Source organism: Schistocerca nitens, chromosome 4 (genome assembly GCF_023898315.1).
Source record: "Schistocerca nitens isolate TAMUIC-IGC-003100 chromosome 4, iqSchNite1.1, whole genome shotgun sequence".
Classification (NCBI taxonomy): Eukaryota; Metazoa; Arthropoda; class Insecta; order Orthoptera; family Acrididae; genus Schistocerca; species Schistocerca nitens.
The window spans coordinates 727599131-727849512 of NC_064617.1; the positions used below are offsets into that span (position 1 = coordinate 727599131).

General features: G+C 41.6%; 2 protein-coding genes across 5 annotated transcripts; one reads left to right on the forward strand and one right to left on the reverse strand.

Moving 5' to 3' along the window:
- The first annotated feature begins 42131 nt into the window (after positions 1–42131).
- On the forward strand, positions 42132–106372 carry LOC126251511 (protein deadpan-like). The gene is made up of 3 exons (XM_049951987.1): positions 42132–42314; positions 54430–54525; positions 103951–106372. Exons 1-3 carry the CDS (start codon positions 42240–42242, stop codon positions 105427–105429), a joined length of 1650 nt encoding a protein of 549 aa, XP_049807944.1. The 5' UTR covers positions 42132–42239; the 3' UTR covers positions 105430–106372.
- An 18406-nt stretch (positions 106373–124778) lies between these two features.
- LOC126252996 (tRNA wybutosine-synthesizing protein 4-like) lies at positions 124779–188618 on the reverse strand. Of its 4 annotated transcripts, none has more exons than XM_049954027.1 (9): positions 188476–188618; positions 186111–186320; positions 178847–179018; positions 176095–176281; positions 175813–176002; positions 167056–167766; positions 135591–135800; positions 128192–128362; positions 124779–125120 (listed from the first exon to the last, which is right to left on the reverse strand). In XM_049954027.1, exons 2-9 carry the CDS (start codon positions 186276–186278, stop codon positions 124959–124961), a joined length of 1971 nt encoding a protein of 656 aa, XP_049809984.1. In that variant the 5' UTR covers positions 186279–186320; positions 188476–188618; the 3' UTR covers positions 124779–124958. The 4 variants fall into 4 exon arrangements, with proteins under 4 accessions (XP_049809984.1, XP_049809985.1, XP_049809982.1 ...); XM_049954028.1 differs by having other exon boundaries at positions 188518–188555; XM_049954025.1 differs by having other exon boundaries at positions 188399–188528.
- Between the last annotated feature and the right edge of the window lie 61764 nt (positions 188619–250382).

The window sequence follows — 250382 nt, forward strand, 5'->3', positions numbered from 1 at the left end:
TCCGTCAAAGTCAGAGGTTATATTCAATGACGTCAATGAGACGGAGAGTGGAAATCTAACGTTAAATATTTTTAGCGAGCGGGCTACCGATGACAAGCTAATGCATCTCTTTTCGGTTTCTCCGCTGAAATAACGTGCAGGTACGCTGTATTTAAAGTTCTGTTTTTTTTTTTTTTCGTGACTACAGAAAGGCGTGGTCCAACACATTGTGTAGTGGCAGGCAGGATCAGCAATTCCGCCGAGAACCTGCTGGCAACAAAAAGCAAAAACCTTGGTACAAGAGTCGGAGACGAGGATCATAAGTGTTGCACACTGTGGCTGCGGTAACAGTTATCCAAGACGACCAGTTGAAAGCTTTAGGCGGCAGCTCCCAGGAATAGCTCTCCGAAATGCCAATATGAGTCCTTCAACAACCTTGGAGTGCCAGCTGACTACTATCGCTGGATTGCGCAGTATCAGCGCGTCATCCAGTATAAGTTTATTTCTATCAAAACTAGACATGATTATCTCCATGGGAGTTCCGCGATCGTTCATTAAATAAAATATGGCGTTTCAGTCTTCGATCGCTATTCTCTATTTTCAATTACCGGTTTCGGGCTAGCTGCCCATCTTCAGATCGTATGTTGTAGTTACAGAGTAACTTGTCCGAACAGAACACACGGTTCATTTATGACAGTGAACCGTGTGTTCTGTACGGACAAGTTACTCTGTAACTACAACATACGATCTGAATATGGGCAGCTAGCCCGAAACCGATAATTGAAAATAAAGAATAGCGATCGAAGACTGAAACGCCATATTTTAAGTTTATTTCTTTGTGACCTTGGCCGTGAATAGGTGTCTCTCCGACAGCTGCTGCGTTGCCAACTCAGAGTTGCGACATTCCCACAAAGAAGCTTATACTAATCATGTACGACTATGAGGAGTAAGACGCTTTCGGTCTAGCTCAGAGACGGAGTTTTTGTCTCTTACATTGGTACTTCTTATTTGTCCAACAGTATAAATCAATTGCCAATGTGATATATGGAACAGTTCTCTTTACTCGGCTTTCGAAAGTAGTATTGTTATTGTTGGTGGTGGTGGTGGTGGTGGTGATGGTGGTGGTAGTAGTAGCAGTAGTAGGAAGGGTGTCCTTACGATAGTTTGCAGGGGTGGAGGCAGACCTGGGAGTATGGTGTATTTTTAATATTTTGGAAGACGAATGGCGACTTTTAAGTAAGTAGCCACAAAAAAATTTCAGTTCCGACCATGTTAAAAACGTGTGTAATACTGACTTCTAAATCGTTTTCTTGAAAGAAAAGACATCTGAATACACAGTATCTTTTCTCCCCTTTTCCTGAAAACGAGGGGGGGGAGGGGGGGACGGAACCTCGTCTCCTCTTGCCTATACGGTATGGGTGCCCTTGAATAGTAGTAGTATTGTTATTCATCTGTGGATCACTTTTACAAGGATATCGGACATGCCATGCTATTACTGTTTCGAAACAAAGAAACATTATTCGTACACATAGGCGTAGTTTGCCAATGATGAGTGGCCATAATGTAGGGACCATCCTGCCATTCGTCTGAAATCAGAATAATTGGATGGAGGTTAGAGCCTCCATCCTTTTGGATACGAGGCCTCGTTTGTTTGATTCCTAATTTACAACACTGTTTTGTTTATACATTCTTACAAGGAAGTTATTTAGTAATGTAAAGAAGTGGCTGTACACAATTCATTCACTTCACAATATCAGTCACTACACACACACACACACACACACACACACACACACACACACACACTGACGACTAGCAACAAAAACATGACGATGTTCTGACTTCTATTTTGTGTATTGTGACTATCCATTTGTTTGGAAAATTGGGTCGTTATATCTTTATAACGAGTGAAACGTTGAGCTCAGAAAGAGGTAGAAATGTTGGTATTATCCATTGTAGAACTTTGGTGTAAAGTTTTCCAAAACAGAAAAAATAGTGCAATAATTCCAAAAAACAGAAAAAATGTAGTGACAAAATATGTTGGAAATGATAAACGCTTTTTACTGTTAACTGCTTGCATTACATTTTTTGCCGAACAACTACTCTTTGTTATGTAAGTAATCCTTCACTGTATGGGATGTATTGAACAGCGATTACTTTTTAACTATCTTTTTGATTAAGATTGTTTCAGTAATCTATGTAATATCCTTAGGTAACTTATTGGAAAATTTTATTACTTAGCAAACACTGTTATTTTGAGTTTCATACTAAATCTTTTTTGGAAAACATATGTTATATCCTGATTTGTTCCACTGTCATGGACAGAGTCATCTGTACAGTAGTAGTAGTAGTAGTAGTAGTAGTAGTAGTAGTAGTTGCTGTTGTTGTTGTTGTGGAGGTGGTGGTCTTCAGTCCAAAGACTGGTTTGATACAGCTCTCCGTGCTACTCCGTCCTGTATAAGCCTCTTCATCTAAATGGTTCAAATGGCTCGGAGCACTATGCGACTTAACTTCTAAGGTCATCAGTCGCCTAGAACTTAGAACTAATTAAACCTAACTAACCTAAGGACATCACACACATCCATGCCCGAGGCAGGATTCGAACCTGCGACCGTAGCGGTCGCTCGGTTCCAGACTGTAGCGCCCAGAACCGAAGCCTCTTCATCTCCGAGTAACTATTGCAACCTACATCCCTCTGAATCTGCTTACCGTAGTCATCTCTTCGTCTTCCTCTACGATTTTTGCCCCCACGCTTCCCTCCACTACTAAATTGGTGATCCCTTGATGCCTCAGAATGTGTCCTACCAAACGATCCCTTCTTCTAGTCAGGTTGTGCCACAGATTTCTCTTCTCCCCAATTCTATTCAATACCTCCTTATTAGTTACGTGATCTATCCGCCTAATCTTCAGCATTCTTCTGTAGTACCACATTTCAAAAAATTCTACTTTCTTGTCTAAACTGTTTCTCGTCCATGTTTCACTACCATACATGGCTACAATTCATACAAATATCTTCAGAAAAGACTTCATGACACTAAAATCTATACTCGATGTTAACAAATTTCTCTTCTTCAGAAACTATTTTTTTATTGCCAGTCTACATTTTATATCCTATCTACATCGACTATCATTAGTTATGTTGCTGCCTAAATAGCAAAACTCACTTACTACTTTAAGTATCTCACTTCCTAATCTAATTCCCTCAGCATCAACTCATTTAAAATGAATACATTCCATTATCCTCGTTTTGTATTTGTTGATCATCTTACATCGTCCTTTCAAGACACTGTCTATCCCGTTGAAGTGCTCTTTCAAGTCCTTTGCTGTCTCTGAAAAAAATAACAAAGTCATCGGCAAACATCAACGTTTTTATTTCGTATTTTACCCCAACCACCTCTAGAATCTGAAAGAGAGTATTCCTATAAATATTGTCAAAAGCTTTCTCTAAGTCTACAATTGCTATAAAGTAGGTTTGCCTTTCCTTAACCTCTCTTCTGTGAGAAGTCGTAAGGTCAGTATTGCCTCGCGTGTTCCTTCATTTCTACGGAATCCAAACCGATCTTCCCCGAGGTCGGCTTCTATCAGTTTTTCCATTCTCCTGTAAAGAACTCGTGATAGTATTTTGTAACCATGACTTATTAAACTGATATTTTGGTAATTTTCGCACCTGTCAGCACCCGATTTCTTTGGAATTGCAATTATTATATTGTACTTGAACTCTGAGGGTATCTCGACTGTCTCATGCATCTTGCTTACCAGATGGAAGAGTTTTGTCATGGCTGGCTCTGCTAAGGCTGTCAGTAGTTTTAAGGAAATGTTGTCTACTCCTGGGGCCTTGTCTCGAGTTGGGTCTTTCAGTACTCTGTCACATTCTTCACGCAGTATCCTATCTCCCATCTCATCTTCAACTACGTTCTCTTCCATTTACATAATATTGCCGTGAAGTACATCTCCCCTGTACAGACTCTCTATATTCTCCTTCCATCTTTCTGCTATCCTTTCTTTGCTTAGGACTGATTTTCCATTTGACCTCTTCGTATTCATACAGGTGATTCTCTTTCCTCCAAAGGTATCTTTAATTCTCCTGTAGGCGTCATCTATCTTATCCATAGTGATTGATGGTTCCACATCCTTACATTTGTCTTCTAGCCATTCCTGCTTAGCCATACTGCACGTTTTGTCGATCTCATTTTTCAGACGTTTGTATTCTCCTTCGCCTGCTTCATTTACTGCGCTTTTATATTTTCTCCATTCGTCAGTTAAATTCAGTATCTCTTGTGTTACCCAAGGATTTCTACTACCCCTCGTATTTTTACCTACTTGATCCTCTGCTGCATTCACTACTTCATCTCTCTAAGCTATCCATTCTTCTTCTGCTGAATTCCTTTCTCCACTTATTGTCAGTTGTTCCCTAATGATCGCTCTAACTCCCTAAAACCTCTGGGTCTTTTAGTTTATCCAGGTCCCATCCCCTTAAATTGCTAGCTTTTACCAGTTTCTTCAGTTCTAATCTACAGTTCATAACCAATAAATTGTGGTCAGAGTCCACATCTGCTCCTGGAAATATCTTACAGTTTAAACCCTGGTTCCGAAATCTCTGTCTTACCGTTATATAATCTTCCGGTGTCTCCCGATCTCTTCCATATATTACAACCTTCTTTCATGCTTCTTAAACCGAGTATTAACAATGATTAAATTATGCTCTGTGCAAAATTCTACCATGCAAAATTCTTCCATTCCTTTCCCCCAGTCCAAATGCACCTTCTACTTTTCCTCCTCTTCCTTTTCCTACTGTCGAATTCCAGTCCCCCATGACTATCAAATTTTTGTCTCCCTTAACTATCTGAATAATTTCTTCTATCTCATCAGACATTACTTCAATCTCTTCATCTGTGGAGCTAGTTGGCATATAAACTTGTACTACTTTGGTGAGTATGGGCTTCGTGTGTGCTTCGTGTCTATCTTCGCTGCAATACTGTGTTCACTACGCTGTTCATAGTAGCTTATCAGCGTTCCTATTTTTTTATTCATTATTAACCCTACTCCTGCACTACTCCTACTTGATTTTGTACTCATAGTCTTGTATTCACCTGACCAGAAGTCTTGTTGCTCCTGCCACCGAACTTCACTTATTCCCATTATATCTAACTTTAACGTGTCCATTGCCCTTCTTAAATTTTCTAACCCACCTGTTCGATTAAGGAACCTGACATTCCGTGCTCCGATCCGTAGAACGCCAGTTTTGTTCCTCCTGAAAACGACGTCGTCCTGAGTAATCCCCGCCCGGAGATCCGAACGGGGGACTATTTTATCTCCGGAATATTTTACCCAAGAGGATGCCATCGTCATTTAATCAAACAGTAGAGCTGCATACCCTCAGGAGAAATGACGGCTGCAGTTTCTGCTCGCTTTCAGCCGTACGCAGAACCAGCACAGCGAGGCCATTGTGGTTGATGTTACAAGGCGAGATCGGTCAATCATCCAGACTGCAACTACTGAGAAGGCTGCTGGTCCTCTTCAAGAGCCTCTCAACAGATACCCCTCCGTTGTGGTTGCACCTAAGGTGTGGCTATCTGTAGCGTCGAGGCACGCAAGCCTCCCCACCAACGGTAAGATCCATGGTTCATGGGGAGGGGAGGCGGACGGGTAAAGTAGTATCAATGTTATTTTTGATGAGCATAACTGATTGGTAGATATGCTCACAATGTGTTGTTATAACACCCATTGTTTTGAACAGATATTTATAATCGGTTTTTATTCTAATGACTCTTTTAAGCAGTTTCAAAACAGTATTCATATTTTGTGCATTTGATCCCCTGAAAAGAGTTCCATAGCTGAGAACTGCGTGTACCTGTGAACAGTATGTAACAGATGGCACTGACTGTTAAACATTGATGGCTGGATTTTGAGGCCATAGCATGCAGATGGCGTTTTGTTTGCTAGTATCTTAGTGTGTTCACACCATTTCAGCCGTGCATCAGTCATCATTCCTAGAATTTTTGTGTTTGTTATGCAGTCGGTTGAGGTAACATCTATATTCAATTTAACAGTGTTATTTTACCTCTGAAATTAATTACATTTGCTTTTTTTTATATTCAATGTAACATCGTTGCGTATTGATCAACTGTAAACATCCATGATGGTTTGCTTTTACTTTATCTGCAAGAAATTCTTTTGGCTTTTCTGTGGCTATAATGTTGATGCTACCAGCAAAGAGAAGTTTTTTCTTGGCCGACACTATTGCGAAAGCTACTGATGTAAATCAGGAACAGTATTAGCCCGTGTGTGTGACCATGAGGGACTCGTATAGGAATGTATTTCGGTTCTGATAAGTGATTCACTAAATGTTTAGACTTATTTGAGGTTTGTCCCATTCTGTGTAGAATACCCGCTGGGAATTATCGGAACTAGTCATTTCCCAAAACTCTTATTATTATTGAGTCTACTTTACTTAATAGAATCTTGTAGGTAACAACATGAAAAGCCTTAGACAGATCAGAGCTTATTCCTATGATACACTCATTCTTGTCAAGCGCGTCAAGTATCACTTTTGAAAATTCTAGTATGGTTAGTTAAGTACTTCGGTCACTTCGAAATACGATCTGAGTTCACTTAGAAAGTTCTGTTTATTCCAGTAGTTCATTTGTCTATCTTTTATAACATGTTGTATTATATTTTAAAATGATCGCAGCAGGAAAACGTACCTTTAGTTTTATATGTCTTCTGAATTATGTTAGTATAAATGACTCAGTTATTACTCTTGTTGAAGGAGATTGTGTGCTCTGCATCTGTTGTTTCAGTAAAAAGAATGGTACTTCATCTACACCTGTAGGCCTGCTGACTGTTTATTATTTAGTTTTTGTAGTTTTACTGACATCACGCTCGGTTGGTAATGACATCATTGGACTTAGATCATAGTTGTTTACCGACATTTTATCTCTTTTCGCGATTTTTTTCCGTTTCTCTGTATCTCTTGAAACGAGTGCAAATAATATACACACACACACACACATACGCAGACCTGCGAAATTCATGTACACTTCTGTTTGCCTGTTCCTGTAAAATTCTGGCTCATTATGACTTTCTTTTTTAAAAGAAAGGTTGAGGAGCTTTGGGATATGAGGACGCTTTCTAATAGCTGCTATTATGGGAACCTCTGCAAATGGGTTTTCAAAGTTGAGATTAAATAATTTTGAAAGCTTATAGAACTTCGCAGTTTTATTCGTTCCACCATACATTTCGTCCCACCATTGGTTTACTACATTTGTTGAAAAACTTGAGTTTTGGCAGCTGATAAAGTTTTTTGTATGCCTGCAGCGTAGAGATTATTTCCATGCCTGATTTCATTGTTATACAGCTGCATCACATTTTTCCCTATCCCTATTTATGGCACATGGTCAGTTATCGCTTCTGCTTTTGCAGCTACCACTGTTGCGCTATTGACCAACAAGGGAATGCCGAAACTGTAAACAATGTTAATGAAGGTGCTACTGTTTTCATCTGTGATATCTGCGCATTGTAGTTGAGATTTTATCTAGAACCTCTGTTAATTTACTTAGAAAAACTGTCCACACTACCAGACGTTCAGTCCATGAAGATGGTTTGGCACTAGGATCCAAAAAACGAATTGTTGGTACTTCTAGCTCATTCACTAGGCTTCACACTGACTGCCGATAGCTCACGCATCAAGAGAAATTTCTGACTGGAAATCGTTTACGATTCAGTAAGGAGAATATAGAGCATTCTTAGATGAGAATTTTTGAAGACCCTCCAGCGTCATAATTCGGATATGGAGTCCAATCGTCGGAAGAACCTTCGACACAATGCAATAACCTAGAACGATACTACCTCGAAAAGTAAATTAACTTTGACAAAAAATAAAGTTTGACAATCAGGCAGAGAAACGTTTCCTGTGCCCTCGTAATTTATAACGAGAACTCTAGAAACCGATTTCTGTACAAACTGTTTAGTGCCCTACAATTTGTAAAATACAGGGCTGCTAGAGGTGTTCGACATAGTACCACATCGTCGACTAACGAGTACTTAGTAAAGATGTGACTGTCTTGGTGAATATTTAACAGAACCCAGTATGTTACAATGGATGGCAATTTCTTTACAGAAACGGAATTATCTTCAGATGTGCCCCCAAGGGAGCACAGAAGGACCGCTAATGTTCTCAGTACACATAAACGAGTTGTCAGGTACAGTCAGCAGCACTAGGGGATTATTTGCTGATGGTGGTGTTGTGTACAGGAGGGTGTTGTCGTTGGACGATTGCAAGGAATTGCAGAATGACTTGAACAAAATTTCCATTCAGTGACAGTGTGAAAAATCGTAAGATAATGCCTGTAACGAAGAGAAAGAACTCTATAGCATTTGATTATAACAATAGTAATGAACATCTTCAGCGCATCAGTAGAAAAGTTTTGACAGTTTCAGTGCAATCAGCATTGTTGCCAGGTCTACGTCGCATTTTCATCTCCCCCTTCCCCCACACCTTCTTCCTCCTCCCATGCCTCTAGGCAACTTGTCCTGTTGGTAGGGAAATCGAGATCAGTTATCCTATTGCGTCGGGGGCTTTCAGCACAGCCTGCCTGGCTGCCAAATCACCCCAGATAAGATATTTGCTTTCTGACCTCTTGTCACCATTATCCCTCGAGCGGTCTAGGGCGCTGCAGTCATGGACTGTGCGGCTGGTCCCGCCGGATGTTCGAGTCCTCCTTCGGGCATGGGTGTGTGTGTTTGTCCTTAGGATAATTTAGGTTAAGTAGTGTGTAAGCTTAGGGACTGATGACGTAGCAGTTAAGTCCCATAAGATTTCACACACATTTTTTGAACATATCCTTATTGTTGACTTAACTAGGCTAATTTGAATCCCAATTAGGATACAATAATTTATTATACTGCTATAACAGGAATCTTATTGCTGACTTAATTAGAATAACTTTTTAGTCGAGAGGGCACTCTAACATGGCATCCTCTGTGACTTCACAGGCCAAGATAGCTACCTCTGTGAACTGTCAAATAAGTACACCCAGCCAAGACAGCGGGTCATGATGACAGAACTAGCTCTCGTGCTCTAATAGATTCTCTCCCTGCATTCAGTGTCAAGAGGACACATGCCCTGCCACACATGTGCACCATAATGCTATAGCTACAGGATGTTAAAACACCTGTGGGATGAAACGGGACGATTTTTCATTATTACAGACCAGTTTCTTGAACAAGGACAGACAAGAGGGTGGATGCACTCCACTTTTAAGTGTCAGAGACATTCTTTAAACAAAGTACACATTTCCTATATAAACATTCAATGTAGAGATGTTGGGTCCATTTTTGAAACAAATTTCATTATTTCTAAGTAACCATTACACTATGTAATTGCTGGGTTCATTTTTAAAACAAAGTACACTGTAGCTGCGTAACAATTATACTGTGGAGGTGTTGGGGTCATTTTTTTAAACTAAGTACACTCTTGTAAGCGTAGACTTCCTCGGCCGTTGTCACTGTCAGAAAAATTCTTCTGGGCTATTGACCACTTTGTCAGTACATAAAATTGTCCGAAGTTTCGGCCGCTATTGCGAACAGCCCTCTTCAGGGCTTTGTGCTGAGCTTGATTGCTGAATGAGAGACACTTTAGATCTTATATAGTAGCAGAGGAAGCTGTTTATGTAATTTGATAGGGTACTTGGGGATATGACAACAGGTGTTAAGGCGTTCTTTGTTGGTCTTTATATCATTCATTGCCACTGGTTGATAAAGAGGAGCTTGATTAGTGTTTACATTACTTCTTGCCATTGGTGGAAACGGGCGAATTAGAGACGAGCGGTAGCTGTGACGCAGCGCTGTTTACTTGTTGCCAGGTGCGGGCTGCGGCGTACCAGCGCTCTGTGTAAGTACGAACCGCGGTCCTGTGTGAGTTGCTTTGCGCGCTGTCCTCCCGTACCGATGTCACTGCTGGCAGCCAGGACTCTGGAAGCCTGTACCCGTCCTCTCTGTTCACGGTGACGGGTCGACTGGCTATTTCTATCACCTCTCTAATCTCCCTCCTCAATGTAAACGGCTGTTTCTCCAGTACGTGGGCTTCACAGAATCTCTTTATCGCACTCACCCTCATGTTCCGCCACCGCTGACCTGGTGTGTTGTCCCAGACGGATATATCTTTCACGCTCTGCAAATTATGTGCTGATCGCCTGCATACACCAGTCCACATTCGCAACCGATTTCGTAGACTCCTGCGGTGTTAGCTCGTCAACAACACATTTCGTTGAACCTAGGTCATCTTATATTTTGTTATTACTATGAAAGATTGGCTTGATGCCGGCTCGGCGCAGAATTTTGCCCAACACGTTCAGTGACCCCCTGTACATATAGTAATAGGGCTATGTTCTGTGCTTCCTTCTGCTCTTCCCTATTGACTTCATCCTTCATCGACATAGTTTCATCTATCATATTATTACCATAACCATTGGTTCCAAAAATGGATCTGAGGTTTCGTAGTTCCACCTTCAGGTGTTCGTACCCTCCCGTGCTGGTGACTCACCTGTATAATGTGTGGCTTTCGGTAATCTTCTACATCGAGAAGAAGCAGCACCCCATCCTTTTGATTTCAGGTGGAAAGAGGAATTTCATGAATAGACGGACGATGTATCTATGGACTCCCTTCTCTCGCCTATTGTAGCAGACAATTTCATGGGAGCGTTTGAAGAAACAGCTCTCCAGTCCGCACCAATACGCCTTCATTGCTGGCTCCGTTTTAACATTTTAATCAATAGCATAGTAAAATACAATTTACTATGCTATAGAAAGGAATGGGATGGTGCCTTACCTCGACGTGGAAGTTTACCGGAAGCCTGATGGTAAACTTGGTCGCAGAGTGTACAGAAAAGCCACCAACCACGAGCAGGTACCTCCACGCCTCTTCCCACCATCATCCTACGCAGAAGTCCGACCTTCACACTTTAACCAGGAGGGCTCACAGGATCAGAGATGACAAACAACTGAAGGTGGAACTACGATACCTCACATACATTTTCGGAGCCAATGGTAATGTCAAGAATATGATAGACCAAACTATGATGATAAAGGATGAAGTCAATAGAGAAGAGCAGAAGGAAGCACAGAACATAGCCCTATTACTATATTTACAAGGGGTCACTGAACGTGTGGGCGAAATTCTCCGCCGAGCCGGCATCAAGCCAATCTTTCGGAGTAATAACAAAATATAAGATGACCTAGGCTCAACGAAATGTGTTGTTGACAAGCTAACACCGCAGGAGTCTACGAAATCGGTTGCGAATGTGGACTGGTCTATGCAGGCGAGACGGGACGGCCGATCAGCACACAAAATTTGCAGAGCATGAATGATATATCCGTCTGGGACAACGCACCAGGTCAGCAGTGGCGGAACACCAGGGTGAGTGCGATAAAGAGATTCCGTGAAGCCCACATACTGGTGAAACAGCCGTTTACATTGAGGAGGAAGGTGAGAGAGGTGATAGAAATAGCCAAACGCTCAACAGTGTGAACGGAGAGGGCAGTGACAATGGTACGGGAGGACAGCGCGCAATGCAGCTCACACAGTGGCGCGGGAGACCGCGGTGGTCGTAAGTACACTGAGCGCTGGGACGTCGCAGCCCGCACCTGGCAACAAGTAAACAGCGCTACGTCACAGCCACCGCCCGTCTCTAATTCTCCCGTTTCCACCAACGGCAAGAAATAATGTAAACACTAATCAAGCTCCTCTTTATCCACCAATGGCAATGAATGATATAAAGACTTATGGAGAACGCCTAACGCCTCCTATCCTCAAGTACCCTACCAAATTACGTAAACAGCTTCCTCTGCTGCTATATAACATCTAAAGTCTCTCCATTCAGTCCCCGACCCCTGCCACGCCTTCACAGTTGTGTCCCCCCTACCCTCCATCTCTACACCCTTCCTTTCCCAAGGTGGCTTCCATCAACTCCCCCTCCTGAATGATGCCCTCTCTCCCTCCATTTATCCCTCCTATCAACTCTGATCCTCACCTCCCTCCTTTCCTCTATCCTTTCCCTGGGCTCCCTCTCCCCCCCCCTCCTTCCATCCTGTGTTTTCTCCCCACCTAACCTCTCCCTACCTCCCTTCTCCCCCCCCCCGAGTCCTTTTGTATTCCCCTCCTCTGCCTTCCCCACTCCCTGTCGCGTCTGCTCAGCACCCCCCACCCCTCTTATGGGTCCTCATCGTCCATTGGCTCCTTTCCCCCTTCCGTTTTTCCTCTCCTTCCCCCCTTTTTTCTTTTCCCCTCATTGTCCAGTTTCCCCTCACCTGCTCTCGGCTGTGGTATGTCATGTTTGCCAACCTTTTAGTGCAGTGTTCCAGTGAATCTTCAGTGTTGTTTCGTCTTTCCAAGTGTTGCGAACAGAAACCATGCTGTCGCTAGGTGTGAATTTTATGTCTTTTGCGAACAGAAACCAGACTGTCGCTGTGTTTTTTAATTGTCTGTCTATTATTTTACCTGTCTGCTTCATATGTATTTTATTAGCATCATCATCCCTTTGTTCTATGTTTTAAGTTCCACGATTTTTTTTCGCCACGTTCCCATTTAAGTCTGCGATTTTATCGCCTGTTTTTATTATATATTATCTTCACCTTTTTCAAACAAAGTCTGCAGGCTGAAGAGCGGCATACTACACTGCTGCCAGCCCGCCCCATTTGGGGGGAATCGAAATTCAATAAAGAAAAAAAAATCTTATTCAGCTCCTTCTCCCCCCCCCCTTCATCCACTTTTCCCTGTCTACCCTCTGTTAGACTCTATTCTCTCCCCTGATTCCTTTTGCTTTCCCCTCCTCTGCCTCCCCCACTCCTTCTCGTGTCTGCCCAGCCCCCTCCCCCCTTTTTATGTGTCCTGTCCCTCCATTGGCTCTCCCCTTTTTTGCTTTTCCCTCTCCTCCCCCCTTCTTTTCCCTTCATCTGTCCTGGTCCTCCCCCTCCCCCCTTCTGCCTTAGGCTGTGGTGTGTCATCTTCATGTCTACTCTATATTCAGTGTTTACATGAGTCTTCAGGGTTGTGCATCCCCTTTTTTAAGTGTTGCAAACAGAAACCAGACTGTCGCATGTTTTTTTAATTGTGCGTGTCTACTTACTGTGTGCCTTCATTAGCATCGTCAACCCCGTGTTTTTATATTTTAACTTCCACAGCTTTCCGTCATTTTACCGTTTTTGAAAAGCCACCGTTTTATCGCTTATTTTTATTGTTTGTTATCTTCTCATTATGTTTTTTAACTCTTCTGTATGCTGTAAAGCGACACATTAAGCTGCTGCTGAATCGAAATCAATTTTAAAACATCTCATTCGGCAGTCTAGCTCAGTACAAAGCCCTGAGGAAGGCCGTTTGCAACAGTGGCCGAAACATCGGAGAATCTTATATGTTGACAATGTATGCTCTTGTTACATGACAATTACACTGTTGAGATACAAGGCTGGTTCTTAAACAAAATTCATTGATAGCCACCCTGGCTGTATGTTTAACTATTACACAGTGCACCCCCTCCCACTCCACCCCACCCCTTGGACATGTATGTAACAGTATATCAGAGCCATATTTATTTATCGCCAAAGGAAAGATGCTTTATTTACACAGACACAGTGCAGATGAGGACCTGGGTCGCGCAATACGTTGCTGGCCACACTAGGCAATGCACACTGCGAAGGTAGGCTGTCCTGCACAGTGTGCCGCTCGCTACGATTGCTGCTATGCGTTTGAGGCGCCCAGGCTGCGTCAGTGCCGGGCCCATCTTCAGTCCCCTTCTCTCCCTCAAGCAATGCCAGCTCTGAGCTCAGGACCTGCATTTCTTGCTTCCGTATGCAAAGAACCCAGTAATAAGTGTTGTTAAGTGTTCTGATGGCTTCAGTCGGTGACAAACATTCTTTGACCAATAAATACATATTTTATATCACATTTCTATCACTGACATGTTACAACTCGTAACAAGGATATATCAACTTTGTATTCAGATACATTTTTTTAATAAGCACGGTTCAGTATTGCACTCTATCACTTCGATAGAATAACCAACAACATATTGAAAATATGGCTCATTAGCGAGCATGTTTCGACATACATTATCAGACGATGGCATGCTAACCTACAGCATACATCGACACAGATTTTCTAGCTTGACTGATCTGAAGCTGACTGTTTGGCAACCAAAATAAGTAATCAATCACAAAGCAATGTATTACTGTGATCAAAACAGAAGATTTAATATTTTTTTGAAAAAAGATTAGGAATACATCAGACTGCTTATCTTCTTCATCTGATGGTCACGCCTTACTATTATTACGTATGTCTGTCACCAAAAAAATGTGTCTAAAAAGGGTTGTTTTCTGATTCGTCGTTAACGATGAGTTCGAGTTCGACTCCTTCTTTAGGTCATACACTGGCGTGTGTGAAATGTGAGAAACATATAGGAACAATTAGTCTTTGCAAGCCAACATGCAGTCCGCCTGCTGGAGCTACGAGACGGAGGACTGATCACAGACAGTCGCCTGACCTGCTGCATACACAGCCGCGCCATTCGCGAGTTGCCTTGCCTTGTTATAAAGAGGGTGGGAGTTATGTCTACACTTTATTTCAACACTGTACGGTCAATAGCAGTTGCCACAAAAGACGAAATACTACAACCAGCAGTCATACGGCATCAAACTCACCTCTTTGTTATTCACAGATGCAGACTGATTTTCCTGCTGTAATAATATTATAATATTTTTACATTCATTGGCGATGAGGTACCAGTTGGGATCAGATGCTTAACACAGATTCCTTCCATTCCGTTAAGAGACTTTCCTGTCGTCACAATTGTATGACAACTTCTGTCCTTTAAGTTCCGTAATGCTACCGCCACTGTAGCCATCAGAAATTTGTAATCACACAAGAATATTGCCACAAGCAATCTGTGTGTGTTTTTTAGGAACTTAAGAGGGATTTCATCGAAGAAATTCAACGTAATTCCCGCAAAACCATGTTAGGAAACTTTCCAGAAACTGTGTTTGCAGAAGACTCTGCGACCACAGTAGCGACCTTTGTAGCAAACAGAGATTTGTAATCACACTTGCATGTTACAACGAGCAATCTGTGTGTCTTTCGCAGGAACTTATATGGTACTCCATGGAAGGAAGATAACATTCTCGATAAACCGTGTTCGTTACAATTCGTCATGGTCTCATTAAAGCTCATGCGCAAACTTACTGGGAGGAGGTACTGTAGGAAATAGTGTCGTGGCTCAATGATTACCTCTACAATCAAGGCAACTGCCTGGAGAAGAAGTTAAAAAGATGCAAACATTTGGAAAATGGTATGTGCTCAATTATTTTTTAGTCCCATTTTACCTCTTTGTATAGCTTAACATCTAGCTCGTCATATTTTCAAGTAATAAGATGGGATTCAATAATGCTGAGATATGCTGATGGGAATTGTGACTATTTGTCCAATATACATCTCATCCAGGGAGTTGCTTTGGATGGTTTCCGACTCCCACACGTGCAAATCCTGAGATAGTTTCTCATCTCTGCATTATAAATGGTATTCTTTACATGTTTAATGTTTTGTTTCATGTAAGTTTAAAGTAATATTTTTGGTGATTCTCTTGAAATCCTATCACGATGCTCCAGTACCATTATATTGGACACAAAGCTGTCTACCTGAACCTGTCACTCACTATGTAAGCCGCTACACAACAAGAAAATGTACCGCTAAAACTACATACAAAATTCACAGCCACACGAGATTTCCTATCGCAGCTCCATAAACCATAAACACGATGCACATATGCATACTGATAGGCAACTGATACAAAAACAGAGGCTAAATAATATCATACATTATAACATTATCCATGCAAGTCTATCTGCTTACAGATTAACTGTAACTGTATGGGACTGTTTGTGGACACATCTTTACATCTAACATGTGTCTCTATTTTAGAGTTAGTCTGATTTCAACTTATCTCATCTGTATGAATAATGAGTTACCTGATAATCGTTTCACTTAATCATGGCAAGACATATATCTCATAAGAAGGCATATAATACTATCTCTCAGCTTGGTTGATAAATCTGTCCAGTAATCTGGACACGAACATAACAGCACACACTAACTTGTATTAGTAGAATGACTATTCAAAACAGAACTGCCGCCTGGTTTTAACTTCAGTGTTAACGAAATATTTCACAGTAACAGACTAGTTACCAAGGTGTTATTTTAACTAACATGAACGCTTTTTGTTTTCATAGGAAGCATATGACCCTTTGTGTTATACAGAATATGAATGATCTTTGGGGACCCTTCATCTGTTATAGTTTTATTGATACCAGCTATATCTTCGAGAGCACAAATTTTTCTAAAATAATTAATTACTGAGCTTTATATACACTTTCGCTGTAGGCTTACTAAACCACAGACCCAATGCAGATATGTTTCTCCACATGTTTCAAGAAAATTATAAGTATTACAGTTTTCGTAGTGAACATAATCGATAACAGACGTGTTACAGGCAAAGTTGCTTCTTATGTATGATCATATGAGCAGTAATGGATACGAGGCTACATGATTATACTAAAACACACCTCTAGAGAAATATCAGTGCATGTCAAGGCGCCATAGCATGCAAAACATTTCGTAGTACCTCATATTAGCTACTGTGTGAGCAGTTTATACATCTGTCTCGTCTTAAGCCTCTGTAAGGTAAAATGTGTGCCAATCATTTATTACAGAACAACTTCCGCCGATAACTTGTTGGTTATGGGACTGTTTTTTCAAAAATGCTTCGTAACGTGATTAGTAACCCACTATCCAAATTAGGCTACAAAATTAATTCAAATTAAAAGCGAATAGTGGAAGTATGCTTATAACAGAAACAAATACCATTGATATTAAATATAATTAGTACTTCTCCATTTCATTTCTATATCGTGGTTAAAGAAATCTGTAATGTTTTTGTGAGCTGAGTCTGCTGGCTAACTGTGAGAATGTGAGGGTCACGTGGGTAGTATCGCAAATGGATGCTATGACTACTCTTTCGCTAAAAGCCAGGGTCGCTGGCAGGTACGCACTGGGCGACGGCCCCTGTTTGGAGCGACCACATCACCTCCTCCCCCCCCCCCCCCTCCCCCGCCCCGTGTTGGCTACAGTAGGAGGTAGTACGCCCAACGCAGCAACCTATAAACGGACATTGTGAGCCACAGTAAGAAGAATGCTGCAACACGCCCGGTGTGGCAGCCGTGGATCACCTACCCACTGGCTGAATATCGTGGAGCTCTACAGTACCACCTTCTGATGCTCCCACCCTCCATGCCTAGCGACCAACTGAGTCCTGCCGGCTGCAGCTGCTCCATAGACTTCACACAAACATTTGTGAATATTCCCCACAACATCTTTCTCCGCTGTGAGATTTTCAATGAACACACGCTGCTTTAACGTATATCACTCACAGACGCCATTGTCAAAACTTGCTGCAGCTACGTCATCTGTCAGAGGAAATGGAAATTTTGCACACTCTCTCAGAAAGCTTCAAAGAATTAATGCCTAGTATTTAACATTCGGATCACTATTATCCGCTGAATGAAAAATGTGGGGCTCTACTTTTTGGGCGATACTCGTACATAAGAAGAAACAAATAATAATATCTCGAATGTGAGCTAAATACCCAAAAGTCAGCGCAAGTATGAAGTTCAGCCTATACAGACAAGAGGTTAAAACGTAAAAGTCTAACATCAGCAGCAACCGACTAGAAGTCTCTAACTCCAGTTTTCGTTTGTTGCTACGCTAGCTTGCATAGACTGGAAGGGGCCACTCCCCTTTGCCTTAAGTCTGTATCTACATAGTTTGCTTGTACCGTCGAGACTGTCTGCTGTGTATATACATCATCTCCTTGTGTATCATAGTCGTCACCTTCGTGTTCGACTGTCTTCCCATTGCAGCAGTCGTCTCTCCTCCTCTGACGCCGTCATCGCCACTGCCGCAGTCTACTCGACACCGCCGCCTCCGTCTTCACCGCCGCTGCCGCCGCCGCCACCGTCCTCATCTTCTGTTATCACCCCACAATGGACACCGCTGCCGTCATACCCCACGATAGCGACAACGCTCCGCCGCCAGTAATTATCATCGACCTCCCTGCTTCCTTTGGCCAACAATAGACACTCCGACCATCTCCGTCATTTACAACCCTTTGCCCTCTGCTCCCATCATCAGTACATGGAGCGCCTCCTCCTGTCCAGCATCATATGTCCACCCCCTATCCGCACGGTTTCTTCCCTGTCCACAGTCATATCCCCGCAACGCCTTCCCCACCCTCTTCTCTTTCATTTACGTATCCTCCACGCACAGCCTTTCCCACACTCACCAGTGCCCCTGTGACACCTGGACGAGTTACATCTCGCTGCACCACTGTCGCTACACCAGATGCGACAGCATTATCTACTAGCAGCTGAATTGACTCCAGTCCATTGGAAGGACCTGCCCAGTGGCAGATCCCACCCTCCCCAATTCCTCAGTCCCCTCTCCATAACATAGCCATTAAAAAAACCTGAAACAACCCTATGCAGACACCACAGCCAGCAATACCACCAGAAAGTTTCAAACTAACCCAGACACTACTGAATACATGGAGATTGCTCCTTCTCCTGCATCTTCCCCCCAGCTGTCCACACCTTCCTCCTATTCCACCTTGATCCTCAATTCCTAAACGGCAAATTCTTCACCCTCAAAATCAGGAAGCATCCCCTACAAAGACTTGGTCCTCATCAAATCAGCCAGTCCCAACTTAGATCAACTTCCTCAAACTCCCCTGTGTTACCTTTGGTCCTCATGCCACTCTCACTCCCTTCACCACCACCCCCTTGTCCAAACAACCCCAGCCTCCTCACTGTCCACCCTGCCTCACTGCCTTGATCATAGAGCTTGGCCCCAAGATCATAGCAGATGGGGTGGTCACAGAACTCAGTTCCAATCCTTCCATAGACGTCCACACTGCCCACAATATCTACAATGACTCTGGTCCCACGTTCGTCAAACGAATATTCACGTGTATGCTCCCACCATTGATCACCTCCTCATCTTCAGCTTCCATCACTAGTTCAAACCCTCCAAATACCCCCACATCCCCACACCCGATCCTAGAGACGCCAATGCTATCCAACAACGACCTTATTGCTGATCGTAAGAATCCTCCAACCTGCCTCCACTATAAGCAACTGTACTTCTTTAAGCAATATCCCAACCTAGGTTCCCCCTCCCACATGCGACAATTGCAATGATGCTCACAATACTTACTCTGCCAACTGCTAGGTCAAACTCCCATCCATCAAATTTGGATTGACTGTGCCCCTCTGTCCTATTGACCAACCCACCCATCCTGAAAACACCCTCCACCTACCCCCCCCCCCCACCGTATTGCTGGGGACATGATCCATTTCCTTACCATCATCCTCCAAAATATCCACCCCTTTTAGCGAAGGCCTCTCCTCATAAGGTGACAGCACTACAACGTCCTATATAGCATCAACCTCTCCCTACCTACCAAGAGGCAACAACCTCTCCCTACCTACCAAGAGGCTCCTTTTTATGCATACCCTGTTTCAACACATCAGTTACTTCAACCTCAATGAAACATTCCTCCAACCACACCACACCACACCATCTGTACCTTTCCCTATATCCTCCATCACACGAATAACCCTCTCCCCCTGGCTAAAGGTGGAGAAGCAATTGACCATCACAGGAACATCCCCTCAGCCACTACCCTTCTTCAACAATCTCACAAAACATCTTATCCTTAGCGTCTTCTTCAAAACCATCACTGTTACCTCTGCTGCCATCTACATCTGACCTAACAGTTCCATTCTCTATGTTTTCCTCATCCACATTGACCACCTATATTGTTGCTGCTGACCTTAACATCCATAGCAGATTCGCTGCAGAACTCTGGCGGTGGAGTTAGTTTACCAAATCCCTCCAAGATGGCATTGTTCCCATTCCATAAACACCTGTCCTGAAAGCAACACCACCCTTGATGTTGTCCTACCATTTTCCAACCTCCTTGGGTGCCTCACTGCAGAAGTCCTTGATCCACAGATCACAGCATAGGACGCAAAACAAGTACTTCACAGAAAACGCAACACATCCCCTGATCACGACTGTATTACCTATCGCCATCTCAAAGAATGCCCTAGCACCTTTCTCATCACCTTTGCAACCCTGTATATCACTGTCCTCTCCACAGGCTACTATAAACTTGTGGAAAACCTCCAAAATCCTACTTTTCCTGAACCCAAACAACCCCCCTCCCCCCCCCCCCCCACTGACACCTCCTCATACCACTTGATCTGCTTCACCTCAGTGTTTCGCGAGGTCTTTGAACTGATCATCTCCCAATGTTTCCAGTGCCATCTGCACCAACACCGTCTGTTTCCTGCTACCCAGTACCGTTTTCGTCCCCTTCTCTGCTGATGATCAACTCCTGTGCTTTACCCATCTCAGCAACCATAAATCCACCCTCTTTGTCTCCCTTAACCTATAGAAAGCATACAACTGCTTTTGCATTCTATTCTCGTTTTCAGACTCCAGACTTAAGCACTCCCAGTCAATTATGTCCGCCTTATTGCATCCTTCCTCTCCAATTGCCCAACCACCAACCATTCCTGTACCTCCCATCCAATTGCAGAAATTTCCCAAGGTTCCATACTATTTTATGGCCATCCCATCCAGTTAGCAAACACACAAAAATGAACTACCTATGGCCAGTAACTAATGAGGAAACCTCACCTATTAACCATCTAATAGAAAGCCTACAATAGGCCAACACCACTAAAATTACTAATTTGCCAATCATAGGACTACACCCCTCCACTGTCCTTCACACATTGCATGGATATCTGTGCCTCCTAAGTTCTATAAATCCTTCCCAGTCCTCGAACGCAATGCTCTCTGCCTTGCTTTCTGCATCCGCTTACCTTCCACCTTCCACCTTTACCAAGTAACCAAATTTCCACCTCTTCTGAATCACAATGAACACCTCTGAATTGAACACCTCTGAAAAACGTACATCATCTGTAAACTCGACTCCAGCAATCCTATTGTGTCCTCTCTCCTTTGCAATCCTTGAGTGCTGCCGCACCTCTACCTACACATCCCACCAACGCTTCACCTGCACACCCTCCACATCCTCTCCCAAATAAATTTCAACTGTCTCCCTCTCCCAGACCACAAACTCCGCCCTGACATAAACTCGTCTTTGAATACACCCTACCCTATCCACACCATCCCTCCAAGTGCAACCTCCTCTCCCCCTGCCGGCCGTGGTGGCCGAGCGGTTCTAGGCGCTACAGTCTGGAGCTGCGGGACCGCTACGGTCGCAGGTTCGAATCCTGCCTCGGGCATGGATGTGTGTGGTGTCCTTAGGTTAGTTAGGTTTAAGTAGTTCTAAGTTCTAGGGGACTGATGACCTCAGATGTTAAGTCCCATAGAGCACAGAGCCATTTGAACCATTTCCTCTCCCCCTACCAACACCTCCTCCTTTTTCCCTTCCCCATTGCCCTCCAGATCCCCTGTTCCTCTCCAATTTATAGATCCCAGTACTAGTTACCCCTCTCTCAAATAGTTCAAATGGCTCTAAGCACTATGGGACTTAACATCTGAGGTCATCAGTCCCCTAGACTTAGAACTAATTAAACCTAACTAACCTAAGGACATCACACACATCCATGCCCGAGGCAGGATTCGGACCTACGACCGTAGCAGCAGCGCGGTTCCGGACTGAAGCGCCTACAGCCGCACGGCCACAGCGGCCGGCACTAACCTTCTCTCCTTGTCCACCATAGCCACCCCTGTCTTGTCGCCACCTCTTACCAATTCTCAGTCCTCATCACCACCACTCTATTATCTCCTACCATACCCATCCTTATTTTCATCTACGGTATGCCGTACCACGGCAGGTCCTTTCCGAGTTTTAACGCAAATGCATAGTGTTCTATTTTTAATGGTCAGTGTATCTTCTGTCGTATAGAGTGTTTAGTGTTCTTCAAGTGTTTTTAATTATGCTGTCGTCCACATTTTTATCACAGTTTTTAAATAATTCATGAAGACAGAATTATATTATTTATATTTCTCCCATTCATGTTACCTTTTAAAATAATTTTAAATTCGTAGTACATATGTCTCCTTGTCTTGTCTCCTAACGCCCTCAGGTGAGGAGGGATCCGGTGAACTTGCTGGTCAAGATATGGTTTGGCAAGCATAAAATGTCAACAAAGTCAACAAAGCACAAATTCGTAGTATATATGTCTCCTTGTCTTGTCTCCTAAGGCACTCAGGTGAGGAGGGATCCGGTGAACTTGCTGGCCAAGATGGTTTGGCAAGCATGAAATGTCAACAAAGTGGGCCATAGAACATCGTCGGGTCGATGTACGGCTGTGCTGTAAGGGTGCCCCGGATGTTAACGAAACAGGACCTGCTTTGGAAAGAAATGGCACCCCAGACCATCACTCATGGTTGTCGGTTTGTATGGCAGACGACGTCAGGTTGGTATCCCACCGCTGTCTGGGGCATCTCCAGACACTTCTTCGATGTCATCAGGGCACATCTCTAAGTGGTGATCATCACTGAAGACAATTCTGCTCCCGTCAATGTGGTGCCAGGGCGAATCTGCCCGACACCACTGCAGATGAGCTTGTCAATGGTAGTCAGTGCAATGGGCGCCCTGAGCTCAGCCACCTTTCTGTAAGACTATTAATGGCCCTTGTGGTCACTGAAGCCTTAGTTGCACGTGAGGCCGATGATAATGATGAATCCGGAGCTATGAGTGCCTCTCTGACGACTGCGATGTCGTCAGATTGCGTCATCTGTCTAGGTCTACTGCTTCCTTCTTGACTCTGTGTTCGGCCATGCTCCTCAAGTTCCTGCTAACATCATCGATTGGTGGCGTCGATCCTATTCAAATATCGAGCGATTCGTCGATTTCTGCCGGATTTTTTGAGACCAAGTACACATCCTCTTTCAAATGGTGATACCTGCTATATTGTTCACATACCTGTCTGCGAGGCATAGTTACGGTCCAGCTGAGTACACGGAATGAAATTCGCAAAGACTTTATGCTCTGCTATCGACATGTCTGCTGTTTACTGTCCTTGCCATCTGCGCTGTCACATTGCGCTGCAGCGTCACACAGTCATGCATCGGCCGCCCATACCTCTCAGAGGTTTGTGGGTGTGAGTTTGTGGCCAGTTCGCATAACTCCTTCTTCGTGGTGCGTCGTTTTCTTTTTTTTTTTTTTTTGTCTTAGGGTGTATTTGTTGCAAATAATTGGTAGTATTTTCTCCTGTCATAATAAATAATAATTATGAGTTGTATGACTTACTGAACTGGTAAATTAACCTTAAACTAAAGCTGAACCAAGAAAATGGGCTTATGTACCAATCAATGTAAGCTACATTTTTTCTCCCAAAATGCAATCTTATCAGAAACTGTGTGTGTGAATCCAAAGTGATGACACTCAACGAACCTCTACTTCTGCCATTCACTGTTGAGGGTACATTTCATTGTACCACATAAAGAGAATCTCTATGATTCCATCCAGGGCTGGAGCCTGATAAGAAAGACTACTTCTATGCAACTGTGTGAGCTATTATTTTCCTAATCTTATTTGAGCTAGAGGGTCGTAGAACATTCCTAGCCGTGCGGGGTAGCCGCGCAGTCTGGGCCGCCTTGTCACGGTCCGCGCTGCTCTCCCCCGTCGGAGGTTCAAGTCCTCCCTCCGGCATGCGTCTGGGTTAGTTTAAGTTAGTTTAAGTAGTGCGTAAGCTTATGGACCGATGACCTCAGCAGTTTCGTACCATAAGACCTTACCACAAAATTAAATTAAATTAACATTCCTATTTTTGCCATGAAAGATGGTTTTTGAAATTTTATAAATCAATTGTCGTTAGATGTGAGACGTTTTCTTCATGTGACTGTCACAATCTGAGACTGCCGGCCGCTGTGACCGAGCCGTTCTAGGCACTTCCGTCCGGAACCACGCGGCTGCTACGGACGCAGGTTCGAATCCTGCCTCGGGCATAGATGTGTGTGATGTCCTTAGGTTAGTTAGGTTTAAGTAGTTCTAAGTCTAGGAGACTGATGACATCAGATGTTAAGTCCCATAGTGCTTAGAGCCGTTTGAACCATCTCCTGAGACTGTTTACAGCATCTTTCTTTACATACGCGCGACATCCCATGTCAGTCCGACCACAAGAGATCGGACGTACGGATGTTCATTTATGATCGTGTAGCACGAGCACCTACGTACATGATACGTCAACAGTAATAGGAGAGAGTATTGAGTGTTATAGCTTGGAAGACTTTCCATACTCCGGCCTCCAGCTAGCCCTGTAATCCATGCTTAAATGATGACATTCACTTTTTGTATGCTGTAGACATTTTCTAATATTACAAAAATTACTCCACAAAAGTAAGGTTTTGAAAAAGTGAAAAAGTGTTTGAAGGTACAACATGATAATGTCGCTAGAAACAAGTATTCTTAAGTATTCTTTTAAGTTTAAAAGCGTTGCGATCGAGAAAATGTTGTCAGTACTGTATCTAGTAGTCTAACATTCGCGTTATCACTCTAATACACACTAATAATCAGTAAGTGACAAAAAATTACGTAGAAGTATCCTTACAAACCAGTTACAAATCTATTTTGAAGTAGTAGCCACTGAAAAATAACACAGATTTTCTTTTTCAAGACAGGTGAAGTTCTTAAGTGATTAAAGAAACTCAGTTTATTTGCAAGTGTCGCATGTTCCACGGTAAAAGACGTACTTCTGTTTCAAGGTAAAAGATGGCGTTCAAATGTCCACACGTTATATAAATAGTTTTAAAAATGTATAGCATTTTACTTGCTATCAGATTTCTAACATAAATTGTGTAACTTAGCAATATTTTCTAAATACCTTTAATTTATTGTATAGCACTTAGATATGTTGAACCCAAGATATTTAGAAATCCTTCCTAAACCAACCCATGTCTCACAACAACAAAAACAGTAGAAAATGCTGGAAAGCCCTTATGGCGGTCTCTAAATGCCTATTCTTTTGTGTGATTCTAAAATCGGACACTAGATTGAAAACCGACCAGATAACGTCATGTGTTCCTTGGTAGACTAACCTCAAGGTAGAACTCATTCCCGGTGTACAACAGTCTCTACTTCCTCCCTACCACCCACACAGGGCGAAAAGATTGCATTGTGGCTCAAATGGTTCAAATGACTCTGAGCATTATGGGACTTAACATCTGAGGTCATCAGGCCCACAGAACTTAGAACTACTTAAACCTAACTAACCTAAGGACATCACACACATCCATGCCCGAGGCAGGATTCGAACCTGCGACCGTAGCAGTCGCGCGGTTCCGGACTGAAGCGCCTAGAACCGCTCGGCCACCGTGACCGGCGGTTCCATTGTGGATGCCAGGAAGAGACAGTTCGTTTATTAAGTGCGAGAGCGTAACTAGGATGCTCATCAACGTCCAGTTGCAGACACCAAAACAGAACCATCGCAAAGGTGTCTAGTGTTAACATTCCGACACAATACATTCCTAGAAGAATCAGGAAGAAGAGTCAGGTAACACATTCCTTCGTGTCATGTACGAACCACAAAATGACCATAAGCGGAAAATGTTGAGTCTCGCCGACAGTCAACGCAGGATTCGAAATGGAATAGGCAAGGGTGAAATGATAGTGATGTTAGAAGTATGTTCCGCCCCCACAACGCAAAGTGGTTTGCGAAGTGAAGATATAGACCCGGTACTAACATTAGCAAACGTGGAATTTCTAATCTCCTCCAGACATACATCACTGTGCACCCCAATATCGTGTAATAAGCTTTAGTTTAAGAATAACTCTGTGTGACATACGCCTGGTGGCGAATACAATTTAATCAGAAGGCGTTATATTTTAACATCAACATAATCAAAGTTGATTGGCAGTAGAACTGAAAACAGTTAATTATTTCTCTTGATTGCACGTGCTTTATCGGCCAAGAAGGTAAGAGAAAGCACAAAATTTTTGAAGGCGACTTTGTTGTACAAACAACTGAATATCTCTTTATTCCTCGTTGCCGTACAGTTTCTGTCATGAAGCTATTTTAAACATCCTAAAATACATATCACAATAGTTGACGTATTACGCAGTTAGCAATGCAGTTATACGAGAACAAACAACCACATACATGATTTGGGTCAATAAGTTTCATCACAATATACACTGTCGAAAAAAAGAAAATCGCAGCACCAAGAGGGAACCATGCAACATAAACGAAAGTTGATAGGCTTTTTTCTACATCTGAAACATAATTATTCAAATTTCGGGCCAGTCGCATAACAGCAGCGCTAGTAGGGCCACTAAGAGGGTGCAAATCAGGTTTGCTTCAAATATACACTGTAATGGTCGTGAACTTTAATTACCTTTGACGCGACAAAGACGCCGTTACCAACACCTCACTCAGTTCGAAGGAGGTCGTGTCATACAGCTACGAGAAGCTAGATATTCATTCTACGATACTGTAGGAACACTGCTGGCAGCGGCAGTCACGAGAATTTTCGTCCAAAAAAAAAAAAAAATAACGGGCTCCGGACGGCCAGGTGGCACTATCTAGAGGGAATACCATAGTGTTCGGCGTACGGCTCTGGCGCATTCACCGCGTCTGCATCAGCAATCTGAGCAGCTGTTGGCACCACAGTGACACAACGAACAGTTACAGATCGGTTACTTCAAGGGCAGCTCCGAGCCAGACGCTGTGCAGCGTGCATTCTACTGACCCCAAACCACCACCATTTGCCACTTCAGTGCAGTCATACTAGAGCTCATTGGAGGGTAGGGTGGAGGTCTGTAGTTTTTTTCTGGTGAAAGATGGGTCTGCCTCGGTGCCAGCGATGGCCATGTGCTGTTTAGAAGCAGGCCAGTTGAGGGCCCGCAGCCGACCTGCCTGCATGCTACACACATTGGACTTAGTCACGGAGTTATTGTCTGGGGTGCGTTTTCGTACGTTTGAGTGTCTGCATTCAACATTCTGGCAGTTATACTGATTATTAATGTACCAGCATTTGACATTTGCAATGGCTTATCTTCTGGCTGCAATGATGTTTACTTATATAAATTTTTGTTGTTGTTGTGGTCTTCAGTCCTGAGACTGGTTTGATGCAGCTCACCATGCTGCTCTATCCTGTGCAAGCTTCTTCATCTCCCAGTACTTACATCCTTCTGAATCTGCTTAGTGTATTCATCTCTTGGTCTCCCTCTACGATTTTTACCCTCCACGCTGCCCTCCAGTGCTAAATTTGTGATCCCTTGATCCCTCAGAACATGTCCTGCCAACCGGTCCCTTCTTCTTGTCAAGTTGTGCCACAAACTCCTCTTCTCCCCAATTCTATTCAATACCTCCTCATTAGATATGTGATCTACCCATCTAATCTTCAGCATTCTTCTGTAGCACCACATTTCGAAAGCTTCTCTTCTCTTCTTGTCCAAACTATTTATTGTCCATATTTCACTTCCATACATGGCTACACTCCACACAAATACTTTCAGAAACGATTTCCTGACACTTAAATCTATACTCGATCTTAACAAATTTCTCTTCTTCAGAAACGCTTTCCTTGCCATTGCCAGTCTACATTTTATATCCTCTCTACTTGGACCATTATCAGTTATTTTGCTCCCCAAATAGCAAAGCTCCTTTACTACTTTAAGTGTCTCATTTCCTAATCTAATTCCCTCAGCATCACCCGACTTAATTCGACTACATTCCATTATCCTCGTTTTGCTTTTGTTGATGTTCATCTAATATCCTCCTTTCAAGACACTGTCCATTCCGTTCAACTGCTCTTCCAAGTCCTTTGCTGTCTCTGACAGAATTACAATGTCATCGGCGAACCTCAAAGTTTTTATTTCTTCTCCATGGACTTTAATACCTACTCCGAATTTTTCTTTTGTTTCCTTTACTGCTTGCTCAATATACAGATTGAATAACATCGGGGAGAGGCTACAACCCTGTCTTACTCCCTTCCCAACCACTGCTTCCCTTTCATGCCCCTCGACTCTTATAACTGCCGTCTGGTTTCTGTACAAATTGTAAATAGACTTTCGCTCCCTGTATTTTACCCCTGCCACCTTCAGAATTTGAAAGAGAGTATTACAGTCAACATTGTCTAAAGCTTTCTCGAAGTCTACAAATGCTAGAAATGTGGGTTTGCCTTTCCTTAATCTATTTTCTAAGATAAGTCGTAGGGTCAGCATTGCCTCACGTGTTCCAACGTTTCTGCGGAATCCAAACTGATCTTCGCCGAGGTCGGCTTCTACCAGTTTTTCCATTCGTCTGTAAAGAATTCGCGTTAGTATTTTGCAGCTGTGACTTATTAAACTGATAGTTAGGTAATTTTCACCTCTGTCAACACCTGCTTTCTTTGGGATAGGAATTATTATATTCTTCTTGAAGTCTGAGGGTATTTCGCCTGTCTCATACATCTTGCTCACCAGATGGTAGAGTTTTCTCAGGACTGGCTCTCCCAAGACCGTCAGTAGTTCTAATGGAATGTTGTCTACTCCCGAGGCATTGTTTCGGCTCAGGTCTTTCAGTAGTCTGTCAAACTCTTCACGCAGTATCGTATCTCCCATTTCATCTTCATCTACATCCTCTTCCATTTCCATAATATTGTCTTCAAGTACATCGCCCTTGTATAGACCCTCTATATACTCCTTCCACCTTTCTGCTTTCCCTTCTTTGCTTAGAACTGGGTTTCCATCTAAGCTCTTGATATTCATACAAGTGGCTCTCTTTTCTCCAAAGGTCTCTTTAATTTTCCTGTAGGCAGTATCTGTCTTACCCCTAGTGAGATAAGCCTCTACATCCTTGCATTTGTCCTCTAGCCATCCCTGCTTAGCCATTTTGCACTTCCTGTCGAGCTCATTTTTGAGACATTTGTATTCCTTTTTGCCTGCTTCATTTACTGTGTTTTTATATTTTCTCCTTTCATTAATTAAATTCAATATTTCTTCTGTTACCCAAGGATTTCTACCAGCCCTCGTCTTTTTACATACTTGATCCTCTGCTGCCTTCACTACTTCATCCCCCAGAGCTACCCATTCTTCTTCTACTGTATTTCTTTACCCCATTCCTGTCAATTGTTCCCTTATGATGTCCCTGAAAGTCTTTCATTTCTCTCCCCCAATCCATATTCACCCACTATGTTTCCTTCTCTCCCTTTTCCTACTCTCGAATTCCAGTCACCCATGACTATTAAATTTTCGTCTCCCTTCGCTACCTGAATAATTTCTTTTATCCTATCATACATTTCATCAATTTCTTCATCATCTGCAGAGCTAGTTGGCATATAAACTTGTGTTACTGTAGTAGGCATGGGCTTCGTGTCTATCTTGGCCACAATAGTGCGTTCACTATGCTGTTTGTAGTAGCTTACCCGCACTCCTATTTTTTTTTATTCATTATTAAACCTACTCCTGCATTACCCCTATTTGATTTTGTATTTATAACCCTGTATTCGCCTGACCAAAAGTCTTGTTCCTCCTGCCACCGAACTTCACTAATTCCCACTATATCTAACTTCAACCTATCCATTTCCCTTTTTAAATTTTCTAACCTACCTGCCCGATTAAGGGATCTGACATTCCACGCTCCGATCCGTAGAACGACAGTTTTCTTTCTCCCGATAACGACGTCCTCTTGAGTATCCCCGCCCGGAGATCCGAATGGGGGACTATTTTACTTCCGGAATATTTTACCCAAGAGGACGCCATCATCATTTATCCATACAGTAAAGCTGCATGCCCTCGGGAAAAATTACGGCTGTAGTTTCTCCTTGCTTTCAGCCGTTCGCAGTACCAGCACAGCAAGGCCGTTTTGGTTAGTGTTACAGGGCCAGATCAGTCAATCATCCAGACTGTTGCCCCTGCAACTACTGAAAAGGCTGCTGCCCCTCTTCAGAAACCACACGTTTGTCTGGCCTCTCAACAGATACCCCTCCGTTGTGGTTGCACCTACGGTACGGCCATCTGTATCGCTGAGGCACGCAAGCCTCCCCACCAACGGTAAGGTCCATGGTTATATAAGTAATCTACACAAATGTATTCCCGAAGTTTCATTACATTGCATTAATTATTTTTTGGTGTTGTGATTTTTTTCCGTCAATGTATAATACTGAAAAATTTACTAAGTGCCATTGCAAGAACATTAACTGGACGATTAACTTTACTCAATTCTCTTTTAATACGTTTTAAAATGGCTTAGAGGCCAAAACACATGGATAATGGGATATTACATATTCCATCTGTTGTGGAACAATGTTGTAACACAAAAACTAGTTGTTGTTATTGTGATCTTGAGTCCAAAGAGTAGTTCATGCACCTCTGCAAGCTGCTCTGTTCTATGCACGCGTCTTCACCTGTGCATAACTATTACAACCTACGTCCGTTTGCATCTGCCAACTGCAGTTAAGACCTGGTCTCGCACTGTAATTTTTAACCTCACACTTCCCGTCATCACATTTCGACGATGTCTTTTAGTCAAGTTCTGCTGTAAATTTCTTTCCTCCACAATTCTTTCCAGCGCTTCTCATTAGTCATTCGATTTACCCACGTAAGGATCAGCATTTTTTTGCATCACTACCGGTTCGAAAGCTTCTACAGGTATTCCCTTCTTGTCTGTACAATTTATTTATCGTCCACGTTTTCCTTTCGTATAAGGCTACACTCCAGGCGAATATCTTCAGAAAATACTTCCTAATACTTAAATTTACATTCGATGTTAAATTTCTCTTTTTCAGAGATGTTTTACTTGCTATTGTGTTTCGGTATTTTATATCCTGTCGACTTTGCTCATCATGTTACTTTGCTACTGAAAGAAAAAAACTCATCTACTACTTTAGTATCTCATTTCCTAAACTAATTCATTTCAATGGGCTACATCCCCTTGCCCTTGTTTAACTTTTGCCATTCTTCAAATGCAGGTGATGAACGCTAAGAATATTACAGAAGCATCAGTTTATTGAGTCATGGCTGCAAAACACCCACACACACAATATATTATATTATTGTGAAAAATGCGCTGTGTCCTACGCAAGAATCTGACATACTGGGTGTCTCTCCTAAGACAAAATTTTTTATCCGGTGAACATCCACAACTGAGGAACATATTTATAGAATCAAAATCCACCTCAGTTAGCAGTAATTTACTTAATTTTTCCCAAGACCGGTTTCGGAGCTTTCAGCTTCATCTTCAAGTGTTACTACATAATTATTGGAATATATATGTGTGGGGATCGGGCCAGTTAGTCGTGATGATTTACTGCGCGGGTGTCCGGTGCATCCGAGCGCTTGAATGCAAACGATGTAATACTGTAACAGTTACCGACGGAACAGGGTTCCTGTGGAGTTCGGACAGTATCAAAGAGGGCACTAGTATCAGCTAAAATACTGTTCTCAATAAGCTTTCTCTTTGTAACATGATTCGTTTATAAAAAACAGTTTGGAAGTACGTGCTTGTCTCGCATCTCGTTAACTTGCCATTTCGTTTGTTTTTTATACGAAGTAAAATGTGAGTGCTTTAAAATGACAAACAAACGTATTTATACGGATAGAAACGCTCGGAAGAATAATCCCAGTCGTGTAAAAATGCTTTGATTGGCCTCACCCACGTCAAACAAATGCACGGGAGCGTAGGTTCAGCTCGCACAGCATCTACCTGGACAGCACGACGCGGAAATGATGTGCTGTCAGGCGAGCACTTTGGTTGCTGGCCCTACATTCCCGTGCGTTTGTTTCACGTGGATGGGACCCACCATGACTGACTGTCCCGACCGCCACACGTTTATTTCCAAAATTGCGTGGTGGCACCCGAAGATGAAGCTTTAAGTTTCGAAACCGGTCGTGGAATAAATGAAGAAAATTACTTGCAACTAAAGCGAATTTTTCTTCTATAGATCCTGAGTCGCCAGATAGAATTTCTGTAATGTTTCGGCCGTGTCGTTTTTGCATTGTATATCTGGAGTCAGCTGGTCACGGCTTTCATGGGACGTCCAGCGTCAACAGAAAGCATCGGTTTGTTTCTCTTTAGAGACAAAATTATTTTTAAAACACAATTTTACACGCCAATTCGATAGAGCGGTAAGCTACGGTCGCAGGTTCGAATGCTGTCTCGGGCATGGATGTGTGTGATGTCCTTAGATTAGTTAGGTTTAAGTAGTTCTAAGTTCTAGGGGACTGATGACCACAGATGTTAAGTCCCATAGTGCTCAGAGCCAGTTGAACCATTTGATAGAGCGGTAAGAGATTACTCTAACACTATATTTGTTCTATCGGTATGTATTAGCACGCACAGCAAAACTCAAAGAGTAAACAGTATTCCAGGAGCGACTGCATTGCCCTGGCCCGCATTGACTGCTACCTCCATCCATGTAGCGCTACTAAGTCACTGTGGGTGTCCTGTTGAAAGGTCTCTGTTGGATTCCTTTCATGTTGATTTCTTAAATCTGTTGTCATTTACGGCATAAATTCCTCTTCTAAATTTACTGTGGCGTTTCTGACTATCTGGGAGGAGACTGAGTAGTGGAACGTGTTACTTTTACACATAAACAAGAACGATCTGTCACACTACTACACTTTAAAACGCAGTTTATATGTAATTCATGTCACACAGTCTCATACGGAACGTACATCCGCTTTATTTTATATACTGCATATGATAAGATACTGTCATCCCCCTTCTGTGTGAGAGGATGAATGAGCAAATGTATTTCTAGTTGCATGCTCGATGGTAGCAGACAAGCCTGTCTGCTAGAGAACAGTAGGACCAACGTCGGAACAGGTAGCTACGCTTTCAAAAAGCAAAGAGGTTTCTATCTTTAGTATGGTCCTGTCTGTCCCTTGTCATGTTGGTATAGGAAACTGCCTCTCTGGCCACTTCCGTTTGTATTTGTGAGCCACCCTCAGGAAGGGACCACGGCAGTCTGTCCGCAGCAAGCGTCTGAAGTGGTAAGATCTCCGGCTAAGCGCGTGTCTGCTAAGTCCGTAGGACAATGGATTTCTTAAGTTTAGCCTAACTGAAAATTTAATCACCTTTATTTCAGGTTTAGTTGTAAAATATCTAATGTTATCTTAAATTGCATTGCAGTGTAATTCGAGTGTGAAGTTCAGAATATATTCCGGTAGTTGCTTTGTCACTACTTTGTGAGTGAAGTGGAACCACGTGTTGATCAGTAACTCATCATCAATCTTAAATACGAATGTGCGTGAGGTTATAACGTCTCGTCTTGACAATATTTTTCAATATAGCAACTTTTCTTTATGTTCAACCCACGTGGGGTGTGCTTTGTGAGACCAGTACCACGTGCTTATACAACTGTTTGACCCATCAGGTTAATTGTAAGACGATAGTAACCAGTTCGAGGTTTTTCTTTTGTAAATTGCTTTTCGATCTAATTTATTTTAATTATCAAAATTATTGTGGAGTTACACTCTTTGTGTAAACCAAGTTGACCACGTGAAGCATGTGGTGTAATCATCAAAGTAGCCCTCAACTATTCTTTTCGGGAAGATTTCACAGAGAGTTAGTATGAATTTAGTATACCAGTGTGTGGTAATTACATGACGGACAGGATTGTGCTACGAACGTAACTTCTTTGGTTGATAATTGAATCGGTTGGTTGTGGTTAATTTCCTCTTGCATATGTTTCAACGTTCTTAGTGTGTTATTTTATGAGTGCAGTGTTGTATGCAGTCCCCGAATCTTGGCTCCATATTTGATGTGTTCCATAAGATTACAATCTCACATTTTCACAATCCTAAATAAGGCACCAGTTTAGTTATGAACCAAGTTTAATATGCTGAAATTTCAATGATCAATGTTAAAATAAATTTCCAAATATAAACTGATTTATTTCTTTTTATTTAAATTCTCATATATATATATATATATATATATATATATATATATATATATATATCACCGGTTGTCATATGACTATTAAAAGATTATAATTAATGTTAGTCTGGTTGGGAATTTGGTAAGCTAGACTGGATACCTGGTGAAACAGTTGCTCAGTAATGCAAGGTTAACTTCCCCAGACAGCTCACAGCTTTTAACCCGCATTTATTGAATAGCAGCACCGCTTGCAGAATAAATTAGTGCAACAACATTACACATGGCGACCCTGTTCTGTGATTCCGCTAGACTCTGGAATCTCTGAAACGTTAGATTGCGAGCATTGTATAATCTTAATTTTTTTTCCCTGCAGCGCTCAAACAACTTCTGCGTTGTTTCTGAGCAGACTTTCAAATGATTCACGGCGTTGTTGAGCGGCGGTGTGTTGTTTGTCTTGTTGTTTTGTTTTCTATATTTGTGTGTTTTATATGTGTGTGTGTGTTTTTTTTCTCGCTTGTAAATTGCACTGCTTCGACCAAAGATAAAAATTTGTTTTGCGTGTGAAAAAGTGCGTACTAGGTTGGGTACCTTTCGTGTAACTGTCGTAATTTTTGGGGGATACATTTATTGTGATTAGTGTGTTGCGTACCGGGTATAAATTGAACTAATGCAGACATGTAACCAAGCTAAAAGTAGGCGGTTCAACAACTTAAGCAACATGGACCAAGGGGATAATTTGATTTCGAATATTAACGCGTCGGACGGTTCCGAAAATGCATTGGGGAATACTTCAGAGGAAATGCAAAACAGGACGAACGGGCTCACATCAGAGCCAGAAATTAATTTGCCTCCAACTAACCAAATTGATTTGGCAGAACTCATGAAAGCCTTATTGCAACAAAATAAAGAAATGCAGAGAAATCTGAAAAATCGATCCGAGAGCTAGGCGATCAAATGACGCAAAAATCTGAAAAATCGATCCGAGAGCTAGGCGAACAAATGACGCAAAATCTGAAAAATCGATCCGCGAGCTGGGGCGGACAAATGACGCAGAAATCTGAAAAATCGATCCGCGAGCTACGCGAACAAATAGACGAAAAACTAATCCAGCAGACAAATAAAGTCGACAAGTCGATGCAGAGAGTGTCTGATGATATCTCACAAAGAATAAACAATCTGGCAAGTGAAATAAAAAGTGATATTATGAAAGAATTAGGCCGTACATTTGAACAAATCGATGACCGTCTGCAAGCCTTAGAACAGGGCAAGCGGAGTCGCGATGCGGAATCTAAAGAGAGCGAGGAACAGCTAATTAGGAATTTCCAAGCCCTGAGAGAAGAATGCCAAAGAGAACACCAGCAGGTACTCTCGAGGGTCCAGGAGGTGGAAACGCATTGTCCCGCGTCCGTTACCAACACAGTAGCGGACAACAGTCAAACGATTCACGCACTCGAACAGCAAGTAGAACAATTGAAGCAGACTGGGGCAGAGGACAACAGACAAATACATGATAAGATTGCAGCATTAGCAGACATCGTAGGCACGATGAAGGTGACGGAGAGCAATAACAATACTACACAGGTGGCGGTCGCAGAGACCGAAGAAGTGCGTTCGCTTCTTAGATTTCAGAAGGGACAGTTCGAAGTGAACAGGCGGACAAAGCTGTAACAGGCGAATTACAAGAACGCGTGGCGCATCTGGAAAGCCGCATGGGGTGTGATTCCAAACTCGCCAATAGCACTAAAAATAGCTGTACAAACAGTGCAGAGAGGGACTTCGGCCACGAGGGAGATTTTGACGACAGCGAAGAATGTGTTTTGAGGGGCAGACATAAGAAAAATAGAAACATTCAAGGGCCTCGCTGGGAGGAAATGATTTCAAACATTTCCTTAAGGTGAGAAAGTTTGAGATATACATCCACGAGCATGGCTTAAGCAATTTGAGTTCTGTCTTCCCCCCGACTGGGCAAGTTCACATAAGATAGAATATATGTGTGGCTATTTGGAAGGCGAACCAGCGATTCGCATGAGATCGGCAGCACGACACTGCAACTCCACTCGGGAGTTTAGACAAGTCTTTCTGTCCGCCTATTGGTCGGAAGCGGCACAAGATAGGGTCAAGCGTGGCATAATTATGCTGCCAAATTTGAACCAGTCTGGTTTTGGCAGCCCAGCACGCCTATTCGACCACATGCTGCAGGCGAATCAATTTCTATACGACCCATACGGGCCTGCGGAACTAATTAGGATATGCATCACCAAATTGCTGATGCACTTGCGCCACGTCATTCTTGTGGGACGATGCAAAGATGACGTGGAAACGTTTAAGACACTTCTCCAAGAGTTGGAATATAATACAGCAGAATGCCCGCCTAATCAGGCAAAAAGTTATTACGGGGCACAGCAGCGGGATCGCAGTCGTGGCCGTAGTACTAATCAACGGCGTGACTGGTCGTCGCGACGCGAACGGGACAATAATCGGGACCGGCCGTATAGAAACTGGGGTAACAGTCGCGAACACAGGTGGAAATGATCGAGGACGTGGACAAGATCGTGGACGCAACAGGTACGGCAACCAGAATCGATACTACGGTGAACACGATGGGAATAGGATTGTAGGCGGAGCACCACATGATGTTGAAATTCGGCCGGCTAACTCAAGACATAACCCAGCAAATGGAAATGAACAAAACCAGCAACAACAAATGATCAGCGCAGAAGGCGCCCAATCGGAACAAATGAACGACATGGCAAATGAGTACAAAGGACAGTGAGAAGTAGAGAGGACGGTGAGGAGAAAGAATTGATTAGTTTAAATTTGTGACGTATGCATTTTGAATATGTTGGTAAAAATAATGATAAAGATGTTTCTATGTGATTGATTAAAGTGATGTTTTTAGTTTTTTTTATCCTTTCCTTGTGCAATTAGGATTTAGGTTGGTTCAAATGTGAAGATAAAAGGTTTCTTTGTGAACGAGTGAAATGCTGTTTATGGTTTTTTTGTGTAAATTGAAAAGAGTCGCTCCTGAGAGAAGCAAGAACTGTGTTGAATTAATGCAAATCTCAGGGGAATATCCGATCTGTGGGTATTATGGGTCTGGCAAACCTAGGTCCCCAGCTGTTAGTAGCCTTGTTTCCGATTTTCTGCTTTCAGTGCTACTATCTATCTATTACTATTCTATATCTGTCAGTATAAATGAGGATCTCTTACTATAGTATGCATGCTGTATGAATATTTTAAGATGGGAGAACTCTGAGAAAGGTATGAGTAAGTTTGGAATCTTGAAAACAGGATGCGATAATACGATTGTTTAACCAATGGCTTCCCAATATGCGCTAATATGTTAATATTGATGATATATGTTTTTTTTTGTTCTTTATAGCTGAGTATGTAAAGTGCTGTCTTTGGATTTCGTCAGTATATTGACTCCCTTCAAGGTGAAAGAAGAATTGTGGTTTGTGTAATTTATGTGGCCCTGAAATATTATTGTGGTAGTCAAATACGAGCAGTTTTTTTCAGCAAATGGAGAATGGAACAGAAATATGGATCCTTTCTGTAGTCTTGATTGATGTGGAGCCAGAGCCTGAAAAATTATTCTGCGTTAATACTTGTCCTAGAAAAGCGATGTTTATGTGTTTTACTGATGCTGTGAGCATTACAGCTTACTGTTTTCGCTGGTGCGGGATGCACTGCAGCCTATATGATTTGTACTGAGGAAATGTCCCTCTTGAAGGTAGAGGAAGATTAAATAATTTTGATTATGGGACCGAAGGAAAGCTTGGTTTAAGGTAATAAGGATGAAGAAAAACTACAGGGGGATTCGGATCTTTTGTGTCTGTTGTAAGTTCAATATGTTAAGATGAAACTGTTTTACACAATAGAGGTGACCACAATTTTGCCATTCATGAGAAATGAATCCAGAATGACCACCACAGGCGAAATAACTGATTTGGAAGCGAAAGGTAAAGAAGGAACGAAGTGGGTAAGATAATGTAAAATAACCTGTATAATGAAAATATTTTTACCCTTCTCAGAGTCATCTGTGTGATTAATTCTTGTGATAACGTAATTTTAGATGAAATTTCCTTACTGTTTTGTGTGTGAATATATGAGTGTGATAAATGTATAATTGCGAGTCTCTTATCAGGTGTGTCAACTGGTATAAATGTTTTGGCGTGTAAATAACCATTGTTCTTTTTACTGTGTATGTTTAAGGAAAGTTTCTCCATATTTATCATGTGACAAGATACATGCGGCGAGCGTCAGGAAGAGGACAAATTAGAACAATGTTGTAGTGGTGTAAACACTGTGTTGAAGTAGCATTGAAGTAGCTTGTTGGATTAACTAGTAGTGGATATATGTAGAATTTTTGAGTAATACATGTTTATGGGTAGTTAGTTTGTAGTATAGACAACAGGTGTGCATGTGTGTGTGTGAAAATAACACGTGAACCCTATGCTGTCCTGACCTATACTTCCACAAGGCATAATCCTATTCATTTTAGTGAATTAATAAGTAGCATTTGAATTTTTAAAACGCAAGTGAACCACATTAGTGATGTGGATTTAGATATTATATTGTCAGTTCATTTAATTTTTATTTTTATACTGTCAAGTCATTTCACTTTTATTTTTTATATTGTCAAGTCATTTAACTTTTATTTTTATATTGTCGATTCATCTAACTTTTTTATTAAAAAAATTAAGTCTCACTTTTGTTCTTAAAAATTGTGAAAGACAATACTAAGTGGTATTATGTATGACATTTTGTAATCACATAACTATGATGAACAATTTCTGTGAATGCAGTTGAGAACGTGAAAGCGAACCGGCTAAACTCTTACGAGACAGCGGGAGCAGCGAGGAGAAGGGCTAGTTGTAAACTGGCGGGTTTCCCAGCAGGACACACTGTCAACCGGGCCACTTCTGGAGCGCGGTCGACCACAAAAGAAGGGTACGTGGTAAACACTTTCCCTTGCACCCGGAGCTAATGGGCGGCCGCCCCAGTGCGACCCTTCGTGGAGGCGATGACCTGAGATGGGCGAGCGGTCCACCGCGCGGAAATCCATCTGCTGGTAACGCACCACACGCACGCGACCGTGGCGAGACGGGCGTGGTGAGACGACAGAAGACAGGGGATAAAGGGGCGTGGAGCCTTTTGACAGGTACTGTCCAGAGAAAATGGCAGACTTCAACGACGCCTATCAATATTTCCTGACGGATGCCCACTGTCAAGCGACAGTAAATCATGGTTCGATGTTCTCTGGTTGCAAAGGGTGGCACAAAGAAGAGCCAATAAGTGTCAACCTTGCCCAGGAATATCAAATCGGCGAGCCAATTGAGGATAACTCAAGAATTTAACAACACAAGGGGTGTGGAGCCTTGTGACACATACTGTCCAGAGAAACTGGCAGACTTCAACGACGCCTATCAACATTTCCTGGCGGATGCCCACTGTCAAGCGACAGTAAATCATAGTTCGATGTTGTCTGGTAGCTAAGGGTGGCACAAAGAAGAGCCATTAAGTGTCATCCTTGCCCAGGAATATCAACCTGGCGTGTTGGGAATTTGGTAAGCTAGACTGGATACCTGGTGAAACAGTTGCTCAGTAATGCAAGGTTAACTTCCCCAGACAGCTCACAGCTTTTAACCCGCTTTTATTGAATAGCAGCACCGCTTGCAGAATAAATTAGTGCAACAACATTACACTGTATATTTCTGGAGTTTTACTGTCGCTCTTAATACGTGTCGATAAAACAAATATCGGACTAGGCTAATTTGGGAGCGCTCTAACGAATGGGCACATAAAATTCCTCTTTAAAAAGTCATTTTGGTTGTAATGGGAAACAAACCGACGCTTTCCGTCGATACTGGTCGCAGCATCAAAGTTGTGATGAGCAGAATTCGTTTGGGCTGACTGCAGCTACACAATGAAAAAGAGAAAATGCGGCTGACGGCTCTTAGGAGGGACACCCTGTTTGTTTCGGGATATTTGAAAACGGTTTGGAGGCCGAAGCTGTAGAGGAGTAAACAGATGTTAGATGTTCTCAGAAATGTTTGCTATTGCGAATTTGCATTTTATATCCCGTCGGCTTCGCCGATCTTGTTTATTGTTTTCGAAAGAAAATACTTTTATACAGTTTGTCGTGTCTCATTTCCTAATCTGATTGCCTCAGCGTCGCTTGATTTAAGTCGACTACATTCCGTTACTCTTCTGTTACTTGTGTCGATGTTGAAAGGCACGTTATGAAAGGTGAGAATACAACAAATCATCTTGCTCGATGAGCAAGGCATTGCAGTAGGTTTATATCTACACTGACACACCTGTAACGCTGCAAGCATTTAAGATTACTTACAAGTAGGTAGCAGTGTGTATATCTGTCTTCTATCTATCTTCTCAGCGATCACAGCCACTGTAGACCACGCGCTGCATCAACGATCTGCTTCCACCGCCTTGCATCTCTCGCAGCCTCTCTCCACCCTGCGGAAATTCCTAATGCTGCGATGTCCTTATCTATGTCATCTTTCCACCTTGTACGATGTCGGCCCAATGGTCTTGTTGCCTGGAGAGTTCCTTCAAATGCTTTCTTGGTGATCTGTTGTTTTCCATTCTGGCCACATGTCCAGCCCATTGCAGTCTCCTACTTTTTAATTTCTGGATGACAGTGGGTTGCTTCATTAACTGATAAATTTCATTGTTCTTTCGAATTCTCCATGCGCCATTCTCCAACACAGGTCCCCAGATTTTTCTCATTACTTTTCTTTCGAAAACATTCAGTTTTTCTCTTTCAAATTGTTCAAATGGCTCTGAGTACTATGCGACTTAACTTCTGAGGTCATCAGTCGCCTAGAACTTGAACTAATTAAACCTAACTAACCTAAGGACATCACACACATCCATGCCCGCGGCAGGATTCGAACCTGCGACCGTAGCGGTCGCTCGGTTCCAGACTGCAGCGCCTAGAACCGCACGGCCACAACGGCCGGCACTTCTCTTTCATTCTTTGTAAGCGTCCAGCTTTCTGAACCGTATAGTACTATGGGGCAGATAATAGTGATGTATATCTTCATCCTTATGGTGATTGACAAAGCTTTACTTTTGAGTGGGTTGCTTAGTGAGTACAAACATCTTGACCCTGAGGCTGTTCTTTCATTTATATCCACTGTTATGATATTTTTACTGTTGCAACGTGATCCAAGATATTTAAACTGGACAACTTTTCTGAATTTAGAATGTTGTTCAATCTCAAAGCAACGATTTGGGTTTATGACTCGACCTATCTCCATATAGCTCAACATAAATCGTTAAGTTTGCCAATTAACCTGTACTATCTATACTATCTGTAGTTTACAAGTTAAATGTAATTAGCTGCAAATGGCAACATTTTATCACTTAAGACCCACTAATCGTTAAGGTGGTGGGTTATATTTGTATAATTATAATGTATTGTAAATAAAGATTTTTTTATATAAAAAAGAATCATCTGTTTATTGAGTGACTCCTTGAAATCAGAAATCAAGTTATTTTATTGTAAGAATCCAATCTATATTTTGGGATGTTTGTAAATGGCCGTGAGGCCGAAACCCGACGGGATTAAACATACATTACGTATTCTCTGTGTTGGAACAACGTTGTAAAAAAATTAAAAAAAAAATAAAATAAAAAAACGGCACTCCTATTCAAATATGGCCAACCATCAGAAGTGAAAAAAGTCAGCTGTGGTCAATGTTGAATGTTGGTCTGTGCGCGCAGTGAGTGAACTCGAGCACTCCCGGATGCGAAATTCTCCGCAACGCTGGCGTTTCTCGCCCAGCGTGTGAGTAAACACGGGAGAGGTCGCGGCCTCGGCCGCAGCTGGTGCAGTCCTGCCTCCTGCGCTGCTCCTTCGTTCGTCCTGGGCGGGCAGCTGCCCGGCTGCACTTCCCACGCCGCTCTTTCCGCCGCCGTGTGGCCCAGCTCCGGCACTTGGACGCCCCTGGCGCGCCGTTCCCACGGCGGCGGGCGCGCACCGCGGACAGCCCTGCGCGCCGACACTGTGCTGAGTTCCCACGGTCAGCCCAGCTGATAGCCAGCAGCCCGCGGGTAATTCAGCCCCCGCCCCGCCCCTCCCGGCGGCCACAGAAACACGGGGGGGCGGGAGGGGGGCGGCTGCCACCGCCCGGCAGAAAGACATCACCGGCACGAGCGGCGGCCAGTCGCTGGCCCGCGGGCACTCCTACAGCAGCAGCGACAGCGGCAGCAGCAAGGTCGCGCGCCCGGCAACAACTCCGCCGATTGTTGTACCGTGCGGCGTGCTCTGGAGGCGCACAGTAGCCACGATGCCCATCAGTGAGGACGAGTACGAGGCTCACCGCCAGCAGCAGCATGGCTTGTCCAGGGCTGAGCAGCGCAGGGTAAGCCGCAGCACATTGTTTACAAACGTGTGTCATCTGCATACCACAGCTCGTACTGATCGTTGACTTTCGTATCGGATTCGTCTCTAGTCGGATTCGCCTCTAGTCAGCTTCCTCAGCGTCATTCATTCATAAATACTACAGCATCTCATATTTTATCAGCGTGGCTGTACTTCGTTTCCAAGTGATGTAATTCTTAACTGACAGCCCGATAGAGCCATATATCGCGTTCGCAATACATTGTTAGCATCAGATCACTTTTTGCACGTTCGTATCCTTTTCCCATTCAATTACAAAATAATTTTCTACTCGTTGCTTATATATCACAATATGCCTTCTATTCTAAGTGAACTGCTTCTTTTTTTACGTGATGATGATCTGTGTAATCGAATCTAAGAGCCAAGTAAGAATTTTTATTCATGCAACAGCTTATCCTGGTAATCATAATTTATATAACCTCCTCCACAGACTATTGGTGGAAGCAGCTAAACATATGTGTCCATGACAAATGGATGGAATGTTACTTCATCCTTTATACAGCACATATCGTTAATTATTTTTGGTTTATTTATTTGTTTATAACAGTAGAATATCCTACAGCATAAAACACGACTTTTATTGTACTCAGTAGGAAAGGTGATCGTCTTACTGTAAACAATCGACTTTTCTTTCATTGTCCATATAGTAATGTCCTGAGTGTCTATTCCTTTACAGTCTCTGTTGCTCTAGTTATCAAGAAATGTAATTCTTGACCAACATGTTTCAAAACATGGTAAAACTAGTGCGGAGTAGCTTAGCTGTGGGTTACACATCTTAGCGATCTTTGAATATTATTGCACATCTTCGACTGTGTGTTACGTTTCGACATATTTAATTACAAATTGACTACTAGCACATTCAAGTGATGGTCAGACTGTAACCAGTCAATACCTTTTTTATATTTGTACACTCAGTCATGACATTTTATCGTAGTCAACGTTCCATTCATGTTGAGCAGTAGGTGTATTATGTCGGCAAAAAAAGCTATCGAATGATCTGATGGCGAAGATTAAATTTGGAAATACACCACGATAAACTCAGAAGACAATGATCGATTTGAGATACCTTTTTCAATATTAGATATTGATAGCTGGATTTCATTTGGGTTTGACAGTGTTACAAGTGACGAGAAAATTTCGACGTTTCCATTTTCTGGCATAGCTGTTTATTTTCTATTCCACTTTGTTATTGTTCAGTGCAACAATATTGATGTTAAGAGCCCAGTAGACATCGTTTTAATGAAATACTGTATCTGGCCAACAATAACTATCAAATATGAACAAATATTAGTTATGAATATTTGAGTGATTCGTCTGCAAGGAGACAGCCCATTCCTCTGTTGTCTGCAAAAGCGAAATGCCAGTCACACTGACATGAAACACACTGAAGTTGTCGGCAGAGGACATAACAGCGCCCATTCAATATCATGTCGCCCTCGTGCTTTTGACGACCGCTATGAAACAAGTACCATATAACATAGGTACAGTGAAGTTAAAGGGCTTTGCGTTGAGACTAAATTTTTCGTCAAAACCGTTTTTATGGTGGTAAGATTTCGGTTTTCATTTGTCCACCATAAATCGTGAGTTTATATTCCCGATCATAAATAGTTTATGATATCTCTGTTGGATGCTCATTTTCCCTCATACACAAAGATGCAATTACAGTTAACAAATGTACTAAAAAAAAATTTGGCTACTAAAAGGAGAGAAACTGTTTTAGTAAGGATGAAATGCTTCTGTGTGGATCGCCATTGAGTCTGGAAACCATAGCCTTAAGAGTACTTTTGTATCGTATTGTTAACTCGCTTCCTAACCGTTTCTGCTGTTTACATATCACAGGCCGCGGTGGTCTAGCGGTTCTAGGCACTCAGGAACCGCGCGACTGCTACGGTCGCAGGTTCGAATCCTGCCTTGGGCATGGATGTGTGTGATGTCCTTAGGTTAGTTAGGTTTAAGTAGTTCTAAGTTCTAGGGGACTTATGACCACAGATGTTGAGTCCCATAGTGCTCAGAGCCATTTTGTTTACATATCTTTGGAATTTGGAATGTTAAGGAGCGCGTGAATGTCGGCAGCTCTAGAAAGCAATTTCCATTTCATACAGTTAATAAAAAGTAAAGCTGGGCATTGACCGTTAATAGCTGAAGAAAGAGGTCCTACACGCCTACAGCCTGGTATCGTAAATGATTTAGACTGGGGCTGATAAGTTGGGATGCAACGTAATGACCACAGTATGACGACATCGCTTCAGAGACTGTTTTGTGGCTGACGTCCTATTACTTCGTCAGACCCCTTGCCGTCACTTAAGCAGCCTAGTCGTCTGAGAATCATTTCTCTGTAACTGACGTATGCATGGGTGCAACATTCACACATCCTTCCATTCGCTCTTTTTCAGTAAGCTTAATAACCAGTGGGTACCTGTCGCCATTGTCTGCTGACGATAATGCTATTTTCTGGTGTTACTACTCCATATGCAGTGTTATACTCCTAACGTTGTAACTTTATTTCAGAATGTCATTAAATTATTACAGTGGTAAACGCACACCGGTCTTTCAGTTGAAGGTTTGTGTGAGTACAAATGTACATTTTCCTTTTGTTACCATTTTTATATTGGCAGCTGCAGCAGATGGGTAAGTTAACGTGCCCCAGTTACCTGGAACATGTGCTAATACAGGAATCAAAGTCAGTTTTGTATAACGTTTTTATTAACGTCAAATTTACGTGAGTGACACACCGTGATACGTTTTCGAACAGATATTGAGGACAGGAAATGTGTTACCTAATAAAAAATGTAAGGTACTATTTAAAAAAGACGGAGTGCTGTTCATATTTTCGTAACGAACGAAGATACAAGAAAGGCAATCATGCTCTTTAATGTTATCCTGGTAGGTAAAAAATACTTGCTTGATACATTATTTGGGTGGTCAAGATAAATTAGTACAACCTGCATATTGGTACGTGACACAATGAAACACTAACAAGAATTATGCTCTGCAACAAAGGAGGGGCTTATTCGAAACACTGATGGAAACATTAGGTTAGAGAGGAACTCCAGCCACAGCATACTCGCTTTTCTGTTTATAATATTCAAGCATTTCTGCTGTTAGACCCCATCAACTGTAGGTAGTTAGATGATGACATTGGTCTATTTATTTTTATTTCTCACATTTAAACAATTAATTGTTCTATTTCTCCCTGTAGACAGTGTAACTCGGCACTTCATGAAGGTGCGTGGCTAAAGTAGCATCTACAGTCCTCTCTGAGCTGGCAGCGCCTCTGCAGCCGACATCGCAAGCACACACGTGTTTGGTGGCGCTCCACTCCAACATAGCTAGTCGAATCCTGGCAGTGGAAGAAATTTTAGTAACCAGTATCTGGTTGACAAGGGGTGGTGCCGTAACGAGGTCCTGGGCTAAACTGCATCATCCCCCCCCCCCCCAATCCCTCCACAGTGTCTCATGAATGAAGGTATGTGACAATATTGGTGGTGATCCGTCTGCCAGTAGGTATTTTAAGCTCGGCGGCTCACAAAGTGTTACATGAGTAACTGGGCGTCTTACGTTCCTACAGAACCAATGAAAGAGAAAAAAGTTTGGTAAGATTCGTATGATTGTACAGTATCAGATCACATGTATATGGGGCGTACACACCCTTCACCTTTATGATAACTTGAAACGTGCTGGTGACACTTTCAGTGAAGTAGTAGAATGTCTGTGGAGAAATGGCAGCCCGTTTTTCCTCAAGAGCGGAAACCAGAGAAGGTAATGAGATGGGCACTGAGGTCTGGAACGAAGTCGCTATACTGGCTCATTCCAAAGGTGTTTCATTGGGGGTCAGGACCCGACTCAGGGAGGGCCAGTCCATTTCAGGAATGTTATTGCCCCCAAATCATTATCCCATAGATGTTGTTTCGTGACAGGGTGCATTGTTATGCTAATACAGTCATCGACTGTGAAATGTTCAGCTACTGTAGGCTATACACGATGCTGTAAAATGTATTCGTATCATTTCACGTTTAGGTCTTTCTTAAGCGTAATAAGGAGACCACACCCTACCTACGAAACACACTCCTACACTGTAACACCACCTCGTTACTGTCGGCACTACAAATGAGTGCAAGCAATGTTCCTCAAGCCCTTGACAAACCCAAACCCTTCCATCGGATTTCCACAGGGTGGAGTCTGAAGTCAAGGAGCACTCCTGCGACCTATTCTGCTGTTGTTGCGTCTCTATTGGAAACACAGGACTCCCCCTTTTATACTGGCGGGTCCGCCTCTCGTGAAAACTAGTGATACACTTTGCATTGCATTGGGGTGTCCGTATACTGTCTATCTCAAAATATTCTCCTTCATAATTTATACAATTTTGCTTGCTTTAGAAGGAATTCCGGAAACATTCTTTCCACTTTGTTGCGACCTTATAAATACGGTTTTGTGGGTAGGTATTATATAGCTCCTTGACTGGTTGTCTCAATCATTTTTTCTTTAAATTCAAAGGCGATATATCAAGTGAATACGTGGTGTGAGACTTTAATTCGACGTTTTTCTCTGCCAAATAATAAATTGTTTGACATTATCAGTGACAGCTGGAATTATCATGAACTGTGATGCGGATTTATCGGTTGTTTTTCCTAATATAATGGACGACTTGTTACAAACAATTTGCAGTGTACCATTCATTCGTTAACTGTTCCTCTATCCTCCAGAGCGCAGTAGCTAACCCTGGTCCCTACCGCCCATTAGTAGGTGTTCCAATTTTTCGTGGTGAGCAGTGAGTGGTAGAGGTTTTAGAAACATTTTTATTAGGTATTCGTAAGCTTTTGACATAAATTGTCACAAGCTTATTGCAACTCTGCACTATACATTTTGTAAAGCTACTTCCCTGCTGCATGGAGAGCTGCATCAAACCAGTCTCAGGACTGAAGACCACAACAATAACAACTTCCCTGCTTCACAAATGACCGTTATTGTGGAGCCGGTGGGCGGTTACAAAATTTTACTGCGAACAGAGACACAAAAATGGCCAGTCGTTAAGAAAGGGACTGTTCCTGCCCTAGGGCAATAGTCGCGGTAGTTTCGCATACGAACCCCTTTTTTCAGTTTCGATTCCTCTTGGTACACCCAGACAGTTGACAGCTATTTCGTTCCGGCTGGATCGAATATATCCAAGTTTCTTCTGTTACGATGCTGTATACGGATAGGGTTGCCAGTAATCCTGCTTTAGCGGTACCTGGTTTGGCGTTTCACGGTCGTGTCCTGCCAAATATAAAAACGTCCTTGCCGGCCGAAGTGGCCGTGCGATTAAAGGCGCTGCAGTCTGGAACCGCAAGACCGCTACGGTCGCAGGTTCGAATCCTGCCTCGGGCATGGATGTTTGTGATGTCCTTAGGTTAGTTAGGTTTAACTAGTTCTAAGTTCTAGGGGACTAATGACCTCAGCAGTTGAGTCCCATAGTGCTCAGAACCATTTGAACCATTTATAAACGTCCAGCGTGTTCGGCGCTTGTTAGGTTTTTTTAGCGTTGACACATAATTAAGGCCTTTTCTAAGCTCATGACGTAATTTCGAGGAATAAGTATATGGAGGAATAAAAGATACCACAAGGATATACAGCTGTGGCAACCAATGCTATTCTTATGTCTGTACCCCACGTTTTTCTTCGTAGACTGGACGAGTCCAACACACAATGCAGAAACGACGCTATTCGCAGTGCGAGCGAGGCGAAGCAGACTGTGCGTCTCTGCCGATGCCAACCCGCCCAACATATTACTGTTATTTCTTTATAAGTCGAACTGAAATGACCAAAGTTTTTTGTCCGAGAAGATTAGATAGTTGTTTTGTTTACTGAAGAACTTAAGTTATTTCACATACGATTATCTTACGAAGAACACTGAGCAATTTGAGAAGACCGAGCACTTAGTTGCCATCATAATTGCCAAATTATATGACATTTTACCGATTTTTTTCAGTTTGAGCACATTTAAGGTTAATCCCTCAAAAAAACTAACGGTTGCTGATTTTTGATAAACGATTGGAAATATTCGGTTAACTTTATTTCTATTTAAAGTAGATAATCCTGCTTTAAGGCAAAATATCTTGCTAAATATAGCGTCGAGTTCAGCTTTTCTGTTTTTGGACGTGGTAACCCTATATGCGGGTTCCACATTCTCGGTCGAATTTTTTTTACGTGAGACTGTCAAATTGTGTGCGGAATCTATGAAGAAAACATCGTATTGATAGTTAAATGTCCGTGCAGAATGGAATGTACCGCAGTCTTCGATATGCCTAATAAGGATGCCTCCGTCGGCCGGCCGCGGTGGCCGTGCGGTTCTGGCGCTGCAGTCCGGAACCGCGGGACTGCTACGGTCGCAGGTTCGAATCCTGCCTCGGGCATGGGTGTGTGTGATATCCTTAGGTTAGTTAGGTTTAAGTAGTTCTAAGTTCTAGGGGACTTATGACCTCAGATGTTGAGTCCCATAGTGCTCAGAGCCATTTGAACCATTTGATGCCTCCGTCTCACTGTGACAAAGAGACAGTCTTATAGTGTAGATCATATTTTTGGGAAAACAACCGATTGTGGCAGATACTCACGAATTTCATCAATGACGGAAGCACGAATCACAACATAGTTCAGAAAACCAGCTGTAAACAATGTCTTTACAAGGTGATTGATTAGCAAGAGTTTGAACGAAGCGATTCGTTTTTTGACGGTTTTTTGAGACAGGTCGTTATGAAAATCACAAAGAAATCATCAACGAAACTCTTTAGGTGAAATTTGTTTACCGCGCATTGCAAAAAAAATTACTTGGCTATTTTCTTAGCTGCCCTTGTTTTAACAGCTATCACAAATTCTATAACCATAGTAATGACATCTCTACTGCGCCATCTACAGGTGGCCCTCCCAACAAGCTATATGACAACACCTCCAATCATTATCAACAAAAATACTAACACTATACTACACACTCACTCACGACAGCTGTTTACACTAGACAGTTACACTTGAAAGGTACTTGACACGCAAGGCGCTAAGTCGTGTCCGATAGAACGCACTGCAACAGGTCGTGAGCTGCACTAGTAAATAAAAAACTTCCCGTGTGAAATAAGAAATTTGGCATGAGGTTACCGAAAGTACAATAGATTCATAAACGCGGAGTAACGTCGAAAAAAGGGAAATGATGATAAAAAAAACGCTTAGATCGTATCAAAGTCGGTTTTTCCCTACTGAAGGTCTTGGGTTTTTCAACTGCCTCATTTGCTGACACGAAAGAAGTAACACAGTGGAATTAAACCAGTGCACACTGAGAGTTCCACCTTACTTTTATCTCTGATCTGTGCTGATGTCACCAGCAGTGAAAGCACTGTGTGTAAGGACCATGATGAACATGGTGGATACGACGTCTGCAGAGATTCTGATAAGTCAATGTACTTATCATAGGTAATACTATGACCTCAGTAATAAAATGTAATTTGAGTGGTCTTTTGTAATCGTATCCGCTAATATTAAATCATAAAGCATCTGTCGGTAGGTATGATTGTTACGAACAGCACAGACGATATTATTGAAGTCATATTATTACCTATGTTAAATACATTTGTATGACCTTTTTATGAACCAGAAGATAATTTATTTATGTGATCGAAGCTGCTAGCCAATAAGAAGTTTCGTTCAAGTACCCTAATGTTCATTACGTTCACAAAAAAATTATTCAGTTGTCTCTGCACCTACTCCTGTCAAACGAATACAATCAAAGAAAAACGAGGTGATTGTAACCGAATACGCTCGTCGAAGACCGCAAGAATACACCGTAAAAATAATGCGTAGTCAGTTAAAGTAACCACAGAGTGGTTCTTTGAAAATATACCAGCTTACATAGCATGTCAGTTCCGAAAGCAACTCATACACGGCGTCACATAATTCATCATTGTAACTGTTTGTGTGTGTTTGAACGGACAGGGGAGAGGGGTAGCAAAGGGGTTGAGGTTAAAGGATAAGATCGGTATCAAAAATCGAGAATTAAATCAGATATTAAAAGGAGTAAAATTATATTGCCAGCAAGTTTCATTTTGGATATACAATCTCTCAACAAGAGCTTCCAAACGATTCGACCTTAACATTCACCCATGCGTCATAAAACATTACTGCAGTAGTTTCGATATTTTGAATCAGCAGTGTGTAGTACCTATAGGATAGTACCTCGTCCAACCTTCCCACATAAATGTCACAACGTTTGTGTAATACATTCAGTAGGTTACGAATTAGTCCGCAGGGGATTTCACTGAAGCCTCTTCGATCCCTCTCCACTCAACCCGGCATGGTTTTATTTGCTGCTGGCATTTGAGAAACTATGCTTCAAGACAGCTGGTGAAAAAGAAAAAGAAGCATGCATCCGCTTATGTGCAGGCATGTAGTGAATAGCAGTCTGGTAAACTTATTGCAGAAATGAAAATGTGAACATTGGAACTGTTCGTGTGAAATATGAGAACTGAATTGCAATACTTTTCTGCTTAATATGCGAACAAAGTCCATGTGCAGCTTACAAATGAATCTCATAGCTGAATTGCATAGTTACATAGTATATAAACAATAATTGTGGATTTGTAATTGTATTTTAGCCGCTGATTGCTGTTAGATGCACCTCTCCACATTACATAATAGCATGCATGTTACAACGTTACAGCATCAATTGTGTACTGTAACTCACAAGCTGTCTACTTGTACCAGTCATGAGATCAGGTTCAAATTAGTATGCTGAAGTGGAATTATACGCGAAATTTCAGTTACTCATGGACAAAAATTGTAATTTTATGTATAATCAAGCGCAACCTCAATAAAAGAACACTAAACTAATGTGAATAGATTGTAGAATCGACGTCGACTTTGCGTAGCAAATGTCTAAATCCAGTGCAATAATCACAAAAGGGCAGTATAAAAGAGTAGAATCCTCACGTAACCATCTGTTATTGCTTCGCCTGTAAATAGATAATAATGTAACGAGCGTTCCACACGTGCAGTTGAAAAGCAAAAATCGAACTAGGTTGACAACAATAGTGAAATAAGCAATACTACTCACTGCTATACGGAACGATAACCAGGCGAGCAGATTAAGCAACTAATACAGAAAATACACATCTGGGCTTTCAGTTCATAACATTCAGACGTTTTCACGACATGCCGTTTAGATTGTCAAGTCCTAAGCGCTTCTGGTGTAGTGCACTCTAAATGATCGTAATCATTCCATTTCGATGCAGCCCTATAAACTAAACGGCATTCCGAATCGATTTGCGGCTCATTAACAAACACATTGTTAAGAATACAATACCAGATCAAAATTTTGGGACACCTCTACGTAATGCGGAATTGAGCACTAGATGTCACGAGAGGTGGATCCCAGTATAAAAGGAGGCGGGTAACGGTGCGCTGTCAGTAGGGAAGCAGTTACCAGCACAATGGGTCGGCCAGGAGGACTTCGAACGCGGACCAGTCCATTGGATGTCACCGAACATGGACTAGTCGTTGGATGTCGCCTGAGTAACAAATCCCATCAGGGGCAATCCAACCATTCTAAAACTGCCCACGTCGACCATTGGTGATGTGACTGTCAAGAGGATGCGAATGAAGACGCGCAGCTAAACCAAGACCAGGGAGACCTCTTGTATTGATGGACAGGGATCGTCGAGCATTGTGGAGGGTGGTTGTAAAAAATTGCAAGAAATCCGCGGGAAGAAATCATTTTTGAGTTCCAAAGTGCTTCCACCAGTCCAGCCAACACGATGCCTGTGCGCTGGGCGTTATAAAGATTGGGGTACGATGGTCGAGCAGCTTCTCAAAAGACACACATTTCTGTAGTGAATGCCGAGCGCTACTTGCGGTAGCTTAAGAGCGACGCCACTGGGCGGTGGATGAGTGATGAATCGCGCTATACTCGGTGGCAATCCGATGGAATGGTTTGACGAACGCCTGGAGAACCTTAACTGCCGTGACATGCCATCCCAGCAGTGAAGTATGGAGGAGGTGGTATTACAGTATGGGGTTGTTTCTAATGGTTACAGTGCGGTCCTCATATTGCGCATAAGAAAATGCTTGATGCTACGGGACATGAACAATTTTTACAGCATTGTGCACTGCGTACAGTAGCGGAACAGTTCAGAGTCGGCAACTGTTTGTGTCAGCTTGGCAGTATCTGTGAGACAATGGTTTGTGGACAATAACATTCCTGAGATGGAGTGGCCTGTCCATAGTATGGATCTGAACTCAATGGAACATCTTTCGCATCACATTTGGGATGAGTCAGAACCTCGACTTCGCTCCAAATCCCAACATCCAACATCACTGCCTTCTGTGGTTTCAGCTTTTGAGGAAGCACTGGCTCTCATTCTTCTACAGACATTCAAACACCTCATTGAAAGTCCCCTCAGGAGAATTCAGGCTGTAAAGACGAAGGGTGAACACACCCCACATTAATGTCCACTAATAGGTATCCAGATATTTCCGATCAGATAATGTATTTGTGTAAATATGCATTGTTTCTCCTCAGACGATATCCAGTTCCCGCTTTTGTAAATGCACGCTTACTCCAGTTTGAAGATTCACATATGGTAAGCAGTGATGGCTGTAGCTCGCTGGAAATCTTCAGGTCTGCAGTTTCGTTTAATTTATTCTATTACAAAAATTAAGTTTCTTTAAGTTTACAGCAAAAAGATTGCACACTATCACAAGCAATAAGCGCAGAACAGAAGTAGACATTAACCTGAGGCATTAAGACATTAAGAAGTAGACATTAAGCTGAGAAATATTATAGTCGTCTTTTGTAATCGTCCCTGCATACTTCGAAGAGCCAAAATATTTTGTAACTTTGATCACGGAGGACATTTTGCCGCAAGTGGTATCGTAACAGTATATATTCTGAAGAGAAGTGTATTTTTAAAGCCCGATCTGCGGGACAAATGATTATTATTGTATCACATGTAATGATGAGGTGTAGTGTAAAGAAGACTCAATGCCAATCCATAAAATAGGATAGCTGGCAGCCGACAATCCAACTGACAGCAGAGTACAGTCCGCAGAATACGCAAGTGGTTCAGTACACATCGTTCATTGTAAATTACTGCAAATCGGGCCTCGCTCCAGATTACCAGAACACATGCCGTTGTCGAGCTAACGACTCCACCAGTTACGTGTTAGGATTTTCAGTGGGCGCAGGAAAATGATACACTGGAAAGTAATTACCTAGTGTGATGTATCGATTTCCCGATAACATCGCACAATACGCCGTCTTCCAAGAGACAGTCTATACAATACATATTTCCTACAGAATGCACCAATAATGCTTACTTTACGTAGATAATATTGTTAAACACTTGTTTTTCTTCATGGCAGATGTCTTCCGTAGCAATCATGGTATTTTCCAATTTGACACTTTGTTGCAAGGTGGGCGATCTCGCTACTAGGTGTAATAGCCATGTTGTTAGTGCTGATGCCATTTCACATGGGGTCTAATTATTTTGCAGCTTTATTTCTTCTGTCTTTCTTGCCTGTAGATTGTATCAATTGAAAACGATGGAACACGTGCAAAAATTCCTAGTCCGTTCAGTAAATTGGTTCTTCGAAAATTTTAATATTTACCTTCTAGGGGACCGCATCATTTTAAAATAATCCTTCTTATGTTGATAGGGTGTTATTTTGCTGGCGTCAGGGATGTTGTCCATTTCACTCCTTTCAAACAGTTCACATATCAATAGCACTAGAAACAATGGATTGATATTTTGAGAATTCATACACAAATGTGCCCAATTGCTGAAGTAGATTGCCGTATTAGATCCCATGTTACAATCTGTCAAGATAACGTTAAAATCATCTAGCCTTTAAATTTATTTTTTGGATTACTACAAGTATCTGATGCTCAAAAATTCTAAAAGATTATCCGTAACATGGGAGACGGCGTAAATGTTCGCAAATATCTGATTCCGGAAACGTTTCCTTTTTGTATCCCTTACACAGGGGGGGGGGGGGGGGGTGTGTGCGGCACTTCAGTCTCGAATACTTTAATGATAAACGAAGGTATCTTTTTTTTGTTTCAGAGCAATAAGCCAATCATGGAGAAACGTCGGAGAGCGCGGATCAACCACTGCCTCAACGAACTGAAGACTCTCATCCTTGACGCCATGAAGAAAGACGTGAGTACTCATAAATTATATATCAGTTATGTCACACGTCGCTACTGTGCCGACCAAAATTAGGCTGGAGGTGATTATTGAAAACATTATCTACAGTTTTTAGAGCTAATTTGTTATTGCGTAAGAATTCGACATCAATAATGCTGTGAATATAAATGCAGACTAGTTGGAATTACCACTGTCTTATCATATGTCTGAAAATTCGGCGTAGAAAATTAAATCATTAGAGTTTCCAAGGACATTTCGAGAAGAATCGAAATCCATTGATGATGGTACAGCCTGAATCATTTGCCACACTACGTTCACGATTTGAGAGTTTGCCTTCAAAGAAAATTACCAAATAGAACCCACTGCTCCATAAGCATCGCGGGATCACTAACAATAGGTCTCGGTCGTCTGTCGACGTATTTTTTGTTTTTTGTTTTTTGGTGTGACTTTGGGTACCCAAAAGTACCAACTATTACCTTGGCTATAAGTACACTTCAAACTATTGATGCCCCATAAATGACTTGATGACGAAATTCATAGGTCCGAGGAAGGACAGGTTCAAATTAAACACGTGTAGTTTTAACTGCAGGCAGTTAAAAGCCTCATATAATTATACTATTCATTTCAAGAACTATAGAATACTGTTCAAAAAGTAAGTCGTTTGATTTACAAACGGTGCTGCAAAATACTTGTATCTCCTATTAGGCTATCAATGCTGCGAACATTATCGATTTGTCAAACAGTTTGTAAGATACTCGCGATGTACACTTTACGTGGGTCGCAGTGTATTTATGTTGAGGCGATCGTCACGACAGGAGCCCCAGAAGGCAGTTGGTAACGGTGCAGAGAGTGATTTCTCGGAAGGTACTACACACATGTTCAGAAAAAAGAGAGAGAAAAAAACAGAACACATTGAACGACTAGAGGTAACACTTCCATATTCACAGAAAATATACACCTCGGTTCAGCATAGGTCCTGTTGCCTAGTAGGCAGAGAATACGCCATGGGCCATGATAACTTGTTCCATGCGTGATGGCATGGACGCGCATAAGGCGTGAATGGTGTCTTGTGGTATATCCATCCCTGCTGCTTTCACCTGGTTCCAAAATTCATCTGTGGTGGTTGGCATTAGATCACAATGCTACACACTTCGTTTCACCATATCCCACATATTTTCGATTGGCAGCAAATATGGTGATCTGGCGGGCCAGACACCGCGAAGGCATGTGTTCATGCAGCAACAGGAAGGGTATGGCTACAGGTCGCAGGATCATTACGTAGGTCACACTGGTTGAAGTGTCCTGGACACACACTAATTGTGATTTGTGGCTGTACCCAACAGCACCCCACACCGTAAAGCCTTGAGTTGGCGCTGTACGTCGTGTGCGAATGCAGTCACTGTGACGTCGCTCCCCCTGTCTGCGGCGAACCAAAATGTGACCATCATTTTCAAACAGAACCTGGTGTCGTTCGAAAACACTATCTGATGCCATTCCTGTCCCAGTGTCGTCGTTATGCACCGTTGCCGCCTAGCATGTTTCTGCAGTTCGTCAAAGGTAGACAGACAAGTGGACGACACACACATAACCTATACGGTGACGAACTGTCACCCTTGATAGTTTATGATGTGTTCCACCGTTGCGCCAGAGTCGAGGAGGACGCAAATTGTCGTGCAGTGTTATTCGGATGAGGTGTCGAACTTTTCGGGGGGGGGGGGGGGGGGTCCTGGGTTGTATGACCTGACCCATCTCATCATCTTCTACGGCCTTCTATGAACCTTTCTGCACACACCCATTGCACTGCCGAAACACTTCGTCCCATACGAGCTGCAATTTCCCGGATGGATGCATCACATTTTCTCATAAGAATGAAAAACTCAGTGATTTGATGCTATGGTTCGCATATACGTTTGCGAGGTATCCTGCACGTCTACCCAAGTCACACGGATCTATTACCTTCGGTTTACAGCGACAACATTACTGCAGAACATACTGATGTACATATCTCGTGGACATAAAGCCCTAGAGTCATTCAACGTATTCCGTTTTTTTTTCTGAACGTCAGTGGAGAAACAGGTCCACATTGTGACTTAGTGAAATACGAGGTTCTCTAATATCCGATCAGATTGGTGACTAGATTCAGGACTTCCTAGCAGACAGAAGTCAAGATCCCTTTTTTAACGGAACAAAGTCATCAGATGTTAAAATAACTTCATCTTGTGGAATACATCCAGAAAATAATAGAGGATGTAGGTTGCAAGTACTACTCTGAGATGAAGAGCTTGATGCAGGGGAGGAATTCGTGGTGGGTCGCATCAAACCAGCCAGAAGACTGATGACTCAAAAAAATTCCAATAAATTTGTACTCATTTATTTGAGATACTAGCATTAAACCATGACACAGTGTGGTGGGGGTTACAGCTTGTGAAACGAACGGCAATGGCAGCTTCGTCACATAGTCCACTCACCCTACACATACTTTGAACCTAGCGTCTATGACAGTAGAATTGAGACATATACATCATATATGCGCAAATATCCCATGAAAATGCCTTCTCCGAGTTGTAGGTAGTTCCCGAAATATATTATAAATTACACTCATCAAAAATAGTTTAGCATCACCTCGATTCCGAGAGTTCCGGAACCTTTACAGAAAACTGGAATAAAGATCAACATAAACATCACTTCCGCCCTTTTTCTTGCTCGTGAAAACCACACATTGCATGTTGTACCATCATACAGCGAGACTTTCAGAAGTTGTGGTCCAGGTTGCTGTACACACCGGTACCTCTAATACCCAGTAGCACGTCCTCTTGCATTGATGCATGCCTGTATTCGTCGTGGCATACTATCCACAAGTTCATTGAGGCACTGTTGGTCCAGTTAACGGCGATTCGGCGTAGATTCCTCAGAGTGGTTGCTGGGTCACGTCGTCCATAAACAGCTCTTTTCAATCTATCCCAGGCATGTTCGATAGGGCTCATGTCTGAAGAACATGCTGGCCACTCTAGTCGAGCGATGTCGTGATCCTGAAGGAAGACATTCACAAGATGTGCACGAGGGGTGGGGGGAGGGGTGGAGGGGGGCGCGAATTGTCCTCCATGAAGACGAATGCCTCGCCAATATGCTGCCGATATGGTTGCACAATCGGCCGGAGGACGGCATTCACATATCGTACAGCCAATACGGCGCCTTCCATGACAACCAGCGGCGTACCTCAGCCACACATAATGTCACCCCAAAACATCAGGAAACCTCCACCTTGTTGCACTCGCTGGACAGTGTGTCTAAGGCGTTCAGCCTGACCAGCTTGCCTCTAACCACGTCTCCGACGATTGTCTGATTCACGCCGTATGCAACACTCATCGGTGAAGAGAACGTAGTGCCAACCCTGAGCGTTCCATTCGTCATGTTGATGGGCCCATGTGCACCGCGCTGCATGGTGTTGTGGTTGCAAAGTTGGACCTCGCCATCGACTTCGGAATCGAAGTTGCGCATCATGCAGCCTATTGCGCACAATTTGAGTCGTAACACGACGTCCTGTGGCCGCACGAAGAACATTTTTCAACATGGTGGCATTGCTGTCAGGGTTCCTCCGAGCCATAATCCGTAGGTAGCGGTCATCCACTGTTGTAGTAGCCCTTGGGCGGCCTGAATGAGGCATATCAACGACGGTTCCTGTCTCTCTGTATCACCTCCATGTCCGAACAACATCGCTTTGGTTCACTCCGAGATGACTGGACACTTCCCTTGTTGAGAGCCTTCATAGCACAAAGTAACAATACGGATCCTATGGAACCGCAGTATTAACCGTCTAGGCATGGTTGAACTACAGACAACACGAGCCGTGTACATCCTTCCTGATGGAATGACTGCAACTGATCAGCTGTCGGATCCTCTCTGTCTAATAGGCGCTGCTCATGCATGGTTTTTTACGTCTTTGGGCGGGTTTAGTGACATCTCTGAACAGTCAAAGGGACTGTGCCTGTGATACTATATCCACAGTCAACGCCTATCTTCAGAAGTTCTAGGAACCGGGATGATGCAAAACTTTTTTTGATGTGTGTAGTTCATTATCATTAGTACGTGTATCCACAGGACATGTGGCCTGTAATTGAAGAAGTGTCATGATGATCTCTCCATTGGCAAAAGATTCCGGAATAGTCCCCCATTCGGATCTCCGGGAGGGGACTGCCAAGGGGGAGGTTACCACGAGAAAAAGATTGAATAACCAACGAAAGGATAACGTTCTACGAGTCGGGGCGTGGAATGTCAGAAGCTTGAACGTGGTAGGGAAACTAGAAAATCTGAAAAGGGAAATGCAAAGGCTCAATCTAGATATAGTAGGGGTCAGTGAAGTGAAGTGGAAAGAAGACAAGGATTTCTGGTCAGATGAGTATCGGCTAATATCAACAGCAGCAGAAATGGTATAACAGGTGTAGGATTCGTTATGAATAGGAAGGTAGGGCAGAGGGTGTTTTACTGTGAACGTTCAGGTATACATGCCGACGTCGCAAGCTGAGGATGAACAGATAGAGAAAGTGTATGAGGATATTGGAAGGGTAATGCAGTATGTGAAGGGGGACGAAAATCTAATAGTCATGGGCGACTGGAATGCAGTTGTAGGGGAAGGAGTAGAAGAAAAGGTTACAGGAGAATATGGGCTTGGGACAAGGAATGAAAGAGGAGAAAGACTAATTGAGTTCTGTAACAAGTTTCAGCTAGTAATAGCGAATACCCTGTTCAAGAATCACAAGAAGAGGAGGTATACTTGGAAAAGGCCGGGAGATACGGGAAGATTTCAATTAGATTACATCATGGTCAGAGATTCCGAAATCAGATACTGGATTGTAAGGCGTACCCAGGAGCAGATATAGACTCAGATCACAATATAGTCGTGATGAAGAGTAGGCTGAAGTTCAAGACATTAGTCAGGAAGAATCAATACGCAAAGAAGTGGGATACGGAAGTACTAAGGAATGACGAGATACGTTTGAAGTTCTCTAACGCTATAGATACAGCAATAAGGAATAGCGCAGTAGGCAGTACAGTTGAAGAGGAATGGGCATCTCTAAAAAGGGCCATCACAGAAGTTGGGAAGGAAAACATAGGTACAAAGAAGGTAGCTGCGAAGAAACCATGGGTAACAGAAGAAACACTTCAGTTGATTGATGAAAGGAGGAAGTACAAACATGTTCCGGGAAAATCAGGAATACAGAAATACAAGTCGCTGAGGAATGAAATAAATAGGAAGTGCAGGGAAGCTAAGACGAAATGACTGCAGGAAAAGTGTGAAAATATCGAAAAAGATATGATTGTCGGAAGGACAGACTCAGCATACAGGAAAATCAAAACAACATTTGGTGACATTAAAAGCAACGGTGGTAACATTAAGAGTGCAACGGGAATTCCACTGGTAAATGCAGAGGAGAGAGCAGATAGGTGGAAAGAATACATTGAAAGCCTCTATGAGGGTGAAGATTTGTCTGATGTGATAGAAGAAGAAACAGGAGTCGATTTAGAAGAGATAGGGGATCTAGTATTAGAATCGGAATTTAAAAGAGCTTTAGAGGACTTAGGTCAAATAAGGCAGAAGGGATAGATAACATTCCATCAGAATTTCTAAAATCATTGGGGGAAGTGGCAACAAAACGATTATTCACGTTGGTGTGTAGAATATATGAGTCTGGCGACATACCATCTGACTTTTGGAAAAGCATCATCGACACAATTCCGAAGACGGCAAGAGCTGACAAGTGCGAGAATTATCGCACAATCAGCTTAACAGCTCATGCATCGAAGCTGCTTACAAGAATAATATACAGAAGAATGGAAAAGAAAATTGAGAATGCGCTAGGTGACGATCAGTTTGGCTTTAGGAAAAGTAAAGGGACGAGAGAGGCAATTCTGACGTTACGGCTAATAATGGAAGCAAGGCTAAAGAAAAATCAAGACACTTTCATAGTATTTGTCGACCTGGAAAAAGCGTTCGACAATATAAAATGGTGCAAGCTGTTCGAGATTCTGAAAAAATAGGGGTAAGCTATAGGGAGAGACGGGTCGTATACAATATGTACAACAGCCAAGAGGGAATAATAAGAGTGGACGATCAAGAACGAAGTGCTCGTATTAAGAAGGGTGTAAGACAAGGCTGTAGCCTTTCGCCCCTACTCTTCAATCTGTACATCGAGAAAGCAATGATGGAAATAAAAGAAAGGTTCAGGAGTGGAATTAAAATACAAGGTGAAAGGATATCAATGATACGATTCGCTGATGACATTGCTATCCTGAGTGAAAGTGAAGAAGAATTAAATGATCTGCTGAACGGAATGAACAGTCTAATGAGTACACAGTATGGTTTGAGAGTAAATCGGAGAAAGACGAAGGTAATGAGAAGTAGTAGAAATGAGAACAGCGAGAAACTTAACATCAGGGTGATGGTCACGAAGTCAATGAAGTTAAGGAATTCTGCTACCTAAGCAGTAAAATAACCAATGACGGACGGAGCAAGGAGGGCATCAAAAGCAGACTCGCTATGGCAAAAAAGGCATTTCTGGCCAAGAGAAGTCTACTAATATCAAATACCGGCCTTAATTTGAGGAAGAAATTTCTGAGGATGTACGTCTGGAGTACAGCATTGTATGGTAGTGAAACATGGACTGTGGGAAAACCGGAACAGAAGAGAATCGAAGCATTTGAGACGTGGTGCTATAGACGAATGTTGAAAATTAGGTGGAATGATAAGGTAAGGAATGAGGAGGTTCTACGCAGAATCGGAGAGGAAAGGAATATGTGGAAAACACTGGTAAGGAGAAGGGGCAGGATAATAGGACATCTGCTAAGACATGAGGGAATGACTTCCATGGTACTAGAGGGAGCTGTAGAGGGCAAAAACTGTAGAGGAAGACAGAGATTGGAATACGTCAAGTAAATAATTGAGGACGTAGGTTGCAAGTGCTACTCTGAGATGACGAGGTTAGCACAGGAAAGGAATTCGTGGCGGGCCGCATCAAACCAGTCAGTAGACTGATGACAAAAAAGAAAAATGTTCATTATTCACTTCGCAACAACCGCAAGGAAATCAACTAATTCGTCTACAAAATCAGTACCTTCCAGAATCCTCGTTCGACCATTTATCGAGAATTTCTTATCAAGTTGGGACCTTTACAGGTGGTATTAATGGAGGGAGCATAAATTCAAAGACAAGCGGCGAGTTTTGTCAGGAGTTCGTTTAAATTGACTTCGTTTAAAAAGAAACTCCATTGGGAGACTCTATAAGAGTGGCACTATTGTGGCATTATTGTAAAATTCCAGCAGCGTACATTCCAGGAAGAGGCAGGCAACACATCACTCCCCATATCCCTGCCTCACACATACGATATCTCGGAAATTGTTCATGACAGGAAGAAGCAGAGAAGCTCGTGTTCATACGGAAGCCAAGGAATAGGTGAGGGAGGAGGGAGGGGGGGGGTGATAGTGGTAGCCAAAGTATACCCTCCACCTCACGTAGGAGGGTTGCTTATCGCATATATAAGTAGATACTGTATTTCCATCCTTCTGATTGAATGTTTGAAGTACTTCGGCCGTTAACTTAATGTAATAAAATGGAACACCTGCAGCCGTCCTATCGATGTTTTGGTGATTCAATACACCATCTTTAGCGTCAGTTAAGGAGTGAAGATGGTGTACTGAATCACCGAAACCCGTAGCTGTATAATAAATAACATCGAAATAACGGCTGCAGGTGTTCTATTTTATTACATATAGATGCTGATATAGTTCTCTGGAGGTGAATCACACAAGGTTTATGCGATATTAATTTTATTTTATACTTTCAATATGCTTATAAAAAGTCTCCGAATGTTGTATCGTTTAACTAGAAGTACTAAATCGAAGTGAGTAGAAGTGACTGAAATACGGGATGAATTAATAGGACACCTTCAGAGGCTTCAAATAATAATAAATTTGGTAATTCAGGTAACAGTGAAAAGTAAAAATTATACAGGGAGGAATCAAGACTTAAATACGGTAATCACGTTCTAACAGGAGTTGGTACCCCAGTGGTGAAGTCCTGTAGCTCAATTCCTCGTCACTCTTCCCATTTGTATCTGTCACATTTTGTACCTCTGGCAATGCTTGTTTATATGAAAAATACTGAGTTGCACGGTGGTTAATAGTCCCCTTATAACTTGCTGGGTAGGTCAGTCTGAGGGTAGGAGGATCACAACGACATACCTCCGTCAATAGGACATCGCCTAGTAAAGCAAGCACTAGTGTTGAAACCAACCTTCCAACTGATGGCAACTATACCCATAGGTTGTAGGACTTGGGCAGAGGTGGAGCAACTTGCACAAGTGTGGATAATTGCGACAAATCAGTCTTCAGGCAGAGGACTGCAACAACATTACTGGTTTGTACTAGCCCAAGTCGTCCTCAGATAATCACAATTTTCTTATCTTATTTCTCGCTTGATCAGCTCGGCGCTCCAACTGTCGGACAAGTCGTCACTCTCGCTTTGAAAGCGTTAGAGCTAGGCTTCGTGATAGCTCATTCCTTCAGCTTTTAATGCCTATATACAGAGAATGATACTGTCTGTGATCCATGATGGACAAGGGTGATAAAGTTAGAGAGAGGAGACGTGACAATTGCAGCTATTTGAAGAGTGCTTGAATTTGTCAAAACTGATGAACTTAGAGTACAACTGTATAGAAAGTGAATTTATTATGAATAGTGACACTTCCTTGTGTTCTACGTTAAAAAGTCTACACCTGGAGTCATGGTCTGGGGTGCGATTTCGTATGACAGCACGAGGACTCTGGTGGTCACCCCATGCATGCTGACTGCAAATTTGTACGTCAGTCTAGCGATTTTAACTGTTGTGCTGGCACTCATGAACAGCATTCCAGAGGATGTAATCCCCCCCCCGTACCGCTTTTGACGCCCAACATGCTCTACACAGTGTCGACATGGTGCTTTGACTTACTCGATCACCAGATCTGTTTCCAGTCGAGCGCATATGGGACATCATCGGACAACTCCAGCATCATCCACAAGCAGCATTAACCATACTTGTGTTGACTGACCATGTGCAACAAGCGTGGAACTCCATCACACAAACTGACATCCAGAACCTGTACAACACAGTGCATGCACGTTTACATGCTTGCACTCAACATTCTGGCGGTTACACCGTTTTTAACGTACCAACATTTCACATTTACAGTTGCTTACCTCGCGCTTACCAGTGATCTTGCAATGTTAATCACCTGAACGTGTTACCTAGACAATTGTATTCCCGAAATTTCAGTACTCAAATTATTTTTCCCATCCTGTAAATAACATCGAATATTGCAGAACATACTTCTGTGACGTGAATAAGAAACTCCCAGAATGTGTTACAAGCGCTAAGATGAAAAGTAGAATATTATTATGTACTTGGCCGAGAAGCTACTACTTTCGACTTTCCATCGTCACGTTTCTAACCACAGCGATAGCATAGAAATTAATATTTTTATTCACAGTCAAGTTTCTTAGGACATTTACAAACTAAGTGACATTCAGTGGCATTTAATTATAACAAATAGCACCTATAGTGACAAATCTCCATTGCGCCTTCACCTTGAAACGGCGTACAGTCATAACACGCAAGTTATGATACGGGAGCAATCGAAATATGATGAACCCATTATGGCGTCTCTAGAGTAGCGGGCGAGGGACGTCACGTGAGCGGTTCCTGATTTCAGTCGAGTGCCAGATACACTTCGATTTTTAGTCACTCTTACGGAGTAGGGGTCAGGTTGGGTGTCGCTCTTTGTCCGGCGAGCACAATGTGAACCCGTTGGTGGGTTCCCGGCGCAGCATCTGCAGCGCGGAAGCTACTTCCACTTCCGTAGCGACGGTGCCTCCTCGCCCCCCCCCCCCCTCCTCCCATCTTCCAGTAAGGTGCCCCGGCCTGGAGGAAGTTCCCATGCACACACACGCCGCCTGTGCTGCCCCACGACATCTGTTGCGCCGTTCCCACGCTGCCCTGGACCTCCCCACCACTGGCAGCTACTCTGTTCGCTCCAGACCCACACCCATTCCCTGATACCGGCTCTCGGCCCTCTCTTATTACTTGCTCCTCCAATGCGTGCACGCGTATTAAAATTAATCCATGTCTGCGGCGAGGACGCCAACCAAAGAAGTCTGAACTGGTAGCTTTTCGTCTACGAGCCACGTACTGAAACCCGGCTGTATTTACGCGCATCCTATCTAAGCCGCAACACAGAGACCCGCATAACAAACATCTGTATCTAGATAAATAAAAATGTAAATTTCGTTTGCTCAAAATCCTCACCCAACTGCGTATCTCATCCTTAATTCGATTCAGTGAATAATTTTCGCGAGCCTGTCGTTTCTGTGTACGGAAGAAGTATCGAATTTGATTACGGTTTAACACTCAGTCCCCGGCGAGGTCCTTAGAGAGAGAAGACAAGCTTGGATTTGACAAGAATGGAGAAGGAAATCGATCGAGTCCTGTCCAACAGTATCAACCCCCACATTTGTCTTTAACTGCGAAGACTAAGTCTCGCTGGGCGGACGGTGATTTGAATCCCAGACCGCCTGAATGAGACACCAATTTCTTCGTCACCAAGTCACATCGCGCCCGCTGTATCTGTGGACACAAGGTCGCGCGTTTGGGTACCGGCCGACGGAAATACCATTCCGGCACGTAATTACGTACCGTGGAGAGGGCCCAGAGTGAGTCAGGCTTCGGATACCGTAGTGCATTCACCGTACGTGACAACACGCTATAAATCGCGAGGCCCACGAGAAAGACCGATACCTGCCGTTATTAGAAGGTGTTGGAAAGACAGGCCGCGGCACGTACGCCACGGCACTTCATATCTTAACGAGTGCCAACAACCGTCTCAGGCAGCGGGCGAGTAACTTTCAGACGAGTAATTCTTGACTGCGCATTTAAACGCATGCAAATTGTCAATAGCACACGAGAAGTTAAGACTTTTAGAGGGTACCTTCTCATTAACATACTGATTTCCCGTGGGCCCTGCACGGAGTCGAGCGGTCGCGAAGTATGGTGGACTAGTGTGACGTCACAAGTTCTGCGCCGGGCCCGTATTTCACGTGGGCCCAGCTACATCGGGAGACAGATAAGCGCATGCACCATACAACAGTGTACACGTGTATTCTGGCAGAATAAGTCAACACACACAACCAAGTTACCTCGAACAGAAAATGATTGTTGTAGTGCACAAAGTCGAACAATCCGTCAGGGAAATTAGTTAGGCATACATGGGTGCGCCAGGAAAGTACTATTCCCAACAACACTCTGATACGCTTATGTAATATACTAGACAGATACTGCTGAAACCCAAAGCATTCTTTGCTGAACACATGAAAGGAATCACATAAAGCGATGTAAACAATGTCAACATTGGTCTGTGGAACGATAGAACGTTTGATGCAGTGCTGAGTCACCGTACTTGAACGTGGACTGGGCGAATGGTATTCACATACGTGTGCTGTTACGATTTCTGAAAAGTTCTGTTGAGGTGGTGTGATGGTCTGTGTTGGTTTCCCTGGTTAGGGGTAGTGCCTCCAGTTCAGGTAGACGATAAAAATGAACGTAACTCCTTACGACAGTAATTGCAGGCAATAACATGCTCGTCAAGTTTAGGCAGGAATTAGGAATCGAACATTTTGTTTTTGCACCCGCATGAAAATCTTCTAGCATCTTAAAGATGACACCATCCAACGTCTTTCAGCTGGACCATAGTGCTGGTTAAATGTCAGAGCCATTCTCCCAAAAACACCGTAGTAGGTGTTCACCGCGATTCAGAATGAATGGAAACTAATTTTGCCTTCAAAACTCTGACAGTGTTCGCTGAATATTATGTATCGTAAAAGTTACAAATGGAAGTGCAAGTTTAACACTACATGTTATTCTAGTGACCAGCAGTGGGCGTCGGAAGACTTGGTAATATGATGTAGTATCAAATGTTTGATCACCCTTTGTTAATAATCTCGATCAGAAAAGGAATAGTGTTATTAATAGGCAGCATGTGCATATTTGCAGACGCTCTGAATGCTAGCTTGTTTATAGCCGATGTCCCGTTGTCGTCAAAAAGGATGCTGATGTAATACGATCTCTTCCTCTTTGTAATAATTTGCGATAAACCTGTTTGTTTAATGTCATAAGCATAGTCTTGTTTGGTAAAGCTGCGACGAAATATAAGTTTTCCACGTAGGGTCCCTGTTGAATGTGTATAACACATGATGGGCGCAAGCAGCATTCGTTACTTAACTACACAAAGAGGGAAACACACTTTCAGTGAAATCCGACCGAAGTATTGATTGAATTTTCCGCAGAAGAGGGACAAAGAAAGACATCCTTAATATCTTCACAGAACACTGAATCTGTCACGGATACGTACTAATCTACTTAAATATGTGTCAATTACATACATAAATATATTTCAATTTCATACAGAATCCATAAGGCGAGGAAGACCTCTGGCCATTTCATGTATCATTCATTCATTCATTAGGAACTTCAGGTGTTAGGACATTGCAGTCCCAGTTTCTGTGAGATTCTCCAAACATTTTGTTTCCTCTGTTCTACTACTAAAAGAACATGAGTTTTGCTGTTTAGATAGCAAAGTAAAAGTTAAAAACAGGTGACAGAGAGACTGAGATTGTAAATCACAAATCGAAGTGCTTTAAGGTTAAACGTAACTAAATTAAAGCCAAATATTGAAAAGCTGCTAATAAAACATCTGGCTCATCCCTCTCGCTGAAAGTAATTATATATAAACTTTACAATGTTTACATTTTGTGCCGTTTAAATTAATAATTTACGTTCAATTTAATCTGTTTTATATACACTGCTAAAAAGAATGAGAAGAACACGTGTATCAACGTCCGCTATGTTAAATCTGTTTCGATACAGGCGGCACCTGTGGTCTTATTGAATAGCTCACTGGCTTTCAGTGTTGTAACAACTAAACTCATTCGCCATCTGTCAGCGTGTTACGCACTATAAGGTGACCCCTCAGAAAGAAGTGAGTACCGGAGTCCTGTGTTCTCTAATGGAGTTCACAGACGGTAATTGTCATTTGTAGACGTTGTATTCAATCAAGCACGTGCAATGTGACATCTTAATGCAGTGCAAGCTGCAATGGCAGTGTGTTTGACCCAAGAAAGATGGACTTTACGTCGTATTACCGCAGATACCAAAACTTCTCCGTCATCCGTAAGTTCTGGGCACGCTACCGGGAGACATGTCAGTACACAAGGCGAGTTGGACAGGGTCGCCGTCGCATTACAACCGTACGTGAAGACCGATATCTGGCCGGCCATTTCTGCGCTGCGGCTTCGTACGGTTAGCGCCAGAGCACTGCAAGGCGATCTCAGAAGGGCCACTGGAGCCGCCGTGTCCGATCAGACTGTAACGAACAGTTTACGAGAAAGGACCTTACGACTGTTCGAGTACCCCACTTGACACGGCAAGATCTCGCAGCTCTCCTTCAAGTCTGCCTTTCCGACGTAAAACTGGCAACTTCGTCACTGGAGAAACGTGGTTCAAATGGTTCAAATAGCTCTGAGCACTATGGGGCTTGACATCTGAGGTCATCAGTCCCCTAGAACTTAGAACTACTTAAACCTAACCAACCTAAGGACATCACACACATCCATGCCCGAAGCAGGATTCGAACCTGCGACCGTAGCGGTCGCGCGGTACCAGACTGAAGCGCCTAGAACAGCTCGTCCACTGCGGCCGGCTGGAGAAACGTGTTATCGATAGACAAGGCCATATTTCCTCTGACATAAGGCGATAACGGTGTTAGTGTGTGGAGACGCCGTTGTGAGTGGTACCTGCCAAATGTTATCCAGGAAATGGGCAGATCCGGCCAACGTTCGATGATGGTCGGGGAGGCATCAGTGTTGACAGCCATACTGATCTTCTCGTTGTCCATGGCCGCCTTGCAGCCAGGTAGTACAGGGAACAGATTCTGCGGTGAATTCCTTTTCATGCACAATATTGCCAGGGCCCATGTGGCGGGCGTCACTAGGGAGGCCTGGACATTGAAGTATAGTAAAGGCCAGCGGTGAGTCCCGACCTGAACCCCTTCCAGTATGTGTGGGACACGCGTGACAGACGTGTTCTTGGTCATTCTGTTCCACCACAGATTCTGCAAGAACTCTGAAGGGAATGGGAAAGGATACCACTGGGTGACCTCCACAGACTTGTACAGGGAATGCAATGAAGGTGTCAGGCGTTGATAAACGCTCACAAAATGCAGGCATGTTATTGAAGCTCTCGAAGTCCAATGAAAAGCATCCAGGAAGTCGGTAAGAGTGACTGTTTTCACTTTATTTTCGAACTCTATTGGACATTTTAGCTCTTTTTATGCAAATAAACTAGAATGTAAAGATGAATTGTTGTGTACTTAATTTGTGAAACTTAAAGGTAGAATGTGGTGATGTGCTGAGTCCTCAGTTACTGATCAATGAAGTATGGCACTATTGGACATTTCAGCTCTTTTTATGCAAATAAACTAGAATGTAAAGATGAATTGTTGTGTACTTAATTTGTGAAACTTAAAGGTAGAATGTGGTGATGTGCTGAGTCCTCAGTTACTGATCAATGAAGTATGGCAGACGCTCAAAGTCATATTCCTCTAAATCTATTGGCATTAGATGGGAAAAATATCTCTAATTCACAAGGAAATCGTTATCTAATTATTAATTCGACGGTTACTGACTTTGCATCGTGTTCTACCACTTAGAAGTGGGCCAGTATATCGTGCTATCGGTCATCGCGCATCTCTCGTACCTTGTTACCTGATAGCAGGGACAGAGCATAGCACGCTGAATCGGCGATCGTCTAGAGGGGAAGCAACAGGTGCATGATGCGTCTTCCGTCGGAAATGCGGGCACTGGGGGTGACGTTACATTTGCCGCCCATGCCGCAGTTACAGGTGCACGCAGTAAGCGCGCGAACCTCTTCCCAGTACGCACCTGCGTGTATGCAGTTTGGGCTGATTCATAATACGGTAGACCCTGTTAGACCGGCTCAGAGGTCCCGACCTGGCTTCCTGGATTAAGAAAACGTGCCCACGACCAGTAAATCCAAATCCTGGCACTAGGCCCTCCACACGTGGAACGATTCAAAAACAACTCTTTGTCCGCGTTAGATGGGAAGAGTTGGCGGCGAATAACTTCGTTTGTAGTTAAATAGGACTCCACAAACAGCTAGACTACAAAGTGACTCACCAGTCGTGTCCTCAAACGGAGCTGTGCGTTGGTTTCATTTGTAGATGAACGAGCAGGTTGCGAACATTGTCTTTGCACAGGAAGTTGAAAAATATCCCTTTTTATACAACTACAAGGACTTCGGACACAGCTCCGTATTGGTTTAGTTTGAAGATGAACGAGCAGGTTGTGAAATTAGCTTTGCACGGGAAGTCGAAAAATATCCCATTTTATACAACTATATACAAGTTACTACTGGACAAATTTGACAAAAAAATGGTTCAAATGGCTCTGAGCACTATGGGACTCAACATCTTAGGTCATAAGTCCCCTAGAACTTAGAACTACTTAAACCTAACTAACCTAAGGACATCACACACACCCATGCCCGAGGCAGGATTCGAACCTGCGACCGTAGCAGTCCCGCGGTTCCGGACTGCAGCGCCAGAACCGCTAGACCACCGCGGCCGGCACAAATTTGACAGAAATAACGGAGTGTGAAGAGCAAATAGAATTTCATATGCATATGTTGTGTACATCTATAGTTTAAAAAATTACTGGTACGTCAATGCAAGCAAATTTACAAAAAAAAAAATGTAAAGAATTTTTGTGACTAGCAACCATTGTCGTTATTTAAAGTAACGATGTGTTGTGGGAGAAGAAATCAACTATGCCATATCACTTAGCGCTGTTTAGTCATCATCACCATCATCATTTAAGACTGATTATGCCTTTCAGCGTTCAGTCTGGAGCATAGCCCCCTTATAAAATTCCTCCATGATCCCCTATTCAGTGCTAACATTGGTGCCTCTTCTGATGTTAAACCTATTACTTCAAAATCATTCTTAACCGAATCCAGGTACCTTCTCCTTGGTCTGCCCCGACTCCTCCTACCCTCTACTACTGAACCCATGAGTCTCTTGGGTAACCTTGCTTCTCCCATGCGTGTAACATGACCCCACCATCTAAGCCTGTTCGCACTGACTGCTACATCTGTAGAGTTCATTCCCAGTTTTTCTTTGATTTCCTCATTGTGGACACCCTCCTGCCATTGTTCCCATCTACTAGTACCTGCAATCAAAAAATGGTTCAAATGGCTCTGAGCACTATGGGACTTAACATCTTAGGTCATCAGCCCCCTAGAACTTAGAACTACTTAAACCTAACTAAACTAAGGACATCACACACATCCATGCCCGAGGCAGGATTCGAACCTGCGACCGTAGCAGTCCCGCGGTTCCGGACTGCAGCGCCTAGAACCGCATGACCACCGCGGCCGGCTACCTGCAATCATCCTAGCTACTTTCATATCCGTAACCTCAACCTTGTTGATAAGGTAACCTGAATCCACACAGCTTTCGCTCCCATACAACAAAGTTGGTCGAAAGATTGAACGGTGCACAGATAACTTAGTCTTTGTACTGACTTCCTTCTTGCAGAAGAAAGTAGATCGTAGCTGAGCGCTCACTGCATTAGCTTTGCTACACCTCGCTTCCAGTTCTTTCACTATGAGAATCCTGTGAGAATATGCATCCTAAGTACTTGAAACCGTCCACCTGTTCTAACTTTGTTCCTCCTATTTGGCACTCAATCCGTTTATATTTCTTTTCCACTGACATTACTTTCGTTTTGGAGATGCTAATCTTCATACGATAGTCCTTACATTTCTGATCTAGCTCTGAAATATTACTTTGCAAACTTTCAATCGAATCTGACATCACAACTAAGTCATCCGCATATGCAAGACTGTTTATTTTGTGTTCACATATCTCAATCTCACCCAGCCAGTCTATTGTTTTCAACATATGATCCATAAATAGTATGAACAACAGTGGAGACAGGTTGCAGCCTTGTCTTACCCCTGAAACTACTCTGAACCATGAACTCAATTTACCGTCAACTCTAACTGCTGCCTGACTATCCATGTAAAGACCTTTAATTGCTTGCAAAAGTTTGCCTCCTATTCCATAATCTCGTAGAACAGACAATAACTTCCTCCTAGGAACCCGGTCATGTGCCTTTTCTAGATCTATAATGCATAGATACAATTCCCTGTTCCACTCATAACACTTCTCCATTATTTGCCGTAAGCTAAAGATCTGGTCCTGACAACCTCTAAGAGGCCTAAACCCACACTGATTTTCATCCAATTGGTCCTCAACTAATACTCGCACTTTCCTTTCAACAATACCTGAGAAGATTTTACCCACAACGCTGTCGTCCTATATAAAAGGCTATGAATTTCTAATCTGTCTGCCACAGCTCATTGCCTGTACGTACGGGCTGCAATTTCTATTTCTTTGGATGTACGCACAAATCCAGAATTTTCTTCGTTTTTTTTGTTCGTGTGTAATAACAATAATAATTATGATAATACTAGACTTGCTCTGAGCTCAAAACTGTGCTCGTCATGCCGAGTGTAGCCAAAAGGTGCTCGGGCGCGACAGTCGATAATCCCTCTCCTCAACGGTCGCAAACGGCAACTGCTGATTCTCGTTTAAGAGTTGCACTATGTGCGGAACTGCGTAGCCAACTAGTCGGCAACAAGTTGCCGATTTAGATCGCGTGCCCGCTGCGTTCCTTTTCAGTCGCACCGTGTGCCTTGCAGTTCTACATGTTTACCGATGAAGCGGGTTTCACAAACCACGGGGCAGTGAATCTACGGAACATGCATTACTGGTCCGTGGACAATCCTCGCTGGCTCAGACAGGTAGAATGTGTACCGTGATGTGCCTACAACCCCAGAGGATATGAAACAACGTATTGTGGCAGCCTGCGGCGACATTACACCAGATGTACTGCGGCGTGTACGACATTCATTACGCCAGAGATTGCAATTGTGTGCAGCAAATGATGGCCACCACATTGAACATCTATTGGCCTGACATGTCGGGACACACTGTATTCCACTCCGTAATTGAAAACGGAAACCACGTGTGTACGTGTACCTCACCCGTCATGGTAATGTACATGTGCGTCAGTGAAAAAGACCAATAAAAAGGTGTTGGCATGTGGACGTAATGTGCTGTTCCAGTCTCTTCTGTACCTAAGGTCCATCACCGTTCCCTTTGGATCCCTACGTAGTTCGGTGCTCGATACACACGATCGAACAGCGGAGGAGTGGTACTCGAGCGTCAACTTTAGGTTACAATATCTCCGGATGTAATTAACATTTTACAATGCAACAAACGGCACTGATTACGTATTTGTTTATATGTTCAGGTGTGCTAACAAAACTGATGGGGTTCCATTTAAAAAAACGTAGGTTTGTGTTAAAAAACATACTTCCGGGCTTTTTTTATGGTTTGTATTAACCAGTTACACTAGCCCCTCTCCTCACTATCGGTCTGTGGAATCGATTCGTCAGTACTTGATGTGGTTTACGAAATATATCCAGCGGTAATGTTAGGGGACTCACCCTGTATATTACATAGAGATAGTGAGGATAACATAGACATGGGTGTACTGAGACATAGAGGCAGTCACCTTCTCCCTCGCTCTGTATGGAATGGAACAGGGCGGAAAACCGATAATATTAATACGAAGTACCCTCTACCCCTCACAGTACAGTGGCTTGTGCTGTCTACACGTAAATGTAGATTTGGCATTCGATTTTTTTTTCACGCACGAAGTATTGCCCGAAGAAAAGAGAACATCAAGTGCCAGAAAAAAATACTAGCCTCTACCGGTGACCGAATCTGAAACATTTGGAATTTATCGTCTGCAGTTATCAGCTGAGTAACAAAATAACACTTCGATAAACGTTTCAGATCGAGCGCAGAGGTAATGAAACCCAGTTAGTTAAAGAAGAGTTCCGTCTGTTCTACAGAGCTGTGAAGCTTCGGTAAGAATTATTAGTCTTTCGTGGTCTCAGCTTCCTAATGAGTGTAACATAATGGATAAAAGAAAGAAGGTTGGAAGTTAACGGCTGTCAGCATTGTAGTCGTGAGACATTAATGGATAAAGGATAATAGAGGAATTGCCGTTGCCTTGTTTAAAGCAGGATTATTCTGCCACTGGCCTGAATTTGTTTTGGGATAATGCGGCGGGGGGGGGGGGGGGGGGAGGCCGGAAAAGGCGGACGGGGATTTCGAACTGCTCTCCAATGCTAGTGCAACGCCTATTGCGCCATCTCGCCCGGTCCCATTATGACTAATCGATAGACGGTCATCCGATGCAGCAGTGTTTGTTAGGTTTGGAAAGGACAATTTACAGCCTCGTTCACATTAAAGTGATCGGTGTTACTATTCCATAACTTAAGTATAGGAGATGAGAAGCATAAGAGAATAGTAGGCTAGCGGTTTACTTAGACGGGACATGGCTTTTCATATCGAACGCTGAATGAGAACTGACAAAACGGCGATGTGTGATGCTATTGTCAAACTGCAGTGCCAGAAATAGTTTACCTCTTGTTTCTAAATATTTAGAATAGTTAATCCGCTAATGTCAGTACAAATGCGAGTTCTGAGTATTCTGTACAAACTTAATTACGTGCGTTGGTAGTTCATTTATACGTTTTGCGAATATCGACATAAGTGCATATCTTTTGACTGCATTGGCTTAGAAACTTAAATATTTTGCACCGTAGACCTTAGTACTTGACATAAATTTCGACGTGGTACCTCTACTGTTCTTGAGGTAAAGGGACGTTAACGGACGGACAAACAGGCAGAGACGGACAACAAATGACACAAAAATATTTTTTTGTGATACAATTATAAATTTACAATTTTCGGATTATTTCTTGGCAAATTTCATGATCAAGGTCAACGAGAACTACACAGTATGTTTTGATGAGTGAGTTTCCGAGTATCAAAATATGTAACATAAATGGCCGTGTCTTTTGATTGCATTGACTTGGGAGATAAAATTTTCTGCACTGCGGAGAGACCGTAGATCTTAGTATTTGACTTAAATTTCAACGTGAAAACTCTGCTCGTTTCTGAGGGAAAAAAGGGGTCTTAACAGACGGACACCGAGCGAGGTGGCGCAGTGGTTAGCACACTGGACTCGCATTCGGGAGGACGACGGTTCAATCCCGTCTCCGGCCATCCTGATTTAGGTTTTCCGTGATTTCCCTAAATCGTTTCAGGCAAATGCCGGGATGGTTCCTTTGAAAGGGCACGGCCGATTTCCTTCCCAATCTTTCCCTAACACGAGCTTGCGCTCCGTCTCTAATGACCTCGTTGTCGACGGGACGTTAAACACTAACCACCACCACCACCACCACCACAGACGGACAGACAAAACGGACAACAAAATGATCGTATAAGTGTTCCGTTTTCATCTTTGCAGTACGGAACCGTATGAAATGTGGTATGACTACCGATACTTCTGAAGAGTGCAACACGTTAACCGTTGCTGACTACACTCGCTGTATTCGTCCTGATCATGTTGAATTTCGCAGTAAGATTAAAAATTTCAGTTTCAATGAAAGTTAGATCAGGTGTAACGAAGAAGGCAACGCATCCGTCAATAAACAGTTGCTATATTTACCACCATTGTCTTTGAATTACAGCACTGATTGTCGCCTAAGAGGTAGAAGAACCCGCAGAATTTACAGACGCGGTAAAAAGAGCCGCAGGACTCCAATTTCTTTTCTTTTTGCCTAGAAAGCTGTCCCAGGTTTTTATTTTTTTATAATGCTGTCACCTTTTCTCAGTTCATGGGCAAATTTCCTAGTACACTGTTCGGTAGCGGTATTGGCGGCCAGTGTACATATCCGGTTTGTAACTCGGCAGACAAGGCTCATTAATCCAGCGTGCGTGCTGCCTTTATGCAAATGCTACCTTGCTCTTAAAGTTAATTTGCCTGCAAGGACGAGAATGTCCGAGGAATAAGCGATACAGAGCTATTAAGTTTACCTACAATCTTAGCACAAAAACTCCAGACATGGGACCGCCTGTCACAGGTCAGCCTTTGCGAGGGCGTGGTTCTTCCTGCCTACCGCTACATTTTCCAGCTAGGGAACTGTTGACTGCAAGCACAAAAGCGATGGTCCGTTTTGTGAGTTGTCACGAACAAAACCTGTTCCCAGTGAGCCCACGAAAGGTCTCAAAAGCGGAGGGAACGAATCCCCCTTTATAAGGAATCCGCTTCGCGCAGCACGGTCCCGTTGAGATGATGTAGCTTCAGTACAAACTAGTGGATCTGTACGATCAGCGTGCCACATGGGAACTTTGTCGAGCACCGTGGGCAGTGTGATTCCCACGAGCTTAAGGGTAAACATTGTCACTTATACAGTGTATAAATGAAAAATACGGTACCTTTTCAAGTCTTTGCACTAATATGCTTCTCCATTCCTACCTTAACTGGTTGTTCAGCAATATTTATCCTTCTTGGGCAAGAGAGTTTTTGTAATACAATACTAGTTCCGAGGAGTCGACAAAACGGTACTATTCATCGTGCCTGCTAAAATCTTGAAAAATTTGTCGCTAAATTTCAAATTCCTTGCTTCACAGTTTTTTTCCCCTAGACGGTATCACTACACATTATTTTATGCGTAACCACCATAAACTTGCTAAAATATTTATTGTTCTGCAACTAGCTTCGACAGGATGTCATCATCTGATATACATTATAAGTTTTAAATGGTGCATACCAACTGTTCATAGTTTTAAATATATTACCTTTATCTATTTGTGTTCTGGGCTGGATGCTTTGCCATACTTGAAGCATACTTACCTTCATAACACTAAATAGATAAGCAACATTTTTTAAAAAATTATGAACCTGTCATAAACAGCACTTGAAAACTTATAAAGAAAGGTCATTTACACTGTGTGATCAAAAGTATCCGGACACCCCCAAAAACATACGGTTTTCATATTAGGTGCATTGTGCTGCCACTTACTGCCAGGTACTCTATATTAGCTATCTCAGTAGTCATTAGACTTCGTTAGAGAGCAGAATGGAGAGCTCCGCGGAATTCACGGACTTCGAACGTGGTCAGGTGATTGGGTGTCACTTGTGTCATACGTCTGTACGCGAGATTTCCATACTCGTAAACGACCCTACGTCTGTACGCGAGATTTCCACACTCGTAAACGACCCTAGGTCCACTGTTTCCGATGTAATAGTGAAATGGAAACGCGAAGGGACACGTACAGCACAAAAGCGTACATGCCGATATCGTCTGTCGACTGACAGAGACCGCCGACATTGAAGAGGGTCGCGTCGCTTGGTGTAAGGAGCGTAAACATTGGACGACCGACGAACAGTGGAAAAAAGTTGTGTGGAGTAACGAATCACGGTACACAATGTGGCGATCCGATGGCAGGGTGTGGGTATGGCGAATGCCCGGTGAACGTCGTCTGCCAGCATGTGTAGTGTCAACAGTAAAATTCGGAGGCGGTGGTGTTATGGTGTGGTCGTGTTTTTCATGGAGGGGGCTTGCACCCCTTGTTGTTTTGCGTGGCACTATCACAGCACAGGCGTACATTGATGTTTTAAGCACCTTCTTGCTTCCAACTGTTGAAGAGAAATTCGGGGATGGCGACGGCATCTTTCGACACGATCGAGCACTTGTTCATAAAGCACGGCCTGTGGCGGAGTGATTACACGACAGTAACATCCCTGTTATGGACTGGCCTGCGCAGAGTCCTGATCATGCCAAGCCTCACCGGCCTATGTCGATACCTTTCCTCAGTGGAGCAGTCTGTGAAAAATGGACTTCCATTCCCCAAGAAACATTCCAGCACCTGATTGAACGTATGCCTGCGAGAGTGGAAGCTGTAATCAAGGCTAAGTGTGGTCCAACACCATATTGAGCTCCAGCATTACCAATGGAGGGCGCCACGAACTTTTAAGTCATTTTCAGCCAGGTGTCCGGACACTTTTGATCACATAATGTATTAAAACTGTGGAGCACAGCGTAAAAGATTCTGTGAATATACTTAGTCCGAAAAAAAATGCAACACCTTCAAGGACTTGGCATCGGTGGCACCAATGTATAATTATGTGCGTACCGAGGTGAGGAGGTCTAGTGTTAATGTTTCTCATGGTCATCGGCGGTCAGACGGACTTCAGGAAGCATGTGTGTTTTGCCTCTGTTTTGCCTCAGCAGGCAGTAAGTGTGCGGAGTTTAGAGGAGAACAGTGTTTGCCACATTCATTCCTGGGTACAACCACGCCCTGCCGAAGAATACGTACTCCTGTAAAACGACTTTAGCCATTCGAACGGTGTTGTACTGTGGGTCTGCGGGAAGCACGGTGAACGTATCGACGGATGCGGCACATTTGCATACAGTGTTTCGGTGGTATGTCGCAGCTTTCAGCAGCGGTCTGTGAATCATTCCCACAGTTGTAGACCAGGTTCTGGACGTCTGCGTAATTCAGACGCACGTCAAGGTCGACGCAGTGTGAGAACAGCGGTGGCCGAACGAACTTCGCCCAGGGAAGAAATCCGGGCGTATGTTCCACCTTCTGTGTCACCGCGGACATCGGGAACCGCCTGCTTGGAGCGGGATTAAGACCCCGTGTGTCACTGTCACCACGAAGGCGCCAGAGTCGACTGGAGAGTGGAATGGCGCTATATTGCCATCAGTGATATGAGAGCAGGTTCCGTGTGAGCGCGAGTGATGGCCATACACTTGTAAAGTGTAGATCTGGTGAGCTGCCCATTCCGGAATGCGTTCGCTCACGACACACATAGGGAGGCATCAACTACAAATCGCGGTCAGATCTGATGTTTCTGCAGAGTAAAGTAACCAGTTCTCGCTACATTGCACATGTTGTTATCTTCCATGCAACTGCCATTACTTCGACAAGAAATATGCTTTCACAGCACGACAATGCACGTTCGCACACAGCCGCTGCGACGCAATGTGCACTCCTTGGTCGACAACTAACTGCCCTGGCCAGCAAGACCACTACATTTCTCGCCATTGTAACACTTGCGGGACATGGTGAAGCGGGAATTTTCTCGTTCTCCAAACCTGCAAGGACTACTGCTGAAACGCAACAGAAGGCGCAAGACGCTTGGAACAATCTGCGCAGGATGCCATTCTTCTTCTTTATGGTCGTTCGCGTGCGAGAATACACGCGTGTGTTGCAGCCAGAGGGAGAGGTTACACTCTATATTGATGCGATTGTTTGGCATCCTGCGCAGGATGCCATTCTTCTTCTTTATGGTCGTTCGCGTGCGAGAATACACGCGTGTGTTGCAGCCAGAGGGAGAGGTTACACTCTATACTGATGCGATTGTTTGGCATCCTTTACTGTGACATATGCGTTTCATTTTGTCTGAATTTTTCATATAGTCCTAAAACGATGAACTACCTGTCACATCACGTATAACCAAAATGACCTCCTCCTTGAGAATTCTGCATTTTTCATCCGGTAGTGTATTTGGTTCATTCAGCAGTGATAATACTCCATGTCTGTAACCACATTTAAACAGTGCACTATCCGCATCCACGTCGACCGCTAAGTGTTTTGTGAAGTGAAAAGCTCAGAGACACATTGCAGAATTACAAAGCGAGTCGATCGTCAGACGCAATGTTCCGACCTCTTCATCTACATACATAATCTGGAAACCATAGGGAAACGCATGGCAGAAGGTACCAGACGTTAAGAACGGTAGCGTAAACGCCTCTGTGCGTGCTGTAATTAATGTTGCCAGCGATACGTAAGGAGTTGTAGTGTAATGATAGATTAATAACTTCAAGTTCTTTCTTGAAACTTATTAAGTAGGCTTCCACGGAATAGTTTGCGTCTCTCTTCAAGCGTTTGCCCGATCTTTCACAATGTCCGCGTCACTCTCCAATCGCCGGCCGGTGTGGCCGAGCGGTTCTAGGCGCTTCAGTCTGGAACCGCGCGACCGCTACGGTCGCAGGTTCGAATCCCGCCTCGGGCATGGATGTGTGTGATGTCCTTAGGTTAGTTAGGTTTAAGTAGTTCTAAGTTCTAGGGGACTGATGACCTCAGATGTTAAATCCCATAGTGCTCAGAGCCATTTGAACCACTCTCCCATCGATCAAACAAACTTGTGACCATTCGTGCTGACCTTCTTGTATAGTTCAGTATCCACTGTTAAGTCGGTACAGGTTCACACATTCGAGCAATATTCTAGAAGGGATCGCAAAAGGCGCTTTTTTTTTAATGGAGTGTTAGTTTTCCTAGTATCCTACCAATAAAACGACTATTGCAAATGATGTTTGAGAGGAGATACAACCTGATTTTCGTGTCCATGTGGCTTCACAGAAACCAACGTAACATGGATGACACACTGATAATGGGAGACTCGGACGGCTGTATGGACAAGGCGGATGGGTGGCGCACGATGCACAGGCTGATTCAGCTGCCCCTACCGTCGTTGTTTTATGCAACCCACAATGTTACAGCTAGCCTTCAAAAAACACGCTAGATTTTCATATTGTCTCATTCACCACGCGATATATTTTAGCGCTACTGAAAAAAATGAACAGAACTTTTTTGTAGGAAATTTAATGTAGTTAAACTTTATACTGGGATACTTTTTCGCTGGAGGCCACAGTTTTCGAGTAACCAAGAAAAACGTATGTAAGTGACCGTTAAATGCATCTCCACCTCCACACTCGTCCCTCAGCAGTCAGAGTTTCTAGTATGTTGTTCGTGGCACTTCCTCCTACCATTCTACAAAAATTTCCAACTAAACTAATTATTCCCGATATTCGATCTTTTTTGGTCTATTGATTGGCATACCACGCCACCAGTGTAGTGGACTGTTTCGTTAACATTATCAATATAACGAACCCAATACAGTAATGAAAGAAAAATGAGTTTTCTAAACGTTACGCTAAAACTAATTACATTGACAATTCGATCCAAACTTAACCCTTTCAAGCATAGTAGTTTCGTAGTCAGAGGGGCTGACGAATACAACAACGTAATTGTTTATTTTATACTGTCAAAACTCGCAAAAATATTAGATAAAACTTCGACAAATGTCAGTTTTACAGTTTGTATGTGCTCGACCAAGCCGGTAATGTAGTAAGGCCAGTCAGGTCGAAAGTGGAAAACAATTCTTGCAGTCGCTAATTTTGAATAGTGGTAGGAGAGTGTACCATGGACAACATACGTATTAGAAATTCTAGTCGGTGAGGGATGAGTGTGGGAGTGGGGGCGTGTTTGAAGGTCACTTTTGTACTTTTTTTTATTGAATAACTCGATAATTGCATCCTGTAATGAAAACGTATCCCTGTACAAAATTCAACTACATTAAGTTTCCTACAAAGAGGTCCTGTTCATTTTTTTCTGTAATACTAAAAGTCTGCACGAAGCGAGCGAGAGAAAATGAAGAAGTCGCGTGTGTGTTTTGAAGGCCAAATATAACAATGCGGGTTGCACAAAAAAACATTGGTAGGGGCAGCTGAATCATCCCGTATAGGACAGATTTGGTGGAGGTTGTGTGAAAGGAAGGAAGTTAAGGTTTAGCGTCCCACCGATGACGAGATAATGTGGCTGACGACGAGGGAATGAACAGAAACGTATCTTCTAAAATTTTTGGCACATTATATCTCGCTGACATTAATCTTCGTTCGGAAGGGCTGCAAAGTGCACATTTATAGTAGTTATAGCCTGTGGATCGTGAATTTAACATAAATTGCGAGTTTCATTTATGTTACAACCATCGTTATTGTTTTAACTTATTCATGTTGCATAATTTTTGTATTTGCCAGTGAAACAAAACAATAACATCTCGTAGACAAGCACCAAACCACCACAAAAATTATCTGTTATACAGTGGAATCGAATGAAGGTTTAGGGTTTAACGCATCGCCGACGTCAGTGGCAGAAGGGCAGAGCCAGAATTGTAATTTTTAGATCAGCCGAAAATGTACTCGCCTCAAATGGTTTCGATTAATCGCTGAAAACCTAAATCTAGAATGCTGAATTGGTATTAGAACCCTCGCTTCTGAATGGGAGTTGGATGTCTTTACCACTGCGCCACACGAGCTCGTTTGGGAGTGTTTCATATTCTGAAAGACATCATACGAGATATTTCGTAACATTATGACCGCTTAGCACATACAACAGCTGTTTTCATATTAGTGTCTTACGTAGTCACGATAGTCAAACACCCAAAATAGCCGATGTTTTCCCACAGTATTCTAAATTTCCAATTCTGACATAAGGTAAATGATCACTTAATTTATCGAAGTGTACAAAGTCATGAATAATCACTTCCGGAAAACGACGGGCATTTTGGAATACACATCTAAAGGGAGGTAAGGGTCGCAACCGTTGAAGAAAGAACACATGAGGTCAGTGCAGAGAAAAGCAATGGAGTGGAAACGAACGCTGTTCTGGTTCGACTTTCGTTCCTTGTGAATGAGCTTTCTTCTGCCTTTGCCCGGACATGCGGGTCACCTAGAATTAGCTGAGATGATACTGTAGATTCGAACCTCTTTTCTACTCGAGTACTATTTGCATAATTAATTTCTCTCAAGATTACAAGTGAAGCCAACACCCAACAACATTGCTGGTCTAGACTTAAGATACAGTGGTGCCTTTAGGAAATCAGAGAGCCTTGTTAAACTGTATCAGTGTTCATGAACGAGGTAGTCGTCCAACCCTTCGTCGGGTAATAATAGTTTCACCGTCATCCATCCCATTGTTGGGTAAACTGCGTGGACGTCGTAATAACTATTTTAGTTTCTGTGATGCTCTCATCTCAGGCGGCTGTCAAAAAATCCTCATAAAGTCGCATGTGTGCCCACCCACTGTACATGCTGCTCTGTCAGAAAGTCCTTATAAAGCAGTAGATTTGCCCAACCACTGTACATGGGACTGACTGAATGATTTCCTAATGGACCTGTTGTTATGAGGCGTGTAAACGGTAGCTGAAGAAGGCAGCGCTTCTATACCTATGGAGAAGTTCTCTTTTTTTTACGTTATTTACACTAAGATGCCATAACGATTAATTAAAACATTGATATTTTCAAGTTTTTGGCAGATTCACTTTTCTCATCTCCATGTCACGTCAACTTCAAATTGGGGAGACGGTGGAAGGCACCATCTACCTGTCAATCGCGAAATATTTGATTTGTTGTATTTTCATCTTTTGAAGGTTTAGTTTCGATATCAGGCGGAAATATGTAGCCACAGCGTTAGAGGTCCAACCGCATGAGGGATGCTATACAAATTCCAGTTCCAAGTGGGTGGTGTGCGAGAGGCGAAAGCCGTTGTAAGTTGGTCAATTCCCGTGTCATTCAATCTTTGCTGGCTGTAAATCATTGACATCAAGGATCGAACCATGACTCTTTTGTACTACTTTGTAATCTTAGCATCAAATGTCCTTTCTTGAGTCGTACAGTCTTTATTTTCCCGCGTTTTCTTAGTTCAGCAATGTCTTTGGAATTCAGACTCCACAGTGTTCCTTCCATCTGTTCCTCAGGCTTGTTATTTTCTCATTCAGGTTAAGTAACTACCTTATAATTATTCTTGACTGATATCTTCGCGCCTCTTTCTCGCAGGCGTGTTCTGATGGCATGTAACACACCGTCTAATACGTTTGAATTTTGAGATGTACAAAGAAGCACGGAGTTGTTCCACTGGAGATTGAACAACGACTGAAATTGCAATCGTAGAGGTTGTAATCTAAGTAATTTTAACTGTCAAAGGTGGCAATAACGTCTTTTAACAGTTATTTGCGCTTCCAGTTGTTTGGGCCTGTTGGTTTCCAGTTTCCAACATTTAGACACATAACGCAATTTTGGCATTATTGAATATAACCATTACCTCCCACCTGCTATTTCCGAAGCTTCGTTGGATTGTACGAACAAGGTGCTTGATACTTTCGGATGTTTCTTCTGATGTCATAGTTGTATTATAGGTAATATCGACATACAATATAAGAAGTTGTTGCAGTGTTTGATTGTTTGTTTATTATTAACCATAATACTCTTTTGATTCCCGTAATCACTTTCTTTGTTGTAGAAGGAAGTCTTAAGAGGTCGTCAGCGACAGTTGGATGAGGATAAATTAGGCAATGTGACCACCCAATCAGTTTTTCTATTCTCTCTTCGCCCGCCTCGACCAGTCGACCAGTATCATATTCGCTCTTCTTCTTTACCTGCAGCAACGCAAATCTGATCTCATGACGTGCCCACGCCTCTAGAGTATTTTTCTCCCTCGTTCTTTCTTGGACTACTGAGTAACTTTTAAACGTACTACGATTTTTTATTCTAAATCCAGTCAATTCTGGTGATTCAGAATATATACATTTGCTACGTGTAGCTTCTTGCTACAGCGCGTGGAGGCTCCTGCACGCCCTTTCTTTGGATTTGACGTTTATGTTTCTAAGTTATCTCAGGTAATTTCAGAAATTATTTTCCAACCCCACATCCAGGTTGGGCTCTGTAATGCATCTCAGAACTGCAATTTTCGTTACTTGTCTTCTGGTTTTGTTAAAATTTTTGTTCAAAATGCCACTTTCTAGAGCAGGAGTTTACAGATTTTTCCTTTGACGGAACACCAAGAGAACCCTTGGCACGTTGATGGAATACCTTGTTTATTTTTAAGGTTAATAAAAAATGAGAAAAACTTATTTTATTCATTGATTACTCCAGTTTTAAAACATAACTAATAACACGGAAATAATAATAAAATAAAATAGTTAGTACCGTCAAAACGTCGGAAAAAACGCCATATTACAGTCTTTTGCGGAGCGCTTACTCACCTCCCGCGGAACACAGGCAAAACTGTGGCCTAGGATGATTTTGTTTATTTGCGTGAAATAAATGACTATGGGAAGAGCTGGTGAGTTATTTTTATTTCCATAGCAGTGTGCAACCCCTGTATGAGTTTACAGCAGCCGATAGTTTCTGTATTGTTACGTTTTAGGAAAGGTAAAGACAGCAAAGAGAGAGAGTTCTGACGCTGCGGTTGATAATGGAAGCAAGACTGGAGGAAAATCAAGACTTTCATAGGATTTGTCGACCTGGAAAAAGCGTTCCATAGTGTAAAATAGAGCACGATGTCCGAAATTCTGAGAAAAATACGGGTAAGATCTGGAGGGAGACGGGTAATATACAGGGTGATTCAAAAAGAATACCACAACTTTAAAAATGTGTATTTAATGAAAGAAACATAATATAACCTTCTGTTATACATCATTACAAAGAGTATTTAAAAAGGTTTTTTTCACTCAAAAACAAGTTCAGAGATGTTCAATATGGCCCCCTCCAGACACACGAGCAATATCAAACCGATACTCCAACTCGTTCCACACTCTCTGTAGCATATCAGGCGTAACAGTTTGGATAGCTGCTGTTATTTCTCGTTTCAAATCATCAATGGTGGCTGGGAGAGGTGGCCGAAACACCATATCCTTAATATACCGCCATAAGAAAAAATCTGGCGGCCGATCCATCGCCTCGGGTAGTTGACGTTCAGGTTTCATAACTAACCTTTTTCGTAGGACTCTCCATACAGTTGATTGTGGAATTTGCAGCTCTCTGATAGCTCTGCGAGTCGATTTTCCTGGGCTGCGAACAAATGCTTGCTGGATGCGTGCTACATTTTCATCACTCGTTCTCAGCCGTCCAGAACTTTTCCCTTTGCACAAACACCCATTCTCTGTAAACTGTTTATACCAACGTTTAATACACCACCTATCAGGAGGTTTAACACCATACTTCGTTCGAAATGCACGCTGAACAACTGTCGTCGATTCACTTCTGCCGTACTCAATAACACAAAAAGCTTTCTGTTGAGCGGTCGCCATCTTAGCATCAACTGACGCTGACGCCTAGTCAACAGCGACTCAAGCGAACAAATGTACAACTAAATGAAACTTTATAGCTCCCTTAATTCGCCGACAGATAGTGCTTAGCTCTGCCTTTTGTCGTTGCAGAGTTTTAAATTCCTAAAGTTGTGGTATTCTTTTTGAATCACCCTGTACTATATGTACAAGAACCAAGAGGGAACAGTAAGGTTGGAAGCAATGAAGTGCTCGGATTAAAAAGGGTGTAAGGCAAGGACATAATCTTTCTCGCCTACTGTTCAATCTATACTTCGAAGAAGCAATGATGGAAATTTAAAAAAAAAAAAATGTTCAAGATTGGGATTAAAATTGAAGATGAAAGTACTTCAGTCCTAAGATTCGGTGATAACATCGCTATCCTCAATGAATACGAAGACCTACAAGATCTGTTGGGTGGAATGAACAGTCTAATGAGTACAAAATATGGATTGAGAGTAAACCGCAAGAAGTAAAAGTTAATGAAAAGCAGAAGAAATGAGAACAGCGAGAAAGTTCACATTAGGATTCGTGCTCACGAAGTAGATGAAGCAATTCTGGTAACGTGGAATCAAAATTACCCATGATGGAGGGCGTAAAAAGCAGTCTACCACGGGCAAAGAGCGCATTCCTAGCCAAGAGAAGTCTACTGGTATCACACATTGTCCTTAATTTGAGAAAGATATTTCTCAGTATGTTTGTTTGCAGCACAGCATTGTATGGTAATGAAACATGGACTGTGGGAAAACCGGAACAGAAGAGAATCGAAGCGTTTGAGATGTGGTCCTACAGTAGAACGTTGTAAATTAGATGGACTGATAAGGTAAGAAATGAGGAGGTTCTCCTCAGAATCGACGAGGAAAGGAGTACAAGGAAAACAATGACAAGAAGAATGGACACTGTGGTAGGACATCTGTTAAGACATCGCGGAATAACTTCCATAGTATTACAGGGAGCTGTAGAAGGTAAAAACTGTAGAGGAAGACAGAATGGAATACACCCAGCAAACGACTGAGGGCATAGGAGATGAAAAGAGTAGCACAGGAGAGGAATTAGTGGCAGGCCGCATCAAACCATTCAGAAGACTGTTGAAGAAAAAGACCGTTTTATGAACTCGGCATATGGAAGCTCGTATACGAATTGAACCGTTTGAATGTCCGTTTACTGGCTAGTAGTTTGTTGCAGAGGTGTCTCGAGCCCAGCCGACCGTGACGAGGTTTGCAGCAGAGCAGAACCTTCGCCGTCGCTTCATATGGCACTTCGGGTGCAACAACTGTTCCCTCATGATTGCACTGGAGCGCGACAGTACACCCTGGGCTCTCGCAACAGCTGACTGCCGGAGGGTCGGTTTGTTCCCACGGGCCGGACGAGACGCCTGTGCTCCATGGGAATTCAGCGAAAGCTGCCGCTGTCAGCTGCTGCCTGTACACCGCGCAAGGTGCATCGCGTATAACGGAGGGGCAGCATGCCTATATGCCTAGGAGCGGCTGCGCCCCTGTGGTTTAGGGACTCCCCCCCCCCCCCCTGGCCTCTGTGATGACCAGCCAGTTCCTGCGGCAGATGCGGAACCACCCCGCGTAGCCCCCTCGCTTCCGCTCACGGCTCGAGGGTCCTAATCACGAACGGTGCACGTACAATAGGCGCCGCCGAGGGAATTCCTCACCGTTTGAATTACGCTCGCCCGCCCTGCTGCAGACAGTCGAGCGACGAAGCGCTGGGAGGCGGTCAGGTAGTAGGGGGGAAACAGTGCACCATCCCCGACACCCGTCTGCATTGACGAGAGACAGAGTGCGTAGCAATACCGCTACAGTTACGCGATTCCTCAGCACCGTCTGGTCCGTGTTGGAACGACAATAAGGGGGACTAAGGCGACACATAAAAATTCAAATAAAACTCCAGTTACTCACTGCCGTGTCACACTATTGTGCGAAAGGTGCTATTCAACCTTTTCCAGCCTATAGTTTCTATAATGATTACGAAATATACATGAATATCTGAACTGTTACTGTAAGTGTTATGTTTTGGTGTTCGTCGCATCTGTAGCTATGCACAGACCGGATGCCACAGTGGCTCACTAGTCTTAGCAAGTACAAACAGTTGAATGTGTACTGTAGCGGCATGGCCTGAGTCATACCTGACAAATATAATAATTAGAAAGTTGGGTATAGTTTACTAGGAATAATCCATATGGGCCGGAAATCAGTAGATGTGATGTACATGCACAAGCGAACACACACACACACACACACACACACACACACACACACACACACAAGCTGGTCATTCCGGACTCGAGAGTCCATTACCGCAGCAACGTATTTTCGCCATCCGTCGCCGGCCGCGGTGGTCTCGCGGTTCTAGGCGCGCAGTCCGGAACCGTGCGACTGCTACGGTCGCAGGTTCGAATCCTGCCTCGGGCATGGATGTGTGTGATGTCCTTAGGTTAGTTAGGTTTAATTAGTTCTAAGTTCTAGGGGACTGATGACCACAGCTGTTAAGTCCCATAGTGCTCAGAGCCATTTGCCAGCCATCCGTCCCTGTCTTGGGCTATTTCCTTCCATTCACCTTCAATACCTAGGCTCCTCAAATCAGCCTTCACATTGTCCTCCCATCTACGCCTCGGTCTCGCCACAGTACGTTTTCCCTCTAAGTGCCCTGCCCTCATCCATTCGAGCTACGTGACCCGCCCACCGCAGCCTACGTGATTTAATAATACTGATTATGTCAGAGCTTGAATAGAGTTCGTGAACCTCCTCGTTACGCAGTTTTCGCCACTCTCCGCAAATGTCATCCCTTTTTGCTCCGAAAATTTTCCTCAAAAATTTGTTTTCAAATACTCGAAACGGCTTTTCATTTTGCACAGTGAGAGACCAAGTCTCACACCCATACAGCATAACTGGTAGAATAATAGTTTTGTATATTCTAATCTTTAAATTCCTCGACAATATCCGCGATGAAAGTAATCTATTCAGTGAGAGGTAGCACGCATTTCCCGCCATAATCTCCTCTTCAGTTCGGATTCAATCTCATTTCTCGAAGTGATGTCCACGCCCAGATACTTAAATGTGTTCACTTTTTCAAACTGCATGTCTCCAACTCTTAACATTTCCTGATCTACCGCTGTTGGCATTCTAGTACTAACCAGGTATTTAGTTTTGTCTTCACTTATCCTTAGACCTACATCTTCACTAGCCTTGATTAACGCATTAGCATTTGCTGTTACAGTTTCTTTCCTATCGCTAATGATGTTTAGATCATCTGCATACCCCAATATCTTAATATTTCCATTTAACTCCACACCCTCTGAATTATCTGCTGCCATTGTTACAATATATTCTAGGACTAAATTAAAGAAAATAGCGGAGACACGGCATCTCTCTGCTGAAGTCCGTTCTTTATTACAAATTCTTCTGACTCCAATTTCCCCACGCGTACTCTACTTTTTGTGTATTTCAAACTCGCTTCTGTAAGTCTAACATACTTCTTTGGTATTCCAAGTTCCAAAAGAATTCTGTACAATTCTGATTGCAATACTGAATCATTTGCTTTTGTAAAATCTATGAAAAGATTGACCTGGATAAACTGACTAAACCAGAGGTTGTACAGAGTTTCAGGGAGAGCATAAGGGAACAATTGACAGGAATGGGGGGGAAGAAATACAGTAGAAGAAGAATGGGTAGCTCTGAGGGATGAAGTAGTGAAGACAGCAGAGGATCAAGTAGGTAAAAAGACGAGGGCTAGTAGAAATCCTTGGGTAACAGAAGAAATATTGAATCTAATTGACAAAAGGAGAAAATATAAAAACGCAGTAAATGAAGCAGGCAAAAGGGAATACAAACGTCTCAAAAATGAGATCGACAGGAAGTGCAAAATGGCTAAGCAGGGATGGCTAGAGGACAAATGTGAGGATGTAAAGGCTTATCTCACTAGGGGTAAGATAGATACTGCCTACAGGAAAATTAAGGAGACCTTTGGAGAAAAGAGAGCCACTTGTATGAATATCAAGAGCTTAGATGGAAACCCAGTTCTAACCAAAGAAGGGAAAGCAGAAAGGTGGAAGGAGTATGTAGAGGGTCTATACAAGGGCGATGTACTTGAGGACAATATTGTGGAAATGGAAGAGGATGTAGATGAAGCTGAAATGGAAGATACAATACTGCGTGAAGAGTTTGACAGAGCACTGAAAGACCTGAGTCGAAACAAGGCCCCGGGAGTAGACAACATTCCATTGGAACTACTGACGGCCTTGGGTGAGCCAGTCCTGACAAAACTCTACCATCTGGTGAGCAAGATGTATGAGACAGGCGAAATACCCTCAGACTTCAAGAAGAATATAATAATTCCAATCCCAAAGAAAGCAGGTGTTGACAGATGTGAAAATTACCGAACTATCAGTTTAAAAAGTCACAGCTGCAAAATACTAACGCGAATTCTTTACAGACGAATGGAAAAACTGGTGGAAGCCGACCTCGGCGAAGATCAGTTTGGATTCCGCAGAAATGTTGGAACACGTGAGGCAATACTGACCCTACGACTTATCTTAGAAAATAGATTAAGGAAGGCAAACCTACATTTCTAGCATTTGTGGGCTTAGAGAAAGCTTTAGACAATGTTGACTGGAATACTCTCTTTCAAATTCTAAAGGTGGCAGGGGTAAAATACAGGGAGCGAAAGGCTATTTACAATTTGTACAGAAACCAGATGGCAGTTATAAGAGTCGACGGGTATGAAAGGGAAGCAGCGGTTGGGAAGGGAGTGAGACAGGGTTGTAGCCTGTCCCCGATGTTATTCAATCTATATATTGAGCAAGCAGTAAAGGAAACAAAAGAAAAATTCGGAGTAGGTATTAAAGTCCATGGAGAAGAAATAAAAACGTTGAGGTTCGCCGATGACATTGTAATTCTGTCAGAGACAGCAAAGGAGTTGGAAGAGCAGTTGAACGGAATGGACAGTGTCTTGAGAGGAGTATATAAGATGAACATCAACAAAAGCAAAAGAGGATTATGGAATGTAGTCAAATTAAGTCGGGTGATGCTGAGGGAATTAGATTGGGAAATGAGACACTTAAAGTAGTAAAGGAGTTTTGCTATTTGGGGAGCAAAATAACTGATGATGGTCGAAGTAGAGAGGATATAAAATGTAGACTGGCAATGGCAAGGAAAGCGTTTCTGAAGAAGAGAAATTTGTTAACATCGAGTATAGATTTAAATGTCAGGAAGTCATTTCTGAAAGTATTTGTATGGAGTGTAGCCATGTATGGAAGTGAAACATGGATGATAAATAGTTTGGACAAGAAGAGACTAGAAGCTTTCGAAATGTGGTGCTACAGAAGAATGCTGAAGATTAGATGGGTAGATCACATAACTAATGAGGAGGTATTGAATAGAATTGGGGAGAAGAGGAGTTTGTGGCACAACTTGACAAGAAGAAGGGACTGGTTGGTAGGACATGTTCTGAGGCATCAAGGGATCACAAATTCAGCATTGGATTTCAGCGTGGAGGGTAAAAATCGTAGAGGGAGACCAAGAGATGAACACACTAAACAGATTCAGAAGGATGTAGGTTGCAGTAAGTACTGGGAGATGAAGAAGCTTGCACAGGATAGAGTAGCATGGAGAGCTGCATCAAACCAGTCTCCGGACTGAAGACAACAACAACAACAACAATGAAAAGATTATGAACTAAATTTGACGCAGGGTGAATATGAACAAATGATGGTAATATCAGAAAAATTGGATGATTTATTCAGCAGAAAGAGCTTCACAAACTGAGCAAGTCAGTAACGCGTTGGTCCACCTTGGCCCTTATGCAAACAGTTATAGAGCTTGGCGTTGACATTCTGGGGTCCTGTCCACTCGTCTCGTATAGGGTTCCTAAAGGATGTTGCGTTCTCAGATAGCTATTCAACACTTCAAGCAAATCGGATTAACAGTTTTTGTTACAATGAAGAAGACAGACAAAGCGTAACTTTGAATTTACAATGGTATCGCAAGCGATGGGCGACATGCAAACAATCAAAGTCCTTTGCTGTATATAAGGTCCATGTAAGCAATTTGTATGGATCACACGTCACTTCTGTCGTAGGGCTCTCCTAGTACTGTGCTAATACTGTCGGCCGAGGCTGGTAGGAGCGGTGCTTATACGAGGGCTATCCACAAAGTACATTACGTTTTGGAATTAAAAATAAAGAAAGTATTGGAAATTTTTTTTATTATATACAGATGAAAGCCACACTTAAATACTACTTTTCTATAGTTGCTATTTAAATTAAGGCACTTATCGTAGCGACGGACGAGCTTGGAAATTCCTTCGTCGTAAAATTCGGCCCCCTGCGCCTTCAACCACGTGGTTACCTCTTCTTGAAGCTGTGCGTCGTCATCAGAACGCTGCATAGCCAACCACTTCTTCATTGCTGGGAATAAGTGGAAGTCGCTCGGTGCCAGGTCGGGACTGTACGGCGGATGAGGAAACAACTCCCACTCAAAAGATTCGAGAACTTCACGAGTGGCATTTGCCGTGTGGGCCCGGGCGTTGTCGTGAATCAGCAAGATCTTTGAGCCCAACTTTCCCCTGCGCTTGTTTTGTATTGCTCTTCTGAGGTTGTGCAGAGTTTGGCAATACCTTTGAGAGTTTATTGTAGTGCCTCTTTCCAGGAAATCCACAAAATCACACCTTTTCTGTCCCAAAAGACAGTCGCCATCACCTTCCTTGCCGACATTGTCTGCATGCATTTCTTGGGTTTTTGGGGGGGGGGGGGGAAATTTGTGTGCCCCCACTGCATTGACTGCAATTTTGTCTCGCAGTTCACATGCTTAACCCATGTTTCATCACCAGTAACGCTGCGATCGAGTAATGAGTCGCCATCTTTCTCGTAAGCGTCCAAAAACGTTAACGCTGCAGCCATTCGCTGATTTTTGTGAATCTCTGTCAAGATTTTTGGTATCCATCTTGCACAAAACTTGTGGTAACCAAGCTTTTCGGTAGTGATTTCGTGCAACAAACTTCGTGAAATTTGTGGAAAAGTCATAGAGAGTTCCGTCATTGTGAAATTACGGTTTTCACGGACTGCGGCATCGACTTTTTCGACAAGTTCGGCAGTCACTATGCTGGGTCTTCCACTTCGCTCTTCGTCGTGAACGTTAGTTCGGCCATTTTTAAATTTTTTGACCCATTGGCGCACTCCACCTTCAGTGATTATGTTGTCCCCATACACTTCACAAAGCTGCCGATAGATTTCTATCAGTGTACAGTTTTTTGCAGTCAGAAACCTTATTACAGCACGCACTTCACACTTCGCGGCATTTTCAATTAACACTGACATTTCAAACTGTCACAGTAACTCAACGGAGTACAGCACGAACCTCTCACTAGCACGGTAGGATGCCGACTGAGTGGCGGATTGCCATGACACCAAGATGACCGCGCTAGCCCCGCCCCTAACGGACACAAGCGAAAACGTAATGTACTTTGTGGATAGCCCTCGTATTCTCTTCTGCTAGAGGGTGCTCCTGTCGTTGTGCAGCCCTTGTCAGCGGGCTGTTGGCTTAACGTCTCAGACCCTTCTTTGCTCTTGTGTTCTTCATTTCGTGCCGTCGCTATCGTTACGCCGGAACAGACTGAGTTGCTGGATGCCCTCCTGAAGGATATTGTGCCAAATTCTGCCCAATTCGAGCGTTAGATCGTCAAAATCCCGACCTGCTTCGTGTGGACGGGCACTATCTTGCTCAAATGTAAGCCCTGGTTGGCTTGCCGTAAAGGGTAACAAAGTGGGCCGTACATCGTCGCGTCGATGTGCCGCTGTGCTGTACGGGTGCCACGGATGATAATGAAGAGGTCCTGCTATTAAATGATCTGGCACCCCAGACTATCACTCCTAGTTGTTGGGCCATATAGGGAGCGAAGTCAGGTTGGTATCCCATCGCTGTCCAGGGCGTCTCCAAGACACTTCTTCCCTGGTCATTGGGGATCAATTCGAAGTGGGACTCAAATTACTGAAGATAATGCTACTCCATTCAATGAGATTCCAAGCCGAAGACGTGTCTGGAGAAGCCGCAGACAGCGGTGGGATACCGGTGGGATACACCTTACTGTCATCCGCCATAACGGTGCGACAACCAGGAGTGATGATCTGCGAATGGGGGAGGGGGGCCATTTCTTTTCATAGCTAGACCGATACGGTTATCATCCGCAGCACCCTTACAGCACAACGGCACGTCGCGATATTTTACGCCCCGTTTTGTTGCCCTTCATGCCAGGCATCCTGGGCTTACATTTCAGCATAATAATGCCCGCCCGCACACGGCGAGGGTTTCTAGTGCTTGTCTTCGTGGTTGCCAAACCCTCCCTTGACCAGCAAGATTGCCGGATCTCTCGCCACTGAGAACGTCTGGCAGGGCCCTCAGCCAGCTCGTGATTTTGACGATCCAATGCGCCAGTTGGATTGAATTTGGCACGATATCCCTCAGGAGGACATCCAGCAACTGTATCAATCACTGCCAAACTGGATAAATGTTTGCATAAGGGCCAGAGGTGCACTAACGCGTCATTGACTTGCTCAGTCTGTGAAACTCTTTCTCTTGAACAAATCATCCAATTTGTCATCATTTGTTTGTCTGTACATCTACATAATATCTACCGATTTCCGTCCCATTAGGATAATTCCTTCGCGGTGCCTTTTTTTCTTCTTTTAAGCGTATGATAATGGTGTGGATATACACTCCTGGAAATTGAAATAAGAACACCGTGAATTCATTGTCCCAGGAAGGGGAAACTTTATTGACACATTCCTGGGGTCAGATACATCACATGATCACACTGACAGAACCACAGGCACATAGACACAGGCAACAGAGCATGCACAATGTCGGCACTAGTACAGTGTATATCCACCTTTCGCAGCAATGCAGGCTGCTATTCTCCCATGGAGACGATCGTAGTGATGCTGGATGTAGTCCTGCGGAACGGCTTGCCATGCCATTTCCACCTGGCGCCTCAGTTGGACCAGCGTTCGTGCTGGACGTGCAGACCGCGTGAGACGACGCTTCATCCAGTCCCAAACATGCTCAATGGGGGACAGATCCGGAGATCTTGCTGGCCAGGGTAGTTGACTTACACCTTCTAGAGCACGTTGGGTGGCACGGGATACATGCGGACGTGCATTGTCCTGTTGGAACAGCAAGTTCCCTTGCCGGTCTAGGAATGGTAGAACGATGGGTTCGATGACGGTTTGGATGTACCGTGCACTATTCAGTGTCCCCTCGACGATCACCAGTGGTGTACGGCCAGTGTAGGAGATCGCTCCCCACACCATGATGCCGGGTGTTGGCCCTGTGTGCCTCGGTCGTATGCAGTCCTGATTGTGGCGCTCACCTGCACGGCGCCAAACACGCATACGACCATCATTGGCACCAAGGCAGAAGCGACTCTCATCGCTGAAGACGACACGTCTCCATTCGTCCCTCCATTCACGCCTGTCGCGACACCACTGGAGGCGGGCTGCACGATGTTGGGGCGTGAGCGGAAGACGGCCTAACGGTGTGCGGGTCCGTAGCCCAGCTTCATGGAGACGGTTGCGAATGGTCCTCGCCGATACCCCAGGAGCAACAGTGTCCCTAATTTGCTGGGAAGTGGCGGTGCGGTCCCCTACGGCACTGCGTAGGATCCTACGGTCTTGGCGTGCATCCGTGCGTCGCTGCGGTCCGGTCCCAGGTCGACGGGCACGTGCACCTTCCGCCGACCACTGGCGACAACATCGATGTACTGTGGAGACCTCACGCCCCACGTGTTGAGCAATTCGGCGGTACGTCCACCCGGTCTCCCGCAAGCCCACTATACGCCCGCGCTCAAAGTCCGTCAACTGCACATACGGTTCACGTCCACGCTGTCGCGGCATGCTACCAGTGTTAAAGACTGCGATGGAGCTCCGTATGCCACGGCAAACTGGCTGACACTGACGGCGGCGGTGCACAAATGCTGCGCAGCTAGCGCCATTCGACGGCCAACACCGCGGTTCCTGGTGTGTCCGCTGTGCCGTGCGTGTGATCATTGCTTGTACAGCCCTCTCGCAGTGTCCGGAGCAAGTATGGTGGGTCTGACACACCGGTGTCAATGTGTTCTTTTTTCCATTTCCAGGAGTGTATTTAGAGACAAACATATATATGAAGTAACGTGTGTATGTTTGCCTTTGTGCTCTGTGATTGCTTTTACTGTGCTCCAAACGGATCCACAGGAAGAAAGTGTATGTAGAATGTTACACTAGTAGTCACTTGTAAACTTGACGCAGAGTACAATGTCACTTTGTCAGAACCTAATGAAGAAATGATATACATTCATTATTGTTAAATAGTGTGTCAAATAAGGATTTATTATCGATTTAATATGATGTTTGCACGCTTGCATGTATTCCAATCAATCTTTTTTCCCAAATTAATTAAATTAATATTTTCTGTTATTGAGGCCATTGGATGGATCACGAAGGGTGGTCACCTACTAAGGAGTTAGCTCACAGAATCCGCGTTCAGCCGATACTTTGAGTATTTGTCTTAAACACGCTTAGGTTCAGTGAGCCCGTAAGCGTCGCGGGGGTGCTCACCAAACTCTTGTGGCAGAAGCTACAGGACAGACGTTGTGCATAGCGGTGTAGTTTACTTTTAAAACTTCGTGAGCGACCCTTCATGATACATCTAGGTTGAAGACCGTGAAGGTAAAATTACAGATACGAGATCATACCATTCGTAAGTGGCACCGGAAAGTGAGGAAGTGACTGTTTCACATTGCTTGCGGTATATTACAATGTCAGATAGTGTTGGGGATATTATAATGTCAGCTAGTATTCGGAGTAATCACCGTTTACAACACACACTCCTCCTACAGTGAAATATTCAGCCAGGTGCCGTTATAGAGGGTGCGGCAAATAAAAGTGGCCGGGAGAACAGAGTTCCAGGGTACAAAGAAACAGCAGAGGAAACGAAATACGGTACTAACCTAACTTTAACAGATGTTGAAAGTAACCACCATTCATCTCTTGACACTTTAGGGCAATGGTCAGCAAGTTGCTGTAGGCAAGTCGAAGCTAGACTGTTGGAATTGGTGCAATCTCATCCGAAATATTCTGCTGCAGTTCTTGAAGACTATGAGGGTAGTTGCGATACATCGTAGACTTGAGGGCTCACCTACGCACACTGACAGATCTGGTGATCAGGGTGGCCAGCTAGGACTGTGACGAGACTGACCTCTGCTAACAATTCTATGAGGTGGGAAGATAGTGTAAATGTGCTCCAAGGTTCGGCCGGCTGTATGGGCAGTTGCTCCATCCTGTTGGAGATAACTATAGGTCTTCTCCTCCTCCGTTAATGTGTGGTTATATGCCTACATTTACATCCACTCGTCCGGGCCACTTTTATTTGCTCCACCCTGTACCTGCGCTCTAGATTGTGATGCGTATCTGCATAAAACGCTCTGCAAGTCAGTGCAGTGCATGGTGGAGGACACATCCTACCAATATTGTCAGTATTCTTTCCTATTCCATATGTCTATTGAGCGTGGTAAAAAATGTCTGTATGCTGACTACGCCCAATCTCTCTCATCTTTTTCTTAACGATTCCTATGCGAGATACTCGTTGGTGGCAGTACAATGCTCGCACAGTTTTCTTCGAATAAACGTTCTATAAATTTAACTCCAAGGTTTCAAGAAAATTAAGTCGTCTTTCTCCCAAGGATTCCCATTTAAGATGTCGATGCATTTCTGTTACACATGGGACGTTTTGAACTCTTAGCAACAGCACGTCTCTAAATTCGTTCGGCGTCCACTGTCAAGCCTACTTGACAAGAACTCCCAATCACTGCAACAGCATTCCATGATTGGTCGCACTGGCTTCTCGTATGTTACTTCCTTTACATATGCACCGCACTTTCCCAGAACGCTTCCAACAAAATATCCAAGTCTTCGATTCACCTTATCTAAGGCTACAGTCACAGTGGAACCCCACCCACAACTTGGTGGATTCTGCTGCCGACCGACATCGGACGGTCTTTTCAAATCAGTACTCCTCTACGTGCTCGCTCACAATGCAACCGATCTCATAGCACAAACGTATAGTCTTCGAACGCCAATTGAAACATAAGTTTAGCTCAAGAGATAATGATTTTACACAAGATTAGGGCTCTCACCCTTGGCAAGCCAGAAGTGGGGACACATCAAACGAATGGTAGCACTTTAGTGCAACTCTCAGTAATTCCCGTTAGCTCCAATACTAGCCCTGACTGACAAGAATAATATGATAAACGATCAGATAAAAAAACTGAAACTGTAGAAATAAACCAAAAAGGTTGAGGCTGTCCCGTCTTAATTATATAGAGATATTGGACAACTATAGAAAAGAAGACACACATATTACAAAATCGGGCCAGGTGGCAATGTTAATCGGGATATAGCTCGGAATCTATGGACTGAAATCACAGCTTTATTGGAAACAATAGGTATGTTAAAGCTTATCAGAAATTTTAGGCGAATATTATAACCTAAAAAATTAATTTATTCAAGTCAGGAGCATGGCATATCTTACAGTATGTTTATGAGGCATCCATCCCGCCCAAGGATATTAAAATAGATTCTAACCTCCTTGCTGGAATAGGTTTTAAGCTAAGCTAACCTCCTCAGTCCCAACAAACACTGACGAAGGAGTTCGGACGTTCCGTGACCGAGCTGTCAGCGTTATCGGGTGGCCTCTCGTGATTGCATCTGTCGACTGTTGGTACCATTCTGAACACAGGCTGATTTTAGGTGAATCGCTAGAGAAGCCAAAGCAAAGTCGCGCTCCCCATCTCCACCTCCGTTTTATTTTGACTCGAGGCCACCCCCCCCCCCCCAAAAAAAAAAAAAAAAAAAAGACACGCCGTGGCGCCTATGTCACAGTACATAACACTGCTGGTTTTACGAGTGCCAGCAGCCGTCTCCGGCGGGGAGTGAGCAACTGCTGGACAAGTGTGTAATATTCTTGACTGCGTGTTCAAATGCGTGCAAGTTCTCCATAGCAAACGACAAAATTAAGACCATTAATGGGTACCTTTTCAATTAAACATTGATTTCCCGTGGGCCTTGCACGGAGCCAAACGTTAACAAAGTGTGGCGGACAAGCCGACAAGTGTGACGTCATAAGTTCGTTGTAGTGTATCTCTTTGTCCCCGGTTTTGACCCCTTTAGCGGTGCGCTACGATACTGCGGCGCAGCCATTTCAATTTACACTTTACCTGGACAGGTATCTGCAAACAAACAAAAAAAGTAACTATGGAATTTTATTTTTGCGAGATGATAATTAGAATGTTATTACCACTGAGATTACGGGATTGAAAGAACACCAACTTGATTTTAAACTTCATCACAGTATCAACGATAAATTTGTGTCACTATGAAGCACAATCCGGCAGTGCATGAGTGAGAACTCGGGAGATTGGGAAGGCCAACTCGACCTCGGCCTGTCCAACTGAGTGGCCAGCAGACCTGGCCGACCGACCGCGCCCTCAGCTGCACAATCGCTCCCTTCATTTCCCCGCCGCTTATTAAAAACCGGAACCCTTCATGCGCGGTGATCGTTAGCACCGAGAACTGAGCCCTCCAAAGGGCGGCTGGGACAGCTGCCACGACGAGGAGTGCGTGCTTGCTTGCTTGCTGGGGCCACAAAGAGAAAAGCATTTTTATTTGAGGCGTGAATGCGTACAAGCACGGGGGGATGTTGTTTTATTGGAACTGACGTAACGAGCATTTGAAAGGGAAGTCTCTATTTATTTACTCTCGTCGCAGCATTTCCATAAAACTAACAACAGGCTTGCCGTACGTGTTTATAAGGAGTCAAAGGCGGCAGCAGCGGGCATTGGGAAGTATATTTAAATATTTCCAACTATGTGAAACAACAACGTTTTTCTATATATTCCTTTCATTTGTCTTTCAGAAGGTCTGATGCGCTCCTCCAACCTCGAGTAATCTTCCCTTTTTCCGGCACAGAACGTTTCAGTAATCGGACGTAATACTCTTAAGACAAAAAGAAAAAAAAGACGCACTACGATAGAATTATCCAAAAAGGATGGAAATTGCTGGATGTGATGTCCATATACAGACAAACAAATGATCACAATTTTAGAAAAAATTTATGATTTATTCAAGGGAAAGAGCTTCACAAGTTGAATAAGTCAGTAACGTGCTGGTCCACCTCTGACACTCACCCAAGCATTTGTTCAGCTTGCCATGGACTGAAGAGTTTTACCCTCCTGAGGGATATCGGGCCAAATTTTGTCCTATTGCCGCATTAAATATTGCTCCAAACGTTCCCAAGGCCAAGGTAGGATTTGGCAAGCACAAAGAAAGCAATAGAATCTAATGGCTTTGCATGAAGGGCAACAAAACGGGTCAATAGAATATCGTCGACGGACTGCTGTGTCGTAAGGATGCCATGGATGACAACCAAAGGGATCCTGCTATGAAATGAAATGGCACCCCAGACATGGTTGTTGGGCTGTATGGCAGGCTGGGGGATCTGCAGACATGTGTTCACTTGTCATATGGGCTCAGTTCGAAGCGGGGCTCATCACTGAAGACAATCTACTCTAGTCAATGAGATTACAGGCCGGAGACCTGACAGCAGTGGGATACCAGTCTAATTGTTGCTCACCATGTGGCCAGACAAACACGAGTCACAGTACGGGGTGCCTGCCATGCCATTTTGTAGCACGACATCTTTTGTTGTAATTCATGGCACCCTTACAGCACAGCAGTATGTTGACGATATTTGTTGCCCTTCATGGCAAGCCATCTTAGGCTTACATTCCAACAGGATAATGACCGTCCACACATGGCGAGAGTTTCTACAACTTGCCTTTGTGCTTGCCAAACCCTACCTTCACTAGCAAGATAACGATATCTCTCCACAACTGAAAATCTTTGAAGCATTATGAACTAGACCCTCAAACCGTTTAGGATTTTGATCTTACATGCCAACTGGACAGAAATTAGCACAATATCCATTAGGAGGAGATCCAACAACTCCACCAATCAATGGCAAGATGAATAACTGCTTACATAAGGTGGACCAACATATTACAAATGTGCTCAACCTGTGAGCCTTTTTCTCTTCAATGAATCATCCAGTTTTCTGGAAATTGTTATCAATTGTTTCTTTGCACATGTTCATCACATCTAATGATTTCTGCCCCATTCGTATAATTCATTTGTGGTGCATCTTTTTTTTTTTCCTTCTTAGAGTGTACTTGCATTCATGGCTAGTGCCCAATACATGGACCAAAAGGAACAGACTCTGTGGGAAATCTCTTTATTCATCTTCAATGTAAAAACTACTAATGGTGATGGAACTGAGCAGAGAAATTTTTGTAGTGTCACAGTCGTGTAAAAATTGTTTAAATGGCAATACTTTCACCACCTGACTTTTTCATATTTCATTCTGGGTACACCATCGCCATTTTCACTTTGTACCCATCGTCAAGTAATTCCTTATTGTCAGTTTGAAATTGGTTGCATTTCATGTTGTGTTACATGACAAAAAAACACAATATTCATTATTGATCTTAATGTTACTGTAATGTATATGGTTTATTAGCGCCTGTGAGATGAAAGTATCATGTAGGTTGTGAAAAAAGTGTTACACAAGGACCATGAATAATTTTAACACATCATCCAGTTGACATTAATGTGGTGATCCCTGTATGGTCAAATAACAAATATAACTAATAACAAAAGGATGATAATGCATCATTGAGAATGACTACAAAGTCGAAAGTGTATCCAGAAGGAAATAGAAACCAGTCAGGTGGAGAAAAACCTTATCATTTAGACAGCACAGAAAAAATGTTCTTGCTTTGGAATGTTTTCCTGACCAGGTATACCTCATGCTTGGATAAGAATCTGTGTTATTTATGTAATTAATTACAAGTTCAACAGTGTCTTCTCTTCATCCCATCTTTTGCACATTGCCTTCTTGCTGTTCTTTGGCCAAAATAATTTTAAATTCTATGAAAAGAGAACTAGTTTTTTTTCCCTCCAGTGTTCTGTTATTTTAATGCTTCTTCCAACTAACTCAGTTGAAACACATCGATACTAAGTTGATAGCAGATCAACAAAAATTTGGTATAATGGTATGAGATTGTGAAGAATTCTTGGAATGGTCTTCACACCACTCTGTACAAGAAAAAATGAAACTACAATAACAATATACACTCCTGGAAATTGAAATAAGAACACCGTGAATTCATTGTCCCAGGAAGGGGAAACTTTATTGACACATTCCTGGGGTCAGATACATCACATGATCACACTGACAGAACCACAGGCACATAGACACAGGCAACAGAGCATGCACAATGTCGGCACTAGTACAGTGTATATCCACCTTTCGCAGCAATGCAGGCTGCTATTCTCCCATGGAGACGATCGTAGTGATGCTGGATGTAGTCCTGCGGAACGGCTTGCCATGCCATTTCCACCTGGCGCCTCAGTTGGACCAGCGTTCGTGCTGGACGTGCAGACCGCGTGAGACGACGCTTCATCCAGTCCCAAACATGCTCAATGGGGGACAGATCCGGAGATCTTGCTGGCCAGGGTAGTTGACTTACACCTTCTAGAGCACGTTGGGTGGCACGGGATACATGCGGACGTGCATTGTCCTGTTGGAACAGCAAGTTCCCTTGCCGGTCTAGGAATGGTAGAACGATGGGTTCGATGACGGTTTGGATGTACCGTGCACTATTCAGTGTCCCCTCGACGATCACCAGTGGTGTACGGCCAGTGTAGGAGATCGCTCCCCACACCATGATGCCGGGTGTTGGCCCTGTGTGCCTCGGTCGTATGCAGTCCTGATTGTGGCGCTCACCTGCACGGCGCCAAACACGCATACGACCATCATTGGCACCAAGGCAGAAGCGACTCTCATCGCTGAAGACGACACGTCTCCATTCGTCCCTCCATTCACGCCTGTCGCGACACCACTGGAGGCGGGCTGCACGATGTTGGGGCGTGAGCGGAAGACGGCCTAACGGTGTGCGGGTCCGTAGCCCAGCTTCATGGAGACGGTTGCGAATGGTCCTCGCCGATACCCCAGGAGCAACAGTGTCCCTAATTTGCTGGGAAGTGGCGGTGCGGTCCCCTACGGCACTGCGTAGGATCCTACGGTCTTGGCGTGCATCCGTGCGTCGCTGCGGTCCGGTCCCAGGTCGACGGGCACGTGCACCTTCCGCCGACCACTGGCGACAACATCGATGTACTGTGGAGACCTCACGCCCCACGTGTTGAGCAATTCGGCGGTACGTCCACCCGGCCTCCCGCATGCCCACTATACGCCCTCGCTCAAAGTCCGTCAACTGCACATACGGTTCACGTCCACGCTGTCGCGGCATGCTACCAGTGTTAAAGACTGCGATGGAGCTCCGTATGCCACGGCAAACTGGCTGACACTGACGGCGGCGGTGCACAAATGCTGCGCAGCTAGCGCCATTCGACGGCCAACACCGCGGGTCCTGGTGTGTCCGCTGTGCCGTGCGTGTGATCATTGCTTGTACAGCCCTCTCGCAGTGTCCGGAGCAAGTATGGTGGGTCTGACACACCGGTGTCAATGTGTTCTTTTTTCCATTTCCAGGAGTGTATTTTGGAGGTTGTTTTTGGTACCAGGGACCCGCAGTCTCTAGTAGCTTGTTTCATAGTAATAATTTAATTATGATTTATTGTATATGTTACTCCAATACCTCTTTGTGTATGAAAATACCTTCACAACAATGAAAAAAAATCAGTAATATGCAATCACCAAAATTTACAGCACAAACAGCAGCAAACCACAAACAGATACACAGGTACTGTGATGTGATAGCCACATTGCAGGGATAGCTCAGTGTAGTATTGTTGTGCTGATCTTCCATTGCATTCAATAAATCCATTCAAGAGTGCATGTTGGCCACACCAACTGTTCATTAGTAAACCTGTCTGTAACCCTGTGTATCACTGTTAATGTACCAATAACAATGTTGTAAAAACATGCCCAATACAGAACTCAGCTGCAGAATGCAAGCTTGAGGGTTGTTGTCAGTAGCAAGTGCTGTGAGTGCACGGAACAAGTTTGTTTACAAACAAGACATATGGCACAAACTTTCAATATTTACACTGTTGTGCATATTTTCAGTGGAATACAGATACAAAGCTACCTGGAGGTAGGAAATCAAATGAAATGCAATTACTCTGTCATGAGCCACTGGAGACCATAGAGACCTTACAGCAAAATACTCATAAAATATCCCTGAACAGGTTCCAAAATTTTGTTCATGCAATTTTAATTCACCATGTTCAAGACACCTTGTGATGAATTAAGGAACTATAAACAGTATGTTTTTATAGACAAAAATAAGCAGTACCAGTGAAGTATGTTTTTTGGCTCCCTGGCTAATTTTGTTTTTATTTTTTGTTTATAGCCTGCGCGACACTCAAAACTGGAAAAGGCAGACATCTTGGAAATGACTGTACGTCATTTACAGAGTGTACAGAGGCAGCAGCTGGCAGTAGCAGTGGCTACGGATCCAGGAGTGCTTAGCAAATTCCGTACTGGATTCAGTGAATGTGCAGGTGAAGTGGGCAGGTATCTGGGAAGACTTTCCACTGTCGAACCTGCAGTTCGCCAGCGCCTTTCTGGCCACCTGTCACAGTGTATAGCAAGCTTGCAGCAGCTTGACCCTAACAATAACCCCGGCCTGGTGGGCGTGGGGGTCACACCGGCCACAACTACTGCTGCGGGGCTAGCCCTTGTGCCACATCGACTCCCAACGGGCGAGCTGGCACTCGTGTTGCCCCACGGTCTGCTGCCCATCACTGCAGCTGCAGGAGCAGTGGGGGTACCACAACAAGTACAGCACTCTGCAGCCTCTTCTACTTCTGCCTCTACAGCTGCCACCACTACCACAACCAGCACCACTACAGATGTCACTAACTCCACAACTGTTACCACTGCTGTGTCATCTACTCCTTCTTCTGCAATGGACAGGTCACATCCTAGTGCATTCACTGCTGTCAACCCACGGCAGGCAGTTCGAGCACCCCCCTCACCTCTACCGTCGCCTACATCCACCATCTCAGATGACGATTCACTCATTACTGAACCATATCCACCACCACCATCACCTCCTCCATTGGTCTCCATGGTCAGAGGTGCTGACCATAGGGCACAGGAGACCTGGCTCAAAGTTCCTGCATTTAGATTATTTCCTCTCGGTGGAACAGAGGGTGCTCCACCGTCTGTGGCTGGTGAAGATAAACCACACCAACAGCCGCATGTGACCTCATCCACATGTGATAATGGGTCAGGCTCACTCTCTGTTTCCACTTCATCTTCCCTACATCACCAAAGCACTCCAGTTGGTGTCTCGGCTGTTGCAGAACTCAAAGTTGAATTCAAGACAGTACCTGTCATCTCCACAGTAACATTTCCTTCTTCAAAACCTGATATTGCTCCTTCAGTACCAACAGATCAACCTCTCTCTGTGATTACTAATTTAGAAGACAAGGGCACTTCTGTGTCTGCCACATCTCCAGCAGTCAAAGCAGCTCCTCTTCATTACGGTGCAAAGGATCCCCTGGATTTTTCCTTGAGAAGAGATGAGTATTTGCAGTTCCCTCCAAGCTCACTGTCACAGCCGCCACTTGTAGGCCGCAAGAGACCATTTCCAACAACAGAGCCAAGTGAAAACACTGTATCCTCTTTACTCACATTGCCACCACCAAGTAAAATGCCACACCTCTCATTCCGAATTGAGCTTCCCAATGATACAGACCAAATAAGTTCAAGTTCTCAGCAGGCACCAACATCACAAGAAAGCCATTTAGATGGAACATCTGCCTCTAAGACAGAAAATGCTTCTAGCAGTAGCAGTAGTAAGGACATGTGGAGACCATGGTAAAGACTGTTGTGCAAAAAAACAAAACAACACTTAAGTCCTATTTTGAAGCAGGGGCCTGCTGAACAGAAAAAAAGTGAAGAAAATTAGATGTCATATTTTTTTTAAAATTACCCATAAAAAAGGCAGTAATACCTTGTATTTTAAGCAAGATTTCATATGTGCACATTCTTTGTGGCTCAAGATATTGAACTTTATACACCAAGCCATCTAAGTCGAGGATTATTTAAAAAATTTTATGGAAAAACTGTGATGTAAACTTCACAAAAGACTGAAGAACAAGTGAGAAGCTCTGCAAAGAAAAACTACCTCACATACGACATAGTAAGGAAGTTAGGCAATTGTTCTTTGTGAGGACTCCAGTTTTGCTGGTAAAACTGTATGTTGATGAGAAAAAAATTCTGAACATAAGTTGCAAGTTCTGCAGCAACTATTATGTTATTAATAGTTAAATGTTACTGATGTCTGTTTGTTTATTATTATTATAACTAGCTCTGCACTCATTCTTTTGAGAAATTTTGCACAACATACCCCAGATTAGCCTCTTTACTATGTTTTTCTGTATGTAATAACAGTCAGAGTCGTAAGGTTTACTTAAAATATTGTAAGCTAATTTTTCTTTCCTGTATAGTTTGGGTATTTTATGGCTGAAAAGGACCTCTAACATGAGATTTGACACTCACACTCAACTTTCTGTGTCTGTTTTGTATGTTACAGTTTGTGTATCTTAAAAACTGTATAAATGCTTTACAACACTGTGTTAAATCTATGATGTAACTTGTTTAGTTTACACAAAAACATTGCTGTGATTTGAATGGCACACAACATACAAAGGTCTAGACATTAGAAAATCCAAAAAGAAATGCATTCAAGATGGTTGTGTTTTGTCATTCACTTTAATAATGGCTTAATAAAAATTGTAGTTCTCCATTTAAAATGTAAATAAAATATTGTAATTTTCTGTTACTGTTAATGAAGACATATATGAAAAATAGCTTATGAATGTGTCCATCCTGCATCTGTGAAAATTTGAAAAAAATATGCCCAAAAGACTGATGGGCTTCATAGATAAAATAGTTTTACTGAGTTTATCCCAACTTAGGTTTAGAAACAATAAATCTACAGAAACAGCACTATATGACTGCATTAATATGACACAGGATGTGGTTTAGAAACAAAAAATCTACAGAAACAGCAGTATATGACAGCATTAATACGACACAGGATCTGTTAAATGCAAAACGACCCACTACAGGCATATTTCTAGATCTGTCAAAGGCCTTTGATGCAGTGGATCACAAAATATTGCTGAACACAAGAGAAAATTATGGTATCAGAGGACTTGCAAAGGATTGCATCATTTCTAAGCAATCACATACAGAAAGTCAGCATGATGTACACTAACAAATGACTCAGTTCAGTAATTGAAACTCTACCAAGTAGTAAAACTTAAAACAAGGCATACCGTAGGGCTCAGTTTTGAGACCTCTACTCCTGTATATTAATGACCTGAGTCTGAATGTAGATGCACACAAAACCATAACATGACACAACAGCACTATTCAAAGGGGAGAACACAGAGGCAGTTCAGAAAGCTGCGAACTTGGCTACAGGACAACTCAGCAACTGGGTTACCAGCAACAGATTAACCATCAACACTAAAAAAATTTCAATGAGCTTTTACACCACATAAAGTGCAAACTCTCTCAACCACCTGTAACAGTACACAACCAACCAATAGTTCCTAAGCTGTACTCAAATTCTGAATCTGTCGGTACAAGATAACCTGAAACAAAATAAACATATTGAAACAGTAAATGCCAGGATAAGTACTGACTGCTATGCACTGAGTGCGCTGAAGTCCTATGATAGAAAATAATAAAACTGCACACTAATCGCACACATAGGCCCACATGAAATATGTTGTGATATTCTGGGGAAATTCTACAACTGCCCTGAGCACGTTTAGAAACCAGAACAAAGCCATGAGGATCGTTAATGGAAGCAAACCTAGAGACTCTTGCAGACCCATCTTCAGGAAGCTGGACATCCTAACACTGTCCTGTCTAAAAAACCACATTGTGCCAACTGAATCCAGACTCAAGAAAGATAGTGAAATACACAAACACAACACTAGAATAAACTCAAATCTGTATGTGTTACATGCAAATGCTCAACTATGTCAAAAGGGAGCATTTCACATAGGCCTCCAGCTGTACAACAAGGTTCCCACATGTACATAGTCTACTGAAGACAACACTCAATTTAATAAAGTTGTGAAATTCTGTTTGCTGTGTCACTGTTTTTACTCTGTAAAAGAATACCTAGAAAACTAATCTTGCTGGTTGTGTTTAAGTGCAAAACATGGACTGTTCAGTGAAGCTAACTTAGTCAATCTGTTGCAATGTATTATAATACCATAATCTACCTTTAACATATCCGTAACATGCAGTGCGGTGGCAGACCACAGGAATTAAATAAATAAGTAGATGCATGTTGCAGCAGTTTCACAGAGATGGATATGATTGTGTGGAATAGATTAGCATGTAGAGCAGCTTCAAACCAATCTTTGGTAGCTGTACATCCTTCCAAAATATTGTACTGCCATAAGTTAAGTTTTTAATTTTGCATTAATATTTAATTTCAGTTACACTGCACGCTAAACAAGCATACAGGTGCCTGTTCCATTTCATATAACTGACCTTTTCCAGTTGAATTATTCATGTGAGTTCAGAATAAGATAAATCACAAGCTCAGGTTTTGATTTGCTTGTATTTCTATTGAAAAGTAATGGAGAGTCTGGTGTTTGTCTACTGGAATTAATTTATATTTTCATTCAAGTTTGCAAAATGTTATGAGTAAAAACATAACTTTAAAGGTCATTACTATGAAGGAAGGCATATATCTGTGTAGTTATCTGTAATAATAAGACTATGGATAATAATCTGCATGTTGTAGATTAGTTAATAATATAGGACTGGTATGTAGGGATTATATACTATTGTGGTTTCGAGGTAGCGCCTTTGATTAGTAATCAAAAAAAGTCTTCGATCCCGGGTTCAAAACCCACCACTGCTTAAATTTTGATTAATAATCAGCATTGATGGCCGAAGACTTCAGGCATAAGAAGTCACCCTCATTCTGCCAATGGCCTTTTCAAAGAGTGCGGAGGAGCAGACAGAGGATCAGGGCACTCTCTTGTCCTAGGGGTAGGAAATGGCCCCTAAAGGCGGAAGAATCAACAATGATCAACGGCATGAGGACGCAGAAGGCAATGGAAACTATTGCATTAAAGATACATAATGTGTATCCACATGGCCCGTAACTGAAATAAGTGTCATGGTGGTTCTGCATTGGCAAAAGATTCGGGGAAAGTCCCCCATTTGGATCTCCGGTAGGGGACTGCCAAGGGGGAGGTGACCGAGAGAAAAAGATTGAATAATCAACAAAAGGATAATGTTCTACAAGTCAGGGCATGGAGTGTCAGAAGCCTGAACAAGGTAGGGAAACTAGAAAATCTGAAAAGGGAAATGCAAAGCTTCAATCTAGATATTAGTAGTCATCAGTGAAGTGAAATGGGATGGAATGAAGGTGAGGATTTCTGGTCAGATGAGTGTAGGGTAATATCAACAGCAGCAGAAAATGATATAACAGGAGTAGAATTCATTATGATAAAAAAAGTAGGGCAGAGAGTGTGTTACTGTGAACAGTTCAGTGATAGGGTTGTTCTTATCAGAATCAAAGCAAACCAACACCGACAACGAGAGTTCAGGTATACATGCCAAAGTCACAAGCTAAAGATGAAGAGAGAGAGAAAGTATATGAGGATATTCAAAGGGTAATACAATATACAAAGGTAGATGAAAATCCAATAGTCATGGGGGACTGGAATGCAGTTGTAGGGGAAGGATTAGAGGAAAAGGTTACAGAAGAATATGGGCTTGGGACAAGGAATGAGAGAGGAGAAAGACTAATTGAGTTCTGTAATAAATTTCAGTTAGTAATAGTGAATACTCTGTTCAAGAATCACAAAAGGAGGAGGTACACTTGGAAAAGGCCAAGTGATTTGGGAAGATTTCAGTTAGATTACATCATGGTCAGACAGAGATTTCAAAATTAGATACTGAATTCATATGCAGGAGCAGATGTAGACTCAGATGACAATATAGTAGTGATGAAGAGTATGCTGAAGTTTAAGAGATTAGTCAGGAAGAACCAATACACAAAGAAGTGGGATACAGAAGTACTGAGGAATGACGAGATATACTTGAAGTTTTCTAGGGCTACAGATACAGCAATAAGGAAAGGCTCAGTAGGCAGCACAGTTGAAGAGGAATGGATGACTCTAAAAAGAGCCATCACACAAGTTGGAAAGGAAAACATAGATACAAGGAAGGTAACTATGAAGAAACCAATGGGTAACAGAAGAAATACTTCAGTTGATCGATGAAAGGAGAAAGCACAAAAATGTTCCAGGAAACTCAGGAATACAGAAATACAAGTTGCTGAGGAATGCAACAAATAGGAAGTGCAGAGAATCTAAGAAGAAATGGCTGCATGAAAAATGTGAAGAAGTAGAAAAAGTAATACCCGTCAGAAGGACCGACTCAGCATATAGGAAAGTCAAAACAACCTTCGGTGAAATGAAAAGAAAGGGTTGTAACATTAAGAGGGCAAGGGGAACTCCACTATTAAATGCAGAGAAGAGAGCAGATGGGTAGAAAGAGTACATTAAAGGCCTATATGAGGGGGAAGATTTGTCTAATGTGATAGAAAAAGAAACAGGAATCGGTTTAGAAGAGATAGGGGATCCAGCCTTAGAACTAGAATTTAAGAGGGCTTTGGAGGACTCATCAAAAAAGCAAAAGCAATAGATAACACTCCATCAAAATTTCTTGAATCATTGGGGGAAATGACAACAAAACGACTATTCACATGTAGAATGTATGAGTCTGGCGACAGACCATCTGACTTTCAGAAAAATATCATCCATGCAATTCCGAAGACTGGAAGATCTGACAAGTGTGAGATTTATTTCACAATCAGCTTAACAGCCCATGCATCAAAGTTGCTGACAAGAATAATATACAGAAGAATGGAAAAGAAAACTGAGGATGTGCTAGATGACAATCAGTTTGGCTTTAGAAAAGGTGAAGGCACAAGGTAGGCAATTATGACATTGCAGTTGTTAATGGAAGCAAGACTAAGGAAAAATCAAGACTTTTATAGGGTTTGTTGACCTGGAAAAAGCATTTGACAATGTAAAATTGTGCAAGATGTTTGAAATTCTGAGAAAAATAGGAGCAAGCTATAGGGAGAGACAGGCAATATACAATATGTACAAGAGCCAAAAGGGAATAATAAGAGTGGATCACCAAGGACGAAGTGCTCGGATTAAAGAGGGTGTAAGGCAGAGATGTAGTCTTTTGCCCCTAACATTCAATCTGTACATCGAAGAAGCAATGATGGAAATAAAAGAAAGTTTCAAGAATCGAATTAAAATTCAAGGTGAAAGGATATCAATAATACAGTTCGCTGATGACATTGCTATCGTGAGTGAAAGTGAAGAAGAATTACATGACCTAGTGAATGGAATGAAGAATTTAATGAATACAAAATATGAACTGAGAGTAAATCGAAGAAAGACTAAAGTAATGAGAAGTAGCAGAGATGAGAACAGTCAGAAACAACATCAGGATTGGTGGTCATGAAGTGGATGAAATTAAGGAATTCTGCTACCTAAGCAATAAAATAACCAATGACAGATGCAGCAAGGAGGACATCAAATGCAGACCAGCAATGGCAAAAAGGGCATTTCCAGCCAAGAGAAGTCTACTAGTATCAAACATAGGGCTAAATTTGTGGATGAAATTTCTGAGAAAGTATATCTGGAGTACAGCATTATATGGTAGTGAAACATGGACTGTGGGAAAAGCGGAACAGAAGAGAACTGAAGGATTTGAGATATGGCGCTACAGACTAATGTTGAAAATAAGTTGGACTTATAAGATAACTAATGAGAAGGTTCTCCGCAGAATTAGAGAGGAAAGGAATATGTGGTAAACATGGATAAGGAGAAAAGACAGGATGGCAGGACATGTATTAAGACATGAGGGAATCACTTTCATGGTACTAGAGGGAGCTGTGGACGGCAAAAACTGTAGAGAAAGACAGAGATTGGAAAACATTCAGGAAATAATTGAGGACGTAGGTTGCATGTGCCACTCTGAGATGAAGAGGTTGGCACAGGAGAGGAATTTGTGGCAGGCCACATCAAATCAGTCAGAATACTGAAAAAAAAAAAAGTGGGGATTGTACACTATTGTTACACTGGGGCACCTGCTGTGAAGACAGAAGAAAGAATTCCCAGTTAGGCCCTCTCACCGATATGTGTAGTATGTTTAAAAGACGAAAATTGCAGTCTATGAGAATTTGATTCCTTCAGGCAGAGATTGGCTGCGAAACAGTTGTGGGGGTAAGACAAAAGTGGGATGCGGAAAGGTAATAATAAAGGGGCAAAAAGAGAGCAACTTGGATAGTTCTGTCGCCACTGAGTTCTTTACCTATTGCAGCAGAAGTTGAAATCAGAGCATAGCAAACCATCAATAAGAATTTAAGAGATATAGGTAGGCAAGTGAATTGCACAGAAAAAGAAAGAGCTTGTTGTTAGCACTCAAGGAATGGTGTGAGCCATCAGCTGCTACGGTAGATACAGCAAACCTCATGCAGGAGAGTAGGCTTTGTTGAGTTTCTCCAACAGCCTGATCAACACTGGATGAAACCCATCAGGTACTGTCCGGGTTGCTGTTGAGCTCAGGTGAGGCTCACATTGTTTCTGTGCCAGGTGCTGGTATTGAGAGATGGGGATAAGTAAGACATGGCCTACATCTCCACAGGCGGGAGAAAGATACCTGAAATTTTAATGGGAGGCAGTACTGGCACTAACAGTAGAATTTCTGTGAGAAGAGATGTGAAACATAAGCTAATTTTTGACTGAATACCTCATTCAGATAGATTGCTTTAAAAAGGGTTCCCGATGAAGTTTCACAGACAGAATAAACTTAGTCAATGAGCACCATGCACACACAGAAGACCATATCAGCCTATTTCTGTAGGGAAAACATGGAGAAAGGAGGAGCTATTATGTAATGTTAAAAATAATGTCACATACAGATCTGCTGAAACCAACAGTTTCTGCTTAGAACTACAACTGCAAGCCTGTTCTTGTGAATTACTTCTGCTGGAAAACTCATTACTGTTACAGTATATAGATCACCACTAGATTTATTATGCCATCTTACAGACAAAAGGAAACTAATGCTAATCTGTGGAGACTTTAATATTAACTACATGAAAGATTATGATAAAAGTAACAACATGGAAATTTACTGAGTTCTGTTGATAATTTTCCCACCAGAATTACACAGGAAAGCAGTCTACCAATAACAACTTAACAGTAGGCGAACATGTAATCAATGGTATAAATGTAAATCTAGCACTGAACAGGCTGTGTGATCGTCTACATCTACGTCTATACTCTGCAAACCATTATGAGGTGCATGGCAGAGGATGCGTCCCACTGTACCAGTTATTAGGGCTTCTTCCTGTTCCTTTCATATATGGAGCATGGGAAAAATGATTGATTGAATGCCTCTGTGCATGTAGCAATTATTCTAATCTTAGTCCTATGATTCCTTTGTGAGCAATACATAGGTGACTGTAGCATATTCCTAGAGTCACCATTTAAAGCTGGTTCTTGAAGCTTTGTTAATAGACTTTCTTGGGATATTTTACATTCCTCTTCAAGAGCCTTCCAGTTCAGTTCCTTCAGTATCTCTGTGACACTCTTCTCCTATGGATTAAACAAAGCTGTGACCATTCGTGCTATTCTTCTCTGTATATGTTCAATATCCCGAGTTACTCCTATCTGGTACAGGTCCCACACACTTGAGCGATGTCATAGGATGGGTCGCACAAGTGATTTGTAAGTAATCTCCTTTGTAGACTGACTGCACTTCCCCCGTATTCTACCAATAAACTGAAGTCTACCACCTGCTTTACCCACAACTGAGCCTATGTGATCATTCCACTTAATATCAGTACATAGTGTTAACACAGGTACTTGTCCATAGCTTGTGGTGTAGGGTTCCGGGTTCGATTCCCAGCTGGGTTGGGGATTTTCTCCGCTTGGGGACTGGGTGTTTGTGTTGTCGTCATCATTCATGAAAGTGGCGAGGTTGGACTCGGTAAATATTGGGAATTCGTACGGACACTGATAACCGCGCAGTTGAGCGCCCCACAAACCAAACGTCATTATCATTGTCAACCCAGGTATTTGTATGAGTTTGCCGATTCCAGCAGTAACTCATTGATATTATAATCATAGGATGTTACATTTTTTCATTTTGTGAAGTAAAAAATTTTATGTTTCTGAACATTTAGACCAAGCTGCCAATCTCTGCGCCACGTTGAAATCTTATCAAGATATTTATGCAGATTTTTCAGATAGTACTTCATTATCAATAAGAGCAGCATCTGCAAAAGGCCTGATGTTACTATGAATAATGTCGGCAAGGCCATTAATATACAACATGAACAGCAACGGTCCCAACACACTTCCCTGGCGTACACCCGAAGTTACTTCTACATCTGATGATGACTCTCCATTCAAAATAAGGAACACATGATGCATAAAGTGTCATACTTGGTAACTTACCTCATCATGCATAGCTGGTCCAATCAAAAACATAGTAACTAATGAACAGAAAACAAAGGGTTTAAGACAACAGCCTAACAGAAAATTGATTAGAGATATGTGTATAATGCAAAAGGCATCAGTTCCAAATTAATGAGTATTGTCTGTTGGAGAAAATAGTTGTCAGATAAATACATTGAAGTATGGCACTAATATGACATCAAAAAATTGTTTGATTGCAAAAGGAATCAGTGTATGGGCAGGGGAAGGAAATAGTAAAAAATAAGGGCCAATGCAAAAGTAACTAATTCAATACTACAAGAAATACTGTGCTTTCTTAAGGAAAGTGATTAAAAATCATACAGCCTCCAACTAATGTCTGAAATTCAAAATTCAGATAATAAAATAGAATCTATATGGGCAAATTCACCTTTCAGCTATCTCTTCTTTGCTTAGTACTGGCTTGCCATCCGAGTTATTTATACACAGCTGCTTCTCTTTTCTCCAGAGGTCTCTCTATTTTTCCTCTAGGTGGCATCAATCTTTCCCCTAGTTATGCATACATCTGTCAGTTTCGTTATGTAGGCATCTGTATTTCCTTTGGTCTTTTTCATTTTTATATTTTTGTCAATTAGATTCAACATCTCATGTGTTATCCATGAATTTCTACCAGGATTTGTCTTTTTGCCTATTCAGTCCTCTGCTGCCTCCACTATTTCACCTCTCCAGGCGACATTAGTTTCGTATCAAGTTCTTTTTCACTGTTTCAATAGATCATTGCCTAATCCTCTCACTGAAAACCTCAAAAACTTCTGGTACTTTCAGTCTTTCAAGGTTTCATGTCCAACATTTTCCCTATTTCCAACATTTTAATCTGCAATTCACAACCAGTAACATATGATCAGAGACCACGACTGCCTCTGGAAATATTTTGCAGTTTAAAATCTGGTTTCAAAATCTGTCTTATCATTAAGTTATCTATTTGAAACCTTCCTGTGTTTCCAGATCTCGTCCACTTATATGACCTTCTTTCATTATTTTTAAACTAAGAATCAGCAATGAATAAATTACGCTTTGTGCAAAATTCTATTAGACAACTACTTCTTTCATTCATTTTTCATCAAGCCATGGTCTCCAACTATTTTTCTCTCTCTTTCTTTTCCTTCTATCAAATTCCAGTCCCTGACACAAATTTTCATCTCCGTTAACTATTTGAATAATATCTTTTATATAATCATACATTCTTTCAGTCTCTTCATGTGCTGACCTAGTTGGCATATAAACTTGCACTATACAGTGGCTGTTGACTTTGTGTCTGCCTTAACTACAATGATGTGTTCACTACGCTGTTCATAGTGGCTTACCTGCATTCCTACTTTCTGATTGATTATTAGCCCCTATCCTGCATTAAAACCCATTTTGATTTTTGATTTTCAACTCTGTACTAACCAGACAAGGAGTCCTGTTCTTCCTGCCACCTCACTTAATAATTCCCTCTATATCATACTTCAACCTATCCATTTCCCTTTTTAAATTCTCTAATCTATGTTCCCGATTAAGGCATCTAATGCCCCATGCTCCAACCTGTAGAAAGCCAGATTTGTTTTTCCTGATCACGACATCCTCCTAAGTAGCCCCAGTCCACAGATCTGAATGTGGGACTATTTTACCTCTGGAATATTTTACCCAAGAGGATACCATCATTATTTTACCATACAGCAAAGCTGCATGCCTTCAGGAAAAATAACAGCTGTATTTTCCCATACTTTCAGCAGTTCGCAATACCAGCATTGCAAGCTCTCATACCATTCGTTGGAGTATGGAGCTTGGTTTTCAGCCAACAGCAACATACTGTCTTCCCTGAAACAGCTCCAGAAATTAAAAAGCACTAAACAGACAAACAATTTGCTGCTCGCTGCCAAACTTAAGCATGTAAGAAAAAATAAGTTAAGAATAATGCACAAAGCTCAACTTCCTGCTGCTGCATGTGTTGCAGCCAACTAGTGCTAAAGCTTTGAGATTTAAAACACATCATAGATGAAACCAGTGCTCAGTCCATACATGCAAATGTTACTATAGTGGAATATAAATCTTAAGGTATTTTAATGGATTTGATAGTTTACATACTGAAGATGGAAATCATGTCAAAGGTAAAGTAGTCACTGGTAAGTATAGAGTCAATTAAGGTAAGCAGGAAGTATATCTTACGAGGTAAAGTACAATGGTGTCTAAAATTAAAGCAACAAACAGAAATTTTGCAAGGTTGCATTTATTTTGCCACAAAACAGCATAAATAGGTGACAGTAAAGTAGAAACAAATAAAGAATACAGAACGTAAACAACTGCAATGTGCATAATGATAGATAAAAGTGTTCTTCATATTTTCCATCTTATTGGATTTGCACACAAATTCCAATACCTGGTTAAAGTGCTCAGTATGGGGTGCCACCACTACTGGCAGCAATACAGGCATGGCAACAATGGAGCATGCTGTGAATGAGGTCACCAATTTCATGTTGAGGCAATAATGCCCATTCTTCCTGCAGAGCTGCTTGCAAGTCTAGAAGAGTGGTTGGTGGATGCTAACATGATGGAACCTGTCTCCCTAGTGCATCCCAGACATGCTCTATGAAATTCAAATTGGGAGAGTGAGCAGGCCATGCCATGTGTGCAATATTTTCTGTTTCCAAGGAAACATCAACAACCTGTTCTCTATGAGGTCAAGCATTATCGTCCATCAATAGGAAGACTGGTCCCACAGCACCTTACATCAACTATACACGAGTTCTCAAGATCTTGTCATGATACCTGACAGCAGTTAAACCTTGCCAAATCATCTGCAAAATTTCATGAATCGGTGTTTGAGTGGTCAACAAAATTCCTGCCCACACCTTTAGGAATCCTCCTTGGTGTTGGTCCCTTTCCACAGTGTCCGAGTCCCGAAATAGTGTTCCACATTCCCTCAAGATACAAATCCATCAAGAATCACACTCCAGATCAAATCAGGACTTATCTGGGCAAAGAACATTCACCCATTGTTCAACCGTCCAGGTGGCATGTTGACGACTCCTTTCTAGATGTTCCATGATCCTACTTCAACAAGGCTATGACTTCTTAAAACCATGCCCTAAAATGAGGTCCACTCTGTCCGATATTTTGCCCACCACAACTAGAATAGTCTTTCATCACCCTCCCAATCTCCACAATATCCTCACCAAACCTTACGTTCCTTCTGCACCCATTTCCCTACCCTAAGGCTCCTATACTTGTGATGTCCCTGCAAAGCATATACTATCAAAGCAACAGCCACCGTGAATTGGCACATCATGTACCAGCTGTTACGTAAACACCATTTGGCTTTTCAAATTGGCATGACCATCGCCATGTTATCAGTTAGAGCGATGGTCATAGGCAGAGTGTGTATACTGGCAACACACATTATACTATTGCAATGGATACTCTATAACATGACAGTCGTGACCTTCGTGCCACCTGGATTCTTCCCCCAGACAGACGTTTCTTAGAATTCCACAGGTGGGAACTGAAACTGCAACATGTCCTTAGTTCTTGCCATCACCTGGCTTTAATTTACATTTAATTTCTTCAGTCTCAGCATTTCCTCTAACTATTCCTTCCTTCACCCCCTTTTAGTTTTCTATATCTTTTATTTTCTGACCTACCTATACTCCCGTCCTACTTCAAGCCATACAATGCACTTACTTTTTGTCAGTAAGCTCTCTCTTGGGTACTGTCCTATCTGCCACCTTTAAACTCTCAGGTTTTCAAATCTCATCTAGTACAGCCCAAAACAATCTGTATTTCAGGTTTCTTAGACTTTCCCAGTGATTCATTGTCATCTCGTAGAAACGGATGTACTGTTGGTGGTCCACGTCTTCCCAGCACCATATTTCGACGTCGTAGCTTGGCGTCTTCAAAAGGCGGTTTCCGAGACTGGTCACTTTGTTGATCGGGGCCCATATTTATGCCTGAACCCACTGTCGCTATTTCTTATGATGGTATCCATCTCTAGACATTCTCTCTTCCATCCATCTGTTCTGTGACTTTATTCCGTGGTAGTGGCCACCCATCGAGTTCTGTGTTAGGTCAGCTCCCGCCAGGCATGTATCTAGCACTATTGGGACACTATAGACAGTCCTTCTGCTGTTCACAACTGCTGCAACTTTCTCTCATGGCCATGTCATCCTCCTTGAGTTCTGAATTTGGCATGCACCTGTGAGTCGCATATTATGTCCACTCATACTGCAGCAATTTCTTGTGTCGGTAGCTGTCATCTTGTGTTCCGTATTATGTCTGTTCTAAGGTTGTGTGGTGCCTGATGTTTCGTGTGGTTGATGATGTTCCCTAGCCTGTCCTTGACCACTGTGACTGTCTTCTGAGGAGGTAGTTGCCACCTGATGCTCCATATGAGATCTGATTCTATTTACACTTGCAGTCATCAGAGGATCATTACCAGACAGGGAACTTTTTTCCAGTGTTCCTGTAGTAATTCCACAAATGGATTCCACGCCATACTGAGCTGGTAGTCTGTTTGCAGGTTGATCATGTCCCCCCCCTCCTCCCCCTCTTGATTTCAATGGGTTTATTGATGACACTATCTCAGAATCTGGGGGTTTGAGCCAGGATCCTGGTTTTGTCAAAATTCATGGTGCATTCAAATTTCAAGCATTTTTTCTGCTATTGGCCTGGTATGTTTTTGGTGTTCCTTACATCTCGTATCCACTGTTCCAGTGGTTTGACCAATGTAAGACGTAAAACTTTCACAAGGTACATGATAACTATCAGGTTGTTCTTAACCCCAGATCATCCTTGGTCATTCCAAGGAGAATTCTGACCTTACTGGGCAGGCAGAACACACTTTTCATTTTGTGTTTCTTCAGAATTCTTGTGATATTAGCAGAGATAGCCCCTGCATATGGTAGGAAGGCTACCTTCCTGGTCTCTTCCTCTTGTTCCTCTTCCATTGTATTAGGTTGTCTGGTGGGATGCAACACTTTGCAGATTTCCCTGATTGAACATCTGTTGTTTGTGAACACTGATTGTAGATGTTCTAACTCTGCTGTCAAGCTGTTGGCTCGGAGAGTGTCTTGGCTTGGTGTTCTGAGCATCCTGTTCTTCTGTACCGGGTGGTGGCAGCTGTCGACCTCTAGATCTAAGTCAGTGTGTGTTGATTTCCTACACATGTAGTGGCCAACTGTGCCATCGGCCTTCCTCTACACAAGGACATCCAGGAATAGGAGTTGACAATCATACTCTAGTTTCATGGTGAACTTAACATAGTGATGTCTCTCATTCAGATGGTCCAGGAGATCATCAACATATCTGAAGAAAACTTCAGTTGGCACACAGCAGTTGCAAGGGCCTCATCCTCAAATTTCTCCATAAACAGATATGCCACTGCCAGAGATAAGGAGCTACACATTGCCACTCCTCATAGAACTGGCCTCCACATAAGAAGTAAGACGATGTTAAAATACGCTAGAGAAGGTCCAGCAGGGCTCCATCAAATCGAGTGTGTTCTGAAGTGGTATTACAGTGAATAGACACACAATGTAAAAACTGATCATGATGTCTGTGTTCGAGATTCATAGGTTTTTGAAACATTCCACAAAGTCTGAGAAGTTGTGAATGTTGTGGATGCACTTTCCCACATATGGCGTTAACATCTTCTTAAGGTACGTAGCTATATGGTGGGTAGTTGCACCAATATTGCTCACGATCAGATGAAGCGATACACACTGTTTCTGGATCTTCAGTAATCAATATAGTCTAAGTGGTAGTGATGCTGTAGTTTTCAGCTCCTGGACAACTTTCTCAGACTATCCCATTTCCTTAAAAAGAACTTGGTTTGCCTGTCCATTGTATTAGTGGGATCATTTTCTAGTCGATTGTAAGCAGTTTCCTCTAAAAGTTGACAGATATGGTCATTGTCGGCCTTCTGCAGTATGACAGTAGAATTCCCCATGTCTGCCAGTCACAGCACTAAGTCTTAATCTTCCCGCAAACTCTCAAGGGCCATCCTCTCATCTTATGAGATGTCTGTTAAGGGTGGTCTGGCTATATTTGCACCCCGCATGTCTCTCTCCAAATCTCATCTGCAAGCCTTGATGATATAGTGTTGAACACTAGCTAAATAGAACTGATGAAGCCAGAAACCAGTAGGTCTCTAGAAGTAAATGCAAAGTTGAGGCCCCTTTCAAGTACCTTTCATCTACCATTTTCTAATGGGTGACCACTCAGATTTACCACCTTGTGGGTATTGTGTTTATTGCACTGTGTTGTTCATGCAGTCAAACTTCACCAGTTGTCGAACTGTAGCATTGTGTTCAATACATGCCGCCAGTAACGATGACGTACCATCTACCTTGTTCCAGACCTCTGGCGCTGGGTTGTTTGGCAAGTCCAGATGTAGACATAGTACCTATGATATGATGTTTAATTTTGGCAAATACAGACACCACACCACCAGATTCTACAAGATGACAACGAATTGCCAGGGAAGTCTTCAACAAACCATTAATTAAGACAAAACTAGGATACTGGCTCAAACCTACAGATTCTGGGATGGCGTCATTATTAAATGTATTGGTGGTGGTTGGTGGATTCAAGGGAGGCGATCAAACAATGAGGTCATCGGTCCCATTGGAATAAGGAAGGATTACATTCCTTTCAAAGGGACTGTCCCAGCATTAGCCTCAAGCAATTAGGGAAATCACGGAAAACCTAAATCAGTATGTCCGGACCCGGGTTTGAACCGTCACCCTCCCAGCGAGTCCAGTGTGCTAAACACTGCACCACCTCAATCGATGTAATAAATGTATTGAAATCAAGATGGTGGAAAACCTGATCGACCAGGAAGCAGAATACTAGCTCAGTATGGCATGGAACCCAGCTTTACATTTACTACAGAAACACCACAGAAAGTTCCCTTCTCCAGTAATGCATCTCTGACAATCGGGGGCATAATTAACAGGATCAGACTTCATTACAGAGAACCAGGCAGCAACTACCTCCTCAGAAGGCAGCCACAGTGGTCTTGGACAAGACAGGGAACATCAGTCATCTGAACTTCAGGCACCAAACAACTGGGGAGCAGACATAATATGGAAACCAGACTGCAGCTACTGCCACAAGACATTGCTGCAGTGTGAGCAGACATAATATACAACTCCAACAGCAGCTTGATGTCACAGGAAGTGCACGTCACTGTCACATACCAAATTCAGAATGCCAAGAGGGTGACATCACCACAAGAGAAAGCCAGCATCCACGAACAGCATAAGGGAAATTTACAGCATCACGATAGTGCTAGGAATGCACCTTGTGGGTGTGGATTTAATACAGAATGCCATAGGACAGCTGTCACAATTGGAAGACAGTCGCAATGGGTGCATACAGAAGAGAGAATGCCTAGAAACGGATACCACCACAAGAAACAGCCATAGTGGGCATGGATGGCATAGTGAACAGCAGCCATCACCCAGGCATAAATATGGGACCCGGTTAGCAAAGTGACCAAACTCAGGAAACACCTGTTAAAGACTCCAAGTGAAGACATTAAAATATTGTGCTGGGAGGACACGGACAACTGGTGGTACACATGATTCTATGAGATAACAATCAGTCCTTTCTGACCATCCCAACTGTTAAGTCTCCCACAATGCAGGATTCTGGGCAATTTTTCCAAATTCTCCCCATTTCCTAAACCTCAGCAATCCTTTTCTCCCTCCCCCCTTTCTTCCTTCCCATTAACCCGTCTACCAGAAGAAAGTGCCACTGGCTCTGAAAGCTTGCAAATTTCCATAGCTTTATGTGTGTTCTCCTGCCACTGCTTGTATATTTTGATGATAATTCCCATGCATTGTACAAACAGCAACATATAAGTGCCACATTTGAAAATGATAGTTTATATAACATGCATTCACAAACCCACGTTGTCCGCCCCCGGTAGCTGAATGGTCGGCATGACGGATTGTCAATCCTCTGGACCCGGGTTCGATTCCCGGCTGGGTCGGGGAATTTTCTCCCCCACGGATGGGGTGTTGTGCTGTCATCATCATCATCATCCTATCATCCTCATCGAATGCAGGTCGCCGAAGTGGCATCAAATTGAAAGACCGGCACCCGGTGAACGGTCTGCCCAATGGGAGGGAGGGGGGGGGGGGGCCCTAGCCATACGATTGAATAAATAAGGAAACCCATGTTACGCATGTGTAATTTTCACCATTGCAACTGATCGGTATGAGGCACATAAGCGTGTGAGTTGTCAGCACAGGAAGACATCTATATCTACATAGATACTCCATAAGCCACCATATGGTACATGGCAGAGGGTATTCTGTACCACCACTAGTCACTTCCTTTCCTGTTCCTCTCATAAATAGAGGGAAGGAGAAACAAGTCCTTAAGTGTCTTTTATGTTAGTGGCAGAAGAATCATTTGGCAGTCAGCTTGCAATGCCAGCTCTTTAAGTTTTCTCAATAGTGTTTCTCAAAAAGAATGTCACCTTTCCTCCAGGGATTCCCATTTGAGTTCCTGAAGAATCACTGTAACACTTACATGCTGTCTGAACCTACCAGTAACAAATCTAGCAGCCTGCTTCTTAAATGCTTCAACGTCTCCCTTTAATCCGACCTGGTACAGATCCCAAACATCTGAGCAGTACTAAAGAATATGCTGCACCAGTGTCCTATATGCAGTCTCCTTTATAAGTGAACCACTGTTCCCTAAAATTCTCCCAATAGACTGAAGTCGACCATTCACCTTCCCTACCACAATTCTCACATGCTTGTTCCATCTCGTATCACTTTTTAATGTTCTGCCGAAATATTTAAAGGAATTGACTGTGTCAAGCAGGACACTAGTAATATTGTAACCAAACATTACAGGTTTGTTCTTCCTATTCCTCAACATTAACTTAAATTTTTCCACATTTAGAGCTAGCTGAAATTCATCACATCAGCATGAAATTAAGTTGTCTTGTACTTTCCTACAGTCACACAACTTCGATGTCTTACTGTACCCCACAGCATCATCAGCAAACAATTGCAGATTGCTGCTCACCCTGTCCCTCAAATTATTTATGTATACAATGAACAACAGTGGTCCTATCACACTTTTCTGAGGCACTCCTGACAATACCCTTTTATATGATGAACATTCGCCGTTGAGGACAAGAAACTGGGTTCTATTATTTAAGAAGTCTTTGAGCCTCTCACATACCTGTCCACTTATTCTGTATGCTCATACCTTCTTTAACAGCCTGCATTGGTGCATCATTTCAAATGCTTTCCAGAAATCTAGTAATACGGAATCGCGTGAGAAAAGGGCAAGATGAGTTTTGCACGAGTGATACTTTCTAAAACCATGCTGCTTTGTGGACAATAGCTTCTCAGTCTCAAGAAAGTTTATTATTTTTGAACGGAGAATATGTTCGAGGATTCTGCAGCAAACAGAAGTTATGATATTGGACTGTAATTTTGCGGGTCTGTTCTTTTATGCTTCTTATATACAGGAGTCACTTAGGACTTCATGTTGGGCATGAGATTCATCATAAATGCAAGCTAGGTAAGAGGCCAATGTCAAGCAGTACTCTCTGTAAAATCGAATTGGGATTCCAGCCAGACCTGGTGATTTATTTGCTTTCAAATCTTTCAGTTGTTTCTCTATGCCAGGGATACTTATTACTATGCCATCCATATGGGAGTCTGTCCAATGGTCAAATGACACTGGATTTGTATATTCTCCTATGTAAAGTATTTCTTGAACATGAAATTTAAAACTTCGGCTTTCATTTTGCTATCTTCAACAGCCACACCAGACTGGTCCGCAAGGGACTGAATGAAAGCCTTAGATCCACTTGGCAATGTTACATATGACCAGAATTTTCTAGGGTTCTCAGACAGATCTTTTGGTAAGGTGTGGCACTGACAGCTGTTGTATGTTTAGCACTCAGATCTTTTCAAAGACACATGAATCACTAATAACTTTCGCTTGTCGTCATTTGTGTATTCTCTTTTGAACAAACCAGAAAACATTCTCCCCTCTCATGTCCTCACATCCTGCACTCCTTGAGGTAATCCATCTACCTATTGTGTGCTACCTGTAAGACAAAGACCAATAGAGGGCTTTTGATACTGATTTTGCCATTTAGTGGATCGGTGTTGCAAAAGGCAATAAATTTACTTATTCTTAGTAATTTGTATGGTTTACAACGTTGTAGCTTTAGCATGCGCGCGCACACACACACAAGCACGCACGCACGCACGCACGCACACACACACACACACACACACACACACACACACACACACACACACTTATGTGTGTATTTTTCCATCATTCCTTAGTTGCTTCAAAATTCATGGAGTTAAGTTCTGTCTTTGCAACGAAAGGCAGTTTGTTTTTCGCCATGTACATTTCACTTCTTTTATTTATGAAGCATCATCAGTGTTGATTTCCAATAATGCTTGTCCATGTGTGTGGCCATGGGGACATGCTTACTCGGTACAATTACTCGAGATGGCCAATTTTTGGTGTTTTTCACCCACATTTATTACAACATTCCACTTGCACTGTGCGTTGAATGTGTGTGTGTGTGTGGGGGGGGGGGGGGGGGGTGCAGTGCCCCATTACATATTCATTATTTCTAAATAACATTACTTCTGGAGGGCATTGCATAGGCAAGCATACATAATTGTGAAGGTATACTTCTCATTCAAAATAATATAAAAATATAAAGTATGTAAAAATATAAATCACACTGTTGTTAGTTCATTTGGCCATTTTAATTCCAGTCTGTATTTTATGTAAAATTATGTCAATGGAGCAAATGAGATATCTCCATGTTAATGATACCAGGGTTAAAGCTTGTGCCAAATGAGAAACAATTATTGCCACCACCAAACACTAGAAATCTTGAATCCTCTATCAATTCTGATGTATGGTTGTGTAACATTATTGGCCTGTCTGGATCCTGGTTCTGTGGAGAAAATAAACAAAAATGAAATAAAATAATCACAGTGAACTTTCAGCTTTACTTATTAATCTACAATAGACATCATAACATTCCAAAAGAATGCAAAAATAGAAAAAGAGTGATGAATGCACCATCTCTCCTGTACCAAAAGTGTAACTTATTCTGTTCAGGAGTATCAGAATTAAACACACAATCAGTGAGACTATAGCAAAGATATTTCTTCATTATTTATGCCTAATAGAACAATTATTGTAGAGAGAATTGTAGAAAGGAAGGTCAGAGTTAATGCCCTATCAATATGAGGTCATTACACAGCACAAGGTTGGATAAGACCAAGAATGGGGAGGAAACAAAGCAGTTCACTATAGGACTAGATTTCATAAGCTCTGTCCACAAAGATGTTTGTTACTTTGCAAAAACAGTTTCCCATAAACGTCTAGTGGAACTGAAAACTGTTTTGAGATTGAGAACTACTTCATGTGAAACCTCATTAACTGCAGGGATTACAGATATTTATAGCCATATTTCACAAGCCATTAAGCAAATAAGCTACATGCCACGAATGTAGAGACCCACGACTTCAAGAATTCCACTTGAGAGCTTCCAGAGAACTTAAATATTCCCAAGTACACTGTTGGTGATGTTATCATGTCTTGAAATTTGAAAATAGACTGCTATCTGGTGAGTACCAATCTTTTTTATAATACTGCCATTATTTCCTCCTGGCTTTTTCATTTAAAAATTAACTACTGATCCCTCTGAACTCTTAAGCTTGTTAAGCAATCCAGACATCAGACACAGCTGTTATCTATTACAGAGGACTTTCATCTGCAATCAAGTCATTGACAAAACAATCTATCAAGATCAACAGGCCTCAGTTTTCAAAGCCATGGTCCCTCAGGAGCCTCTAATCATAAATGACTTTCTGATAATATTTAGATTGCTACAGATAATACTGTCGTGTGTCTGAGCAGTGTTGTATCAAGGTTTTATGGGTGACCAGCCATGATACACAATGCAGGCAGAACTCAGCTGGACATGTGTGGACCTGACAGATGTGTGAAAAACAAGGAAGGAAGAAAGGATGATTAGGGTTTAAGATCATATTGTTGATAATGTCATCCTGACAAATAGGATTTACTTGTATGGCAGTCGAAAGTCATTGGTGGAATATAAATAACTGAACAAGCAAAGATAACAGCTCACCATATAGTTGAGGCACCAAGACGTCAATAGGTACATAAGTAAGACTGAGAACATCACTACCTTCTGGACAAATCCTTATTGATGCCAAAAAAGTACGTGCGTCCATCCCCCCTCCCCACACACACACACATCTGTATGGCTACATTGCCCTATTATCTTGAAAATGTAGCCATACAGACGTACGCCTGTGGTTGTAAGTATGAGTGAGGACTTACTTGTGTGTATTTTGGTAATGCTGAAAGTCAGTCAGAATGAACAGACAGTACGTGCAGGTCTCACACAGAGTGGCAATGATTTGTATTGGCACAATAATGCTCCTGGACATTAAGCAAGGACCACTACAATGTGGTCTAATGAAAATTAGGTGGATTTGCTACTATCGCCAGCTCAAACACCTGAATGAATCCCATAAAACATCCTTGAGATGATTTGAGTCTGTCTGTGTGCCACATCAATTCACTTCAAAAATTAGACACCACCACACTGAAAAAAATCCATCTTCTTTGTATCAGTACTGAAGAGTAAAGCCCAACAGCAGCTGAAGGAGGCATACATGCTACTAGTTCCATGACTGGTACACACAGAATCTATGTCAGTTGGTGACCATAAGCTTTCGGCCTCACAGTGCACGTACATACTGTATTAACATGTCCTCCACAATATATTGCTCAAAACAAAAATACTTTGGCAAATACTGTATCTAATTTAGTAGTCTTTTCTCTATAATATAGTCCCCAAAACAAAAATACTAAAGATTAACCGTAAAATACACTGACACATATATACTAGCAAAATTCTATGATTTCCTGTAAAAAAATTCCAAAAAAATATGTGGTAAATCCCTTATCTTCATCACATGAACTAGCCTTCTGTCACTTCATATGGTAGGGGCAAGTCTGTAGCAGAATATAAATAATTGAAGGAGTGAAGCTAACAATGCACTGTATAATTGAGACACTGAGTGGTCAATTGGCAAATAAATATAAGGAAAATTTTGCTAAGCTGTTGGACCAGTCCTTCCTCAGAGCTAACAAAATACTTATACACATATTGATACACATACACAGCTACACTGTGCAAACTGGCTACAATGTGCCAGCATTGGAGCCAGTGCCAGTACAAGTACCTGGATGGGAAAAACTCAGCAACATTCTCAAATTTCAATGAAATCACAGAAACATCACAGTTGCACAGAAGTTTGTTTTTATTTAAATGGGGATTAGTTTTGGAATTTTGTCCATCATCAAGCCATCCACGGAAGTCCTATCATAACACCATAATGTGCATATGCTGGCCATATCATTTGTATGAGTGGCTAATTTCATGATACTATATGCATATGACAGCCCAGTGCTGCATGCAGCAAAATAAAACATTCTCAAACCTGTTTATGTGCCTATTTCCAACTCAATACCTCAATTATATAGTGAGTTGGTATCTTTATTTACTCTTTCCCTTATTTATATCCCAACAAAATTTTTCCACTACCGTACTGGTGAAATACTGTAAAATTTTGTCCTTTAATTATGTTTGTAGCAATACAGACCATAGCATATTTTCCAGTAATGTTAAGGCAATGAGCTAAACATCTGAAACCTAGGTTACAAAAATAAATAATTAGCAAAGAAAATGGTGAAAAGATGTTTTCTATTTATTTTTTCATTCTGTAATTTTACAAATAGTCAATTTAAGATGACTTGCAAACATCAGATATTTGACTACAACAATGGTACACCAAGGAGGTGTACAGAGTAAAATTCGCACCAAACATTAATCTTTCTTTTTCTCTTCCTCTTTCTCTCCTTATGAACTTATATCAATAAATGCATCAATAATGAGCATAAAAACTCAGTAATAAATTTACTCACTGGTAAGGCATATTCGTAGCATTTTCTTTCCAGTAAATTGATAACACACACTCCAGGTTGATGGGTCGTATGTGTATTAACCCCTCCAAGCAATATAAGAAACTTGTTATCACTAGTTACTGCTGATGTGTGACTGTATCGTGGTAACATTTGTGGTCCTTTTACATGTACCTATGAAAAGAAGAGTTTCCACTACATTAATGAGCACAATTTTCTATATAATAACAATCCTGAACAACTGTCTGCTAAATTCCATGTAATGTAAAATTATTTTGAACACCATTTTTCTAAAGTAAAAAAAGTAAATATATCTACTGATGCTTACATTTTATTCATTTCTATGTAGCAGAATTTTTTACACTTGTGATCACTGTCAACAAGTTACTAAAATATTATTTGGCAGTGGAATTAATTGTGATGAATATGGAGATGCACTCATGTTCTTCATGTGTACAGAGGATAACAAATGAAAAATGATGCACAATGTTAACATGTAGAAATAAGGTTCATCAGAAGATTGGTATCTGCCACTTTATGTCTCTGTTTTATACTTCCAAATATTTACACAATTCTGAAATACCTTAGCATTGCCCAGTAGCCTTTTGAATGATTAAGTATATAGGAGTGTTAGCAACAGACTTAAACACTATGTTGGTTTCTATAAAAATGAAAGAGCTTCTGTTGGACCTCAATGCCCATGAAAACAAGATATTCAGTTTGACTTTCTGGTCCAGATCTCAGAAGAGCTCACGGTGTCAATCTGTTGTAAAGACCATTCCAGCAAAGTAGTTCTTTCCTACATTTAGGAAGTAATGTCAAGCTGAATGTAAACCATTTGCTGTCTTATTCTCTCCATAATTTCAAGCTATGGAAAAAGATACTGTCACTAGCAGTTTGACACCAGGCATCTTAGTTGTCTCATTTGCAACAGCACAGCGTATGAATATAAGAGATCAGAGTTCAAGCCCTAGTTCAATGTACAGTTTTTACTAGTCATTATCATTTATTTCATTGAACTTTCTGTTTCATTGGGAACACTATAAAAGCTTCAGGTGATATTTCTTTTCCGTGGAGTTAAGGGGACAGCAAAATAAAAAGAAATACCTCAAAATCAGAAAAAAACAGATGGTCAAGTCACTGTAAATTCTTGGGTCATTCAACTGCAAATATAATTAGTTAATTAGTTAAGGAAGAGCGACTACAGTGAAAGAGCAAAATAGCTAAATTTACAATCCTCTAAATTTAACAAAATGTCAAAGAACGAAATAACAACTACATATAATGTGACGAATAACAGAGACATCAGTTGAAAGTAACAGGCAAATGCAACAGTTAGAATGATATCAAAATTGTGCATAAAATTTACAAGGAAGCATGAAAACAGATAGTAATCAAAGCAACAGTAAGGAAGATAGAAGAGGAGGAGGAAGAGGAGGAGGAGGAGGAGGAGGAGATGAGTGTTTAATGTCCCATCAACAAGTTCATTAGAGACAATGAGACCATTAGAGAAGGAGCAAAAATTCAGATTAGGAAAGGGTGGAGAAGGAAAGAGGCCATGTCCTTTCAAAGTTACCATCTCGGCATTTGCCTTTTGAGATTCATGAAAATCAAGGAAAAGCTAAATCAGGATAGCCCGACGCGGATTTGAACCATGGTGCTCCCGAATGAGAGTCCAGTGTGCTAACTAACCACTGCACTACCTGGCTCAGTAAAGAGAGAACAAGAACAAGTAGAGGGAAAGCAAAACACAGACACTGAATACAGTACTAACAGAACAATTGGAAACATAAGGAAGGATAGTGCAACAGTGGAAGTTGATGTACGATAAGAGGAAGAATGAAAACCAAATTTCATGACAGACCATATGTTACCTTTTGTTATCATCATGTCACTTTTCTCTTCTTCAGTCATGTTTTACTCAAATAATTTCCTGTGATAATAAACCTTTCTGCTGTTTGAAATATAAATAAACAAGCATTTATTCTTTTCTGATACATTTCCTACACTTAAGGCACATACCATGATTACATCAAATCTAAATTCTTATTCATGTTACATTTTTCTTAACTTCATTAATCAATGCATACTTTCCAGACCACTGGTGATAACAGAATAATTAGTTTCTGAGACAACATTTTACTTAAGAAATATTTACAGTTTACGAGTTGTGTAAATCATGTGTACAACAAAATTCAACCCCATTAATAACTGTCTGTTTTTTGGATTTACACACTTCATTTGAAAGCTTTCATTCCCTTCTTTCATACAAATATTTTCCTTTATCCAAAAATTTAGTATTTCAAAATTTATTTTCATTCAAATTATCATATTCCAGAATGTTTCAGTCTGAAAATGTAACCCTTTCAAAATATCAGTGTTATTCTCTTATAGTCCTGATTTTTCTGATTAAAAAAAATGCGTTCCCAGAATCACATGTTAGTTTGTGAAATATTCCAACTAGAATTCTTGGCTGGCTTTGGAAACCCTAGTGTATATAAAAACGTCCACCTTGTAAGATAGCACCTACATTTTTTCCCATTTTTAAATTTTACAGCTTACAGTTAAGCGATATTATTTCACTGTATAATGTGTGACGTATGACCTATCTTTCCTGTCTATTTTATTAGTGAAATAATTAGTGACTTTGCTACAATTTTGCAAAAACACTCCTATGTGTATCCTTAAATATATGTCATGTATCAAGCCACAATAAGTTAGCAGTTAAAAATCATAGAGCAATGTTACTATGTTAGTATCTGTTACTCATTAAGCCACTAGTAATTTACATAGCTTACCAATCCATGTTGCTAAATCTATATAACACATTACAAACCAATCACTATGTGTTTAAGAACAATAAATGCGTGTGAAATGAAATGTAAACTTGACAATGTTATTTAAAGCACCTGATAATTATCAGGAGGATAGCTATTACAGAAGGTCTACAAGCATTATGGGGCATCTACACAATCTAAACAAAGGTTGGTATGCCATCATGATATACTGTTTAAATTCTATTTAAGAACATGCAAGAGTTTCCTCTCATTTCTCTTCACACAATATTCTATTTCAATAATAACAGATTTTGGCCTATAATCAACCAAAATGAGGATAAATTTGTATAGCAAAAAACAAGATCAGAACAGAACAGCAATAATTTAGAACCAAGAAAATCACAGGGGCCCTATGTAACATTTTTCAACCATAGGGAATGTTGGTGTATGATAATAATGAATCAAACATGGGAGTGGTAACATTGCATCACAGGAAATAAGAACTCAAATCAGAAAAGGAAACATCAGTTATAATGACAGTTAATGAAAAAATCAGAACAGATATGTAGAATCTGTAAAAAAAAAAAAAAAAAAAAAAAAAAAAAAAAAAAAAAAAAAAAGACACTGTCTTGGAGATTATGTGATTGATTTATGTTCTTTCATTTTTTACATTTTTTCTTGATAAAAGCACATGAGTGTTTCACAATGCTGTAACCGGTTTCAACTAGCCATCAGTGATCTTCAGACTACAAGCACATACTAAACAACTGTACTGTCAACAATGTAATGGAAACTACTTGTAGCTAGTGCCTTTGGTCTGAATATGACCAATGGCTGGTTGAAAATGGTTATGTCATTGTGAAATGGTCACATCAAAAAATATATAAACAATAAAAGATGTGTAGAATCACACCGAATAAGTTGTGCTCCACAGCCTTTTTAAATGACAGAACTATCTATAACTACCATAAAGAAGCTAGAATTGTTATTATGCTGCAGCTAGTTTCAGCAGTCTCTCATCATCTGGCAGACGTAAGAATTTTAAAATGGTGTGCACCACATGGCCACAATTTTAAAATATGCCACATATCTCAGTGCTAAACACTGTAATAGAAAGAACTAGTAGAATGTAAATAAATTAGAAGTAAGGTAACAACTCACTAAACAGCAGAGGTATTGTCTGAATTCAGCATGTAATCCAACTCGAAAAATATGAAGCAAAGTTTCTAGTCTTTTTTATGTTGTTACCCTTATCTTAAATTATCAATACTAAATACACCAAAGTGCCACAGAAACTGGTATAGGCATGCATATTCAAATACAGAGAAATGTAAACAGGTAGAATATGGCGTTGCTGTCGGCAACACCCATATAAGACAACAAGTGTCTGGTGCAATTGTTATATTGGTTACTGCTGCTACAATTGCAGTTTATCAGGATTTAATGAGTCTGAACATGGTGTTATACTCAGCGCACAAGCAATGGGTCTCAGCATCTCAGAGGTAGCAATGAAGTGGGGATTTTCCTGTACGACCATTCCACGGGAGTATTGTGAATATCAAGAATTTGGTAAAACATCAAATTCTGACAACACTGCGGCTGGAAAAAGATCCTGCAAGAATTGGACTGACAATGACTGAAGAGATTGTTCAACTTAACAGAAGTGTAACCCTTCTGCAAATTGCTGCAGATTTCAATGCTGGCCCAACAACATGTGTCAGCATGTGAACCATTCAACGAAACATCATTGATATGGGTGGCTCCATAAGTGTGTGGGGTGTGTGCATTTGGAGTGATATGGGACCCCTGACATGTCTAGATATGACTCTGACAGGTGACACTCACCTAAGCGTCCTGTTTGATCACCTTTATCCATTCATGTCCCCTGTGCATTCCAACAGACTTGGGCAATTCCAGCAGGACAGTGCGACACCCCACACATCCAGAATTGCTACAAAGTGGCTCCAGGAACACTCTTCTGAGTTAAACATTTCTGCTGACCACAAACTCCCCAGATATGAATATTGTTGAGCATATCTGGGATGCCTTGCAACATGCTGTTCAGAAAAGAACTCCACCCCCTCTTACTCTTACGGGTTTATAGACAGCCCTGCATGATTCATGGTATTAATTTCCTCCAGCACTACTCCAGACATTAGTCGAATCCATGCCACATCATGTTGCAGCACTTCTGTGTGCTCGTGGGAGCCCTACACGATATTAGGCATGTGTGCCAGTTTCCTTGGCTCTTCAGTGTATATACATACAAGGTGTACAACTTTGCTTCTGCTGATTTTTCCCCAACATTTGAGGCTTTAAAGAAACAAATTGGTTACACATGTACCATTCAAAGCACTTTCCATCACTGGCCACTACTTTCTCGTATCTTTTGGGCAGTGTACGAATCCCGCATCGAAAAAATTGTTCATCTTTTGAAGCAATTCATGAATCGTTCCAAATTTGTGACTTCTTCATGAGATCGGAAGTGTTGGTCAGCCAGGCCATGCGATATTGATCTAAACAGGTGATAGTCAGAGGGAGCAATGTCTGGAGAATACGGCGGGTGGGGTAGGACTTTCCATTTTAACATTTCCAAGTATGTTTTGACCTCTTTTGCAACATGGGGTTGAGTGCTGTCGTGCTTCAAAATCACTTTATCGTGCCTCTCGCTGTGTTGTGGCCATTTGTCTTTTAATGCTCTGCTCAAACACATTAATTGCATTCGATAATGAGCACCTGTGATTGTTTCACTTGGTTTTAACACCTCATAGTACACAACGCCGAGCTGGTTCCACTTAATGCAGAGCATGATCTTGGAGCCGTGAATATTCGGTTTGGCCATTGACGTGGAAGCATGGCCGGGATATCCCAATGATTTTTTGCGTTTAGGGTTATCGTAATGAACCCATTTTTCGTCCCTGGTCACAATGTGATGCAGAAATCCCTTCCATTTTTGCCTCTAAACCAGCTGTTCACAAACACACAAACGCCGTTCAATGTCTCTTGGTTTCAGCTCACATGGGACCCAAGTTCCCTCTTTCTGCATCATGCCCATGGCCTTGAGATGTTTTGAAATGGCTTGCTGTGTCACACCCACTAATCGTGCCAATTCTTCTTGAGTTTGATGCGAGTCTTCACTCAGCAATGTCTCCAATTCTGCATCTTCGAAAACATTCTCTCTTCCACCACTATGCCGGCCGTTCTACGACATTAAAATCACTGTTCTTAAAGTGTTGAAACCACTCACGACATGTTCTTTCACTAATAGCATCCTTACCATACCTACTTGAGAGCATTTGATGAGACTCAACCGCTGTTTTCTTCATACTGAAACAAAACAGTAACACCTTCCGCAAATGACAAGAATTAGGCTCGTAAACTGACATTTTCAGTCAAGAACAGCTTTGTGATGCAGATGCAAATCGACTAATGTTTGAATGAGGATATGTTGACCGAGGTCCAACCTAACTGCCTGATGCCTGCAATCTGTTTTTTTCGACCGCTACTTACCGTTGTCGCCACCTAACGGCAAACAGTGGAAGGAAAGTTGTACACCTTATAATATAATTCAAAATTATGGATCTGTGATATACACCATTCTTGAGTCTGCCAGATGATGACACTGACATACTGCTGAATCTAGTTGCAGAACAACAAAGTTTTTAGCTACTTTATCGTGGTAATACACAACACTCTCATGAGTAAGAATCACTGATTGACCGGTTCCACTTAACATCTCACTACAGAAAGATTGTGACAGCAAAGTTGCAAATGTGGAGATGCAAGTGTTTCCTGTTACCATTTCCCACGGAATAGTTTTCCCTCACACAAACTCACGGAGTTAGTACAATAAATAGCTGCCACTAAGACTGAAACGAAAGAAATGAAATTTTAGTCCAAGAGAGGCAGCTTGTAAGTGATTAGAGAGACAGAAGACTAAAAAATGATAAATGTAAACTTATTAAGATGCTAGTGCACTGGCGCACAGACATGGTGGCACTTATTATTATGCAAACTTAAAGACAAATTTTCAGAAGGTGAAAAAGAAGGGTGTGCTGAAATTGTTAACTGACAAAACATTAAGGTGAAGAGTGACTTTATCAAAGCATCTGACCAAACATTAAGATTGCTGAGTTCTGTTACTTATATTGGTTGTCATGCCATATCACAAGATGATGATAAGACTTCTCAAAGTGTGCTAGGGAATGATATCTAACACAGAATTCCCTCTTCATATGTAGGCATATCACAATGAATTACATATTTATATTTATTGTACACATGAAAAGAAAACTGCACATAAAAATTGAAACATAAAACATTAGTTTCTGCTAAGTATTAATACAATCACTGGCCTATAAGATTAAAATTAAGAACCAGTACTGGTGGTTAATTTTGTAGTCAAATAGCAACCAGATGCTAGAGGGAAGCAATTGAGGAAGTTCCACAGACTTCTTACATAGATATTAATACATGAATAAATAAAAATAAAAAAAATAACATTAATAAATAAAAATAAAAAGACTGGGTGCAGTGGTGGAATGACAGCTGTGTAGTGCTGGTAATACTGTTACATTCCATCCTGGATTTTCCACTATTTGAAATAATAATAAAAATAAACAAACCTCTTTCCAGGAGCCCTCTTCAGTATCATATATCCAGATGTCCCTTAGTGGCTGCAAGGTCTCATTCAGACCCCCAGTGATTATCAATGAACATCTCATTAGAGCTACTGCACTATGAGAAAACCGGGCACATGGCCAGTTTTTACTAATGTTGCTAATCTGGCTGAATATCCTTTGCTGAATACTTAGTTGCCACAAATCATTCAGGACCTACAAGAAATTGATAAATCAGCCTATTTTAATAGTGAACACCCTGAAAATAGTTCTAAAACAATGTATCCATTCATTGTCATAGTCTGATATCAATATAATAGAGGGAAACATTCCACCATTGTCATAGTCTCTTACACACAAAAATAGCTTGAGGATTTGAATTAAACATTCAGATCTCTAAATACAAAATTCAGCTACTAAGCTAAAGCCTTAGTAATCTTGTAATGAAAAAGAGAATGGTTGTTGTACAAGAATACTAATCACTATTTTTAAATATGAAGAATTGTAAAGTTATTTTTATAAGCTGGAATACATAATATTGCTAATGCAAAGGATCAGACAGGTAATTTGTTCTTAATGAATAAATAAAATACACTCAAGACCAAACAACATGGAGTAAAATACTGAAGACTGAAATATAAATCACTTAAATTCTGGATGAACAAAAAAATAGTTTCAGAAAAGAAAACTACCCACTGCATTGAAGAAGTCTTGAGCAGGACATTAGCATGAAAATAAGATGATGATAAAGAGGAAGAGGAGGAGGAGGAGGAGGAGGAGGAGGAGGAGGAGTGAATAGTGTTTTATTCATCTCATGATGTACATTTGCAATTCATTTGGTTTGCATACAGGAGACATGTCAAAAATTTATAATAATGATTTTTACACTGATAAATAATAGCACTACAATAAATAATAACACTGTAATGATATTTCTTGGAATATGTAACACATTGTATAAAGCTCAAATTTCCATTTTGTCCCCCACGAATTCATCCACTGAGTAATAACATTTCAGTGTCAGTACTTCATATAGCTTTCTTTTAAGTGGACCTTAAGTCATCTGCATCAACTTGTTCCATTTTAATTTATTACAAATTTTCTTTCCATGTATTGAGGTCCTGGGGCATAAAGTCTGAGGCAGTGGGTGGGGAGCATAAAATTTTCTTTCTTTCAGTATCATGCTAGTGGACAAAATGGTTTCCCTCAAATAATTCATGTCTGGTGTACAAAAAGATAATAATCTCCTATATGTATAGGGATGGCAGAGTTAATATTTTAAGTTTTCTAAATAATGGAGTTCATGAATAGTAGTTCACATACTGAACTTGCATTCGTCAGAACAGAAAACATGCCCATGATCACTCATTCATTCTCTCCCCCTTTCTTCCTATACTGTCATGTAACTAAGGTCAAATAGTCTCAGATACAGTGTGTGAGTAAATGTAAAAATGGTAAATGGTAATGAGAAGTAAGAGCTAGGAATGGAAGGGGATAGGGAGTGAAAAGGTGAGAAGAGGGAAGGGGCAGAGACAGGTTAGGGTTCAGAGGCCAAAGGATATGTTGGAAGAACAGTTCTCAAGTAAACAGTCCAGAAAAAAATAGTGTTTCTAGAAAAAGCTCTAGATGGCAAGGGTTTTGAAGCAGAGGAAAAGGAAGACCAAAGTAATGTCTCATCAACGATGAGATCATGAAAGATAGAGCACAAGATCAGTTTCAGGAAGGAAATTGGCTCTATCCTTTTCAAAGGAACCATTCTGCCATTTGTGGTAAGCAGTTTAGGAAAACTATGGAAAACCTAAAACTATCAATAACTGGTTGGTCCACCTCTGACATTTACGCAACCTGTTATTCAGCTTGGCATTGATTGACAGAGATGGATGTCCTCCTGAGGGATATTGTGCCAAATTCTGTCCAATTGGTGCATCAGACCATCAGAAATGTGAGCTGGTTGGAGGGCCTTGCCCATAATGCTCCAAAATTTTCAGTTGGGGAGAGATCTGGCAACCTTGATGGCAAAGGTAGGGTTTGGAAAGCATGAAGACAAGCAGTAGAAACTCTCACCATGTGTGGGCAGGCATTATCTTGCTGAATTGTAAGCTCAGGATGACTTGCCATGAAGGGCAACAAAACAGGGTATTCAAATGGCTCTGAGCACTATGGGACTTAACATCTGAGGTCATCAGTCCCCGAGAACTTAGAACTACTTAAACCTAACTGACCTAAGGACATCACACACATCCATGCCCAAGGCAGGATTCAAACCTACGACCGTAGCAGTCGCGCAGTTCTGGACTGAAGCACCTAGAACTGCTCGGCCACCGTGGCCAGCTAAAACAGGGTGTAGAATATCTTCAACATACCATTTCATTATAAGAATGCTGCAGATGACAACTGATTGAGTCTTGCTATGAAACAAAATAACACCCCAGACCATCACTCCTGGTTGTCAGGCTGTACGGCAAGCGACCGTCACGTTTGTATCCCGTCACTGTCCGGGGCGCCTCCAGACATGTCTTCGCTAGTCCTCGGGTCTCAGTTCAAGGCAGGACTCATCACTGAAGACAATTCCAGTCAATGAGATTCTTGGCCTAATGTGCCCAACACCACTGTAAACTGGCTTGGTGTTGTTCAGAGGTCAATATAGTCAGAGTAAGAGGTTCCATGAGCCCAGCCCCCTATCTGTTAGCTATTACTAATACACTCCTGGAAATTGAAATAAGAACACCGTGAATTCATTGTCCCAGGAAGGGGAAACTTTATTGACACATTCCTGGGGTCAGATACATCACATGATCACACTGACAGAACCACAGGCACATAGACACAGGCAACAGAGCATGCACAATGTCGGCACTAGTACAGTGTATATCCACCTTTCGCAGCAATGCAGGCTGCTATTCTCCCATGGAGACGATCATAGAGATGCTGGATGTAGTCCTGTGGAACGGCTTGCCATGCCATTTCCACCTGGCGCCTCAGTTGGACCAGCGTTCATGCTGGACGTGCAGACCGCGTGAGACGACGCTTCATCCAGTCCCAAACATGCTCAATGGGGAACAGATCCGGAGATCTTGCTGGCCAGGGTAGTTGACTTACACCTTCTAGAGCACGTTGGGTGGCACGGGATACATGCGGACGTGCATTGTCCTGTTGGAACAGCAAGTTCCCTTGCCGGTCTAGGAATGGTAGAACGATGGGTTCGATGACGGTTTGGATGTACCGTGCACTATTCAGTGTCCCCTCGACGATCACCAGTGGTGTACGGCCAGTGTAGGAGATCGCTCCCCACACCACGATGCCGGGTGTTGGCCCTGTGTGCCTCGGTCGTATGCAGTCCTGATTGTGGCGCTCACCTGCACGGCGCCAAACACGCATACGACCATCATTGGCACCAAGGCAGAAGCGACTCTCATCGCTGAAGACGACACGTCTCCATTCGTCCCTCCATTCACGCCTGTCGCGACACCACTGGAGGCGGGCTGCACGATGTTGGGGCGTGAGCGGAAGACGGCCTAACGGTGTGCGGGACCGTAGCCCAGCTTCATGGAGACGGTTGCGAATGGTCCTCGCCGATACCCCAGGAGCAACAGTGTCCCTAATTTGCTGGGAAGTGGCGGTGCGGTCCCCTACGGCACTGCGTAGGATCCTACGGTCTTGGCGTGCATCCGTGCGTCGCTGCGGTCCGGTCCCAGGTCGACGGGCACGTGCACCTTCCGCCGAGCACTGGCGACAACATCGATGTACTGTGGAGACCTCACGCCCCACGTGTTGAGCAATTCGGCGGTACGTCCACCCGGCCTCCCGCATGCCCACTATACGCCCTCGCTCAAAGTCCGTCAACTGCACATACGGTTCACGTCCACGCTGTCGCGGCATGCTACCAGTGTTAAAGACTGCGATGGAGCTCCGTATGCCACGGCAAACTGGCTGACACTGACGGCGGCGGTGCACAAATGCTGCGCAGCTAGCGCCATTCGACGGCCAACACCGCGGTTCCTGGTGTGTCCGCTGTGCCGTGCATGTGATCATTGCTTGTACAGCCCCTTCGCAGTGTCCGGAGCAAGTATGGTGGGTCTGACACACCGGTGTCAATGTGTTCTTTTTTCCATTTCCAGGAGTGTAGTTTTTGGGTCATTGAAACACTAGTTGCACATTGGAGTGATGGTAAGGCTGTATCTGGGGCACTGAGTGTCTCTCTTGATGACTGCTCAGTCCTCATGTTCTGTTGTCTCTCTAGGTCGACCACTTCCTTCTCGGTGCATGTTCAGCCATGGTTCAACCATTCCTGCCAACATAATTAAATATTGTCAGTGCTCCTATTCAAATGTCAAGTTATTCACTGATTACTCCAACCGGCTTTTTTTATTTCAACTACATGTCCTTTCTCAAATGCTGACATCAGCATATATTTTTCACATGCCTGTCTGTGAGGCATAATTACTGTCCAACTCAGTACACACAATGAAATCCACAAAGACTTTGTGCTCTGGCATTGACAAGTCCTCTGTTTACTATCCTTGCCAGCTGCACAGTGAAACTGTGCTGTGATGTCACACATTCATCCATCAGTCGTCAAAGATTACCATCTTGCATGTTCTGTTGACATCTGTATGTAATGTCAATTTGTAACCAATTTGTATAATTCCTTCATAGCACAGCCTTCTTTTAAGAGTGTATTTTGTTGCAAATTACACAACTGTAGAAAGCATTAACTTACTATCCAAGTTATTCTGAATTGCTTTCTGAAGACACACTTGAAGCAGATGTTTAGGATATCAGTTCATAGTGACATTGAATTCCTGTGTGGATCTCTGTTTGTGCACTGTTAAGAGTGAGTGAAGTGGTCTGAAGATTGCTTGGAAAACTTCCTGGACATGATGTAATATGCTTCACGCTGAAATTATGGAACTGAACAATGTGAGATTTAAGATGTAGCTACTCAAACACTTTTGTTTGTTGCCTTTCTTAAAATATTCAAAATTTTCGACATTAATTTCAGAAGTTCATGAATAATTTCAGACACTAAAAGTAACATGAACAGCATGTCTTCATCTTTCTTATGATTCAATGTTAGATGGCCTGTAGAATTTTGCTTTAAGAGTTTTAATAAGGTCATCTGTTTCTATAGGTTCCTTCATACATTTCTTATTTTTATTATGCTTAGGACCCACACACTCTTTGATCCCTTTGACTTGTGATGTGCTATGCTGAGGATCATCCTCAATCTCCGGTTCAATACTGTCAAATGTACCTTTGAAGTATCAAGACATCATGAATTCTCTAACAAAACATTGTTTTTTTCCCAGAAGCTTCCAAACCAAACTGGTCTCTCTCTTTATCTCTTTTCATTTTGCAATTTTCTGGTGTAAGAATCCCCTAATCTTTTCCACTTCCTTTGAAAAAAAAAATAAAAATATCTAGTAAATGTAAATTCTGTACAACTGATTTGGAAAAGCAACAGAAATGATTCTTGTGTGTCACTCATATTTCTTGTTTTCAGGTATTTTGGGGCTGCAAATACAATGATGGAACTTCAGTTACAATATCAAGCTGCCCTATCAATTCTTCAACAAAGTTAGCAAGTTTACTTTCTTTTGCTTGGATGTATCAACAAAATTCAATGATTTGCTTTTCAGTGAGCTATCTCCTTTAATCCAAAAGTATTTATGTTCTATAACAACTTACCTACATCATCATCATCTTCATCATGAACTGGTTTACTCACTGCCAAGCGTCATGACCTCATTTCTTCACTCAGTTCTTAAGTAAATGAATCTACAACTAGATGTCTCCATCCACAGTGATCTTCAGTTCTTCTTAATATATTGTGAAGAGAGAGGCCGATAATGTTTTTTGCTTGATCCAAGCATCTATTTGCTGCTCTTCCTCACAGCCTTCTGTATTCAGTTTTGCCTTTTTTCTAAGTTGTATATTCTTCTCTTTTCAAAATGTGCCCAAAGAACGGGAAGTATCTTTGACTGACATGGCATGATACACTTCTTGTGATGTTAGTTCTTCTATAATGGAAGCGTCGGTTCTTCTTTCTGTCCATGGAATGCATAAAATCTTCCATTGAAACCACATCTTGAAGGCATCAATTCATCTGTTGTCATTAGCTGTCATGGCCCAGGTCTCACTTTCATACAAGAACACAGGGAACACCCAATGATTCCACCTCATGCATCTTTGTCATTTTGAATATTGTCCAGTTCTGCTAGATTTTAGTGAGTTTAACCATTGCAACTTAGGCAGGGATAATCTGTCATTTTGTTTCTTTATCACACATTCCTTTGTCTTTAGCAGAGATCCTAGATATTCATAATCAGTCAATACCTTCAGATCCTTCAAGAAACCTGTAATTATATCAAGTATAACTTGACAAGTGTATCAGGCTATATGACATTACTTTTGACCTGTCTGCTTCTCCATTCTGACAATAAACTGACTTCCGGAATCTGGCACATTTCTAAAACTGGTTGGCAGCTGTAGATGGTAAACATACGAATGTCATCAAGCCAGCTGGAGTTGGGCACTTCTACATCTACTCTGTAGATACTCTGCAAGCCACCATATGGTGCATAGCAGAGGGTACCCTGAACCACTACTTGTCATTTCCCCTTCTGTTCCACTCGCAAATACAGCAAGGGAAAAACAACTGTCTGTACACCTACTTATGAGCCTTAATTTCTTGTATCTTACCTTCTTTGTCCTTATGCAGAGTGTACGTTGGTGGCTATAGAATTGTTCAGCAGTCAGTTTCAAATGCCAGTTCTCTAAATTTTTTCAATAGAGTTTCTTGAAAGGGATGCCACCTTCCCTCTGGGGATTCCCATTTGGGTTCCTGAGGCATCTCTGTAACACATGCTGTTTGAACATACCGATAACAAACCCAGCAGCCCGCCTCTGAACTGATATGATGTCTTCCTTCAATGCAACCTGGTACGGATCCCAAACACTCAAGCAGTACTCAAGAACAGGTCGCACCAGCATCCTATATGTGGTCTTCTTTACAGGTGAAGCACTTTTTCCTAAAATTGTCCCAATAAAAAAAAGACGACCATTTGTCTTCCCTAACACAGTTTTCAAATGCTCATTCCACCTCATATCGCTTTGCAACGTTACGCCCAAATATTTAAATGACTTAACTGTGACAAGCAGGGCACTAGTAATACTGTATCCAAACATCACGTATCTGTGAACTTATTCCATATGCTCATACCTTCGTTAACAGCCTGCAATGGGACACCATGTCAAATGCTTTCTGGAAATCTAGAAATATACGATCCGCCTGTTGCCCTTCATCCATAGTTCTTAGTAATCATGTGAGAAAGGGACAAGCTGAGTTTTTCATAAGCAATGTGCTCTAAAACCAAGCTAATTCGTGGACATAAGCTTCTTAGTCTCAAGAAAGTTTATTATATTCAGACACAGAATATGTTCAAGGATTCGGCAGCAAATAGAATTTAAGGATATCGGTCGGAAATTTTGCTGCTTCATTCTTTAACCTTCTTATATGCTGGAGTCACCTGCACTTTTTTCCAGTCGCTTGGGAATTTGTGCTGGGTGAGAGATACACGATAAATGCAAGCTAGGTAAAGTGCCAAATGCTGTAGAGTACTTAATAAAATCGAACTGGGATTCATTCCAGACCTAGTTATTTATTTGCTTTCAAATCTTTCAGTTGTCTCTCTACACCAGGTATGCTTATTAATATGTCCAATGGTCAAATGATGGTACGTTTGTATGATTCTCCTGTGTGAACAATTCTTGAACGTGAAATTTTAAACTTTGGCTTTTGTTTTGCTATCTTCAACTGCCAAACCAGACTGCATAGAAGCCTTAGGTCTGCTTAATGATTTTATATACAACCAGAATTTTCTAGAGTTCTCTGCCAGATCTTTTGCTAAGGTGTGGCAGTAGTGGTTGTTGTATGCTTCGTGCATATATGTTTTCATAGACGCACGAATCTCTACTAACCTTCACTTGTCATCATTTGTGCATCCCCTTTTGAACCTAGAGTGCAACAGCCTGTGCTGAATTACATTATTAAACCATGGTGGGTCTTTTCCATCCTTTATCCACTGACCAGGCACACAACTCGCCAGACCACTATTTACAATCTGCTTAAACTTTGCCCATAACTCCTTTACAACCATCTTACCGGAACTAAGTGATGCCAATTCACTGTCTAACTGAGGTGATAATAACTGTTTATCTGCTCTATCTAGCAGAAACACTATCCTCACCTTCTTGACAGATTTGTTTACTTTTGTAATCATAGTTGGAATAATGACAGCATACTCACTAATCCCCATTTCTATACTGACATTGTCGATAAGATCTGGCCTATTTGTAACTACAAGGTCTAAGATACTTCCATTGCATGTGTGCTGCCGAGCTAGTTGCTTAAGATAATTTTCAGAAAATGTGTTCAAAAGTATTTCCCACGACTGAGTTTCTGTACCAACCCCCCACAATAATCTACACATCCCAGTCTATACTCGGCAAGTTAAAGTTGCCTCCAACTAGTATTGCTTGATCTGGGTATTAACGCACTACTGACCATAGACTTTCTTTGAATGACTCTAGAATTGTCACAGCAGAATCGGGTGGCCAGCAAAAACATCCAAAAATTAACTTAGTTTCACCTACACCTGTTATACGTGACCAGATGACTTCACTTTTACACTCAACTTTGACCTCAATAGAGAGAATATTTTTGCCAACTGCAATGAACACTCCCCCTCCTATGGCCTCTAACCAACTATTACAACTTTACAACTACATACACTTTTTCACCATATTGTTGCTAACCACGTGTGATTCCCAATAGAAATTCATGTTCACGGACATTGGTGCATATGGAATACCACCATATTCAACAGCATTTAAGAATTCATTGCATTATAAAAAGTTAATTGAGGAAGAAATTACATTTTCTCAAAGCAGGCTGTTATACCAAGGCCCTGATTACTTTTGTAATCACTGGTGATGAAGGTTTCAGTATGCCATTGTTCTTACTGCATCCATGTGGAGGAAATTTCATTAATTGAAGAAAGAGTTTTCAACTACAATCTCTGGAGGGCTAGGTCATATGTTCAATGTACTTTCGGTATTCTTGCTACCAAGTAGAGAATTTCTCGACTTTTGCATGTATCTGCAGAACTCGGTGATGATGATATAAAAACAAGCTGTATGTTGTACAGATTTTATGACACTGACTACTTGTGGTATGCATGACATGTCAACAGGCTCTACAAAAATGAGTAGAAATGTCCAGTTTTTGTGACAAATCTGCAGACTACTTTATGATCTCAGAGGGGCAACTACAATGACAGTTTCAAAAAATTTGAGATCACTTTGTTCAAAATCTTATTTAAATGATGTATATTTCATACGTTTACTCATTTAGTAAAAATGAAAATTTGGTATATGCCCAATTTATTAATCACTGTTGTTATGACACTCACCAACTGTATTCTTCTCAGACGTATTTTTGCCTCCGAAGTCTGGTGAAATTGTAAGAATGATTGCCTCCCATACTTCAATCTTCTCCAATTTATTTGAATATTCTTCATGTCCCACATTCCATATCAATGGATGTTTTCTTCTTGACAGATGACAGAAGTGCTGTGGTGCTGTATGTCTGAAGGCGCCAATTTAAACCTAAGCTCCATCAGCCAAAGCACCACGAAGATGCACTTCTCGGTGGCATTGTGTAAAGGGGTTCTACGAGGTGCATTCAAGTTCTAAGGCCTCCGATTTTTTTTCTCCGGACTGGAAAGAGATAGAAACGTGCTCATTGTTTTAAAATGAGGCCGCGTTCATTGTCAATACGTCCCAGAGATGGCAGCACCGTTCGGCAGATGGAATTTTACTGCCAGCGGCGAGAATGAGAACTGTTTTAAATACTTAAAATGGCGACGTTTTCCTTACTTGAACAGCGTGCAATCATTCGTTTTCTGAATTTGCGTGGTGTGAAACTAATTGAAATTCATCGACAGTTGAAGGAGACATGTGGTGATGAAGTTATGGATGTGTCGAAAGTGCGTTCGTGGGTGCGACAGTTTAATGAAGGCAGAACATCGTGTGACAACAAACCGAAACAACCTCGGGCTCGCACAAGCCGGTCTGACGACATGATCGAAAAAGTGGAGAGAATTGTTTTGGGGGATCGCCGAATGAGTGTTGAACAGATCGCCTCCAGAGTTGGCATTTCTGTGGGTTCTGGGCACACAATCCTGCATGACGACCTGAAAATGCGAAAAGTGTCACCCAGGTGTGTGCCACGAATGCTGGTGGACGACCACATGGCTGCCCGTGTGGCATGTTGCCAAGCAATGTTGACGCGCAACGACAGCATGAATGGGACTTTCTTTTCGTCGATTGTGACAATGGATGAGACGTGGATGCCATTTTTCAATCCAGAAACAAAGCGCCCATCAGCTCAATGGAAGCACACAGATTCACCGCCACCAAAAAAATTTCGGGTAACCGCCAGTGCTGAAAAAATGATGGTGTCCATGTTCTGGGACAGCGAGGGCATAATCGTTAACCATTGCGTTCCAAAGGGCACTACGGTAACAGGTGCATCCTACGAAAATGTTTTGTAGAACAAATTCCTTCCTGCACTGCAACAAAAACGTCCAGGAAGGGCTGCGCATGTGCTGTTTCACCAAGACAACGCACCTGCACATCGAGCTAACGTTATGCAACAGTTTCTTCGTGATAACAACTTTGAAGTGATTCCTCATGCTCCCTACTCACCTGACCTGGCTCCTAGTGACTTTTGGCCTTTTCCAACAATGAAAGACACTCTCCGTGGCCACACATTCACCAGCCGTGCTGCTATTGCCTCAGTGATTTTCCAGTGGTCAAAACAGACTCCTAAAGAAGCCTTCGCCGCTGCCACGGAATCATGGTGTCAGCGTTGTGAAAAATGTGTACGTCTGTAGGCCGATTACGTCGAGAAGTAAATCCAGTTTCATCGATTTCGGGTGAGTAGTTAATTAGAAAAAAAATTGGAGGCCCTAGAACTTGAATGCACCTCGTAATTACATACAACAAAATTCTGCAGATGTGTTTGAAGATGTACAGTGAGCGTCAATGCTTGTTAAAACAAAGTTACAGCTACACTGTAAATACCCAGCTTCATATAAAAAATTAATGTATTGTGGCAATACAGAATCTGGAATAGGAAGTAAAGCAATTGTTCTTATGCACCACCAGTCACATGCCAACCAGCCAACACACTGACAATGAGATTGAAGAGTGCTACAGCCAAATTGAACCACTGGTGGGGAGAGAGAAGTAAAATGCATGCATCATAGTGATGGGTGATCGGAATGTGGTGGTGGGTTGGCCAAGACAAATGGGAGAGGTGCAAGAATGATCAGATTTTTCAAGGAAAACTCGTTTGTAGCTGGAAATATCCTTTTTGAAAATTTCAAAACAAGATGATACACATGGAAATCAAGTATGGACAAAATTGAATATATACTCGTACAGAGCAGGTTCATGACAAGTATGAAGAAAGCCACGGTTTATCCAGGAGCAGACATCAATTTTGAACACAACCTGATTGTAGCAGAAGTGCAGGTCACGTTGAAAAACATGCTAGTAGGTAAAGTGGCAGAGAAATTAAATTTGGATGTGCTAAAGGAAGAGAGAAAACTAAAAAACTGGAAGGAGGCTTCAGAGACAAGTGGGAAAGAAGAGAAGAGACAGAGAGCGCAAAGGAACAGTGGATTCAGGGCAGGCACACTCTGGAAACAACCAATAAAGAAATCGTTGGACTAGTGCAGTGCAAGAGGAGAAGAAAACCATGGGTTACTGATGATGTAATCCAGAAGGTGGCAGAAAGGAGAAAATTGAAAAATGCACAAACTGAAGGAGGAAAGCAGGAAAGCAGCAATACTGGTGATTGAACAGTGAGCTGAAAAGAGTAAGTGATCAGGCCAGGGAACAATGGATGAGGAAAATCTGCTCAGAAACTGAGACACTGGAGAAAGACAGCAAGTACAAAAAGATGAATTGAGTAGCCAACTTCAATCTTCAAGTCCAGGATAGGTGGTAAGAGTATCAGTGAGTGACAGCTATGTGCAAAGAATAAACGGCAATATTAAAGAACAGTGCAATAAACTAGGAGTCATTTTCATTGATCCCAACAAATTTCTAAGTGCAAAGTGTCTTGCCAAAGATGGTCTACATCTGAATAGGTTGGGCTCAAAAATATTCAGTAGATGCTTGCCAGGCCATAAAAAATATGGGAAACTGATTAGTAGTGATGGGGGTGAAAAAACTTGTGTAGCATTAAGAAAGACAAAACCAAACCATTATCTGGCAAGAAATGTGCTAAAGCCTATAACTAATAGTCAAAGTAGGTATGTTATCCACTGGAATATAAATGGTTTAAACACTGATGCTTCTACAATAAAAGCTCCAAAATCATTCGTCAGAAGGTGCAAATACTAGAGTTGTTTGCTTAAATGAGCACTGGTTTACCGAGGACACAATTAAAATTCTAAACAAAATAAGGAACTTCAGATTAGCAAGTAGCTTTTGCAGAAGAAACATGTCACGTGGAGGCTCATGTATACTTCTAGATAGTGATATAAATTATGAGACCAGAAACAGTTTTAATTATTTAAATGAAGAATGTGTGTTTGAGAGCTGTTGTGTAGAAATAGTCAACTCACTAGCAAATGTTATAATAGTCTCAATATACAGAATTCCAGGACGTCAACAACAGAACTATTCTTATCTCAGCTTCAAATTATGCTAGAAGACCTTTGCAGAGAAAAAAAGAAAAAAAATTGAAATAGCAGCTGATTTTAATATTGATATCACATGTGATAGTAGCCTTGCTTCAAGATTTACTGACTTAGTAAAGAAATACGGTTTCAAATTGAATTTCTTTGAATATACCAGAGACAATGGGCAATCAGCAACAAGTACTGACAATGTTCTAATTATGTATATGAAGATGTGTATAAATTTTGTCTAGATCTAGGTATTTCAGATCATTGTGCATTGTTCATTGAGCTGCCACATACAGACAGGAACATTTCACGTGTAAGAACCCATATGAGCAGGAACTTTAGCACAGAAAATTTGCTAACATTTACTGAAAAGCTAAAAGAGAAAACATGGACTTTTGATCATTGTAACTCAAGTGAAGAAAACTTTGAGAAATTCCTAAATAGTTTTCTTGGTGTCTTTAATGAAACATTTCCACCTAGACTCTGCAGCAATAAAATAAAGAATAAAGTGAATTACCCAGGGCATAAAAATTTTGCAGTGCAAGGAAAAGGCAACTGCACAGAGAACTAAAATATAATAAAGACATTGATTTCATTAAATATGTTAGACTCTATAAAACCATATTTAAAAGAGTTGTCAGGGCAGCAAAACAACTGGTAAACAACAGGCAAATTTAAATCATAAAAATAAGACAAAGGCTGTGTGGTCAGTCATTAAATCTGAGTTAGGTGTTAAAACCTGTCTACGGCTGCAGGTTCGAATCCTGCCTCCGGCATGGATGTGTGTGATGTCCTTAGGTTAGTTAGGTTTAAGTAGTTCTAAGTTCTAGGGGACTGATAACCACAGCAGTTGAGTCCCATAGTGCTCAGAGCCATTTTTTTTTTAAAAAAAACCTGTAACTACAAAATTTCAAAAATTGATATTGAAGGAAATACTATTGTAAATCGAACTCAAATACCAGAGTCCTTTAATGAATTTTTTATAAATGTAGCAAAGTCCGATGTAGATGTAACAGATTATCACAACAAAGTAAATCCCTTTGGCCTACATGAAAACTTTACAAAATTCTTAAAAGTTTCTGTGGAGGATGTAGAAAAATTAAGAAACAAAAAATCTGCATGCTGGGATGGAATACCCACCAAACTTATTAAAGTGGTACACAATAGAACTGCAAACCCAGTAGCTCAAATAATAAATCAATGTTTTAAGAGGGCTGTTTCCCAGAGGTACTGAAATATGCTGAAGTCAAACCACTCTTCAAGAAAGGATCAAGAGAGATCATGGGAAATTATCATCCTATCTTGATTCTCCCAGTCCTATCTAAAATATTTGAAAAATTTGCTGTTGCACAAATCCAAAACTTCACTGCAAAATATCCTATTATTCTAAACAATCAATTTGGTTTTCAACAGGGGAAAAACACCATAGATGCAGTAAACGACTTCATTGAGAAAATAAGTACATCATTAGACAAGAGAAATAAGGTGGCAGGAATTTTCTGTGATCTCACAATTGCGTTTTGATTCTGAAAACCTTGCATTTCTTGTTTACAAACTTGAAAAGTATGGCATTAGCGGCAGTGCCACACAATGGCTTAAATCCTACCTATCCAACAGAAAGCAAAGAGTTAGCATTTCTTCAAATGGCGCAAATCATTTTTCTGACTGGGGGGGGGGGGGGGGGGAAATCTCAGAGTGTTCCACAAGGCTCCATATTAGGCCCAGTCCTATTTCTCTTTTATGTTAATGACTTACCATTAAATATCACCTTCCCATCAGTTCTGTTCGGAGATGATACTTCTGTTTTAGTTGAAGATCAGGATTCGGAAAACATTCCCAAATCTGTGATCAGTACCCTCAGCACCTTGGAAACTTGGTTTCAACTAAATGGGTTGAATCTCAACATATGTAAGACTCATGTGATGCAGTTCAAAACCAAAGAGATTAAGATTGTACACAACAACCCAGGTATAGAAGAAGTTGAGTCAGTCAAATTCTTAGGTTAAAATATGCATAAAAATGTGAGCTGGCAAGCACACATTGAATACCTGGCAAACAAACCAAGCAGCTTTACATTTGCAATGCAAATATTGTCAACTGCAACTGACATGGACACATGAAAAGTAGCATATGCAAGCTACTTTGAATCCATTATTAGGTATGGTATTGTTTTTTGGGGTAACTCAACAAACATAGTACAGATACTAAAAATAGAGAAAAAAAAATCATACGAAATATGTGCACTGCAAATCGCAAAGAACCATGTCGATCATTATTTAAAAACTTAAAATGTTAACTCTGCCAAACTTATACATATATGAGATTTTTCTTTTTTTTGTACACCAAACATGAATTATTTGAAGGAAACCATTGTGTCCATTTATATGATACTAGAAACAAAGAAAATTTTATGCTCCCCACCCAATGCTTTGGACTGTATGTCCAGGGACCTCAGTACATGGGAATAAAATCTGTAAGGGAACAAGTTGATGCAGATGAATTTAGTTTCACTTAACAGAAAGCTGTATGAGGTACTGACACTGAAGTTTTATTACTCAGTGGATGAATTCGTGTGGGAAAAACTGGAAATTAGAGCTGGATACAGTGTGTTAGACGTTCCAAGAAATATCCTTATAGTGTTGTTATTTATTATAGTGCTATTATTTATTAATGTAAAAATCATTGTAACTGTTTTATAAATTTTTGAAATGTCTCCTGGAGACAAACCAAATGGATTGCAAATGTACGTCCTGAGATGAATAAAGCACAATTCACAATACAGAATGTACCATTTATCTAGACCACCCTAAATAACTGTTTGTCCAGATGCAACTTACAAAATGTTTCAAGCAAATGTTCTTTAGCCGCCAGGGGGAAATCAATCTGCATGATTGCCTTTGTTGTAGCTTTGCTTTTTACATAGATATGAACAGCAGTATGACTTTTTTTAAATGGCACCCTGTAGTTTTAATTCAGTAATTCATTTCCTCACCTAAAGACCTATTCAAAACTGTATCACAGTGTACCATTCACTCAAACACAATGTTATTAATTACTATAAGACAACATTGACGTTGACGCTCCCAGTGCTTAGTGCCGGTACTCGGGGTAATGGAACACATCCACGTGCTGATGTTGACAGAGGAGAAATGTAAACCTAAGTAGAATGCACACCCGTCATTCCGTCAACCCTCACCAGTTGAAGAGTTGTGTGAGCAGAATGTACACCAGTGAAAAGAAGGTAGAAATTCTACTCATCTATGGGGAATGTAAGTTAGCACAACAGTAATTGCAATACTGTCTTCTTATGTACGGGTACATTTAGTACAGTAGTTTAGTCCTTTTAAATACTGTTGTGTAGAGTAGGCATACAGTAAGAGCTGTCCTTCCTACAAACTGCATCAATATAATGTTTCTTTTATTGTTGTTGTTGTTGAAGGTAGGCGAAATGCTACGCAGGCAGTGAATTGTGCAGAGCGCTACATCCTGACAAGAACCCACCTTCCCGATGGATGTTTTCTCATCATGTTGCGACGCTTCAGGAAAAGTGAAGATTCAACCCATGACAGCGCAATCACCGAAGCACTCGCCCAGACGAAGCTGCCAAGTTACTGTTCTCACTTCTGTTGCTATGAATCCACATGTGAGCACATGACAGCTTGAACATGAGATTGGCATTCCTAAAACCAGAGATTGGCATTCCTAAAACCAGTGTACATAGTATTCTTACAGGTCACCAGTTCCTTCCTTACCATGTAAACCTACATCAAGAACTGCATGGGAATGATTTCCAGAATCATGTACTGTTCTGTCAGTGGTCACAGCAGCAAATCTTCGCCAAACCAAACTTCTTCTCCAATGTTCTATTTACCAATGAATGTTCCTTCTCAAACAAAGGACAGGTAAATACAAGGAACATGCATTATTGGTCCAGCAACAACCCATGATGGCTAGACAGGTGGAACATCGGCATCAATGGAGAATTAACGTCTGGTGTGGGATGCTTGGTACCACAACTATTGGCCCTAATTTCATCAATGGTAGTCTAAACAGCACAGCATATGCCAACTACCTCAGACGAATTCTTCATCCTCTTCTGGATGAAGTGCCGCTAAGAACCGGGATACTTATGTGATATCAACACAATGGATGTCCAGCACATAATGCTTTGCGTGCACATCGTGTTCTGAACCAGAGGTATCCTGCCAGATGGATTGGTTGAGGAGGAACAGTTACTTGGTCTGTTAGGTCTCCTGATTTAAATCCTCTGGACTTTTTTCTTTGGGGATGTATTAAAGATGTTGTCTATCACTCCAGAGGACATGCAGGAATGTATTATACTGGCTTGTAATTCTCTTCGGCAGGCAACACTGGAAGCAGTAAGCAATTCTTTCATTCAATGAGAGCACCAGTGTATCGGTGTCCAGGTTCACCACTTTGAGCACCTTTGAATGATCTGCTTCTGGGCAATGGTACAAGAGAGTCAAAGTCAATTTTGTGCTATGTTTTTACTTGGTTTTCATTTGTTTTCTGACAACTCTAAAAAGTGGATGAGTTTGTGATCCTGGGCTCTAAGTCAATGTCGCGTTATGTAATTAATAATGTTGTGTTTCAGTGAATGGTACACTGTGATACATTTTTGAATAGGTCTTTAGAAGAGGAAATGAATTACCGAATAAAAAATACAGGATGCCATTTTAAAAAGTCATATCTTTGAGGGGGAAAAAAAATGCTACGATGAAGGCAATCATGCTGATTGATGTTCCCCTGATGGCTAAAGAATATTTGCTTGAAACATTTTGTAATTTGCATCTGGACAAACAGTTATTTAGGGTGGTCAAGATAAATAGGACACCCTGTATATTGAATGTCTCTATGAAGCTGATCAAACACCTTCTGATATGCAAACTGAGAAGGAAGAAGAAGTAAATGAAGAGGGAAGCTGAAATTATCCTAAGGTCAAAAGCGAGGAAGGCACTGGAGAAAATGGAAAACAAAAAAGTGTGTGGTGTAGATGATGTTCCTGCAGAAATCTTATGAGAAGCAAGTGGAAAGAAGTTGACCTCTCTTTGCAACTAAATCTATGGTGGAGGAGATTGGCCAGGACACTTCCTTCCATGTAACCGTAATCATGCTAATACTAAAGAGGACGAACTCTAAAAGGTGTGGAGAACAGAAGAATATCAGCCTAATATTGCACCCAGCAGTAGTTCTAAATAGAGGGCTACACAGAACACTGGAAAAAGCACTTGGAGAGAAGAAATATGATTTCAGAAGAGGAAAAGGTACTCAGGATACCACTGAATGTCTAGGGACTATTGGTGAAAGATAAAGTATACAGAAAAGGGCAAAGGAGTACTTGCGAGCTCAAAAAGGCTTTTGAGAGAATGCAGTTGGATAAGCTGATGGATATCTTGATGAGAAAAGAAGTGGAAGGAGAAAAACTTGATTGCAATATGTAATTGAATCAGAAGGCGTGGTTACAAATAGAAACTGGGACATCGGAAGACAACATGACTAGGAGAGGGTGAGTGAGTGAGAGTTCAGGTGAATAAAAAATTTACAGTTATATGCCAGATGTTTTTTCTTATCCCCAAATAACTATAACCACTCTACATTATAATTTTATTGTCAAATATTTCAAAATAGCTGTATGTTATTTGAACTGTTGTTTGAATTGTGAGCAGACAAAGGATGCCAATTTGTTGAAGCACTGCCGCACAAAAAATTTAATAAAAAGGGCCAGAACAGTGCTGTCAGTGTAAGTGTACATGTAAATTATACAAGAGATAATTTACATAAAGCCAGCTGCAAAAATTCTTAGGTTAAAAGAAAATACATAATACATCTGGGAAATGACAATGACTTAGTGCCCACAAGTTATTGTGTAAACACCTAGGCTTCATAGCATCATGTTAGATGATCTTTGAACTCAGAACTCTGAGGTAGGTTGAGTGTATTAAAACTTTACTGTGAAGAATCCAATCTCATGTATACATGCAACAAAGGTTAAAGACATTAAAGATGTGTGACAGACACCCTTTATGATGTCTGAGGAGGTTATTCATTAAATCCTGTAAGACAAAACTTGGGTACTACAGGCAACAGAGATATGATATGATTCTCAGTGACAGTGCCACCCTAGCTGTTTGGCTTCACACAATTAGTACCAAATATCCAAAGGGCATTTGGCAGTCATAATTCATGAGTGTACTGTATAGACCTCAAAAATGAATCCATTGTAGATTATTATTATTACTCTCATGTCATAAACATACAGGAACATGTACATACATTTTACACAATTATAACTAAATTACTTTTGACCAAAACTTGCCCACTTCCAGTACATTTTCTGTTGCTTGTTGAAGATCATCTTCTGTACAGGAGACTGGGCACAATCGACACCAAAGCATGTGTCGAACTGTCTGTTGTTCTCCACAGTCACACCGACTATCATTTGGATCAGTGTATCCCCATCTTGCCAAGTTAACTTTTGATCTTCCAACTCCGGATCTCAGTCTATTCAGGTACTTCCAAGTTGTCCACTCCCCATCGTGGCCTAGAGGTAAAGTTTCAACAACTTTTCCAACCAGGGCGAAGGTAGGTCATAGCCCTCCATAGTTGTAACCTAGCTTTTTCAGCAGTGGTTCTAAGTTCCTCTGATGTCCTAAGGAAACTCTTCCTTGACTTCAGCTGTTGTGGATGCGGTTCATGCCCATACAGAGGATGGGTAATTTCCTGTTCCACTGCCTTTCTTTCCTTCTTCACAGCTATCCCTCTTCGAACATGTGGTGGTGCTATTCGACTGGAGTGGATTTCAAGCAACCTGTTATAATTCTGCTCGTTTCGTTGAGAGCTACATCCACCTGTTTGGCATGACTTGAATTATACCAAACAGGACAGGCATGCTCAGCTGCAGAATAGCATAGTGCCATTGCAGATGTTCGGATTGTTTCAGGTTGACTACCCCACTGTGAATCAGCCAGTTTCTGTAGGAGATTGTTCCTGGTGGAAACTTTCGACTTGCATTTCTTTTTGAAAGTGAGAGATCTGTCAAGAGTCACTTCTAGGTATTCTGTAGTCTCGTTGTGTTCCAGTTGGACCCCCGAGTGTACTATTTTCAACTTGCAAGTGGCTTCATTGTTTCTCGAATGAAAATCACGCACCGGGGTCTTTGATGGGCTTGGTTTAAGCTGGTTTGTGTTGTAGTATCTAGATAGATCTTCAAGGGCATTTGTGAGGTTGTTCTCCACTGATTCAAAATCTGTGCTCTAGATGGCTAGAGCGAGGTCGTTAGCATATAAGAAGCAATAGAGGGAAACATTCCACGTGGGAAAATATATCTAAAAACACAGATGTATCTAAAAACATATCTAAATGACAGGATACTTTCCGGGACTGGATCAGACTCTGAATGTGGCTCTCCAGCAGGGATACGACTTCCTCAAATCCTGCCCTGAAATGAGATCCATCCTTCATGAAATCCTCCCCACTCCACCAAGAGTGTCTTTCCGCCGTCCACCTAACCTTCGTAACCTCTTAGTTCGTCCCTATGAAATCCCCAAACCACCTTCCCTACCCTCTGGCTCCTACCCTTGTAACCGCCCCCGGTGTAAAACCTGTCCCATGCACCCTCCCACCACCACCTACTCCAGTCCTGTAACCCGGAAGGTGTACACGATCAAAGGCAGAGCCACGCGTGAAAGCACCCACGTGATTTACCAACTGACCTGCCTACACTGTGATGCATTCTATGTAGGAATGACCAGCAACAAACTGTCCATTTGCATGAATGGACACAGGCAGACAGTGTTTATTGGTAATGAGGATCACCCTGTGGCTAAACATGCCTTGGTGCATGGCCAGCACATCTTGGCACAGTGTTACACCGTCCGGGTTATCTGGATACTTCCCACTAACACCAACCTGTCAGAACTCCGGAGATGGGAACTTGCCCTTCAGAATATCCTCTCTTCTCGTTATCCGCCAGGCCTCAATCTCCACTAATTTCAATTTGCCGCCGCTCATACTTCACCTGTCTTTCAACAACATCTTTGCCTCTGTACTTCCGCCTCGACTGACATCTCTGCCCAAACTCTTTGCCTTTACAAATGTCTGCTTGTGTCTGTGTATGTGCGGATGGATATGTGTGTGTGAGAGCGAGTGTATACCTGTCCTTTTTTCCCCCTAAGGTAAGTCTTTCCGCTCCCAGAATTGGAATGACTCCATACCCTCTCCCTTAAAACCCACATCCTTTCGTCTTTCCCTCTCCTTCCCTCTTTCCTGATGAAGCAACAGTTTGTTGCGAAAGCTTGAATTTCGTGTGTATGTTTGTGTTTGTTTGTGTGTAACAGGAAGAGAGGATATATTGAAGAGCAAGTTCCCATCCAACCCGGACGGTGTAACACTGTGCCAAGATGTGCTGGCCGTGCACCAACGCATGTTTAGCCACAGGGTGATCCTCATTACCAACAAACACTGTCTGCCTGTGTCCATTCAAGCGAAAGGACAGTTTGTTGCTGGTCATTCCCACACAGAATGCATCACAGTGTAGGCAGGTCAGTTGGTAAATCACATGGGTGCTTTCACACGTGGCTCTGCCTTTCATCGTGTACACCTTCCGGGCTACAGAACTGGAGTAGGTGGTGGTGGGAGGGTGCATGGGACAGGTTTTACACCGGGGGCGGTTACAAGGGTAGGAGCCAGAGGGTAGGGAAGGTGGTTTGGGGATTTCATAGGGATGAACTAAGAGGTTACGAAGGTTAGGTGAACGGCGGAAAGACACTCTTGGTGGAGTGGGGAGGATTTCATGAAGGATGGATCTCATTTCAGGGCAGGATTTGACGAAGTCGTATCCCTGCTGGAGAGCCACATTCAGAGTCTGGTCCAGTCTCGGAAAGTGTAGTGTTGGCAGAAGAGCCAACACCGTGTTGCTAGAGGAGGCCAAAATGCACGCGTTTAATTACACACAGACTGGTGCGAGGTCTGGAACAAGGTAAAAGTAATTATCCTATAAAGAAAAGAACGTAGTTCTTGGAATACTTAACTTTAATCCACAATTGGAGAACATTGCTCTTGTTTAGACATTATTACACTGAATATAAACTGGTAATGGTGCCTTGCTAGGTCATAGCAAATGACGTAGCTGAAGGCTATGCTAACTATCGTCTCGGCAAATGAGAGCGTATTGGTCAGTGTAGCTTCGCTAGCAAAGTCGGCTGTACAACTGGGGCGAGTGCTAGTAAGTCTCTCCAGACCTGCCGTGTGGCAGCGCTCGGTCTGCGATCACTGACAGTGGCGACACGCGGGTCCGACGTATACTAATGGACCGCGGCCGATTTAAAGGCTACCACCTAGCAAGTGTGGTGTCTGGCAGTGACACCACAGAAAGTATCCTGTCACAAATGGGGCACTTTTGTGGTTCTTCTGTGGGAGGTTCTGGGTTTGAGGGGATGAGGAAGTGGCTCTGGTTATTTGCTTCTGTACCAGGTCGGGAGGGTACTTGCGGGATGCGAAAGCTGTTGTCAGGTTGTTGGTGTAATGGTTCAGGGATTCCGGACTGGAGCAGATTCGTTTGCCACGAAGACCTAGGCTGTAGGGAAGGGACCGTTTGATGTGGAATGGGTGGCAGCTGTCATAATGGAGGTACTGTTGCTTGTTGGTGGGTTTGATGTGGACGGACGTGTGAAGCTGGCCATTGGACAGATGGAGGTCAACGTCAAGGAATGTGGCGTGGGATTTGGAGTAGGACCAGGTGAATCTGATGGAACCAAAGGAGTTGAGGTGGGAGAGGAAATTCTGGAGTTCTTCTTCACTGTGAGTCCAGATCATGAAGATGTCATCAATAAATCTGTACCAAACTTTGGGTTGGCAGGCCTGGGTAACCAAGAAGGCTTCCTCTAAGCAACCCATGAATAGGTTGGCGTACGAGGGGGCCATCCTGGTACCCATGGCTGTTCCCTTTAATTGTTGGTATGTCTGGCCTTCAAAAGTGAAGAAGTTGTGGGTCAGGATGAAGCTGGCTAAGGTAATGAGGAAAGAGGTTTTAGGTAGGGTGGCAGGTGATCGGTGTGAAAGGAAGTGCTCCATCGCAGCGAGGCCCTGGACGTGCGGAATATTTGTGTATAAGGAAGTGGCATCAATGGTTACAAGGATGGTTTCCGGGGGTAACAGATTGGGTAAGGATTCCAGGCGTTCGAGAAAGTGGTTGGTGTCTTTGATGAAGGATGGGAGACTGCATGTAATGGGTTGAAGGTGTTGATCTACGTAGGCAGAGATACGTTCTGTGGGGGCTTGGTAACCAGCTACAATGGGGCGGCCGGGATGATTGGGTTTGTGAATTTTAGGAAGAAGGTAGAAGGTAGGGGTGCGGGGTGTCGGTGGGGTCAGGAGGTTGATGGAGTCAGGTGAAAGGTTTTGCAGGGGGCCTAAGGTTCTGAGGATTCCTTGAAGCTCTGCCTGGACATCGGGAATGGGATTACCTTGGCAAACTTTGTATGTGGTGTTGTCTGAAAGCTGACGCACTCCCTCAGCCACATACTCCCGACGATCAAGTGCCACGGTCGTGGAACCCTTGTCCGCCGGAAGAATAACGATGGATCGGTCAGCCTTCAGATTACGGATAGCCTGAGCTTCAGCAGTGGTGATGTTGGGAGTTACTTTCCAGTTCATCTTTATCTCTCCCCATATATTTTTAATTTCATTTTCATTTCAGCCTCATGTTACACTTTCCACCTTCTAATACCATGTCACCCTCACAACACCCCCACAACGACCCCATTAAGTTTTACTTACATTCCCTCCGCAAACATGCCTTTGCCCTAGCCAGATTACGCTCCCATATTCTATTTTCTCAGGCTTGTCTGACATTTGGCATTACCCCCAAAGGCCTCACACTTAAAGTTCCCATCTCTGGCTGCAACCCTTCTTTCCATCAGTCCTTATACCAGTTCCAAACTGAACAATCCATTGCCCTCACCCACCTAATCCTTCACCTACACATCAACTCAGCCAATGGACACACCCGTCAACTCCTATCCTTAATAAAAGTCCTTAATCTTTCCTCTCCCACATCCACACCGGCTGTTCAGAGCATCCTCCTACAGGCCAACTGCAAATTAGAACAGCATGCCACCCTCCACCTCAAAAAACTATCCAATCTCCTGGTTTCCCACCTCCGGAAAGGCAACTCACTCATCCTTCACAACCTTTCCAGCAAACCTCAAACTCCTCTCATTGCACGCAAACCCAGTCTCCCCCATCTACTCAATCTCCCACTTCCAGCTCCACTCCCTCCAAAACCTCAAAATTCCAATCAACACAATCTGGAACCACAACACCCTAATTCAGTAGTTAACCTTTGCTCCAAACCTCTCTCCCAATCCGAAACCTCTGTCCTATCTAAAGGCCTCACCTTCAGTCCCACTCCCAGATCCAACCAAACAGCTCTTGTCAAAGATTTACTGTCCTACACTCATACTCTCTGCTGGAAATATCACTTTGCCACGAAGAAAAATGATCCTAATCCTACTCGTAATGAACCAACTCCCTTAGACACTATCCAAATTGAACCCTGCCTGGAACAGTTCCGTCCTCCATCGCAGCGGGACCCACCTCCTCTTCCTCAAAATCACCCTCTCCAAACCTTCCAGGAATTTCTGACTTCCAGCCTTGCATCTCAGTCCTTCTTAAAAAACCTTATTCCTACTCCCAACATCACCACTGCTGAAGCCCAGGCTATCCGTGATCTGAAGGCTGACCGATCCATCGTCATTCTTCCGGCGGACAAGGGTTCCACGACCGTGGTACTTGATCGTCTGGAGTATGTGGCTGAGGGAGTGCGTCAGCTTTCAGACAACACCACATACAAAGTTTGCCAAGGTAATCCCATTCCCGATGTCCAGGCAGAGCTTCAACGAATCCTCAGAACCTTAGGCCCCCTGCAAAACCTTTCACCTGACTCCATCAACCTCCTGACCCCACCGACACCCCGCACCCCTACCTTCTACCTTCTTCCTAAAATTCACAAACCCAATCATCCCGGCCGCCCCATTGTAGCTGGTTACCAAGCCCCCACAGAACGTATCTCTGCCTACGTAGATCAACACCTTCAACCCATTACATGCAGTCTCCCATCCTTCATCAAAGACACCAACCACTTTCTCGAACGCCTGGAATCCTTACCCAATCTGTTACCCCCGGAAACCATCCTTGTAACCATTGATGCCACTTCCTTATACACAAATATTCCGCACGTCCAGGGCCTCGCTGCAATGGAGCACTTCCTTTCACACCGATCACCTGCCACCCTACCTAAAACCTCTTTCCTCATTACCTTAGCCAGCTTCATCCTGACCCACAACTTCTTCACTTTTGAAGGCCAGACATACCAACAATTAAAGGGAACAGCCATGGGTACCAGGATGGCCCCCTCGTACGCCAACCTATTCATGGGTCGCTTAAAGGAAGCCTTCTTGGTTACCCAGGCCTGCCAACCCAAAGTTTGGTACAGATTTATTGATGACATCTTCATGATCTGGACTCACAGTGAAGAAGAACTCCAGAATTTCCTCTCCCACCTCAACTCCTTTGGTTCCATCAGATTCACCTGGTCCTACTCCAAATCCCACGCCACATTCCTTGACGTTGACCTCCATCTGTCCAATGGCCAGCTTCACATGTCCGTCCACATCAAACCCACCAACAAGCAACAGTACCTCCATTATGACAGCTGCCACCCATTCCACATCAAACGGTCCCTTCCCTACAGCCTAGGTCTTCGTGGCAAACGAATCTGCTCCAGTCCGGAATCCCTGAACCATTACACCAACAACCTGACAACAGCTTTCGCATCCCGCAAGTACCCTCCCGACCTGGTACAGAAGCAAATAACCAGAGCCACTTCCTCATCCCCTCAAACCCAGAACCTCCCACAGAAGAACCACAAAAGTGCCCCATTTGTGACAGGATACTTTCCGGGACTGGACCAGACTCTGAATGTGGCCCTCCAGCAGGGATACGACTTCCTCAAATCCTGCCCTGAAATGAGATCCATCCTTCATGAAATCCTCCCCACTCCACCAAGAGTGTCTTTCTGCCGTCCACCTAACCTTCGTAACCTCTTAGTTCATCCCTATGTAATCCCCAAACCACCTTCCCTACCCTCTGGCTCCTACCCTTGTAACCGCCCCCGGTGTAAAACCTGTCCCATGCACCCTCCCACCACCACCTACTCCAGTCCTGTAGCCCGGAAGGTGTACACGATGAAAGGCAGAGCCACGTGTGAAAGCACCCACGTGATTTACCAATTGACCTGCCTACACTGTGACGCATTCTATATGGGAATGACCAGCAACAAACTGTCCATTCGCATGAATGGACACAGGCAGACAGTGTTTGTTGGTAATGAGGATCACCCTGTGGCTAAACATGCCTTGGTGCATGGCCAGCACATCTTGGCACAGTGTTACACCGTCCGGGTTATCTGGATACTTCCCACTAACACCAACCTATCCGAACTCCGGAGATGGGAATTTGCCCTTCAGTATATCCTCTCTTCCCGTTACCCACCAGGCCTCAATCTCCGCTAATTTCAAGTTGCCGCCACTCATACCTCACCTGTCATTCAACAACATCTTTGCCTCTGCACTTCTGCCTCGACTGACATCTCTGCCCAAACTCTTTGTCTTTGAGTATGTCTGCTTGTGTCTGTATATGTGTGGATGGATATGTGTGTGTGTGTGTGTGTGTGTGTGTGTGTGTGTGTGTGTGTGTGTGTGCGAGTGTATACCCGTCCTTTTTTCCCCCTAAGGTAAGTCTTTCCGCTCCCGGGATTGGAATGACTTAAAACCCACATCCTTTCGTCTTTCCCTCTCCTTCCGTCTTTCCTCACGATGCAACCATTGGTTGCAAAAGCTAGAATTTTGTGTGTGTTTGTGTGTTTGTTTGTGTGTCTATCAACCTGCCAGCGCTTTCGTTTGGTAAGTCACATCATCTTTGTTTTTATATATATATACGCTGATAAGTCGACAAATGCCACTCCTGTCATCTTCTGAGCTTCGAAGCCATCTCCTAGAAATTGTGTGAGATTTAGCAATGTCCAGTAGAGCTTGCACCTGGACGAAATCCAGATTGCTGAGGTATAACGGAGGGGTCATGTGATAAGCAATTTAAAATCAGTCTTTCCAGCATTTTGTAAAGACGGAAAAGTAGTGCAACTGGTCTAAAATTCTTTGGATCATTTCCTTCTTTGCCAGGCTTCAGCAAAGCAATCAGCCGACTCTTCTGCCATATCTTTAGAATTTTGTTTCTGCTTACACAGTTATCAAAAAGTTGGAGAATCCATTTCTTTGTATTTAAGCCAAAGTATTTAATTTGCTCTGTATATCATCTAAGCCAGCTAATATGCCATTTTCACTTTGTTTGATAGCCTTCTATAGTTCTTCCATGCTGAATGACGATGTAATGTCATTACTTTCCTCTTGCTCTTCTCATTACAATTTCGGTTTTTGTGGTTTGTGTGCTGGTTTCCTGTTCATCAGTAACTGATGTGCTATTTGATTGGCAGTGATATTATGATGTGTAGTGGTCTTAGTCGAATCATTGTTTAGGCGTCTCAGAAGTCTCCAAGCCTTAGGGCTGTCTCTTTTCAGATTCACGTTTTCTATAGTTTCAGTTCACTTATCCCTTGTTGCCTCCCTTATAGAGGAAATAAGATTGTTTCTTGCTTCCACAGTTGCTTCACTGAAAGGGTTTTCTTCAAATAAGCTGCATTCAGTTAGTAGGGTGGCTTGGTCTGAAGTAAGCCCGGGGATATAACACGTTCGACAGCCACGGCAGATAGACATACTTGAACATCTGTTTACAGCCGCTGTGAAGGTGTCATAGCATTTGGGTATTGGTTCTATACAAGATTCTTCTATGTCCAGCAATTTTGCAAATATTGACCAATCAGCCTTCTTAAAATTACACCTTCTCCGAAAAGATACCTCCTGTGGTCTTATAGCAGCAAATAATTGACACATTATTGGTCTATGCTGTGATTTGGGTATTGGGGAGCAGATTGATTTTACAAACTGTTGGCTGATACTGCTGCTACCAAAAATTAAGTCAGCATTGTAAGCTCGCCTCCACCTGCCGCTGTTAAAAGATCCAGGCAGTTTTGCATCATGGATTAAAGTCAGGTGACTTGCTTCTGCCCATACTTGTACTGCTGTACCATTTTCATCTTCACAATCATAGCCCCAAATGCTACTATGGCTGTTGAAATCACCGATCACTATCTGCACATGTTTATTTAACAAAATTGGGTGGTTTGTTAACAATGAATTCAGTGCCAGTTGGTTTATAAAGCGATGTAATGGCGCAATTAACTGTTTCTAGAGTGAGAATTTCAATGTTTTTTTCCTCCTTGAATGCTGTGGATAAGATCTGGATGAACAAAGATAGCACTTCCATATTTATCATGTGGTCTTTTGATGGTGAGACACATTCCGTCTATTTTTGGTCTGCACATGTCACAAATTCTGTGTGTCTCCTGCATGCACAGTACAGGCACTGGTGCTGACTGCACTGTTCTCTTAGCAGTTCTTCTTTGGCTGTTATGCCTTCTGTGTTAATAGACATAATCGTTAACTGTGGCCCTGAAAAGGGCTCAGGTATATATGTTTCTGGTGTGAAAGGATCAGCCGTCAGATTATTTTGAATCATATTCTGGCATTGCCCAGGGTGCGCCCGATTGCTTTTATCATCACTCTAGACCACGCGCGCGTCCGAGGCAGTCACTCATGCTGTAGCAGTGAAGTCTCTTCATATTATTTGATCACAATATGTGCTGTAACTCCCACCCACCTCCCCAGGGGTAAAAACCCCTGCAACCCCATACTTAATATGACTGTCCCAATTGTTTAACATTGCTTTGAAATTTTTTTGAATTTTTTTTTTTTTGATGCGAATGCCGTACGTGTGTTGTTCCTCATTACATGTCTTCACATTTCCATGCATAACTAATTAAATACTTAACACAATTTAATAAAAATGGTCTCAAATGAAAGAAAATGAACTGTTCTCACTCTATGGCCTCCGGTCAATGGAGCGTACGTCTTGCGTTCAATGTTTTAATGCATTTCAACTTGCTGTGGCGAATCCCGTACGCGCGTGGTAGGAACTCTAGACCACGCGCGCGTCCGAGGCAGTCACTCATGCTGTAGCAGTGAAGTCTCTTCATATTATTTGATCACAATATGTGCTGTAACTCCCACCCACCTCCCCAGGGGTAAAAACCCCTGCAACCCCATACTTAATATGACTGTCCCAATTGTTTAACATTGCTTTGAAATTTTTTTGAATTTTTTTTTTTTTTGATGCGAATGCCGTACGTGTGTTGTTCCTCATTACATGTCTTCACATTTCCATGCATAACTAATTAAATACTTAACATTAACTATTTGATTGGCAGTGATATTATGATGTGTAGTGGTCTTAGTCGAATCATTGTTTAGGCGTCTCAGAAGTCTCCAAGCCTTAGGGCTGTCTCTTTTCAGATTCACGTTTTCTATAGTTTCAGTTCACTTATCCCTTGTTGCCTCCCTTATAGAGGAAATAAGATTGTTTCTTGCTTCCACAGTTGCTTCACTGAAAGGGTTTTCTTCAAATAAGCTGCATTCAGTTAGTAGGGTGGCTTGGTCTGAAGTAAGCCCGGGGATATAACACGTTCGACAGCCACGGCAGATAGACATACTTGAACATCTGTTTACAGCCGCTGTGAAGGTGTCATAGCATTTGGGTATTGGTTCTATACAAGATTCTTCTATGTCCAGCAATTTTGCAAATATTGACCAATCAGCCTTCTTAAAATTACACCTTCTCCGAAAAGATACCTCCTGTGGTCTTATAGCAGCAAATAATTGACACATTATTGGTCTATGCTGTGATTTGGGTATTGGGGAGCAGATTGATTTTACAAACTGTTGGCTGATACTGCTGCTACCAAAAATTAAGTCAGCATTGTAAGCTCGCCTCCACCTGCCGCTGTTAAAAGATCCAGGCAGTTTTGCATCATGGATTAAAGTCAGGTGACTTGCTTCTGCCCATACTTGTACTGCTGTACCATTTTCATCTTCACAATCATAGCCCCAAATGCTACTATGGCTGTTGAAATCACCGATCACTATCTGCACATGTTTATTTAACAAAATTGGGTGGTTTGTTAACAATGAATTCAGTGCCAGTTGGTTTATAAAGCGATGTAATGGCGCAATTAACTGTTTCTAGAGTGAGAATTTCAATGTTTTTTTCCTCCTTGAATGCTGTGAATAAGATCTGGATGAACAAAGATAGCACTTCCATATTTATCATGTGGTCTTTTGATGGTGAGACACATTCCGTCTATTTTTGGTCTGCACATGTCACAAATTCTGTGTGTCTCCTGCATGCACAGTACAGGCACTGGTGCTGACTGCACTGTTCTCTTAGCAGTTCTTCTTTGGCTGTTATGCCTTCTGTGTTAATAGACATAATCGTTAACTGTGGCCCTGAAAAGGGCTCAGGTATATATGTTTCTGGTGTGAAAGGATCAGCTGTCAGATTATTTTGAATCATATTCTGGCATTGCCCAGGGTGCGCCCGATTGCTTTTATCATCTTGATCGCAGATCATCACAATCTTCTCAGAGGCTCCTTTCGTGTAGATTATCAGCTGTTTGTCTATCAAGGAACCAAGTGGTTCAAGTACCAGAGATGGAATTTATCTCAAGCACTAGCATCCAACCTAGCTCTCAATGTGAGATGTCACTAATGCCTGTGGAACCTCTATGATCTGTGCAGTTTACGCAAACACAAATGTTTTTGTTGATACATAAAGTTGTATGTACTTGTGAAGCATGGTGATCTGGCAGCTTGTAGCTCACTTCTACCCACTAGTGTGCATAAGTGAGGAGCAACACAACTACTTAAGATTACTTTCATTAGTAGAACAGACAGTTTTCTGCACGAAGTTCGATACCATTATTTTCCATTGTTTACAATGAGTCACCTATTTAACAACTGTGTCAAATATTTTTAAAGATAAAGTTTATGATTCTGCATTATTTACTGACTGGTTTCAGTGTTTTAAAACAAATGTATACTGCAGTGTACAGCTTTTCATACTTTAGAAATTATAGACAGAAATTGGAGAAATAAGCAGAAAAATAACAAATCATTAAGATCATACACTCATTTCATTTCTTTTTTTTATGTTTCCAGTCTACTGACTGGTCTGATGCTGTCTATCTTTCTCTGTCTTATGCTAATCTTCTCAGCTGCTCACAATGTTGCATATAATTAACTTAAAAGGTGTGCTGAAACATTGCAGCCAAGTGTGGTTTGAGTGATGAGCTTCCTCTAAATGTCATTTCCACAGCTGAACACAGCATTGCATCCTGTACACATTAACGTTTTACAATCAGTGAAGAGCACGATAGGACATGTCTCACATTTTGTTTGCAAATGCTAATGTGTCCCACATGTGAAACATACATATAACAGAGAACAGACAGAAACATGCAAATCAAGAAGTTGATGGTTTAAGCATACACAAATTTGTTACTTGTGATGAACAAATTACAATTCCATTTTAAACTGGAGGTAGTATATATCACCTTTGCTGTAAGTGTAGATGGAAGCAAACCATACATTACATACATTTCAAAAAATGAAAGCACTTACAATCAGATTCGAAGTTCTTCCACCAAAGAGCAAAATCAACTGGGTGGTGGACTCACTGCCAATGAGTGTTGCTGTATGTCTCCAACGTGGACATGGTCCAATTAGATCAAGAATTTCCACATCCTTATTCCACACAGACAGGATTACTGGTTTTGTGTTCACTGGTCGTGTAGGTGAAGTGCGCCCACCAATTATCAAAAGCCTCCCATTATGAAGTGGTATGCAAGTTGAATGCATTGCAGCCAGTGACGAATCTCCTTTTGGAAGAGGAGAATGAAGAGTGACATGCTGAACTGTAAAATCCGTAGTATTAACAATACTAATTTCACTGAGCCTGCTGTGTTCTTGACTGTAGCTCTTTCCGAAGCCACCCACTAGTGCTATGCGATGTTCGTCCAGTCTTCCACTAGCATGACCAAATCGTTCTGGTATCCGCCCCTGGACTGGTAACACAGACCAATGGAGGGCACTGTCTTCAGAATAACAGAGTAAATTTTGTGACATGTTAATACTTTCTATTTTCCTATCATCACTGAACCAATTCTCCAGCACCCCTTTGGATGCTATGGTCAAAGTATAATGGCAGCACATAAGATGAAAACTTTCAAATTCATCAAATGGTTCCAGTCTCACAACATTATTCACTTTGCCTTCCTCTGTGAGAAGCTTTAAGGCCTCATATGCAGACATGGATGCACATGCACTCCAACCCTACAAATAAGAAAAAGTATACAATTCATTGAGTCCAGTATTCATATTATGGTTTGCAGAAAATTTTACCCCCTAAAGCATGAAAAAAACCCAAAAATAAAACTACTGAACTAATACAAAAAAGTGTTTTTATGTATAATGAAACCGTTTGGTAGATATACAAACTAGTAATATACTATTTACATTAATAATCAAGAAATGACAGGATGGTAAACTGTTATAACCTAAAAATATTATGGGACAGTCTTCAGGAAATGACGGTACTGCACATTTTCTGGATTTTTACCGAGATAAACTCACACTGCAGAGTTTTTCTACAGCATGACAATGTAGGAGTTGGCACAGAAACAGCTAAGTAAAAACTCCAAGCAATTCACACATTTATTTATACGTAACAGCCAACTTCAGAACTTTCCTTTGTGTAAGACTACCTGTACAAGATTTATGTGCCAAACTGAAATATAGATTCACATATTTTACTGTTTGTGTCACTTCTGCATAATCTTTCACTAACTGTATCGAAACCTATTTGTATTGTTATCATCAACTGCGGGCTTAACCTTACTTGTGCTCTTTTCAAATTTTTGAGAACAGTAGGCCTATCCTAACGCAAAACAATCATTCTCTAATTACACAGTACAATTATTTGAGAAATAGGTTTTTTTATAGAATTTCCGAACGTTTAAAATTATATTTTTGTAAGTTACTGATACAAGTGTTGTTGGATAATTTATTTCATAGCAAATCAGCATTTGTGATTCACAGTTACTCCCAAAGAATAAAGCACACTGAATTATTTCTGAGAATTTTTGGAAGTTACCACTGTCCTGTGCATAATCTAATTTGCAGTAAATTGTTATTCATGATATTTCTATTGTTACATCTAGTTTTCCTTTAAAGATAGCTATGTACTATCAACATTTATCATAAATTAACTCTATTTATGAGTTTGCTAATGACCATAATTAACCTCAAAAGTTTTAGGAAATTAGCAATTTTATCACAGATTCTTCTGTTGCCTTAATATAAATCTAGTTTTGTTTCAATTCTTATAGGAAATTAGTAATCTTTTTAGCACAACAGATATAAAAGATGATCAGGCTTAGTTTAAAGTTTTTTTTCCCTGTCCTGTAACACACTGCACAAGCCAAAATGCTGCCCCACTGTAACTGCTGTTCTCAAACATGGGGTGACTTAGTTGCTTTTGTAATCAGCTGGAAATCACCCTGGCAGCTGGTGTGAATAGGTGTGTTGGAAGAATCTTGACAGTCATGTACCTGTGGTACCAGTACCGAAGATATCTCAGGTACTATCCACTCCTGTGGATCCTGTCTTCTATGTAGAAATTACATGATCTGTCATTACTTGTCGACTTGACTATGAGTGGTGTTTCACTAATAGATCTAGAGGCCCTGTACTGTATGGATGGGACCAGGGAGGACTCAGGTATTAGTTATACTGATCTCCCTAACCAACAAGTTCAAGGTGCTGTCTTTCAGTGGCACTGAAAGTAAGCAAGTGGAACTCACTTCACCTGTTTTGGGGAAACCTGTTTTGTCCAGTGTCAAGAGGAGGCAAACACAAATGGGTAGGGTCTATTAACTGTTGACAGTTGAAACATACGGCGAATGATGGTAGCCCTTAGGGAAATGGCAGCAAGAGACAGGAAAGGACACCATGTGTACTTAGTATGTATGCCTGGGAGCCTCATTCAACATGTTGTAGAGGCTACTCTGGGAACAGGGAGCAACCAGCTGCAGATTGTGGCACACATTGGAACAAATGATGCCTGCTGTCATGCTCGGAGGTAGTACTTGGACCATTCCAGCATGTGGTAGAGAAGGTTGAGAAGACAAGTCTTGCACAAGGAGTTTCAATTAAACTCACAATTTGCAGCATTGTCCTCTCATCTGATCGTGACCCCTTCATTCAGAGTCGAGAGGAAGGACTGAACCAGGGACTAAGGAGGTTCTGTGATAAGCTAGGATGTAATTCCTGAGCTTGCACCATAGGCTTGAGAACTGCAGGGTCTCTCTAAATGGGTCAGGTGTGCACTACACATTAGAGGTTGCTACTCCCATAGCTGAATGTGTGTGGGGCACATGCAAGACCTTTCCTTTTTTTTTATAGATTAGGCAACTCTCCATCCAATCTAGATAACAATATTTGTAGGAAACCCAGTATCAGTGTAAGACCGAAAGAAATGTCTAGGGATTAACTGCCAAAGCGTTCACAACAAAGTTTCAAAGTTCCAAGAGCTCCTGAAAAGCTGTGAAGCTCACATAATACTAGATACAGAAAGCTGGTCGAAACCTGAAATTGATGGCAATGAGATTCTTGTGGAAAGTTTAATTGTACATCGAAAGGATAGGCCAATAGGAAATGGAGGTGGTTTATTTGACACAGTAGACAAGAAACTTAAATCCACTGAGATTGAAATTGAAGCTGCATGTGAGATTGTTTGGGCAAGACTCAGTAACAGGGGTGGGCATAAAATAGTAATTGGATCATTCTATTGCCCACAAGACTCATCCTACGATATAACCAAAAACTTTCCAATCATACTGTAATCATCAGTGGAGAGTTTAAACTTCTAAGAAACAGAGACTACTGTGTAATAGATGTAAAACAAAGCATAGGACTATAGAGAGTGAGATGCTGAATGAAATGCATTTGGCTGTCAAGAGAGCAACGTATGTGGTCTTCAATGGCTACCATAGCAGAATATTGTCAAATGATCTTTCACAGAAACCAAATAAATTCTGGTTATATGTAAAGGCTATCAGTGGAGCCAAAGTTAGTATCCATTCCCAGAAAATGAGACAGGAACTGAAACTGAGGGTAGAAAAGCAATAGCTGAATGAAACTGAGGGTAGAAAAGCAATAGCTGAAATGATTAACTCTGTTTCCAAATGTTCCTCCACAAAGGAAAACCCAGCAGAATTGACCTAGTTTAATACTTCTACAACTGAAAAAATTAGTAAAATCAGTATTAGTGTAAGTGGTATTGAGAAACAGCTGAAATAATTAAAACTTAAGAAAGCTCCAGGGCCCCATGGAATCCCTATTAGATAGTATACTGAATTTTCAGCTGAGTTAGACCCTCTTCTAACTACAATCTATTGTAGATTCCTTGAATAAAAACCCGTTCCCAGTAATTGGAAGAGAACACAGGCCACACCTTCTACAAGAAGCATAGTAGAAGTGATCTACAAAATATCATCCAATATCCTTGACATGGATTTGTTGTAGAATCTTAGAACATACTCTTGAGCTCAAACATAACGAGCTATTTTGGACAAAACGATCTCCACACAAACCAGCATGGATTCTAAAAACATTGATCATGTGAAACTCAACTTGCACTTTCCTCACATGACATACTGAAAGCTTTCTGATCAAGGCAGTCAGGAAGATGCAGTATTTCTCGATTTCCAAAAAGCATTTCACTCAGTACCACACCTATACTTACTGTCAAAAGTTTGATCAATTGGGGTACCAAGCAAAATTTGTGACTGCACTGACAACTTTTTGGTAGGGAGGACACAGCATGTTGGATGGAGAATCATCGTCAGACATAGAAGTAGCTTCAGCTGTGCCCACAGAAGTGTGTTGACACCCTTGTTGTTCATGTCATATATTAATGACTTCGTGGACGGTATTAACAGTAACCTCCATCTCATCAAATTCCTGATTTGGAGTTTGAACAGGACTAGTGATCAATTTACTCTCATTTATCCCTCTATCAACAAGATGCAGTTACCTATAATGAAGTACTGTCAGAAAGAAACTGCATAAGTATTCAATCAGATCTTGACAAGATTTCACAGTGGTGTTAAGATTGGCAATTTGCTTTAAATACTAGAAATGTAAAATTGTGTACTTAAAAAAAAAACATAATATCCTTTGACTATAACGTCAGTGAGTCTCAGCTAGAATCAGCCTCACACAAATACCTGGGTGCAACACTTTGTAAGGATTTGAAATTGAATGAGGAGATAGGCCCTGTTGTGGGTAAAGCAGATGGTAGACTTCGGGTTATTCACAGAATACTGGCAAATACAATCAGTCTACAAAGGAGATTGCTTACAAATTACTCGTGCAACCCATTCTAGAATATTGCTCAAGTGTGAGACTCATACGAAATATGACTAGCAGTGGATATTGAATGTATACAGAGAAGGGCAGCATGAATGGTCACAGGTTTGTTTGACCTGTGGGAGAGTGTCACAAAGACACTGAAGAAACTGAACTGGGGCAGTTTTGAAGACAGACGTAAATCATCCCAAGGAAGTCTACAAGCAGAGTTTCAGGAACTGGCTTTAAATGATGACTCTAGGAACATGCTACAACGCTCTACATATCTCTCATATAGGGATCATGAGGACAAGCTCAGAATAAATAAATTGAATGGAATGGGAAGAAACCCAAGTAACTGGTACAAAGGGATGTACCCTCTGCCATGCGCTTGGCAGTGGTTTGCAGAGTATGGATATACATGTAAATATAGATGTAGAATGCATATGTGGCATTTCTTACTCCTATCCTTTATGTGTGTTCTGATTACTACACCAAAGAGCTCCCATAATTACACATCAAAAGTGTCCAGAATAAGTGGAAGCCACTCTTAAATCACAAGGAACTCAACTGATGAAAGCCCACACTACAAATAATCATGTTCAAAGGCAACTGTTGATCTGTTGTTGCCTGTCTGATATGGGGGAGGGGACCAACCATCGAGGAGGTCATTGGTCCCATCGGATTAGGGAAGGAACTCGACTGTGGCCTTTCAAAGGAACCATCCTGGCATTTGCCTAAGACGATTTAGGGAAATCACAGAAAACCTAAATCAGGATGGCCAGACGCAGGTTTGAAATGCGGTCCTCCCAGATGCGAATCCACTGTACTAACCACCGTACCACCTCGCTCGATGATCTGTTGTTCTGTGTCCACTTGCATCATAACAGCCCTCTCAGCTACAGCTACATCTGTTGTTGTTGTTGCGGTCTTCAGTCCTGAGACTGGTTTGATGCAGCTCTCCATGCTACTCTATCCTGTGCAAGCTTCTTCATCTCCCAGTACCTACTGCAGCCTACATCCTTCTGAATCTGCTTAGTGTATTCATCTCTTGGTCTCCCTCTACGATTTTTACCCTCCACGCTGCCCTCCAGTACTAAATTGGTGATCCCTTGATGCCTCAGAACATGTCCTACCAACCAATCCCTTCTTCTAGTCAAGTTATGCCACAAACTCCTCTTCTCCCCAATTCTGTTCAATACCTCCTCATTAGTTATGTGATCTACCCATCTAATTTTCAGCATTCTTCTGTAGCACCACATTTCGAAAGCTTCTATTCTCTTCTTGTCTAAACTATTTATTGTCCATGTTTCACTTCCATACATAGGTAAACTACATACAAATACTTTCAGAAACGACTTCCTGACACTTAAATCAATACTCAATGTTAACAAATTTCTCTTCTTCAGAAACGCTTTCCTTGCCATTGCCAGTATACATTTTATATCCTCTCTACTTCGACCATCATCAGTTATTTTGCTCCCCAAATAGCAAAACTCCTTTATTACTTTAAGTGTCTCATTTTCTAATCTATTTCCCTCAGCATCACCCGACTTAATTCAACTACATTCCATTATCCTCGTTTTGCTTTTTTTGATGTTCATCTTATACCCTCCTTTCAAGACACTGTCCATTCCGTTCAATTGCTCTTCCAAGTCCTTTGCTGTCTCTGATAGAATTACAACGTTATCGGCGAACCTCATAGTTTTTATTTCTTCTCCATGGATTTTAATACCTACTCCGAACTTTTCTTTTGTTTCCTTTACTGCTTGCTCAATATACAGATTGAATAGCATCGGGGATAGGCTACAACCCTGTCTCACTCCCTTCCCAACCACTGCTTCCCTTTCATGTCCCTCGACTCTTATAACTGCCATCTGCTTTCTGTACAAATTGTAAATAGCCTTTCGTTCCCTGTATTTTACCCCTGCCACCTTCAGAATTTGAAAGAGAGTATTCCAGTCAACATTCAAAAGCTTTCTCTAAGTCTGCAAATGCTAGAAACGTAGGTGTGCCTTTCCTTAATCTTTCTTCTAAGATAAGTCGTAGGGTCAGTATTGCCTCACGTGTTCCAACGTTTCTACGGAATCCAAACTGATCTTCCCCAAGGTCAGTTTCTACCAGTTTTTCCATTCGTATGTAAAGAATTCGTGTTAGTATTTTGCACCTGTGACTTATTAAACTGATAGTTCAGTAATTTTCACATCTGTCAACACCCGCTTTCTTTGGGATTGGAATTATTATGTTCTTCTTGAAGTCTGACAGAATTTTGCCTGTCTCATACATCTTGCTCACCAGATGGTAGAGTTTTGTCAGGACTGACTCTCCCAAAGCTATAAGTAGTTCTAATGGAATGTTGTCTCCTCCCGGGGCCTTGTTTCGACTTAGGTCTTTTCAGTGCTCTGTCAAACTCTTCACGCAGTATCATATCTCCCATTTCATCTTCATCTATCTCCTCTTCCATTTCCATAATACTGTCCTCAAGAACATCGCCCTTGTATAGACCCTCTATATACTCCTTCCACCTTTCTGCTTTCCCTTCTTTGCTTAGAACTGGGTTTCCATCTGAGCTCTTGATATTCATGCAAATGGTTCTCTTTCCTCCAAAGGTCTCTTTAATTTTCCTGTAGGCAGTATCTATCTTACCCCTAGTGAGATAAGCCTCTACATACTTACATTTGTCCTCTAGCCATACCTGCTAAGCCATTTTGCACTTCCTGTTTTTATTCCTTTTTGCCTGCTTCACTTACTTCATTTTTGTATTTTCTTCTTTCATCAATTAAATTCAGTATCTCTTCTGTTACCCAAGGATTTCTACTAGCCCTCGTCTTTTTACCTACTTGATCCTCTGCTGCCTTCACTACTTCATCCCTCGGAGCTACCCATTCTTCTTCTACTGTATTTCTTTCCCCCATTCCTGTCAATTGTTCCCTTATGCTGTCCCTGAAACTCTGTACAACCTCTGGTTTAGTCAGTTGATCCAGGTCCCATCTCCTTGAATTCCCACCTTTTTGCAGTTTCTTCAGTTTTAATCTACATAAATAATTTTTTTATCTCATCATACATTTCATAAATTTCTTCATCATCTGCAGAGCTAGTTGGCATATAAACTTGTACTACTGTAGTAGGCGAGGGCTTTGTGTATATCTTGGCCACAATAATGCGTTCACTATGCTGTTTGTAATAGCTTACCCGCACTCCTATTTTTTTATTCATTATTAAACCTACTCCTGCATTACCCCTATTTGATTTTGTATTTATAATCCTGTATTCACCTGACCAAAAATCTTGTTCGTCCTGCCACCGAACTTCACTAATTCCCACTATATTTAACTTTAAACTATCCATTTCCCTTTTTAAATTTTCTAACCTATCTGTCCAATTAAGGGATCTAACATTCCACGCTCCAATCCGTAGAACGCCAGTTTTCTTTCTCCTGATAATGACGTCAAGTAGTCCCCGCCCGGAGATCCAAATGGGGGACTATTTTACCTCCGGAATATTTTACCCAAGAGGACGCCATCATCATTTAATCATACAGTAAAGCTGCATGCCCTCGGGAAAAATTACGGCTGTAGTTTCCCCTTGCTTTCAGCCGTTTGCAGTACCACAACAGCAAGGCCGTTTTGGTTAGTGTTACATGGCCAGATGAGTCAATCATCCAGACTGTTCCCCCTGCAACTACTGAAAAGGCTGCTGCCCCTCTTCAGGAACCACATGTTTGTCTGGCCTCTCAACAGATACCCCTCCGTTGAGGTTGCACCTACAGTACGGATATCTGTATCGTTGAGGCATGCAAGCCTCCCCACCAACGGCAAGTTCCATGGTTCACTACATCTACACTCTGGAAACTTACAGTTGTGAGCTACTAAGACTTACAGGTTCTTTCACTCGCAATACAATAATAAATAATATTATAAAACAGATAGATGTGTAACAACATTTGATTTAATAATGTGATATACTTACGTGTTCTTTATATCGCCTGATTTGCAAGTCAAAATCTGGATATTTATTCAGTGACAATAATGGACTGCCCAGAGACTCAAAATGATGTTTCATCACATGCCCAAATCCATCATCTGGACATATTTGTTCAAAGGTGACAAATGTTGCATGAGGAAACTTGGTAGATGCCCATTCTATAAGTTTAGTTGAGCTGTGAAACAAAATATAAAAGTATGTTTTAGGATCAACGACACCACCAGTATTTTAAACAACTAGACGTGCATGCAATTAGTAGGTTCACACCTTGATTCATCCATGTAAGTTATGGAGCATTCTGCCAAAAGCAACGTAGGTGCAGCCCATGATATGCCAGCGCTTGACAGAACACTTTCAATATCATTCTGGCAGCGGAGGTCACCTCCAACCAAATGGTATCCGTGTGAATGAATACCAGTTGTACAAGAGTTTACATCTGTTGAAAAAAAGTCATCTGTGAAAACAGAAATTAACTATAGCAACTCTCACCAAAAACACAAGGCAATGGGAAAAGAGGTGTATGAGGGTCTTCAAATAAGCATAGCGAGAGATACTTCTTAACGTGCAACATTTACTTTTTTGGTTAGAATATGTGTGTGTTGACTCCATTTTAGCTTTTTATCTACTTAAACAGTTTGCTGTGAAGTATTACCTTATGAGCTGCATAAGATATTGCTGAATGAGGATTGTTGAGTACTTAAGCTTGTTTCTTCAGAAAACATTATAGTTTTTGAACAGTCTTTTAAAGTTACTGAAAGGTCATTTACTTAAGTTAGAAACAGGAATGGACCCAATGCCAAACCTTGTGAGACTTTATATTGTCCCTTTATGATTTTAGATTTATTCCTTCAATGCATTTTGTCAATATTATCCTCTTCTTCCTGTTATGAAGATAGATAGCCAACCATGTGCAAGGGATGCTTTTAATGTGATAACATTTTAGTTTTACACGTAAGAAGTTCACAGCCCTCACAATAATAAGCATTGGCTAGATCACAGAGCACAACAACATTACAGTTTTTGTTGTTTAGGTCTCATAATTCTTCATTTGTACATCATAATTATACGGACTTCTCTTTCTTTTACAAAAGCCAAACTGAGTGACAGCTGGTAAGTTACACAGTGAAAAATGGATAAATGTTCTATTCTATGTATATTTAAAAAAAAATAAAAACACTGGAAATAGTGGAATGTGTCTACAATTGAGGTAATATTCTTTTTTTTCCATTTTTAATTAAGTATTTCACCTATGCTTATTTAAGTCATCAGTAAATATACTTTATGAGTCATCAAGTAATTACAAAGATAGCTAAAGGGTGGTCCTCTCAAATATCTGATCAGATTACTGTCATCACCAGAAGAAATATGATTCATTGGTGAGATAATGATTTTTGTATCTCCTAAGGTGATGAGTTTTTAATATTTATGGCAGTGAGTGATGAAAATAGTGTCTGCTGGAGTAAATCTGCCATGCCTGTATTTGGTTGCTTATTATCAGGTGCAATATTTGCCGCCACTGTATGGAAATAATCATTGACATTGGGGGGCAATGATTTAAATGTGTCACATTTCTGCCACAATTGCTATCTGAGAACTAAATTTGATTCCTCTTACTATTTTTATTCTCTTCTTACTTATTATTATTATTTACATTTTATGGCCTTCATTGGACCACTCCAACCAACTTTTATACAAAGAATTTTCCAGTTTCCTGTCAGCCCAGTACTTCTTCATTCTCTCGGATCTCATCCTTCTTTATTCATAGGAAATCACCCTTCCTATTGTCTGTTTGTTGATTTTTGTTTGCAATCTGGTTTGTTTGTTGATTTTGTCATTTTTGTTTCTTAGGTCTTCCAATGTACTCTGTAGCTCAGCCATATCTTCCTTGATTTCTGTAATCCACTTAATGTTGCACTTACTATTCTGCAATTTTTCTATTATTCTCCTGATGATCCTGTTCTCTGGTGTTCTGATTAGATGTCCAAAGAATGAAATGTGTTTCTTCCTGATTGTACTCATTACCAGTTCTATTTCCTTGTAGACTGTTTCATTTGTAGCTACTCTCCAGTGTCCATCTTTCTGGTACGATTTGTTGATGCACGTAATATTATGAGTTGCAATGTAGTTAATCTGATTTTGTTTGATCCTGTTCTTATGTACTGGCATAAGAATGGGTGACTGCCAATGCTCCGAGTCATTGATGCCCTCCAGGTGGCTACCCATCAAATCCAATGTAGCCTTCTCCTGCATTCTTGGACAGGATGATGCAAATTTTTGCCTAAAAGACCTTTTCATGGTTGACTTTCGAAGTTAGTTAACCTCGAGTGGAGCAAGCTCCGATTTACAGCTACGGTTGTTAACCGCAGAGGCACAACCCTAGATGATCAGGGTTTTGGGTTGGCATTTCCTCCTAACCCACTAAGGTATGGTTTTCCCACCAATACTCGGGTGGCTGATTGCAGTGGTTTCCCACTGGGCGATAGGGTCGCCGTGTCCCTATGCCATTTCTTCTTACTTAATAAAGTTCCAGACTTTTTCTTTCTTCAAGGAGGGTGTTTATTTTTGTGTGTGATCAAACAGCTGTTGTTGTTCCCAAATATAGCCCTTGGCCATCCAGGTTGACCTGATTGAGAAACATGTATAAACAGTTTACAAACTCTATTAACAAGAAAAGGTTAAAAAACTGACCATCTGGCAACCTCTGTTTTGCGTATGAGGAGATAACAATTCATCAATGGGTCTCCATTACGTTTTTTACCTCCTACATGATGCCTCAATGTTATTCCACCAAATTAGCAATCACAGCTGTCTTGTTTTTTATACAGGTGCCAACTACTGTCCTACCCACAAAAATGCAGAAATCTGTTGTACATATGAATGAAGCAAACTGATTGCAGCACCAATGTTTTGCATGCCATAGTTTTCTGCAGCACAACTGTGGTTGCAGTACACTGAAACTTAGGTTATTGTTGTTTTGGAATCTTTCCCTAATATATGGAAACAAGTGTACATTGCTTACCATTAGATAATCCAAGAATACTGCTGAGGATTTTTGATCTTCTAATACACTCAGTTTTGCGAGAAATAACTTCAATGAAGTCAACTTCATAATAGGTAAGACTGAACTCTTCTTGCAAGTACTTCTTAAGCCTAAAGTATGTTGTATCATAACCAGCTCCACAGGAGATGATCTGTGAAGCAATAAAACTTCATAAATTAACAAAATACGGAAACAGGGTTCCTGCAGTTGATGATTGAAATAATATAAAACCAAATGTTAGCAAGTCTCATCATATTAAATATACTTCTGTGTCATTTATTTGTTTAGGATTTAGAACTGACAACAGCACCTTGGAATATAAAAGATATGTGATTCATGTCAATAGAAATTTCTGGATGACTCATGATACACATTCTTACCACAATGGGTTGCTTTGCATGCCTCACCAATACAGACAGCCATACCATAGTTGCAATTATATCAGAGGGGAGAGGCCACGCTAACATATGGATCCAGAAGACTAGCAGGAGGCTTTTCAGTAAATGAAAGGGAAACAGTCTGGAGGACTGACTGGCCTTGCAACATTAGTGAACAAAGCCTTGCTAAGTTGGTACTGTGAACATCTGAAAGTGGGGGTAGGGGGGAACTACAATCATTATATTTCCAAAGTGCATGCAGATTGACTGTATGGTTTAATGACAGCATCCGCTTGGGTAAAATATTTAGGAAGTAAAATAGTCCTCCATTCAGATCATTGAGCTGGGACGAATCACAAGGATCTTTTCATCAGAAAAAAACATACCTGGCATTCTATGGGTCAGAGCATAGAATGTTTCCTCCCTTAAAATGTAGGTAGACTACAGAATTTGTGAAGAAGACTGGATGGGTTGAAGTTGGATATAGATGGAATTAGTGAAGTGCAAAATGCAGTGGTGGGAAGAATAGGATTGCTAGTGAAGTGAGCACAGGGGAATCAACACAAAACCAGAGAGAGGTAATGCCGGAGTAGGACTAATAATGAATAAGATAACAGGAATGTTATTTAACTACTATAAACAGCAGAATGAACACAGTATCCTAGCCAAGACAAGACACAAAACCAAGACCCACCACAGTAGTACAAGTGTATGAGTACATGTCTGTTAGCTCCACAGATGATGGAGAGACTGAAAAAGGTATGATAAAAGAAGTTATAGTTTTTTAAGGGAAGCAACAATTTAATTTTGATGTGGGACTGGAATTCGATAGTATGAAAAGCAGGAGAAGTAAAATTAGTAGAATGTGGACTGAGGAAAATAATTAATTGCTCCAGAAAATTATGCCACAAGACAGAACTGAGCTTCAGTTTGCAAAGTATGACAGCAATCTCAGCTGCAGCTCTAGGTACAAAGTAGGCAGAACTGATCAATGTGCTGGTGTCACTTCGGTTTACTATCCATCTGCATGGCTGAAAAGTTCACATGTGGAGTTAGTCTAACATATGCACTGATCTCTTCATCAGTTACCTACAAGTTATTTTTATTTGTTTTAAATTGCGTAATACAAGTCTTTGGAATATTAAGAGTTAAACTGTTTGCTGTGAACCAGTTATCCCCCATGCAGTGTCTGGTATGTATGTTTTAGGGTCCTTTATAACTTTACAGGCATTGTCAACAAAACGAACAAAACCTAGCCTCTACCTTCACTCATCGCAGATTAAAAAAGCTGTATTTATTATATCAGCCACACAGATCATGTAGAAAAGGTCTCCATGAAGTGGGGAAAAAAGGTAGAAACTTTTAAGTTACCAGTTATTAATGCTGCAAACTTTATTTATATCACCAAATGATTTTATATGTGGCTTTTTTGATGTGACTTATTTATTTTCAAATTTTCTTTTTTTAAGTGTTTTTGTAAGTTAATGACCGGTGACTTATGGTAATGGAAAAGTCTTCCCCCCACGCCCCCCCCCCCCCCCACTTCAATAGACGTCTTTCCTTTATGACCTGTGAGTACTGTATAACAAACACAGCTTTTTTTCTCTCTGATGAGTGGAGATAGTGAATAGCTTTTTTTTTTGTTTGTGTTGTTGATAATGTTTGTAAATTGGTACAGGCCCCCAAAACAACCATAATCAGACACTGCCAGTGGGACAACTGGTTCACAGCAGACAGTTTAACTCTTAATCTTGCAAAAGCCCGTATTATATAATTTTGAACAAATCAAAATAACTTACAAGTACCAGATGCACAAATCAGTGCGCATACATTAGACTAAACTCCACATGCAAATTTTCCAGACACGCAGATGGACCATGGTGGCACAGCACATTGATCAGTTCTTCTTACTTTGCACTTGGAGATCTGTTTCACTGCATTGACCTGCAGATGGGATTGCTCACAAACTTTGCAAACTTTAGCTCAATACTGTCTTGTGGCATAATTTTATGGGGGCAATTAATTCCTCTCCCCGAGTCTACATTCTACTAATTTTACTCCTCCTCCTTATATTACTATCGAATTCCAGTCCCACATCAAAACTGAATTGTTGCCTCCTTTAACAATCCACATTTTTTTTATCTTGACATACTTTTTTTCAGTTTATCCATCCCCTGTGAAGGAAGTAGATACACACACTTGTTAACGAAATGTATTCACAAACCGCAAATATGGTTATAAACCAGCTGCACAAATTATTAGTGACAGAAGAAAATTTGTGCCAGACTGGGACTCGAAGCCAAATTTCCCACTTATCTCGAGGTTGCCTTAAGCACATTCCCTCCTGGACTGACCCAAACTTCCACACGTCACAGACATTGCCAACCAATTAACATTACTTGTACTACTGTGGCAGGTCTTGGCTTTGTATCTTGCACTGGCTAGGATGCTGTGTTCACTCATAGTAGTTTACCCATGCTCCTGTTATCTTATTCATTACTAGTCCTACTCCTGCATTACCTATACTTGGTTTTGTATTGATTACCCTGTACTCACCCACCCTACACATCTCAAGCAGCTCCTCAAGGGTTATCTCCTAACCAAAACCTGACATCTGAATCCATCTCCAGCTCCTCACTTCAATAACTTCTCCACACTACTATCTTTTACCTATTCCAAAACGCCATAATCCAAAGCCACAGGTCTGCCCACTGGTTGTCCCATTTTGGCTGGATTCAATGCTTCCATGGAACGAACCTCTGCGACACCTCCAATCTATTGACCACAACTTCCCATCCTACACTGAAGGCAGTGCTCACTTCCTTCACCACCTCACCACAATTCCTGTCCCGTTACCACCAGAGCCCTTGTTGGTTACTGTGGGTGTAACATCCTTGCACACCAACATCTCCCAGTCCCATGACCTTGTGGCCATAGAACACTACCTTTCCCAACATCCTCTGACAGCAAACGAATCACTGATTCCCTAATCCTGCTAGACAACCATATCCTGACCCACAATTATTTCTTTTTCAAAGGCCAAATCTACAAACAAGTCCATGATACTGCCATGGGTACTCACATAGCTCCACCCAACATTAAGTTATTTATGAGCCATCTGGAGGAATTCTTCCTATCCAGTCAACACCTAAAATCTTTTGTCTGGTTCAGATTTACTGAAGACATTTTCAAGATCTGGATATATGGCAAGGACAATCTTTCCTCTTTCCTCTACAACCTCAATGTATATTCCCAAATTTGCTTCACCCGGTCCTTCTCAACTCAGTGAGCCACCTTTCTTTACATCAATCTCCACCTCTCAGATGGATCCATAAATACATCTGTCCATATTGAGTGTACCAACCACCAACAGTACCTCCACTTTGAGAGCTATCACCCGTTCCATGTCAAAAAGTCTCTTCCTAACGGCCTTGCCATCCATGACATTGCATTTGCAGTGGAAAGCAGAAGCTGGCACAATATACTGATAATCTTACCAGATCCTTTACTGACAGACAACATCCCATCCAGCTTGTCCATAAACAAATCTTCCATGCCATCTTCTTCTCTGACTCCAAAGGACCTGTTAACCAGCAATTGACTAGCACTCTTCTGATAACCCAGTATCACAATGGCCTTCAAAAGCTCAACCACATCCTTTACCAAGTCTTCAGCTATCTCTTGTCGTGCCCCGAGATGAGAGATATGCTACCCAAAATCCTACCCACATTCCCAAAAATTGTGTTCTGCTGTCCACCAAACCAACAGCATATCCTTGTCCATCTCTATTCCCAATCCTGTGCCCCGTTGGTCATTTCCTCATGGTCAGCCCAGGTGAAAGACCTGTCCCATACACCAACCCATCATCTTCTACCACAGTCCAAACACAAAACTGTGAAAAGGACAGACCAGATAGTCACCCATTCAAGTGCTAGCCAAGCCCAACAACATTTAACTTTGGTAATCTGATGGGAACCTGTTACCACTACGGCAAGACCAATGGAAATTATAAATTTATTAGGCAGAAATATAGGTTTGTTTTCCAAAGCACCATGCATCGGCTGGTCCTGCTGAGTAGTGCCTTGTGAGCAGCGGAATGCCAGCATGCAATCAACTTGCAGTACCCTCAGCACAACAAAGCATCAAGTGACAGCTGTTACATCATGGGGAAGCCGTCGACCTGTGAACTTCAGCCTCCAGCTCAACAAATCGATTTCCAAAATGTACTGAATGATGTTGAAGCTCTGCACTCAGCAGATATGACCCAACGTCACCTGAAGTATTCAGTGGCGCACAGGGGTTGGCTCTCAGCTCCGTTTAGGAGACAGGAGCCAGCAACATCAGTGTATGCCACACGAACAGGATGAGCAAAAGCAGTGCTCACCCATTCGAAGGTGGACGACAGACAGCATCCAGGTCATGCAGGTCAAGTCTCCAGCAGACTTGCAGGGTGACGGCAGCCTCCCTGCCCCATCAGTGTTGCTTCGGAAGTTGGCAGTGAAGCTGGCAGCAACAACATCCTTCCAGCCACACCTGTGGTTCTGTAGACAATTGGAGGCAGCTATGCATGCCGAAGGTCGACCTCCATAGCCTTCCCTCTCACTGGATAGCTGCAACTGACACAAGGGCTGAGACTAAGCACTGGGCAGTCGGCAAACAGCACTCATCAATCAGCAATGAGACACTTGGTAGGAACAGTGGGGTTGTTATGGTCTTCAGTCCTGAGACTGGTTTGATGCAGCTCTCCATGCTACCCTATCCTCTGCAAGCTTCTTCATCTCCCAGTACTTACTGCAACCTACATCCTTATGAATCTGCTTAGTGTATTCATCTCTTGGTCTCCCTCTATGATTTTTACCCTCCACGCTGCCCTCCAATGCTAAATTTGTGATCCCTTGGTGCCTCCAAAAACATGTCCTACTAACCAGTCCCTTCTTTTTGTCAAGTTGTGCCACAAACTCCTCTTCTCCCCAATTCTATTCAATACTTCATCATTAGTTATGTTATGACATCATGTGACCTGGTTTTTCCTTCGCTTTCAGCACTCCCAGTGACTCAACTTTCACAACTCCACCTTTCAGAGGCTCTTTTCTGTTGGCTCGGTACCTGAATACTTAAAAGTTTCTTTGTACCTAGCCTTCCTTACAAAAATCTGCTTTGTCACTAGAATGATGGTATCTCTTGGCTTCCATGATGTCATTATGCTTTGCTTGCAGACTTGGGTGCTCAGTCGTTGTCCCCCCTCATCCTCCTCACGCTGCAACAGCTTCCGTGTTTGCTACAACCCTCTCAGCATTTCCCCCTAGCTGGCAGTACAACGGTCATTGACACAGGCAGTCTGACTTCCGGGAGATGCCAAGGTAGAACTTGGATGAATTTTTAGTGTCCACCAGTGATACTATTCTGGGGCATAACATTCTTTTTTTTAAGGTGATAAGTAAAACTTTATGACAGTTCCTTGTACAAACATAGATTGAAAGGTGGATGTTTGATTATTTTATGTTGTTGCTGGAGCAGGTTCATTTATAACAGTTTCTATTATTTAAAGATCTCTATCTCGACTGTGCTATTCATATTTCAAAAGCAGAGGCACAGAGACAATTCTGACGCAGGCCACAATAATGAAACCTTAACTGCCTAAACGTTATGACTAGTACCTATCACAAGATTGAATGACAACTGGTGGTGTTGCAGGCAAATGGCAGAGTAAGGAAGGTATATTAGTGGAACACAGAAAATTGGGGAGTCATTCTAGCAACAACACGGGCCGCAAATGAGGAAATCCACTAACATAAGCAATTTTTAAAAAGGACATGTTATTATGACTCAGCACCTGGGAACAAGCAACTCAGAAACAGTGAAGCTAGTTGGTTATTCATGTGGTACTGTCTTGAGCATCTATGGAAAGTGGATGAAGGACGGGGAAAGCACATGTGGATGGTAGGAGAAAAAGTGTTTAACATTCACACCTCATCACAAAACAATGCAGAATCTGGAGGTTTGCCCACTCTGTAACACAGGATAGGTGGCGATCTGACAACAGATTACAATGCTGGTGCCAGAGCAAGTGGTTTGGAGCACACAGTTCAGTGCAAATAGTTGAACATTGGGATCCACAGTGGACAAACCCGTGTAATCCTAACAACATTATCAGTTACAGTTGCAGTGGGGACAGGATCATGGAGACTGGACCATGCATCAATGAGAATGTATTACCTGGTTAGATGATTATGTTTCTCATTACACCAGGTCAATGTCACCCGGGCAAACAGCTGCCATACATCAGGATAGTGGAGGCAGTTTTATGCCACGGGGAGATTCACTCGGGCCTCCATGGCAGTTATGGCAACAACTGAAGGCACCATGATAATTGCTGACTATATGAACATTATTGTGGACTATCTGCATCCCTTCATGCTTGGTGTCTTCCTCAACAGCAATGGCACCTTCTAGCAGGATAACTGTCTTTGCCACATGGCCAGAATCATGTTACAGTGCTAGATATCTGGTACTACACACCTCCAGCAACCTATCAAGGAATTATGGAATCTACACCATGCAGAATCACTGCTGTACTGTAGTCCAAAGGTGGACCAACATTCTATTAAGCAAGTGATCATAATCTTTTGGCTCATCAGTGTAGCAAACCCTCATATTTCAAATAATAAAGTCACTCTTGCAAAGTGAAGGAGATGAAACAAACTGCTAAATGTGGAATGAGTCCAACACAGAGAGAAGGCGAACAGAATAATGCAGTCAAAGAAACAAGAGGAAAACTTCTCAGCATAAGTGAAACAGAGAGCACAATATGACATTCAGTATTTTCTCTCAATACAATACTTCAGCATTAAAAACACACAACTTACTTGTATATGAGAGTTCCCCACATGTCTCATAAACTGTGTCAAAATGGCTTCAATTATTTCAGCTCTTGCATAATAGCCCATGTGAATGATTGGAGCTCTTCTGCTGTATTTTGAATTCAATACAAATTCTGATATGAATTCATCATTAAAGTAGCCCTGTTTAACCATTGAGTACTTGGAGACAGTGCTGTAGTCATTGGTACCTTGAACCTGGAAAAAATGTCTTTATTATTAAATTTATATTTGGAATAACCTTGTCTTGGCATTTCAATAACTATTCCTTCTACTGAGGGAGATGAAGAAAAATATCTGTATAAACTATCACATCTCCAGTATTCCCAAGTGTTATTTGAAGGTAAGAGTGTCTTCTTGTTTTCAAAGAGAAATTGACAATTTTCATAATTAGCTGTATGCTTTACTCACTTAACATAAATTAATTAAACTGCACTAAGTTCTTCAGTTAGAACAGATCATACCATTATATGTTAAAAGATGCAACTTGCTCTGATATTTAGATTTTTTCCTTTCACAAAAGAAACAGAGGAAAGAAAGAAAATTAGGGTTTAATTCCCTGTCAAGAGTGAGGTCATTACAGATTAAATACAACTTTGCATTGGAGAAGAAAACTGCACATGCCTTTTCAATGGAAGACTCTAGGATTTGCCTTAAGCAGTTTAGGGAAATCTCAGAAAATCTAAATCTGGATGGACAGGCGAGGATTTGAAACACCGACCTCCTGGAGATGAGTTCAGTGTCTTACCACTACAACACACTGCTTGACGCAGAAGAAAAGTAGGCATATAAACGCATTATTGCTCTAATACCAAACAAAATGTAGCTTCATTGCTGAGTTTTATACAAAGCAAAATTGAAGTCAGTGTGTAAAACTACAGTTTTGCTTTTTCATTTATAAAGACTCAGTATACAAACAATAATAAAATGGATATGATGTCAAAAGACTCTGAAATTAATTTTATAGCTGAGGAATACGGTTCCCCTATAAGGTTTATCAAATGTACTCCTATTCGGAAATGTATACAGATTTTTATAGATATGGTGTACGTGTGGTTTTACCATTCACTTCTTTCTTGTTTGAATCCTCCCAACAGTGCAGGGTATAAAAAAATTACTTACAACTTGTTATTTCAGTCTGTACTCCTTTTGTATTTCTTTCCAGTACATTTTGATTACATAGTCTTTTGATCCTCAGTCAAGGTTACACTGTTTTGATAATGTCCGTTTTGTAGTTCACAAATGGCAGCATTCAGTTTTGCTGCTCTTGTACACAGTGCCTAATGCACTTGACACTTTGGAACAAAAATATATTGCTATCATTTTAGTGACTGTAATCCTTTTAATACAAACAAGGATTAACTGCTTCTTGAAGCCTGGCTACAAACTGATATCAAGATCATTACAGATGAAGCACTTGCCAACAAGACAAGAACAGGGGACGAAATTGCTGGTAAAACCAAATCAGCAAGGGGTTAATTTTATTTTTAAAAGGATTGTTTGATAACATACACACTGATGCATCAAGGAAAAATTAAATTAGTGATTGTGGGGTGGGGGAGACGATGTGAAGGGTTAAAAAATTGTAGGAGCCCAAGTCTCCGTTACATTACGCAGACTCATGTTGATGTGGGCTGCAGTAATTAAACCGACATGAAGAGACTTGTACAGGCCAGATTAGCCAAGACAGCTGTACCACTTCTGTCTTTGGACTGAACATAATATCGTACAGAACTGTGAATATTAAATATTTCCTAACAATAGCCTACTGATTTCGCAAAAGCAAATTATGTAACTGTACAAGTACGGCAAATGAATGTGTCTATGTCTGTACCTAACCTAGTTATAAACAGACTGATATGCCCCCACGTAAGTACTGACTACGGGCACTTTTACAATAAAATTATGCAACGTCAGGAATTATTGCAAATATATTTTTGTACAGCTGTAACTATTGAGATGGGCAACAGACGTAAAACTAACGCTTCCAAAGATGTAGAGAAGGGTGGTATGTTAGCTTTGCCATGTTAGTATTAAAAGTTATAGCCATCACACAAAACGGAATATTCTGCTGCGACGGACAAGCGACGAAAATGAAACAATTACTCTCTAAACGTTTTTTTATTGACATTTCTGAAACAATCCAGAATTCATTTCTGGAAGATACTGAGGTGAGCGATGCGTAAAAGTACAAGAATTTGATAATCATCACATTTATTGCCAAAAAGACTACAACATTGTACTAAGGCACTTTGAGCTAGAATAATATAACGAACATTTTTATCCATTATGCAGCAACAGCCTTTCACGATCAAAAATTACAATACTCCAAACGTAACATCATCATTCTAACCTCCCGCTTCGAATCTCTCTCATATGTCAAAGTGATCCGTACTTCATATTACGCCAGAGGCTGTAGTTAGCAACATCGGTTTTGCATCGGCATTGAAAACTGGCACATGCGTCCCCCTCAGTCTCCAAAAGTTCGTTCGAGCAGCTACCAGCAGATTCATGAGCATGTGCAGAGCTGAATTCGCGTATAGGCAGTGCCTTCTCCCGCTACCGGCTACTTGAAGTGTGGCTGTTTGCCGTGTGAGCAGTAGTAGCAAGTAGCCAGATGCTACTCGGAAAAGTTTTTCTGGCGCGGCAAAGCTGCCAGATTCGCGTATGCGCAGAGCAATCTGAGTTATAATGGGGATCATTCTCCATTTGATCCTTCTGTATGGTTCATTATATTTCTGTTCACTCTTCGTTTACAGCTCCCAGGTAAAATGAAAACAAATCAGACTCTGTGGCTGGTAGCAATCAAATGAATTAATATACATTCCCATAATCATGGAAGACAAAATAAAAAAAGTTAGTAGTTTCAGTTTTCTGATTTTATATTATTTCCATTTTATTAGCAATGAACCATTAATGAAGATATTTTTGTCGGTTTGCTAGAGAAATTTGCTTCTATTAATCTCTTCCACCGAGGCAGTCAATTTTTTTGAAACGAAGTGTTTCGTTCCACGCTACTGGCTAATTTGAACTTCGTTCAATTTCAAGTGCACATTTTCATTTTCTGGCACGAATGGCATTATATCATAATAAAGAACCAAACATTAGTTAAATGAGTACTGATACTCCAAGAAAATTGGTATCCCAAAAATCACATAGAAAAGCTGAATGTCCAGTACTTCAGTGTGCATCTGGACATACAAATGTGCACTTTAAGCCGAATTAAGAAGTTTAGTGTGGTTTACGAAATTCCGATGCCCTCTGAGGAGTCTCTGATGTCCTACTCCTTTTAAGACACTGTAAGGTCTCTTAATGCCATATACATAAATACATACATAAATATTCACTTGAAGCTAACTAAGCAGGCAAATTTGATCAGTAGTTTTGAATTAAATATTTTGTTTCAAATATATTGACAGCTTTAGTAGAGTTTTATTCATCTGCCTTTCTTGAAACACCATGTTTTTCGACCACAAGACACTTGTTTAGCATTTCCTCTAGGAGTGATGTTACTACTTAACTTTTATTGTTTACATCTTAAATTTTGGGATGCCATTCTAGGCTAAATTGTAGACTGAAAACATAACGTGTTTTATTCTTTTAACTCCCCACATTGCTTTATATTTATTCCTAGAATGTAATATAAACTGTCAGTTGCATAGTTTCTTTGCCTCACAGACGACCTTATTCATTTTTTACACATTTTGAAATAGTCATGAAATAATTTATTGTCCTTTATTCTGGTGTAAGAAACACAAGAAACTGTTTCTTTCATTTTTGCAAGAAATTTGTATTCCTTCTCACTAGTTATTTGCAGTGCAGTGTAGATGTTAACCTGATTGGAAATGCTACACAACAATAATGCAGAGTACAAATTAAAAAAAAATTGTGTTTAAGTCACTACATAGCAAAAAGTTAGGGTACTTTGAGCTATGGAGTCTAGGTTTGAAATGAAAATTACTCGAAGAACTGCTTCCTTATTTGCATTGCTTATCTGGGTAGGACATGATAAAACAATTGCTCCAAGCTTGGTCCCTATGTTCTCTCAAGAACATGTCACAGGGCTGCACATGGCCACTTGATGTCCCACCATGCACAGAATTCCAAGCAGAAATGCGACGAATTGTGTATGAGAAGTGCAAACACCAAGCACGGGCTGCCTATGTCACTGTAGCTGTCCATTCACAGTACGGACTGTTTTGGAAATTTGTGGTAAGGACTATGGGACCAAACTGCTGAGGTCATCGGTCCCTAGGCTTACGCACTACTTAATCTAACTTAAACTCACTTACGCTAAGGTCGACACATACACCCATACCTGAGGGAAGACTCGAACCTCCAAAGGGGGGAGCTACTCGAACCATGACAAGACACCTCAGACCGCACAGCTAACCCATGCTGCTAGGCCTGTTTCCTGGCACTCTCCGGAAACTGCTCAAACGAACCTCAACACACAGATTGCATGACAGAAAAGTTAAAAACTGCTAAAAGGTGCGTTTGCACAGAAAACATTTCACATGCATAACTCTCCCTCCTATCACTTATAGAGGCCTGCACGTGTTTCCAGACACGCGCGATGTGTGTGGCAACTACAATGGCAATAACATTGAATTTTGGAAATAGCAAAGTCGGGTAGGATCGGTTTGTCGACAGGCAGACTTCCCGCATAAATGGACTGAGATATGGAACTTGTCTGTGGTCTCTCGCTCTGGCTATCTCTGGGCTTGTTAATGTTGATGTTACCTGTGCTAATTTGCTTGTTCAGATTTATAAGTAATAAAGCAGTAACTGTGTGTTGAAATGGTGTTGATCGTACCTCGTTCCAACTGCCTACGCTAGGGACTACAGTGGTTGCACTGACTTCGCAGATTCTTCAAAACTTAAGTTTTTCGACTTTACGTCAGCACGAGACATTTGTCCACAATGGCACATTTATATCATCAGCAAGAGAAAGGGATATTCTTCAGAAGGAAGAATCAAACAGTGAACTTCACACCATCATTATTCCATCGACGCAAGAAAATTCAAATCAGAGAGGAAAAGAGTCAGTACTATTAATTTCATGGATCATAGTGATAAGGATGGGCCAACATGTGAACAAAGCAACTGACAGCAACTGTACAACGTATCAGGGTTCCATGACAGCGAGCCCTACAGATATGCACAGATGGGACAATTTTACAATTATCCAGTGTTATTGCTAGAGACAACTTTGTCTGAGTCTACCATGCCGGTATATTATCTGATGTTTCCATATGCTTCGCATTATTCTCCACCCTCAGGCATGGTTTCACATAATTGAATTCATTTTACAAAGTTATGGAGTGATGGACGAGACATACAAATCTGTCTCAGTGCTGAACAATTTAGCTGAATATTCTTATATCGTTAGTGATATTATTGCCTCTTCACCAACATCAAACAAAACGGATGTGCTAACAAAAGGTTATTATAATATCTGTTGTAGATACCTGAACAATGCATGAGATTACAGTCAACAAATTACACTTGCCTGACAGACTCCATGCTGTATTGCAATAGCATAAAGAAGCGGATTCACGCGTGAGAAGTGTTAGTAATATTACACAGAGAGCCATGTTGCCACAGCATAAAAGGAATTGTTCTGGAGAAGTACTGACTCTTACAGACTCACATGAGGCTGGCAATTTGTGACGTGCGGAATCTTGGTATCCTCAGAGATGATGTGGAGTGCCAGTTAACTGACTTTAGCGTAAGCAGCCAGCTCCTCCATTGACTCGAGGTTTTTGGTCTTACGTAGAGAGCTTATCAACACATTATGTAATGGTGGCTCATCACTGAAGGACATATGTTGGTTTCACGAGAAATTCAGAACAACAGTACACAAATGTGTTTCTCCTTGCAATTTAATGTATCTGCAATGACAGACTATCATCAGTATGAGAGGCGACAGGACTAAAGAGGAGTGCACCCTACTAGGTATAAAGAACAAGGATAACATTTCAGTTTAAGGACACGAGGATTTATGTGCAGGATAGGGTGTCTGCTTTCTGCTTCCTGGTAGAATATGGTTTGGCAGTAAGTGCCGTACCAATTGGAATATTCCCACTCAAGCTGCAAACCAATAAGGATTATCCTACATGCCATTAATGACACACCAGTGTGTTATTGTGGGATACATCACCTCAGAGCGGATTTTGTATTGCATCATACTTTCAACTAGAATTTCGTGATAGCAGATGTATCTGTGCCAATTACAGGGGCACTTTTTCTTCATCGCCACAAACATTCACTAGACATTTTGGTGCAACAGCATGGGGTGATAAAAGAAGATGGATGACGAAAATCATAGTCGGGACAAAAGAGATCACCAGGACTCACACCAGAGTCATCAAATTACAGAAGGTGGTACAGCAGAAAGCGTTATTACATCAAGAAAGTTCAGAGTTCCACAAATCAATAAGGAGAAGTCTAGGATAGTTGGACAGCAGCCTGATAGCATCAGAAACAGCAGCCTCAGCCTAAGGTGGAGCAGCATATCGACACACTATGTTGGAAGAGGATAAATTCACATGTCAGTGGTGTGCAGGCCACAAAGTTTTGGTCGTCTTGTGTCGGCAAAAGGAAATACGCTGTCAATACAAAACTCAGACAAAAAGCATTCAGGGGTATTGTTCAAGAGACAAAGCATTACAGGCATACATTGCAAAGTCCCCCAGTCCACAACAAGGCAAGCAGACTTGAAACAGATAGATGTCAGGCAGGTAAAAAATTGTAGACGAACTTTTGCACTCAGGCAGAGTTCGGCCTTTGCTAGTAACTGAGCATTGATGATCCATTTAGTAGTTAAAAAAGACAGTTCTTGTAGACTGTGAAGGGATTAAGGATCACTTAACTTTAATACTATACCAGATAGGTATCAGATAACCAACTTCCAGGATTTTTCACACGCTCTGGCAGGTGCAAATATGTTTAGCATGATAGATTGCAAGAAGGCGTACCATGAAATTGCAATGGCGCCAAAAGAGATTCTAAAAACGGCAGTTATCACGACCTTTGGCCTTTTCGATTTCGTACAAATGCCTTATGGGTTAACAAATGCATCATTTTATTGATGCAGTATTAGGAGAGTTTTTATTCTGTTTTTACTTGGATGATATATTGGTTTCTTCAAAATCAGCAGAAGACCATAAAACACATTTAAAAATTGTTTTTGATACTCGGAATTTAGTAATTACATCGGGTATTAGACCCACAGCTGAAAGGATTGAAACTTTCTGCTCTGTGCCTAGACCTATAAAATTCAAAGAACTGCAACGATTTCTTGGAACAGTCAACTTTTACAGGAGACTTTTGCCTCAAGCAGTATAGTTGCAGGCACCTTTGACAGACGATTTGAGGGGGAAAGTTAATCATGAGAAGCGTGTGCTGAAGTGGACAGATGATATGCAACATGCTTTCGAGAAGAGCAAATGCAGCTTAGAACAGACATTTACATTAGCACATCCAATAAATGGTGCCCTTTTAACTATGACATCGCAATTGGAGCAGTTTTTCAGATATCAATGGAAAATCTTACCCACTGAGATTCTGTTAAAAAAAACTAACTGCAGCTCAATGCAAGTGGTCAGCATTTGATAGGGAGCTCCTAGTTTATGAGGCAGCCAGGTAGTTTAAGGAGGACATCGAAGAACGACAATTCACAATACTGTTAGGCCACCATCCCGTGGTGAATGTGCAAAACCATTGCAAAAATTGAAGAACGACAACTGATGTGGAAGGTAATACTGCAACAAGAAAGAATTAACTGAAAATTGTAAAACCGATATCTTTGACATTTTTGGAGTGATATCTATGACCTTCACTAAAATGATAGGTACAAGGCAAGGACAACATTATCTATTCTCCTTTGCTCATGAATAATGTGTTAACTGGCTATCAAATTAATGACTGTCGACCCATTTCTTGTCAGGAATTAATTATTTTAAGTTTTGCACTTATGTTTAATAATCTGAAACTGGATTGTGCAAGATGGCTGACTTCACATTGCAAGAAAGTGGAATGTAGCAGTGCTACTTTATTGTTACAACAAACTTATGTCGTCTTTTTAGAAAGCTCTTTTCACTGATTTTCTTATTTGTGTGCTGGTATTAAATTAAAATATGTGATTTTATATGTGTAAAGTCAGTCACCTTTTATGTTATGGTAAAAACAGGGAATCCCGCAAAAATGGACTTAGAAACACTGAATGAGGGAGAATTGATAGCTAATTCGCTGATGCTTCAGCTCACAAAATTGAATCGAATACTGAGAGGGAGGAAATTAATGTAACCGCCAGCCTCACACCAGCATAGCAGCGTAAGATGAAAGCTATGATAAAAACAAATTTTTGAAAAACTGAGAATTATGTGGACTGATGAAGAATTGGCGAAGAAAGTAATATATGAAAAACAGTGACAAGAAGAAGAGACATGGTTTTAAGGCATCTGTTAACACACCACGGAATAACTTTTGTGGTACTAGAGAGAGTTGTAGTGGGTAAAAACTATAGAGGTAGCTGGAAATTGGAATAAATCCAGGAAATAATTGACGATTTAGGTTGAAAGTGCTACTCTTAGGTGAAAAGGTTGGGGCAGTAGAGGAGTTCATGGTGTGCCACATCAAACCAGTCAGAAGATGACCTGAAAAAATTAAAAAATGAAATGTTAACTAAGCAAAACGAAATGTCCATTAAGCATAACGAACTCCAAGTGCCCGCATCTCGTGGTCGTGCGGTAGCGTTCTCGCTTCCCACGCTCGGGTTCCCGGGTTCGATTCCCGGCGGGGTCAGGGATTTTCTCTGCCTCGTGATGGCTGGGTGTTGTGTGCTGTCCTTAGGTTAGTTAAGTTTAAGTAGTTCTAAGTTCTAGGGGACTTATGACCACAGCAGTTGAGTCCCATAGTGCTCAGAGCCTTTTGAACCATTTTTTGAACTCCAAGTTAAGTGACATGTCATCTAAGCAAAATGTTTTGTCATCAAAACCGACAGGTTTGTCAATTGATATGAGAAGTTTATCATTATCACAAGATGCAGTGTTATCCAAGGAGACAGATTTGTTAATGCAACAAGATGCATTAACGACTAAGATCACAGAACTAAAAACTGTGTACCATGTCTTCCTTATACAATGCAGCGATTATCTGATCAACAAGCCCAACTAAAAGCATCTGTTCGTAAGCTGAGAACAGTTTTTCCCATGATTTTTCATAATGGATTTTCAGTAAAGTTAAATTCAGAAATAAATTAAGGGCTATTATACAACAATCTGCCACTAAAGTGATATCTCAGAAAGCCACTTTGGAAGAAAAATTTAGAACTGATTTATCTTCAAATTACAACTGTGTTGAGTGAAGATTTACTAGAGTAACGAGATCGTATTACATCTCAAATTAGTAGTGCACAATAGGAGCCATCCATTATTAAACAGAGAGTACATGACCTGCTTTATGGTCAGTGGTGAAAATATTAGTTCTGCACCATATGAGGGAATGTATAGAAATGATGTAAGATATACAGGCATGCCATCTAACCGTACTTCCTATAGGTTGGGAGCCATAACTTCTTTATTATCTATTCTATTAGGTGAGAGCTTATTCAGACACAGACAGTTTCAGGTTTTTACACCTAACACGAAAAAATATTCACCCTATCGTGTGAATCAGGCCATTTAGAGGCACGTTACCAAGTTTGTGGACAGATAAGCAAAATGATACACTTCACTGCAGGCTTCATTCAGGCAGAAACCACCCTATGGGAAACCAAGACTGCCGAAAATTATCAGAGGGCAATTCTGTCGAAATACTGGTCTGGTTTAGAGCAAAAAAGAATCCATAAGAAGGTATTCCATCCTATGAAAGTCTTTCGAGAAGTATTGGGATTATGCCTATATCACACAGGAACGTTTTCAGAACATTAAAAGCGAAATTGTCACTGGACCTAATGGGCTTATTAGTCTATGTGCCCAAAACAAATCTTGAGCACTTAATGATTATATATTAGATTCACTCAGTCGACTACATAAAAATTCGAAATAGACCAATAACAATGACAACAGTGGCACAACTAAGACCTTTCCACTGTATGAGCAATCTTAGGACCACAGCAGGATCAGAGACTGTCGTGTCTCCTTTGAGAGATGACCAGCGTCGCCTCTGCTGCATAATGCCTGGCCTGATGGTCATGGTCCACCAAATTTTAATAGGAGAAGGAGGAATGATAACAGCTATCACGCTGGTTACTGTGGTAATGGAAAGGGCATTGGCAGAATACTAACAATTTCAATAGATGGAATCCCCTAACCTGAAACCACAGACAGCAAAACACAACCAATACTATCCTATGCATAACTCTATAATTCATAGAATTTGACAAACACAAAATCCAGGATTACTGAAGTATGCGATACAACCCATCGGCTTTGACCAATTATGTCAGAAGTTACCAGAGATTATGTATTGCACAGATTTAATATCAAAGACGAATGTTGAGAAAGTAAGGAATGCAGGACAGAGGAAACACATGGTAGACATATATCACGTACTCATATTTTAAACATAATGTTAAGTACATCGCTTATTTGAATCATAGTATCCTATTCTTCAGTTTATCTATGTAGCTAAACTGAAGAATGGGATGCTAGTGTAAAAAATTAAAAAAAGGAACAAATTGGACGTATGTCGACTTTCTCGCCTTCGCCAGCACTAGAATCCTATTCTTCAGTTGACCTATGTAGCAACGCGAAAAAACCTAGAAGAGTAAAATTTGTATCCCGTACTTCAGTGACCTATGTAGGTCAACTGAAGAATAGGATACCAGTGCAATCGGAGGCGAAAATAGCGACATACCTAAGATCTGTATCCCATACTTCAGATGATCTATATAGGTCAACTGAGGAACATGATACTATCTTCATAGTTCAACTGATATACAGGATGCCAGTGTTATGTATGTCTCTTTTTTCGTCTTAGCTAGCACTATTATTCTATTCAGTTGACCTATATAGGTCAACTGAGTACAGGATACAAACTTTTTGTATGTCGGTCTTTTCGACTACTATAGTGTCACTATCGACCAAAAAAGATCGTAGTAATACTAGTGGTAGCGAACGCGAAAAAAAGGGACAAATGTAAAATTTGTGTTCCGCACTGCAGTTGACAAACCCTGCATCAAATCTTCCATATTCATAGGAATAGATAAATCCTACCCAAAAATGAAAATCAGAAGGTAAAAATTGTCCAGAACGAAAAGCAATTCTTCTAAAACATCTGAAACACTAAGAATGAAAATAAGACTGAATGAATTGGAACGAACAAACGATTTAAATTAATGCAAGCGACAAAAATCGTACACAATTTCTCTTAAAAACACATTCATTTATTTCGATTTACAATAATGAAGCCTCGCCACAGAAGATAATCGGTTCATTATCCTTGGCTTGAAAATAAAGATATTAATATCTGTGAGTAAACTATGACGCCACTGGTCAAAGCCAAGAGGTGCGTACCCCATTCTTCAGGTGACTTCAAAATCCTGCCATAAATATTATTAAGGTGGCATAAGAGTCCCGCCCAACAACGACAAGTTCAACAAATTAATTCGGTCACATTACGCCCTCAGTGACGATTATGGGATGGAATGGGGGTATAGAAAGCAATTCAGTAAATCAATTGTGATATAACAATGTGTCAAACTGACCACCACAAACGCTGTGATCATAGGCCCAAGGTACTGAATAAGCAATTCTCGGGAAAGTGCCTACTGCAGTTCTTATGGATATAGATGCCATGGTGAATTGTCAGCCAATTTACTTACTTAAATTCGCGAGTTTGTGATAGGAAATTGAGCCATATTCTGTCTGTTTCTATTTGTAATTAGGTTACTCATAGACTGCGTGAAGTTCCTAAGGGGGGAGCATGGAGTGATTGATTTCTCCTTATGTAAATGCTTTCTGAACATCAATGGAAAAATATTGTTGTTCATTTAGTAAAAACAAGAAATGTGGTTCTCTCCATTACACCAGGACGAAGAAGGAGGGAGGAGAGGGTCTAGCACATCATGAGATAGTACCAACAACAACAAATACTTTTGCAAGACAGAGTCCACTGCGATGTATTGAGAAGCACTGCACACGACACACACTTAAAACCGCGATCCAATCCATAGTAATAAGTTGTCATGGCTAGATGTCAGAGATCGGTATTAATCGGGAATTTGAAGTCACGACTGCGTTTTTAAAGCACTATAGAATTCCTAAATTGGTTCATTCCACTACATTCGGAAGGAAGAAGAGGAGGAAGGCCTACTGCATGATAGGACAGAGACAACAGCAATACTAATGCAAGACAGAGTCCACTGCAATGTGCTGAGAAGCACTGAACATGACACACTTAAACCATGATCCAGTCCACACTAGTTGCAGTTGTTGTTGTCGTGGCTAGATGTCAGCGAACGCTATCAGACGGGACTCTGACGTCGCGCTCTACTACAAACGGATCGATACACCTTCTGTGTATACGATAAACACAACAGCAAAAAATGGTTCAAATGGCACTGAGCACTATGGGACTTAACTTCTGAGGTCATCAGTCCCATAGAACTTAGAACTACTTAAACCTAACTAACCTAAGGACATCACACACATCCATGCCCGAGGTAGGATTCGAACCTGCGACCGTCGGTCGCGCGGTTCCAGATTGTAGCGCCTAGAAGCGCTCGACCACTTCGGACGGCAAACACAACAGCAAATACCACTGCAAATAGAGTCCACTGCAATGTATTGAGAAACACTAAACACGACACACTTATACCACGATCCAGGCCGTAGCAGTAGCTGTGATGGTTATTTGTTGGAGAGCGCTGAAACATCCGCACATCCCGCGTGTTTTGTATTACAAAGCATCAATGTTTTATTTGATATGCAAGGTAGTAGTTTTATCACTTTAGAGTTTGTCATCATAGTTTATTGTAGAGAAACTTGCAGAGGGAATGTATGTCATGCGCTGGGAAGATATTTCTTAGACTGGAATACTGACAGCGTTGTATTCTGCACGACTAATAGGTCGGAAGGCGCACCACTCTAACGCTATAGCGTGTTTTAGGTACAAAACCGTGTGCCCTTAGGAATATATGTGTTTATGTTCCACGATCATTTCTCTCTTACCAATACCTTCTTCATACCGACCTCCGACACTAGAACAAAATTTTGGAATTGATAGCGCAGTTGATTTATGTAAACTGCTTCAAACTATGTCCGTCTGGAGCTTCAGCATGCATAACCGTCTGTTAGATCATCACAACACTCTCATATCTACTATAAACTGATAAGGGGTGTTAACCTCTTCGACATGCGCGCATCTGGATAAATCTTGCGCACTTGGATGGGTGTCGTGAGTAAGATTGGTGCAGAACAGCAGTTAAGGACTCAGCTTGCTCTGTTCCTTCACGAGACATGGAACGTAACCTCCTACTTAGTCAGCTGCAAATTAAATGGGTTACAGTGTTGCAGGAAGGCCTGGTCATAGACAATACGGGGAGATCTTTCAATCTCTAACTTTATCCTAAGAAAGCGAGAATGCTCTGTGACTCCAATCCGAATAGGGAAAGATGGGAAATCGTAATCGTAAACTACCCACTATGATCGAGGTGCTAGAAAATGTAGACGGTTTAGGACACTGTCTGGTATACTTTGGTACATATATGTTGAGAATTAACAATGAATGGACGTACTGCACAGTCATCTAGCTACAATCACAATATATACATGGTGCTTTTAAGCTAGTGGAGGGTTGGTTTAGAATTGATACAGAAATAGGGAAGCATGCTGCCATGTCATTGTTTGGCGTAGAAACTATGCAAAAAACTGGTAAAATTGCTACAAATGATCGGACTATCAATTGTGGTGCTTATTACAGCGAGTAGACGGTGTCTTTTCCATCCCATCCGTCCACTGGTAATGACTGACTGTCATCACTTGTTTCAGATGGAGAGAGACTGTTATTGGGAGCAACTCCCTTCGGAGATAGTCTGCACTGAGACAATGATTGCGTATATTACTGTAATATCGCGAATCAATCGAAACTGGACACCTAGACATCTGCTACCACATCACTGAAAAATAACTTTAAATGTGGAGCTCGGCCAGCTGTTTGGAAATGCCCCACGATGCAGCAAAACTCTACCAATTTCCACATGTCGTGATGTCTTCCTCACTTTTTTTTTGTCAATAAGAAACACCGTCCATGTCTTTGATTTCAATCATAATGGGTGTATTGTGGAAGAAGTAGCACCATAATTTACACCGTGCAATGTCCAGTTTTCTGTGAGAGTCAATGGATCGAAACATGTTAATGTTGTTTTAGCTCCTCTCACAGACCTCGAAATTGTGGTGGAAAAACAATATGATGGCGGTGTACCAGGTGAAGAAGTACGAAACCGGAATTTCCCTATAGATGATCTAGCCGTCAGTATAGGGCCCATGAGACCGCGCCTGCAGCGCCATCTGATTTCTCTAATGGCTGACGACGAATGTCAACACACAGTAACCCAAGTTCCATACATCGGTGTCTGTTTCAAACACGTAAATATGTCAAGTTATGTGCCTACGAACAACGATTTGCGGACAGCATTGGTTTTCTGTTATCATTTGAAGAAAACTGCTGCAGAATCGCATCGAATGCTTGTCGAAGCTTTCGGTGAACATGCTCTTGGGAAAACACAGTGTTTCGAGTGGTTCAAAAAATTCAAAAGTGAGAAATGACGAGCGCGGGAAACCACCACAAAAGTTTGAAGACAACGAATTGCAGGCCTTATTGGATGAAGACGATACTCGAACTCAACAAGAACTCGCGCAACAATTGAATGTATTGCAGAAAACCATTTCGCTTCGGTTGAAAGCTATGGGAAAGGATCAGTGGAAAAATGGGTCCCGCATGAACTGAATGAAAGACAACAAGCAAATCGAAAGACCACTTGTGAAATACTGCTCGCCAGATACAAAAGAAAGTCGTTTCTCCATCTAATAGTGACAGGCGATGAAAAATGGATATATTTTGAGAATACTAAGCGTCGTAAATCATGGGTGAATTCAAGCAAACCATTGACATCCACTACAAGAGCAAATCGATTTGGAAAGAAGACAATGCTCTGCATTTGGTGGGATCAGAAGAGCGTCATCTATTATGAGCTGCTAAAACTTGGTGAAACAGTTAACACTGATCACTGTCAACACCAAATGATAGATTTAAATCGAGGATTACGTGAGAATGTACGAAAATGGGTCGCTGACTAGTTCGCTTCGAAAGAAAAACTATTTTTTTGGCGTGGCATCTATAGCCTGCCAGAGAGGTGGGAGAAATGTATACATACCAATGGAGACAATTTTGAATAAAATATTATTTATCAGTTTCAAACAACAGGCGTGTAATTATTGCAAACAAATTCCAGTTCCATACTTCTACACCTGATATGTAGGTGCAGTCATACACTCCTTGGATGTGTTACAGCAGAAAAAAACAGTGTATCAAACAACAACACAGGGACCCTCTCTTGTGACTGATAGTCTGTGGGGTATGGTCCTCACTTTACACTGGTCTGTGGAAGCGACTTCGATCACCGACCATCTGCTCCAATGAACCAATATTTTTATATTTGATAGGATCGGTACATATGCTTGAAGGCAGCATGCTTACGGTATTTCTTTTCGATATACCTGAAGAGAGGGATGCGGCAATACCTTATTGTGTTTTCTATTTAATGACGTTAGCGGAGTATCTATAGTTCGTAGTTTACCATTATTGGATAGTATAAAATAACGATGATAGAAAGTTTGGGTGACAGACATGAATGCACCCTGAGGGACACAGATCTTCTTCACACTGCGGTACCTGTACATGGTTTGGAGATGCATCACAGTGCAGTAGCAAAATCCTCGTCCACCTTCCAGTTCCTGTATGATGTGGAGTCTTCCTAATTTTCCCAATAAGAAACACTGCCATAACTGTTCGTACTGTCTTTTCTACTACCTCGCTTTGCAGGAGAAAGATTCATTTGGCGCTGACCTTTCACATTGTACACAGTTGGCGGAGGTACAGCAACGTTTCCATTTCCACTGACTGGTCAAAACACGGTCCTGTCGCATTATCTCGGATCACCCTGTTTCTCCAGGGTTGCAGATTGTACTAGATATAGAGCTCTCCAACTTCTGCTAAGTTCCGACTTAAACTGGAATTGTCACATTCACAAGGCTGCAAGGAGGGCCGGGCAGAGACTGAGGAAAGCAACTTAACTTATCACCAATACTGTAGACTTACAGATGTGTTTTATGTGTGTTCCCTATGTGCCTATGCTATTAGCGCCACTTTTGTGTAGTGCAACGTTGTGTGGCACCACATTCTGCAATTATTCTTAATTTATGAGCATCAGTGTATAAAAGCATTTGAGTGTGTATTAACAGAATTCCAAGCCATATGCATAATTAAATTACTGTGTATGGGCAGACTTTGGGTGATTATCTTTGTTTGGTGCTTCATGAATTCTAATGCAGTTGCTCTGCTCTGCTTTGAGCGTATTTTGTGGTTTTGTCTTTTGACGAGTTTTTGCATTTTGGATTCCACTTAATGCAAATACCCACTGGCCATTTTAATCCCATGAATAGATAGGTAACGGTTTCCTGGTCTCTACAACTGATGAAAAGCTGAAGAACGTTGAGATTGCACTAGTTCAGGCCAGAATCATGAATGAAGATTCATTTGTGGCATGCTATGTTAAAGTGAATTATGGGATAAGTACCAATAAAATGTATGCATATTTATCTTATAAATATTTTATTTATTTTCCACCTCAACAGAATATTGAGATCTGTGGGGCTGACACAAAAAGTACATATTACTAGAAATATTTTGCAATGATTAATAATGTCTTTCATTTGTACAGTGTTAATGTCTGAAGACCCCATCACAGTTTTCTCAGGTTTCCTTTTGACTATCCCCCAAATGGGTTCGGGGGAGGGGGGGCAAACTTCACCTACATAGCCCTAGGTTTAAAGATATTCCCAGACTTTAACACTAAGTCATGAGACTCAACATTCTACTACAAAACTTTGAGCAATGTGTCATAAACAAATCACTTTTAGGAATGTCATGACAAGGAAATCAGTTCTCTCATATTAATTAACTGAAACTGATCACCAGAAACCATTGCTTACCTGCCACAAAACAATTGTTTAGCAACGTCATTTTACTGTTAGTTGATTATAACTATGTGATTACTAACAGTCCATGAATCATGTAATATTGAATGGCGTTTCCAAAACCTGTAATAGGTATTACCTCCGTCATTCAAGGAAACAGTGTAGCAAACTGCTATATTTTGCTTATGTCAGTGATCTAATTTTTTTCAAATGCAAAGCTTACATTTATGTTATAATTAATACATCTTTGTAATTTTTGACTGTCCATCGTTTTGTAAACGGTGAAGTAAGCTATGTTGTCTTCTTCCTTCTTCTTAATCTGACTGTCATACTGAAAGGTCCTTTATCTTATATAATTCTAACTTAATTGTGAGTAATAATGGATTCATTGAGATATTTGTTCTTATTGGTTAGTATTAAATCTGTCCACACTTGTCATCAGTGCATTATCGTTTACAAATTTCATTATTTACAAGTTGAACCTGCAATCTAATATCTTTAACAAAGTGGGATTGTTATTGTTATCATCATGCAATCATTTCGTTGCACTGAAACTTAACATTAACATTGTTTTGTATCATAAAGCTCTCCACTTAACAACGACAATTTCTGGCATTAAACAATCCCTCAGCAAGGTAAGAAAAGCACTCCATGCAGAAAAGTCAGACAGGCAATAGAGGAAATATTTCATTAAAGATAAAGTACACCATTTTGAATTATATTCTTTTTGCACAGCCATTCATCATCCTCTTGCTACAGATTATGTAATGTTGACTCTCTTCATTTTACTTTACTTTTACACTTCAAAGTCTAACACCAAATAGCCAACCAAACAGAGAGGCAGAATAATGAGTTGCAGTGAGTTACATTATAGTAGACGGTGTTCTTCAACTGCAGTGATAGATGTGGTTTTTTGTAGACTGTGTATTTGCAAATGACAGTATTTTTTTCAACAGTGACAGTGAATGACTGCGACAAGAGTTACTTTGCTTGTGTGAGGTATTAGTTGCTATTGTTTCACAGACTAGGCAAGAACCAGGGGAACTTTTTGTATTCTTACAAGCTTTAGCATATAAGTTAGCTACTGCATAAATTTCTGACATGCACATGCTGATTTTTTTCATGCTAAATCGGAGTTTGAAGCTGAGTGCTAGCTGTGACATGTACCTGCTACATTTTTCATACCTGATGCCACAAAAGTGGAAGAAAAAGCTTTGTGAGTGCTGAAGGACAACAAAGCACCATGAACAAGGTCAGCAGAGTCATAGTGCCCTTCAGTATCCAATTCCAGCAGGCTGCCACAGTGTCCCTGTCATCGAAAAATTTACATGTAAGTGATAATTAATTACGAGAAAGAATAAAAACTAGAGAAATCTTTTTGATTTTAACTTTTAAGTGTTACAGATTTCAGTATGTCACAAAAAACAAACTGGGTGTAATGCTGTTCAGTGTGTGTTATATATCTATCTCTTTCAATATATTTCTTTTACCTTGACAGTAGCTTTTGTCAGTAACTGACACTCAATTAATTTTGTAGTCATTGAGTGTATTCTTTTGGTTTGGTGTGGGTTTTTGTACTATGTACATTGTAGAAGTCATATGGTTGACATTAAGTATGAGTGTAATGAACAGTAGAGATATTTCTTACATATTCGTGACAGGGACTAAAGGCAAATAAAATAAATTTTCTTTCATTCCGTAAGTTTGAACAGTAACTTACATATGGTAGTAACGTTCCAGGGAAATGGTGTTTGTGTTTGGACACTGAAAGAATATGAAAGGATCCTTTGCAAGGTGTGAAGCGATGTTTTCTCAATTTGCATGCTGTACTGAGAACAGCAAATGGGTATGGATACTATGTTCAAATGTGGATAATATAAACATAATTATTGTATTTTGGTTAGGAGTATGCAGAAGGTGAAAGCAGCATTTTTCATTTGAAACCATTACTAGGGATACAGATATTCAATTAGTTGATTGCATTTATATGTATAGAAGAAATGAAGGCATCCTGGACACATGAACACTTTACCTAAATTACTGAACTACCTGTGATTATTTCAGTAACTTGACTAACATCATATGAAATTCATACAGATAAAGTAATGTTTAATACCCTCGTTTATTTGTGGAATTATTTACAGAATTAGGACTTTGTATGATTCGCTCTGAAGGATGGATAGAAGATTACAGCTTAATGCTCCATCAATGAGGAGGTCATCACAAACTCAAGTTCGATTTGTTTCAAGTATGGGAAAATAAATTGATCGCGCCTTTCAAACCAACAATTCTACCTTTGCCTGAGGTGATTTAGGGGAAATACTTAAATGTGGACGGTTGGATGTTGATCTGAATCATTGTCCACCTGAATGCAAGTCCAGAAAGCCACTGTGCCACCTCACCTAGTACTCTTTGCTTTGTTTTTTGACTATGGATAAAATTCTCTCTCAAGATTCTTGAAAGAATCAGGAATATTTACAAATAATTTGGTTAACTGCTGTACAATTTAAGAAGAATTCCTTAATTTTACATTTTAAAAATATTTTTAAAGCAAAGCAAAAAACTTCCTCAAGAAATGAAATATTCTGCTGTGGTTAGATGTAAGATATGTATCTTAATCTCTATAATCTAATTAGACATTGTAGTACAGGAGAGAATATTCATTCAAACCAACAATTTAAGAAGTAACTTACTATGTCAACAGTTCAGGAAAATACGTATGGTAAGTGGCACTGCTGCCAGCAGCATTTGCATTCAAATGCTCTTCTGGTAACTATTGCTGATCGTTGTCTTGACCTGGTTTAATGTTAGAATCACTCTCAGTAGTGTGTTCTGTGTATAAGGGGCAATCAAAAAGTTTCTGCCTGAGAGTGTTACTGCAGCTTATATGCAACATAGCATGACTCGGAAGCGAGTATACAAGCAACGGTATGTGGGCAAGGGATTAGTGTGGCATTTGTGTTCGCACGGGCTCTTACACCCATGTTGGTACATTCGAGTTTGAGCATATAATGCGAGAGGACTCATTGTCCTCCTCTTATTTCCACTAACAATTATTAGACAGAATACAACATCTGGTATAAATGTTTATTCTAATAACCTTTACAATGTGCACAGGCAGTGTGGCAACTGCAGCTCCTGGCTTAGCTGAGAGACATACATTTTCGTCTGCTACAGGGTCTCGAAGCTACATGCTCGGCCGTTACAAAGGCGCTAATCTTACCTGCACACACAAAGGACGTGGGAGATCCCCTTCTGCAAGTATGTTACAAGGTCTCCCGACAGGGAGCAGATTGTACTTGACAGTCTGACCTGCCCAGTTTGGAAGCTACCGCTAGATGGCAGTTGAAAAGAGTTGCAGAGTCCAAACATACTCCCTCTCTAAAATGAGTCTTCTCATTTTAGAAATAACCATAAATTTAACAAACGACAGATAGAAAACAAGGAAAATAATAAAAATATAACTAGACACAATATCAATGCACATAAAACATGAATACACTAACATTTGGGATGACCACGCCACCAAAACGCCACTGTCACACTGCATGTGAAACATGATGGATACTAACAAATAGGACATAAAACACCAAAGTATTAATATCATACAGCATAAAGATCGGTAGTAACAGCAGTCAGAAAAGAAAACATCCACAGCTTCTCAAGCTGATCTTATGAATTAAGAGGTTATTCCTGTAAATGGCAATTTGGCAGTCAGCCTGTATCATGTACCACAGATCTGAAGGTACACTTAACTGATTCACTGCTTAGGCAGGGGACACAATTTTGCTATAGGCCTCTTAATCTGCCCATTAGCAGTTTTCGCCATCACCACACACACACACACACACACACACACACACACACACACACACACACACTTATCAGGACTGGGAAACAGTTGGTCAATGACACTCAGCCTCCACACCAAGCGAGGCAACTTATTTTCCTTGACCAGCACATGATCACCCATCTGGGGTTGCCATGGCGCTTACAATGTCCATTTCCTTCACTGATGCAGATCGTGTATGTACTCTGTGGACCGCCTCTTCCAAAAGGACTCATGCAACTGCTGTAGAAGTTGCCATCTGTGCAAGTTCTTCGCGGGAACCTCAAGGACAGAGGGTTCAGGATGACCACAAAAGGGCTGTCCGATTAGGAAGTGACCAGGACTGAGAGCTGCAGGAGAATCTAGGTCATCAGAGAGAAGACAGAATGGCTTTGAATTCAAGCATGCTTCTATCTGAATTAACACAGTAATCAGTTCTACAAATGTCAGTACCGCATTGCCAATGACGCGTTTGAGATGTGACTTCATAAATTTGATTCTTGCCTCCCAAGTCCACCAAAGTGAGGGGCATGAGGTGGAGTGAACCTCCAACTGATTGCCTCTGAGGTCGAAAAATTCACCACACCTTCAATAGTAGCATCATTAGAGGAAAAACGCTTAAGTTCATTGTGTGCACCTACAAATGTGGGCCATTGTCACTGTACATGTGAGAAAGTTTCCCTCTTCTTGCAATGAACCACTTGAGGACCGCCAAAAGTGAACTTGTTACGAAGTCACTAAATAATTCTATGTGGACGGCCTTGGTTGCCATGAAAATGAATAAAGCAATATAAACATTGCTAGTAACCTTACTCTTTCTTCCACCATGCTTTACAGAAATAGGGCCTGCATGATCTACTCCACAGTGTTGGAACGGATGAGACTGGTTTGCTCTAGATGCAGGTATCTGACCCATGAGTTGAACTGTTGTCTTGGACTTAAACCTAAAGCATTTTAAACATTTCCTGATAACTCCTTTGACTGTGTTACATCCGTTGGATATCCAAAACCTCCTAAGCCACATAGCCAACAAAAGTTGTGACCCGGCATGCAAAAGAGTTTCATGCTCATATATTACGAAAATTTTTGTCAAATGATGCTTAGGCGATACAATAATAAGATGGCGCTGACCATATGGCACATCAGCATTCATTAATCTCCCTCCCCCTCGTAAAATACCTTCAGTATTAACAAATGGGAGAAAATCCCTTAATTTGCTATTATGTGGACTAGAGGAGCTGACCTTCAACAAAGCGATCTAATTACCATATTCACTATGTTGAACTGTGCCAAAAGCCCTTTTGATAGCGTTTTGACATTCCTGTGGAGTGAGTGGCCCAGTTTCCTGTCTGATTGCTGAAGCCTAGTATTATTAACAAACCTCAGTGCATACGCCTAAACTCTGTAAGTTTTCTTGAATGATGAATTTTTACACAGCAGTTCATCGTCAAGTTTAATGACCGACACAAAGGATACTTGTATACACCTTCTGTCAGACGCATCTTATACACTAAGTGAAGTACAGTTGTTGCAGTTGAGGTCGCAAGTGGATAGCCGTGATGGACCAGACCACTACTGAGCAAGTGAACTCAAAGCAGCTGGATTAACACCACATGATACGTGGTCTGCAGGATTATCCTCTCCAGTTCGCAACTGAACTCAGTTCCTGAATCTCAGAGACTCTGTTGGGAACAAAAGTTTTCCAGTGACCAGGACTACGCTGCAGCCAACAGAGAACTTGTGGAGTCCATCCAGAAATGAATGTCGCCACTATTTATGATGTCTAAGTCATTTGCCACCTTGTAAAGGTGTCGAGCAAGAAGCAGAGCACCACATAATTCCAGTCATGGAAGAGACTGCTGTTTTACAGGGGCAACCCGAGATTTGGCTGCAGCTAGTAGGAATTCTGTGGTATAGATACATTCCTATTGGGAAGAACACATCTGACGTATACACACGCACCATATGCAACTGTGACGCATCAGAAAACCATGAATTTCTAATTTAGCATACTGGGGTCAAGGAATGATCTTCCTGCTAATCATAATACCATTTAGGGAAGGCAGTTGCATTCAAATGGTATTCCATTCATCAGCCAGGTTGGATGGAAGAATTTCATCCCAATCAAGGCTTAATACCACAAGTGCTGTAAGAGAAATTTACATCTTATGACTGCTGGACCTAGAAGCCCGAGTGGGTCATAGATTGATGCTACTGTATACAGGACATTGCCCTTGGTAATTTTTGAGAGCCGATGACTCTTCAGCTGCACATGGCACTGGAAGGTATCACAGCCAGGGTGCCATAATATTCATAACGTTTTTATGGCTTGATCACCAGTAAGATAACAAAGCAAAGACTTTTATCTGTCCTGCACAGGAATTTTTTCTGTGACCTTGTGACTATCGGGGCACCATTTCCTGAGTGGAAAACCCCCAGAAGCAAGTAGTTGAGTCAGCTGGGTTTGAAGATCCTAAGCTTCAGCTTCAGTAGCTGATCCACCTAAGAAGTCGTCCACATAAAAGCTAGACATCAACACTTGCGATGTCATTGAAAACCTGTTTTGATTTTCCAAAGCCAACTGTTGAAGAAATATAGCAGCAAGAAAGGCAGCAGGAGCGGTTCCATAAGTAAGTGTACACATTCTGTATTCTTGCATCGGTTCAGACGGTGATTCCCACCACAGAATTCTCTGGGATTTCATATCATCAGGATGGAGAAGAACTTTTGCTATGTCAGCTGACAGAGCTAAATTAATGAGTGAAATTTTATAATAATGAAAAATAAATCTGGTTTGAGAATGGGACCAACCATCACTATATCATTGACAGACACTCAATTAGAAGTGGCAGCAGACCCATCAAATACTACCATCAGCTTAGTAGTGGAGCTGCATTCCTTGAAGACAGCATGATGTGGAAGGCAACACCTTGTACAAACAATACCTTCAGAATTAGAGACCTCCATATGTTCCGGTTCAACATATTCATGCATGAATGTAGCATATTCCAACTGCAAATTCGGTGCCTTTTAAATCTCCTCTCAAGATGCGCCAGTGTTTGAGAGGGTTGTTGTCGTATTTCACCTAAGGGTTTAGTCAGGTGTCACTGGCTGCTGGCAGTCGAACCACATTTCCCTTCTTCATCTTGTGCCGTGTGGCGCTGAAAGTGAGCCTCACATGTTTTTTCCTGCTTACTCATCGTTTTCATAGACAGTTCCTCTAGCTCCCAAAACTTTTGCAGTTTGGCATCTTATTTGTCACCTCTAACAAAGCATTAGGTCACTGCTGAACGAGGCATGTTGCATGCAGCTGAAGGCATCCTATCAGACAAAATCCAGCCAAATTTTATTTCGATCAGTAAAGGATGACTTGGTTTCACCAGCTCTTCCTTACATACAACATCTAAAAAAACCTCAGCACCACGAATTAAATCTACTGTGGCAGGCTTGTTGAATTCTGAATCAGCAAGCAGAAGATTACATGGGACACTCCAGGACCTTGTGTCTATACAAGGTGTTACAAAAAGGTACGGCCAAACTTTCAGGAAACATTCCTCACACCCAAATAAAGAAAAGATGTTATGTGGAATATGTGTCCGGAAACGCTTAATTTCCATGTTAGAGCTCATTTTAGTTTCTTCCACCTACGCTCAATGGAGCACGTTATCATGATTTCATATGGGATACTCTACCTGTGCTGCTAGAACATGTGCCTTTACAAGTACAACACAACATGTGGTTCAAATGGCTCTGAGCACTATGGGACTCAACTGCCGTGGTCATAAGTCCCCTAGAACTTAGAACTACTTAAACCTAACTAACCTAAGGACAGCACACAACACCCAGCCATCACGAGGCAGAGAAAATCCCTGACCCCGCCGGGAATCGAACCCGGGAACCCGGGCGTGGGAAGCGAGAACGCTACCGCACGACCACGAGATGCGGGCAACATGTGGTTCATGCATGATGGAGCTCCTGCACATTTCAGTCGAAGTGTTCGTACGCTTCTCAACAACAGATTCGGTGACCGATGGATTGGTAGAGGCGGACCAATTCCATGGCCTCCACGCTCTCCTGACCTCAACCCTCTTGACTTTCATTTATGGGGGCATTTGAAAGCTCTTGTCTACGCAACCCCGGTACCAAATACAGAGACTCTTCGTGCTCGTATTGTGGACGGCTGTGATACAATACGCCATTCTCCAGGGCTGCATCAGCGCATTAGGGATTCCATGCGACGGAGGGTGGATGCATGTATCGTCGCTAACGGAGGACATTTTGAACATTTCCTGTAACAAAGTCACGCTGGTACGTTCTGTTGCTGTGTGTTTCCATTCCATGATTAATGTGATTTGAAGAGAAGTAATAAAATGAACTCTAACGTGGAAAGTAAGCGTTTCCGGACACATGTACACATAACATATTTTCTTTCTTTGCGTGTGAGAAATGTTTCCTGAAAGTTTGGCTGTACCTTTTTGTAACACCCTGTATAGCTCACTGGTAGGTCACTGGTGACATTGTCTACGATAGCACAAGTGGTTCCGATATGAAAATCGTTGAGCCTAGACGACAGTTCAACATTACATGTGTAAGACACTGAGGCTGCAAAGGCATTGTTTACGTCATTTCAGTTTTCATTTCTCTGCCATGCCCTTAGATATAAAGGATAGCTGTCTCGCACTATCTAGCAGACTCCTGCAAAACTGCTGTCTACCCATGCTGTCCTTAAAATTGACAACAGCTGTTGCCAACAAAACATTAAAATGGATGTTTGACATCCTCTTCGTAACTTGATGGGCCAAGGAATGGCCTTCGGATTCACTATTCTGCGCATTCCTTGGATCAGCAGTCTTGTGGAGCAATATATTGTGCTTTCCCTTACAGGTCTTACAAGGAGAAATCTTGCGTTTAGCCGAGAAATGACCAGAGTGTGAGAGGTGGCATGAGCCCCCTCTCATATTTCTATCTTACGATTCTCCTCTCTATTTGCATGCGGTGGAGGGTTGCTTTTCCTTAACACGCGTACTTCCCACGCAGCGTCTCTCGTCACCCGGGTGGGCCGGTGACAGGCGGGCTCTGTGGAACTGGAGAGAGTTAAGCCGACGTGTGTGAGGCAGTCGAGTGAATGCTTTTCAGACGCCGACATTGTCAAGAGACACGCCCGCTGGGGTGTGAAGTAGCGGCTGGGCTAGAGGTTCCGTTACTTCAGAGAAACTTTGCGAAAACACTTTCTGGCGGGCTACCAGCGAGGCGTGGGAATGACTTGTGTACCCACGCAGTTGTGGCGGGAAAATTCCCGCACTTTCTGCAAAATCAGCACAGAAATTGGCGCCAAGAATCTCCATTGGTGGAATGGTAGTGCTCCGGCAATGGAGTGGAATTTCCGCCGGTTTTCGAGTTGCTGATTGGAACGTAACCACGGCCACTGTCGTGGGGGCGGGAATGTTCGGTGTTCGGCCTGTGCGGGTGCTCTGGGTAGTCGGCAGTCGCCTTTCGGTCGAGGACGTCGGAGCAACCAGCCCTCGCCTGCGGTACGCCAGATCGTGTTCTGGGAGATAAGAAGACTGTTGGTAATGTACGTCCGCAGCACCGGCAGATAGGGATTTTCCTAGGTGATAATCAGAGCTCAGCAGAGCGCGCCTGTTCATCCTTTTCTAACTTTGTTCAGTTTCGGGTAGCAGCAATTACTATTGGGTTAGCTGTGTGTCTCTCTTGAGATTTGAGTGGAAAGGAATTGGCTCCACATACCACTTCGTCTTAAACCTCACGATCTAAGTTAGGGACAACTTCACCTTTACTGTGTTTGTATGAATCTCCAATTTTAGCCAATTTGATGTTTTATATTTCCTGTGTCTCTTTTACTATTCTGCGTTTAATCTTAATAAACCATATTGTTATTTTGGACAGAACTTTCTTTCTGTTAATCAATAGAGCAACCCTATCATTCCTCACTATGCTAATGAAACCTTTGTTTATTTAACTTATTTATCAAATTAAATTATTGCAGGTGCCAAACTCTCTTCTACTCCACTAGCAGGGTTGATTAGAGTCAGTTCGCGTATTTGTTTTATCCTTGTGCAACAGCAAAAGTCGGAGTTAGAATAGGGGGGGGCTTAGAGCATGATTTACACATGTGGATTCTAGTAGAATTTAGTGATAAATACACTACTAGCCCCGGCACCTCGCATAATATGGCGACCCTTGGCCTCGGATCTTTCCTGTGAATCTCTGATAAACAAACAGGATTCTTAGTAGGAACATTCAATTTTTTTTCTCTCTATTTTTTTTAATGATTAATACCCAAGTTTTTTTTGGTAGTTCCGCGTTTAGTTTTAAGTAGCGGCGCATGACTACAGTTTTTGTTTTCAGTGTATATATTTTTTGTTCATTGTTTTTTTTGTGTGTTTCGCTGATGTGGTGTCTGTACCGCATCGCACTTTGTCGGATTTGTGTGCGGTTTCTGTACCACATCAAATTGTGTTTGTGATTACAGCGTTGGAACAGCGTTGTTGAAATTTTATGTTTATGTGTAAAAAATATATGGAGTAGATTAATTTTATTGTGCATTTTAGATGAATTTGTTTTTATGAATGATAACGAGAAGTAAGGCACGACTATTATCGGGCGAAGCTAAAACAAAAGAGGATAGCATAATGGATAAGGGGCAGTTTACTGACGGGAATAGGTTCGGAGATGAGATGGGCACATTTTTAGCAGGACAGGACGCCAGGGGCATTGATGAGGAAGGTGATTTGGACGCGATCTCAGAGCAGCGTTGCGGCCGTGATTATGATAGTGAAGTAGAGGATGAAACAGAGACAGGCACACAGGTCGAGACGGTAGCAGAAGTTTATAGTCAAACGAACGAGTGCAGACAGAGGCCAGCTCGGTCACGTCAGAGCTCTAGCGCCCAGGTGTCCAGAGTTACATCGCCCATGTTTGAAGAGGATCAAGAAGATGACGTAAACCCAATACTGAGCTTCCTACGATCAATGAAAGAAGAAGCTGACGAACAGCGTAAGAAGCAGGAAGAAGCTGACGAACAGCGTAAGAAGGAGAAGGAAGAAGAGGAGAAACAACGTAAGAAGGAGAAGGAAGAAGCTGACGAACAGCGTAAGAGGGACACTGAGGCAATAATCTCGCATATAGGGGCAATTCGTGGGGAATTATTAACAATAAAGAAAGAATGTGGAGAAGCAAAACAAATGTCAATGGTAGCACAAAAAGTAGCAGGCCTAGCCAAAACTGCAGCAACAGGGGCAATGAAAATCGCAAGAGTAACTCTTAAACTCGCAGGGCGCTTGCGACGTGCGACACAAGTCCACTCGAAATCCCTAGCGGCCTTAAAGACTCAAGGTAATATTGCGGTTACGAACATCACGAAACGAATGAAAGAAGTAGAGAGTCGGATAGCAAAACTAGAGCGAAATGGGCACACGAGCACTGCGCGTTCGGATACCAATGATGGAGCACACAGGATTGTGTCTCCGAGGAAAAGCCCGCCGTGCTCTAGCCCAGTGACAGCGTGCGGAACAAACAATGCACACACAGAAACAGCGAGTAATAGCTCCAATAATTGCAGCCCACTTAGAAGAGTGAATGCTGAATGCCACTTCCACTGTGATACAGACGTAGCACATCACAGTTATCAGCAAGATAGATCAGGACACTCCGCAGACGTGCAAGTATCGGAAACGTCTGACAACACCAGTGCGAGGATCGGACAGAATTTTGATCACAATCACTTCCTGTCGATACTCAAATTCCAGAAGTTCAAAGATAATGGAGGGTCGATGCATCCGAAGAGCTGGGTGATGCAATTTACTAATTCATTACCGTCGTCATGGCCAACCCAGGCCAAATTAGAATTCATGTGTGGACACATCGAAGGCCAAGCCGCGGAAAAGATGCGGGGCGTGGCAGCGACGTGTCGGACTTATCAGGAATTTGTTGGTGCATTCCTGCGGACCTACTGGTCAAAGGAAACGCAAGACAGGATTAAAGAGGAAATAATATTTTGTCCTGAACTGGAAGTGTCCGGGCATAAGAGCGCAACCAAATTTTTTGATGATTTACTCAAGAAGAATCAGTTTTTAGATAGTCCATACAGCAACGGAGAAATTATTAAATTTTGCTTTTCGAAATTGCCAGTTAGGTATCAACAGACACTTGTCGGGAAGTGTGGATCTGACATAGATGCATTCAAGAGTCTACTGCGCGAACTCGAAGTAGTCTTCGATAAACAAGACGCAAAGGACAGGAAGAAGGCGCAAAATAACAAATACCACGGGCCAGCAAGGGAAGACGACAACAGATCGCATAATCGCACTGGTCAGTTAGGAAACCAGGGTTACCGAGATCAAGGTTACGCTATTCAAGGTTATGGAAACCAGAGACACGGAAACCAGAACGTCAGGGAACAGGGTCAATCCAGACAAGCAATCTGGGACAGGAGGAATGACGAACGGCAAAGCGACCGTAATTGGAGGGAGCGAAATCAAGGACAACAGGAGAGCCAGGAGATTGAAATTAGACCTCCAAATCCTAATGCACGTCAGAGGAGGGGGAGTCTAAGAAGGGATTGACGCTAGTCCATAGGACTCCACCACTTCTCTCACATAAAGGAGTTCGTAGAATAGTAGTAGTGTAAGAAATGTACATAGTAGAATAGGCAAAGATATGAACCTTTTTTCGGGGAACAATAACCGTTGCATTAATAGATTAAGATTGCTAAAGTGTTAACACGCTGCGTTGTCTTGCATAAGAATTTACTGCTGCTATCCTCTTTTTGTTTATGTTTGCGATCTCCAATGTCGATGGAGTAGGAGACACTACCTTTTCATGAGCAATGTTTTTGTCCTTTCCTATCTGGTGTCCATGTTAAGGGATAAGGATGAGTGACGAGACGTCGCACAATCGGGCGCATACAAGAACGTGCTCTTAGAAGCGTTCTGAGAGGTCGTGATACGCTCCATAGCGGCCACAACCAGTTCGTGAGACGTTCATACCAATGCTTGCAGGCACGCGTCAGTGCACTGCACGATTGTGGTATATTGCGCGATTTCGAGGGTGAATATGGGCAGTATAGTTTTTGCAGAGCTGCGCCGGTATCGTTGTCTTGCAAGTCGGGGTGAACCTGTGAGCATTTGACTCTAATGGTGCCCTAGACGAGAGAAATGAGGGCATAAAAGCCTACCATGCTAATGTGCTGGTTGGGGATTTAGCGTGCTGCTCGTTTTTGTCACAGATGAATCACCAAGGAATTGTACTTGGATATTCGTGACATACTGTGTAGCTGGCGTGTGTTGGGTGTCTGAATCCTCAACAGGAACCAGTCCTGGCTTGGTCATATTACATTGCTTCTGGAAAGGTGTACTTCGATCGCGAAAACCGCTTCACATAGAGAAGGAAGTTGCAACTATAAATTTATTGTCGTGTATAGCCATGGCTAACCCAGTCTCTGGAGTTTCAGTGAGGCGTAATGAAAACTCGGAGGTCATGTCGTACGGCGCGCACATCACTGTCGTCAATAGCGGCGAGCAGCAAGACATCTCAGCGTAACAGGAACTATGTAAGGGTATTGTATAAGGTAAATAAAAAAATAAATAAATAAATAAATAAATAAATAAATAAATAAAATAAAATAAATAAATAAAAGGGAAAGTACGATACTAGGATAAGTTAAACTGTAGGATTTAACAATAACTAGATTAATATTGTGGGGATTTTCTACCACAAGTGTGGCGCGCGCCTGTTGAGTTGCTATTTTTCAGGTCACCAAACCACAGACCCGAGATGGAGGGACGACGGGCGAGCGAAAGTAGCGTAGTTGCATGTTCTTTATAGCACAGTAAAACTTAGACCTGCATAACAACATAATTTAATTAAAAGACGTAGAATGTAGATCGTTGGGATATGGTAGTTAATTCTTGAAGCATGTCTACTGTCGATCTATATAATTAATAGTAATATTAGTGCGGGCCCGCACATTTAGTTGTTCATCCATTACAAAGCATCAGTTATCACACACCATGTACTTACTGAGATCGGTCTCTACACGTATATCAAAATAAATTATTTCCATATCTAGATTAGATGTTATAATGATTGCCATAGATTAATAACTATAAAAGTAAAATAAGGGTGTCTGAAATGACAGACCATCAATGTTTCATTAGGTAAATTTATTATAACATAGAAGGTCATGGGAAAAAGTTAGGCATAAGACTTTTGTAAGAATTGTACAGATGACGAGGAACGTGGCAATGCAGAGGCCAGCCAGCGCAAAAACAAGAGGTCTTCGGCTACCTGCTAGAGGGCGAGCGTCCCGTCCTACACGCTGACAGTCACCCGGCTGCCTACCTGAGGGATTACACGGGACCCTTGCCCCGCCACAAGCGAAAGTGGGGCTGGCCGTTGACCCTGACACGCGACAGCCTGCTAGCTCTCCGGATGCGGCAGCCGCTTGGAGGGATTCCCTGCGGCAGACCACGTTGTCGTGAGTACACGAAGAAGATCACATATCGTGTCAGAACCTGCGCCTCATGTGCCTCAGGACAGAAAGGGACGCTCTATACTCACCTGTTTGGGTTTTTACAACTCACTAGCATTGGCCGATCTGCATAGACAAAGCAGTATCGTGCCACACTAACAAATGTATGGTCTCATGTCTTACTTCTCCTCTCTATTAGAGAGCAGTTTTTAACAATAGTCGCTCCTAGTTCGATCCTGTATGGATGACCTCACACACTTGTGGAGTCACTCCACGTGCCATCATCCCTCGTCGAACTGCAATATTGGGAAACGTAAAGTTCTGTCCAGCGAGAGAAGAGACCTAGACTAGTGATGTATCCCAACAAGGAGATCTCAGAGACAATTAATCGACGTGAGGAGAACCTATCACTGTGTCTTCCTACCGTACTGCCGTGATCATATGCGTGGGTCTGACTACAATCTCAACAGCGTACTGCAGACACTCCAGAACTCCCTATTGCTGTTGCCACAACGTAGCAACTACACCCGACGTTTAGCCTTATGTGATGTCAGTACGGTGGAATTTGTGAAGTGCCACGGATATTTCTAACAATGTGATTTAGTGCCTCATTCTCAGCACAGTCGTGAACTTTGTGCAATGTGCACGCACAATTTGATGCCCCATGAACCTTGTTTTTTTTCTTAAATTTCTTTTTCTGATGTTGTTTTTGTAATGTATGTTATACCTTGTATGCGTTTGTGTTTTACACTGTAATTCTTATTACAGATTACTGTATTGTTCTCCACACCATGTTTTTTTTGTATTTTGTGTTTATTGTTGTGTGTATGCAAACAGTGTGCCTGAAGTCCCCATAAACTGAAGCAGATACCACCACTGTCATTGTGAATGGACCATCAGTTCAGGGAACATTTTGTAAAGGTTATTCTTGCTGCAGGGAGACAGAATGAATCGGAGGTTGTAATTAGATTCTGAAAGCTCACAAAGAGATTGTTAACTTATATAGTATCATGTGTGAGTGAGTTCAGGTTAGTTTAATGATTAAAATTGTTGTAACATCTTGGGCATTTAATTGCGGAGCACTCCAACTCTGATTGTAAAGAATAAACTGCTCCATATTTGGCTCAGATGCCCGGGCCATATTTAGAGAGTGAATGTCTGCGTGAATCGGTGTTTGGGAAGGGGCTCCCTGGGTATGGATGTGTGATGTGAGTGTTAGTGTTCCATATTAAGAAGGTGAAGTTGGCTACATCATAAATAATCCTCCCTCTATGAGTTGCATTTTTCAGTTGCAATGATCTTTTTATAGAGTGCGGTATGTGGAGTCACTTTGTAAGATTGTTCTTGGGCGATTGACTCACTACCTTGCTCCTAAGTGAGCCAACCGCTCACCAATTACAATCTAAAATGGCGTAGGGGCAATGAGAGGTGGCATGAGCCCCCTCTCATATTTCTATCTTACGATTCTCCTCTCTATTTGCATGCGGTGGAGGGTTGCTTTTCCTTAACACGCGTACTTCCCACGCAGCGTCTCTCGTCACCCGGGTGGGCCGGTGACAGGCGGGCTCTGTGGAACTGGAGAGAGTTAAGCCGACGTGTGTGAGGCAGTCGAGTGAATGCTTTTCAGACGCCGACATTGTCAAGAGACACGCCCGCTGGGGTGTGAAGTAGCGGCTGGGCTAGAGGTTCCGTTACTTCAGAGAAACTTTGCGAAAACACTTTCTGGCGGGCTACCAGCGAGGCGTGGGAATGACTTGTGTACCCACGCAGTTGTGGCGGGAAAATTCCCGCACTTTCTGCAAAATCAGCACAGAAATTGGCGCCAAGAATCTCCATTGGTGGAATGGTAGTGCTCCGGCAATGGAGTGGAATTTCCGCCGGTTTTCGAGTTGCTGATTGGAACGTAACCACGGCCACTGTCGTGGGGGCGGGAATGTTCGGTGTTCGGCCTGTGCGGGTGCTCTGGGTAGTCGGCAGTCGCCTTTCGGTCGAGGACGTCGGAGCAACCAGCCCTCGCCTGCGGTACGCCAGATCGTGTTCTGGGAGATAAGAAGACTGTTGGTAATGTACGTCCGCAGCACCGGCAGATAGGGATTTTCCTAGGTGATAATCAGAGCTCAGCAGAGCGCGCCTGTTCATCCTTTTCTAACTTTGTTCAGTTTCGGGTAGCAGCAATTACTATTGGGTTAGCTGTGTGTCTCTCTTGAGATTTGAGTGGAAAGGAATTGGCTCCACATACCACTTCGTCTTAAACCTCACGATCTAAGTTAGGGACAACTTCACCTTTACTGTGTTTGTATGAATCTCCAATTTTAGCCAATTTGATGTTTTATATTTCCTGTGTCTCTTTTACTATTCTGCGTTTAATCTTAATAAACCATATTGTTATTTTGGACAGAACTTTCTTTCTGTTAATCAATAGAGCAACCCTATCATTCCTCACTATGCTAATGAAACCTTTGTTTATTTAACTTATTTATCAAATTAAATTATTGCAGGTGCCAAACTCTCTTCTACTCCACTAGCAGGGTTGATTAGAGTCAGTTCGCGTATTTGTTTTATCCTTGTGCAACAGCAAAAGTCGGAGTTAGAATAGGGGGGGCTTAGAGCATGATTTACACATGTGGATTCTAGTAGAATTTAGTGATAAATACACTACTAGCCCCGGCACCTCGCAAGTGGATGCACAAAAGACAAAGATTATTTTTTTCGCATATGCCCGCCGCCCATCGATATTTAGCGCTTTAAACCCCTTGCATTTGGTGATAGCATGAGATTCACTACAAAAATTACATGACTCCTCAGTATCAGCATTAGCCAGATGAGCCCTCCTCACACATCTTGTTTGATTTGAATTATTGACATTTCCTTGCGGGTCCCTTGAGGTGTTATCCCTGAACCTGATCAACTAGTTCTGTCATTTTGCTTCCAAAAAATCTATCAGTTGATTTAATGGGGTAAATGCCGATCCAGACATCTTTACCTCTCACTAATGACAATCCATCAGTTGCATATTAGACAGAATTTCTTCGGAAAGAGTAACTTCATGAAGTGGAACATCAGGTTTGAGAGCTTCTGAGGCCTTCAGATGGCTACATACGTGATTAATTAGTTGCCTGTAATCACTCGCTGCACCATGGCCGACCATAGGTAAGGCCAACAAAGCCTTAGCTTGTCTGGCTGCAGTTACTTTTAGGTTACTATATCTGTGCATAGTAAGTCCCCAGGCTATTGATAGGTTTGCTGCTGTGGCAGGTATACGTTTCAATAGGTCTTTAGCTTCACCTCACAATGGAGAAGTAATGAAGTTTTGAAAGTCATCAGTTGAATTAATATCCACAATGAGACTCAAAAATGTGTCCCTACATGATGACCAGTTAAGGTAGTCGCCTTCAAAATTTGGCAAGTTAATAGCGGGTAGTTTGAAAGAACTGACATTGCCTGATGGCTTCAAGCCCAAAGACTGCTAAAGCTGGGTGTACCTCTTCATTGAACCCTTGATAGTGGATTCAACAAAGTCCCACGAATCCTCAAATTCTGCCCTGTCCTTACTATGATCTATTGATTCGTCTTCAGTTCCCAGCCATGTTTGAAACGACTCAAAATCAATCTGAATCCGAGTCAATCGACTTAATTTTGATTCTCGCATTTCGATGTTCGCACTGTCCACAGACTGCACAAAGCTCACTGAGTGCACGAGAGCGGCCATTGCTACACCTCTCTGCTTGACTAATTTCGTTTTCTCTGAGGGCTCCATTTTAGGACTATGAAGATGATAGAAGGAAGCCAAGACGTGTACTTACCAGTGTAGAGAGGTGTTGGATGAGGATGGAAACTGTCAGGATGCACTGTATTAAAACTCGTCCGAGTTTCCCAAGTGATTTATTATTTCCACCTACAGTGCCCCCATTCCTCTCCGTCTGCGTTACTGGGTCCCACAATGCTGAAAACAGCACTTCGCTGTCTGCGAAACGGCGTGGTGCAGAATGGCCGCCTCAGTGACACGTGCAACACCCTGCTGTGTGTCGGCCTTGTACGGTCACGGAGTTGTGACGGCATCAGGACGTGCCGGCAATCGACTCAGAGGTCTTTGCCCCTGCCACCTTAGCACCACCCGCTTGAGAGCTGCAAGGTGCCCGCAGTGTACTTCCTCAGCGGCGTGGCTAAGATTGCAATGACAACAAGCGCCCACAATCCGGTGTGCGAATCTGCGGCCCTCACCTCGGGATGCCTCCAGCATGTGTTGGGAGCCAACAAGACTGCCCGTAGTAGTGAGCCGTGGCGTGGCCCGCCACTGGCTGGCTGTGGACCCCGTGTTGGCCGCAGAGGGTCCAATCAGCGACCTGCTGTGGACTGGAACGCTGGCGCCCCATCTGCTGCTGCGTGTAGCTGGCAGTGTGACATGCCCCACCGTCCAGGAGAGCTGTCACACTTGAATGCCTTGTTAGTGAACTGGAGCCTATTTATACGTGGCTGAGAATTTCTGTTTTGCTAATGCGTCGCTCATAACACCGGGGTTGGGCCAGTGGGCCCCTTCTGTCTGTAACCTGCGCCATGCTCTTTTCAGTGTGCCTACGGCCCTGTGGCCTCCATTCTACATTGCAACTGCTGGTAGCCTAACTTACTGTCAACAGGCCCGCACCTGGCTGTAACTTGTGCGCTACAAAATATTGCACCTAAGCTAACCTTTTCCCATCCTAAACGGTGGTGCCGCTACATCATTCCCCCCATTGGAAAGACCCGGTTCCCAGGTCGACCTCTAACTGCTCTTAAACTTGTTTGGATCGGCACGTACTTATGACATATGTACCACTACACAGATGTGGTCTAGTCGTCTTAAAACACATGACATGAGACAAAACTTAAAAATTCCTTACGGCATGATCACTCCACTTAATGCTTGATCAACCCCTTACCTACCCATCTTTTGCCCTCGGTATCCAATCCGCTGAGATTTGGACTACTGTCGGTTCCCTCTTGGAATTGGCTCTCTGCCTGATCAGAATGAAAACAACACACAACAAAGTTAAGGCTGCGATGGCATTTGGCGCAGAGGTGCTCAAAATGATCGTTACTTGTCGTTGCCTTTCGCTGTATTGAACGACATGTTACGCAAGCTGTTTGGCTGATATGCACCCTTCTTGCTCTGAAATGAACTGGTTTATGGATCTCAACAGACCTGACTCCAGGGTTTGATTTAACAAGGTCATATTTTCCCTTGCAAAACCTCTAAAGTTACTTCCGGCCAGTACAGCTGTGTCTGTGTAACATTCAGTTGTGTGACTCCTGAAATTTACGCTGGCAGATGGAAGGTTGGTCTTATTATGTTACACGCAGTTCCGTTGATTAAAATCCGCTCCCTTCGAGCACTATACGTTTCGCTTCTGGAAATACTCCCTGCTCAAAACAACTTGCTACTATTATCATATTTCTGTAGGTGGAGAAGATCCAATGCATCCTGACCTGTTGCAAGCTCAATTTTGGCTCCATGATGTCCCTTGGACAGTCTATTTCTTCCCTCTATGGCAGCTCCATAATTCCTCCATTCTCATCTCGGTGTACCGGCTGTTAACTGCGGAGATCAGCAATACCTCCTCAGTTTTTAACTTATACCAACTTAGTCAACACTTCCCTTTTCAGTGACCTGAGGACAGTGATCACCATCACCTTTCCTCCCTCTTCGAAAAGACTGTCCCTAGCAGGCTCAAAATGCACCATATAAAAATAAAATGCCTAATTAATCTATGCAAACCCAATGACCCATAACAAGAAAACAAAAAAACTACAAATACCTCACTACTTTCTGGATTGCAGAGCACACAGTACATCATGCTGTACTCTATCTTCCTGGTTTTCTCTGTGATGAACCCCCCTCTTCACTCTCTCTTTCCTCCTCTTTCCTTCCTGTGACAGGCCTGGAATCACATCCGGACAACCCTTAAATGGCTTCAACCACCCAATTTGTACTATCGCTGTTCCAGTTGGCAGTTTAAGCTTAACATTAACGGGGGATGTGGTTTCAATTACTTAGTATGGCCCTTGATACCTCGTGACAAACTTCTTCATTTTCCATTTTGTCGTATAGGGGCTGGATAGCATTACCCATTGCCCTACTCTATACTGCGGTAAACTTCCTTTCCACTTCACTGCGTCTTCCTGCCGTTCCAAAGCCTTCGTATTCGCCTTTTGTGCCCGTTTCCAAACGTCCCGAATTGTTCTCGTGAATTGACTTACAGATTCACCGGTCCTTCCTTTCTGTAGCTTCACTAAATCAAACGGTGGCGGCATTTTTCGCCTGTACACTACCTCATACGGAGACAAACCAGTATTGGTATGGACTTTTGCATTGTATGCACATACAATATACACTCCTGGAAATGGAAAAAAGAACACATTGACACCGGTGTGTCAGACCCACCATACTTGCTCCGGACACTGCGAGAGGGCTGTACAAGCAATGATCACACGCGCGGCACAGCGGACACACCAGGAACCGCGGTGTTGGCCGTCGAATGGCGCTAGCTGCGCAGCATTTGTGCACCGCCGCCGTCAGTGTCAGCCAGTTTGCCGTGGCATACGGAGCTCCATCGCAGTCTTTAACACTGGTAGCATGCCGCGACAGCGTGGACGTGAACCGTATGTGCAGTTGACGGACTTTGAGCGAGGGCGTATAGTGGGCATGCGGGAGGCCGGGTGGACGTACCGCCGAATTGCTCAACACGTGGGGCGTGAGGTCTCCACAGTACATCGATGTTGTCGCCAGTGGTCGGCGGAAGGTGCACGTGCCCGTCGACCTGGGACCGGACCGCAGCGACGCACGGATGCACGCCAAGACCGTAGGATCCTACGCAGTGCCGTAGGGGACCGCACCGCCACTTCCCAGCAAATTAGGGACACTGTTGCTCCTGGGGTATCGGCGAGGACCATTCGCAACCGTCTCCATGAAGCTGGGCTACGGTCCCGCACACCGTTAGGCCGTCTTCCGCTCACGCCCCAACATCGTGCAGCCCGCCTCCAGTGGTATCGCGACAGGCGTGAATGGAGGGACGAATGGAGACGTGTCGTCTTCAGCGATGAGAGTCGCTTCTGCCTTGGTGCCAATGATGGTCGTATGCGTGTTTGGCGCCGTGCAGGTGAGCGCCACAATCAGGACTGCATACGACCGAGGCACACAGGGCCAACACCCGGCATCATGGTGTGGGGAGCGATCTCCTACACTGGCCGTACACCACTGGTGATCGTCGAGGGGACACTGAATAGTGCACGGTACATCCAAACCGTCATCGAACCCATCGTTCTACCATTCCTAGACCGGCAAGGGAACTTGCTGTTCCAACAGGACAATGCACGTCCGCATGTATCCCGTGCCACCCAACGTGCTCTAGAAGGTGCAAGTCAACTACCCTGGCCAGCAAGATCTCCGGATCTGTCCCCCATTGAGCATGTTTGGGACTGGATGAAGCGTCGTCTCACGCGGTCTGCACGTCCTGCACGAACGCTGGTCCAACTGAGGCGCCAGGTGGAAATGGCATGGCAAGCCGTTCCACAGGACTACATCCAGCATCTCTACGATCGTCTCCATGGGAGAATAGCAGCCTGCATTGCTGCGAAAGGTGGATATACACTGTACTAGTGCCGACATTGTGCATACTCTGTTGCCTGTGTCTATGTGCCTGTGGTTCTGTCAGTGTGATCATGTGATGTATCTGACCCCAGGAATGTGTCAATAAAGTTTCCCCTTCCTGGGGCAATGAATTCACGGTGTTCTTATTTCAATTTCCAGGAGTGTAGAAAATGAAAATGTCGCTTCTGGCAATCGTTGTAGCTGTATCTGTTTCCGACTTAAATCTGCTCTGCGCACATGGTATACAATTTTTGACATACTGATCCCCATCCGCTTTCCTACCTCTCCACCAATAACTCTCCGCCTCTCTCCTATTCATCGCTCTACACCTGCCATGACCAGATATCACATGATCATGTGCTTCCTTTAAAACCTCATCTCTCAGATTCGCTAGCACTACTACCCTCGGCCCTAACTTCGTTTCCCTGCACAGAAGACCGTCGTACATATTGTGGCTGTGTCCGATACAATTTACAATCATTGTCAGCGTCCTGTAATTCTTGCTATACTGCTAGGTCATAATCTATGACTTATACTTTTGCCACCTTTCTACTCAGTGCATCTGCATTACTGTGCTTCTTCCCAGGCTTGTGCACCACCTCGTAGTTGAATTCACTAAGCCTCACAGCCCACCAAGTGAGTATAGTGGATGGATCCTTCAACCCCAACAACCACTTCAATGCAGCATGATCTGTCACTACCCGAAATCTTCTTCCATATAAATAACATTTAAAATGTGTGATTCCTTAGATTATGCTAAGCATGTCGCTGTCGGTTGTTGAGTAATTCCTCTCTGCTGCATTCAACTGCCTAGACGCATAGGCTACAGGATGTTCTTTCCCATTAATTTCCTGTCTAAGAACACACCCTAATGCTTGATACGATGCATCGTATGCTAGAATGAATTCCTTTTCAAACCTGGAAACACAAGAACCGGACTTGAAGTTAACACTTCTTTCAGTTTCTCAAACGCTTTCTGACACTGTTCTGTCCCCTCAAATTTCACACCCTTTCCCTAACAATCGCGTCAATGGCTGTGTTAAATCTCCAAAACCGTTCACAAACTTTCGATAGAAATTGCAAATGCCGACGAATGATTGCACTTCCTTAACTGTTTTCGGCTCCCAAAAATCCCTTACAGCCTGTACCAACCTCGGATCTGTTCGCACTCCGTCTTTACTGATGATATGACCTAAATATTTCACTTCTTCCAATGGAAAATGACACTTCTCCAGGCTCAACGTCAAACGAGCTGCTCTTAAGCTCATAAAGACTTCCCTTAACCGCTGTCTATGCTGCTCCATACCACTGGAAAACACTATAATATCATCCAAATGGACAAGACACTGATGTGGTTTCAAACCCCTCAACACACTTTCTAGCAGCTTCTGAAACGTTGCTGGAGCGTTTTTCAAACCGAATGGCGTTCTGATGTACTGGTAATGGCCTCCCAGAGTAGAGAAAGCAGTTTTTGAACGATCTTCTGGAGCCACCTCTAACTGATGATAACCACTTGTCAAATCGATCGTAGAAAATTACTGGCATTGACCTAAGTGATCCAAAGTCTCCGATATGTTTGGAATGAGGTATGAGTCTGTTACTGTCTTATTATTGAGGTATCGGTAGTCACAACAGAACCTGCATTTCTTAGTTCCATCCATAGATTTCTTAGGCACAACAACAATGCCCTCTCCCCAGCAACTATTACTATACTCTATTATACTGACGGCAACCTGTTGATCAATCGGCTGCAAATACTCGGTACTCTGTAAGGTTTACGGTAAACAGGTGTTTCGTTACCTGTTGGTATTCTATGTTGAACTAATGGAGTTGCTGGTAGCGGCCCTCGCGGAAAAAACTAATCCTTAAATTCCCACAAAAATTCTTCCATATGCTCTTTTTCTTCTTCTTTCAAATGCTTAACTTTGTAACGGAATACAGTTCTATCGGCAGTTAGTGGTTGATCGTTACGCCTACCCCTCGAACACCAGTCTTCGTCCTCTGGTACATCCAAATTCACTACTAAAACTCCTTTTCTCAAATTCGCGTCTACAGCGCTAAAATTATCCACTTTCACGGTGACTACTTGCCCATCTTTTCCCTCTTGTACGCGTGCAACACTACGTTTCACAAAACAACCTAATGGATCCAAAAATTCATTATCCTCCAATGGTTCAATAACACATACCGTACCCACAGGTAAATTTGACTCTACACTTGCCCAAAGAGACTTCCTGGTACCACTAGACACACACTCATGCGAATTAAGCCTTAATGCTAATGTACACGGTTCTATTGGTTTGTTCATTACGTTGAACGTCCCTCGCTACAGCTCTGCATCGATAACAATTTCCCCTAGCTGAAATGACATACCACCAAGTTCCACAGTTCGATGTCCAAGGTCAATTTTGGCATGATGTTGATGCAAGAAATCTACTCCTAAGATCATGTCGTAGCCCTCGCTTACCCATAGTACTACCCATGCATGCATCAAATCGGACTTTCTCTAAGCGAAAGTCAACTGTCACTGACCTCATAGGTGTGACTTCCTTATCCCCCACTCCACGCAACCTACAATGTCGTGGGTCTAACTTCCATCGTCCCATTAAACTCTTAGTATCCAATGACACTTGCCTGTGTCCAACAAAATCTTAAACTTTTTAGTTCCTATGGAGCCTACCACTGAACATTCCACCTCTGCATACGTATTTGTAGCATTGAAATTAAACAGGAGCTTCCTTAGAGGGTTCTTGGCCCCCCTCTGCCGTTTAACGATTGTCCACCTCTACTAACTCCACTTCTGAACCCTCTACACTGCTGATTTCCACCTCTTCCTCTATTCCTCAGTGACTGGGTACATTGCCTCTGCACGTGTCTCGTACGACCACACTTATAACATTTTATACCTGCTGTAAACACTGCTCGTCTATCACGTATCTCCATTGCCACATCTATTTCCTCACGTTGAATTGCCAGCTGAATGGCCGAATACAAATCTTTCGGACTCCCTTCACGCACTTTACGCGATATATGAGCCGGTAACCCCCTCAAAAATACATCAAGTGCCCTTTGCTCGGCCTCCTGCAACAGAACACGCTTCACTTCATCTCTCGTAGGTATATTCGTTAATTTCTCTTATTCTGTCCGCAAATTTCTCTACCGTCTTCCCCTGCCTCTTCGTCACTGTACTCAACCTCTCCCTGAAGCACCGAGCGCTATTCTGTTTCTTGTACCTCTGTTAAAGCCCCTCCTTCAACTGCTTAAACTGTCTTGCCTTCCGTAAGGCCTCAGAACACCTTACATCTGTCTTCTCTACACCCGTTAATCTAATCTTGGCTACATGCAACAACTGTTCATCAGACCAACCATTCATCACAGCTGAAGTTTCCAAGTCCTCCACAAACGAACACACATCCTCAGATGCCTTGACAAAACGGCTGGATCAATCTCCTGCTGCGGCACCCTAGGCAAAAACGATTGATCTGATGTGGTTTCCCGCTCACTTCTAGATGTTAATTCACTTCTCAACTGTGTATTATCCGGTGTCAATTGTGCTACCTTTTCCAACAAAATCCGTACCTCTTCTGGTTCCAACACACATTGTGTCCCTGACTGCCACTGTGTTGATTTCGTTCCCAGTTAGCCCCAAAACAAATCATTTAAGTACAAGAATAACCTGACTTCCTACAGCTCCATATCATCATACTCAGTATCATCACACAGAAATACAAAAGCAATCAAATGCCACGAAAAACATCTTACTGCCCCAAACACACTAACACTTATTCTGACAAAAAAATAATATGCCTCTGCAAAACATCTAAAATGGCCTGCCAGGAGCCGTACTCAAAACACAAACAAAAAAAGAATGAAAACTTCCAGCACTCAAAAAGAAAAATTGGTCAATACTCACCACATTTTGTGAGTGTAGTACAAGCAGTAGGCTCGAACATTGTACAGTACAAACAACGCCTGCTACTCTGACACCAAATGTTGAGGGGCATTGGACGAGAATGGGAACTGTCAGGATGCGCTGTATTAAAACTCGCCCGAGTTTCCCAAGTGATTTGTTATGTCCAGCTACACTGCCCCCGTTACTCTGGGTCTGCGTCACGGGGTACCACAATGCTGAGAACACCACTTCGCTGTCTGTGAAACGGCCTGCCGCGGAATTGCTGCCTCAGTGACCTATGCAACACCCTGCTGTGTGTCGGCCTTGTACGGCAGTGGAGTTGTGACGACATCAGGATGCGCTGGCAGTCGACATAGCAGTCTTCGCCCCTGATGCCTCAGCGCCACCAGCTGAGAGCTGCAAGGCGCCCGCAGCGTGCTTCCTCACTGGCGTGGCTAAGATTACGGCGACAATAAGCGCTCGCAATCCTGTGTGTGAATCAGCGGCCCTTGCCTCGGGATGCCTCCGGCATGTGTTGGGAGCCAACAAGACTGCCTGCAGTAGCGAGCCGTGGCGTGGCCCGCCACTGGCTTGCTGCAGATCCCACGTTGGCCTCAGAGGGTCGAATCAGCGACCTGCCATGGACTGGAACGCTGGCGCCCCATCTGCTGATGATTGTAGCCAGTGGTGTAACACGCCCCGCCATCCAGGAGAGTTGTCACACTTGAATGTCTTGTTAGTGAACCGGCGCCTATTTATACATGGCTGAGCACCTCTGTTTTGCTAAAGCTCCACTACGAGTCATGTATTCATAACATCTGGGTTGGGCCAGTTGACCGCTTCTGCCTGTAGCTTCACCAAGCAAATTGCTGCATTTAGTCTTTTCAGTGGGTTTACAGCACTGTGGTCTCCATTCTACTTTGCAACCGCTGGTAGCATAACTTACTGTCAACAGGCCCGCGCCTGGCTGTAACTTGTGCACTCTGAAATATTGCACCAAAGCTAACCTTTTCCCATCTTAAACGGTGGTGCCGCTACAACAGGTTGCAGTGGCAATACTAGGCAGTACGGACTGGATCGACAGTGGCATCACGGGCACTGGCAGCTGGTGTGGTAGACGTTACAGTCTTCGACGGCGTAAAGCTTCGGCAGGAGCAGGAGGTGACCTCACACATGATGCTGCCACCGAAACGTATCTCTGTTTCTCGCGTTTTAGTTCGACACACATTAAACGTTCACAAATATTTCCCCGGCCACTTGTGTTAACCCTGCTATTGTCAAAGTCCCAAACAGGCCGTGGGACACTCGATAACGGTCACCTACAAAGTTTATAACGTGCGTAGCTCACACTTGGTTTTTTAAAAGTTCAAAAATACCGGAAAATAAACCCACGCGAACGTGAATTCCGCGTAGTCTCTGTATCTAGCCCAGAGGACCATAAAATTTATGCACAGGTTCTTCCTCCCATGTTGGTACATTTGAGTTTGAGCATACAGTGCGAGGGCACTCACTGTCTTCCCCTTATTTACACTCACAAATTAGACAGAACACAATATCTGGTATAAATGTTTATTCTAATAACCATTACAGTGAGCACAGGCAGCGCCACAACTGTGGCTCCTGGCTTAGCTGAGAGACATACACATCCGTCTGCTACAGGATCTCGAAGCTACCTGCTTGGCCTGTACAATGGTGCTAATCTTACCTGCACGCACAGAGAACCTGGGAGATCCGCTTCTGCACATAGGTTACAAGGTCACTCGACAGGAAGCAGATTATACTGGTCAGTCTGCTCTGCCCAGTTTGGAAGCTGCCGCTATATGGCAGTTGGATAGAGTTGCAGAGTCCAAAGAATTTGTGTCTTTCTGATGTTCAAGTGGTAAATGCGGAAATGTGAACTATAGCGATGTCATTATCAAATGCATCCAAAGAGCGCCAACATGCTGTTATCCTTTTGTTGGCTGCTGAAGAGTAAATACTGGTAGATATCAACTGGAGGATGAAGAATGAGTATGAGGCAGCATGTTTGTCAAAAAGTTCCATTCATTCAGTATAACACAATCCTAATATTGCAAGTTACACCAAGTCAAGTGACAGGCACCTCTGTAGTTCTAATCTTCCACTATGTAATTATCATGCTTTCATCCACTTAAAATAGGCATTGACTGGTCGACGATTCCCTTCAGACAAGAATGTGAAGCAGGCAGTTATTGAGTTCTTCACACAGCAGGGCACAGTGTCTTAACGAAATAGGCATCTTCAACCTGGTGCATTGATTAGATGACTACCAATGGCGATGGTGCCTGACAGGCATACCTATACTGGACTGTAAAGACTTTGAGTGGAAACTTTTTGGTAGCCTCATAAATATTCGTACGAAAGTTGGGTAGCTCTTAAACAGTTGTTTAATGGTTAATAATAAGGAATTGTATTACAAAATGTATTAATAAAAATAACAACTCTAGTTGTTTAGCAATACTTCTTCTGCTAACCAACAGATGACTCCTCAAAATTCAAGTGATACATACTACAAATCGTCTTGCTGTGACGCCTCAGATACAAATTTGTTTTGTTTACAGATGATTCAAAAACTACAATAAAAGGTAGATCAAGTATAGTCTGAGGTAAATCAGTTAATGAAATTTTCATGGATGTTAATAGTTTTCCTAGACAATTATTTGTGAGTAAAAATGGCTCTGAGCACTATGGACTTAACTTCTGAGGTCATCAGTCCCCTAGAACTCAGAACTACTTAAACCTAACTAACCTAAAGACATCACACACATCCATGCCCGAGGCAGGATTCGAACCTGCGAACGTAGTGGTTGCGCGGTTCCAGACTGTAGCGCCTAGAACCGCTCGGCCACTCTGGCCGGCCTATGTGTCAGTAAACTTTGGAAAAACACACAATATGTAGTTTAGAACTTGTAACTGGTCCCCCCCCTTCAGAATATGCCTAAAATTAGAAGACAAGCATATAGAAGAAATTGAAAGCATTAAATTTTTGGGATTACAGCTGGCTAATGAATTCAACTAACCGGGGCAGACCATAGAACACATGAAATGTCTAAACAACTTATTATCGACAAGGAAGATGGTATTAGATATAAATTATCTAGCGCAGCTAGCATAATTCTTGTAATTCCGTTTCCAGAATATATTATGGGACTATTTTTTTTTTTATTAATTCATCAAGCCAAGTTAAAGTTTTCCCAATCCAAGAGCATGTAATACGAATTATAAGTAATGTGAACATCATGCAGAAACGTTTTTAGGGAACTAGGGATTAAAAACTGTTTCCCAATATAGCCATACCTTGATACAATTTGCCATTTCTCATACGAAAGAACCACTTTTCCTGCAAAGTAATATCAACAAATACAAAAGTGTTTTTTTTTTAGTTTCATAATGTTTCACAAAGTAGCCACAGTGAGATCGATACAAAACATATTTGAGTTCCGAAAGAACAGCTCAGTTTAGAGAGTCAGAACTAGAAATCAGAATAATCTGCATGAAGATTTAAAGTAATTTACTATTACGCTGGTCCAAGTATATGCCCATAATTCAGAAAATGTTCATATGTTTCCAAGAACCTGGCAGCAGAAATAAAAAGTTTAACTGCTAACATAATTCAGTTTAAGAGAAACTTAAAGAATTTACTAATGGCCTAATCCTTCTACTCCTATGACGAATTTCTTAGAAGAACCAACTGATGTATGTATTATTAATATCAAATAACATACATGTTACATAAAATGTGAGTTCTGCACTTCTTCAGTAGAGTACTGTGTTTGATGAAAATAAATGTTTTAACTGCTTTGTATTTGATTTTGGTAGCTACAACAGAATGCTACACTTACTTATTCGTCATAAATTTGTTACTAGCTCTTAAATTGAAATACACTTACTTTTTTATTTGTTCCATTAATTATTATTTGTGATAGGAACTTTATCATATCAATTTCTGTATAAATAAGCGTCATGTATTATTATTTTTATAGCATGCTCTTGATATTTGAAGATTTCCTCCCTATGGAACAAGAAATATAGCTAAGCTAATATAATGTGATCCAGAAAAATGAGTCTCAAAAGATATATGAAAAGACGTCTTTAATTTAAAGGCTTTCCTGTCTGCTTTGAGAATATCAGACAACAGACAAATAATAATAGATAATGATAATAGTATGTGATCAGAGAATGAAGTTCTAATTATGCTTAATACAAAGTTTGGGCGCTTGACAATGCCTTTTTGTGTAAGATCCATTCATTGTAAGTTTGACCATGAGTGACTCTTCTCGAAATATTTCTTTATCGGACTTCATAGATTGAATAATTCCACAGCATTGGCTCGTGCTGGGCCTTTCATAAGATTTGTAACACGAAACCTTTATCTATGCCAAAACGCCGTTTAATTGGAACAATAGCTTGCAACATAAATGAAACACAAGATTAAATAATATCACTGTATTCACAAAACATTACACTAAAATAAATTACATAGATGCTTACATTAATTCTGTTTCTGTGTGAAACTATGAGTCACCTAGTGCGACTCCATCTCAATAAAATGGTAATAGTAATAATCAAGGTGTGCAATGGCAGATACGCATCCGATCTGCACCACTACAAGAACAAAAAAGGTGCCGTCTAATAGGCAAGACAACTGAGCAACCTAGTTATTCTAATGGTTCAGCTGTTGCACGCCACAATCGGTACAACCGCTTATACTAATTAATATCTAAAGTAATTCTTTATTTATATTCTCAACTTATATCTACACTTTTACCCATCCTGCAGATGTGCCATTAAACATCCCATAACTCCTTAAAGATTATTTAGTGTAAAATATTTGTGTTTTTACAGGTGTATACTGTATGTAAATTAAGTGATAAATTTTATTATCTGTACATTATGTATTGTTGTCACCTGAGCGAAATATTGTTTTTAAATAATGTTAAGAGCTGAATCTAAAGTTCCAGATATATATAAAGTATTATTTGTACAGAATGTTTTGCATGTCTGTGCTGTAGGGCCCATGTGAAAAAGTATATATTTGAGTCCTTAATAGAAATCTACAGGCAAATTTATATAATATCACTATCATATTTGCAGTTTCTTTGTTTGAAATTGTTATATGCAATGCAAACATAAAGACATAAGAGAAACTTGGTCCATCCAATAAAATGTAGTTAAAACATATCAAATAAAATTCATGTCAATCAAACATCTGATAACTAATTCTAATCTCAGTGAAGTTTTCCTGAATTTACGTGAAAATCGTGAACTGAATGCATAGATAATAAATGAAAAGCACCAGTCTGCTTTTGTTCTATGATATTACTTTTATTGTGTTAACCGGTTTTTGGCTTACAAGGCCATCTTCAGACATCTACTGAGTAGTGTCACCAAAGAAGTTACAATGTTTGCAAACAACATTGGAAGAGAAGTAATGTGATTATGTAGATAAAGTTAATGATATCCTGAAAACAGGCTTACAAGTCCTTCCTAAAGACCGAACTAAATTATTCATAGAGGATGTTAAAAATGCAATCAGTTCATGCAAAAGCATATTATCTGAGTTTGAAGCAAAACGGTCAACTAATATGAACCTGGTGCCTCCTGGAATGTGTGGGCTTCCTAAAGTGCATAAACAAGATGTTCCAATTCATCCAGTTGCATCATAATTCACTGCTTCATCTTACAAACTAGCTAGTAAACTGGATATCCTAATTAAGACCAAGATTAAATTCAAACCAAAGCATGGTATTTCAAACTCTGTGGACCTAGTAAATAAGTTAAAAGGTATATCTGTCTCACACAGTGTTAAATTAGTATCCTTTGATGTCTGCAGTTTGTTTTCCAACATACCAGTGGTAGAATGCATTGATATTCTGACAGAGCTGATGCACAAGTCTAATGTCAATCCGGTGGAATTGAATGATTTGAGGCTGGCCACTCAGACATGCTTGGCACAGAAATATTTCATGTTCCAAGGGACTCTTCATAACAATTAGACGGCTTAGCTAAGGGTTCCCCTCTTAGTCCACTGTTGGCTGAAATGTTTATGGACCATTCTCAACAAAATTTTCTAAAAACACAACCTTTGAGAGGAAATATCAAATACTGCTTTAGATATGTAGACGATGTCCTGTGTACATGGACTGGTACTACAAGACAATTCAACACATTTTTGAAAAACCTAAACAGTCAACATAAAAACACTTACTTCACAATGGGGATTGGCAACAAATCCATAAACTTCTTAGATCTCACCATTGACATCAGTACACACACACACACACACACACACACACACACACACATTATTTCAAAATTTATAGAAAAACTACAACTACAGACCCAAAATATCTTTTTGCTCACAACATCCCATAGCTCACAAACATGCAGCTTACCGCTGAATGGCACACTGTCTCATATCTATCCCCATGTCCAGAGATGATTTTAAAGCAGAGTTAGATACAATAAAATTTATTGCCACAGCTAATGACTACAGTCTAGTTCTTATTGACCACATCTTGCACAGGAAACAATAGCGGAAAATTATACCTCTCCTCTATGCCGCACCTGCTTCCCCATCCACTTTCTGCAAGAAATGGTGTACACTACCATTTGTAGGTGAGGTATCACAGATTGTAGCCAAAGCACTGAATAGCCTGCAAGTATAGGCTTTCCTACTGTGTTAAGAACACGACAGCCCAGTGTGTTTTTAATAGCAAAGATAAGATCCAGTTATTAGCCAACAGTGGTGTATACAAAATCACCTGTTCTGATTGTGAGGAATTTTACATCGGTCAGTCAGGCAGAGGCATAGCACCTAGGCTGGCTGAACATGAACGCAGCTGGAGGCTGCAGTATTCTGACTCTGCATTTGCTCAGCATGTGCTGAGTGAGGGTCACAACTACCAGTCAGTGTCCCGTGTACTTCACTTAGCAGACAAAGGCCATAAACTCAATCTGCTGGAAGCCCTGGAAATTAACAAAAATCTTACTCACAGTCCAAATCTAATCCCAAATGAGCAGACACAGCTCAACACTTACCCTCTCCTAAACTTTGTATAATCATCTCTGTTGTTCATTACTTCCCACACTGTCTGTTCCTACATATTCCCATATTCTTGCATTCATTAAGTTCTTTTGCTTTATCGAAGTTGTCTTTGTATTCCATACAGACTGTAGATTCAATAGTTAAGGATTTCTTTTAACATGTACTTATATTACTGTCCATGTTTATCACCTCCTGTCGTTGTCTCATCAAATAGTGTTCATTTTTTTACTTTTTTCATTTATTTAATGCAAACTGTTACATAGCCACCATTTTGAATATAATGTTAATGTTAAAATGCAGTACCACCACACTCTCAAAGATTGCATTTACTGTATGTTCCTTCAAACGCCTCCATTTTCCTGCATTTATTTATTTCTGTTTATCTTATAGATATTGCTTAAGTTTCGTATGTATTCTGTAGTTACATTAACAACTATTTCTTCTTTTAATTGTTTTGTGTATCACTCTCCATGTTTGATACCTCCTGATGTAACCTTGTCTAGTACTAATTTTATTTTATTAGTTTTGTTTATTAATAGGAAGTGTTATGTAGGTATGCAGTTCTTATTTTGTGTTAAAGGTTTTCCTGTCTGCTCCATAGTTATTTATTTACTGTTCAATTTTTTACTTTTTCATTGCATTACCACCACACTGTCAAAGATGTTACTTATTGTATGTTTCTGTTTCAGTCTAGATGTGTTCCAATGTTGCTTGCAAAAATTGTAACTTCTTTGGTGACAATACTCAGTAAAAATCTGAAGATGGCCTTGTAAACAGAAAACCAGTTAACAAAATAAAGGTAATATCATAGAACAAAGGCAAACTGTTGCTTTTCATTTATTATAATGTTGTTCTACCAAAAACGATGGAAGATTCTGTTAACATAATGCTCAGGTTGTTTCTTAAGTTAGTTTTGTGTTCCACTGATCATTTGAACAGTTAATCATAACGATATGGAATGAGTCATTTCACACTGACATTACATATTCAAAATGTGACTACATGATGACTATTTGCAATTTTTTTTTATATACAGATGTGAATTAGTTATTCTGCCTATCACCTGTTAAACATTACAAAACTAGAAATTATTCTACAGAATAGAGGGAAATGTCAAGGGGTAACGTTTTCACTTTCTTTTCAAATTTAATTTCTCTGTGTCAGATTTTTTATATCATTGAGCAGGGGATCAAAAATTTTGGAGGACGCATTATACCCCATTTTTGCACTAAAGACATCCTTTATATTCAGTAATACATTCTATTTTTTCTTCTGATATTGTAAATGTGTACATCATTGTTTCTTTCAATCTGTAGTGAATTGTTTACAACAAACTTTATGACTGAAAAATATACTATAAAACAGTTGTAAAAATGCCAATCTCCTTGAACAGATGTCTATTACATGGTCATGGTGAGCACGTTTTTTAACAATGATGACTATTGCTCCTAAAGATGAGTTATCCCAGATTATTATTCTATATGACATAGCTGAATGGAAACACACAGAGTATGTCAACTTACTGATTTGTTTGTTCTCAAGATTTGCAATGATCGTAAGTGCAAATGTAATTGAACTAAATTATTTGAAAGTTTCAAAAGTGTTTTTTTGCAGTTTAAGTTGTTATTTATATGGTCACTTAACATTTTTGAACTTTACACACTAGTTATTATTTCCTCTCTCTGTGTTACTCTAACTATTAGTGTAGTACCTGTAGAAGTACAGAACTGAATGTGTTGTGCCTTTTTTTAAATAACAGTCAGACTATTCACAGAACATATGTATTTTAGGCCTAATTACAATACTAGTGACATTTGCAAAAATAACAAATTTTGCTTGTTGTATGTTTGTTCAAAGGTACTTCACACATATGAGAATCAATAGTGGACCTGAGATTGAGCTTTATTGAATGTCATAAGTGATATCATTACAGTCAGAAGAATCTCCCCTGTTCACATTGGTTGAATTATTAAGTACATAAATCCGTATTGTTTTGGTCAAGTGTGATATTATCTGTTGGTTGTCTGTAACATCAATTCCATAAAACCTCAGTTTTTCGAGGAAAATATCTAGGAGAATATTCAGGTGATTAATTTACTATGTAATCATCATTTTATTCACTAGTAACATAATCTTTGATACACTGCTTCTCTGTTGCTCTTACTTTTATTTATTTATTTATTTTATTTTGATCCAACATCAACTGATTACAAAGAAAGTTTTTTTTTTGTTCCAGTCTTCTGGATAAGTCAGAGCCTTACTTACTATGGTTACATACTATTGGCTGGCACTTTTACCTACACAACTTTTTCTAAATTTAGTTGAGAGAACAGAGTTACATATATGGACTATACAGAAAAAAAGTTGTTATTGCCATACTTAGATTAAGGATTCTACAGTTTGTAACAGTATTCATATCTGACATTCAAATATTTACAGTTTGTGACACAGTCTAAGACCTGAGATTACATATATTTTTAGATAGATGGTCTTCCATCATACGAGTGTACTAAATCTAGAAACTCATCTATTGAATATACAGGATTGTTTAGGAGCCATAATTTTAATTTCATATTTAGTTTTGTAATGGGCAATTTGGAGATATTAGGATGGAAGCAATTCAGTAGTTTTATGCCTGCATAGTGAGGGCTTTTCTCATAAAGTGTTGTTCTATGAGAGATGATGTGGGGTCTCTCTCTACCTCTAGTGTTGTGATCGTGTATTTCTTTATTAAGTGTTTTGTTACTGTTTACTGCCATAATGATCATCTTCAGCACACGCAGGTTATGAACAGTTAGTATTTTAAATTCTTTAAACAAATTTCCGCAGGACTCCCTGGCACATTTCTTTCCCATAATTCTAAGTGCTTTCTTTTGTAAGGTAAGTACACTTTTCATATTACCTTTACTGCTGGATCCCCATACCTCTATCCCATAACTTAGATGGGATTCAAATAGTGCAAAATATATTTGCCTCAGAGTGGTGATGTTGCAAAAAGGTGTCAGTTTTCTTAGGACATATATGGTAGTACATAGCTTTTTGCAAATATCATTCACATGATCAGACCAGTTTAACTCTGCATCTAGTGTCAGGCCAAGAAATTCGGTCGCGTATTGTTTTTTAATGTATTCATCACCCATTAAGATTTGGTTTTCATGAGTTTTTTGCCTCCGAAGATCAAATTCAACATAGACAGATTTATTTGTGTTTAATTTTAGTTTGTTTTCATTAAAATACTGCAGAATTAAGCCTGCTGCGGTATTGCATTCCACTTCGAGCTGTGAATAGCTTGGATTGCTGCATATTAACGTGGTATCATCTGCATATAAGATAGCTGTTGCATGGTTTGTTATGGACGGAATATCATTTACATAGATAATAAAAAGAAGTGGTCCTAATATTGACCCCTGTGGGATACCAAAATTTATGTCAGTGTGTTTGAATTGTATGTTCCCTCTTTAGTGCTAATAGACACAAACTGCTTCCTATTTGTCAAGTAGGACCTCATCAGATTATGGGCTGTGCCTCGAATGCCATAGTTCCACAGTTTGTCCAGCAATATGGTCATATCAACACAGTCAAATGATTTTTGTAAGTCTAGAAAGATGCCACCTACATGTTCTTTATTATCTATTGCTTGAGTGACACCTTCGATTAAGTTTCTTGCTGCTGTAATGGTGGATGACCCCTTGACAAACCCATACTGCCCCTTAGAAATCATTTTTTTGCATACCAGGAAGTTCCAGATTCTTATGTATATTACTTTCTCAAAGATTTTGGATATTATTGCAAGAACAGAAATGGGTCGAAAGTTTTCTACTAAATTCCTGTTTCCTTTTTTGAAAATAGGCACAACTCGGGCAATTTTCAACTCATCTGGAAATAAACCATCTTCCATATGAGAATTGATAAAGGTGATGGAATTTTATGTATACATTTCTTAAGAGTGTCCAGACTAAGACCATCATATCCTACTGCATGGGAATTCTTTAAGCTACTCACTATTTTAATTATTTCTTCTTTACTTGTTGGCATCAAAAATATACTTCCTGACACTGGTGTTCCTCTGAATTTGTATTTATGATTTTTAAGCTGATTGTTTATGCTGGAGCCAACAGAAGCAAAGTAATTGTTGAATAGATCTGCTATCTTATTCTGATCAGTTTCTATTGTGCCGTTTATCAGCAAGTGATTTGCAGTTGTATGGTTCCCAGATTTACCTATTTCTCTATTTACTAGTGACCATGATGTTTTGGAGATATTATTTGAGTTCTGAATGACACTTTCAAAATGTTTCTGTTTTTCCGAAATTAGGAGGTCTACATAGTATTTCTGATACTTTTTGAATTCTTCTTTTAATTTTTTATTGCTCAAGTCATTTAACATAGCATACTCATACCATCTTAGTTTTTCTCTAGCCTCAGTGACTGAACTTGATATCCAGTTTCGGGTTACAGCATGTGACTGAATTCTCTTTTTTATTAATGGGCAGGCTTGGTTAAGAATGTAGAATAGTTCGCTTGAGAATTTGCCATAACTATGACGTGTTTTTAGAACACTGTTCCAATCCACATTCCTTAGCATATTATTCAACTGAGTTATATTTTGGTCTGTATTCACCCTAATATATCTATAGCAACTGTGTGTAGGAACCTTTTTTATGTGCACACTTAGTTCTACTGCATGGTGGTCTGACAAAGCACTTATAATAACAGAAGATGTAAGATCGTAAAGATGAATACCAGTGATTATGTTATCTATTGCAGACTGGCATGTCTCAGTCTCCCTGGTTGCAGTGTTTATCAGGTATCTTACATTATATTCAAGCAGAGTATTCTTGAATAGTCTAGTGTGTAACTTATCTGCTAATACATTTATGTTGAAATCTCCTATAATTACTAACTTGTTCAGGTGTGGTATAAAAACATTCTCTATCATGTCACAAAACAATGTTAAGAAAACTTCGAAGTTTCCACCTGGTGGTCTATATAAACATATAACATAAATTTCATCATTTGGTATCTTTATACATGCTGCACATAATTCAATTGTCCCTTCTAATGAATATTTACTTACATTTACAGAATTAAAATCAAATGTGCTCCCCACCTCTGATAGTAGATCTGCAAAACTTATTAGCTAGTACCATGTTTAGAGGTTTAAAAAGTTCTAATTTGGCATCAGATAGCCAGTGTTCACTAATACCAAGCACATCAGGCATAGTTTCATTTACAAACACGTCTAATTGTTCATATTTCTTGCTCAAGCCCTGTACATTCTGGTGGATTATTTTAAAGTTGTAAATATCTTGTTGTAGATTTCTCTGCTTTACTGACTTAAATAAGGTATTTTGTGGTGTCATACTCCGTTCCTTTCCCTGGCGAGGTACCAAAAATCCTCCAGAAGGACAGGTTTTCTACACCTTGTAGGTCGTTCACTGGGATATGGTCAGTTGCTTGCTGGTGCTGCTGGTGTAGCTCCCGGTGTCATTGATGCTGTCATTTCTATTGTTGTTGTTGTTGCTGTTGGTGATGATGATGGTGTATCTGTTTCTGATACTTCAGGTGTTCGTTCTGCTGTTTTTGATATGCTTCCTTGTGAACTACTAGCACTTGGTGTGTTTTCTTGCAATGTCAGAACATCACACTTGTCTTGTAGTGGTGATGCTTCATTTTCAGATTCACCAAGTAGTTTGTGGGTCTTCTCCTTGAGGGGAATTACGTTTGAAGTGTCACAACTTAGTTTCGTGTTGGCATTTACTATTTCTATTATTTTTGCAATTACGAAATTTTTTCCTAATCTATTTAAGTGGAAACCATGTCTAGTATGGAATCTCCTTCCTAGTTTGCTTATATCAATGAAAGTCACATTTTCGAATCGTTTGCATATCTGTTTCATCTCACTATTTGCACTTTCCACTTCTTTGTTAACACAGGACCATTCCGCTAGGTCATGACGATGTGGTACTGAAAATACAACGACGTTAGTACATCTTAGTTCATACAGTCGCCTTTTTAGTGAAAGCAACAGATCTTGTTTTTCGTTTCTTGCGACGTCGTTTGTTCCCGCCAGGAAAACGGCAAAGTCTTTGTTGATTAATGTGGGAATTGTTTCGTGGCTTATTGCAGTTGCTGTGCAGAATTTCGCACCTGGTTTCACCATGGAAGTTAACTTCACATTGCTTTTATTGCGAAAGTCCGTAGCTATGTTTCGCCCTTGGCTGTCTGAATATATTTCGATTTTTGTAATTGTTTTGGAGCTACAAAATGTAGGCCTAACTGCGTTGTTTATTTCCTCTTTCTTTTTCACACAAGCCGATAATCCATCGGAACTACATAAGGTCGGCAGATGTTTGTTTGCTAAATTTACGTCGGATATCTTATTTTTCTGCGTCAACGAATTCTTTTGTTCTGGCTTATTTACAAGATCCTTTTGCTTTTCACATGGTTCATGAGCACTATCATTAAACACTGCACTTCCACAATCTGTTGTGGAAAGTACTTGAAATAAGTTGTCGTGCACGAAGCTTACATTTATTTCACAATTCTCTTGATCTTGTACTTTTTGTTTGCGGCCGCTGCACTTCACCTTTGTCCACTTTTCGGAAACTGTCGAACTATCTTTCAGAAAACGTGGCGTGTTCACTTCGGTTTTTCTTTCTTGAATTTTAGTAATATCCATTTTGAGGACATTGATTACGACCTGTAGGCTACTAATTCGTTCATTTAACTTCATAATTTCGCCCTTGCAGTTTTCACACGATTTCTTTTTTGTCGCAAAATTTACGTTTTTGTGGAGAGACACATTTCGAACTTTTACCTTCGACGCCATCTTGTAACAGTTTCCTTTTACATTATTATGTTCAGTACAATCACTCTTTTATTGCCATTTTCTCATAGTTTCATACATGGTTCACTTTGTCACCATGTTTTATCAATCTGTAGAAAACTAAGCTCCTTCAGCTTTCACATGCTGTCAGACAAGTGTACCTGACTTTTAAAAATTCCTCTCTACCTGGCCTCTGTTCTCAGACAACTAACTGCCCGTTTTCACCTCCGTATGCCCCTTTCTCCCTTCCCCTCCCACACCCCGACATTCTGCAAGAAGGTAGGCCATCCCTTTTACAGGTACAGTAGTCCCCCCTACCTGCCATCTTATAGTAGAAGTGACTCATGATAGCTCTACATCAAACCTTGCCCTTGCAAATGTGTAGTCATTATCAGCCCACCTGACTGATTTCCACTTCATAATTCAGGATCTCAGCTTTCATCTCATACTTCTGTCTAAGAGAAGAGTATCTCTCCCAATTCTGTAAGTCTAGATGGTTACATTTTTCTGAGACATGACAGGTGTAACAGATGAGGGGGCTATATGGCAGTATATATAGGCATAAAAATGTTCCCTAAACTCATTCTCATATCTAAAAACAAGGACCAACAGCCTAAATACTTGTTCATTGAAATTAAACCTCTCAGCAGAAAGTGTCTCATTTGTGTGATATATGGATCTGCCTAAAGTTAAGGGCTCTACCTTTGAATCTGCACTCTCAAATTTAGATGCTCTGTATGAACACATACTTGTAACTAGAGGTATGAATATAAATTTTCTAAACAGTAGTCCTTATGTGTCAAACTTCACTCAAACACTTTCCTGCTCGAATCTTGCACTGATTCCATTTGGGCGTACTCACCATATGACAGACAGTCATATGTTCATCGATATGTCCGCAACCAAATCTCCAAATACAGTAATTTTCACAGATCCGATCTCTGTACCTGGCTTGTCCACTCATAATGTAATATTCGTGACCTACTAGTTGCAATGCCCAAAGAAAAAACAGTATGTGTCAACTTTCAGAGATTTTAACTGTACAATTATGTGTGAATTTACAGTTGACGTCATCATTATTATCTGCATTTTCGAAAATAATTGAAATAATAATGTATGGCAGATTGCTAGACTTCCTAAACATAAATAAAATTCTTGTAAATCCACAGAATGGTTTCAGAACAGGCAAATCTACACAAACGGCTCTCTTCGGATTCCTAAAACTTGTGTACAAAGCTATTGAGGACAAGGAACTGATCTGTGGGTTGGTTTTGGACCTTTCTAAAGCGTTTGATCTGCTACTGTTAAAACTGTATAATTATGGTGGCCATGGTATTTCCTACGAGTTGTTCACATCATATTTAACTGATAGGAAACAAAGAGTACAAATTTCTCAGGATGGAAATATGCACCATTCTGAATATAAAAATGTTAGTTATCGGGTGCCCCAGGGCTCAGTATTGGGACTATTGTTATTCTTGATTTTTATTGATGATCTACCACAGCAGTTTTCAACAGCTGGTACCATATTATTTGCTGATGATACCAGCTTCATTATAAAAGGGAAGAATGAGTATGAGATGCAGCAAAAAATCGATAAAACAGCAGAAGTTGCAGAAAAATGGTTTAAATATAACTGTCTGATTCTCAATGACAAGAAAACTCTATGGATGAACTTCAACCACATAAGGAACAAAAATAGGACCAATGTAAAATTCACATTATCGAATAGCCAAATTCAGCAAAAGAATCACATAAAATTTTAGGATTATGGATGGATGAGCATCTAAGATGAAAAAACAAGTAGAAGTGCTTAACAAAAAATTAAGCAAGTACTGTTACATATGTTAAGGGCTTATTACGCATACATGCATAGTCTACTGAAGTATGGTATAGTGTTCTGGGGAAACACCTCTTTTGCAAAGCAGTCTTTCAAGCTAAAAAAAAGCTGTAAGATTAATAAGTGATGTTGCTTACAGAGCACCATTTAGAGGTATCTTTAAGGAATTAAAAATCATGGCCTTACGATCTATATTTATATTTAAAAGCATCTTCTTCATTAAAAACCATCAAGTTTCAGCTTTGAATAGTGAGATCCACAATTATCAAACAAGGAACAGGGATGGCTATCATAGGGATATGCACAGAATATCAATATATCAGGACAGTGCTGTTTACAAACCAAAAATTATGTACAGTGCATTGCCAGATAGCATCAAAAAATACCAAACATTAATACATAAAAAAAGAACTAAAAAACTACTAATAAACAACAGCTTGCAGAGCATTAATGAATACCTGGAATTTCGCTCAAATCTGTAGGTCTGCTTCATAATTCTCTAAACAACAGTTCATAATTATCAACCATTCCTAGATAAAGCAAAACTGCTTTCGTACATGTATGTATCTAATTATGCACCTAGCTTTTGTGCCATATGTTGCTATGCCTAGTTAACTAATGTACTGGTATTTAATAGTTTTAGTAAAATCAACCAAGGGGCTTCGCTAGCCTTTATTCTATGTGTATATATGTATATATTATTTTATACTAAAATTAAGCAGAATAAAGGTTTTGTATAAAGATGTGTTGATACCAATGATAAGATTTTGTGCATGATGTAAATATGTAATACTTTATACTGTTCTGTACCTTGAAGTCCAATATTATGAATGTGGTAATATGGGCGCCAAATAAATAAATAAATAAAAATAAATAGAAACAGTATTTCTTGGCAGTCAATGGCAGTAAATAACTCAAATATAAGATGAAATATCTAATTTCACTGAGACCCTCAGTAATATATACGGCAAACATGCTCATCTAAAAAATGCTAAGAATAAGGAGAAAATCTGCACTGCCTCTAATAACCATCTCTCCTACAAGCAACTACACAACCGATTTAGTCAATCTGCGAGAAATGTAAAACTCAGGTAAGTCCACTCACAAACTTTCACAGACCCACCGTCCTGTGGCAAAATCTACGAGATCTAGGAATAGGCTAATATAAATCTGCAGCTGAATTGCTAGTTCCTATTGGGGATGTAACTGACTATTTCGCCATGTCTAAATCTTTACTTTACCAGTGCACAAGGGTGCAAAACGTCAGCTCCATTAAAGAAGCAGTGCTTGGCACAAACGAAAAAAATTTTCTGCAGCTGATAACACCTAACACTTCCAAAAAGTCCATTGTTCATATTCGCTCGTCAGCTGCAGAGTACGATAATAAAACAATGCTAATGATCATATTCTATTGTCGATTCACTATAGCCCAAAAGAACAAATATTTTCTAACATTCTCAGACCTCCAGCATCTTCCAAACAGCCTGGAAGCAGGTACTCATACAACCATTAACCAAGAAGGAATCTGTCAAACAACCTTCCAACCACAGGCCCATTTGCATTTCACCAGCATTATCCAAGGCTTTAGAATACATAGTCCACAAACAGCTTCCTAATTATTTAACATCAAACAACCTTTCATATCAGTACCAGTCTCGTAAACAGCAGAATTGCACACAACGAACGCTCTTATAAAAATGACAGACAATCTGCAACAAGCTATGGACAAACAACAGCCAACCACTTTGTGCTTTTTGGATTTCAGCAAAACTTTCAACATGTTGACATTGCTATTCTAATTGTGAAACTCAAAGCCAAATTTTTTTCTTCGAGTGCTGTATAGTGTTTCCACTCGTACCTAACATCCCACCAACAGTGTGTAAGGATTGGAACTAAAATTAACAGCAGAGGGATGTAGAAATAGGAGTCACATGAGGATCAATACTGCTCGCAATACTTTTCTCATTATGTGTTAGTGATGTGTCAACTATACCGTCCTACTGCAAAAATCAACTATACACTGACAAACTTTAACTTTATCTAACTGAAAGTCAAATAACCACTGCCATCCAGTGCATAATCTCTCATTTACTTGCATTATCTGAGTGGGCGCAGAACATAAGAGGTTTGGAACTTAACCCATCTAAAATGTAACCATTCTTAGTCGCTCACAAAACACTTATTACCATGTAGTTCAGAGAATTTCTTCCATCCTTAATTCTAAACAGCACAGAAGTAACCTTCCCTTCTTCTGTAAGGAACTTGGGGATAATCGTGGACCACCACTTAGATGGGACTGAACACCCAACTGCAGTTTGCAAGAAAGTGTCAGTGTCACTTCACTCATTACAAAAATATATAAAATATTCCATTTTGAGTTTTAAGAAACCTCATTGAGTCACTAATACACCCCATTCTTCACTATAATGACATCATTCTCCAAGGACTTTCATACAAAAGCTCATAGAGGCTAGAAATGGAGATGATTGTTTGTGTGTGATACATTTGTGACATATGCTATTTCAACTATATCACTCCTACCCAAGAACAGTTATCATGCCTATATGCCAACAAGTGTAGAAACTATCATACTCTATGTTGGCTCTATTATCTTCTCAGTCATTGCATTCCCTCCTTTATATCTTCAACTCTTACACTACTATTTGAACAGCACAGCAGAAATACTCATTCTCGACAAAGCAAAATTCTCTTGTTACCATCATGTAATACTGCCATGTTCTCTAAATCATTTCTGTATCAGGAACATGACTTTGGAACAATTTTCTTCAATATATTAGAAAAATTAAATTGCTTGCAAACTTCCAAAGACAGTTAACGGCCCACCTTCTGTCACATAACCATCTCTCCCATGTACTAGTCAGCAGTCACTCTCATCAATCCCCCACTCTCCCACTTTTCCCACTCTCATGTTGGCAGAGTTCTTTATTTTAATTCTGTCCTGTCCTAATAGCTACTGTCACTGTCATATAAGTCGTCTCCTCTTTCTTTATTCCTTCTACCTCTATAATACTAAACATGGATTCAGATGTGCTAAACTAAATTACATCTTTCTTTATGCCCTTGATACTGTTATCATTGTTATTATTAATCTCAATTACTGTTAGTGTTATTGGTTCGATTTTTATCACTATTAGTGTCTATTATCAATTATGATTACCGTTATTATTATTATTATTATTATTATTATTATTATTATTTTGTGGATTTTTTGGTGGTGTCTTTGTTATGTATTTCTCCTGGTTGGATCAGAGAAGGTGTTGAAGCCTTAATCTGGTCAAGCAACATAAGCAATAAGTGAATAAATGTTATGATTCCCACAGTCACATAATTGAAAAACTGCAGTAGTACCATAAGCACTCTCTCCTTTCACATTAACAAGACATTAAAACCAAGCTGATATTTCATTTATTACTGTCTACAGAAAAATGACATGCATATAGTTATTTTAACACTGCATTTTGCTGAAAAACCTGTTAGTATGTACGCTTTACTGATTTTGTATAGTTATTTATTTGTGTACGAACTACGTAATATAACATATAGAAACTGAAAAAAGTCATGTATTTAATTTAAAATGCAAAATAGGTATGTTTACATAAAAACATGCTAGTGAAATACAGAACTACACAATAAAAATGTAAGATATAATTCGCTCACCCACTCGGTGTAAGCTACAGCTGTCTTGATATATTTCAGGGGGTTCTCTTCATATTCGCACTCACACTTGTCATTATCTGTGTAGAGCCACCTTTTCATAATTTGTTTTGATCGCTCTGTGCCTGTCCAAAGTCAGTTCAACGTTTTCCAGTGTTGTCAGCCTAGATGGCAGCCCTGGTGTGGAGCTCCATCTATGATAAGGGCTTCTGGTATTCGTCTTGCAATAATGATTTTATGCAATTTTCCATTATGAAACTTCGTCTCGATTTAAGCCTTTTGGGCATGGGTTGATAGTTGTGTAGTGGGTGGAGCTGGTCATTCATCTGTTTGTTCCATCCTTCAAGCTCAGGGATGATCTTTTAACATTTGGTGGAGCAATACTCGATCATGAATATAAATGATCCACTCTAATAGATCTCAGGAAGCCAGTTATCTTCCTGCAGATATCGTTTGGGATCGATTCTGTTTTACTAATGTGATGATATATTTCACAATACTCAGCAACCGAACAGCGAGTACTGTGGAAAGGAGTATGTTCGAGTTAGCGTCACACTTCCAGATGTCAGTTTGTTCTGTATGCCATTAAGTATTTGTATTTTAGCTTTCGTTTTCTCAATATATTTCTAATATGTTGAAGTTCGTTGGAGAGTGAGGCCGAGATAGGATGGATGGATGGGGATAGTTGTTCAGGTATGTACCGTTCAATATGGTATTAAGCTCCTTCCCTGCCTCCCAGGTGTTAAGGTGAAAAATGCACTTGTGTTTTACTGGAATTTGGTTTTAATCGATTGCATCTGTAGTAGTTTGTGAATGTTGTGACGTCTTCACCCAGGCCATTTTCAATTTCATTACAAAATTTTGCTTGGTATGGAATTGCTCTATCATCTCCATAAATAAAAGGTTTGGTTCTTCCGCCGACAGGTTTGTCAATGGTATGTATGTTAAATAGCAATGGCGACGGCACACTACCTTGTGGCAACCCGCTCTTCTGATTTCTACGTCTGCTTCTCTTTCGTTAGAATACGGCGAGGAATCTTCTATTAAACAGCAGTGTCCTAATAATTTCTCCTAGTCTGTCACTGTTTGCCGTCGAGGTACTGCAGAGATGAGGGTTTTCAAGTTTACAGTGTAGAGTGCTACAGTTGGGTCAACGAGCACTACACCTGTTGGGAGCATCCTCTCAAAACCGTCACCTGTAAGTTGAGTGAGGTTGAGAGCCAGTTATTTAAAGGACTGTCAATATATCCACATATTCTGTTCATTGTTAACCTTTCAAAAAGTGTCAGTAGGGGAAAGTGACGACGATATTGGTAGACAATTCTTTGAGTTATTTGGGTCCTTCATATGTTTAAGAATTGCGATGACCTTGGTGTGGCTCCATATTCTGGGAATTTTTGCAGGCCATCAGCAGCAATTGAAAAGGTTCAGTAACCACTTTTTGGCATTCTCGGACAGATTTTTAATAATTTCAATCCTGATATTGGCAAGTTCAGCAGCTTTTCCTGTTTTCAAATCACTTATGGCCTCTTTTATTTCTTCCCCAGAAAATTATAAATCTTACTCGTTAATTTTCTTTGTATGTTTACTTTCAGAGTAGACCTAGGTGCCATATTTTTTCGGTCAGCTTTGCCAATTAATAAAAAGTGGTTAGGTCTTACGTTAGTGCGGGTTTCCCTTAGTTGGATCATTTGATAGTTTTTTAAGAAGTCCCCACACCTTCCTACTACTGCGCGTAATGTCCATGCCCTGAAGTCTTCATCCAGGTCTGGCGCCTCTGGCCACTTAAAACTACTAGAAATGCCTCCCA

Bases quoted from the DNA above. Each gene is read 5' to 3' on its own strand.
- LOC126252996 (XM_049954025.1), bottom strand. The intron at 176,282-178,846 runs GTAAGCAATGTA...CTGTTTTCACAG, and splicing joins TATTCTTGGATTATCTAATG to ATGACTTTTTTTCAACAGAT. The intron at 128,363-135,590 runs GTTTGTTTATTT...TTCTTTTCATAG, and splicing joins AAGAGGGCTCCTGGAAAGAG to GTACATGTAAAAGGACCACA.
- LOC126251511 (XM_049951987.1), top strand. From the start codon at position 42,240: ATGCCCATCAGTGAGGACGAGTACGAGGCTCACCGCCAGCAGCAGCAT. The intron at 42,315-54,429 runs GTAAGCCGCAGC...TTTTTGTTTCAG, and splicing joins CCAGGGCTGAGCAGCGCAGG to AGCAATAAGCCAATCATGGA. The intron at 54,526-103,950 runs GTGAGTACTCAT...TTTTGTTTATAG, and splicing joins TTGACGCCATGAAGAAAGAC to CCTGCGCGACACTCAAAACT.